Here is a 288358-nt window from a genome sequence, read left to right as displayed (position 1 = left end):
GATCCCCAGAACCGCCCCCCCAAAAAGAAAAAGACTTCATATAAAATTGAGAGCAAATATTGCACCAGAATTAGAAAGTTGAGTTTTGTCCAACATCTCTTACTAAATTGGTCATAAAAGAGCTACTGTTTGAGAATTGAAATGTATATTTGCTTATAAATAGCAAGAAAAAATGATAATAAGAATTTATTAAGGAAGATAAATAATTTGGTCATCAGTTTTTAAAGGTCACTAAGTACCATGAGGAAGCATAAACAAATCCCTACATAGGGAATAGAGGGATGATTAAATGGAATAATAAAGATTGCAGGTGGGTGTGAGCCTTTGACCTGGACACGGAAGAACAAGACAGATTTCCACAGGAAGAGATGGAGCAAGCAAACATCAAAGGCAAAGGAAAACCAGGAGCAAATATTGGGCAAGAAAGTTTGGCATGTGTACCGGGACACAAGTCATTTACAAGATGACCTTCAGGACAGAGTTTGTGTGGTGCAATAGCAGATGACAGGCTGAAAAACAAGAGGGTTTTGCAAATCCCAGAGACTTTTGCTGTGACTGACGCTATTTCTTCAAACCTGAGACGCCTAATATTATAAAACACACCATCATTTTATGAGCCAATGCTGCTAATTAAACTACGACAAGGCATTTACTTTAGATGTTCTCGATTTCAAAGAAGTTCAAATGCACCCAAAAATGTTGCTATGGTTTGAATGCATTCCCCCCTCAAGTTCATATGTTGGAAATTTAATACCCAATGCAATCATTTGGGAGGTGGAGCCTAATAAGAGATGACTAGCTCATGAAGGCTCTGCCCTCAAGAATGGATTAATATGATTATCACAGAAGTGGGTTAGATATTGAAAGAGTGGATTTGTTGCTTGCTCACTCTTGCGGTATCTTGTCCTCTGCCTACCACCATGTGATGCAGCACAAGGCTGCCCCAGATGCTGGCACTTTGACCATGGACTTCCCAGCCTCCAGAACTGTGAGAAATAAACTTCTTGTCTTTGTAAGATACCCAGTATGTGGTATTTTGTTATAGAAGTATGAGATGGACTAGGATAAACATCTTGGAGCTGATAAAAAAATAAGTAAGGAGATTAAAATAGTGCAGTCGGGGATAATTTCAATAAGGTTAATTAATGTATAACATATATATATGATGTATAACATATATATATATATATATATATATATATATATATTAGTTGTCAATGGACCTTTATTTTATTTATGTGGGGTGCTGAGAATTGAACCCAGTTTCTCACACATACCACTGAGCTATGACCCAAGCCCAATAAAGGCAATTTCAATAAAGCAAGTGTGCTTGGCCTTCGGGATAGAATTGGCTCTGATATTAAGGCATTAGTGAGGTAAATGTTTGGGGGCAGTGGGCCCCTTCAGGGCCTCTAACATTCCAGCATCCTGCTCTTAGGCACTCAAAACCATTGCAGAATGACACTGCTGACCTACTTGGACTGAGCACTTGACCTGCCCTGACTGTAGCAAATCTGTCATAATGACCTCTGTAGAGGAGGGAGAGGACGGAAGCTCAGAATTCTCATCTGCTGTCTTCTCCCAGAGCAGACACGGCTCTTGCTTCACCAATACATGGAAAGAGTGCTGGCCCGTTTGCTCCCTCTTATCATTGTGCACTGTTTAAGAAAACTGAGGTGGGCCATGATCTGTCTTAATGATGCATTTACTAAGAGAATCAAAGGGTTTCTTTTCCATTTTCATCCTTAACACAGAGGGGGAAAAAAGAAGTAAAAGAAACTTAGTGTTCTGGCTTTGAAGCCCAGAGAAATGGATGGATTGGATTTTAAAGAATCTTTTATAGAAAGATGGAGCTGTGGACCTTAATCTGAGCCACCACCACCTCTTAAATGCAATCTCGTTCTCTCTCTCTCTCTCTCTCTCTCTCTCTCTCACACACACACACACACACACACACACACACACACACCCCTTGGTGAGATATTGAGATGACTGCAGCAGGGTCAGGGGATAAACATTATTTTTGATTGAGATGTTAGATGTCAAGAGATTTTTAGACATGATCAAGAAGTGTTTTTTTTAATTTATTTTAAGCAAGTTTATTGCTAGCTACACATTTGTCTACAGTGACATTAGAGGCAACAAACCAAGGACTTTCTTGCATATTTCATTAGTAGATAATTATGTTCCTTATAATTGGTTTCTAAATCAGACCATTTCACACAATTATGGTGTTTTCTTTGCCTATTCGGTCAATCAAGAGATAGTAAGAAAGTTCTTTGTTATCAAAGGGCATATTCTTAACCTCTATTATGGAGTAAAGAAGATAAACTAAAATAAAAATACAACTATTTGCATACATAGAATGTTCTTTGTTAAAATGCATCCTATCTTCAAAAGAAAGAAGACTACAAAGATGTTTCTAAATATATCAGGAATAACAAAATACCCTGAGGGAAATTTGATGGTGGGGACAGATTTTTAAAAATTGATAATGAAGTCATGCTGTTTAAATGCCAAAATCATTTTTCACCCAATGAAAAAAGAAAATTGGACCTTAATGAAGGTCACAAAATAACTACTAACAAAAGAAGATATATGAGCCTGGCACTTAGAAAAATCTAGGAGTATTTCTTCATTGATTCAGCAAGCATTTCCTAAGCAATGTGTTAAGAGCTGAGGACAAAATAGTAAGTGGAAAAATGTCTCAGCACAGTTGGAGCTTAGAGCTGATCCCTGGGCTCGCAATCTCTCTCTCTCTCTCTCTCTCTCTCTCTCTCTCTCTCTCTCTCTCACACACACACACACACACACACACACACACACACAAACTTAATGAAGCTGTACTCAAGTGGGGAGCAGGGAAGTTCTTAGCAATACAAAGGCGGCAGTTAAAAGCAGATTGTGCAAATCCTGCCTCTGTTAACTAGCTTCTCTCTGGGTGCCTTAGTTTTCCCATCTGCAAATTGGAGACAATATGAGTAATACCTATATACTTCTTAGGGATATTGTAAGCACTTCACAAAGTAATATGTGTGCAGCACTTAAAACAATGATGGGCATAACATCAGCATTATTATAAGTGTTAGTAATTGTTATCCTTTCCAACTTCTTGATCTCTCTCTTCCAAGGTAAAAATGTTTTAATTGAGCTTCTTAGTAATCCCCTGCCATTTGTTAACTCTTTCTAGTCCTCTGGAGCCATGTGTAATGGCACCTGTGTTTAACTGTAAAGCCCCAGAACTGGCTAAGAGCAGGTGTTAAATACATGTTATTCACACCTCCTTTCCACTCCCTCCATAAAATGATGCCTTCTTTGACAGCATGGAGGACTATGTTCATGGATAGAATTTTCTTAATTTAATTTTCCCTCATAATTTTTCTTACATTGCTGGTTGCTTTACTTCTTGTTCACTCACTAGAGATTAGCATGGAATGAAATCCATATTAGCTCCATATTTGGTATTTAGATCTTATAAATGATGTAAATAAAATGTCACCTTTGAAAACCATTGTTTCCAGTTATGTGATGGTATCAGGGTGAGATTCCTATGGGCATTTTGTGCTCAAAGGAAAGGAGACGAGGAAGAGTTAGGATAGACTCAAAGATTATCAAAAGCAGACACATTTGAGGGTTGTTTGAAGAAGTGAGGGAAATTTCAGAAATCAATTTTGATGCAAGCATTTTGAGTAAGGTGAGTAGGGTCATTTTAACAGAGAATGTAGATAAGAAAATCCTTTGGGTGAATTTGAGGGGGAAAGGGAAGCTGCCTTGGAGCTGCCTAATTCTGCCTCTCTGGGTAGCCAGCTCTCCAGGGGCAATCTGACAAGGTCACCAAGTTCTGTGGCCAGGGAAAGAGAGACCAGCTAAGGGAACAAGTGGAATAAGGAGGTACAGTAATGCTGGGCAAGAATGGGTGAAGCTGAAGCACCTAATATCAGCTTTCAAAATGACTTTTCCCTCCAGAGCAGTGGCTGGGGCTCTGAATAAGGCTTCTGCAGAGAGTCCAGGGGATGAAGTGCTGGAGAAGAGGAGATGTCCTTGAACAGGAGGAAACAGGCTTGTCTCTATGCAGAACACGCTCAGGACCCCAGAAAGACTCCACGTCAGTTCCTCAGCCATCTGCACCCATCAGCCAGTGAGGACACAGGGACTCAGCAAGAGTGCCCTGCCTGAGGAGGAGGGAGGCAAAGAGTGAAATGTGCAACTTCATGGCATTTTCTCTCAGGCTTCAACTTAGATGATATTTAAACTTGCTCAAAGATAAAGTTTGAATGGCAAAAGAGAATAAAGGAGACCGTGGAGACTGCACATGCCATGCTTTGTAGGCTCACTTCAGAGGGTCCCCCAGTCATGGATTTTTGGCAACATCCATAGTGGCTCTGAGTGCCTGACTTGGGCATTCACTTTGTCTCTCACCTTGAAACAAGGCAATCTGCCCTTCCATGCCACCTGCCCCCACCAACCATTCCTTGTCCCCATCGCCCCACAGTTTGTCAAATCAACTGCTACAAAATGAAGGCTTATCACCATCCCCACTCTGCCCCCGCTGCCACCAATCGTTTCCATACCCCCACCTCATCCTGACCCATCCACATATCCACCTTCATTTATTTCTGAACTCATGTCATTAAATCTTCCCAGCAATCTTCTGATATAAACCATAGTATCTCCAATTCACAGATAAGAAAACTAGGGTACTTAGAGGTAAAGTCCGGTCCACCCTCATTTACCATCCATTCAATATTTAGGAATTTATCTACTCAGTATAATTTTTTGTACCCCAAAATCAACACGTGTAAACTTTTCCAAGATATTTGTGGATGTGTGCAAAACTTCAAAACCTTTGAGTTGCCTGGCAGGCCTGTCCCAGCTGAGGCTGAACAGGCAACGACATCTGTTCTCCTAATGTAAACAGCATCTTTTCACGGTCTGTGTGGTGCCACATTTCCTGCCTTCTGAGCTCTTCAGGGGTGACTTTGCTATGTAACATGGCCCCCAATCTTGGTGCCAAAGTGTAGTCTAGTGTTGCTAAGTACAGGAAGGCTGTGATGTACTTCATGGAGAAGATAAGCGTGTGAATCAGCTCTGATCATGCGTGAGTTACATACAGTGCTCTCCGCTGAGTGTTCACTCAATGAATCAGCTCTATGTGGAAAATAGTGTTTTAAACAGAAACATACATGACAAATGTATGTATTGATTGGTTGACGAAAATGTGATCAGAGCCTCACAGAAACATAATCCCATATTTCCCCAGATGACACAGTTCAATGTGTACTAACTCAGCATTCAAGCAACTTTATATAGCACAGTACTAGGGAGTTATAAGAATCACGTGTAATTTGCTCAAGAGCACAAAACTGGGATCAGAAACCTGCTCTTTCTGATTCCAGAGCCAAGGTTCTTTCCACCTGCTCGGGAAGATGGGTTCCTTGCAGGTCATCCTTGCAAGTAAATAAACACATTGCTGTCTGTTTACAGATATGCCAGACTAGTTTCTCTAGAGAGTACCATTTTCACACTCTTCTTTAAAATCAAAACAAAAAACAAAAAACAAACAAAAAAAAAAAACCACCTGCTACGTAGGCAGGAACTAGTTCTTTTTTCCCTCTACCTTTCAAAATTATCAGGGAAATATTCTCAGAAGTATGCAGGTCTCAGAGGTACTTTCCAGTGAGTTCAAGGACGCTTTACCTGCTTCACAGAGCATTTACTGTTGGACATTTGCAGTGCCAGCGCCACCCTGGCGAGTGACTGACCTCGCAGTTCAGGTCGTGTCAGTGACGCTGTTGTCTGTAGGTCGCTGGGCATCTACCCTCACTCTGACACCTCCGGTGGAGAATGTGAGCTTCACACAAGAACAGGAGAACCAAGCAAGCAAATCCCACCGAGTCACAGGAGGCCCTCAGTCCAAGACAGAATACAGGGGTAGGGATCCAGCGGAAAGTAATCCTTCTCTCTCAACTCAGATAAATTATGCTGAGTATTTTTTTTTCAGCAGATGATATAGCTTTGCAATGCAACCCTCAGTAGTGTAAAAGCACAACTGTGTGTTGTGGAGTCTGAGTATATCTGTGGTAAAACCACCAGAACGCAGAGGATATTAATTCGTGCAATTCCTACAAAGCAATTTCATGCTTTTATAAGTTTAACGTTCAAACAATTAGGCCCAACTTTTGCTGTGATTCTTTTCTCAGAAGGGGCATTCTAATGCACTAGCTAGGAACCCATTTTCTCCCTTTAGCCATTATAAGCTAATTTCACTGCATTAAGATCCTGCTGGGAATGTATCTAGAAGTACAAAAGAAAATCAAGACCAACAGTGAAAGATGTCTCCTCTGGATAACCAAAGGTACAGTTAAATATGTTGTTACCTCTCTTAGCAAACACACACATACATTGCAGAGATCTTTTATTTCACAAGTAAGTTAAATAATGAATTCAATATTTTCAATAAACAGGAAGATGAATTATAATGAAATTGGACATGTGTTGTGAGTAATCACTTAGAAAAGACAACCTGGGTCATCTCTTGCCACCAGAGAGAGTTACCCCATTTAGGAAGGTTGTCAATTTCACTCATTAACCTGTGAATTCATTCAGTGGATTTTCACTGAGAACTAAGATATCTTCTCATTTTTCAGTGAGAAACACTAGAAGGTAGCATGCTATTACATTTACAGTCTGTTGTGTTTAATTTTGCTTGTGAATGTGCAAGGGGTGTGTGTGCCTGTTGTGTGTCATGGTGTATGAAATAAACTGCAAACGGCTTTCATTTCTTAGTGTGGGTTCTGTCACACTCAGGGAATCCTTCCTGCTTCTTTATGGGGTTTTGAGGTTAAAACCCATCAGGATTCTATAGGGATCTGCAGGGGTTCCTGATAATTGCCAAGTCCCTCCTTTCTAAGAAAACCCAAACAGCCATATGGGTCAAAAGAGATGTTTCCTGATTGGTCTGAACTAATGAAGGCATTATATATAATGCTCAAAGACAAAATAACAAAAGAAAAAAAATAGATAAATTAAACTTTATCAAAATTTTAGGGGGTTAGGGTTGTGGCTCAGTGGTAGGGTGCTTGCCTGGCATGTGTGGGGCACTGTGTTCAATTCTCAGCACATCTAAATAAATAAAATAAAGGCCCATCAATGACTAAAAATATATATTTAAAAACCTTTTTTAAAAATTTTAAACTTTTTGCTTCAATGGACATCATCAACAAAGTGAAAAGACAATCCACAGAATGGGAGAAATATTTGCAAATCACATGTCTGATAAGGGACATGAATCTAGAAAATAGAAAGAACTCTTACAACTCAACAAAATATCCTAAGTTTTAAAACAGACAAAGAACTTGAATAAACATGTCTGCAAAGAGAATATACAAATGACCAAAAGCACATGAAAACATATAAAGATACTCAAGATCCTTAGTGATTAGAGAAATGCAAACCAAAACCACTCCACACTCACAAGGATGGTTATAATCAAAAAGGCAGACAATAATAAAGGTCGTCAAGGATGTGGAAGTTTTTAAACTCTCCTTCATTAGTGGTGAGAATGGAAAATGGTACCGCTACTTCAGAAAAGAATTTGGCAGTTTCTCAAAAAGCTAAACATATAGTTTCCATGTGATACAGCAATTCCACACCTAGGTAAACACCTAAGAGAATTGAAAATATACGTCCACAAAAACAAAAAGGGGAAAATACTATACACGAGAATGTTCCTAGCATCATTTTTCATAATAACTAAAATGTAGGCACAAACCAAATGCCCCTTAATTGATGATAGGTAAATTAAAATGTGGTTGAAGAAGACTGAAAGTGGCCTCTCACACCAGCCTGGGCATCTTAGCGAGATCCTGTCTCAAAATATAAAATAAAAAAGGATAAGCTATCCAGGCCTGTTACGGTTTAGATATGAGGTGTCCCCCAAAAGCTCATATGTGAGACAATACAAGAAAGTCTAAAGGTGAGATGAGTAGGTTATAAGATTCTAAACCTAATCAGTGCATTAATTCACCTGAATGGATTAACTGGGTTGGTAACTAACTATAGGCAGGTAAGGTGTGGCTGGAGGAGGCAGGTCACTGGGGGAGTGTCTTTGGTGGTACATATTTGTCCCTAGTGAGTGGAATTCTCTCCCTCTGCTTCCTGATGGTCAAGTCCTGAGCTGTTTTCCTCTGTCACACCCTTCTCCCTTGATGTTCTGCCTCAGAACAGTGGAATCAGTTATCTATGGACTGAGACCTCTGAAACCCTGAGATCCAAATAAACTTTCCTCCTCTCAAATTGTTCTTGTTAGGTCTTTTGATCATAGTGGTGAAAAAGCTGACTAAAACAAGATCCTGAAACCTGAAGTTGTGATCTTATAGGGTCAAAGAACTCTGCAGATGGTGACTAATTGAGTATCTTGAGATGGAAAGAATACCTTGCATTATCCAAGTGGATCCAACCTAATCCCTGGGGTCCTTATACAAGGAAGGTAGAGGAAGACTGGACAACAGAGCAGGAGGCAATGTGAAAACTGAAGCAAACTGCTTCATACAGTGCAGGCCTGGAAGATGGAGAAAAGGGTCAGGGTCTGAAGTCAAGGAACGCCAGCAGCCACCAGGAGTTGGAAGATGCAAAGAAATGGATCCTCCTGTATCACGTCTGGAGAGAATGAAGCACTGCCAACACCTTGACTTCAGCTCTGTGAAACTGATTTCAGACTTCCTACTTACAGATGGTAAGAGAATAAATGTATGTGGTTTTAAGCAACTGTTTTGTTAACTTGTTACAGCGGCCACAGCAAACTAATACAGGGATGTATTAAGACAGGAAGATTATTTGGTCATAGAAAGGAATAGGGAATTGGTACATGTTATGTACAATGTGGATGGATCTTGAAAATAAGATTGTGATAAGAGAAGCCAAGCACAAAAGGCCACATATTGCACGATTCCACTTCCCTGCTATACTCAGAATAAGCAAAGAGATAGAAAGCAAATTAGTGGCTTCCAGGGATCAGGGGGAAGGAGAAATAAGAATGGGGTTTCCTTTTGTGGTGATAAAAAATGTTCTGGAATAAAAGTGTGGTAACTACGGTGCCACTTTGGTCTAAATATAATAGACAATACTAAATATATAATCCACTAAACTATAAAACTTTTGAAAAGTGAACTTAAGCTGGAGGTGTGGCTCAGTAGTAGAGCACTTGCCCAGCATTCATGAGGCCCTGGGTTCAGTCCCCAGCCACATGAAGAAAAAAAAAAAAATGATAGCACTAAACTGTTAATAAAAAATAAAAATAGATTGCCTAGCTCAAATCAACAAAACAAAAATTAATTACCAAGGACTAAATGGACTAATTTCATTATAATTAATATTTTATTTAAAACTATATTACAAAACAATTGTTTTTAATTTCTCTCTCCCTACTCATACAGTGAGATGAAGAACTCTACATGATATTTTGTCCCAAATGAACTGTTAAAATTAAAAAGAAAAAAAGTCCTGTGAAATGACTTAGCCCATCAGATATAAATGATAAGCCAACATATCATGAAGACAATTTAAAAATAATGGGGAAAATTATAATGATATGTATTTATTAGCTTTGTCCACAAAACAATGACAACAAAGATTAAATAATATGGAAAATGCCTTTACTAAGTTACTTTATTTTTTGCAACCAAATTCTCCATGTTACAAATTAGAAAAAAAAAAAAAACATTAACCAAACAAATTGTTATAACTTATCCATCTCTGGAGGGAATTAATACTTAGAACCACAGGGATTCTTTTTTCTTCCTAGAATATAACTGGATATTACTTCTGCCAAAAATTCCATTTAATTAGATGTGATAAACCCACAATTAAGGGGAAAAGACCCCTTAATTACCAGGAGAGATGATATCTACAAAGTCTTCCTGGGAAAGCTTGTCTGTTCCAGGTATGACTTATGATGCTCTAATCTCACAGAGAGCAAAGAATTTCATTTCCTGGCAGGCTAGGAATATTAACAAAAAAGGGAATATTAGAGAAAATAGTACTGTTAACTTCTCAGAGGCAGAAAAAAAAAAAGTGATTTAAAGATTCAGAGGCTTTACAAAACCTCCGGACAGAAATTAACACTGAAGCTGTAATGTGTCTTTAGCTTTGTTAGCCATGCAAAAAGAAGATATTTTCATGTAAGTCAATACCTCTTAATATGCCTGTGTAAATAAACTGGTCAAATAAAACAAGTATGAGTTGTGATAGTTTTAACCTTCTTATTAGTAATTGATAAAGACATGGGTATATTAGCAACAATCTGTTAGGGAAATAAGGTCAGTATGGAAAGGGTATCTTTACTAACAACAATAGACACACAGAAAATTCCCTCTCTTCTACTTACATTATCATAGCCAGATGTGATGACTAGACCCACTGTAGACATTTTGCAACCATGAGGACAAGTCATGATGTGCAGTGGTATAAACTGGGTCCTCATATTATAGGTTTCAGCACCTGAATTAGCCAACTGGAGAAAAACGTTTTGCTATGTGATACACTTTCTTTTTTAAGTCAATCAAAGGATATTTTCTTTCACTTACAAGCAAAACCAGACGAGGAAAGACCTCAATTAACTATTCTATTACCATCAAGATTCTTGTGCTTACCGTAATCAAACCAAGTAAATAGTACCAGAAATGTAAAGTATCCTGGACAATGTGCTTGTATGGGAAAATTTACAAGGGTGATTGTGGGGTGGGGAAGAAGACAGAGTTGTAGGGTATAAAAATGGCATTAAAATAGTGTAGATCAAAAGATAGCCCTGGATCTAGATTTAAAAAAAAAAAAAAAAAAAAAGGGCAGAAGTGAGGTAAATCAACAAATTGCCCCAAGGGTTATAATTAGGAGAAAAGTTCTTCAGATAAGAAAAGTTGTGGGGCTGGGGATATAGCTCAGTTGGTAGAGTGCTCGCCTTGCAAGCACAAAACCCTGGGTTTGATCCCCAGCACCACCAAAAAAAAAAAAAAAAGAAAAGTTGTGATACATTCAGACCTCTTCAGAAACACCTAGTTTTTTATGTTCATTAGTTTTCTGTTACTGTGACCAAATACTCAAGATTATCTACTTATAAGAAGAAAAGGTTTACATCAGCTCACAGTTTCAGATGTTTCAATCCCTGGTTGGTTTGCTCCATTGCTTTTGAGCCTGTGGTGAGACAGAACATCATGGCAGGAGCACATGGCAAAGGATGCTTCCCACCTCATAGTCACTGGGAAGAAAGAAAAGAGGAAGTGGGCAGAGTCCCAATACTCCTTCAAGGGGACATCCCCAATTACCCGACCTCCTTCCACTGGGCTCCACCTCATAAATGTTCCACTACCTTCTGATAGTGCCACAGGGCAGGGGCCAAGAATTTAACACGTGGCCTTTAGGGAACACTTATCCAAACTGTAGTATGCTTTAACCCATGCCAAAGCCATCTCTGTAACACATGGCAGGAAGCAAAGTCCAAAGCCTATGGTTCCCACATGATGTAAAAATAGTGATACTCCTCAAGATGGCTGACTGTACGTCGGTGCCCAATGGTAAGAACATAGATTCCAGGGTTGGGCAGCAAATCTTGGAGAAATATACACACATATCATTTTTCAATCCATTGAGTTAAAGAGCTGAGAGTGGTGCCAAGGGCCAAGCGTGGGCATCTAATCTAATTAAGAGAGTTGCCCTAGGGCTACCTCTCGGCACACAAATGATTTGCAAGTGGCATGGTCGTTTCAGGTACCATGAAGAACCCTAGAAAGTCTTTGTAGGTAACAAATTCTTTCCTATTTTGTTTCAGAGAAGTATTTTTTTCCTACTGAGAAGATACATTGAAGATTATTGGATCAAATTAGCCACCTCACACATAAGGAAACTAACACCAGAAAAGTTCTTGTGACTATTTCAGGATCTTGAACCAGCATTAGAACTTACTTAGATCTTTTCACTCCTAATCCAGAGCTCTTTCCAATCTTCAACTCTCTAGCCCAAATATAGTCTCCCAATGAAACTGATTTTACTTGTTCTGCCAACAATTTATCTCATGGATATTTTTTTGAATTTGAATTTTATTTTGTAATAACTATTCTTCTAACCTACTGGGAGTTGTCTTGGTTTTTCAGATCTTTAGATCTTCACTCTCCCCTATCCACCTATCCCTGCTTTTTTTGTTCAGTAGTGGAACAAACAATAAAATCATGACCAAGGAGCTAAACCTAACAAAAACTATAACTATAATGAAATGTGAATTCTCTCTCTTCTCTCATAATGTCAGGGTCTTAAAAACAGATTTGAAAGGTTCAAAAATAGTTTTAATATTTAAAATATCCACAGCAATTATCCCTATTAACATCAGAATTGTTCTTACCACACATGTATTATTTATGATTGCAGCATTAATTCTCTAGTTCCACAGAGATTAGATAGCAATCGATGTTTATATAATGTTGACAACAAACCTAATCATATTCTAATAAGTAGCCCAACGGAGCTCATGTAATTAATGAAGCTCTTGCTTTCTGCTAAATTCCAAGGATGGTAAGAAACCTGACCTTATGTTTTAGTCTTTTTTTTTTTTTTTTTTTTTTTTTTGCTGCTGTAACCAAAAGACCAAACAAGAACAATTTTAAGGAGGAAATATTTATTTTGGGGTTCACACTTTCAATGGTCTCAGTTCACAGATGACCCACTCCATTGCTCAGGGCTGGAGGGGAGGCAGAACATCAGGGTGGAAGGGTATAGAGGAGGAAAGCAAATGGGAACATAGCATCAGAAAGCAGAGAGAGAGAGCTCTGCTCAACAAGGACAAAACATATACTTTAAAGACATTCTCCCAGTGATCTACCTCTTCCAGTCACACCCTACCTGCCTACAGTTATCACCCAGTTAATCCCTATCAGGGGATCAATGCACTGATTAGGTTCAGTTCTCATAACCCAATCATTTCACCTCTGAATTTTCCTGCATTATCTCACACTTGAGCTTTTGGGGGACACCTCATATCTAAACATAACACCTTACAAAATGCAAGCTTTATACACATAGTAATAGTTTTTTGGTGGCCAGACTGTCATTTCAGTATTTCAATGCATTGATCTGGCAATCTCATTTCAAGCTGATCTAAGAAAAACAAAGTCTGAAAGCCATGTTGCCTGATGGAAAAAGGAGTGCATCCTGACATTGTAGAACAATCCATTACAAGAGTCTCTGAGAAATTCTCCAACAGCTTCACATTTAGATTGCTGCTCAACAAAGGTAACTGTGATTGGGGTTTGACAACCTTAGCGGTGCAGAGATTTGCATTGTTGAACTAAACTGAACCTGAATAATTTGCAAGGAATGATACACTTAAGCTTTCCCCATCAGAATCAATTAATACATGCTCAGTACCTCTGGGGTTCCGGCATCATATTATGTTCTCTTCATGTGTAAATATATTTAGAAACAAATAAAATGTCACTTCTCAATTTTCAAATAAGCTCATTCAGTTTTTAATTAAATTTCTCAGAGCAGTTTGTCAACCTTGGCATTTACACATAAAACATAGATAATTATGTAAAGATTCTTAAGAGATTTGTTTAGAATGTGTCAAGTTAAGAAGCACAATACCAGAAAAAGGGCAAAATGGAAACACTAATGCAGGCTTATTCACATCATGGCCCTGGGAACAAAAGGGGAACGCAGAGCACAGCCAGGCAACCGTGATTCATGCTCTGCCAGACCAAGGGAGAGGGAGCCACCAGGGAGGGCGATCACATGGAAACCAAGGCCGGCACAATATTCTCCTGGAAGGATGGAGGGAGAGAGGGAAGCAGAGGTAGACAGGGGTGGGAAAGAAAAGAGAAAGAAAGGGATAAGTGGCAGGGGGTGGGGGGAGGTACCTAATGCTGACACTGTGATTGAATTAACAAAAACAGCCATTTTATAAATCCCATTCTCTTGAACAGAAACATTATCTGTATGGCAGATACAGATAAGGTCAAAACAATGGTCACCAAGTATCAGAAGATGTTCCCAAGGACTTTTTTTTTTTTTAAGCTATTATTTTTCCCCAGCTTTGTTTATCATATGTTAAGGTACACATGATAAATAAAATTGTGTATAATTTAAGGTGTACAATATAATGTTTTGATATAGACATACATTGTGAAATGATTACCACAATGAAATTAATTACTATAGCCATCACCTCACCTAGTCACCATCTGAGTGTGCCTGTGGTGAGAACATTTGAGATAATGTGGTAAATCCCTAGTACATAATCCAGTACTGTTTACTAGGTTCACTAGACGGTGCATGAGAGCTCCAGAGATAAGGTGTCCTGCATCAGTGGCCCTTTGTACCCTGTGACCAGCGTCTACCATTTTCCCCAACCTCCCAGCCTCTGAAAACCAACATTCCACTCTCTGCTCATATGAGTTCAACTTCTTTAGATGTCCATAAATAAGGGAGATCATGAAGTATTTGCTGTTTATCTGGCTTATTTCACTTGCATAATGTTCTCCAGGTCAATCCGTGTTGTCAAAAATAGCAGGATGTCCTTCTCTTCTAAGACCCAATAATATTTCAGTGTGAGAAACATTCGACTTTTGGGAACTGATTGGATCATAAGGGCTTTGTCTTCATCAGTGGACTGATCCATTGATGGTTGAATAGAGTCCTGGGAGGTGAGACCTAGTTGGAGGAAGCAGGTCACTGTGGGGATGCCTTGGAAGGGTTTATCTTTTCTCTGGCTCCCTCTCCACACTCCCTACCTCCCTCCTACCTGGCTACCATGAGATGGGAAAATTTCCTCCACTGTGTCCTTCCACCATGATGTTCTGCTCATTTCAGGCACAGAACAATTTAACTTGCTGACCATGGACTGAAACTGCTGAAACTCTGAGCCTCTACATTGTTCTTGTCTGGTATTTTGGACACTTTTGCTAACACACAATTTATTGAAGAAATTATGCCTTTTCTGTTGTTGTTGTGTGTTCTTAGCATCTTTGTCAAAGAACAATTGACTGTAAACGTGTGGATTTATTTCAGGCTCTCTATTCTGTTCCATTGGCCTAGATGTCTGTTTTGATGACAGTGCCATGCTATTTTGGTCACTGTAGCTTTGTAGTATAATTTTAAATCAGGAAGTCTGAGGCCTCCACCTTTGTTCATCTTCAACATTGCATTGCATTGGCTGTCTTTTTTGGAGGGGGCAGGGTTTCTCTTTTACTTCTGTGGACACACAGGGATTTCTCCCACTTTGTGCTCCCTGGGTCCTGAGTTTAGCAGTACTTAGAGTGTCCAAGGGGCATGCCATGTGGCAGCAGTTCAAGGGCCACCTGTCTGCCATTGCTTCCACCTTGCCACCCTCAAAATGCACTCAGAGCTCTGCAAAGAAAGAGGTGTGCCTGCCTTTTTTTGTTGTTGTTTTTAAGATGATATTGGTTAAAAATGCTCTAAATCATGTTTTATCCCAGTGACTTGTAGGGTTTCCGATAACAGAGGGTTTTTTCTGTTTAGTACACAGACTTGGGCCAAGAGTAGATCAAGTGAGAGAAACTACAAATCTTACTCAGAATGTCATTTTTCTTCTTGAAGCCAAGTCTCTGGTGCCCAGGGGTGCAGGTGTAGTGGTGGGGGGGCACTCCACCTTGAGTTGAAGGGACTCTGGCCTTAATGCACTAAGTCCCAAAAAATGCCCCAACACCCTCTGACAGCACTGGATATGTGTGCAGATACATCTGTGTCCAGAGTTAAGGCAGGCATTTGTTGTGTTTTTTTCTTCTTTATATCTTGTTTAAATGCATTTATTACATAAAACAGGAATATATGTCACTTGTGTCACACGACATAGTAATAAATGAAATGCTCATGATTAAATCATCAAACTTAAGCAGTAGAAAAGATAACCTACCATTTGCTTCTGTTTATGTGCTCCTTTCTTATCCTAACGTGTGCCTCCAGCAGGTATAACCTCTTTCTTGAACATTAAATTAATCATTTCCTTGCTTTTGTACATATGCATAAGCTTAGTTTTATCACCCAAGTATCACTAAATAATATGTAATTTGATTTTGCTTGTTGACCATCATAACAGTGTCTCTTTATGAATGTAGTCTTCTGAGACTAGTTTTCCTTGTTCAACATTCTGGTACTAAGACCCCTCCATGCTCACTCATTTTCACTGCGTTGTGAACAAAGCTACGCTGAATATTCTTTTACATTTCATAATGTTCATGGGCAATTTATGTAATTACTCTGTCATAGGACATGTAAATGTTCAATGCATGGTTCCTTTGTGTCTGGATTTTTTTTCTTCAGTGTGTTTTCAAGTCTCATCCACGTTCTAGCTGGTATTAGTACTTTATATTTATTTATTTATTATTTATTTATTTTTGGTACCCAAGGCCACCCAACCACTGAGCTATATCCCCAATGCCCCCCCCCCCACTTTTTAAAAAGTTGCTCACTAAGTTGCTGACGCTGGCTTTGAACTTGTGATCCTCCCACCTCAGCCTCCCAAGCCACTGGGATCACAGGTGTGTGTGTGCCACCACCCTGGCCTTCATTTAGTTTTTTGGCCAGTTAATAGTACATTGTATAGATATGCCACATTTTATTTTTCATTAATGAGTTGACAGACATTTATCTTGTTTCTACTATGGTCATTCAAATACAAGATTTTCGTGTGGATGTATGTTTTCATCTCTCTTTGGTACACACCTGGAGGGGAATGGCTATCTCCTACAATTCTAACCATTTGCGAAACTTCTAGACTGTTTTCCAAAGTGTTTTGCCATTCTAAATTCCCACCAGCAATGTAAGAGAGTTCCAATTTTTCCAGCACCCTCACCAACAAATTTATTACTGTCTAGGATTGCAGATACTGTCTCAGGTGCGAACTTGCATCTCATTGTGATTTGTCTTCCAGGTGTCTGAGGATGTTGGGCTTTTGGTCATTTGTGTGTCTTTGGAGAACTGTCTATGCCTTTGCCCAGTTTTAATCATATTCATTGTCTTGTAATATCATATAGTCTAGATAGGAATCCCTATATCAGATAAACAATGTGCAATATTTTTCTTCCATTCTGTGTGTTGTCTTTTACTTTTTTGATGTTGGATATATTTCTTATGCTTGCACTTTTTAACCATTTGCTGCTGATGTACCGAAAAGCAGTTGATTTCTCTACATGGATCTTTAACCACTTACCTAAACAACCTAAATAGATTCTTTCAAGTTTTTTGTATAAACAAGCATATCATCTACAAATAATGTTATTTTTGTTTCTTCCATTTCAAATCTTATAATTTTATTTTCATCTCATCGATTTACTTTACTAGCTTGGACTTACAAAACAGTGTTGAGAAAAGTGGTAATAATGAATTTCCTTGTCTTGCTCTTATTTTAAAGGAAATACTTTTAACAATTTCCTATTAAAAATCATGTTTTCTTTATCAGATTAAGGAAATTTTCTTCTATTTCAATTTCACCTTGTTTAGAATGTTTTGAATTTTACCAAGATATTTTTTACATCTATTGAAATTAACTATGGGTTTTTTTCTTTGAATTTATTAAAGTAGTAACAGTCACCTGACTTCCATTCCTGGAATAGACTCAATTTAGTGATAACTCAGTTTTTTTTTTTTTTTTTCCTTTTTAAAAATAAACTGATAGATTCAGTTAGTTAATATTCATTCAGGATTTTTCATCTCTGTCCGGGAATATAATCATCCTGGAATTTCTTCATACTGTCTTTGTTTAGTTTCAACATCAAAATCATAATGGTGTCATAGCCTGTGTGATGATTTAAGGAGCATCTTCTTTTTTTCTATACTCTATGGAATTTCTTAAAAGTTTGATGGAGCTTGCCTATAAAATAATTTAGGCCTGATTTGAAATATCTTATGGATTCTAGTAAGATAATTCAAACTTTATTTTATTCTTCCCTCAGTTCGATTAGCATTTTTTTCAAAAAGTTGTCAGTTTCATTTAATTTTTCAAATTAAGTGGCATAAAGTTATTTCAGGCATGCTCTTACTATCTTTTCAATCTCTTCTGTCCCTTTCATTCCTAATACAATTTGCGCCTTCTGTGTGTTTTTAAAATTTGATCAGTCCTTCCATAAATGTATCTAATAAAAATAATAGTTTTAAAAAATCAATTATTGGCTTTTTGTCTATTGTATCTTGGTTTTCAATTTCTTTGATTTCTGCTCTCATTACCTCCTTCCTTCTATTTTCTAAAGAAATATTTTTTAAAATTTTCTAATATCTTAAGAGAGCTTAGCTATTAATTTTTAGCTTTGTGTCTTTTTTTCATATAATGCAGTTAATGCTATAAATTATCTTACCAAGGGTAGTTTTTGCCCCATCCCATGACAATTGGTATATATTATTGTAATTGTTCAATTCTAATATTAAAAATATTTCTTTATGATATAGTCTCTCAATCTTCAGTATATGCAAATATTTAATTTATCTTTATGGTATTGCTTTCAGAAAACAAAACATGGTCTGCATAATATAAGTTCTTTAAATTTTGTTGTTTGATGGACCAATGTATGCCAATACATTTACAATACATGGAAATGATCTATATGTGTTTAAAAAAATATTATCTGTTTGTTGCCCAAGACATTAAGTGTTTTGTTCAAGTATTCTGTGTCTTTACTAATCTTTTGTCTCCTTAACTTGATAATACAGAGAATGAATAAACTCATACATGATGATTATGGATTTGTATACTTCTCAGCCTACCCATTTTTTTCATTATTTTGAGAGTATTTTATTCATTCACAAATTTAGAAAGATGTATATTCCCAGGAAAATGAAATTTATCTGCTGATAATGCTTTTTGTCTTAAAGTATCTGCTTTTTGGGCTGAGGTAGTGGCTCAGTAGTAGAGCACTTGTCTAGCACATATGAGGCATGGGGTTCAATCTTCATCACTGTTATGGGGCGCAACTTAAGAACAGACTGATCACCACTGAGAAGTCCAAATTTGAGAGTCTTTATTAAGCCAGCTAGCTGACTGTCTCACACAATGCCCCAAAAAATGGCTATTGGGAGAACAGCCCCAACCATAGGGTTGTAGGGGTTCTTATACCAAAAATCACATCAATTGTAAGTGTCTGTTCCTATGATTTGAAATTACAAACTAACATCATGAGATCATCAACAGAGGGGGATATGGGTCAAAACGACCCTTACCTAGGTACAAACTAAAGAATGGTTACTAACATCCATACAATCACCATTCACATGGTACATTGTTTAGGAGCAATAGGAATCCAAAGAGAGAAATTTTTCATTACATAAGAGTTGTCATTTTGTATTGCTAAACATGTCACACTAAGCAACCAATCATGGGCACAGAGGTGGGGTGTTCCCACGGGAGAAGCTAAGCAATCGATGATGGGTACAGAGGTGGGGTGTTCCCATGGAAGAAGCTTATTTCCTACATAACATGGAGTCTCAAAGCAAAATGGAGTCATTTCCCTTAGAGTATGGCCTATAACATTCTCATGGAGCCAGCTCTGTCAGCCCATCACAAGCACCACACAAATAAAGGTATTGTGTCCATCTATAACTAAAACAGTATGTAAAAAACAAATCTGTTTTTCACATGCCATCCTCAGCTTTCATCTTATTATTTGCTAGGTATATTTTCCATCCTTTAATTTCCAACCTAACCTTGAACACAGTGATCCAGGACGCAGTGCTGGTTTATTTATAAATTTATTCTATTTAGCCCAAATGCTATAGATAGCTTCAGTTTTTTTTTAGAAAACAGTGAAAACAAGCCACTACTTTAAAGTTGAAGTCCTTCTTGTCTTCAAACAAGAGCTCTGAATGTTATATATGCCAATTGGAACAAGAAGACAAAATTATGAATGGAACTATGACATTTCATAAAACAACATTTTATATAACTAAAGGATCTTTCCTGAGACTAGTAATTGCCTTCACCAAAAAAAAAAAAAAAAAAAAAAAGCACACACACACACACACACACACACACACAAACAGAGAGAGAATAAAATGAAATTAAAGCAATTTGAAATCAACCTGTTCTACATCAACATAAGCCCACAGTGTCCTGGCAAACAACTTGCTTTATTTTCCTCTCTCCTCAAGCTCAAGTCCTGATTCATTATCAGCAACTCTACAGAAAGATTATAACATTAAAATATTAATTCAAAACCCCTGTGGTTATGTAATAGTGGTCTTACTTCTGGGCAAGTTTACAAACCATACAGGGTGGGAAACATAACTGGATGCTGAGATTCAAATGAGAGCAAATTAAAGAAAAAGTCAAAAGGAAAAAAAAAATTTTGAAAGCCAAGGCTTTAAAGGAACCATAAGAACACTGATAATATTTAAACCCCTTTAAAAAAAAAAAAAAAAAAAAAAGAGAAAATTTTGGCAGATTCAAGATGGCGGGTTAGAAGAAGGCTGCATTTCCAATTCCTCTGTGGCTTGAAATTCTAATAAAGGGAGTACTGCTTTTCTGCAAGGTGGAAAAAAGGGAATTCACTGAAATGTAATTTAATATTGGACAGTAAGAGACTCTTAGAGACTCAGAAACTCAGGTGCATTGAACAAAGAACAAGAAAGAGTATATTAGAAAAGCCAGTTGCAGAAGCAGTCGCCAAGCTGGTTAACTGCAGAGGAGAGGGATAACCCAGAGAGAAATACAAGGCACAATTTTGACACAGAAAAATCTGTGGGTCAGAAAAGCAGCCTGAACTTAGCTGATTTGGAGGCTGCACAGAGAACTGGAATTTGAAAAGTGCTCTGTGTTTCTCAACTAGCAAGCAGAGAACTGATGGGGGAGACATTGAGTCTGGGGGACAAAAGAACAGTCAGTGTAGATAATAAATGATTGGGTCCCGAAGACGGGGGCTGATTCAAGAGGAAATAAAATGCTAATACCTTCAGAGCACTTCCCCCTCCTCCAACCTGTTGCCAAGGTTACCTGCCTGCAAGGAGCTATTAATGAGAACTCCCTGGATGGCTCCTTCCTGCTCTTGGATCACTCCACCTTTTGGGTCACGTAGGCAGGATGAGAGCAGGAGGCATGAGAACAAAGGAAATCTGAACTCCATAAGGGGCAGGACACCCCCACTCCCTTGGGCACCAACTTGGACCCCCTTCTCTGTGGAGGAGTCTCTCTCTCTCTCTCTCTCTCTCTCTCTCTCTCTCTCTCTCTCTGCTCCTGCCTCAGCGTTTCTCAGGTGTTCGATCTTCAACACCGGGGGAATGGGGACCTGATCCTGATTTATCTTCAACACCAGTATCATCCTGAGGAGGCCGCTCTGCAGCTCGCTGGGAATCTGGGAGATCACAGCAAACGTCACCACATTGTCCTGGCAAGTGCCTACCATGTGGTCTAGGGTATTCCTATCAGATTGTGAGCAAAACAGGCACAGAGAAGATTGTACCCAGAGGGGTTTAAGCCAGAAAAATGAAGAGGAGGGCAACCAGTCGGTTTTTCCCTTGAGGCTGGTGGCTCATGTGATCAACTGAAGAGGTCGGGAAACTGAACAGGCAGGAGTGTTTACATCCAGGGACTGAGCCTGGGAAGGCTGTGTTCATGGACAGCAGAGCGTGTGTTGATTTGGCTCCCCTACCCCTTAAGTAGAATTCTTGTGACGCTCTGAGATTCAGACTCCTAGCCGAGATCAGCATCTGCCTGGCCCTAGGAGTGTGTTGCTCTAATCTCTGTGCAGTGGATACCACCAACAAAGCCCCTAAGGCCTGATTAGCCCTGAGTCCCAGGAGCTGGAACTTCCCTCATAGAACACTGCGGGGTCCCACTCTGGGAGTACTTTGATCTGGTGTCCAGAGAAAACTCCAGTCAACAGTACTTCTCATTCCATCCTACCCTACTCTGGTGAGAAAGGAAGCTGAGAACTATTTCAGTCAGTTCCAGTTTGCCCTCCAGCTGGCAGCCTGGTGAGCAATACAAATATAGGAAGGGGTTAACAACCTCCACCCCAGTCCCTAGTCCTTGCACCTCATGTTCTCTCTCTCCCTCTCTCTCCCTCTCTCTCTCCCTCTCTCTCTCTCTCTCTCTCTCCCTCTGTCTCTCTTTCTCCAACCCTGGTCTCTCTGGGTACATAGCCCAAGAAGACACAAAAGGCTTGAGTAGCGACCATACATCCTTATTGACTCTTTTGACCACCTCAGTAAAGACAATTCTTTGATGTTTTTCATTAAGAATCTTTTTTTTTTTATGTTGTTCTTGCTGTGCTAATTAGTTCATAGATCATGTACATATTTGTTTTTTTCTAATTTTTAACTGTTTTTTTTTTTACAATAGTTTAAAAATAGTTTTTGTTGGTTTTTTTGTTGTTGTTGTTTTTGGGTTTTTTTTGTTTTTGTTTTTTGGTTTTTTTTTTTTTTTTTTTTTTTTTTTTTTTTTTTTTTTTTTTCCTTATCTTGGTTCTATGGTGGAGATTTAGGGAATGACAGTTTTCCCTAACAGGGAAGACACCCTTCTAGGGGGAAAAGATGTGGATTTACATTTTTTTGGGCTTGGAGATCTTTCTCTTTATTTGCTCCTATTTTCTTTGTCTTCCTTATCCCTTTTATCTTTATTTTCATCTTGCTTTTTTATAGATACCATTTTTTTTGTTCAATGTATCTCTATTTTTTTTTTCTTCTTTTTCTTCAGTTCTAGAAAGCAAAAAGGATCCCAACAATGTCTTCTTGTGTTCTTAACAGAGGACCTACAATCCTTCCATAAATACCCCAGCATTTTTTTTTTTTTTTTTGTACCAGGAATTGAACTCAGTGGCACTCAACCACTGAGCCACATACCCACCCTTTTTTGTATTTTATTTAGAGACAGGGTCTCATTGAGTTGCTTAGAGCCTTGCTAAGTTGCTGAGGCTGGCTTTGAACACACAATCCTCCTGCCTCAGCCTCCCAAGCTGCTGGGATTATAGATGTGACCTACTGCACCAGGTCAGCATTTTTTTTTTTCTTTCAAAAACTGGGTCAGGTGATTAGATTCTCTTCCACCTGGTTGAATATAAATTCAATCACAGCATCATTTTAAACTCAAGGATCTCCATCCTCATTTTGTTACTCAAGGTTTTATGACTTCCAAATTTACTTTGTCCCTGCCCACCTTCATACTTAGGCATTCTGCAAAGTTCAGCTGCTTCAGCAGCGTCTCTCTGTGCTGAATGGATTATCCTTCTGCACCCCTTTCCTCTTTGGGCTTCTCTTGGGCCTCCCTGTAGGAACTTCCTCCTCTTGGTCCCACGAGGGCCTGCACCCTGCAGGCCAAGTCATGCCAGTGAGTAATTCATTCCTACCACGATTTTCCAAAGATCCTCACCTCCACGCAGGGAGGATTCAAAGAGATAATAATGTACTTAGAAAACGCTCAGTAAGTACAGTCATCCCTCTATGTCTGTGGGGGTTTGGTTTCAAGACTCCTTTCCCACCTCCACTCCCTGCAGATACCAAAATCCAAAGATGCTCACATTCTTACATGAAATGGTATAGTATTTGCATACAACCTACATATATCCTCTTGTATGCTTTAAATCATCTCCAGATTACTTATAATACATAATGCAATATAAAGGTTATGTAAATAGTTGTCATACATATTATTTAGGGAACAATGCCAAGGGATAAAGTCTGTACATTCAGCATAGAAGCAATTTTTTCCTGACTTTTTTTGATCTGTAGTTGGTTGAATCCATGAATACAGAATCTACAAATATGGAATGTAGACTATATTCCTTTCTAGCACCTTTTTCCCCAAATTGGATTATTGTATAAACAGTTTTTATTTTGTTTTTAATGAGTGATGTTGCTGATGTTTAGCCACTTTATTATACAGAAAGAGAAATTTCATGTTTCCACATAATATATCAGGTACATTTTTCATATTATCAAATATTCTGTGAGAATAATTTTTAATGACTGCAAATTACATCATATGAATAACTCTGATTTCCCTAGTTCTACTACTCTACTCTCTAATACATTTAGACTATTTCTAGTTTTTCATTGTTTCATATTGATTTCTAACTAGAATATGTCATTTAAAATTTATTGGTGAGACTTTCAATACTGTGTTGTGATAATAATGTCTACATCATGAACATTTTTCAAATGCTAATTAATAGTTTCTTTTTAAGCCCGTGGCCTCTCATTAGTCCACTGATTCATAGTCCCTTCCCCTCTTCTGCTCCAGACGACGACTTCACAGAGGGCCCTCCCCTCTGCCTCTTTCCAGCTTCATTATGACTTTATGAGAAGCAGAGGGGCTGGGCTAGGGGAGTCCAGTTCTCTGGGTTGGGCATAAAATAATGATTCCAAAATGCTTGTTACAGTACACTGATCTGGCATGATTAATGAGGTAAAAAATGCAATACAATTATTATTTTTATTATTATGTCTCCCACTCTACCTTATGACTTAGACTGGGGGACAGGATATTTCCTTGCCTCTGGGTACAAATTAGGGCAAGCCATGGCCTTTCTAACCTCCAACAGATTTCCAAAACCCTGTAGTTACTTTAAGTTGTACATCCTAAACTTGAAATATTTGGTCTAATATATTAACACTTTGCTCACTTCCTTTTCTCTCCTCCTGCTACTCCTGTATATTCCTCTGGTCACAAATGGGAGCATGCTTGGCCTGGATGGGATGTGCATATAGATTCTTCTCTTTTCCTGTCATATTCACCCCCTGTTGATTGCTGTTTCCAATGGTTCAGAGGAGAAGAATCTACGAGGGTATAGTAAGGAAGGAAGATCAGGAAAAGGAAGCTCCTACTGGTGACATGGTGGTAGGAAAGCCCAGGGTTGGAAGATACTTCTAGCAGATCACTTCTCTCATGTGTTCTTCATTCTTCCTGCTAAGATTCCACTTCAGGGTGCCTCTCATTCATCTGGTTGCTCCAGAGTCACCTCCTCAACTGTGGCCCTTGAAATCCCCACGTATTCACTTTTTGTCAAAATACCAACTTAGAGGAGGAAAAATTCATTTTGGTTCACAGTTTCAGAGGTTCAGTCCATAGTGGGCTGACTCCACTGCTTTGGGCCAAGGTGAGGCAGAACGCATGGCAGAAAAGCATAACAAAGGAAGGTGCTCATCTCATGGTGGCTGGGAAGTGGGGAGGCACTGAGAAGATAAATCTTTCCAGGGACCCTGTCATTTACCCCCTTCAGTCACACCCCACCTGCCTACAGTTAGTTACCACCCACTTACTCTATTCACACTGGGATGGACTGATAATGCTGGGATGGCTCTCATATCCAATCATTTACCTCTGAATATTCCTGCATTAACACAGAAGTTTTTAAAGGACATTTTATATCCAAATCATAACAACCCAACAACACTTACCACTGAGCAATCCTCTCCCCGTGCACCCTCAGTCCCTTAGACAAGATTTTTTAAGTGACCTTAAGCCTTCCTCTAAGCCAAGTTCCACATCTGGTGCCCAGGTTTCCATACCGCAGTCCAGCCAGGCCAGCAGAGGGAGTATTATTGATAGCTCCCAGGCACTGCCCAGGCTGGCCTGCCTCCAGCTGCCTGGGCCCTCCTCGGCTCTCTCTAGCGCAGGCCCCAGGGTAGGACACTGAATAGCCCTTCACATTTGAGTGGGGAGGCTACAAGCATAGCTTTTTTCCAAGATATTCTCCCTCCCTCCACACAGCTACTCTATATCCTCCCTTATATAAAGATCCCTTATCTTCTCTAACCAGTTCTCAATCCATACTTTGCATTCACCGTAACACCATAGTTAAGCAGTCTCTTTCATTACATCTTCCACTGGCTATGGTGCCACATCCTTGAGCAGGAAGCATTTCTTCCATTTATTCACTATTCTGTAAATGCAAAAATCTACAAAGGAAGCTCCATATTTGAAATTATCCTTCTGCCAAGTAAATAAACCTCTTCAAATGCAAACTATTTCCTTTTGAATTAATTGCTCTTTGAGTTTAAATTCTCCAGATTTAGGTTTGTTAGAGCAGAAGGGGAAATAGAAAAGAATGATTTTGAAATGTGAAGGGATTAAATACATTTGTTCTACTTGTCCTTCTGAGTAGATTACTGTAATTATAAGCAATACTTTCTCATAAGAGTAACAGAGGTACTAAAATGTCAAAGACACATGAACTAAAGGGAGCAGTGGAGTTCAAAAAATACCCAGGGGAAGAAAGTTGACACTGGGTTGGGATGGGAACCGAGGGCCTGAGGTCAGAAAGATCAACATTTCTGAAGCTTATGGAAGGAAACTGGAATTAGGGATCATAGGCTAGGTAAGGAAGGAGAAATCAGAAACTTAAAGAGGAAAAGTGCACCTTCACCAAGTCACTTACTGTGGCAGAATGTTCCAGAGCCACCTCATGCCTTTGGCAGTTCTCCATCAAGAGCTGGGGCTGTAGGAACACTCCTTAACATTGTGAAGGCCATCTATGCCAAGCCCATGGCCAATATCATTCTAAATGGTGAAAATTGAAAGCATTCCCCCTTAAAACTGGAACAAGGCAGGGATGCCAAAACTTACAAAGAACTTTAAAAACTTTACACCAAAAATACGAAGAACCCAATCAATAAGTGGGCTAAGGAAATGGGCAGACACTTCACAGAAGACACACAGGTGATCAACAAATATATGAAAAAGTGCTCATCATCCCTAGTAATTAGAGAAATGCAAATTAAAACCACCCTAAGATTTCATCTGACTCAAATTAGAAAGGCTATTATCAAGAACAGAAGCAATAATAAGTGTTGGCATGGATGTGGGGAAAAGGGCACACTCATACATTGCTGGTGGAGTTGCAAATTGGTAGAGCCACTCTGGAAAGCAGTATGGAGATTATTTAGAAAACTTGGAATAGAATCACCATTTGACCCAGCTATACCACTCCTCGTTTTATACCCAAAGGACTTAAAATCAGCATACTGTAAAGCAGCCACATAAATGTTCATAGCTGCTCAATTCACAATAGCTAGATTGTGGATGCCCTTCAATTGATGAATGGATAAAGAAACTGTGGTATATATACACAATGGAATATTAGTCAGCCATAAAGAAGAATAAAATTATGGCATTTGCAGGTAAATGGATGGAGTTGGAGAATATCATGCTAAGTGAACTAGACCAAGTCCAAAAAACCAAAGGCCAAATGTTTTCTCTGATAAGTGGATGATGATATATAATGAGGGGGTGTGTTCAGGGGGCAAGAGAAGAATGGAGGAACTTTGGGTTGTGTAGAGGGAAATGGGTAGGAGGGGGTGGGGGAAGGAAATGTAGTGAACTGAGACAGATCTTATTACCCTATGTACATGTATGATTACATGAATGGTGTGAATCTACATTGTGTACAACCATAAAAATGAAAAGTTGTACCCCATTTGTGTATAATGAATCAAAATGCAGTCTATAAAAATAAAAATAAATACTATTTGTATTCTTAATGGTCCAGAGGCAGCCTCTAAATCAAATGAAATAATTTGTTTTAGGGGACCTTGTTGATGGTACTTGCTATACAGGTTAGCATCAGATAAATTAGACTGACACCGCAATAAGTTGAATTGGCTATTAAGACAGAAATAACCTTACCAAGCAGAAGATGAGCTTTAAAATGAAAATGAAAATTTGTATTTTAAGTTTTACTTAGTATATGTATTGATGTCATTACACCAAAGAAAATAGGTTCTAGGTATACAAAGAGCTTTGAACCAGGAGGCTGCTTAAGTTGTATTCCAAGCTCAGTCACCAACTCATTTTGCAATCTTGAAAAATAACTAACTTCTCCATTCTTCAGTCTCAGCACTATAAAATGGAATCTTTCATTCACACTGCACATACGTATTGACTGCCCAGTAGATAGCATTCTATACTTGAGGGTATGACAGAAAGTCAACCTCATTGAGCCACATCCTATTAAAGAGGGACAATAAGCCAAATGTAAAAATCATATAATATACTAGAAGGGGATGAGTCCTAGAGACAAAAATAAAGCATAAAGGAGCAATAAAGAGTATTGGAGTAGAGGATGTAGCTTTAAGTAAGGAATTCAGGGATGGTCTCCTGGAGTCAGAAACATCTGGAAAAAATTTCAGAAGATAACAAGACATGCCAACACCTGAGCAACTACTCCAGGTAGAGGGAGTACCATACAAAATACTATGATGTGGAAACTCGGTGTTTTAGAGGGAGAGAGAGCAAGTTCCTGCTGAAGCAGGGTATATGAGGGTGAGAACCGAGAAGATGAAATCAGAGGAATGACAAAGGTCTGATCACAGGGCTTTGATTTTTTACTCCAAGGGTGATACATGGAGGAATTTTAATCTGAGATACGATCTGATTTTCATTTTAGAAGAATAACTGGCTGCTGGTGGAAAATGGGTCTAGGAGACAAGAGTGGAAGAACGACCACGTTAAGAGGCTTCTCTAGTATTGCAAGTGTCATGGGTTCACACCTGAATATAGTGAAGTCTTCACCCTCGGTAATTAAGAATGTAACTTTATTAGAAGATGGTCTTTACAGAGGTAATTAAGTTAAAGTGAAACCTTTATAGTGGGCCCTATTACAATATAACTGGTGTCCTTATGAAAGGGGGAAATTTGAGCACAGAGATACACAGGGAGGACAATACAGAGGCACAAGGAGGAGAGAGCCATCTACAAGCCAATGAGAGAGGCCTGGAACAGGTCCTTTCCTCACCGCCTTCAGGAGGAACCGATCCTGCCAACATCTTAATTTTAGACTTTTGGCCTCCAGAACTGTAAGATAATAAATTTCTGCTGTGTAAGCTACTCAGTTTGTAGTACTTTGTTAAGGCAGACCTAGCAAGTTAACACACAAGATGTAGTAGTGACTTGGACCACAGAAATAGTGGAAATGGTTAGGTTCTGGATATATTTCACACAAACAGGGATTTCTGACAGGTTAGGAGGGATGTGTGAAAAAAAGGAGGAATCAAAAGTTGATTTATGGGTTTGGGCCTGAATAACTAACTACGAGGGTGAAATGGATGAAGACCGAAATGGCGAAAGTTGAGTATAGATGAAAGGTCCAGGAATTTAGTTTCATATATATCTGAGATCAAATTAGAGATGACTACAACACAATTAATGGTGAGAATCCAATGAATCCTGTACATATTTCTTGCATGTTTACTATGTGCCCAGCATTGAAAGAGTTTATTTTATTTTTTTTTATTGTAAACAAATGGGATACATGTTGTTTCTCTGTTTGTACAAGGCGTAAAGGCATACCATTTGTGTAATCATAAATTTACATAGGGCAATGCTGTTTGATTCATTTTGTTATTTTTTCCCTTCCCCCCACCCCTCCTACCCCTCTTTTCCCTCTATACTGTTCTTCCTTCCTCCATTCTTGCCCCCCTCCCTAACCCTAACTCTAACCCCTCCCACCCCCCATTATGTGTCATCATCCACTTATTAGCGATATCATTCATCCTTTGGTTTTCTGAGGTTGGCTTATCTCACTTAGCATGATATTCTCCAATTTCATCCATTTGCCTGCAAATGCCATAATTTTATCATTCTTTATGGCTGAGTAATATTCCATTGTATATATATACCACAGTTTCTTTATCCATTCATCAACTGAAGGACATCTAGGTTGGTTCCACAATCTGGCTATTGTGAACTGAGCAGCTATGAACATTGATGTGGCCGTATCTCTGTAATATGCTGATTTTAAGTCCTTTGGGTATAGGCCAAGGAGTGGGATAGCTGGGTCAAATGGTGGTTCCATTCCAAGTTTTCTAAGGAGTCTCCACACTGCTTTCCAGAGTGGCTGCACTAATTTGCAGCCCCACCAGCAATGGATGAGTGTACCTTTCTCCCCACATCCTCGCCAACACCTGTTGTTGCTTATATTCTTGATAATCACCATTCTAATTGGGGTGAGATGGAATCTTAGGGTGGTTTTGATTTGCATTTCTCTTATTACTAGAGATGTTGAACATTTTTCCATATGTTTGTTGATTGCTTGTAAATCTTCTTCTGTGAAGTGTCTATTCATTTCCTTAGCCCATTTGTCGATTGGATTATTTACATTCTTGGTGTAGAGTTTTTTGAGTTCTTTATAGATTCTGGAGATTAGCGCTCTATCTGAAGCATGATTGGCAAAGATTTTCTCCCACTCTGTAGGCTCTTTCTTTGCATTGCTGATAGTTTCCATTGCTGAGAGAAAGCTTTTTAGTTTGAATCTATCCCAGTTATTGATTCTTGCTTTTATTTCTTGTGCTATGGAGGTCCTGTTGAGGAAGTCTGGTCCTAAGCTGACATGTTGAAGCTCCGGACCTACTTTTTCTTCTATAAGATGCAAGGTCTCTGGTCTGATTCCGAGGTCCTTAATCCATTTTGAGTTTAGTTTCGTGCGTGGTGAGAGATATGGGTTTAGTTTCATTCTGTTGCATATGGATTTCCAATTCTCCCAGCACTATTTGTTGAAGAGGCTATCTTTTCTCCATTGCATCTTTTTGGCCCCTTTGTCTAGTATGAGAAAATTGTATTTATTTGGGTTTGTGTCCGTGTCCTCTATTCTGTACCATTGATCCACCTTTCTATTTTGGTACCAATACCATGCCGTTTTTGTTACTATTGCTTTGTAGTAGAGTTGAAGATCTAGTATTGCGATACCCCCTGCTTCACTCTTTCTACTGAGGATTGCTTTAGATATTCTGGGTTTTTTATTCTTCCAGATGAATTTCATAATTTCTTGCTCTATTTCTGTAAGGTACATCATTGGGATTTTAATTGGAATTGCATTGAATCTGTATAGCACTTTTGGTAGTATGGCCATTTTGACAATATTAATTCTTCCTATCCAAGAACGTGGGATCTTTCCATCTTCTGAGGTTTTCTTTAATTTCTTTCTTTAGTGTTCTGTAGTTCTCACTGTAGAGGTCTTTCACCTCTTTTGTGAGATTGATTCCCAAGTATTTTATTTTTTTCGATGCTATTGTGAATGGGGTAGTTTTCCTAATTTCTCTTTCTGACGATTCATCACTTATGTATAAAAATGCCTTAGATTTAATGTGCATTGATCTTATATCCCGCTACATTACTGAATTCACTTATGAGTTCTAAAAGTTTTCTGGTGGAATTTCCTGGTTCCTCTAAGTATATATAATAATATCATCAGCAAACAGGGATAGTTTGAGTTCTTCTTTTCCTATTCGTATCCCTTTAATTTCTTTGGTCTAATTGCTCTGGCTAGAGTTTCAAAGACGATATTGAAAAGAAGTGGTGAAAGAGGGCATCCTTGCCTTGTTCCAGTTTTAAGGGGGAATGCTTTCAGTTTTTCACCATTTAGAATGATATTAGCCATGGGCTTAGCATAGATGGCCTTTACAATGTTAAGGAATGCTCCCACTATCCCTATTTTTTCTAGTGTTTTGATCATGAAGCGGTGCTATATTTTATCAAAAGCCTTTTCTGCATCTATCGAAATAATCATGTGATTCTTGACTTTAAGTCTGTTGATATGGTGAATTACATTTACTGATTTCCTGATGTTGAACCAACCTTGCATCCCTGGGATGAAACCCACTTGATCATGGTGCACTATCTTTTTAATATGTTTTTGTATGCGATTTGCTAAAATTTTGTTGAGAATTTTTGCGTCGATGTTCATTAAGGATATTGGTCTGAAATTTTCTTTCCTTGATGTGTCTCTGTCTGGTTTAGGTATCAGGGTGATATTGGCTTCATAGAACGAGTTTGGGAGGGTTCCCTCCTCTTCTATTTTATGGAATACTTTGAGAAGTATTGGAATGAGCTCTTCTTTAAAGGTTTTGTAGAACTTGGCTGAAAACCCATCTGGTCCTGGACTTTTCTTATTGGTAGGCTTTTGATGACTTCATCTATTTCATTACTTGAAATTGGTCTATTTAAATTGTGTATGTCCTCCTCGTTCAGTTTAGGCAATTCATATGTCTCTAGAAACCTGTTGATGTCTTCGAAATTTTCTATTTTGTTGGAGTATAGATTTTCAAAATAGCTTCTAATTATGTTTTGTATTTCAGTCGTGTCTGTTGTGATATTTCCTTGTTCTTTCCAAATTTTAGTGATTTGGGTTTTCTCTCGTCTTCTCTTTGTTATTGTGGCTAAAGGTTTATCAATTTTGCTTATTTTTTCGAAGAACCAACTATTTATTTTGTCAATTTTTTGTATTGTTTCTTTTGTTTCTATTTCGTTGATTTCAGCTCTGAGTTTAACTATTTCCTGTCTTCTACTACTTTTGGTGTTGGTCTGTTCTTCTTTTTCTAGGGCTTTGAGCTGTAGTGTTATGTCGTTTATTTGTTGAGTTTTACTTCTTTTATTAAATGTGCTCCATGAAATAAATTTTCCTCTAAGTACTGCTTTTATAGTGTCCCAGAGATTTTGATATGATGTTTCTTTGTTCTCATTTACCTCTAAGAATTTTTTAATTTCCTTCCTAATATCTCTTGTTATCCATTCATCATATAATAGCATATTGTTTAATCTCCAGGTGTTTGAGTAGTTTCTGTTTTTTACTCTTTCATTTATTTCTAACTTCAATCCATTATGATCTGATAGAATACAAGGTAGTGTATCTTCTTGTATTTGCTAACATTAGCTTTGTGGCATAATATATGGTCTATTTTAGAGAAGGATCCATGTGCTGCTGAGAAGAAAGTGTTTTCGCTCTTGGTTGGATGGTATATTCTATAAATGTCTGTTAAGTCTAAATTATTGATTGTGTTATTGAGATCTATGGTTTTTTGTTCAATTTTTGTTTGGAAGATCTGTCCAGTGGTGAGAGAGGCATGTTAAAATCACCTAGAATTATTGTGTTACGGTCCATTTGATTTCTAAAATTGAGAAGGATTTGTTTGACATACATGGATGAGCCACTGTTTGGGGCATAGATATTTATGATTGTTATATCTTGCTGATTTATGCTTCCCTTAAGCAGTATGAAATGTCCTTCTTTATCCCTTCTGACTAACTTTGGCTTGAAGTCCACATTATCTGAAATGAGGATGGATACTCCAGCTTTTTTGCTGAGTCCATGTGCATGGTATGTTTTCCCCATCCTTTCACCTTTAGTCTATGGGTATCTCTTTCTATGAGGTGAGTCTCTTGCAGGCAACATATTGTTGGATCTTCTTTTTAATCCAATCTGCCAGTCTATGTCTTTTGATTGATGAATTCAGGCCGTTAACATTCAGGGTTATTATTGAGATATGATTTGTATTCCCGGTCATTTGGTTCATATTTAAAATTTTATTTATTTATTTATTGATTTATTGACACACCTTGGTTCCTTCTTTATTTGACAGTTCCTTTAGGATAATTCCTCCCTTTGCTGATTTCGTTCTTTGTTTTTTATCTCTTCCTCATGGAATATTTTGCTGAGAATGTTCTGTAATGCTGGCTTTCTTTTTGTAAATTCTTTTAGCTTTTGTTTATCATGGAATGATTTTATTTCATCGTCAAATTTGAAGGTAAGTTTTGCTGGGTATAAGATTGTTGGTTGGCATCCATTTTCTTTCAGAGCTTGAAAAATGTTGTTCCAGGCCCTTCTAGCTTTTAGGGTCTGGATTGAAAAATCTGCTGATATCCGTATTGGTTTCCCCTGAATGTAATTTGGTTCTTTTCTCTCACAGCCTTTAAAATTCTGTCTTTATTTTGTATGTTAGGTATTTTCATTATAATGTGCCTTGGTGTGGGTCTGTTGTAATTTTGTGTATTTGGAGTCCTATAAGCCTCTTGGACTTGATTTTCCATTTCATTCTTCAGATTTGGGAAATTTTCTGATATTATTTCATTGAATAGATTGTTCATTCCTTTGGTTTGTTTCTCTAAGCCTTCCTCAATCCCAATAATTCTCAAATTTGGCCTTTTCATGATATCCCATAGTTCTTGCAGATTCTGTTCATGATTTCTTACCACCTTCTCTGTTTGTTCAACTTTGTTTTCGAGGTTAAATATTTTGTCTTCAATATCTGAGGTTCTGTCTTCCAGGTGTTCTATCCTATTGGTTGTGCTTTCTATGGAGTTCTTAATTTGGTTTATTGTTTCGTTCATTTCAAGGATTTCTGTTTGGTTTTTTTTTTCAATATCTCTAACTCTTTATTGAAATGATCTTTTGCTTCCTGTATTTGCTCTTTCAACTGTCGATTGGTGTGATCATTCAATGCCTGCATTTGCTCTTTCATCTCATCATTCAATGCCTGCATTTGCTCTTTCATCTCATCATTCAATGCCTGCATTTGCTCTTTCATCTCATCGTTTACTTCCCTGATCATTTTAATTATGTACATTCTGAACTCCCTTTCTGTCATTTCTTCTGCCATGCTGTCGTTGGATTTTATTGATGTAACATCTAGATTTGTTTGGGGTATTTTCTTCCCTTTTTTTTCTCATATTGTTCAGGAATCAGTGGGTCCTTAAGATATTGCAGATTTCCTCTATTGACTTATAATGTCCCTGAAGATTGCTAGTATATCCCCTCTTATCCTTCAGTAGCCTGAAGTCTTGGAGGAAGTTGATAATGCGGTGCTCCACAAGGAAGCTGCCTCTCTAGGGATGGTGACCCTCAGGTGGGGTATATTCCCTGATAGTGGGCAGAGGTGCCTCCATTTGTTGACCAATGGTCATGCAAAGGGGAACTAGGCTGCAGGCTGAGGCAAGGCCTGTTTGTGCCTGTGTCTCTCATTTTACCGTCCTTGTGGGAAAACCTCACCCGGCAGGGAAGACTCACCCAGTGGGGAGGTCTCGCTGGTCAGTTCCCCTCCTAGAGGTTCCCCTCAATCTACAACTACCGCCTGGGCTAGGCTGTCTTCCTCTGCAACGTTCCCAGGGGTCCGGACCTACCTCCTGGGCCTGGGAGCCTCACCCTTCCCAGACGAGTCTCCTTAGGCTGCCTCTCCTCAGAGAATCTGCCCGCAGTCTTGGAAACTTCGCTCCGCCTCTAGGCGTGTCTCTGTGCGGTTCTTCCAGCAAGAAGCCACCTAGCTCCTGGGACCCTGCTCTGCACCTAATCGCCTGGCTATGTGGCCCCTCCTCTGAGCCACCACCTGGAGCCCCGTACAATAGCTCCGAGACCCAGAGACCCACCACACACCTCCTCCTCTGGACAGCCGCCCGGTTTCCGACACAGTCACTAGGAGTTCAAGCAACTCACTTCGCGTCTTCTCCTCCCGCCAACCGCCTGTAGCCCTAGGCAGTCACTCCAAGTCCAAGTGACCCACCCTGTTCCTCCTCCTCCTCCTCCAGGCAGGCCCCCGGTGTTCAGGAGCGGTGGCTCCGAGACCAAGTGACCCACCGCGCTCCTCCTCCAGGCAGGCCACCGGTGTTCAGGAGTGGTCGCTTTTAGTCCAAACAACTCACCACTCGCCTCCTCCTCTGGCAACCGCCTGTGGCTCTGATGCAGTCACTCCTAGACCAAGCGACCCGCCACCCTTCTCCTCTTCCTCCGGGCACCTCCCCGGTGTTCAGAAGCGGTCATTCTGAGTCTAAACAGCTCGCCACGCTGCTCCTCCTCAGGCAGCCACCCGGAGCCCCAGTGGTTGCTCCGAGTCCAAGCGCTGTGCTGAGCCGCCTCCTCTACGATGATCCCAGTTGTCCGTGTTTACCGCTCCAGTGGGGGGAGGGGCATCTCGCCGAGCAACTCTACTTCACAAAGTTCCCTGCGTTCCGGGGCTACCGCCCCATCCGGGACGCCTCCCCAATGGGAGAGACTCACCCGGCGGCTTTGAGTTGGTTCCAAGTCTCTCACTATCTCCTCTTTTGAGTCCTGTGTCCTGGAGCAACGTGAAATGCAGCCGCCCTCTAGTCCGCCATCTTGAAATCCGCCCAGTTTATTTTTTTTTAAGACTGTTTTGTGGAAGCATAGACCCCAAATTTCATGAACAAGATGTTCAATCTCCAAATGGTGAAAACATTGAAATTAAGAACTGACCTAGGTTATGCATAGTTTGTCTATAATGTAATCAAGACAGTTTCTATACTGGATCGTTAATTTCCTCTATAGATAATTTTGTAGTTATAGTTTACAAGATGATAATGACTTGTCTGAGCTGTTCTTTTGGATTCATTTGCTCTAGTGTGTCTGGTTTTACTTTAATTACTGTAAAGATGCACATGTTTTGTGAGTTCAAGAATCAGACAGTTCTTGTATTAGCTTTTTGTCACTGTGACACATACCTGAGAACATCAACTTAAGGGAGGAAAGATTTATTTTGTCTCATGGTTTCAGAGGTTTCAGTCCATGGTCATCTCAGGGCATTGCTGAGGACTTGTGATGAGGCAGAACATCATGGTGGGGAGCACATGGCTGAGCAGAGCAGCTCCTACAATTTCCATCACCTCCCTACAATCCAGTCACCAGTGAACCCATGAATGGATTAATATACTGGAGAGTCAGATCCCTCACAAGCAAATTACTTTCCACAATCTCCACTTCTGAACATTGTTTGGGGGCAGGAGTTAACCTTCAATGCAAGAGTCTTTGGGAGGCACTTTATACCCAAACCATAACAGCTCTAAATTCAAATTCCAGTTCTGATACTAGCTGTTTGAACATGGCAAGTTACTCTGAGTCTCAGTTCCTTTACCTACAAAATGGCAAAACAACAACTCATAGAATTAGGTGAGGAATAATTAGGCAGCATTTATAGAGTGCTCAGTCCAGTGATCAGTTCACAAATAATCAAGCTGTTATATTGGTTTCTAACGGTGCTACAGGAATTCAGTTTGAGGTAATCAGCAAGTACACAGTGGGACAATAAGTGCCTAGACTGACACTTAAAGAAGGAGAGAAAGTTATAGTTGGGATCTTGAGTGTCCCCGAAAGGCCCATGTGTTAAAGCCCTTGGTCTCCAGCCCATGGCACTTCTGGGAGGTGGTGGATCATTTAGGAGGTGGACCTAACAGAAGGAAGTTAGGTCATTGGGGGCACGCTCCTGAAGGGGATATTGGAACCCCCACCCATTCCCGTGTCTTTCTCTGCGTCCCGGCCACGATGAGGTGAGCATCTTCCTTTACCATGCAGTTGTGCCGCGATGTACTGCCTCACCACAGGCCCCAAAGCAATGGGCCAATGGACTGAAACCTCCAAAACTGTGAACCAAGATACGCCTTTCCTCCTTCTAAGCTAATTGTCTCAGATATTTCATCACAATAACAGAAAGGTACTGACACGGACACATTTACACACACAACACAGACCAATGTTCTCAAATGTAAATGTGTGAATTCTATTCACTCAGGGATCTTATTAAAATGCAGATTCTGAGTTAGGAGGCCTGGATGGCCTGAAATTGTGCATCCCTAACAAACTCCCAAGTGAGGCCCACACTCTGAATAGGAAGGGCCCTTAGAGCAGTGTGTTGGCTTGATAGAACAGTCTGGTTGGGGGAAAGTTAAAATTAGAAAATGATGAGGAAAACCTCATCATTTCCTCAACAACTGGATGAGGTCACATTCTGACAGGCTGTGAGCGGGGGAATAATCAATAACATGAGGAAGACAGCACTTTCAGATACTCACTCTGGTGTTTACCTGTACAACAAATTTAAGTAAGGAAGAGTCAAATATGAGAAAACCCAAGGAAGGTTGCTGAAGTCAGGGTCCTTTCATCTGGGAGAAACTGAAATCTCTTCTAGCCAGTTTGGATAACAGGAATTGGGGACGTGGTCAGGAAGTAGACACTGCTACAGGTCTGAAGACCAGCTTCTCCCTCTTATCAGTCTCTGCGGCATCTGCTCTTTTCCCACGCTGGTTTCCCTTGTGCCTTCTCTTGCACATGGCCCCAAGTGGAGTTTGGATTTATACTCCATCACCTGCTGGAAACTGCCACATCTTTTAATTCAAAGCCCCTGAGGAGAAGTCAAATGCAGTTGGCTTATCTGAGAGATCATACAATTCTCTGTAAGGTAGCATCAGAGGGAGGTCAAACCCACAAAACTGGGTAGGGAGTATGGGCCAGGGCTGAGTCTTCAAGCTGTGGGCAGGAATTCCAAAATATGTATGCTTAATGGGGAAAAAATGGTCACGTATAGCTTATCTACTCTCCCCGCAGAAAGCCCTCTTCTCTGTCCTTCTCCAAATCAGTGTCCATGGTTTCTATTTCCTGACTTGCCCTCCATTCAACCCATTGCAGTCTAGCTCCTGCTTATCATATCACTGTGACTTCCCAAGCTACTAAATACCAAAACAGCAACTTCATTTGTCTCTATGGCTCTGATTTTGCCTTGTGTCAATTAATATAAAAGCAGGGAACTGCTTTTATTCACCATTGTGTCCTAAAAATCTAAGTATATTTTAAATTTTGAGGAGGTAGTAATAAGATGACAACGTGAACAATTCCCCCAGACATTTTCATTTTCTTAGTTCTCCAACTCCTAGTTCTTCTTTCAAAGTTTGAAACCAGCCGACACCCAGAGTATGGAAGCTCAGTATTTACAAACTGGAGTGGCTAAGATGTATGACTGTCCTCTGTCCAATCACTGCAGGCTCAAGGGAGGACTTTAGTTGTATGGGCTATGGGTGGGGCCTAGGAACTATAGGACCCATATCTGTTCTCCCCACATCTCTGACTTCACTTAGTACACAATTCCCACTTCTTCATTGCCCTCTAGCCACATTGGCCATCTTGGAAAACACACTTATGTGCCAGGTACTATTTTACATGTACTTAATCCATTGAAAATGAGACCCTAAAAGCTGCAAATTGCTGAAAGTTATACACTTGATAAGCAGCAAAAGTGAGATATGATTCAATCAGGGTCTAGCTGAGTCCAGTCTTTAAACATAATACAGTTATCCTGCCTTGGATGCTTGGTACTTTCATCATGAATTTCTAAATATTAATCTAGGTCTTTTGTTAGAAGATTTTCTCAAGCAATTAGATACTTCTTTTAAATTTTGGAATTTGAGATTATTTGCAGCTTAACAGTCAAATTCTATTAATGACTCAGGGTTGTTTGAAAAGGGATATTGTTCCAAGGATACAGAATTCAGTACATTATTTTGATGCTTTATGTATTTATTCTATAACTATATGTAGACTCAATCTTTACTTCCTTTAGCTCATAATCACTTCTTTGAGTTCTTTTCCAGAATTAAGTTTTCTAATTTGAGAGTATGGAGAATCTTCTTTCCTGGGATATTCCTTTGATAATATTCTTTGCCTGTCTTTTACTGTTCCTTTTTCTTTTGGGGGGTGTTGGGGTTAATGAGGGTGGGCAGGGTGCAGGTGTGGGGTTGTGGTGACTAGTCACAGTCCCCCACTGGTTCCTTTCTGTGCATTACTCATCCTCTGAGAATGGCAGTTCTAGCCAGCCCTCTATTTCCAGTATCCAGGACACTAAAAGAAATTGGCTACCTGAAGCAGCTGGCAGTTTCTTTGGGTTTCACAATACACTCTTGGGGTGTGTGGGGAGAGTGGATGATCCAAGGTTTTTGCATCACCCCTGCAGAGCAAGAGGTCAACATAACTCACAGCAAAGCCCGATGTGGATTCCCTGGAGACCCATTTGTTGTTTCTCTCAGCTGAATTCCATCACTGGCTCTAAGTGCAGTGCGCAGCTGTTTCCCCTTAGTGATTTCTCACTTCCAGATTAACTCTTCCTCCATTTGGAGGCTAGAGTACAGAAAAGGCAATGGTTCAATTAAGAGTTTTCATCAGTTCCACATCCCTTATCATTTAGGAAGTGAACTAATAAGTCCTTGGCAGGGTGGGACATGTCTACCGGAAAATCTTTAAGAGGACTTTTCTGGTGGTGGCATTTTCTCAGGATTTTTCTGAGGTTATGAGGTCCATTGCTTTTGGAATTCACCTTAAGTCCCAAACTATTTTTCTTCATCTTGTGATATGTACTTAAGGCTGTTTCATTGTTTAACTGAATACTAAGTTTTCTACTTATTTCAAGTTTTTGGTTTTCAATGGTTGCAACAGTATGGAAAGTAAAGTCTTCGAGTTTAAAAATGTGAAATAATTAGGACTCCATCAAGGTCTATATCCCAGGTGATTGGAAAAATAAGATTATCACAATGATGATGGTGGATATAGCAGGCAGGAAGACAGAGGGAAGATGAAATCATTGGAAATTCAACTAATTGGTAATTAGAGATTCATGATTAGAGTTCATAATTCAGTATTAGAAATAGATTGAGAATTACCTATCAGAGTTGAAGCTATACCAAGAACTTGTGGCACTAATGGAGAAGAATTTTAAAAAGCAAATGTCCTCACAATATTTGATCTTAGCTTATAGTATAATCAAGTTGGGGTATTAAAAGGTTACAGATCATAAGCCAAAGGTCAAAGCCAAGAAGAGACAGAGATTGATGTCTGATCTAGGTTCGGATGGGATCAGACTGAGACATCATAAAATCAGTGGCAAGATGAACTATAGCTTGGGCAACGTGCAAACATCTGAGATTTGAGAAGTCACAAGGGGTGGATTACAGAATATGGCAGCATAGTTTGAATATTCCCTACCTTTGACCTCCATACATCTGTTGTGTGTGAGTGTGCATTTTTCATTTACAGTTTTCTTTAAAGACCAGCTTTCTTTTCCAAAGATGGGCTATGATTCCAACAATGGGATTCATAACACATGCTTGGATAGCTAAAGGTTAACAAACAATTTTAACTACCATTTTTGAGTGTGCTTTTACCTTTAAAAAGATATTTTAAACTCAATCATTTTGATTGCACTTGTATTTTTTTAAAAATTATTTATCCCTGTTTTACAGATGAGGAAACTGCCATGCATTCAGGTAAATGACTTCCCTAAGATTGTACACTGATTGTATCTGCAGAGCCAGTAGAAAGAAGGCTCTATTGCCTATTTATCTACATTTTCTTTACACCTGTACTTAACACAGATGTAAAGATTGAACACATCTATAAAGTCTCAATAAACTTCTTTCCCATACATGTAATATCACTGTATGTGTATATAAGAGTAAATATTTATTGACCATGGCAAATCTAGTTACCACCTATATATTTACATACAAAGTAACTTTGAGGAAAGGCAGATTCACAAAATGCTATGACTTCCTTGCAAGATTTACTTCTTTGTTTGATTAGTTGCCTTTTATGCACTTGTCCATCTCATTATGTTGTTGAGAATTTAAGAAGATAATAGAGTCATATCTTTCAAAGGGAGTAATTTTAAAAATTAACATAATGATGTGGCCATATTGAAGTATTATGGCTAATATATACATAGATAATATTTTTCTCAAGTAATACTAAAACTATAATTACTCCTGTAAACTCAGCATTATTTCTTTTTCTTTTTTGCCTTTAGAAAGAGGACAAAAAGTTGGTAACTCTTAATTTACAATGCTAATTAAGGAATATGAACCACCAGTGGAAGGAAGAAAAACCACCAGTGAAAATAAAGTAGGAAAAACACTCTACTAGAAGAGCGTCCCAGGGGCCAGTCACAAAGTAAGTAACAAAAAGTCACGAAGAGGATGTAGGAGAAAAGATTAGATTTTTAGTCATTTGTAATCGCCAATAAGAGTTTCATAAAATTAGTTGCTTTGTATTGGGGCTGGCTAATAGAAGCCCTGAGGAATTGAAGTAAGCCCAACTTATGCAATGAGAAATATTTTCATAATGACACACTAAATATCTTTAAAACAACAAACAAAAAAAGCTCAGGGAGGCTCAAAGATGATGCACTAAATACAGGTATACAAGTTTTGTCCCCCAAATGGATAAGAACACACGTAAGTGATAGAATGAAGGAGGGATTCCACTGATTCCACATGAAAGCTGGAGTACTGGAAACTACCTTTCCTCCCAGAATGATGGAAGATAAAGAAATGTAGAAATCTTGACAAATTCCAGAAAGAAAATTAAATTTTTCAGAAGAATCAGAGTCTAAAAAATATGGTGGAAAAAAAGGGTTGACAAGGTAAAGTTGAGATGTGAAAGACAGCTAGGTCTAGAAGCTCTAAAACCTAACTAGAGTTCCAGGAGAACAGAGAAAGTGGAGGGAAAGAAACAAATAATAAAGATAGCTATATGCTGTGTTTAAAATCAGATGGAGGGCTGAGGTCGTTGCTCAGTTGGCCGAGTGCTTGCTTATCACGTGTGCACTGGGTTCGATTCTCAGCACCACATATAAATAAATAAAGGTCCACTGCCAACTAAAAAAAACCCAATTTTTTAGTTAGATCCTCCATCCTCAGATGGAGTACTGAGAATATAGCTTACTGGTGAAGCACTTGGCTAGCAGTATGAGGCAAGACCCAGCGTTCAAAACCTAGCACCTACCCACACACACACACAAAAACAAACCCACAAAATAAAAACCAGATGTAAAACAAAATGTCACAGGGAAGTTAGCAAAGTAGTAATAAAACATGGCAAGATTAAAATCAAACAAATACAATTCAAGAAAACAACAGTAAAAAAAAAGGGAGATATTTTATACTGTTGAAACCATACCATCCACCATGAATACGAGACATAGAACTCCTAGCACACAACTATGAAATATATAAACACTGATAAACACAAAGACAGAGACACATTTAAAATCTCTACAGGAGACATTAATAGCGTCATCTCAACTAAACCTCTAAGTCTGACAAAAATAAGAAATTTAAGTAAGCAAATATAAGGCTAAACCTAAAACATAGATACAAATACTCCAAGTGTCAACCATGACACTGAATAAAACCTTTTAAGACATGTGCAAACACACAGAAAAACATCTCTCAATATAGCCCAAGAAGTGACATCCTTGGAATGCAACCTAGTTGTATTAATCATAAAAGGCTAACAAAATGGAAACATCTCCCTCCTTTTGAACCTATACCCCAAATTTTAAAGTTCTCTGGGAGGAAAATACATATACACACACTCTTCACTAACCTTAAGAAACAAAACTAAAAGTATAATCTATTTAGAAACTAATAGCAAGGGAACACTATAAAACAAAACCTGTGTGATATAATCAAGTAGTGTTTAGAAAAGGAATGTATATGTTATAGAACAAGGCAAAATATAAGTGAACCAAATTACAATTGAAGTGACTAAAAATCAAAGTTGAAAGAAGGAATGAAGATCATTGCAGAAATTACAGAAATAAAAAATGCTCAATTAAATTTGCTGCAGATAGATGACAGTCCACATAAAACTTTTCCTAACAAATTTTCAAACCTAAAAATGTATAATTTCCAAGGAAAATATGAATTGTCTGTTTCAACAAAACTGAAACAGAGAGGAGGAAAAACTTGTATTAATCACCGATAAAAGAAGCTACTGATAAAAGAAGTTACTCAGTTCTAGTAAGACAGTTGGAAGACAGATCTCATCTTCCTTTTAACCACCAAGCAACTAAAACGGTGATTTTAAAGAAAGATACAATTTGCAAGACTATGAAGAAAACTGTAAAACTTCTTGATAAAAAAGGAAGACAGATTGGGTAGGCAGGTAGGTATGCAGGTAGGTAAAGACAAACACACTATCAAACCAACCAACCATATTCATAAACAGGTAGAATCAATATTATAAAGATGATCCTCTCCAAATACACTAAAAATCCAATGAAATTCCAGTAAAAACCTTAGAGATTTCCCTCAGAATTTGGCAACTTGGCTTTAAAATTCATGTGGAAGTATAAAAAGGCAAATATAGTCAAGACGATTTTGAAGAGTATTAATAAGGAGAGATGTCTTACTGTAAGTCTATAGTAATTAAAATATACTAGTTGCAGGAGTATGTCATTCATTAATGGAACAGACAGACAAGGGAGCCTGGATATAGACCTCAGTATATATAGATACTTGGTAAATGAGAAATGTGTCATCAAAATACAAAGAATAAACTACTTGATTAAGTATTAGTACTAAGGCAAGTTGAAAAGATCCTTAGCCTAGAACACACATAGAATTAATTTCAAATGGATGCAAGTTGAAAAATGAAAAGCAACAGAAAGCACTTATACATTGTTGGCAGGAACATAAATAATACAGCACTCTGAAAAGCAATTTAGCAAAATGTAGGAAGTCTGATACCCATATTCACTAACCCAAAACTTCCTTTCAGAATAACCTGAGACAGAATGTTTACTTTGGCACTGTTTGTAATAATAAAGGTGCAAACAATCTGACTACCCATCAGTAAGAAAAATGACTGTGGTATAGGAATGGATTAACTGTGGTATATTCACGTAACAATGTTTTATAGCAATTAAAAGAAATTAACTGTAGAATTTAATCCAATCTAAGGTGACATCAATTAAAAGGTGCAACATTATTTTGTCATTAAGAAATGTTGCCAGTTTTAAGACACCACTGATTCGCTAAGAAGCATATAAATTGCAGATATGATCAACATGTTATCACAGTATTAGGCTAAAAAAAAACAGGTGTCACATAGTAAGATTCAGTGTATTTTTTTCATAAAATTTATAAACACACAAAGCAGTTTCACATATTTTTAAAATGCACACATGTAAAATGAGGTTGAAAACATGCAAGAGAATGACACATATTAGAGTATCTCTTAGTAAAAGAGGAATGAAGTTATGAACTTTTGTTACAACTCTTAGCATTTACTTATAAAAAAAAAAAAAAAAGCAAAAAATGGGATTGCAACTTTTGTCTAGCTTTTTTTATATGCTAAAAGTGAACTTATCCTTTCCACCAAGGGACAAGAAGCAAATCAATCACTTCACTATGTTTGAAGAATAAACATTCTGGAATGTTTATAAAGAAGCATAGTTTGTTAAACATTCCTGAGAGATTTTACTGCTCACTCACAGGGAGCGGGAAAGGAGGAAGAATGTTGCATGTAAGAATGCATATGTGTGTGCACGCATGCCTGTCTGTGTATTAGGTGGAAGGCATCTGTGCAGAATGAAATATTGCAAAATGTTAACATCTTTCAAACTTGGGGCAAGAGATCATGAATGTCTATTATATTATTTTTTTGGATCTCTGAAATATTTTTATTTGAAAAAATATTAAAAAATTTTAAAAGCACAATACCATTTTAAGGGTTAGCTTATCAAAATTTATAAACAACTCCTATATTATATAAACACTTTAAAAAAAATATGGTCAGACTTCCAACTCATTCTAGAGGGCTAGCAAAACCCCTTACAGATCAATATGGGAATAAAGATAGCATGACAAAGAAAATTATAAAGCCATCTCAGGACTCAACGTGGATATAAGAATAGTAATATGTTAGCACACTGAATCTAGTAGCATGACCAAGCTTAAGGTTAATGCTACAAAAGCATGGATTATTATATATATATATATATATATATATATATGAATATAATTCATTACATTAATAATCATAGTTAAAAATATAAATCACTATGCAAATGTAGAATGCAACATACATCCCAGATTTTATTTTTTAATAACCCTGATTAGAAATACAATCTTTCTTAAATTGGAAAAAGACTGAATGCTATTATTTAGCAATTCTCTAGAAGAGCCAACCAGTGCAATTAGATCAGAAAAACACTATGTATTAGAACAATTTGAAATAGTACTGACAAAACTATTTGTAGATCGCATTAGGTACCTACTGAATCCAACAGAATTACTTAAAAGAGTTCAGCAAAGCAGCTGAAAACAAGACAGCATAAAAGACACAATGAATAGAAAATAATGAAATGACAGCAATAACATTAGCAATAATAATAAAACCCACAAAATATTAAGATGTGTAAAGTCTATTTCTTCTGAAGAAAATAATAAAACTGTATTACTGAAAGGAAGGCCTTAAAAAAACTATCTCAGTGGGAAGACTCAATATTGCATTGCAAACTACATACATTAAAAGCTAGTCTCTCAAGATACCAACAGGATCTTTAAAAACGGAAGTTAACAAGCTGATTTCTCTGACAAAATAATAATAGTCAAAAATCATCAAGATATTTTAAAAATTGACTCAGGTAAATTTTTTTAGATCAAATATAAAAACACATTATATAGGTATAGTGAGTTAGAGCCTGATACAGAGATCAATGCAACAGTCCAAAACAGACCCACGTATATAAAGGTATTTAGTTCATGATGTAGCATTTCAAACCATAATTACATGCAATATGTAAAAAGTCTCAAGGTAAATTAAATAATTTTAATGTAAAAAAAAAAAAAAGCAGAGTATAAGTATTAGAAGAAAACTGGAAAACATTTTCAAAATCTTGTAGTGTTCACAAAACCCAGACACTAAAATGAATAACATGGACAGGTCTGAGCTCATAAAAAGTAAACAATTCTATATTTTATGACAGAAGATAGCATTTCAAAGAATGCTTTGATATAACTCACCAGTAGAAGATGTCATCACATATTTAACAAACAAGTGATTTACACCAGAATATGTAAAGGGCCAATTGAAAGATGGTAAACTCACTTTTAGCATATATATTGGCCCAAAACTATAGTACCTTTTTATAGGAAATAAAATATCACAAGGTGTGGCTAAATTTCATAACCCAGTTAAAAATAATGCTAAAAGACAAGCAATTAAACAGAAAATTGGGCAAAGAACATAAACAAGAAATGCATGGAATACAAAGTGAATAAAAATGAAAACATGCAACAATGCTGCTTCATTTGTAATTGTGCATATGCAAATGAAACCAAAGAAATTTTTAACCATTGATTGACAAAAATTAAAAATAGCACTGGTGGACTTTTTGAAAAGCAATATGGCAGAAGTTAAAATTTGAAGGAACTCCACAATCCTCTACATAGGAGTCTATTACTTACAGGAAAACTACCACTAGGACACAAAGACAACATTTACAGGATAATCACTTGCTGTAGCAGGGAAAAACAAAAACAACCCAAATGTCCATCAATAAAACAGTGATTAAGTAGCTCATGGCATACCTATACCATAGGTATCATGCAGTTGTTAAAAAGAGATAAACAACTTCAAGCTTTAAGATAACTGCAATCTACAAAGTTATGCTAATCTTTTATAATTATCTAACTGGACTCTCTAATTTTAATCCTTAACTGTATTACAAACACTCCCAAAGCTGTTTAAGTCATAGAAATTTCCTATCTCCATTCTTTAGGCCTAAAAAGTTGTCAGTAGCTCTGTTAGTTAGCTTTGGAATTCAGTCATAACACAATGTTCTCTATACTACTCTTGCAAGGAAATTACCCTACCACTCAACTACAACTCAGAGAGTCATCTGCTCCAGCAGAGCTGGTTTCCTTCATTCCCAAAATGAACATAGCTAGTATGGACACAACCTGTTGGTATTCAGACACCAGCTGTAACGTGCTAACAGTATTCCTACCTTTCTCATGATCTTTACACATGAAAACTGTAGGCATCCTGGGGGCAACTCAGAAAAAAAAAAATGAATTTAAAGCTCAAGAATATAAGTTATTTTAAATTAACAAAATTCATACTTTTATCCATCACTTCCCAAGATCTGACTAAGCATGTTATATGCTTTCAAGAAATAAAACACAGTTATTTGAATGATAACCCAAACCAAGGGTTAGGTATTTTAAGACCATGAGCTCAGACTGGTTCCACTCTGACTTTTATGCATGTCACAAAAGTCTAAGTTTATTTGTAAAAGTTTCCTATCAGACATTTGTAAGATAATGGGAAATACTGTAGGTAAACAACAGAATATCAATAAAATATGGCCAATATTATGTTAATTCCCTTAACAGGACACAATTTGAGAATCATTATATCGGTACTTAAGATTTACTAGTATTTACTGAATCGATTAGATTTGGTAATTAACATTTGAGGTAGTACAGAAAAGAGCATGCCTTTGAAGCAAAACAGGTATGATCAGATCTTCTTCCACTGCTTTAAAGATGAGGAGTCCTGAATAATCTCATCCTGTCTCCTCATCTTTGAGAGGATACACAACTACTACACACACCTGTGGTTTAAGATTTTATGACACTGTAACGTTTATATAACTTTTAGTTAAGATATGTGGTGCCTTCATTTTCAACCAAAACTATTTTAATATCTGTTCTTTACATTTTAGTAATTTAATTTACATTTATTTAATAAACTTTGAGCACTTGCCATGTGCACTAAGCACTGTGTTGAATGCTAAAGATAAACTGGTAAACAAAAACAACTTCTCTGTTTTCGTGAGTTTACCATAATGGAGGTAGTAGGACAGGCACTAGTGAACTAATCAAATAATCCAAATGCCAACTGTGCTAAATGCTATAGCAGGGTAAACCAAAAAGACAAAAAATAATGGGCTTATGCCCTGAGCACAGAAATTTACAAAAGCTCTTCCTTAGGTAAACTGTCTCTTATAGTATGAACAGGCAGTAAATAGGCAGAGTGGAAGAAGAGTATGTCCAGCAGAGAGAATAAAATGTGTTTTCTGAATTTCTATCTTTTTACATCCACCCTAATAAATAGTAACTTGGTTGAAGGAACTGAAAGAACAGTGTAGACTACAGTAGCCCCCCCAAAAAAGTCGAGAACTTATTAAGTATAATCAAGAGATAAACTGGACCTGATGACAGACTGGATAGGGGTAAGAAGAGTAAAGGCAATTCCTAATTTCTGGTTTGCATTACTATTTAGATACGAGTGGCATGTTAGTATAGGAAGTTGATCAGATTTGGGAAGGAAAGCCTGATTACGCATTCAATTTTGGATAGGTTAAATTTAAGATGTTTCTGAGATATTCAATAGAAGAGATCAAACAGGTACCAGAAATATAGGTCCAGAAAATACAGGCAAGTTCTGGTGATAACTTCATATTTGTAAGTGATATATGTTTAGGTGGTAGTGGTTTGCCCTACCTGAACTTTCCCTAGCTAGCTAGTCATCAAACTTAAGTAACAACTAATGACATATTTATAAGACCTCAATTATATTCATCATCAAATACTACTATTCAAGTTTACAGGTGTGTTTCTGAAATCAAGATTTTTATTAGTGAATTGTTATAGTATATAATTTTTCTCTATTGTACATCTGAAAGAACATGAAACACATTCCTAAGTCTTAAGCAGTGGTGCTCTTAACCCAGGAGAATTTAAATGCAAAGGTGACTTGGTCTTAACAATTCACCCCCCCAGTATGCTAAGTCTGTTATTGAAAAAAATAAATTTCTTAATAGCTAATATACAAATGCTAATAAACATGCTCAGACTGATGACAACAGACACCAAATCTTGATTCTAAAGAATATGTCCCCCCTGGACTTCCCTGTATTAAATGGTACCATGTCTCATTCAGTTTCTCAGGCTAAAAACTTAGGTGTCATTTTTTATTTTTATCCCTCAAATTTCCATATCTAATCCATCAACCAATGCTGTTGATTTCAAAATGTATTATGAATCCAACTACTTTCAAAACCTGTCAGTACTGCTGTGTACTGAGTGACCATATTACTGTTATACCTTACTGCAATTTTGAGCATTTACTCTTGTACTTAACTATCCATCCTCTACACCAGAGAGTAATATTTGTTAAAATTAAAACCAACAAATAAACACCTCACTACTGTCCTATTCAAAGCCTTAACAATGGATTCTTATCAAGCTTTGGACAAAACTCCCAGGAGTAGTGGCTCTTTGATATCACCTTCTTTCCTACCCCTTTTATCCTTTATTGTCACTTTAGAAACATTAGCCTTCTTCCAAGTTCATCTTATCTAAAGGCTCTTTTATTTACTCTTCCTTCCACCCAGAATATGGAATACTGGTCTCCCAGGAATTCTTAAGGCTTAGTCTCTCCCTTAACTGAGGTCAATGCTGAGATGTCACCTTCTCTAAGAAGCTTTTTTTTTCTTTCTTTAAACTATATAAAATAGCCTTCCTGCTTGATGTGGGGTGGGGTTGAAAGCCTGAACAAAATCTCCTGTAGACTTTCTGTGCTAAAGGGAAAAGCTATCCTGTAATGCAAGTCTTGTCCTCAAGACATTTGAAACAATAGACTGTGTCTAAGCTACAACTCATGCCCAACTCCTGGACTGAGTTGATCAATCTCTATTAACACCCAGCAGAAAAGAAAGGCAAATTCTCCCTTGGAGGAAAATAATATTAACCTCAAACCATTAGTTCTTTTCCGTACAAGGGCCTGCATTAGTGAAAAATAATGTGACCAGGAAAACTGTGATTGATAATCAAGAGGAAAAAGAATTAGACAACAGAATCAGGCCCACAGATAACTCAGATGTTGGAGTTAGCTCATGAAGATTTGGACTGTATAACAACTAACAACACTGGAAAAAAAAAAAAAAAAGAGGAAAAAGTCACATGTGGTGGCACATGACTATAATCCCAGAGACTTGGGAGGTCAGGGCAGGAGGATCCAAGTCTGAGGCCAGCCTCAGCAATTTAGCAAGATTATTAGCAACTTAGCAAGATCCTGTCTCAAAATAAAAAGAACTGGGGATGTAGTTCAGTGATAAAGTGCCCCTGAGTTTAATCCCCGGTAATACCACCCCTACAAAAGGAAAAAAAATTACTGAAAAGATAGAATTAGTGCAAATATTATTAACCTGGAAACTCTAGGACTGAAAAACAATATATCTGAAATTAATAACTAACTAGATGGGTTAAACAGAAGAGTAACAGAGCAAAAGAAAGGATTGGTAAATCAAAAGAAAACTCAATGGGAAATATCCAAAATGAAGCATAGGGAGAAAGAAGGAGGAAAAGAACAGAAATTAAAAGGCAAGAGACACAAATGGCTTAATGTATTTATAACTGGAGTTGTCAGGGAAAAGTAATAGAGTAGAAGTAATATATGAAGAGATATGGCTAAGCACATCTCAAAAATAATGGAAAGCATGAGCCTGCAGGTTCAAGATCAATAAACTCCAAGCAGAATAAATAAAACAAAAACTATACATAGGCACATTATAATCAAACTGCTGAAAACAAGAGATCAAGAGGATCTAAAAAGCATCAAGAAAAAAAGACCTATTACTCACAAAGACTATACAGATTTTCAGCTGGCTTCTCAACAGAAAAGAGAAAGCAGAAGACAACGGAATGCCAATTTTAAAAGTACCAAATAAAACTACTAATCAAGAATCCTCTATCCATTGAAAATACCCTTCAAAATGAATATGCAACAAAGATCTCTCAAGAAAATAAAAGTTGCCTGAGTTAACTACCCAGAGACCTACACAACAAGCAATACTAAAAATAAATTCTACAGGATGAAGGAAAATGAATGAAAGTACAAAGTACAATTTGACTGGGGGAAGGGCACAAAGATCAGAAAACGAATGGGTAAGCATGAAAGAACATTATTTAAAACAACACTGTAGCATTAGTAACTGCAAAATATGTAACAACTGTAGCACAAAGGATATTGGCAGCAAACAGAATTGAACTGTTTTTAACTTACTGTATTGTTTGAAGATGGTAAAGGCATTAATACAGCAGTCTGTAATAAGTCAAACACAGATATTATAACTTATAGGATAACCACTAAAGGAATAATACAATATATAACTAAAAAGCTAACAGAAGAGATAAAAACAGTGGTACTATACTCGAGCTCAAAGAAGGTACAGAATGAAGAAAATAAAGAATAGGGGGAAAAAGCATGACAGACTTTAAACCAACCATATCAGTATTATACTAAAAGTAAATAGTCAAAACACTATTAAAGGACAAAGATTTTCAAATTAGATATAAGAACAAGACAAAAATATAAAATGTTTACATGACACATACTTTAAGGATGTGAACAGGATGGAAATAACTGCAAATAACAGCTTAAAACTAGTATGGCTATATTAGGATCAGGCAAAGTAGAGAAAGTATTCATACAGATATAAAGTGACATTTTATAATTATAAAAGTATCACTTAATCACAAAAATGGAACAATATGAAGCTTTATGTGCCAAATAACAATTTCAAAGTACATAAAATAATCTCTCCCCTAATCATTACTCTCTACTCTGTCTTTCCTTTTATATTCACATTTTTAAAAACCTGACATTTAATTATTTTTTTGCTTATTCACCCACCCCCAACATAAGTGCCACAAAGGCAGGAAACTAGTCTGTGTAGATCACACTTTATCCTCAGTAAAAATGAGTAAACTTTTTGAGTGCCTGGTATATATTAGACACTTGAGAATATATTTGTTGAACAAATTAATAAAACTACCACTAGCAACTTTTTTCTTAGCACTGATTTTTGAAGTTCATATTATACATTAATTTTCTTCAGTTATGCAATTCTCTAACTTAAATAGTATTTAGTAAATTTCTGTTAGCCCAGGTTTTGCATGGGATGTTTAATCAAAGTTTGGAAAATGTTACTGGGAAATACATTTCCTCTTCATGAAACAAAGTCTCCAAAGCTAAAACACCACCAAAACATGCCTGTTTCTATTTAGTACTTAAATATTGACTCACATAAAAATACAATTATATGAGCTTTCATGTTTATTCAGCTACACAGAAAATCAAAAACTGTCTGAAAATTGGTTATTTAATTACCAGTTGCTCATTATAGTGACATTAATACTATCTGGTATAGAGATATACCTAAATTAAACAAATTCCAAAATTTCCAACATTCTTCTACATGGGCAAAAGGAAATCTTAAAAATCAAACTTACAAGTTGTAAGAAGATATAGAAAGCAATTTAACCTTTAATACCTGGAACAAGTTTTACAGCCACATTTGAAATTTACATATACAGTGAAGATCACTGAAAAAGCTTCCTGTTGCACTGCAGCAAGAAATTTTATTTTAATGTAGATTAAATGGAATTGCCACAGAGTGCAGCAAGATAACCTCACTGAGGATCTTAAGATTTTCATAATGGAACTTGTTACAGTGAGTTAAATAATCTCTAAATGTTATACAGTACATATTTTCAAAATGAACATTATTACTGCGAGTGTGCTAACAACTGTTAGCAATTAATGTTTTATACATACTTAATTTTATTGTTCTTAAAGTATGTGGCTCTCCAAATGTTAGTACATAAAATGTTATGTTCAAACATAATAAGATAAGCCCCTAAGATGGTAACTCAGGACATTGAAATTTTGATCATTATTGCACCTATTTTTCTATAGAAAAACGAAAAATTTACATCATGATCCTCCCCAAAAGTGAATAGACACATGGTAAAATTACAGACTTATTGGCATGGAACATAAAATCTACAATGAACATTTTTTTGTGTGTGTGAAATGATGTACATTAGTAATGGTGTATAGTGCAATGAAATCTGGATAACTGTGATCATTCGAATAAAAATCCTCCACAATAATTTTCTCATGTTTTTATAAAATGGTCTTGAAGATATATTTCCATAAATACTTCTGGTGAGATTTAGTCAATAACAAAAATACAAAGCTATTCCTTATTCATTATGTTATAGAATTAAAAACATGCCTTGTACTGCTGAAACAAATAGTGTGGTGGGAGAACTGAGCTAATGAAATATTAAAAAACCAATGTATTGTGATCCAACATTAGCTGCCTTCATATATAGCAGCCTCCTATAATCACTGGTGTCATTATTGTTGTAAATAAAGAAAAGTTAAACACTGACAAATTAAAAACATAATTCAAGACAACTTTCTAAAAATAAAAGGTTGTTTCAAAAACATGGAAATCTTTTAAAAGAAAAATAATCACATCAACTGCAATACACACTGGAAAATAGTAAAATGTCATTTTCCAAAATAGTAGCTTCTTTATTATATCCCCCCATCTATTATAACCAATCTTGGAAATACACCTTGAACATAATGGTGTCATATATGAAAATGCTCCATTAGTCAATGTGATAAATTTAATAAGTTAGAATATGATTTTTTTTTTCTTGGTGTTAACAATCATGAAAAACACAAAACACAGCACCTGAAATGATTTGGGTAAGTATTAAGCAGTAATCTATGTTTTGGTTCAACATACAGTCTACATAACTGTATAAAGAATACTGCCTTATTTGTTTCTATGTTTGTTTACAATGAACAAAGAAAGAAAAGAAAAAGAAAAAGATCTGCTCTAAATCCAAATAAATTTTCACTTCTCCCAATCTGGACAAAGCAGAATTTCATTCAGTACTGTAAGACTGTGTTACATATAGTAGCTGATATAGTTGGATATATCACTTCCACCCTGTCCCTACCCCCCAAAACAATTTTTTGGCTCCAAAATAAAGTACAGTAATAAGCTTTTGATGAAAAACTATGTTATGGGGTAATCTATCATACACTATGGCTAAATATGAATTTACAGAAAAAAGCACATCTCATTTTCAGCACTTTTTCATAAACATGCAAATCACTATAAAATACAAAAACACTTGGCTTTCAAGAACAGATTTATAAAGACACACTGCATCAATAAAATTTTTCTTTCTGATTAATTTTATACTGTTATGAAGAACTGGTATTTTCTAAATGTGTATATATCAGATTTTATATTATAGTGTAATAATTTGCATTTTCTGAACATAATGTTCAAAAGGAATTACTTATACACAACAACATTCTAGACTATGAAAAACTCATTCAAGTTACAGAATTTTATTGATACAGTAGATTAATAAAAACTGAAAAGGGATGATAAAATGGGATAAAGAATTCGGTACATTATTTTATAACACATTCTTTAAAATTAAAATATTTTAAATCTCTTTCTTCTTAAAATTTTCACTGCCATGAAAGGTCAGGAAATTCTGGGACCAATACTGAGGTGTAAAGTAATCAAACAACTTTAGGAGTATTTCACAATTTGCATTGGTGTCCTCCCATCAGAAGCTTCTTTCTGGTGTAATGGCAGACCATTTAGCACCTCTGAAGAAGAAGGGTGCCCAGGAGTAAACACTAGATAAGATACACAAGGGGAAGAGACTATTTAACACTCCAACAAATAGTGACATCAAGAAAATGACACCAATTGTTGAAAAAAATTTTTTCACAGTAAAACTGCAGAGGATACAAATACAAACACTGACAGATTACTGCTTAAGATCTATCCTAACAAACTCTTTTCAAATCAATAGATCCAGTAAACAGTTGGGTACTGTCAGTTTAAAGCCGCAGATAAAAGCTATACAAGCACTTTAGAAGTCAGAAACATTTAAAAGGAAAGAAAAAAGGATATTTACAAGTTTTTCTTTAGTTTATGTCTACATAGCCATCGCACATTACACTTTCACAAGACTCCATAGTCAATGTCATCACCATGTGTATGGCTAAAGCGTGTGACCACAAATGCATGAGGTCATAAGTCATAAAAGTAAGGTCCAACTGTCCACTTTTCAGCAGTCCCATTTTGTGCATCAAAGGCTTGGTTCAGCCTCAAGCTTGACAAAAAAAAAAATGATTTTTTCCAAAGTTTTCATAAAGAAAATTCTGTTCATCGCCTTTCCCTTTTAGAACTTCTCCGCCGTACCTTAAGAGAAAAGTCACCAGAGGCTTAATTAAAATGGGAACACATTTATTAGACATAACAGTAATTTTTTTTTTTAACGAATCTTCATTCTCACTTGTTTGTGAATCTGCTTTCTCTGCAACCTTTTAACTTTCTGCCTTGGCATCACATATTTAGGCCTCTATAATATCCAAACCCTTACATGCCCATAAATAGCCTTTTCCAGAACAGTAAAGGAAAAAATTATTTTACATTTCTATCTGATAAGCCTAGAAAGAAATGAACAGACATCAATGTTCACAGTAAGAAAAACAACTACACATGGATTTATCATCTTTCTACTTATGTTTCTGCAGTAAAAGTAAAAATTTGATAATTATGAACTTGTGCTTGCAACTGTCCTTCTGGAAAAGTAGTTACCGAGTTTGGTTCCTTAACAGCTATCAAAGACATATAAATAATCTGAGACTTAAATATATTACCATTTATAGGCAAACACTAATTAAAGCTTAAAACTAGTTCAAAGAGGTCAGTATAAACAATAGAAATATAAAAAGAACAGTGTTTTAATTAGTTTACTGTGTATTTTTTATGATGATTAGTGAAGACATTAATCACTATTCTTCAATCGTATTTTGATTCCCACCACACCCACCCCAAAAAAACCTTTAGGAGTTAAGTCAAACAAAGTTTGATTCAGCTTGACCTACCCATGTTCATAAATGAATCCTGGAGTAGATAGGACTACTGCTTACATGAAATAGGATAAAGTCAGCAAAGAACAACTCTGGGCATTGGTCACAGAACTCAAATTGCTCAAAGAAGGCTAGCTGAGCTGGTCTAAAGATTTACCATTCGTATATCAATACTTAGTTGTGTTAATTCTATGTTTTCCAAAGGGAAGTATCTTAGATATGTTAACTAGCAAAGGCATTCATTAATTGAAAAAATAATTTTTCCTTGGAAGCACTACATCCCTATTTTTGCAAAAGAAGTATCTATTACCAATTTTATGAATTTTCATTAAGCTTGTACTTCAATTTCAAAAGCTGAGTTTAGTTAAAGACATGTTTTATTAGTGTTACTAATTTCTAGTCTATTATGAAACTCAAACAGAAATGTCAGACTCATGAAATATAAATAGTATACTTCACAGATATCAATGTCCTAAAAGAAAGGTACAACTTACACATGCTTAAAGTGCTGATGTTAAACTATTACTTGTACTTCTCTACATTCCATTTAGAATTGACCTTCATGTGCTCACTATGCTATACTTATTATTCTCACTTAATTTCAGGCTTCCATAAAAGTTGTTTTTTTTTCCATTATCCAAGCTGATATTGACACTATAAACTAGCAAAGAATTACAACTGGAATTACAGGCAACACCAAGTGCCAAACAGATCTGACAAAATATTTACTGACTCTATTTTTATATTGCATACCACCACACATGACATTTTAATAAACACATACATTTACTGCAGAAACTTCCTCTTCCTCTGTTTCATCCTGTGGAATATCATCATTGACAGGAGAGCTACCCTGAAACACATCTACTTCTTCACTTGAATCATTTTCTTTAGTAGCTGCTTGCTTGGAGCGTCCTACACGGCTATAGTAAAAACATGTAAAATAAAATGAACATTCCAGTCTTTAAGTTGTATATTACTTCATTAGAAGAAATGCATCAAATAATTTGTGAATTCTTCTACCATTTTCATCCTCAAATACATCATGAGGTATGTATTATTTTTTATATTCTAAGCCTATTAATTTTAGAATCTTACATACAAAGATTTACCAAAGAACAAGAGTTAAGTGTGACTGACTATAACCATAAAGGGTTTCAAAACATAACCCCAAGTCTGACTCTCCTTTCACCTTCCATAACTCAGTAAAGACATCTAGGTCTACTGACAGCCCAAAGCAAAATTCTCTGAGCAGGAAACAGTACAACATTCCTGGTCCAGAATATTCCACTCACAGAAATCACAAACCCATTCACTTCTCCCTACTTTCACTGCTACTACCTAATTCAAACCATTTCCACCTCTTGCCTCTTCTCTTTGTAAAGTACTCTTTATAAAAAATTTATTCTTGTTAGCTATATATAACATCAGGATTCATTCTGACATAATTATAAAATCATGGAATATGGTTTGCTCTAATGCAGTCCCCAGTACTTCCCCTTTCCCTCCCCTCCCCTATTCCCTTCCTTCTACTCTAATGATCTGTCTGCCACTTACTTAGGTTTTTAAAAATTTAGTATTGAAAGAAAAGCTGATATCAATCCCCATTTAAACCTCTCCATAGACCTTAAGAGTAATTTTGTAAAACCTCCTAACTTAGCAGCAAACCCTGGCCTGCCTTTGGCTCTGAATCTGCCAAGATTTTTCCCACTTCAGAAACTTCAAACATGGTGTTCTTTCCACCTGGAATGTCCTTCTCCCTGTTCTCTTACTGTCTAACTCTTTATTATTTTCAAGTAATCAATTCACTGTTACTTTTCAAAGAAAAAACTCCCCTAATTCCTCAATCCTTCCATTACATTCGCTTTGAGAACCCTAAAATTCTCCTTCAGTGCACATATCACAAGCCCTAATTCTATATTTATGTGATTAGTAATGTGACTCTTTAATGACTGCATGCCCAGTAGATAAGTCCCATGAGAATAAGAACCATGTTTGCTAAGTACCACTATACAGGAGGTACATAGAAGATAATGGTAATCTTTTTCAATTCCATTGAACTCAGAAAACATACACACGTACACGTGCACGCACACGCACACGCACACACATACATACACACACACCAGACACATCATACCATATATTATTATTCTAGTTCTGAAAAAGTTTCCTAGAGAAAGGAAATAGCTGCCAAGATAGAACACAGAATATCTCTTTCAATACAGATTTTGTAAAATAAAACAAAATGTAGGTTTTGAACATGCATAAGAGAATTTGTATTATTTCAGAAGATAACACATTAAGCCCTTAATTGTATGATCCCCAGATATAAAGAAACCAAAGTTATAAGGTTGAAATATATTTAACCCCTGCTATTCCCTTGTTAAAAATTTCATTACAGGTATTCAATGTTCCCTAAGAATTCTTTATGTAGACACAGTGATTTTCCTTTGGTTGAATTCAAACACATCTGTGAAGCTGCCATAAAAATGCACTTACCTTTATCTTTAACCTGAGAGAGAAATTACATGGAGGAAGCAAGAAGTACTGGCTAGACACTCAGGCAAATTTTCCTTTTCCTGTGGAATACACAGGAACAGGAAAAACTCTAAGGTAACCAAGTAACCAAGATATGTTGGCAACTCTGAAAAGTGAAGCTACAGATATAATTACATACTAGATTCTCTCAGAAAAAGTGTGCAGAATTTCTGACTAAGAGAAGATAAGCTACTTATTTCCACTTATATAACCAAGGTGAAAATATTGCAAACTGTACGTATCACAGTATTGATGCTCTTGTCGTATTAATAATTTGTCATGTTAATAATACAGGTTTGTTACTATATTTCTCTTATAAATGTCCTTGTGTGAATATCTAAAACTATATGTAAATACAGACAAGTTAATTTGATTAGGAAACAGAAACATTAAAAACCTGAGATAAATGTGATCATTTCTATGGATTTAAGAAAGATGATATGTTACTTTCCTATGACAAGTTCAAAGAATTAAAAAAAAGTTTTTTACAAAGAAATAGCTGCTGAGAGGAAATATGAAGAAAAATTGTAGCTTGCAGTGATGAGGCAACCTAGTTAATGTGTAGTGATTACATAAAAATACCTGATCATCTCTTTAGATCCGTAAAGTCTATACAGGAAGTAATAAACTATTTGGTATTCATTTATAAACATCTGCCTAGACTATAAAAATATACAAATATTACCCAGAGTTTTAACTGGGATATCAATCACCTAGGTAAGTTTACAAAAATTTATCTTGCCTAGTGTAATGGGACTAAATATTTGGAATTTAAATATAGAAAATGAACTTTTGCAAAATAATTTGAAATTGGTTTGAAACTTAATATTATTTACAACTTACACATTTTTTTTAGGTTGTGATGGTGATGGCGTTTTTGATGGTCTTCCTCGTCCTTTCTGTGGTGTGGATTGTGTGGATTCAACTGCACTAGTTTCAGGAGATTCTGCTCTGCTTTGGGGAAGACCCAAATGTGGATAGCATCAAATTAAGGTTTATAATATGGTACGTAAATAGATGCAGTTTAGAGTTACACATATTTACCTCTGCTGTGCTCTCCTTGATACTCGGTGCTGCTTGCTTTTTGACTTCTGTTCTGTATTTCCACTTTGTCTATCTTCTTCTTCCTCTTCCTCTGCTGTGGGAGGTCCAGATTTTTTTTTGTTTCCTTTTTTAGAAGTTTTCATTGTTGGCTCTTCTTTTGGTGTACCTCCACCAAGAGGTTTTGGTGGCCGGCCTCTTTTCCCCTTTTTAGGCGGACTGTTCTGTTCATCCTCATTTTCTAATAGATCTTCTTTGAGCCTTTTCTCCTCAGGCCACTGCTGTTCATCTGATTCTGAAGCTGTATGGCCTCTTTTCCGGCCTCGCTGATTGCCTTTGGGTTTCTGTTCTTGTACCAACTTAGTCAGGTCATCCATACCTAACTTCTCCTCTGGATCTGTGACAGGGTTTTTTTTCCGGCTTCTAGGCTTCTCTAATTCAGACTGAGGGGAAAGAAGATCACAATTTTTAAACTTAAAGTCAATTTTTTAAAAATAAAATTGCTGGGGCGGGGGTATGGCTCTGCAGTAGAGTACTTTCCTGGCACATGCAAGGCCCTGAGTTCAATCCCCAACACCATAAAATAAACAATAAATAAGTAAATGAATAAATAAACTGTTAGTATAGAATGTATAAATACTAACCAGATATCAACTGGGATATCAATGAGGTAAGTTTACAAAAATTTATTTTACCTAGTGTAACAATAAAATTGTTAGCATAAAATAAAATTTTGAACAATGAAACAAAAAAGCCTGTTATCACTACCATATACCTAAATATATAGTGCTTAAATATGTCAAATATATGTCATATAGGTCAGAACTAAGTATTTACTAGTTTGTTTTGCCATGGCATCTTGCTATATTGCTTAAGCTGCTCTCAAATTCATGGGCTAAAGCAATCTTCCAACCTCAACTTTCCAAGGAGTTGGGACGAAAGGCATGTACCACCATGCCCAGAAACTTATTCATTTTTTAATTTAAAAAAATTCTCTAGGATAAGAGAATAAATTTTCATTCTCATTTTAAAGCTAGAAAGCCTCAAAAGCAAGCCTCACAAATCAGTATTTTATCAAATTATGTATTAGTGAAGAACTATTTTCATGAAAAAGAACATTTTAAATTCAGTGTGTGGTACTAAAGAAAATATATTAAAGAATCTACTTTGATAGTCAATTTTTAAAAGTTTAATTTCACTAGACAGGGCATAATAAAACAAAATATCAACTACGTTACATATCATGCTTACAACATCATAAAAGTACTATTTCTGTTTTCTAAATGTAGACTGATGTAAAAGTTAAACATATCAGATATTACAAATTCTGTGAATACTTCTGAGAGATAATATTTCTAAGTATAATTAATTAACAACAAAAATAAAAGCAGTGGCTTTCAATTTTAAAATAAAATCCTAGTCTACATTCAGAGAATTTGAAATGAAAATGCACATGGAGATTGAGAAAATTCTCCAGGGACCCAAGAACAAGAGTATATGTATGAACACTCACAATTACAATGCAAACTTAATTTCCAAAAAGCCTACCAATTTGTACTCTTAAAAATCAGAAAAAGGAAAGTAATAAAAACTATCAGATTAGCTGTAAATTTAAAAAATTTTTATTAGTCACTGCATTTCCTGTGAACTGCCCAATTATATCTTTGGCATATGCTCTCTGACTACTTTGTTTATTGGAGTCTTAATGTTTTAATCTATATTCTTTTACCCTTTTTGTGTATGTTTAAGTTTTAATTCATATTTGCTGTTGACTGGTATAATTCATATGTTGAAGCCCCAAACACCCCCCAATGTGATGAGACTAGGAAATAGGGTCTCTGGGAAATAATTTGGTCAAGAAAAAGTCATGAGGGTGGGGACTTTATGATGGAATTAGTAGTATCCTTGTAAGAAGAAACAACTCTCTCTCTCTTATATGGGTAAACAGTGAAAAGTGCAAGACAGGAAGAGAGCCCTTATCATGAACTAGATCTATAGGGAACTTGACCTTGGACTGCTCAGCCTCCACAACTGTGAGATATTAAATTTCTGTTGTGTAACAGAAAAAAAAAATGTTTCAAGTGTTTTGCCTTTAAGAAGAATGACACTGACTACTGATTTCAAACAGATACAACTTTTAGCTTTTTTAGTATCCTTCTGGTGTTCCTTTATGAAGAGTTTATGTTTGTTTAAAACTCAAGAATGAGTTTTAAATCTTAACTGTTTTCTTGACATTATCTGAGATTATTTTGTTATTTTTCTTTTTCAGTACATTAATTTATCATACTGTATTAATTTTTTTAAACATTACACTATTCTTGAGTTCCAGCAGAAGGAAAAGACCTAAGTGAATGGATGTAGTGTGTTAGTATGTACTTAGTTTCTGTGCATAAATTAAAAAATTATTGTTAGAGAGATTAGAATATAAATTAAAACCAAATTTAATATGTTATCTCCAATTTTAAATGCAACAGGTCTTTTTTATATCCAAAGATTTTAAAAGATTCTTTCAGACTTTGGAAAAGGTTAGTATATAAACAAGAAATCCAATGTCCACTTTCTTAAAAATACCACAAAATAATCTAATTTCCTAAAACACTACAAATCCTAATTTTCCATTTTTCATTGTATTGTTTTAAGAACACAGGGAATATAAAACTGAGGTAAGAAGTCAGAAATACAGAAATATATTATCTATAAAACTAAATATTCAAATATAAATGTATATAGACAACAATTTCTTTGCTGTGAAATTTCAATGTGAAGCTGGTAGTATGCAAATAGTACTATTTTACTATAATCTACTGGTATTTAAAATGAACTTGTGTCTCATAATGCTTATCTCATCTCTTCAAGGGTACTTCAATCAAAATTCATTTTATTAGTAAGTTTCTTATAGCATTTCTAAAAACTGGATCAACATTACACACCATCCATGTGTCACAAAAGATAGCAAAAGGTCTCCATTATAATAACAAATAAATTTCAAGAGTTCAGGAATTCAAAACTATTCCATGAAAAATAAAGCAGACTTTGTACTGTTCCAAAAGGCAATAAATGTGGAATTTATATGATATCACAACATTAAAAATCAATAAAAGCCATTTCCCAACTTTATTGGGGGGGGGTAGCATGTTGACATGGGTATGGTACAATATGGGAATGGCCTAGTTGACATTTCCAACAGGCAAAACATATCTTGAGTTCTCTACATAACACGTTTTCAAAGCTATAGACACCAACTCTTGAAAATGAAGAATTTTCTTCAGTAAGAGAATAAGAACCACAAGACAAAAATACCTTTTCCAATTCAAAGATTCTCTTCTATAAATCCAGATAGTAGGATTCCTTTCTGGCTATCAACTTTTAACTCTGCTTAGGTGAAATTTTTAAATAGCTAATGAATATCAAAATTTACAGTATAGACAGGCATTGTGGCGCATGCCTATAATTCCAGTGGCTCTGGAGGCTAAGGCAGGGGGATTGCAAATTCAAAGCCTGCTTCAGCAACTTAGTAGGGCCCTAAGCAACTCAGGAAGACCCTGTCTCAAAATAAAAATATAAAAAGGGTGGGGGACATGGCTCAGTGGTTAATCACCCATAGATTAAATCCCTGGTGCCAAAACAAAGCAAACGAACAAACAAAAAAATTATAGTACAAAGGGAGGGAGTAGGGGAAGGAAAGATAGTGGAATGAGATAGACATCATTACCTATGTACATTTATGATTACACGAATGGTGTGACTCTACATTGTGTACAACCAGAGAAATGAAAGTTGTGCCCCATTTGTGTGTGATAAATCAAAATGCGGTCTGTAAAAATAAATCAATTTTTTTAAAAAAACAATGAGGATTCAGTAAGAACTTTGAAATTATAATTTTTTCTTAAGTGGAGAGAGAAACAATCTGGCAAGATAAATTACTAAAGAAACCTGAAAATAATTTAAACTTTTTGGGCTATGTAATGTTGGGTCAATGGAAAACAAGAGGGACACTAATATTTCAAAGAAAGCAATAAAATAATTGTATTGATAACCTCCCACCTCTATCAAATAGATTCAAACACATTAACTTTATTGTTTATAACCATTAATAGAAAAGTATTACCAATATAATAACAATGAAAGATGAGCAACAATTAATTTGGGCAAGTTCACTTATTTTGTAAATCTAATTAGCTAAATACCCACAAATATTTCCTCACAGACAAGGAAACTAATTCAAACAGTCAAATCAATAACTCAAGAAATGTTTGGAGTTGTACTGAAAAGTCAAAATAAGTCCATTCATTAAGGTTACTGAGTTGTACTCATGTATTTTATATGTAAAGTAAAATATTATCAAATTTATTTTCAAATGACATTTATAAATTGGGTCTATCACAGAAGTCATTTCTATTGAAGTTTTAGGAGAACTTCCTGAACATTTCCAACCTTCACTAGAAGCTTATTTAGTAAATGGTTTAAGAAATAAAGTCGATGGAGAAGGCTTTAGGACCCTCATTCCATTTCCCTTTTCTAGGGCTAAATCTAAGCATACTGTGTTAAATAAGTAAATAAATAAAACAAAACCAAGCAGTTTTGAGTATGGAATAGGCATGGTTGATTCCAAGGACAAGAATTATTATGATGATTATCAGGATGACAAACACATAAATTCAATATAAAGAAATTGCATGGTTTAGAGGATAATTGTAAACTCAAATTTATAAGTAAAGCAATAAAATGAAAATCAAATGCCAAATTTGAGAGTAATAATAATTAGTTTCAGTGTAAAAACTGCAATGAATAAAATTATTATAAAATCAAACCAAATATCTCACCCTTACAAGATCAGAGTCGTCTCTCTTGTCACTTTTTTTCCCCGGCAAAGGTGAAGACATTGTGTAATCTTCATTTTCACTGTGATCCATTTCAGAACTATCAAGCCTTTTAATACAGACATTTATAATTATTATTACAATCAAATAACCTTAAAGTCTTTTCTCTTTCCTAGTATAGCTTTACAGTTTTATGAGGAAAAGTCTCATTCATTTTTGAAGATGAATATTTTGTTCTATCTTATTCAGCACTAAATCAATAAACAATAACACTCACATAATTAAATGAAAATTAAAAGAAAACTAAAAATCATAAATTCAGGTGTTTTTTTTTTTTTTCCCCCTCAGTCTTTCTAAACCTAAATTCTGTTTTTGGGTGGAAACATAAAGCAAATTAAAACTATTTTGTTGATAAATTAAGACTGGCGTACGCTGCAACCTGTCCTGTTCCTATTCCTTTATTCCCCTTCAATTTTTTTTCTCTGTAGCACTTCACCCTAACATACTTTAGTTATTATGTTTATTATTCACTGACAACTTTCCCCTGTTAGAATGTGAGAATGGCCCTTCTGTAAATTTTACTTTCCAATGCAGGCTAAGCACTTGAATCTGACTGGCTGAACAGGCATTCAATTCATACTTGTTAAATGAATTAGCAAGTATATGCTCTCATGAATTTATAAAGGTGCAGACTTCTATCTCATCCTTAGCTGCTTAAAACTGTTTACACATTATTGAACCGTAAATCTCAATCTTTTCCAGCTTCCCTGAGTTCTAAAGTCATATATACAATTGTCTACCCAATACTTCACTTGAATTTCTAATAGGAACCTGAACTTTAACATAAGCCACAACAGTTATTCAGATACTCCTCTTCCACACTCTATCCCTCAAAACACACATACAAACACAGAGCCTGTTACTCCTCAAGATTTCTACATCTCAGTAAATGGTACCACTATATATCCAGTTTTTCAATCAAAGAAACCCTGGATACTTCTTTCCCTAGCTGTTCACATCTAATAAATCAGTTAAAGCCATCTGGATTTAACATCAAAATAAATGAGAGATTTGTCCTTATCCTCCCTCTTCATTCCTTCCCTAGACTATTACTATTAGCTGACTCCTAACTGGTTTTTCTACCTCGACTTTAGTTCCTCTATAGTATATTCTCCCCAGATCATCAAGGCAATATTTTTAAAAAGCATAGACTAGATCTCTAAATTCCCTGACAACACCTTCCAATTGCACTTAAAATCAAATCCAAATTCCATGGAAATTCAAGAAAACTGGTTAAGACATTTACATCTCCTCCCTCTTTTACTGACTAGTTATGAACAATGAGAAAGACAGTGTAGTCTTTCCTAATTACATGGCAAGGATCAATAAACAGCAGAAGTTCAGCCCTGTAAAATTATCTGCGGCTAAAACAATGATGTCCTTGTGCTAAAACCAGCATAAGGTTAATTATTTTCTGCATTTGTTCTTTCTTTAAAAAAATGGATCATTTTAAAATTGTTTTTAAGCAGAAAGTTTATGTTATATATATATACACATACACACACACACATATACATAGTGAAAAAAAAAAAAATTCAAACTGTACCAAATAGTGTAAAATGACCTCCCTCCTATACTAAGTTATCATGAACACTATTAAGATTTGGTCTATTTTTCCAAAAATTTTCTATGTACATACAAATGGGACTATAAATCTTTTTTCTAAACAAAAATACCATAACATTGTTCTATACTCTGTCTTTTCACTCATTAATGTATTATGGAAACTCCTTCCACGCTAGTGCATATCTCATCATTTTTTATTAACTATTTGTTCTAAATATGAATGTACCATTAGTTAACAGTTTTATAAGATATAAGACACTGAAGTTAGAAATTGGTTATGTGTACTAATACAGAATACCCCAACAAGGTCATATACAAAAAGCTAAGATAAATAAGTATCTACTGAAAATGAGCAAGCAAATCAATATGAATTTGTGACTACCAATGTTAAAGAGAAAATGAAGCATTAATTTCCATTTGCTGACTTTTAATGTTTGAGTTATATTATTTTAGATCTCACAGCCTTGTTGGAATTGTTAAAAGTAAAGTGTGATACTTATGTACTTGCCTCCCTTTTATTCTTCCAGGAGAGCTTGGATTTGAGCTGCTGCTTGCATTGCTTACAGTTTCCATTCGTGATGATTTGGTCTGAGATTGTTTGCCTGCTGATGAAAGTGGCTTATTAACAGCTCCTAGAACATTGGTTGTTTTAGGCTGAAATGAGAAATACATGATTCTATTTGGTTAAAACTAAAAGAAACTTACATGTCAAGAACAAAAAATAATATTATTAATTTACATGTAAATCATGATTTATTTACATGTAAATAATGAAAAATGTGCCTATCCTTTAGCAAAACCAGGATTATAAACTGAATTTCACTTGAGCAAATTAAAAACTATATAGACAGCATAAAGGTTGAGTATCTTAAGTTATCTGGAGGAAAAGGCTTACACTGAAAATGAGGACAAATAAAATATATGGTCAATAATGGAAATAGATAATTAGATTCTCACTGCTGAAGAATACAAGATGATGCCTTAAGATTTTTATCTCAAATGTAGGATGAAGAAGTCTAAGGATTCAGGGGTCTCCTGATCTTATTTCTTTTTGTGGTGCTGAGGATTGAACTCAGGGCCTTGTGCATGCAAGGCAAGCACTCTACCAATTGAGCTATATCCCCAGTCTGTCTCCTGAGTTTTATTATAGCTATATTATAAGTTTGTATATCTCAGTTTGCATTTATATGATAGACACAATTATTTATTACTAGTAATGAAAGACAGTTGACTATATTTCCTACCATTTGAAAATTTTTAAAGAAGGAAAAAATAATATATTTAGGCCATTAATTATACTAAAATAAACCTCCACATAAAATTAAAAGTGATTCTTGAAACATACTTTTCCAGGAGTGAAAAACGATTTCATTTCTGGAGGCAGGTAATTTTGGTGTTACTGAAATTCTACAAGCAAGAGAAAAAAAGTAATCAGTGACTATTGAAATACTATATTTATGAGGTGATTAAAAGCCAACAGAGGACAGAATAGTTTTTCTGCTTTAAAGGATGTATTTGTCTAAACTAATCAGTTGAAACACAAAATTTCAGTCAAACAAAAACTAACCTTGAATCAATTACAATTATTAACAAAACATATTTGAGCCCCAATATGTTAAGACTGCATTAGTAAATCCACACTCCTCTAATTACACTCTTCAAACAGACCACATATACTCCTGTTATCTTGCTCACATCAAAGTGAATTCCTAAAAGCACACAGCCCTTTAGCTATTTGGTAAACCGACAAGGCTATTTCAAATCTCCAAATATTGGTGAGATCTTAACTGGCACACTGCTTTAAAACCAAAAAGGAAGACAGTGGTGGTTTCCAGGCTGTTACTCCATATACTTAGGTAAATTATGAATCTGTAATAGGAAATGTGGAAAACACCTTCTGCATCTCTTACAACACTTCAGTTTTTTGGAGAGTGGTTTGGAAATGCTCTTATAGTATTCCCAGAGTCTTGGGCCTGTTCCAGGATCTGTTCTGTGAATGTATCTTCATACCAATTATAAGCCCCAATCAAGGGTTCGTACCTTCACACTTTTTTTTTTTTTTGCTTCTTTTGGTGCATTATTGTTATACATAATTGTTGACTTCATTTTGACATAATCATGCATGCATGGAGTTTAATTTACAGTTCAATTTATATTCCAGTCCCCAGTGCTCCTCCCTACACACAGTATCTTTATCTACATTCTTTTTCCCATTTGGATTAGTGGCCATTAACTCATAAATCCTTGTGCTTTGAACACATTTTTGCCTGTGCTCTTAGCATGGTTTCAAACTCTGAGGACGAACTCTAGATCATCCTAACTCAACTCTAAATCTTTGTATCTTCTAGTTTGGCCCACACTTTGGTCTTGAATCATATTTTTAAAACTAATGGCAATCTTTCTATAGAATTAATAGTGTGTCAACTCTTGATAAGGATACTTTCTGATCTTCTAACAACCTAGTGCTGAAATAAATTTTATTTTAAGTAACTACCTTATCAGGTTGGGTGAAAAAACGAGCTGGTAGTACTGGGTCTTTAGGAGATTCCAAACTGTATGTGGTGCTCTTTGACATGATGATATTCATGGCAACATCACACACAGTGTATAGCTTCTGCAATCATATTTAAAAAAAAAAAAAAAAAAAAGTAGGTACTTAAGTTGGCATCCTAAATGTTGTAAATAAGAAGTAATTCTATAACATTTAACCAGTCTAAAGAATAAACTAATAAAAGCAATTGTCAACATAAGCACCTTGGCTTACATTATTGTTTTTTATTATTTATTACCAACAGAATTACTACTAATCCTATATTAGTAAATCTAATTGCCTCCAATAAAAAAACTATTACATAAATCTATAAATTAGTAATTCACCAGTTTTATACCCCACAACCAAATGTGTAAGTCAACATGGAATCATAATTATTTACAAAAGAATTATTGCATACTTCATTCATTTTTGCATCATCTGGTCCTTGGGCATCTTTTGTTTGTTTAATATTTTCAACCATTTTTCTGATAAATGCATGACTGTTATTTTCATTTTTAGCCATTAATATTTCCAGAACAAACCAAAGACATCTAAAAAAAAAAAAAAAAAAGGAAATACAGAACAAAAATATCTTTGTTAAATACAGATACAATAATTCTAAACATAACGAAGCTAGATTAAAGTCCCAGGAGGGGAAAAAATTAAAAGGAAATAGCACATGCACATATTACAGCAGGTTAGCAATGCATATGTGAGACCCATTCCCCTTCTTAGTCTCACTAGATTCCCCAAGGAAGAAGGTTAAAAAAAGAAAGAGAGTGGAAAGAATGGTGTGATTTTAATCCATGATATGACACCAAGGGAAAAATGCCTAAAAGAATAACTGGGCCCAGGATCAAGTGAGGCCTCAGATACTCAAAGACTGACTCAAATCCTGATGGAGATTACAACCACCTTATAAAAAGGTCAGGATTCTTCATTAATAAGTTAGAAAGGAAAAATTACGGCTGACAACTATACCTACTGTCTTTACTTAGTTTAGGGAAAAATTAAAAGAAAGTTTCAGTAGCCCAGTTTTAATTACACAAAATTCTATTCAATAAAAAAAAAGTGCTTCTCTCTGTATTATATAGACAGAAAGAGACACAGTTATAGTTGATGTACAAAAGAAACATGAAGCAAGGTATTTTAAAAGGGAAAAAAAACTTTAGGATCTCAGGCACAGGAGAAGTTCTTCCAGACTGGCTCTCTGGTAGAATGGAAATTACTCATGGTAATACTGGGCAATTTAGAAAGATAGTCAAGCTGGGCATGGAGGCTCACGCCTATAATTCCAGCAGCTTGGGAGACTGAGGCAGAAGGATCACAAACTCAAAGCCAGTCTCAGCAACTTAACCAGACTCTGTCTCAAAATTAAAAAAAAAAAAAAAAAAAAAAAAAAAACAGGGTGGGAGGGTGGTTGGAGATGTGGCTCAGTGGTTAAGTACCCCTGGGTTCAATTGCCAATACTGGGGGAGGAGTGCAGGGGGAGGCACAAATCATTAATGCCAGGGAATAAACCAAAGTTCTCTGATAAAGAATGGTTATTTGAAGTTTATATTAGTCATCATCCCACCAACACAGAATGCATTTATGGAGAATTATTTGCTTATTTTTTAGAAATAGAAGTTGTGGCAAAGAAACTAGGTAATAGCTTTTTCCTTTGCCATAAGAAGTTACCAGTAATTTTAATTTTACTCTCCTGAGATTTCTCAGATATTTAACTGCAAAAAAATTTCTATGAATTAGAAAACCAACAGTTATTTTCCTTCGCTAGGATATAAAAGGTATAATAAATTAATTGATTCGAAATCAAAAAGGTCATCTTTTAGTATAATGAAAAGAAGACCAAGGGTTCAAGTTTATTTAAAGAACTACGCTGGTCTTAAAACTTTTCTAAATACTACAGTATCCCCATATTTTACACTCAGGCATATGGAGTGTCTGCAGTCTCTCAATAATAATGCGTGAAAGAATTACAAATGTCATAAACTCTAATTTTAAAAATCACCAATGAAATCATAAGTGGGACTAGTTTTCTGGTTATGAATTTGGCTCATTATGAAATTAGACCATTATCTCCTTCCTATGGAGAAAGACAGTTACTGAAAAGAAAAATATGCTTACTATGTGAGTAAAGGAAATTATCAGTTCAACTCATATGAAAACTACAGAGGTTTAGAAGGAAACAGGAAAAGATAAGAACTGGAATAGAACTTTTAATGGATTTACTTCGACAGAAAAGAAATGTCAGACCAGTAGAGAAAAAGAACCAAAGTATTTTAATTATGCTAAATTAAGTTTTGGAAAGTTACCTAAGAAATGTAATGTGAAAAGATGATATGAAAATAGAAAGACAAATAAAAGAACAAATAAGAGAGAAGAACCCTAGACTCCTAAGAAATGAAACACATCGATAAACTAATTATAATTGAGATCCCATTATCAGTAGTAAGGGGGGAAAAAAACAATCAGAAAATATGAAAATGGGATGGAAAAAGTCTTACTCTTTAACATCTTTAAGTTGTTCAATATCCTGTACTTTGACATAATCTGGGTCATGTGCCAAAAGGTGAATTGTATATGGAACAACATACTCTGGTAGAAGAGACAATAATTTTTCTGAAAAAGAAAAAACAAAATAAAAGAAGAAGAAAAGAAAAAGAAAAACAAACAAAACAAAAACATCCAGGTTAGAAAAATCAAATCTTACACACACTCTCTCTTTCATACTATATTTCCTGAATCCCACTATTATCACAATATGGCTAGAAGAAAAACATACTGAAATACCATGCATTGAGGAACATGATAAATTAAACAGTTTATTCACTCATCTATCATATCTAATATTGAAATGCCTACTAAACACACCATGTGCTCGGGGCTACAAAGACAAATATTTCAGTTTTCAAATGCATATGAAAAAAGTGACCCATACTAACGATATTCAAGATTGAGAGACATCAAATCCATTTTTCCTGATATTGTGAGTAGCCCTATGTTTAATATTCTAAGTTGCTAAGAAAATTAAAAACTTCTAGTAAATCTTTCAGTCAGTGTGGCACAAAAATAGGAATAGTTGATTCTATTTGTAAGAGAAGAAGAGACATAAAGGAATGAAAATAAGGAATGGAGTTTTTAGGATGTTTTAAATATAAAAAAATTCTTTTCAGTTTAAATTCAAATAGTTTTTATATGTTTACTGAGAGTGACAAATTCTGTTACAGAGGTCAGAAAGGTAATCCCAAGGGTATACAAAACAAGTGGGATTCATATTCAAAACAATCCCATTTAAATTTCTTATACACAAAAACTTATATCAGATGTTCAACTTGGAGTACAGTATCTTATGTGTCAATGAAGTACCAGATTTTCTTTATTTCTGTTGCTGCACTTAGAATAGTTTCTGTATAACGCCATTCATTTTAAGAGCAAGCATAGAAGAAAAGTAACAAAGTTCAAAATTCAGAGACCTTCAAATTAAATTCTATCAAATATTTATTCAGTGCCCTATTAGAATCTAAAAGTATTAAGATGAACAAGACTGGGTAAAGATTTCACACTAAAGAATAAACAGAGACAGAAGCTATCTTCAATGTAAAAGTGCTCCAAAATAAATAGCTAGTATTGGCTGATAACTTCTTCAGGCTAATCATTATTCTAGGTGCTTTACATATATAAATGTTTAATCCTCACAACCACAACAAGAAGTAAGCATAATTACACCAATGTTACAAATAAGCAAACTAAGGCATGGGTTAAGTAACTTGCTCAAAAACAATCAGTAAATTGCAGAAGTTAGATGTGACTGCATAGCCCTCACTTTTTCCAACGTGAAGAAGAAAAAAAAGGAAGGAGGGTCACAGTGATGCAATAACACCAAAACTATTTTTAAAGAATTCAAAAGGTGCAAACCAGGCTTCCTCATTTTATTTGTTTATTTTTCTAGAAGGGAGAGATAATTCTCAGATAAGAGCTGACAACAGAGAAAAAAGATGGTTCCACAAATTTCAAGTAATTGAGGTTATAGCAGGAAGCAGAGTTCATAGTAAGAAACAACAGAGAAAACTTGAAACTCACACTGAGAGCAAACTATTAAAAAGCCATGAAAAAGTGTTTCAACTCTACCTCATAAGCAATAAAGAATCCACATGGATTTCAAGCAAGGAAGTAATATGATCAGAAATGCATTTTAGAATAATAATTTTGGTATCAATGTGGCACAACAGTGGGTAAAATTGGGGGACAGAGGCAGGGAAACATTTAAACAGGGAAACAGTTAGGAGTGTGTACAATGATCCAAGGGAAATGTAACAGGCTAGGAAAATAAGGATAGATGTTCAAGACATCTGGAGGAAGAATTAACAGGATTTGGAGACTGATGAGTGAGGGAAAAAAAGGTACAAAGAATGCCTCCGATTTCTGACTTGGATAAATGGGCAGATTTTAATGTTATTTGTTAAACAAGTCCTAGAAGTCAAGAGGCATATCACCTAACCTTGAGGGGGTAAAGTGAGCAGATGAAAAGCAGGAACATAAGCACCTGTTATTGTCAATGTCAGCTATACATCAGAACAAACAACAAAGATCAAAGACTTGTACTTTTTTTCAACTAAAAGTAGACCTTAGACAATCTACATAAATGTACAAATTTCATCGTTATTTCCCTTGGCCATTTAGTCATTTACATAGAGATACAGGTTCAAATTAAATATCCATGCATTTATAGTTTTTAAATGACCTTTATGTTAAATGAAAAGTAGTTATAGAAAAATGCTAACTTCTTACATAATAAGTGCCAATTTGAATACAGTAAATAATATTAATATTTTATAGTCTATTAAAGTGAAATTGGCAGGTTGGAAAGTATATTTTTTATTTCCCTGTGTGCTTACCACTAACAGCTGCATGTTGCTTCAGATACTCTCGTCTTACATTTATATTTTTTACTAGACACTGTCTAGCATGAGCTCTTCTCTCTTTTACAGGATCTTTAGCACAAAGTGCACAGATTGCCATATACTCAAGTGGAAGCCGTAATCGGGAAAGGCCTTTGTGAAGTTTCTGAGCAAACACTTGTCTTACTTGATAGCATTCATCCTGTGAAGATATAATTGTTTCAGGTATTATCCACATGGCAGGAAGGAATAACAATTTAGATATACAATGTGCTATATCCATAGAGAAAAGGGCACACAGAAGCAAGTTTATCTACAACCGCTGCTTGACTATTGACAAGGACAGATGTTGTAACTCATGATAATTTCAAGGTTGGAATATTTACCTAATAACTATTCATTTACATGTTAGAAAATATTAATGCATTTCTAAAACTAGTAAATATAAACCCATTCACTTAAGATATTTTTTAAAATAAACATGGGGCTAGGAGAGAGAGTTTAGTGGGAGAGCTCTTGCCCAGCATGTACAAGATCCTGGATTCAATCTCCAGCACTAAATTCTCTCTCTCACACACACACACACACACACACACACACACACACAATCACATATATCTTTCTCAGTTAGTAGCAAGGCAAAACTCTACCCAATTTATACATTTTAGTTCTATCATTTGAAAACCTATCAGATCTAAGAGAACTTTTGTTCTTCATAACTAGATAACATTATGTCACTGATTCATAGGAGGTTTAAATTAATTCTGTGAGTTAGAAAACCAGAGTTATTAGTGTCCATTTTCATCTAAGATCTTTACTCTCTTAACGTTCTTGGTCCTATTGAAACATTTCGGTATACAAAAATACTACAATGTTGATACCCAAGAGAAAAGCCATTATCATGTGTATGCTGGTCATCATGATCAGTGTGGTATAATTTTTTAAAATAAACTATCATGCCCTTCAAAAAAAAAAAAAAAGAAAGAAAACCTATCAGATTAAAATGCATACCTCTGAAAGCAAGAGATCCTAATCAATTTCTGAAGCACCAAGTTACTTTTATTTGTATAAATAAATAAACCTGTTAGCCTTATGCCTGCTTATTTCACACAACTCCCTTTTCTTAAACTATCCCCCTTGATTCTCCTAGGTAAAACAGCATGTAACCTGTATCCTATACCCACCAAAGCTCTGTTATAGCACTCTACACATGTCCAGTAGAACATTTAGCATATAACCTTACTGGTTTATAAGTTTGTGTTTTTTATCATTGCTAGTTTCTGAAAGACAAAACTATGTTTTCATTCATCTTTGTGTCTCTAATCCTAGCACAATAACTGGCACACAGATGGAATTTTTCTCAACTACAGAGAAAAGCTCAAACTTTTACATAACATACAAAGAACTTCATGATCATTAATACCTCATGCTCCATGAAACAAGGTGTGGTGTACTTCATATTACGACAACTTTAGGTACTGTACTTCTTGTATCTAGAATGGTATTTGTTTCTTAAAAACCTTGATAATAATATCTTGCTCTGACCTTAAATCCTTACTTTGCATATCTTCTTTCATTTAATTTAAACTTCATTATCAACTTTCTACCTTTAATAAAGTAGTCTAGCTTTCACAGAAATTTCATCTATCTACCTTTATACTCAATAAAATAGTTAACTCACTCCTTCCTCAATATTAATGCCATAGGGGAGGGGAGTCTTCATTTTTATTATGATCTAATTTAAAATTATATAAATAAAAGTCAACATATCACAAATATATTTATAAAGGTATAGACCATTTTTTAAAAAATGAATTTGTATTCAAACATCCCTCCCTACTTATGTATTTTCCCAACCAAGATGGTGTTTTTGTAACTAATCATTCAGAATTCAACAATACAATGCAAATTCATCAAAGTCAATCTTTAAGCCATTGTAGTAGGTTTTCATAGTCATTAAAGTGAGGCTGAAGAACTAAAAGGAAATAAGCAAGACAACTAGCACAAACAACAACTGAAGAAGACAAACTGACAAGAGTGATACACAATTCTTCAAGAGAATCATCTGAATCAAGAATAAAAAGCAGTGCTACTGAAAACTGAGGGAGTCTTCCAATGTTTTTCTGCAAACTTGATTATCCTTTTGACTGTACTATAAAGTATGTGTGGGATAAAGAATAGGGTAATACAATTTTATCGAGAAAAAAATGTACTCTCAGAAAATGTAGACACCTGACACTTTCATAGCTATGACTATTAAGAATAATTGACTTTAAATATAAGAAAATAAGATGGTGTCTAACACTACTAAGTTTTTCCCCCAAAACGAAGTTACAATCAAATGTTATATTCATTACTATAAAAGAAATTCTAGTCTGCATCTTCAGTTAATACACTTTCAGAGGACTTTTCTAAATACAAATGATCCCAGAACTATTTTTAATACATAGGAAGTAGTTCAATTACTTTATGTAGTAAATTATATTATCAACACATTTCTAGTTTATATTCCCTCTAACAGACTGTTAGTTTTTTGAGGGCAGTAGCCATGACTTTACTTGTCTTTGTATTTCCAGAATGTAGAACACATACCAGTAGAGAGTACAATTTTCATGAACACAACCAAATTCTAAAATACTTAACATAATATTTAAATTATGCTAAAATTCAAATTATTGATCTCTATGTCTTTCAGACTTATTGTCTACTCAAATATATGACAAGGGTATACCAGCTACAAAACTACCTATAACAAAAAAAAAAAATACCTATAACAAACTTCAACTCAGGAGTAAGCCACATGTACATAAATAGCTAAAGCATAAAGCAAATTTTCATGTGTATTAAAGAACTACAGATAAAACCTACAAGGATTCAAATGGAGAGACTACTCCCAGCTTAAAAGAATCAGAACAAGTTTTATACAGAAGGTTGTATCTGAGCCTTAATATGCAGAAAGGATTGGATAAGGATTATGGAAATGGGAGGATAAGAAGAAAACTAGATATAGCAAGTGTGAAGCACATAAAAGAAAAATTGTCTGGTTTCACTGAATCAAATGATGGTAAAGGGTATGTATTAAACAATGGTATTGTACCCAACAACATTTTAAAGTGCATATTTGGATCCTAACAATAGAGACTCTCAAATGCTAGGTCATAATATACGTGCAACTTTTCTTTTACGAGTGGGAAAATATCCTGATCAGAATTGTGATTAGGGAAATTCAACCACAGAGAAATTTTCACAACAGTCTTAGTGAGAGTTGATGATTACAGCAATTAGAATAGTTAAGATATGAATAAAAAAATATAGATCTATCATAGGGAAGAATTATTTGGACTTTGGCAATAAGAAGAACAAGCAAGAGTCAAATCGTGCTTTTAGATCTAAAAAATGGTATTCGGATTTATTTAATGCTTACTGAGAAACCTAAGGAAAGAAAAGATTTGGGAACTATTATGAATTTAAAATTATTCATTCACAGGAAAGAAAAGTTTGAAATTTCCATTTAGTATTTGATGTAGGACCAGGGACTTGAAAAAACAAACAAATGTTACAGTACAGTAATAACTTACTTAGATAATGAGATGGCCAAAGAATGTGCAAGTGGTGAAGTTGATCATGGATAGATCCTCAAAGAACACACAAATTTAAAGGAAAAGAAGGAGTCAGAAAATGTAGTCAAGAGACAGAAATTTAAAAATCAAGAGAATGTCAAGAATAATGGTGCAATACATTGTATCAACTGATACAGAAAGGACAATGATAAATAAGATCACTGAATTTGAAGACTTCAATAGGGCACTTATAGAAAACAATAAAGGCAAATGCCAAGATACGGACAGTGAAGAGTGAGAGGGAAGATACAGAAGAGAGGGAAGAGAGTCAAAGATACAGATTACTGTTTTAGGAGATATGGAGGTTTTAAAAAAAAAAAGAGAGATTGCATACATTGCAGGTGGGACTAAAAATTGGTGCAACTACTCTGGAAAGCAGTATGGAGATTCCTCAGAAAACTTGGAATGGAACCATCATTTGACCCAGTTATCCCATGGCTTGGCATATATCCAGAAGACTCAAAATCAGCAAATCACATCAGTGTTTACAGCAGCTCAATTCACAATAGCTATGCTATGAAACCAACCTAGATGCCCTTCAACAAATGAATGGATGAAGAAAATGTGGTACATATAAACAATGGAATATTACTGAGCCATCAAGAATGAAACTGTGGCATTTGTTGGTAAATGGATGGAACTGGAGACCAACATGTTAAGTGAAATAAGCCCATCCCAAAAATCCAAAGGCTAGATGTTTTCTCTGATATGCAGATGCTGATTCACAATAAGGTGTTGCAGGGTTGGAGGTTCACCAGATTGGAGAGGAGAGCGGGGAGAAAGGGAGATGGGAGTGGGAAACATAGTATAATGAATCAGATATAACTTTCCTATGTTCATATATGAATACATGACCAGTATAACTCTATATCATGCACAACCAAAAGGGAAAGTTATACTCCATGTATGTATGCTATGTCAAAATATATCCTACTGTCATGAACAACTAAAAAGAACAAATTTTTTTTTAAAAAAAGAAGAGAGGCATATGATTTAAAGGAATTGCAGAACTAGAAAAAATTTTGTTTATAAGGGAATAGCAATATGAATTGTGAGAAGATGCTAATAACTAACTTTTAACTATTCACAGGATTCCAAAACTATCTTAAAATTCAGACAATTTAAATTTTCACCCTGGACATATGGTCACTAAGGTAGCAATGTAAATAAATATTGTAAAAGAAAAAAAACTCCCCAGAAATTGGTAAGTGGAGGTTTTCCACACATGGTAGACCTTTAACTAAATTAGGTTCACACACACTTATGTACTGTAAATTTCGAAGAAGGCCCATCTCTTTATATATATCTCCTTCCTTTGTTTTTTTTTTTTAAAGTTCCACTTTAATGATGAACAATATCACCAATATTCTAAGAAATATCAAACCAAGAACCCAAGAAATCAGCAGAATGTCTTATCAATTTTAAAAAACTAATCATATAGGTAGTTTTCTTCCACAAAATATAATATATACTTTTTAAACAATTTTAATTTCTTACAAAATAAGATGGTTTCCAAACTTAAAAGGGAAAACTAAACCAGGAAGTTAATGGGCTCCCCAAAAATCTTATTTCTCAAATGATTTTTTCTAATATCTGAAAAATAATAAAACTAAAACAAATAATAAACAGGATTTGGAATGGCTATTTTAAAGACTGAAATACTAGAAATTGACAAAACGAATACGATTTTAAAAGATTGTGTTTAGAAGTTAACAGTAGTTTTCAAATAAGCAGAAGAAAGTGGGGAGGGGAAAAGTAAAGAAAAATCGCAATGATTCCTGATAAATGCAAAATTCTTAAACTGCTTGAAAAAAATAGAAAAGTGTAAACCAAATTATGAATGAAAAATTCATATTAGATTATCATATTTACTATTACAAGTCTTTTTAAATTTTCTCAATACTAAATATTTCTGAAGTTATACAGTTCAAATATAACATAAGAAATTCATAAAATTGCAATATGAATCCATTATTATCAATTTCACAATTTGAAAATTTGACTCATTAATAAGGAATTCTTCTGGCTTGAAATTAGGTCTACTCGTTTACAATTTATTTACAAATATCCCCAAAATCAATACTTGCACAGATTTTATGAGCACTAGCAAGAATATGTGCAGAATGGTAAAAAATTTGAATTGTGTCATGTGCATAAGTCCAAATGAGGTTGAAGAAGTCCCGTCTTCTTGTTACAGCTCTTATACTGTAAACAAGGGTCCTTTTTTGTGGTCTATTTACTCCATACTTTACACATTTTTGTCGGTATTGGTGGGCTTGTTTAAAATGGTTCCTGAACATAGTGATTCTTTTTTTTTTTTTTTTAATATTTTTAGTTGTAGATGAACACAATACCTTTATTTTATTTATTATTTATATGTGGTGCTGAGGATAGAATTCAGCGCCTCACACATGCTAGGCAAGTGCTTTACTACTGAGCTACAACCTCAGTCACTGCCTAGCATTCTTAAGCACAAGAAGGCTTTGATGTACCTTATGGAGAAAATACATAAGGCTAGATAAGCTTGGTTTAGGCATGAGTTGTAGTGCAGTTGATGAGGAGCTTAATGAGAAAACCAAGTTACGTGTGTGTGTGTGTGTGTGTGTGTGTGTGTGTGTGTGTGTAGGAAGGTGACTTTAAATAGAAATACACATAAAACATGGATGTGTACTGATCAACTGATGTACTGATGAAAATTTCATGACTATAGGCTAGAAAGAACCTACCCTTGTTTTTACCCTAAGAGCAATATATGCTAATTCAGTATTTGTATTAACTTTATAGACTAGGACTGCACATAACAAGTCAGCTAGACTATTAGTAACCCAAAAAGTCAAATGAGTTTTAGAACTTTGAAACATTTCTTCTACACAAATTTTTCAAAAGAAAAGAAACATTCAAAACTGATCAAAATTACTGACTTAAAAAACTGAATTTTTTTTCCTAAAAGTCAATGACCATAAAAAGTCATGTCTTATATAGTGATTTTCCTTACATTGATAGCTAATGCACATAACTGATACTGTTCTAATGTGATGATTTCATGGTAGCAGGGTTCTTGTGCCAGCTTCACGATAGCACTTCCAGCAGCAAGCCTCAGACGTGACATATCTGGTTTGCTGAAAAATAAGCAGAAAGAATATAGATAAGATTTCCAAATGTTTACATAAAACCATTTTGTACATCTAATTTTGTAAGTATTCCTCTGTCCAAAAAAAACAAAGATAGAATAATACTATCGTCTCTATGTTTTTGTGTCTCCTTAAATTCACATATTGAAATCCTACTGCCAAGATGATACTATTAAGAGGTGGAATCTTTTGAGAGGTGAGTAGGTCTTGGGGACAGAGCATTCATGAATGGGACTCATGCCCTTATAAAAGAGTCCTGAAGGAAACTGTATGATCCTTCTGCCATGTTAGAATATAATAAGAAAAAAGTTAGTCTGCAACATGAAATAGTACGGCTCTAAGCAGAATTCAACCATGTTAGCACCCTGATCATGAACTTCCAGTTTCCACAACTATGAAAATAAATCTGTTGTTTATAAGCTACTTAATCTATGGTATTTTGTTACAGTAGCCCGAACAGACTAAGGCAGTAAATAATTTAGTGATACTGAGTACCACAGTATATTACCTCTGAAAGATGGTTAACTAATAAAATACTATATAAATTCTCTTAAATTTAAGTCTGGGCTAGCTTCTCTACAGGCATTTCATTCTCTCATCCTACACAAAATAGCTCTTAGGCAAGTCTAGAAGAAACATATTTGTATGTTGACTTGTTATGATTTAAATATTATTCTATGGATTTCTTTTAGAAACACATTTACCTATAGATTAGGCATAAAAAGATCCTAACTTACTAATAAGTCAACCACAACCACTGTGCTAAGCATAAAAGTAGAATGAAAAGAGGCATAGTAGATAAAACTTTACTATTCTTAATTTTTCATAAATTGCTGAAAGGTTCTTCTCAAGAAAACTATAACTAGACTAGTAAGTACATCTAAGTAATCCTTCCTAATACAGCAATACATTAGCTGAATTACAGGGATATTTCACTAAGAAAAGGAGGGGAAAGTTTTAACTCCTTAATCAAGACTTCCTTTATAGCTCTATACTACAAGATGATAATTCAACATTCATACTGTAAGTTATGTGTCTATCACATACAAAGTACTGAGGGGGATTTAAAAAAAAAAGACAGTCTTAGTGTTCCAAGATATAATGATCTAGTTGGTTTAAAACTCTTCATTTATCTTTCTAATAATTATGTAAAAATACTGACTGAATGTATGCCAACATTAATAAGGTTCTAAGGTTGAGAAACATGTCCCAAAGGAATTATCAGTGTGTCCATGGTAATGTTCCAAGTAGCTATTAATAGGTAAATCATAGTACTTAGTTCAGAGAGTGAAAGCCAGCAGTTGGATGCTTTCTCTTCATGTATGGATAACAGATGCTTCTTACAAATTTGTTTGCCTTAAAGATTTCCATCTAAACTAGTGATTTCTATTTAATACGGTAAGCTTTTGGTTTTTGTTGTTGTTGTTGTTTTGTTTTCAGCTTTATTAAGTAGAGGACACCTTCCTCTAAATAAAATCTTACATAGGAATTTAAAATGTAAACACAAAAAAGCAAGCTTCTTATTAAAGTAAGGGACAGAAACTCCCCTCCAAGCTCCAAGTCTCCATCTGCTTTGTTTCTACCAGGAATTTTTCTTACTCCTACTCCATGCAGTCCCTAAATGTTCCTGAATGTCACATGGGTTCCCTAGAACACAACTTATAAAACACAGTGTACTAGGTATCATTCCAATAACTTAATATAAACATACATACATTCTCCTTATATAAACTCTATAAGGAGGTACTATTGTTAACCCCCATCCTGAAGGTGAGGAATTTGAGGCATGTAGAAGTGAAATAATTAGCTAATAAATAATAGCAGATAACAAATGGTAGAACCTGAATTTGAAACCATTTAGTCTGGCGATGTTCTTAAACATTAAGGTATAATGGTCCCTTTAATAAGGTAACACAGCTGAGTATAACTAGGAATGTAAGTATAAAATAATATAATAAACTAGAAGACAAAAATGTATTAATACTGGGGTATTTATTTTCTCTACAAGGCTGAACTGATCACTACAAAATTATCTCAAATTTGGTATACATTTTAATGAAAACAATTATTTGTAAATCTTAAACACTGTACATATAAATTATGTGAGTACAGAGGTAAAGACAACTAAGTAGACTAAAGAAGGTAGACTGATGAGTTGTAAATACAAAATGAACAGATAATCAAATTTTATTTGTTTCACTTTTAGAAATATGTGCTGCTATTAATAGTTGATTCCAAGAGAATACTATGAACAAAACATGAACAGAATGAAGATGGAAAGGCTTAGAAAGCAGTTAGATGTCACCTGTGCTTTCTCATTAGTCATTAGCTATAGTAAAGGGAAGTTATTCTCCTATCTGATATTACCAAGGTGACTAAACAACCCATGTGCTTACATTAAGAACAAACCTCTAAATTACTGCTAAAACTGACACAATAACTACTATCTTCTAATTGTCAACAATGCTTCTAATTACCCCATGGTAGGTAGTCTTTCAAAACCTTTGACATACTAATTTGTTTAATTATATCATAGTAGCTAGATAGGACAAATATAACCATTATCTCTATTTTATAGATAAAGAAACTGAGGTACTAAGAGGTTAAAGCAATTCGATAAAAGTCACTTAACTAGGAAGTGGTGGAGCCAGGATTTGAATCTGAGTTCTAGAGTCCATGTGTTCGATTACTATAGAGTTGCCTCTCAGTAAACTGGGCAAATGGTTCCAGGAGCCACCTCAGGTAACCACAATCGAAAGATGCTCAAATTTCTTATATGACATGACAGTGTTTGCATATAACTGACACAGAGCCTCCCACATAATTTATAAATTATCTCTAGATTACTTACAATAGTTAATACACTTTAAATAATTGCTATATTGTATTGTTTAGGGAATAAGGAAAAAAGTGTACATTTTCAATACAGATGAAATTTTTATTTTCAAATTATTTGTGTCCCACAGTTGATTGAATCCATGGATACAAAACTCATGGATATAGAGGGCCCATTGTACCATACTACACCTTTCAAACAAAACAAAATGAAAATAAAAAGAAGACAGTGTGTACATTTTAAATAATTTACATTAAGAACGATTTTCAAGATTTTTATTTACTTATAACTCTAGAAACAGATTCAATAAATTACCTTCCACCCAATCTCTTCTTTTCACTTTAGACATTAACAAGACTGTAAAACATGAGTTCCTTATTTGTATACTAATGTCCATTAGATATGCCAAAAATCAAGTATCTATTGTTTAAAATACAATATATAGTAGCTGGTACTAGATATGACTATAGTTGTGAAATAACCACCATACAAAAGCACATTAAAATGAAAATATATGCACACGTGTACAGCAAAACTGATGACTTTTTTAAAAAGAAACTGAAATATTTAATAATTACACCAGGAGTTCAAATATTGTATAATCCAAAGAACTTTGAAACAATAATTGCATACCTAATTTTCCCCTGCTCTGTCAAGTCTCCATCACTGTGCAATATTGTTGTTAGCAATCTTAAGGTAGAAGTTCCTGATTTACTGTGATTATTTTTCATTCCAAGTAGCCATCGAACCATCATTTTAATAGCCTGAATCTATTTTAAAGACAAATTGACAAATAAAAAAAATTGCTACATTTAAAAGAATTTCCTTAGCTACCTTCTAAAAAAAAAAAAAAATCAAGAAATGTTTTTACTGAATACTTTGTATGAAGAGAAAAAAGAAAAACAGGATTTTCTATACATATGAAGATAACTTAGAATGCTTTAAATTAAAGCTGTTTCACCCTCTAAGGAAGTAGTTAAAAAAAAAAATTCACTAAAGAAAAGCTCTTTTATTTTTTTTTGATGATTCTACAACATCCATCTCACCTTTTAGATTCTAGAATTAAAATCACCCTTACTTTGCCTAATCAGAAAAAATTCCCAACTACAAACTATATTCATTCTTTTCTGCCAAAGAGATGATATCACATTTGTACAAAAATAACCATAAAGTCCCTAAATACTTCTTCTATACCAGTTACAGCTTTAAATGTTTACAATAATCTTTTTGAAAGTGGTACATCTTACCTTTTCAATAAATGACATATATATCATCTCTTTTTCACATATTATTTCAGTTTCTTATACAACAAAGGCTAGGAACTAAGTGGGTCTTTAACAATGTCTGCCACATGGCAGATACTAAGATGATTTTCCTGTGTATTTGGCAAGCATGAACTTAAGTGCAGGGGGCCTGCTTTCTTTTCCAGTGCTGCTCTCAGCTACATAAAACTGATGCTTAAGATCAATGCTAAGAAAATGGGCTTATGTAAGAACTCAAAAGGAACAACAAACATTCAAAGATACTAAAGGAAGTGCTGTGTTCCATGTCTGTGGAAATATATCAGAATCTGAAGCTAGAATAATGTAAAAAACAAAACAAAACAAAACAAAAAACAGTCCATTCATGATACATAAACAAATATGTACTCACAGCCCACAAGGGATTATAAGAAATTACAATTAGAAAAAAAACAAAATTTAACATTATTTGTTCTTAACCTTCAAACCTTGGCAATGGATTGAAATGAGGTCTACATTATAGATGGTTTTAATAAATCAGTATCCTATACCAGAAACAAGTCATCTTTTACGTATAACTCTAATTCCAGAATTCCAGGCTACATTCTTTTAAAAATAAAAATAGCTTTATTAAATCTCATGGAAAAGATAAAACAGTCCTAAAACTTGGATAACAATCTTTACTCAATAGAATGTTCATAAGAAATCAGCATTACCTCTTGCCATTAAAAGGCTGGTTCTAAGAAACAGAAATATGGAAGCTGCTTTCAAACCTTACTGTATTTTTTAAAACCTCAAATTAGACTATATGCTGCTACCCATAAGGTCCAGGTTGCTCATTACTGCCAAATACTCTCAAAGTACATGAAATAACGCCAAAAAATAAATAGAAATATATGACTTTCATAGCCCTAACTTTACAACAGAAATAGAAATGTTTACACATTCAATAATATTACAGTATATTAAGTACATTAAAATCAACAGATCTATGCATATTACTTACTTTGACCATTGTCTCAGGAGAAACTTCTTCATCTGGAACCCAAAGTTTAGTTGTCTTTTTTCCTGGAAGCTAAGTCAAAAGTAAGGACTTAAAAAAATGAATATGAATTTTCATTTCAATTAATATTAAAGTGAATGAATAAATATTTGCCTTCTACAAAGATAGTCAATATATGTGACTAAAACAACTCATTTTATTAACCTTTCAAAAAGGCTGAAAGGCATATACTCACTAGCACCTAGATACAGCACTTACATATCCATCACTAGTTGATTCATTGTAGGTATGTGCCAGGACTGACTTTAAACAACTGCACATACTCGCTTACTTACTTAGCCTTTCTTGGGGCTAACGATTCAATTACTTAAGGCAAATGAAAAAAATAAGGATAAAAATCAATGGGATCAAGAAGTGTAATTTTAAATAAGAGGAATGATATTTTTAAAAACCTTGAGCAAGGGAAAAATCAGACAAGTTTCCAGTTCAAGACAGGTAACAGAAACATGCATTAATAACTAAATGGCAAAGCATATACAAACCAATGAACAGAACAGGAAAAGAGGTGGCAAGCAAAAAAGGTCAGAATCACTGGAAAACACAAATATGTACAGTGGGAGAAAAAAAAAAAAAACAGTTGGAAGACTTGCACTTCCATAAAGGCAAAGAGAAAACACACTCCAAAAGTTAGTTGTTGGGCTTTTTTTTCCCCCTAGCACAAACACAAAATTATCACAAATATGTACAGTGGGAGAAAAAAAAAAAAACAGTTGGAAGACTTGCACTTCCATAAAGGCAAAGAGAAAACACACTCCAAAAGTTAGTTGTTGGGCTTTTTTTTCCCCCTAGCACAAACACAAAATTATCCTGCAAATTTTGGGAGATATGAATATATGATAGCAACCAGGAAATTAAAGCAGCAAAAGATCCATTTGCAAAGCTGGAAGTACTGAGATCCCATTTCACTTACAGGTTAGGATATAGGATTTGAGAACACGTCAGGGAAACTCTGGCAACACTTCCTATTAACTTTTATAGTCTGGATGTGGAATGTTCCCCCAGAGGCTTGTGCTCTGAAGGCTTGATCCCTAGCTAGTAATGATACTAGGAAGTAATGAAAATTTTAGGAAGTGCGACCTAGATGGAAGATGCAGGTCACTAGGGGCAAGTCCTTGAAGGGCCTATCTTGCCCATAATTAAGTGAACAGTTCTATACCAGTCTACCCTACCTGCAATGAAGTTCCTCCTCAACACCTGACCAGAAAAAATGATCCCAAGTGTTTATGGACATTAACCTCTGAAACCAGGAGCAAAAATAAATCTTTCCTTTTTTTAAGTTATCTCAGATATTTTGTCACTGCAACAGAAAGCTAACACAAACCCCAATATCTAGAAAGGCAAACTCCCGTAACACAGTAGACTCACACACAACTTAAGACTCACTTCTTTAGCTGAGAAGTGCCTTCAAAGTATGAAGTAAAAATAATGAGAAAGGAATCACATTAGGCACAACCTGATGAACTTTCTGAACTAAGGATGTAAAAGAGATCCCAAAAGCTTCCATGGGAGAAGCTACCAAAAAGGGGAGCAAGTAACAAATCAAATTCAGATTTCTCTGCTGCAAGACAGATGCCAAAAAAAAGTTCTGAATTTCCTGCAGTCAAGTAATTTAAACCACAGAATTTTAATAATTTTGACAAAAATCACTCAATGATATGCTATAATAAAATATTTAGTTCACAAGAAAAAATTCAATCAGGCTACATTATTACAAGTAGAAAAAAATGTTAAATGTTAACATAAATAAGACCAAGAAAGATCGGTGAATTTAAATATACTGAAACTACAACAAAAACCACCAAAATAGAAAATATAAAAATCACTGGATGAAAAAATACACTAGTCAAGCTGAAAAACATTAAACAGGTTATAGATTTAAATGGTATACTGACACAAACAAGACACTAATGCACCTTTTATATTATACTACCAATAAGATATAATATTAATTAGCATTTGTACAACTAGCTAAATATCAAATAAAAATAGAAGATTTTAATTTGAGGAAAATGTGGAAAGGTCAAAGCAAAAGAATGTAGAAATACTACAAGATTTAGAAAATCAAAACTAGCATTCTTTATAAATGATGATTAAAAAATAGAAAAGAAAATTTAGTAATGAAAGTGGAATAAAATCAAACCACAAAATAATTCCCTAAATCAACCACAAACATAAAACATAATTTTAAAACATCATTTAGTAGTTAGCATAAATTGTATGAGAAAACTCTATGTAAGACAAATTTTAAAATTTCCTTTTAAGATAAAACTAGAGAGTTTTAATTAAAAACGTCTTATGGATGAACAAACAAAGCAAAGAACAAAGGTTATACACATACACAGTGTTAGCACTGAAGATAAGCAGAAGGTAAGATTATTCAATAAACTGTGGTGGAAATATTGGTCACCCTAATGGGGAGTAAAAAGAAATGAAATCCTGTGTTTAAAAAAAAAAAAATCTTAAAACTTTTCAAAGAATATATGAAGAGACTATGACATGGGAGTAGGGAGGGATTTCTTAAAAGAGGAAGTAAAAAATATTAATGACAAATGTGAAAGGAATGATAAATACAGTTACATAACTTTCGTTCAAAGGATACTATAAAGAGAATGAAAAGACACACTGTAAAGTGGTTTTATGCGTTTTATGAAGATACTGCAACATACACCTGATAAAGGATTAATGTATATAAAGATCCTATATGAAAAAGATAAGCAATCCAGGAAAAGTGGGGTGGGCGCACAAAGGATACTGAAAGGAATTTCAGAATGGAGGCAATATGAATGATGACTAGAAACATGAACCAGGGAAATACAAATTAAGACTAATGAGACACTAACAACTATTAGGTGGGCAAAATTAAGAAATCTGTCAATCAGTGTTACACACTGCTGAAAGGAAAATACGTGTCAACAACCAATGTGGAAAATAGTTTGAAAGTTAAGTATGTATATACTGGAAAGTTAAATATGTATATACACTCTGGTTCATCAAGTTCCCACATAAGAATAAAACCTAGAGAAAGTCTTGCTCATATGTATCAGGAGGCCTCAAGAAGAGCACTCAGAATAGCACCATACAATAGAGGAAGGAGATGGAAACATTCCAAAATCTGCTAGGAGGATAATAAATAATGAGATCTTTCCCACAACAAAATAATATAGAGAGTAATAAATGAATTAACCCCAGCTATATTTAGTAATGGGATTATCTTTAGAAAAAAATAAAGTGATTAAAAGCAAGAAACTCAAGACTATATATGACACGATTCTTATAAACCTCAAGAAAATGCAAAAACTAAAAAAGTACATTGTTTAGAGAGATATTTGTAGCAAAAAAAAAAAAAGGAAGGAAATGAAAATAGAGAGTAATAAAACCAGAACTTAGTAGTGCACAGGTGTCCACTGTTTTAAAATATAAACCATATAAATGTCACATATATTCCTTTGTACATATTTAATATAAGCTAAGACAAATTAATGGGTTAAAAGTGGTAAGATGTTCTATTTTTTAAAAGAGCTAACTAGGTTATTCTGAACCAATCTTCCCACTCAGTTAAATAGAAAGTCTGGAAAAAATTTTTTTTGTAACTCACTTTGAAGACAAATAGCTACCAAAGCAGTGAGAATTTGCAAAGTTTCAAAAGAAGAGGGAAATAAAGAGTTGTGCCTGACATTAAGATTATTCTTCTCACACATATGACTACTAGTTTGCAAAATTTAAGAGAAGCTGAGAATGTAAACAAAGCTTTCATCATTATCATAGTTCTAGAGGATAAAATTTGAAATATTGGGCCCAATGAGTAGATGCCTTATTAAATACCTAGACTCTGGGTTGGATAACAAACAAATTGACTCTACACATAAAGGTAACTAGAAAAAGAAATCAGCCTGTCAAAAACTGAAGGCCAGCTTCCAAATGGATGAAGGTGATATCTGACAATAAACCTAACTGCTTGTCAGAAGCAAAAGCAAATCCTCATTGGAAGAAGATAAACTCTTACAGAGCCTCAAATTATCTCTACAACTTTTTATTTAAAAAATTATCACTCAATCAAAAATAACATGCATACAACATAGGACTTAACCAAAAATTGACAGAAAAAAATCAACAAGGGCTGGGGAGAGTCACAGAAGATCCAGAAAATGAGACTAAGAGTATGAGCTGTAACATAATTAAAGATATTCAAGGATTATCTTGAATGGACAGAGAGATTTCTAGTAGGGAACTAAGCTATCTCTAAAAATAAGGAAATTATAGAAATGAAATAAAATAATTAAGTACACAATGCATGAGTTTATCACAAGATTAAACAAAACTGAGGAATTAGGTCCTAAAAACTCAAAGACAGGTCAAAAGGAAACAAAAACTGTAACAGGAGAAAATTAACAGAAAAAGTATGTCCAGATAGCTGGGTCACAGGAAAAACAAACAAAAAACTATGCCTAGAGTGCCAAGAAAGACAGCAAGAGATAAAGAACAGTATTTGAAGAGATAGTGTCTGAAAATTATTCAAAATTTATGGAAGACACCAAACCATAGATTCAAGAAGAGCTACAAGCCCCAAGCAGGATTAATATGTAGATAGCACACCCAAAAGGACTACAGTAAAGCTGGAAACTAAAGCAAAATAAGAACATTAAAGGCATTCACAGCAAAAAGTTAGAAAACCTTAAGAGGAACAAGGATAGCAGCAGACTTTATCAGAGAAAAGAAAATGAAAGATAATGGAAAATAATCAATGTGTCAAAAACATACCAGTGTAAAATTCTAAACCAGAGAAAAATATACTTTTAAAAATGAAGAGAAAGTAAAGATGTGGGACAAACAAAATAAGAGAAGTCTCATATTAAATAAAATATTAAAGTATTTCTGTGATTAGAAAAAAAATTCATCACATAGAAAGTAATGAAAAGCACAAGAAAATATGTTGGAAAATCTAAAGAAATACTGACTGTATAAAATAAAACTACAGTAATGGTCCTAGGTGAACAAGAACACAAAAAGCATCAGAATAAAGGAATCAAAGTATTCTAAGGTTCTTGTGCTACAGAGAAAGTTCAAAACAGTATAAATGACATTGGCCTTTAATAAATCAAAAGTTGTTAATTTCAAGTAAGAATAGCAAAATATAAAACAGGCCAATAAAAGGAAAAATAAAATTGCTTAATAAAAAATAAGTTAAGAAAGAAAAATGAATAGAGAACTGAAAATAAAATTAGATGGCAGAATAACCACTATCTATGCAATGTAATGTAATCAATTTGATTAAATTAAAGATAAAATTGAGGGGCTGGGGTTATAGCTCAGTTGGTAGAGTGCTTGTCTTGAAAGCACAAGGCCCTGGTTTCAATCCGCAGCTCTATTAAAAAAAAAAAAAGATAAAATTGACAGAATGTAAGTCAGAAGTGGATTTAATGTAATGCTCTATATATGCCATTTTGACATTTTCAAGGGCTCCATCAGTTACTATTAATCTATATTTCCACCTTGAGATGGGAAAGACAAAAATGTCCTCCCTCACCACTTTTATTGTTTTGGAGGTCCTGGCCCACTAGTGCACAGGAAGAAAAGAAAATATGGAGCCTTAAAAAAGGAAGAAAAATAAAATAAAACTACCATAATGAATAAATGACATGATTAACATAGGAGAAACCCCAAAATGCAAAAATTAATTAAAATTATTTTTAAATAACTTTAACAAGAGCTCAGGATACATAGTCAATATAAAAAATTAACTATATATATATATATATATATATATATACCAAAAAATTTTAAAAATAAAGATTTAAAACTCTATTACTTACAATAGCATCAAAAATATTAAGTGCCTAGAACATGTGCAAAAAAGAAAAAGATACACAAAATCCCCACATAAAAACTTTAAGATATGTTAGCAAGACAAATTAAGGACTACTTAAGAGACATATTATCTTCATGAAATGGAAAGCTCAGGACTGTAATAGCATGTTCATGGAATAGAAGGTAGTATTATAATAATGAAAATTATCTCCAAATTTATAATCCAAGGCAATCCCTATCAAAATTCCAGCCAGGGATGTGTATGGGTGTCCTGGGGTGAGATGGAATAGGAAGATGGGGCAAGCCAATTCTGACATTTACATAGAAATGCAGAGGTATAAAAATAGCCAAAATAATCTTAAAAGAAAATGGTGATGAAGGAAGAGGAGGAAAAAGGACAAGAAAAGGGAGGAGTCATCAATGACATTTGGAAGACTTATTAGATATCAAAATCTGTTATAATATTGAGATAATATAAAAAATATTAAACTATGGACACATGATTTAGAACAAAAGTAGCAGTAATTAGCAGTGGGGAATCTGACAATAGGTTCTTGGAAAAATTCAAAAGTACAAGTGACAGAAGAAAAAGAGACAAACTGGTTTTCATCAAAATTAAAACTTTTGTGCATGAAAGCATATCATTAAGAAAATGAAAAGATAACCTACCACATCAGAGAAAATATTTACAACTCATTTATCTGATAAAGATCTAATAGGTAGAAAATAAAAAGAGCTCTTAGACTTTTGACAACAAAATGACAACCAAATTTAAAAACTGTTAAAACAACTTGAATAGTAATTGCTCCAAAGAAGACATATATATGGCAAATTAGCATATGAAAATATGTTCAACTCCACTGGTCATTAAGGAAATACAAATCAAAACCATAATGAGACACCACTTCACACCCTGGAATGGCTAAAATAAACAAAAGAAAACAAAAAGTAAGTTGGCAAGGATATGGAAAATTGGAGAATTTCCATATATTGCTGATGGGAAAGGTATACTGGCTGTGGAAAACAGTTTGGCAGATTCTTAAAAAGGTAAACACAAAATTACCATATGATCTAGCAAATCCACTCCTAAATATATACATAAAGAATTGAAAAGAAGTACTCAAACAAATGCTCCTCCTGACTCATAATATCCAAAAGGTGGAAACTACTCAAATATTCATCAATAAACTATAGTACACTGTCTACAATAGAATTTTCATCAGTCATAAAATAGTATGAAGTACTGATACATGCTAAAAGGATGAGGCCTCAAAAACAGTGTGTCAAAGAATTCAGACACAAAAGCTCATGAAAGTAGGGTTCCATTTATAGGAAATATTCAGAATAGATAATTTCAAAGAGACAGAAAGGAAACTGATGGTTATCAGGAGCTTAGGTGGATGAAGTGGGGAATGGTAAGTGATTACTTAATGAAAATATTTTGGAACTAGATCAAGATGGTGGTTGTATAACATTTGGATAAACTAGTGACACGTAATGGTATAATTTAAAATAGTTAATTTTATGTTATATGAATTTTACCCCAATTTTTAAATATCAGTGAGGAATTCATTCTTTTCAGTGAGTGGTATTACATTAAATGGAAATAATAAAGAATCTGACATTTTGTACATATACAAAAGTCAATTCCAAGTAGAATGTAGAGCAAACGGTAAAAGTTAAAATAAAACTAGAACAAAGCTGTCAACACTTTAGCAACTGTTCACGTGTGGATATTGCACACTGAAATGTGTAAATGAAGAACTAGATTTATAACTATTTAATTTAAACATATTTAAGTAGATATATGTGGCTAATGGCAATTGAATCAGTGCAAGTCTAAAAAATAACATGGGGAATATGTTCACAATCTTGGGGTAGATGAAAAGACTTGAGGGCTAATCATAAAAAATTGACAAATTTTGGCTTTGTTAATACTAAGATATTCTGTTCATCAAAAGACAGCATTAAGAAAGTGAAAGGGGCTGGGCGTGGTGGCACATGCCTGTAATCCCAGCAGCTGGGGAGCTGAGGCAGGAGGATGGGGTGTTCAAAGCCAGCCTCAGCAAAAGCGAGGCACTTAAGCAACTCAATGAGAACCTGTTTTTAAATAAAATATGAAATATGGCTAGGGATGTGGCTCAGTGGTTGAGTGCTCCTGAGTTCAATTCCTGGGAAAGGAAAGTGAAAATGAAAAGGAGAAGGAAGGAAGGGAGGGAGGGAGGGAGGGAAGGGAAGGGAAGGGAAGGGAAGGGAAGGGAGGGAGGGAGGGAGGAAGGGAGGAAGGAAGGAAGGAAGGAAGGAAGGGAGGGAGGGAGGGAGGGAGGGAGGGCAAGGTACACAATAGGAGAAAATATTTGCAAAACATAATACCAAAAGGATATATAAAAAAAATTAACAAGTAAGACAGGGATTCATATTTTTAATAGAAAAATGTGGGAAAATCTTGAGTAGGCACCTCACAAAAGAGGACATGTAAAATGTCAATACAGAGACTGCATTTGCAGTTGCTCTGTGGCTTGGGATTCAAGCATTAGGAGTACTGTTTCCCAGCAGAGCTGGGTGAAAGAAGGTATTCAATGAAATTTAATATTGGATGGTCAGACTCTTAGAAAGCAACAAACAAGAGACAAGACAGAGTACACTGGAGTCAAGCTGATTATAGCAGCAGCAGCAGCAGCATTGGTTCACCACAGAGGGAGAAAGAACACAGACAAAGAAACAAAAGGGACAGATTTGGCATGGAAAAACCTATAGAACAGAAAAGAAGTCTGAACTTAGCTGAACCAGAGGCAGCACAGTGAGTTAGTGTTTAAAAAGTGCTCTGTTTCACAACTGGCAAGCAGAGAGCCGAGGCTGAGCCATCTGGAGGAGGCCATGCTTCTGTGTGGAGCTACGGGAGCCCAGGAGAGCGTAACAAATACTGAAATACCGTCCCCAGCGATAAACTACCATGTGGCTTAGGTGTACCTAGCAGAAAGTCTAGTGGCTCACATAACCAGCTGAAGGAGGTTGGGAAACTGAACAGGTAGACGTGATTACACTGGGAGCCTTAGACTGAGTCTGAGAAGGTAGTATTTATGGATGAAATGTGCCAGACCTGTGAAGGGTTAGATCCCCCACCCTAACAGAACTCAAAATTCATAAGGCCAGAAGATATCAGCATCTGTCCAGTCTAAGGGATGTTTTGATTTAATCTCTCTGGAACAGATACCACCCAACAAAGTCCCAAAGTCCTAATTAGATCTAAGCCTCAGCCAAAAGAACCTCTCACTCAGAACTCTGTAGCAGCTTCACCCTGGGAGTACATCAACTTGCTCTGTCCTGACAGAACTCCAATTGACGATACTTCCTATTCCAGCCAACCTTGTACTGTTAGAAGGGAAGCTGAGAGCTATTTAAACAAGCTTTGGGGTTAGGCCACTCCAGTTCGCAGCTTAGTAAGCAATACAAAATGAGACAGGATTTACAACTCCCATCTCTTCCTCTTTCTAACTGGTACAGCCCAAGAAGAAATGGAAATGAGGACAGTTGGACATAATCAATGACCATCCATACACATCAGAAGTTTTGACCATCTTACTGGAGACAATTCTTTCATTTCTCATTACAAATTTTTTTCCTTGTGTGTGTGTGTTCTTGCTATGCTGATTTGACTTGTGATATGTATATGTATGTACATATATATGTACACGTGTTATGTGATGTATGTACGTGTATTTATATATACATAAACATATACATGTTTCTTTTCTTCATTTTTAGCATTTTTAAATGGTATTTTTGTTTTGTCTTTTTTTAAAAAAAATTTTTAATAACTTTATTTTTTTTTTAATGTGGTACTGAGGATGGAACCCAGTGCCATACATGCTAGGCAAGCACTCTACCACTGAGCCACAACCCCAAATTCTCTTGTTCCCACCTTCTCTATTTATTTCTTTAATTTTTTCCCTGTTTTAAAAGCCATCACTTGCTGCATTTCTCCAGCTTTACGTTGACATTCTGAACATTCTAAATTTTCTTCTACTTTCCTATCACATTTTCTTTTTTCTTAATGTACTGTTATTTTTAACAGTTTTTAGGACTATTTGATCATCCTGCTCCCACCACTCATGCTGTGGAGGTTATCAGTACTGTGGATGGCATACCTGACAAGTGTTGTTTACTCCCAGGTCTAGTTCACAGTTTTTTACTGTTGTTGGCAACTGCTGAACCCACCATTCCTGATTTATGGTAATTAGTGTTGCAGATGCCACAACAGGCACCAGGTATTTACTTTAATGTTGTATATATGTTGCTGCTATTGCTGTTGTTTGTTTCCCCTCTTCTGAGAGGTGCTGGGAATCTACAAAGACACTACAAGTTCACAGGGTAGAGACTCTACTGCTGAGCTAAATTGAAACCCAGCTAGGAAACAGCACACTTTGCTCCATGTACAAATTAACCACAGTCAAACTTTAATTATACTTTAGTACAAAAATAGAACAGACAAAAATCACACACCAATGCCCAGGCTCCAAGTAGGAACAGCCAGGGGTCCCACTAACAGAAATTCACTCCACCAGAGAAAACAGGGAGAAATAACACAAAGACTGTGGAGAGCACATCTATGAGGGGTCTCTATCTAGACTCCTCTCATACCCTTTAAGTAAAGAGCAATCACAGAGGGTGTACCTACATACCGTGTTGTACACAACAAAATTGCAGAATCCACAAGGACCCACTGTTTGGAGACCGACCTACAAGGAAAGTGGGATACTCAAGTTCTGAAATAATATGCACTGTGTCAAAATATACTAATCATCATTGGAGAGCTAACAGGTAAACTATCCTACAAAGTCTTACCAGACTGCTAGAACTAATAAGCAAATTCAGCAAAGTAGCAGTTCACAAAAATCAACACAAAAGCTTTCCTACATGCCAATAATGAATCTGCTAAGAAAGAAATCAGGAAAACAAATCCATTCGCAAGACCCTCAAAAAAATAATAAATAAAATATCTAGGAATAAATCTAACCAAAGAGATGTAAGACCTCTACAATGAAAGTCACAGAACAATGAAGGAAGAAATGAAGAAACAAGACGACGGAAAGCCCCCCTACATTCATGGATAGGTAGAATTTATGTTAAAAATCAATATAATGATTCACCTGCAATTCCCATCAAAATATCAATGACATCTTTCATATAACTAGAGAAAAAAAAATAAACAGTTCTAAAATTCATTTGGAAGGCCAAGTGTGGTGATGCACACCTGTAATCCCAGCAGCTCATTAGGCTGAGACAGGAAGATCATGAGTTCAAAGATAGCCTCAGCAAAAGTAAGGTGCTAAGCAACTCAGTGAGACCCTGTCTCTAAATAACATACACAACAGGGCTGGGGATGTGGCTCAGTGTTGAGTGCCCCCGAGTTCAATCCCCAGTACCAAAAAAAAAAAAAAAAAAAAAAAAAAAAAAAAGTCATTTGGAAGAATAAAAGACCCAGAATAGTCAAAGCAGTTTCAAGCCCAAAAAGTAATATGGACACATCAAAACACCTGACTTCAATTTATACTACAGAGCTATAGTAACAAGAACTGCATGGTATTAGCAGATCATAGGAACAGAGGACAGTGACAAACCCACACAAGTACAGTCATCTGATCCTTGATGAAGGTGCTAAAAACACTGCAGGTCCTGGGGAAACTGGTTATCCATATGTAGAATAGAAAGACTAGATCCATATCTTTCACCCACTACCAAAGTGAACACAATGGATCAAAGACCCAGGAAACAGAAAAGAAACTGTCCAACCCCTATTAAGAAAACAGAATCAACACTCCAACATATAGGAGTGGGCAACAATTTACTCAATAGGACTCCTGAAGCTCAGGAAATACCACCAAGAGTTAATAAATTGGATGGTATCAAATTAAAAAGCTTGCACACAGTAAAAGAATCAAGAGCATGAAAAGAAAATCTCAGAATGGAAGCAAGTCTTCACCAACTACTCTTCTGACAGAGGATAAATAACCAAAATATATAAAGAATACAAAAATTTAAACATTAAAAAAAAAACAATAACCCAATTAATAAACAGGCGAAAGAACTAAACAGACTTCTCAAAAGAAGAAACAGTCGGGCACAGTGGTGCACTTCTATAATCCCAGGGAATCAGGAGGCTAAGGCAAGAGGATTGCAAGTTTGAAGACAGTCTCAGGAACTTAGCAAGGTCCTGTCTCAAAATAAAAAAAAATTAGGACCGGGGATGTGGCACAATGGTAAATCACCTCTAGGTTTAATCCCTAGTACCAAAAACCAAAAACAAACAAAAGAGATGAACAAATACATGAAAAAATGTTCAACATCTTCAACAATTAGGAAAATGCAAATCAAAACTACACTAAGATTTCATCTCACTCCAGTCAGAATGGCAGCTATCAAGAATACAAACAATAATAAATGCTAGAGAAGATAGAGAAAGGAACCATTTTACACTGTTCAGGTTCTTCAAAAGACTAGGAAAGGAATCCCTGGACTCAGCTATACCACTTTCCTTAGTATTTAGCCTAAAGAATTAAAAAGTCATCGTATCATAGCAATACTTGCAAACCCATGTTTATAGCAGCAAAATTTACAATAGTCAAACTACAGAACTGGCCTACATGCTTTGTCAAAGAATGAATAGATTTTAAAAAACTGACATACATACACCATATAAATATAAATATAAATATATATATATCCTTTATTCAGCCATAAAGAAGAATGAAAATATGTCATCTGCAGGATGAAGTGTGAGAACATTATGTTAAGCAACATAAGCCAAACTTAGAAAGTCAAGGGTTGTATGTTTTCTTATGTAGAAACTAGAGAACATAAAGGAAAAGAAAGGTGGGAGGAAATTTTATGTAAATTAAAGAGAGACCAGCAGAGTAAAGGAAAGGGACCAGGGTAAGGTATGAGCAGACGAAAAGAGGACATAGTGGGGAAAATACTGGCCAACTTATATTGTTATATTATGTGCATGCATGAATATATAACAATGAATCCTTCCATTATGTATAACTATAATGCACCAATAAAAACTATGAAAAAAATAATGAACAATTTTAGAAGAGAAATTGTCAATACACATATGAAAAAATGCCACTACTTGCTCATAAAATGGGTACAGTATAAGACACATCTAATAGAAAAGAGAAAATGGTATAACTAGAACTTTCATTCATTACAGGTAAAAAAAAAAAAATGGTACATTCTGAAAATCAATTTCAAAAAATGTATTAAATCTGAACTATACATACCCTGTGACACAGCAATCACGCCCCAAAAGAAATGCATACATCAGGGCACAAAAATATACTTAAGCAAATATTAATAACCTCAGCATTTAAGATTGGAAACCATCTAAATGTTTGGCAAAAGAACAGGTACACTGTGGCATATACAAACAATACTACACAATACAGCAATGAAAATAAACCAACTACTATGTGTAAGAACATGAATTGATCTCAAGAATAAAATATTATGTGAAGGAAGCCAGATAATGAATTTACTCTGTAGTTAGGGATGTAACTCAGAGGGCTTGTCTAGCATGTATGAGGCCCTAGGTTCAATCCGCAGCAAGGAAAAAAAATAAAGAAAATTATTCTGACAGTTTCATCTATAAGAGTTCAAAAACAGGTAAAAATGATTGTAAAAATCAGAATAATGGTTATCTTCAAGGAGATAATGACAAGAAAGGAAAACAAAGAAGTTTTAGGGGTGTTGGTAATATATTTATTTACCTGGATAATTTATTTGTTCAAAGTTAACTTTGTGATCATTTAAAAAGCTGCACATTTATAAATTATGTTCTTTTCTGATATGTTCTGTCTCAATAAAATTTTTTCATGAAGGAAAATAAAACAGGCAGGGCATAGTGGCACACACCTGTAATACCAACTACATAGGAGGCTGAGGCAGGAAGATTCAAAGTTCCATGCCAGACTGGGCAACTGGGTGAGACCCTGTCTCAAAATAAATTTTAAAAGACTAGGGATATAGCTCAATGAAAGACAAAATGCCTAACATGTGTGAGTTTCTAGGTTCACTCTCCAGGACTACAAAAAAGACAAAAAAAATAGTAAGGATACAGAAAATTTTAAATACATGATTAGCAAACACAATCTAAAGGATGGAAGTAACACCGCTCCCCAACATACATACTACTATTGGCGAGAGGATTGATAAAGACAGCTCAAGAATACAGCCAAAGGAACTGGTAGACTATGGAAATTAAAACAGGCCCTTGGCCTCCAAGTCACAGGGATTTAGACCACTAAACTTACACAGCCACAAATCATCAGAAATCTAATATATGCAACTATACTATTATTACCTCTGCAAACTATTTTTCCATAAGCTCTTAGCTTAAAAGTACCAAAATATTAAATTTATTAATTTAAAAGTAACAAAATGAATTAAGGGAATGATCAGAATAATGATGTATATAACACATGTGGCATATGTAAATGTGCACATTTTAAGTATTTTTAAAGGAGAAACTTCATTTCCTATTTCTTTTAATCCTCTAGAGTGATGAGGGTATAGATGATACAAATTGATAGCTGTGGACAAGTTGCTCTATATGTGTATATACATCTAAATATGAGTGAGTGAGTGTGTGTGTGTGTGTGTGTGTGTATACACACGCATGTGTGTGCATAAAATTTCATGTGACTACAAAGGTATCAAGTCAATTCTCCCAGATCCAAACACACTCTTTCCCAAATAAACATAAACTGAAGACAAAATCATTATTTCTTTTCTTTCCCAAAGTTATCTACCAGGGTTAATTCTTACTTTATGTAAGAAAAGAAACAACCACAATAATGACAACCAAACTGTGAATTGTTCTGTCAATCTGTACATTTTAAAAATAGATGTCCTTATGAAAATTGACCTCATATAAAGTTGAAATAAATAGGATCAGGTGATATTTTATATTAATCAAGGGATATATTTCAGGTCATACACCTATGCTCAACTAAAGAGCTGCTTCAATGTTACTTTACTTATAATGGGAGATAGAAGATATTTTTAAAACTGGAAGATATTTTTAAAACTGGAAGACCTAAAATAAAGGCAGTCAAATGGAAGTGTCATTACCATCAGTTTACTACTCTGTTGCACAAAATTTTAGAAGATAACATTATGAAGAACACAAAACTAAAAAATATAAATTACCCGATCATTCATGAGAAGATCTTTCACAATGAAAGTAGCTACCAAAGACTTCAAAGGAGCAGCAAACTGATCAGGTGCAAGAAGAGCAATATGACCAATAGTAACCAGTGGTGTTATAAGATGTTCCAGGTTGCTTGGGTCTAGGCTCTTATGCAGAGGCTGAAAATGAAGGGAAGGAAAATATATTCAACTCCATCTATATAATAAAGTATTCACATATTTCATCTTTGAATTTCAAAAACTACGTAAGTTTCATCAAATATACCTGTATAAGTAGCTTATGTTTAGATTTGTATAGGGGTATCTATGTCTAGAACACATTAAGTTTAAACATTTTCAGTTTTGTCCAAGTCACAGTTTAGAAAAAACAGCATGTAAAATCCTATTATGTAGCATGTATTTTATGGTCATTTATATGAATATGTTAGAGACTGCCAGGGCTCACAAATATTTCTATTTGTGTGCTTCTACTTCCTGGGCAAAAAGATTACTGCATCTGCAGCTTCCTCTGCAGTTTAGGTGAGGATGTATGACTGAGTTCTGGTCAAGAGAATAGGAGTGAAAGAGGTAGGCCACACCTGCACTAAGAAGCATGTCATTTCTACAGGATCTATCTGTACTCAGCGGTTAATTTAATGCCAAGTATTCAATGGGACTTAAGGGAAAGCACTATTCATAAAGAGTCTGTCTGTTCATAAGCTACTGATTAACAGGCCAAACATTCAACAGGACTTTTCAGTAGCAAGAAATAAGCTTTTACTATGTGTAATCAATTGAATTTGGGGTGTCTTTATTGAAAAATTATTTTTTTCTGAAAGGAAATTCAACCATTAATATGCATTTTGTTATGATGAATGAAGAAAACCTTCACTTACTCATACAGAATGATATTCAAAATGTACAGTTAAATTTTAAAACTAGGAAAATCAGAAGAGTGACTAAAATGTGCTATCACTGGAATAAGGGGAATAATCGGGGACCAAACTATATTTTTTGTGCTTATGTGCTTTTATATTCCTTCTTGCATATGAACAAAGTATCTCCAGAAAAGCACATTAGTAACAGATAACAATGGCTGCCTCTGGGAAAATAACTAAATAAGTGGCTAGGAACAGAAGGGCAGTGAACTTTTCACTGTATATTCTTTTTGCAACTTTTAATTTGAAATCAAGTGAATAAATTATCTATCAGAAATTTTAATGTTGCATTTTACTGAAGCTTTGGTGCCCTATTACCTGACACTGAACACCAATAATTCCAGGCTTGAAAAGAAATATAGAACTTTTCTCTTGCCACACATTAGGGCAACATGAGGCTTCATTCAGTCCAAAATGTATTTTAATGAGTTTACTTCATGCCACCCCTGATGACTCCCTCAGTACTTAAAAAGCACACCTAGCTAAGTGCCAGCTTAGCCAGCTTGTTATTCATATTCTCAAGAAAAACATGATAGCACAAATAACTTTTTCAATTAGTCTACTATAAAGAGTTTGTATTACAGTGTTAACTAAATCATTTCTGGAAAAGTAAAATTAACAGCCAGATCCTGGAACAAGAGTAACCTCAAAAAGGTCAGAGATATCTAGGAAACTTTTTCTCCAAAACTTGAACCTTACAGTAAGAATAATACAGTTGGGGTCCTAGTAAAGATGAAATTAAATAACAGATAAAACATCAAAGAAAATAAAAGTACCCTAAAAGTACAACTTACATCAGTATTATTCTCATCGTTGTCACTGAAACAAAAAGATGAATCAAGAAGAACAGCCAAGTGTGGTGGCACATACCTGTTAATTCCAGTGACTCAGGAGGCTGAGGCAGTAGGAACGCAAGTTCCAGGCCAGCCTCAGCAACTTAGGGAGACCCTAAGCAACTTAGCAAGACCCTGTCTCAAAAGTATAAAAAATAATAATAAAAAGGGTTGGAGGTGTGGTTCAGTGATTAAGTGTCCCCTGGTTCAAGAATTGGTTAAAAAAAAAAAAAAAAAAAAAGAGGGGAAATAAAAACAAAGAAAGGAAAAGAAATCAAGTTTCTCATAGGTCAATATGAATTTATTAAAGCCATTCTTGTATAACAAAAAGAGACTACAGAAAAAAAAAACATATCCAAATGCACAAGAATTAAATTATCTGCAATCTATAGCAAAAAATAAAAGTTATTTGGAGGGGTTGGGGTTGTAGCTCAGTGGGAGAGCCCTTTGCCTGGCACATGTGAGGCACTGGGTTCCATCCTCAGCACCATATAAAAATAAATAAAATAAAGGTATCATATCTGTCTTAAAAAAAATAAAGTTGTTCAAGGCTCATTTAAAAAAAAGTTACTTGGAAGATAAGAGAGCACTTTTCTTCTCATGGTTTGATGACAATATGACAAAATTAACATAAAAACTACTAAATAAGAGATAACAAGTATTTTTGGAAGATAGCATTGGCATGTTTTCTAAATTGTTTTGACTTCATTCAAAGTTCCTAAACTAAAATTATGTTAGGATTTTAGATTTTTATGACTTTTATTTGTAATAACAAGTTGCAGAGATAGTCCTTAGTTATAAAAACATTATAATAAATGTTCAGGTAAAAGTTATTTAAAGTGTATAGAAAATAATATGAAATATATATTGAAAAGACACACTTTACATCTGGCACATTTAGATCAGTCATAAAAGTATAAACTTACTTACTTTATAATACCAATTAACATTGATTTCCAAACCCTATACCCTCAGTACCTAAAAACAGAATTCAAAATTTTAAACCTGTAAAATGACAGAATAATCATATTATCTACTATCAATATGTAATTACCTTTCAATAAGTCTCCAAATACAAATATATGAAGCAATGTCAAAAAGCTTTACATGGTATTTGATTTCTGAATTTGAATTAGGGTCAAACATCTAAATAATCAGATATTTTCATATATTAATCACTTATCAATGTTGATTTTTACTGATTTAAATTCTGAAAATACAAAATAATACAAACATTCTGCAAAAAAAATCAATAATTCCTTTTTAGCAATGATGTGTGAAATGAAAAAAATTTCTCATTACCTCAAATATCTGTGCAAACTGGGTCTCTTTACTAGAAAATATCGCATGGATACAGTGAATGGCATATTTGGCTTGACGAGGGGGTCCTTTTTTAGATTTGTGATGTAAAACAGGAAGCAAGGCTCTAAAAATAAAAATCAAAGAAAAACAATAAACCAGAAAAACTAGTATGATTTATGTCAGATACTTTAATATTTGTACTTTTAAACTTTGTGAGATCAAAGCCTATCACTGAGATCTACTCAGACTCACTTTCAATGGTCTATAATTTTGCCTTATAAATGTCTATATTAACAATATAATCCAAATACAAGTATTTTATTTTTTAATTTTTATTCAATAATTACAAGTACAAATAACGCTAATAATCCACTCCTTTTTAATGGCATTCCCATTAGGTCTTTCTCTTTATTCTCACTGCTATCATTCTAGCAAAGTTTCTGCCACCTTATAACTAGACCACTGTGAAGGAAGCTAAAGTGTTCTTCTTTCTCAAGTCTGCCTCTTCCAATTCATCTTTTGCTTTGTGTAGGTTGTGCCAGAACAAACTACACAAAGGGAAATCTGATTAACCAATACTCATTAAGCAGTATTATGAGTTAAGCACTATATTAAAGGGCCCAAATCCTTGCCTTCATGCTACCAGCGTTTTAGGAACAAGACAAATGATAACATAAATTAGTAAAATATGTGTTACATTAACTTGTGATGACTACTATAGAAGAATAAAAAGAAAAGGAGGAGAAAGATAGGAGTGAAGAGGGGAGTTTAAGAGAAAATTTTAAATAGGAGCCCTTTCATATAAAGTAATGCTTGAGCAGAATTCTAAGGGAGATAAGGAGTGAAGTCATGTAGCTACCTGGAAGAACACTCAAGCATCTTATCATTCTAGCACACAAAACCTTAAAATGAAGACTGAATAAAGAAGGTGCTCTTAGCTCACTATTATTCAATCATCACAAGGTAAAAGAAATCCTTCTCATTGCTGAATACCAACCCAATAAGAATTTAGAGATACAATAATTAACACAGTTAAGAGTAGAGTGTCACAAGATACCAATACAAAGTACAATAAAAAAGGAAACAAAAAAAATGAAGGGGAACATTAACATTTCGTATTATGTGGAAAAAGAGTAACTATCCCTAACATTAAAAAGCCCTCCAAAAATAGAGAATGAAAAGACCAATAATACCATAGAAAAATGGGCTGGACATGAAAAGGTAAAATGCTCTTAAAAAGACAATATCACCTTGAAATTCAGGAAAAAAATGTTTACCTTCACTTGTTAAAAACAAACAAGCAAATTAAATCTGCAACAAAAGAACATCTGCTGCAGATGGTGTAAATGAGACCGGATTTGTTCTCTTGACTTAGCCAGAAAACAAACTACATATGTTACAGGTTTCAGGCACTAGACAATAGGCAGCAGATCCTTATAAGATGGCAAAAAATACTACATCTTCCCCAGCTTACTCCACAGAGACAGTTCCCAAGCCACAGTACAAGAAGTAACCAAAGCCAGGTTTAGTGGCACACACATATAATCCCAGCTATTCAGGAGGCTGAGGCAGGAGGATGGCAAGTTGAGGCCAGTCTCTACAACCCAGCGGAACCAGTCTTAAAATGAAAAACAAAAAGGGCTGAGGATACAGCACAATGGTAAAAGTGTCCCTCAGTTCAACCGCCTATTCCAAAATAAGAATAACAATAATAATTTTTTAAAAAGGAGTAACCCAAATAAAGTTTGAATTGAAATTCAGTCTTCTATCTGAAATTTAGAAAGATGAAGGTAGCTCTGATTTCAAGAGTAAGCTATCAAAGAGCAAGAAGCTACAAAAGAAGACAGTATGAGTTGCAGGGATCCAAGTTTTGAGCTGGAAAATGATCCATGATATATATGAGAAAAAAAATTACTCAAGACTACAAAAGGATGCTGGAATGTAGTAGGACAGAAAATCCCCATCCCCAACCCAAAAGAGATCTGAAAGCTGAAGGACTATCAGCCCCTGGAAAGAGGAGTGGGAACAAAGGTAGACATTAGAAGGGTGGGTGAACATGATCAAAGCATGGTATACATATGCATGGAAATATCACAAAGAATTCCATTAATTTATACATAACATGTTAATAATTATAATCTGTAAAAAGTAATCCAAAAAAAGAATATTTCCTCAACACAGTGCTGGTAGCTAATTTCTACCACCAACAGCAGAAAGAACACTATTATAAATTAACTGTGATAAAAATTAATCAACAAAAACAGACTCAGAAATGGCTCAGGTATGGTATTACAAATACATAAAAACATCACTTATAAATATGTTCAAAGAAATATACTCCATATGCTCAAGGAAGAAGAATATGAACATAGGGATAGAAATAAAATATATGAGACTTAAATAGAATTAGTAAACATAAAAAATACAATATTTTAAGTAAAAAAATACATGCATGGGATAAAAAAAGATTATACGCTGCAGAAGAAAAGATGTGAACTGAGGATGTAGCAACAGAAACAATCAAAATTAAGTAAGGCCAGGTATGGCAGCACACGCTTGTAATCCCAGCAACTCAGGAGGTCAAGGCAGGAGGATCACAAACTCAAAGACTTCCTCAGAAAATTAGTGAGGCGCTAAGCACCTTAGCAAGACCCTGTCTCAAAATTGAAAAGATTTTTAAGGTGGCAGGGTAGGGGGGGCTAGAGATGTATTTCAGTGATTTATCAGCAACCCCTGGATTCAATCCCCAGTGTAATAAATAAATAAATAAATACAGAAAAAAGTAAGAACAGAGCATTTGCAACCTACAAAATGACATTAAATAATCAAAAATATATATAACTGGAGACACAGAAAACAAAGAGGGGGAAAAATAAAGAAAATATTTGAAGAAATAACAGAAATTTTTCAAAATCTGATGGAAATCTACAGATTCAAGAATATCAATAAACTTCAGGCAGAAAAAAACTAAAGCATTCCATGGCTTATCAGTATCCATTTGATAAATCAGTGATAAACAGAGTATCTTAAAAACAGTCAGTGTAAGTGAGAGACATTAGATACAGATGGAACAAGAGGTGGAAGAACACTTTTCAATAGCAACTATATAATCCAGAAGCTAATGGAGTGGCATCTTTTAGGTACTAAATGAAAAGAACTGTCAATCTAAAATTTTATTCCTAGCAAAAGCATCTTTCAATACTATAAAGACAGACTTTTTCAGACAGAAAGACAGACAGACAGAGAGAGAGAATATTCACCATAAGCAGAACTACACTAAAAGAAATATTAAAGAGTTCTTTAAGAAGAAAAATGATATCAGATAAAACAATGGAAAGACATTTAAAACATGAATGACAGAAATGGTAAATTAAATGTGTAAAATTTTTTTTTCATTATTAAATGAAAACACTAAACTGTCCAGAGAAAAAATATATTGAAGAGTTTATAATACATCAAAGTAAAATATAGTCATTACTTGGCATCTGCAAAGGATTGATCCCAAGTATACCAAAATCTATGGATGCTCACAAAGAATGGCATAATATTTGCATATAACCTGTGTACATCTTTAAATCATCTCTAGATTACTTATAATAATACACTGCAAATGCAACGTAAATAATTGCTATGCTGAATTATTTAGAGAAACAATGACAAGAAAAAGTGCACATTTGGTACAGGTGCAATTTTTTGTTCCAAATTTTTTTGTCTATAGTCACTTGAATATACAGATGAAGAACCCATAGATACAAAGTGCCTACTGTATAAAACAGCAAAAGCATAAAAGTCTTGAGAGGAAGTACACTGATAAAAAGTTTTTATAACATTCATTGAGTAGCATAATTGTATTTGAATGCAGATGAGCCAATGGTGGAGATAATAAAATAACAGTTCCAAGAAAAGCAAAAAAAAAAAAAGCAAAGTAATGCAGAAAAGACAAAAACATCAAGATGGTAGACTTAAATCTGATGATATCAGTAATTATATTAAATGTAGATGGTCTGAATAGTCTAATTGAAAGACCATTGTCAAACTGGACTAAAAGCAATCAAGTTAAAAACAAAAAAAGTAAGTAATGACAATAAAAATACCTAATTAGGATATTTTTAAAAATCCACTTTAAATACGAAGTCCCAGGAAGAATTAAGAATTTTTTAAAAATTGAAAATAATATGCCATATGAACACTAATATAAAAGAAAGTAGCAATGGCTCTCCTATTCTCAAAGAAAATTAGCAGAACAAGATGATGACCAAAGTTAAAAGGAGATACGTTTCATAACAACAGCCTGTGGAGAATCAGGCACAGTGAGGATGAGTGGGAATGGATGGGAATTTAGTAATATCTAGCATAATTATATACACATTTAACTCTTATTTTTAGCAACCACTCAAAGATAACTGTCAAAAACCACAAAAGATACATGCAAAAGGCACATTGTAGTATTATATATAATACTGGAAACAACCCAAATGTCCACAAATAAGGAACTGGTTAAAATAAACAAAGACATATCCACAAAACAAATGAGGATCTCTCTATATTTAAATATGGAACCACCTCCAGTATATGTAGATAAAGAAAAGAAAGGTAGAAGTGTGTGTATGTTATAATTTATTAATCAAAAGGGGTATGTGAATACATATTTTCATCTACAGGAAAGAAAGAACTAGAATGGAGAATTATGCGATAGTAGATAGACTTCATAGATTATATCTTGCTTCTTTAGATGTTTTTATAAAGATAATATGTCACATATTATAAAAATGAAGTTAAATTTTAATTTTAATTTTTTTTTTTTTTTTTGGTGGTGCTGGGGATTGAACTCAGGGCCTTGTGCTTGCTAGGCAAGCACTCTACCAACTGAGCTATATCCCCAGGCCCAAAGTTAAATTTTAAAAGAGCAACATCTTAAAAAATAAAATAAGACAGGTTCAGTGGTGCGTGCCTGTAATCCCAGGGACTCCAGTGGCTAAAGCAGGAGGATTACAAGTTCAAACCAGGCACAGCAACTTAGCAAGACACTGTCTCAAAATGAAAAATTAAAAAAGGGCTGGGGATTTGTCTTGGCCTGGGTTAAATCCTTGGTACCAAAAAATAAATTACATAAATGAATCAAAGTAAGTATCCATGTAGTGGCATAACTACCCCAAAAAAGTATTATTCCAAGTAACTTTAAAACACAGAAATTTGAATGCAGATCTCTAATGTGATATACCCCACATACAAAGAGAACAACCTAAACAAGTAAACAAATGTTTTCTAGGTATCAAATTGGTGGTACTATTGCTATGCTGAGACTGGTATAAATAGAATATGAGATAAAGCAAGAGTTAGTATGTAACAGTTTTATCCTATGCCACTTCCACACGGGAAAAAGAAAAACAAACATAAAATTGAAGAGGGTCAGTAAAAACCCTATAGTGTTAAAATATGAAATAGAAGAATCATTATACACACACAATGCATTTTACCTTTCAGAACACTTTTCGTAAACTATGTCTTACGAATTTTCCTGGAACCACATCACACATATTAGCAATTAGTGCCTATAGGACTCACATTCTGATTTCTTAATGCTATTCCCATGAAAAGGAACCTGGTCTCCTTAGAAAAAAGATCAATTACAGGTCTGGGTTAGGCATGTACTAGATGGGCCTGGAATATCCTGTCATACCAAATAGTAAAGCAATTACAAGAGATAGTAAGAAATTACAAAGACTACTGGATTGTTCAAAAGGATCCAGAGCCAACTTGAACAGACTCCCAGGGTTATAGCTACGACAATTTGGGCATTGATCAATGTGATCATTGGAACTGACTGAAACATCTGTAAATTCATGAGTTTAGAATGATACAGTTTTAAAAAAACCAACATTTCTGGTCATCTTTGGAGGACATTAGTAAACATATTTTTTATTTTGAACACTATTAAATAACCTAAAAGAATAAATCATTTACCCTGCCTTTCTTAAACAAATGCAACACTAAAAATCAAAACATAGATAAGAGTTCCTTTGTAAAAAAGTATTCAACTAACAAGTGAAGAAGGAAAGACAATAAGAATATTATCACTGACTACCAAGTATCAACAGATAACAAACATAAAAGAGGGACAGTCAGATACTGTAATAGGAAAGCCTGTTAATTTTATAAAATAATCCTGTAACAAAAAGATTCCATAATTCAATCAAAGGAACCATAATTCAATCAGGTCTCTGGATTCAACCATCCCTTAAAGAAATAAAGAGACCTATTATTTTATGCCTAAGGGATACAACTAGCAAAATCTCAGTACACAGGATACTCTGGTTTCTTCTTCATCAAACACACTGCAAGGAGAGAGGGAAAGCTGGAGAGGGGGCCTATAGGAGACAAGAGAACTGAAAGGCACAAATAATGTATAGATCATGCTTATATTCTGAATCAAAGAAACTTCAAAAAATTACTACATTTTTGGAAAAAATCAATTGGAATTATCAACATTAATTAGCATTAATTTTGTGATAAGCATGTATAGATGAAATGACATGTCTGCATTTGACTTCCAAATATAAGGAGAATAGAGTAAGTAGATGAAGGCCCAGATAAATTAAAATTGGTTTTAATTAATTTATTGTTAAAGCTGGTTGGTGGATATGTGGGAATTTATCTCTACTATATATTTATTTAAAAAATTTAAATCTGAGAAAAATTAAGTTTCTATAAAATGCTCACCTTTTACTCTATAGTTTTTTTTGGTTTCTTTGAGACATAAAAAATAATTATTCTGGGGTTACTTTAGTTAACTCAACTCCCCAGATAGACCTACGATGAGTCAAATTTGACAAAACCAAACAAGCATCCATATCTTTTCTCAGTAATAAAGAAAAAAAAAATCATAGATCACAAAACTAATAAGCAACTTTATTTGGGATTTTTTTAAAAAGATGATTACGTGAAACTTCAAGTGGGTACAATGTTTTGCATACTCATTTTACAGAAAACAAAACAATGAACATAAGGAAGAAAAACAATTTCATGAATTCTGAAGTACTAAGCAGACCTTAGAAATAAATAAAAAGCAAATAAAGCAGCTATCTCTACCTTCTTTCCTTTCCTTATTAGAAGAAATTCTTTATTCCTATTAATTTTCTTTCCTCAAATTCATAATTTTTTTCCTATTGATAATCATACACATGTAGAAAATACCAAAAAAAACTGAAAAATACATTAAAAGCATGAATAAAAATCCCTGAAAATTCCAATATCCTGAAATACTCAACGTCTTTTTGAATGTGACATATTTATTATACATATACATTAAATGAGAACATAAAATGAACAATTCAGATACATTTTTCACCTAACAATGTTGCATAGACCTTTCTATGTAAAATTTTGCTTAACATTAACCTTCCCATGTCAGATATTAACAGCCAAATAGCTCTTTAGTGTATGACTATACCACAACTAATATAACTAATATAACCAGTCTTATACTAATGAGCATTTATATTAAAACTCAACAATACCATGAACATTCCTGAACTAGATATTCACACACTATCTCTGAACTTTAAATCTATCTTCTTATAACCTGCTCTGAGACTGTGGAGCTATAAATCCACATACCCCAGACTACCCTGAGAGCTGGCTTCTTGTTAGTGTCCTCCAAAGAGACACTAAAGCTTCTTTAGACATTCTGAGTAGCAGTTTCACTGCTCCCAGCAACACACCGGCTCATCACACCTTGCAGGCAGGTAAGCAATACTGACACAGCTCCTCTACTTCTTCCCAGCCCTATGTAGTAGTTACCTCGAGCCATTCTTAGCTCTGGGTTACCAATACAATTTTTTGATCTTTTACCCTCCACATACTTGGATTAATTTGTTTTTGTTTAAAATACCTAGTATAGTTTCTGTTTGTCTGATAGGATTCTGGTCCACATAACGGGCATCTTTCCCAATTATCTCCAGGATAAGTTCCTAAAAGTGCAATTGCAGAAGACTACCCACGTTTTAAGCCTGAAGGCATTACCCACATTACCAACCCAGAATGGCTGCATCAATATATATTCCTGTTCTAGTAAGGAGAACATCACCAGAATGCTAGCTAAAGCTGGATTATCATACAATTGTTTTTATTTGTATTTTCATGAATTGGAAGGCTGAAAAGATCTTCTGTTCTTCCATGTGCTAATATTCCACTGTGAGACTTGTGTTTGTTACTCCTTCATTAAGAGTTTTTATAAATTGGAGAAATTGAGCCTTAATTTTATGATTTCACCTTAGTGTCCCCTCCCCCACAAACAAAAAACCTATAAAAACATATACTATAGAAAAAACCTACAGAAACATACTTTTAGTTCTCATTTTATGTATTTAAAATCTTAGATAAATTAAGAATTTAGCTGTGATTCATCTGAATATATGTAAAATCAAGGAAAACACACTAGATTCATTTTTATTGTAAAAACAGCTTGACAGTTATTTACTGGGTAACCTAACTTTTCCTGACCAATATTATTTATACTGAGGTGTATTCATTATGTTATAAAGATATTTATTCCTATAAGATTAAATTCAGTTAGTAGTAGCCTGATTTTTGTTTTTAAATCAGAAGCACTTTCAGCATCTATTAAAATTATTTATGGTATCCCCTTTTCCCTACTTATACAATAAATTATAAACATGAATATGAAGCTTAATACCAACCCACTTGGAATTCTGAGATTTAATCACATCTGGTCACAATATATTCTTATTTTACTATAGTAAGACTCTTTTTGCTAACATTCCACTTATACAGAAATCACATTAGTAAGCTTTGTCTTAGCTTTCTTTTATGAAAATTTACTTCATGAGGTTTTAGCACCCATGTTAGTTATCCAGGCTTTAAAGAATGAGCGCTTTTCTTTTTTAATCCCATACTCTGAGCAATTAAAAAGAATCAGAATTCCTGATTTCTCACAGACTTGAAATAAAATCTCTCTCTCTCCCTCTCTTAACAACTTTTTCAGATGCTTTCATTACAGAATTATTTTCTCTATTTCTTTTATAATTACAGTCTATTAGGGTTTTTTCCCCCTCTTGAGCCAATCTTACTTCTTCATATCATCCTTTAACAAAAGAAAAAGATAATACAGGTTTTCAAATGTATGTTCATAGCCATGTTGAAAGTTAAATATTCAAGAGTATTTGTGCAAGATATATGTAAAAAAGAAGAAAACAAAAGCCAAATTTAATGGCACATGCAAAACTGAATTAAAAGGGGAAAGGCATGTAAGTGGATAGAAGTGATCTCATAACAAAAAAAGGGGTAATACATTTTCAGAGTCCTCTATACGTCAAGATGCTTTTCATTTACCCTTACTTAAACACAACTTAGGATGGCTAGGGAATTCTTCCGTTATATTACTGTTTTCTTCAAAACTCTCCAGGTGTTAAATTAGTGATTTTACAAATACTATGTGGTTGAAAAGAAGTCAATCTCATTACCTTTTGCTGTCCATGACCTGTTTTTTCTTGATTTCTCATCTCTGTAATCCCCCCCAAATTCATCAAATTATTCCAGGTTAATTCTTAAAAGTTTATACCAGATTAATTCTAAAAAGTTTATTATTACCATTATGATTGTTGGTGGAATTTTCTTGAATATTTTCACTTCTCATTATTCAGCTTTCTTCTCCAGAAAAAATGATGGTTTTTCACTACCTGCAATTCATTCTCTTCAACTGCCTTCATTTTCTGACCATTTTCTCCACATTCTACACAACTTCCTCATGCCCAATTTTTTCCATATTGTTTATTCTACTCCATGCTAGTTATAAAATTATATAATTCAAACATATTTCAACTCCTTATCCTCAGTTTCTTTCCCTTTATTTTCTTATTTTTCTTCTATTTTTTTTCCAGATGACAATTGTTTAACTTTCTTTACAGTTTAAATCAACTAAAATTTTATTTTTATCTAGAAAAACTCAATTTTCTAAATAATACTTATCAACAATCTCATGAATACTAAAATATTTACAAAGACTTTGTATTAGCTAATTTGTATTCTGTTAATTATTTGGGGAGTAAGAAAATTGTTTCTAGTTATGACATTTAAACAAAAGTTTCTCTCTGAAAACTAGACACTGAATACATCTCTAAAAATTTAACATCAAGGTGTAAGGATGTAGCTTAGTAGTAGAGCACTTCCCTAGCATGTGCAAGGTCCTGGGTTTCATCCCCAGTACCAGAAAAAAATAATGCCAACACTCCCACTCCGGCTATAATGATTTAATTGGCTAAATAGCACAGGAGGAAGTCAGAACTGTAAATATTGAGCCCTTGTCTCTTACATAATTTCTCTCTCGCATCTGTAAAAAAGGACAAGGAATCCCAGCAACTTCAAAGCTGAAGCAGGAGAATGGCAAGTTCAAGGCCAGCCTCAGCAATTTAATAAGACCCTCAGTAACTCGGCAAGACACTGTCTCAAATAAAAAGTAAAAAGGGCTAGGGATGTAGCTCAGTGTTACAGTGCTCCTGGCCTTAAAAGGATGACAACCAGTTCCATTTGGAATATGGGTATATTATATGCTATAAAAGGCTCTTAAGTTTTCCCACATTTGCCTACTTTGGGGTGATTCAAACTCCTGAGAGAAAGGCTGAGTCAGAAGAGAACACCATAATTCACCACCCATTTGTTTTGTGGGTGAGCGCATAATTTTCTTTTCCTGTGAAGTAAATAATATTTCCTTCATAATTCTCTTCTTGTCTCACCTTGGATCATTATTCTTCCAACTGAGAGCAATAGACTGACCTAAGAAAAAATGGTTACAATGCCTCTTCTGTATGAATATTACAGTTAAAAACCAGGTTTTCCTTATTTCTCTCAAAGCCTGTCTCTACCTTACACTCTTCCTTCTAAATTAGCAAATAATATAATACCTACTATCCATTGCCTTATATACCTGATTCAGGCTATGTATTATTTGCCAACATTCTCACATTTAATTTAGCTTACACAGTATATCTGGTGTCAGTTCTTTCCAATTTGTGGTACACTCTAAATATATTTTCCCTCTGGTTCTTTTAAATTGCTTTGGTCAATTCAAGAGAAGATAATTTAATGAACATTCACATACTCATCATGTTTTCTCAAAATAAACTCACCCAATTTAATAATTCAGAAACACAAAATGTTCATATTTTGTCTCCTGGAAGGCATATACTATAAATTACCGAGAACAGTGTATATGCACAGCAAGTTAATTCTCCTCATGAGAGACATCTCAAATATACTAAACATATAAACCAAGTTATTTTGAGTGTTTCAGTTCCATATTAAAGCAGCCTATTTTAAAATGCCCTTGAGTATTTTAAAATGTCATCTTTTCAACTTTGTTCTTTTAGTTCTCTTAAAAATACATCAATGTTTTTTTGTTTTGTTGTTTTTTTCTGAGTACTGAGGATTAATCCCAGAGGCACTTTACTACTGAGCTACATTCCCATTTATTTTTTTATTTTAAGATAGGGTCTCCCTGAGTTGCTGATTCTGGCCTCAAACTTGCAGTTCTCCTGCCTCAGCCTTCTCAGTCACTGGGATTACAAGGGTGTGCCACTGCACCCAGCTCAAACAATGTTTCTTTAAAACACAAAAGATACTAAGAAAGACAATCTAGAATAAAGATAAAATAAACCTCCAATGAATAAATAAAATAAAACTTGTTGAAAGTTCTAATTAAGAAAGGAACTGTGTCGGGGCTGGGGTTATGGCTCAATGGTAGAGAGCTCGCCTAACGGGTGGAGCGCTGGGTTCAATTCTCGGCACCACATAAAATAAAATGAGGGTGTTGTGTCCACCTACAACTAAAAAAAAAAAAAAAAAAAAAAGAAAGGAACTGTGCCATAATGGTTATGTTTCTGTAGGCATAGAGTCAAAAAATATCTAAATATAATCATGCCCCTGCCCTTGCTAGTTATATAACCTAGAACCATTTGCCTCGCCAAACATTAGACTCCTCACTTGGAAGATTAAGAAAATAATCATACTTCACTGAATTATTACAAATTTCAAATGAGACTGTATATTAGATAGGAATTTAGTATATGGTACATATTGTGGGTGTAGGGGTGTGGGTGTCAAACTCTATCTCTGATCTGACTAGAAAAGTCACCCTGCCATTCCATAGGAATGAACTCACTTAAAAATTAATAAGGCAGTTCCAAACATTAAGATTTTTCCATCTTACTGCAGAGACAATTATTAGAAAATTCTGATATATTTCAATTACCATTTAAATAATGCCTCTGTCCTATATTTATTAGCAGTTTCTAGGATTAAATTCGCAGAAAAGAAAGGAATAACAAAATTTATACCTCACTCTAAGAGCTACCTGTGCCAACGGTCTTTCTGAGGAAAGGGGCAACAGGCATTTCTTCTTCATGTAGAAGCATACTACCCCAACCACAACTAACTAGTATAGTGGCTATGCCAGAAGTAATGAGGAAGAGGTGAAACTAACCATTTATGACTGGCAATATCAGGACCGCCTAGTAAATCTTCTCTCCAAAAACATGAGAGATGCATACAGAGAAAAAAGAAGTGACACAGAGGAATTGAACACTTACTCTTTTGGGCTACTACAGAATCTTGAACAATGATCAACCACTATTAGGCCTAGGAGAGCAACTCAAATTATACTCATTGGAAATACTAGAATATGGAAAATATTAGACTGCTGATGAAATGAGTATTAGAAGCTTCCCTATATCCCTATGTCAAGTAAAACACAGCTTATAAAAATGTTGACCCAGTAGTATGCTTAATCACAGAGGAAAGTAAAGAGTCCTGCTGAAATTTCTCCCTCTACTTTAAATTCAAGTGAATTGTTTACCCTATGCTATAGTATGCCAGGGGCTGTCTTACTATAAAATTTTGTTCATCAAAATCTTTAAGTAAAACTAGTGTTTCATAAAGATGTGACATGTCTTCCATTTTCATTAATCTTCTAAAATATCAATCAGTGTTTTCTCCCGGGAAAGGAGAATCATCACTAAACAGTATAGATTAAGGTAACCTGACAATTTTCTTCCCAAAACTTGAAAGATTCCAATTAGTGCTTAAGCACAATATGCCTAAAATATTTATCAGAATAAGTTTAACTCACGATCTAATGTGTGGGAAATCCTCTTCAATTTTGCTTCCTGTATTTTTGAAAATTTGCAGTGCAGCTTCTGCTACTTTTTCATCATCCATTTTAAGACAAGCCAGAAGTGATTCAAATGTTTCAGCAGAATGGAATGAGATAGGATGTGTAAATGAGAGGACCTAGAAAATGAGTCATAAATATTATTTGTAAAACCTTTTCATCCTTACAATGTAAATCCAAAATATTGCATGTAAGATATAGTACAAATCAAATCAGTACAAAAATAATTATGCTAACAAGAAACAGCACTATAAAATGTTAAAAACATACACATAATGTTAAACATATATATATATAAATGCACACACACACACACACACACACACATGCACACACATAAATATAAACGTTCCTATGTAGGAAGAATGCATGAAATGTAAAAATTATTTCTTCCAAAATTAAATTACATGTAATATAATTCTAGTCAAAAGAACTTGATTTTGATTACCGTGTAGGGTTATTTGGGTGTGGTGGTGAGGGCAGGGGAAAAAAAGTGACATAAAAAGAATTTGATGAAGTATCTCCATTCTTCTAAATAAAGAATTAGAAGGGACTATTTAAGAACATTAGAAAAAAGTAAATTAGGGAAAGGTTAAAAACTCTTACCAGATAGTAAAAGATACTATAAAGTAACAATAACCAAATTAACCTAGTAATTACACTGAAAAAAATCATGAAACAGAAGCAAAGCAACAAAAAGATCCCAGCATATATTAGAACCAACACTACCTAAATTAGATTATAAAAAAGGCAATAGAAAATAAATGAAAATAATCCTGAGAAAATTGCATAAGTACAGGGAGAAAATCAAATTAGACGTACATCCCCCAGAAACACTTTCAAAATAAATTTCAGATGGGTTATGTTTAAGAGTTTAAAAAACAAAAACAATAAAAACTCTCCAAACATGATAGGATTTTTTAGAGTAGGAAAAACAGAGACTCAAAAGTAGAATGTAAAAAGAAAACCACAAGCAGCAGAAAACTGTACTACATACAATGCCATACTTGCAAGATTTGTGAATAATCAAATTAAACAATGTTATTTAGAAATATGTAGATAAACAACTATTATAAAACTATAAAGAATAGCAAAAGAATAATGAATTCAAAATTTCAGGACAATAATATCTGGGGGATAAGAGTAGGGAGATAAAACTAATCAAGTTAGTTTTTTTGGTTTTTTTTGCAGTGCTGGGGATCGAACCCAGGGCCTTGCCGACTGAGCTATTTCCCCAGCCCTCAAGAAAGTATTTTTAACACTCAATTTGAGTAACATTCTACTTACTTTATACTGGCATTCATTACTATATTTTATAACATGTTTTATTTTTTCTTTATCAAATATTTCCCATAAAAAAAGCAAAGAAAATTAAAAGTTCATTCAAGTCAGTGTTCAAAAAACAAAAGAATGAGATGTAAACAGATATATGAATGAAGATAAAAATAATGATTTTTTGCCATAGGGAAAACACAAATGATTAATATATGGAAGGTTGGTAGACCTTAAAATAATTATGCAATTATTTGTTTTTGCTCCTCAGATTGGGAAATCTTTAAAAAATTTATAATATTTACAATATTCCATGTTTGGGAAAGTTAACAAGATGATACCCTCAAATACTATTGATGGAATTATATATGGGCACAATTTCTCAGTAAAAGGATAAGGACAAAATTTCATATATATATATATAGTATATGTATACATACACACAGAAAAAAATATATATATATATCTCCAGGAATTTCGAAAATTGATCATTCTTTTCAACCCAATAATGCCCTCCTAGTTTTCCAAAAGATCTTAATAGATAAAACTCATCTTAGTACTATGTACAAGAATAAAATTAGAAAAATCTAAGTATCCAACAAGAAAATAGTTATCACTGATACCCCTAAACTGATCACCATTTAAAATGAAAATATGCTCTGGGGATGGAGCTCAGTTGGTAGAGTGCTTGCCTCATAAGCACAAGGCCCTGGATTCAATCCCCAGCACCACACACACACACACACAAAAAAAAAAAAAAACTGTGCTTAGAAATTTAAGTACATGATTTAATTTAGTACTCCATGAGACATTGTTATCTCCAATACAGATGAGGAAACATATACAAGTAATGTATCCCCAAACACCCAGGTAGTAAACAACAGCTAAAATTGATCTGTTTTCTGACATTCTTAAACATACTATCTTTAAAAACACTACAAAAATGCTTATACTTTATGAAAGAATACAAAATTCAATATTCAGTCTAATTTCAACTATATAAACTGCATTTTTAAAAGAGTAAAAGGAAACAAAAAAATTAATGCTTATGTATGAAGGGCTTATGAATGTTTTCTTTACAGTTTTGTTTTCAGTAATGAATCAATATTGCTATAATAAGTAGTATATTTTATGTAAAGAAAAAAAAAGGAGTTTTTGGAAGAATTTGGTTCATTCTACAATAGGATTAGCACCTACTCTGCTAACTTAATGACATCTTAAATTTTAGCCCTTATTTTAATGGGATTAACACTAAGCTAGATGATAGGATTTAAACCTAAAAAATTAGAATGAAATTTCTAAATTATCTAAAACAACTGAGAAAATTTTATCGTAAGTAATAAAAACTTAAGATGCAAACCTCAATAATAAGTAATACAGGCTATGTAGCCTGTTTAATATTTATCTAATTAGGCACTTGATTTAAACAAAAATATTTACCTTAAGCAGTTCCAAACCTGCCCTGATAGCTTGATCAGTCGGAACACCCTCATCTTCATCATCTGCTGTTCCATCTATTGATTTGTTCACTTGCTTGATAAGAGCACTAAAGTATTAAAAAAAAAAAAAGATTCATTTTTTCAACTGTCATTCATTAGCAATATCTAAGAAAGCTTCCTAAGTATTATACATACATATGCCACATATACAAACTTGATATAGTTGTTGTTCAAACATTATTATAAAACAATCAACTATAATAAAATACTTTGAGCTGCTTCTTTTCAAACAGTCTTTCTGCTGGGCATGTTGGAACACACCTGTAATCCCAACTATTTGGGAGAATTGAAAGTTCAAAGCCAACCTGGGAAATTTAGCAAGATCCTGCCTGTCTCAAAATGAAAAATAAAAAAGGCTGGAGATGTGGAATACCCTTCAGTTTAATCCTAGCACATACATCTCCAAAAGAAAGATATTTTCTTGTATCCATTCAAATGAGGTCCAAACATTAATATTATTTGATTTGCTCTTGAATAATCTTATCCATGTCTTTTTTGCTATCTTTTCCACAGAAGACCTAACCCAAAACACATGAAAGATTATATTTTAATTATCCAAAATTCATTGTTAGTCCAATTAGTAGAGAAAATATACTAAAATAAAAGGGCAACATCAAGCACTTTAAAACTATTTACCAGACATAATACGACAGGCACAGTTGTTAAAGCCAGAAAGCACAGGCCTCCTACTAAAAGGTATAAAAACGCCTATGTAATTGATACAATAAAACCTCGTAAGAACATTAAAAAAAAGAGCAGCTATAGATCAAAAGGGAAACTCAATGCTTTCAAGTTTTCTTCTAAAAACAGGCTGATGTTACTTCAAAATAAACTATGTAATGAATTGACAATTACCTAAAATAATCATTCACAACTGATGGATATGTATTCTTCAAACAAAATCAAGTAACAAAAGGCCACATTAAACAGATACAAAACATATCAAATAAAATAAAATTTATTCACTGTTTCTTACTAGATAAATGTTTCTTCAAAAATACTACATACTCAAATTTAATATCAAGCCGAGTCAATTGTACCTATCACCCTTATAGGAACCTCTTAAATTTATCATCCTTTCAAGAGTATATTCCTGAGGGTATTTTCTTTTTCATCATTTTCCCTACTCTATTCTCATTATCTTCAACTACTCCAAATAAAAATCTTCAATCTGATCCATATTTTCAACAGCAAGCTGTCACGTGCCTTTAAACAAGTTAGATCTCTATGTTCACCTTATACTAAAATAAAGACCAATAATAAATTTTAATGTAAAAAGCAGAACTAGCTAATATGATTTCAAAGGCCAAAAGTAAGCCAACAGGGTACAGCTAACAGAATTATATAACTTAATATTTATTAATGTCAAACACAGGTTTAAAAGATAAACTGAGTTTTAGCCTTTTAAAAGATAGTCTTATCTTCAAATGGATGAAATTGGAGAATATCATGCTAAGTGAGATAAGCCAATCTCAAAAAACCAAAGGACAAATGATCTCGCTGATAAGTGGATGATGACACATAATGGAGGGTGGGAGGGGAGCAAGAATGGAGGAAGGAGGGACTGTATAGAGGGAAAAGAGGGGTGGGAGGGGTGGGGGGGGAGGAAAAATAACAGAATGAATCAAACATCATTAACCTATGTAAAATGTATGATCACGCAAATGGTATGCTGTTACTCCATGTACAGAAACAAGATGTATTCCATTTGTTTACAATAAAAATAAATTTAAAAAAAAACAAAGACAGTCTTAACTTATAAAATATTCTTGTAATCAGTAACAAAGACAATTCCTGAGGCCCTCATAGGAAAATAACAGGCTTTCCTCAAAGAGATCCAATTAGCCAAGAAATATTTAGGAAAAAGACTTTCAATTTTATTAAAAAATATTCAACTTTAAAATGAAGAGACTGAGGAGATTAGTTAATACTGTCAGAAAGAGTTGGACGAAATGAGCGCTGGCTGACTACTAGAAGGAACTGAAAGACTTTCTTGAGGCTATTGTACAGTGTGGTGCTTTCTATAGTCATTTTAATTTACTGCGTTTCTAACTCACAGCTCCTTCTCTATAAAATAGGAATAATAATAGTTCCTATCTCATAAAGTTAAGTAAATAAGTTATAACTTGAAAACGTTTTTAGAGTCCTCCCAGTCACATTATCCACACTAATTACTGTTACTGTTTATGTTCTAACGTATCTTCTAGATCAGTACGATCTCCTGATTGCTAAAGCCAAAGATTTATTCATAGTCTTTAGTCCCTGTCTGTCCACAGTATACCTTAACTCTGAAAACTTTCACTATCTGTTACCATGGTTACCATTGCAATAATAATTATACTTCTATAATTTCTCTATTATAAAAAACACTTTCATGGTTCTGTCCATTATCTTTTTACTTTTTCTACAGAACCTCAGTGTATCATCCATTCTCCAGGTTTCATATTAAACTCACTATTCTTTGATGTAAAAAAATTGTCACATCTAAAAAAGCAGCGCATCCTTTCTCATCTCCAACAAATTCAGCTCCCATCATTCTTTTCAAGGTATCAGTACTCTCTTCATTATCTGGACTTAAACTCTTCTATTTTTGTTTCCTTGCCTTTATTCCCTACATCCAATAAGATGACAATATCTAGGTTGCTATTTTAAAACCTCCTGCAAATAGGTTCTTTCCTTTTCATTCAACTACCATAGGGAGACAATCACAACACTGCTTAGCAGTCTTTCCCCTCCTCCTATCAACTGTAGTTCTCAAAATTCAGAGAATGAAGTAAAACTGAAGTAAAAATCTAAAGTTCAACCTTAATGGCTTTCCACAATCTGATCTAAATCTATTTTTCAAGGATCAAATCCATATTATAATTCAAATATATGACAATCATTTTGTAAATATCCCTTTTCTTTCCTATCCAGTTAGCATGACATGTTAATCTCAGTGCCTACAATACTCTTTGTCTCGTCTCTGTACAAACAAAATATTACCCATTCTTCTCTTTTAGTAAAAGATTACCTCTTAGGAATTGACGCAGAAAAAGCGTTCAACAAAATACAATACCCCTTCAAGCTCAAAACACTAGAAAAAACAGGGATAGTAGAAACATACCTGAACATTGTAAAGGCTATTTATGCTAAGTCCATGGCCAACATCATTCTTAATGGAGAAAAACTGAAACCATTCCCTTTAAAAACAGGAACAAGACAGGGATGTCCTCTTTCACCACTTCTATTCAACATCGTTCTTGAAATACTAGCCAAAGTAATTAGACAGACTAAAGAAATTAAAGGTATACAAATGGAAAAGAGGAACTTAAGCTGTCACTATTTGCTGATGACATGATTCTATATTTAGAGGATCCAAAAAACTCCTCCAGGAAACTTCTAGACCTCATCAATGAATTCAGCAAAATAGCAGGCTGTAAAATCAACACGCATAAATCTAAAGCATTTTTATACACAAGTGACGAAACATCTGAAAGGGAAATGAGGAAAACAACTCCATTTGCAATAGCCTCAAAAAAATAAAATACTTGGGAATCAATTTAACCAAAGAGGTAAAAGATCTCTACAAAGAAAATATAAAACATCGAAGAAAGAAATTGAGAAAGACCTTAGAAGATGGAAAGATCTCCCATGTTCTTGGATAGGCAGAATTAATATTGTCAATGGCTATACTACCAAAAGTGCTATACAGATTCAATGCAATTCCAATTAAAATCCTAATGACGAACCTTACAGAAATAGAGCAAGCAATTATGAAATTCATCTGGAAGAATAAGAAACCCAGAATAGCTAAAGCAATCTTAAGCAGGAAGAGCGAAGCAGGGGGTATCACAATATCAGAACTTCAACTATACTACAAAGCAATAATAACAAAAATGGCATGGTATTGGTACCAAAATAGACAGGTAGATCAATGGTACAGAATAGAGGACATGAACACAAGCCCAAATAAATACAATTTTCTCATACTAGACAAAGGGGCCAAAAATATACAATGGAGAAAAGATAGCCTCTTTAACAAATGGTGCTGGGAAAACTGGAAATTCATATGCAGCAGAATGAAACTAAACCCTTATCTCTCACCCTGCACAAAACTCTACTCAAAATGGATCAAGGACCTCAGAATCAAACCAGAGACCCTGCATCTTATAGAAGAAAAAGTAGGTCCAAATCTTCAACATGTCAGCTTAGGATCAGACTTCCTTAGCAGGACTCCCATAGCACAAGAAATAAAAGCAAGAATCAATAACTGGGATAGATTCAAACTAAAAAGCTTTCTCTCAGCAAAGGAAACTATCAGCAATGTGAAGAGAGAACCTACAGAGTGGGAGAAAATCTTTGCCACTCATACTTCAGATAGAGCACTAATTTCCAGAATATATAAAGAACTCAAAAAACTTTACACCAAGAATACAAATAACCCAATCAACGAATGGGCTAAGGAAATGAACAGACACGTCACAGAAGAAGATCTACAAGCAATCAACAGATATATGAGAAAATGTTCAACATCTCTAGTAATAAGAGAAATGCAAATCAAAACTACCCTAAGATTCCATCTCACCCCAATTAGAATGGCGATCATCAAGAATACAAGCAACAACAGGTGTTGGCGAGGATGTGGGGAGAAAGGTACACTCATACATTGCTGGTGGGGCTGCAAATTGGTGCAGTCACTCTGGAAAGCAGTGTGGAGATTCCTTAGAAAACTTAGAATGGAACCACCATTTGACCCAGCTATTCCACTCCTTGGCCTATACCCAAAGGATTTAAAATCAGCATACTACAGAGATACAGCCACATCAATGTTCATAGCTGCTCAATTCACAATAGCCAGATTGTGGAACCAACCTAGATGTCCTTCAATTGATGAATGGATAAAGAGACTGTTATATAAATACAATGGAATATTACTCAGCCATAAAGAATGATAAAATTATGGCATTTGCAGGCAAATGGATGAAACTGGAGAATATCATGCTAAGTGAGATAAGCCAATCTCAAAAAAAACAAAAGACGAATGATCTCGCTGATAAGTGGATGATGACACATAATGGGGGGTGGGAGGGGGGCAAGAATGGAGGAAGGAGGGACTGTATAGAGGGAAAAGAGGGGTGGGAGGGGTGGGGGGAAGGAAAAAATAACAGAATGAATCAAACACCATTACCCTATGTAAATGTATGATTATACCATTGGTATGCCTTTACTTCATGTACAAACAGAAAAACATGTATCCCATTTGTTTACTTTAAAAATAAATTGAAAAAAAAAAATTACCTCTTAGGGATATCCTTTTTCAGTCAACAAAACATCCCCAAAGAGACTTTATGACAAGTCATTAGTATTATTTTAGATTTTAATATGCACTCCCAAAGGGCACTACAGATGACTAATAAGTCAATATGCTATATTTTTAAAATATTTTTTTAGTTGCAGGTGGACACAATACCTTCATTTTTTTATTTATTTACTTTTTGTGGTGCTGAGGATCAAACCCAATGCCTCACATGTGCTAGGCAAGCAATCTACCGATGAGCCACAACCCCAACCCCAGTATGCTATATTTTTAAAAGTACTTGTTCACAAAATATTTTAAATATTTTAAGGAAAAGTCCAGGAGGAAGTTCTGTCAACATTTCACAAAAGGGAAAGCAAACAAAAAAAGAAAGAATTTTTGAAGATGTCACAGATGTTATCAAGCCTCAACTTTGGGGAGGGGGGGCACAGTAACCAGGGATTGAACTTTGAGGCATTTAACTGCTTAGTCACATTCCCAGCCCCCTTTTAATTTTTTTTTTTTTTTTTTTTCTGAGGCAGGGTCTTGCTAAAAGTTGCTTAGGGCCCCACTAAGTTGCTGAGGCTGGCTTTGAACTTGCAATCCTCCTACGTCAGCCTCCCGAGAGGATAGGCTTACAGTCATGTACCACTGCAACTGGATCAAAGTTGAAACTTTAAATGAGAGTTGTTTTAAAAACACTTTCAATTCTCACATACTTGTGAAAATACCTCATATGTTCCTTCAAAACAAATTCAACTAGTTTTCCTTTCCTGAGGCTGTAACTAAAATTTATGCTACTTAATTTATCTATGGAAGTTAACAAAAGAGGCATTCCTGGTATACTATTAACATATAATACTAGGCTTGGATCGACAATTTCTCATATAATTTGAACCAATGCATAAAATTAAAATAAAAAAGAAGAAAAACTAAATAAAGATATACACAGATGAGTGCACATGTGTATATATGTAAATACAGAAGTTGTGTGTGTGTGTGTGTGTGTGTGTGTGTGTATGTATACAGGAGCAAATTTATATAAGTATACATAAATGAGTAGTTAGTTTGGTGCCTTGCATATAGCAGTACTCAATAGTCATTCACCTACTAAATGCATGAGTGAATAGTAATGAAAACTTAGTATTTTTGTATATGAATACCTGATAGATTCAGTATCTATGTGCACAGGTGCTATCCTCTCCAAGAGAAACTTGATCATTTCCAGGAAAGGATTTGTAGGCTGTTTAGGGTTGCCCAACTTCTTAGTTATTTCACGCTGTAATGCAGAGTTTTAAAATATCACAAAAATGTTTAAACAAATCATTACATTGTAATATTAAGAGTTTACAAATAATTAAAACCATGTAGTACTGGTGCTGCAATAAACAAATCAATAAGAACTGAACATGTCAAAAATTATTAAAAACTAGATTAAGAATTAAGTATATGACAAAGGTAACATTTCAAGTAAATAGGAAAAGTGTAGATTACTCAGTGTAACATATTAAAATAACTGAAGATAAATTTGGAACAAAAACAAAGATCCCTATATCATGTTGTTTACCAAAAATAGTCCAGAAGGATAAAAATATAAAATAAAACCAAGGATCAGTAGACACACTAACTTTAGCAAGCTTATCAGGGGTACTTGTTCCAAAACTACAGATTCTGGGACCTCTTTCTGAAAATTCTACTTAGTTAACCTGGGGCAGAACCAAGAATCATCTTTCTCTAAAAAACAGCTCAGAAGATACATGAATAACAGATTAAGAAAAACTGACAATAGTAAATATTTTTCACTGACTTTTGATAGAATGAGATTTTGTAATCAGGACACCAAAGGCAAAAACCATAAGGCATATACTGTTAGTCCCAGCTAGATAAAAATAGAAATTATGATACATAAAGAACATCATAAAATCAAAGGGGAAACTACAACTGATAGAAAATTATTCGTAACTTAACAGACAATGCCATATAAGGAACTAACAAATCAATAAATACCATTCCACAAAAATAGGCAAAGATTATAAACATGCAATTCACAAAAGATGCATGAGTAGCTAAGAAATTTATGGAAAAAAAGATGACCAGATGACTAGCAACCAACAAATACAAATTCTATTAAAACAACTATGTTTTTGTTGGTTTTTATTGAGTTTTGTTTCTAGTGATGATATGGCCAATATTATGAAAGAGAAGATAATCGCTCTCATCACTGGCAGTTAGTGAAAATGATCAGTTTTAGAAAAATTTACCAATACACATTGAAGATTTTTAAAATAGTCCTTTAAGTCACGCAATATGTATGTCGAAGAATTTGTAATAAAGGATCAAGAATTTGCAAAAATATTTAGTTACAGAGATACTATACAGCTCTTTGCATTAATCAAAAAATGGGAAATATCTAAACATATAACAAAGTGGATTATTTAGTAAATCATGGTATACACATTCAACATAGTTATTTAATATAGTTGACAAAATAATTAAAATGTTTAACTATATATATAATGATTTCATTTTGGAATACACACCATGACATTAATAACATTTATCTAATAGAGGGATTAGAGTTTATTTGTATTGTTACTTATGTGACATTTTCTAAATTTCATATAATAAATGGAAATTACTCTTTAAAGTGGAGGGAGGGAACAGAAACTATCTGAGGTGTTTTTCAGACATTATTTCTTTCTCTCCTTACCACACAACCTTCAGCCTGTTTGCAGGAGCATGTTGGACTAACAAGTACTTCTAATTGTTTCCTTATTTTCTCATCATCTTCTAACACTTGTGTGAATTTCTTCATGAAATCCTGAGCCTTACCAGGATCTGGCAAATTTCCTTAAAATAAATAAAAATTTAGTTAAAATACATTTTTAAATTTCTTAAGATTATAAAAGATCAATACTTTTCATTTATTTTGTTATTTTGATTAATAATCCTTGTTCAGTTTAGTTCAATAAAATAAACTGTGAAGCACCATCAACAGTCAATTTTCACAAATAAAATTTGCTTTCTATAAATATAAAACAGGATCACTATGAAGAAACTGCTACACAGGAAGTGACTACACTACACTGGCTATTTCTAAGTAACTTCTTATAGTATTTAAAGATCACAGTCAACCTGAATAATACCAATTTTATTAGTGTTCCTCAGGTTTGTTGCCCATATTGTTCTCTTCAACTTCATAGCAAGAGATATATCGCCAAGATAACATGTAAACTATTATAGATAAACTATTATATTGTATTTCCATGTTTACTGTTATGCCAATCCAGAGAAAATTCATATACATGTACTTGGTATCTGGAACTGACATATAATGAATAAGCTGTTCCCAGTGTTACTGTTGGATATGTTATTACCATATGAGAAGGGATGAGTTTTGTACAAGACTTCATATTACTCTAATGAGTCTTGTGTATCAAAACACCTATGAGAACTAATAAAATGTTGATCCTAGTCTGTTTTTTTTTTTGTTTTGTTTTGTTTTTTTGGTTATTTTTTTCCCCCTGGCTATTTAACTGCTAAAGACTAGAACAAAAATTATAAAACTGGGTATAGAAAAGTAGCAGAAATTCAGTCTTCGAGTTCACACATTCTAAAATTATATATTAACTCTTAGCAAGAATGATTGAATAACTAAATGTAGAAAGAATACATTAATAAATTAATCCTCCTAAGTACAGGCTATATGATCTTTTCATGTTTTCTATGTGAGAAAAAATTCATTGCAAAGAAAGGGCACCATATGTTAGTACAACAGATAAAACACAAGTGCTTACAGAAGACAAACTAAACGTTTGTGTAAGTTTTAAGCAATAAGCTTGAGTATGTATTAAGAACCCGAAGGGAAGTTGGAACACTGCTAGTGCAGTACTTTACAAACTGATCCAAACATCACTAGCAATTCACTGGAGTGTAATGGTATTCAGAAAAAGGTAGTATTGTTTTTAAATAGTTTTGGAAAATGTCATTTTACAGCCCTTTCCGAACAGGCATCACATTAAAGGGGCAGGAGAGATGCAAAAGGGAGAGAGAGGGAAGATGGAGGGGAAGAGAGAGAAAACGAAACAAAAAACCATAAAGTCAGCATTATATAAATATTATCTGATCATACAACTCTTTCTTTGTCACAACAGCCTTAACACCTACAGGATACTAGCTTTCCTCAAACAGAAACTGAAAAATATTGTATTTGCTGGAAGAAAATGGACAGGGGGAAAAAAAACAGAAAGAATACAGGTGATGATCTCCTTAAGAGGAGTAGCATATACTATCTAACCAAACTCCTGAGGAATAGTGATTAAAAAGCAATAGCATAAAACTATTTACTATAATTGCAAAAAGAACTGAAAACTAGTTTATCTACCCAGGTTTGAAATATATTTCAGTCTTAAAATATCTACTCACACTAAAACTCCAATCACTTAACCTAAAACACAGTAAATTAAGTCACTGCACTCTTCAATGTCTTAGCATTACTTCCACACACATCTTGCAATATTCAGCATTTCAAATCCATCTTAAGATCTCTTCATTACCATCAAGTGGAAGTTCAGTAGACTCATTCTGCCAGATATTTCTGATTACCTCTCTGATTAACCCATCTGCTATACATAGTGATGTTGAGGTGGGAGGAAAAGCAAATCACCACAAAAATAGCTATTTCCATACTCTTGCTTTAAATAAAGATGTGCAACACATCTTTTGTATTTACTGTTCAATGCAATTAAATAACATTCATTGAGCATCACTTAAAACAAAAAAAGCAAATAAATATTTTTTCAAAGAAACTGTCATGTAGTCATTGGGCATATCTTTCAGTCTCAATTTTCACTCAGTGTGAAATTAGATTCATTAAATTCACATTTTATGAAAAGCAAGCAACAGCACAACACTAAAGTGCATATAATGATTTAAGTGAATTCTCAAAAATAAACTTATGCAATAAGTCCTTTCTCCAACTCATGCTCACACAAAAGAAAATCTGAAATGCTATATAATATGCAAAGTAAAAATCAGAAAAAAAAAAAGGAAAGCTGAGTTGTCTGTTGAATATCAAGTAACAATGTATTAATCATGTGTTATATTTTCAAAGCCTAAAATGAAACAAATTATAAGAATTACTTCAATTAAATCTAAAATTTTATATAGATTTAAAATAACTTACTTGTAATAACCATCACTTTTGAAAATATGGCCTTGACACTGGCATCTGTCTGTAAATCACAAAAAAATTCAAAATTAAAATATGGCCTGACAAGAATCTATATTACAATCTTCAAAAAATTAGGTAAGCATAACCTAGTAATGCTGCAGTCCCATGCCCTTACCACAACTATATCCTTCCTTTTTTTTTTTTTTTTTTCCTGTCTTACTGGGGATTGAATCCAAAGGAGCTTTATCATTTACCACTAAGCTCCATCTCCAGCTCTATTTATTTTATTTTGAGACAGAATGTCACTAAGTTGATGAGATTGGCCTTGAACTTGTAATTCTCCAAGTTACTGGGATTACAGGTGTGTGCCACCACTCCCAGGCTACTGTATCCTCCTTTAGCTATTTTTAAATCCTAGATGAACTAGGTGGGAGATAGACATGAACTTGTTTTCCACTGTCATCACCGCTTACTTCACCCTGATCTGTCAATTCTCAATTAAAAAACTGACTACTACATAGTATTTTTTGGACAGGTAGATATTTTGCAATTTTAGAGCTGAAAGAAAGGGGTATGTTTTGGAAGGAAAACAAAATTGAAAACTAGTTAGTTTTCAAGATTTTAGACCTATTTTAAATAAAAAGTTGATACATGCATAAATCTCAAATGACTTGAGGTTTCTCAGGCATAGTCATAAAGCTTATGGCAAAGACATTGGAAAAAGACAATTAAAAAGATGTTTTTATGGTTTCTAGATATGGGTTTTAACAAGGAAGTGTAATTTCACTGAATAAATGTGCTCACTACATTTTACTGCACATACATTCATGTACTATTGCATGTAAAGTCACATATATAAAAAGACTGGTAACTATCCAATATATATATTGACAGTGTCATATTTTATAAAACCAAAAATATGTTATTGATAAATTTTATTTAAAATACTAAGTTATAGAAATATTGCTTTAAAGGCAATAAAACAAATAAACCATCCCTATGAAGGAGGTAGCTAAAAGGAAGTGAGAGATAAAGCATAATAAAGTACAAGAATTAACTCCCAAATATTTGGAATTTAAAGTACTGAACAATGATACTTTAAAAAACACAAAATTTATATTGTTTGACTTAGGGAGAAAAGAGACTGTGCTAGGCTTTCTACAAGTTGATTCACATGAAATAGAAAGTACACCAACAAAAGTGCAATAATAGAAATTAAAAAGTCACTTTTAGGGCTAGGGAGATAGCTCAGTTGGTAGAGTGCTTGCCTTGCAAGTACAACTGGGTTCAATCCCCAGTACCGTGTTTAAAAAAAAAAAAAAAAAAAAAAAAGGCTACTTTTGACTAACACTGAGCAAATCAACTCAGTTCAATGAAGTAGAAGGGCTATGTGGCTGAGCCAAAAATTTAAAACTGGCTTACTCAGATGAATAATGAAGAAAGTCAAAAAAAAAAAAAAAAACCACTAATTGTTAAATATTTAAATCTTCCTGGTAAAAAATAGGGAAATATAAATACCCAAAATTCAAGCATACCTTTGTATTTTTTCTAACTTTAATTAAGTTATGTCTATTATAATTTTTAGTATGAATAATCAGAGAGAAACTACTAATTCTTCTCACAACACAACTCCTCTGGAGTACTATCCTCCTCCATTTGTTTCCTCTTCAATCCCACTGTGAATTCCTACTTGACAATTATTATGAGACAAAGTAGAAAAAAACTAAGCACTGCAAATGAATTGAGACTTTATGATTTCATATATGACTAAGTAAAAAAGTTATGAGACCCTTTCAAGTTTTTATCAAGAGGCAAGATAAGGAAGTCCAACTAAATAAATAAAATCTGAAGAGACTCAGAGTCAAAAGCAAACTTATACTTGATTAAAATCTCACAAATCATGAGCAACATGATGTGAATATGATCTACACAATTAACATAATGCCTGGCTGCTATTATGACTTCAACGATGCACCAAAATCAAGAATTCTATACACATAAATATAAGAACATCTCATATTTTTAAATAACATTGTTGCATGTTTGGCCAGAAGGAAGTATATTAATATTGCTCAAAGTAACAGGCAGTTAACTCAGAGATTACTCACTGAAACACAATGACTTACTGCATTATAAGGTTCACTGAAACACATGCTGATTGAAATAATTTAACTAGGGTTCAGAAAAAGAAAAATCACTTAATTGGTTTTTAAGTCATTTATTATAAGGGAAAACATATTCCAACAGGTTCAATATACTCAACAATCATAGAAGATAGGTTATATGTTCAATATAACATAAAGAGGATATTGTTAGCCTACAAAACAAAAGGGGCTAGGGTTGTGGCTCAGTGGTAGAGAGCTTGCCTAGCATGTGTAAGGCACTAGGTTCAATTCTCAGCACTGCATATAAATAAATAAAATAAAGATCCATTAACAACTAAAAATATTTTTTTTAAATACTACTCAGACATAAGCTTCAGTTAGGCAAACAAATGGTACAATATCTTTGAAACCTTCAAACCACACTTAAGGGTTTTTTAAAAAATGAAAGGATCACTATAAATATCTAAAACAACTACTGCTAATTTATGGATTTATAAAGCAATTGGTCAAATTAACCCAAACTGGAAATTTTCTCCCTTTAGATAAAACAATACTGCTTTATTGACTATCCAGAAATATGAGGTTTGTGTGATGAAAGGGCCTGGGGAAATCACTGTGGACTGAGGAAGAATAAAAAAATAATACTGCTGTTTTCCCTCAATGCAATTTAAAATAACCAGGTACAAGGCACTGTGTTTTGGATGAATTATACGGGTCTACCTAATACTGAATCATTCTAAATGCCTAAAAATAAAATGATACTTTATTATATGAATACCATCATTTAACTATATTTAAGAGATGTTCATAACACTTTAAAATCACTATAATATTAATTAGAAGTAAAAATACAAAGATACTGTACTATAATTACATGGATTATTAGGATTAAAATCCTAAGAGCATACAAAGATGTGGGGAGTATTAGTGTGGCAAAATAAAAGGGTAATTTTATTCCATTTTTTAAACTTTCAATAATGCTGAGTTATGGTCTATTTCTTTAAAGATAACAAAAATTCTTAATTTTGAACACACAGAAGCACATTCTCTTTTTTGGTGACTATCCCCTTTTGCAAATAAACACTTAAACTTTTTTCTATATAAGTTTCTTTAAAATTACAGCTAATTTAGGAATCATAAGTTATATCTATATTCAGAACTGTTTCAGAGAGTTAACACAAAGCAGCAAAGATAAACAGCAACTAAAATTGTGTATTTTACAAAACTTAACATCAATGGGAATTTTTTCTTTAAAATTTAGCTTACTTTAGGTTGCTTAATTAAGTCAAGCAAATCCTTTACTTGATGTCGGAGCAGATTTTGACATTTCCACATTTCATTCAATGCTCTAAAAAACACAAACATACAAAATAGGTTAAAAAAATCTTTCCAGAATGATCTGAATACATAACTATTAAAAAAAGGTTCAAGGGCTGGGGCTAGCTCAGTGGTAGAGCGCTTGCCTCGAACATGTGAGGCACTGGGTTCAATCCTCAGCAACACATTAAAAAAAAAAAAAAAAGAATAAATAAAGATATTGTGTCCATCTATAACTTTAAAAATATTTTTTTAAAAAAGTTTCAAATTACCAAAGATGACAGAGGTAAAATTCACAGGACTTAGCAAATGATGATGTATAGCAGAAAAGTGGGAATCAAATATAACAATAATAAAGAATAGGATCAAAAGAAGAGATTCACAGTGGTTGTGTTTTACTTTGTCTAAAAATAAGCAATATTAATATTTATGATTAATGAGAGCACATTTGTAAGCTAAGGAGTATGAATTAATTGGAGAGATTATAAATTTAATAAAGGAATAAATGAAGAAGAAAGGTCCGTAGAAGGTAGAATGAAATAGAGTCAAAAGACATAAACAGAAAAGAGATATCACTATGAGAAAATGGGGATACTTTTTCCTAAAACGGGTATTGTATTTAAACTTTAAATTGACAGGAATTATTTACGCTAAGTCAATATTCTTTTAATTTGGCAAAATTCTGATGTCCTCCTAATAAGTGTCTTTTTCTTAGGCAAAAATTTAAATTTAAAAAAACTTGGGTAATTTTTAAACAGATATGTAAATCAAAGAACAATTAGTATTAACAATACATTAAGTTATGGAATATCAAAGTCACACACTTTTAAATTTTAAAAGGAAATTTTTCAAAAAACAAATATTTTTCATTGGTTTATTTTTAATTATCTACACTTCCATCAACCTCAATTACCACACACACAAAGCACTGCCAGATAAGTAAAAAAAAAAAAAATACAAAGCATATAAAACAGCTCTATTTCCTTTGATAGAAAGAAAATTGTTTAATTTTCCATTCTCTCATTTAAAACATTTTTAAATGCCTTTGGATTTCTTACAGGCAATAACTAGTTTGAATTTGGAAACTTAAAAATTTCTGTACTGCAGTCACTTTAAAATGATACAAAGCAACAGTATTAGGGCATTTTCAACTTAGAATGTAAAAATTTAAACAGTTAATACTTTATTATTATTTTCAAGTTATTAAAATTTCATGAAGTTTCATTGGCATAATTTATTAATATATAGTGAAAGCAAAATATCCATTCTCCAGCAGACTGTAAAAGCCTAAAAACTGCGTAAATTACATAATTAAAATATAACTTTCAAGGAAGCAAGTAGTCATCTGTGAAATTACTTCTGAAATCCAAAGTCAATGCACTCTCTTTCATATAACTCATCATTACTTACAATTTCTGAAAGACTGGATGCTGAAACTTGCTTTCACTTAAAACAAAGAGGAAATTATTTAACCTATTAAGTTACTTATTTATTAAAGATGAAATCTCAAGCAATTCTAAAGCTCATTATAAGCTATGATAACTATAGTAGAAATTAAAAAGTGACCATCATTGTCTAAGAATTCATATAAAACATATATAGGGGAACTGTTCTCTCAAGTATTTTTATGCAATCACTAAACAGCAGTTTGTTCTTGTTTATTGCCTATCTAAATTGCCTTTCTTCTGATAGGGAAAAAAAACAGCTATACTAGGAGAAGCAATATTACACTAGGAAAAATCCATTTATTTTTTTCTTAGTCTAAATCCAATTTGTCACTTAAATGTGAAAACTCTGGGTAGAACCTGGATACTCTTGTTTGTTATGTTGTTAGATGGCATTCTAAACAGTCAATTCCCTTATCAGGTGCTCCTACTGTCATACCAGAAGTTTGCATCCACTCAAAGAAAAAGACAGCTACCACTGGCTTTCAGTCAGAGAACTGTCCAGATGAAGAGAACCTCTCTTCCTATCTTCTGCTCCCAGTTGGGCAAGTCATCCTTCAGACTCAGAAGTACAAAATTGTCTAGATGAGAACCAACTCAATGAAAAGAAGATCACAACTAAGAGATGTGATACCAACCCCTACTCTCCTCATGAACAGAAGTTCTGGGAAACATGTGGGAGGTGGAGATACACACCATTATTAGATGGTACTCAAACTTGCCTCTTTTTCAATAATCAAGATATTTCATTTACTTTGGATTATCCAAAATTTGGTTCTTATCAAAAAGTCTAACATTTAGGAAATATTTTATCTTCCCCCAAACAAAATAGTCATAGAACAAAAGATTTGGTTCTTTCAACAAGAAGAAAGAATCCTTAACAAATAAGTTCTCCCCAAGAACCTGCCTGCCAAGCAGTTATTTTTAAGGCCTTTCTGGCTTAAGTACAGGTCATACATTTAAACACCTTCTGGGCTAGAATGGTAATTTAAATAGATAAAGACAGGTGTTACAATATACGGTGGTAAAAGTATGATAATATTAGAACATTAATAGACCATAAAGCTAAGAAAAGATCAGTATTATCAGTACTCAGGAAAATTAAAGATAAAATTAGATACTCAAAAAATTAGCAAAAAATTTAAGATGTCTGATAATATGCAAGAGAATGTAGAAAATCAGAAACCATTGGTAGGAGTACAAAGTAGCATCAATTCAATACTAATTTATAATGATGAAAATAAACACACTCTACAATTCTATTCCTAACTATACACCAGTGATTCAAAACCCTGACTGCATATTAGAATCTCCTCAATGTTTTCCTGAAAACTTCAATGCCCAGACTGTCTTCTAGACAAATTTAATGTGAAGCTTTTAAGGAGAGATATAGGTGTCAGTATTGTCTAAACCTCTCAAGGTGATTCCAAAATGTAGCTAAATTTAAGGGAAATATGTATTATACCATAGAGAAACCCTAGCAGGCATGCACTAAACTTTATTCTTAATATTACTATTTGAAATAGTTTTTAAAAAGAAAGGAAGGACGGGCTGGGAGTGTATAGCTCAGTGGTAGAGTGCTTGCCTGGAAAGTACAAGGTCTTGGGTTCAATTCCCAACACCACAAAAAGAAATAACACAAATGTCCATCCTCTCCATTGACAAGTTTCCAATGTCAAAAAAATGGAATAAAATCATGGATTAATGATATTATGTAATTCTACACCAGAGTGAATAAATGATCCATCACTCTTTATATTATAGAGATCAATCTTGAAACCTATATTATAGATCAATCTTGAAACACAAGAGTTAAAAGTCATTGAAGACCATACACAAAATTCGATTTTCATCATGTTCAAAAACATGCATAAACATATTATTAATGGATACCTACATACATACACATACAAAGCTGTATTTTATAGGAGATGAGAAAAAAAAAGAGACTAGAGGTTATCTCTGGGAGGAAGACAGGAAGATGGAAGGGCAAAGATTTCACAGGTTGGGTGGTATAATCATAGATATTTTAACTTTATTATGCTTCATAACTCGCATTTATGTAATTTATTATCAGAATTTATTATCTTTATCAGAATAAACAATGTAATGGTCTTTGGAGAAAACACAGGTAAGTATTAAATTTTGGCAAGTATTACTGTTGATCAGTTAACTCCAAAGTCGGTGAGAATAAAATGATATATACCTAACTGAATAGTTATATCCATTTATTCACCATTTTTGTAGAATCAAAGTCTTTTCAAGTATTGGTCTAAAGTGAAATTTACTTTCAACTTTTCAGTGGCACTATTTTTTAGAATGTCTCTTGTAAATGAGAGTTTTACTTAAATTCAATCAAATATATTTGTCATTTATGAGTAATATCTGATATGTTTAGTTTTATAAGTCCTATTTTTAATTTGTGTTTCTACTTATAATTACTTTTCTTATTTTCTATTTCTGGTATTAAGTTTTTATTAATTCTTTTTCACTCCCTGGATCTGGAAGCCCTCTACTCTAATTCTATTCTTTTAAGGGTAACTGTTAAATTCCTAAAATGCGTACCTGACATATCTTCTAATTAGTTGACATGTCTGCTCTTACTCAAAACACTTTTCAATGCATATTACTTACCTATTATCTTACATATTTTATATTTAATAGGGTCCAAAATTTTTCACAAACTCATGGCACCAACCAACCAGAACAGTGGACAGTGGAAAAATGTCCTGGAGACCCTCCTTCTGTAACTAGGCACAAGACTATGGGAGGGAGGGTTCTAGGGACACTTGAGAGAGTTCATATGTAATTAATTGCAGAGAGTATGCTGATTAAATATCAGCCTAGATGCTACTTTTAAATCTATACCATCATTCCTTACAAAGAAAAACCTTATTGTTTTTCACAATCCTTTATTTAGATTTGCAAACATATTTGAAAATTTTTGTTGCTTCTTGCATACCATCCTTTCTTCTCATGAAAAACAATTCTTTAATTTTTTTCACATAAAATCTTGAGTAGCAAATTCTCAATTTTTGTTTAGAAGCATCTTCACTTAATTTTTATTTCTGAATGATACTTGAGTTAAGCCAAGAAGTCAAGATATACTGTGATTTCCAATAAGAAGACTGTTTCAAACAGGATATATATGCCATATCTCATCCAATCTAAGAGGCTATAAATTGTACCACAAAGAAAAGAATCCCCAATTAAACTGTGACAAGTGACAATTTTAAGATGCATTCCAACTGCAGAGAAAAATTTACAACATAAAAAAAATTAAATATAGTTAGTATATTTTACTACATACAGTAAGGAAAAAATGACTTTTGGAACCAAGTAGAACTGATTTTGAAACAATGGTTCTCTCTCTTACTAAAACTTGTTCGACTTTATGCAAGTTAACTGATTTCTTTTTTTTTTAAATACATATTTTTTTAGTTGTAGATGGACACAATACCTTTACTTTACTTTATTATCATGGTGCTGAGGATTGAATCCAGTGCCTTCCATGTGCGAGGCAAGTGCTCTACCACTGAGCTACAACCCCAGCCCAAGTTAATTGATTTCTGTGTGATTCAGTTCACCATATGTAAAATCAGAAAAATACTACTTGAACTGGAGGGTGGCAAGGGTTTGTTTGTTTTTAACTCCCTATAAAAGGTCAGATAGTAAATATTTTAAGCTTTATGGGTCACAGGGTATCTTTTGCAACTACTTTTCCATTATAATGTAAAACTAGCCAAAAGCAATACATACTTCAGTGCCTAAAATACAATGGGTATCAAGAAATGTACAATTCTGTATAAAGTATCAGGAATGTATATTTTTTACCAAAGAGGAAATGAAGTCATAAGTCCCATTAAGCAGAAGTACAAATGAAAATTATATATAGCTCCTTCAAACATGTTAATTCTTAACAGCTATAAAACTGCTCAACTACTGTGGCTCTATACTTTCTAAGATGTAGAATAAATTCCTAGACCTCAAATTCCTAATCCTTAATATGATTCGATTAGATTAGCAATGTGTCTTCCATGCCTCAAATGCTAACTCACTACCCAGACATCCAAAGGTACTTTTGAATAAAATGTGATCATAAAAATACATTTGTAGCTGGGCATGGTTATACACATCTATAATTCTAACAAATGTAGAAGCTGAGGCAGGAGGAATGCAAGTGGCAAGGTCAGCCTTAGGAATTTAATGAGATCCTGATTCATAATAAAATTAAAAAGGCTGGGTATATAGCTCAGTAGTTAAATGTCCCTGGGTTCAATCCCCAAGATGGCAAGAAAATAAATAAAGACACACACACACACAATTTGTGCTTACCCTTATACTAAACTATAATACTGTGTTGAGGGTATGCAGCACAAAAATTTGTGACCTACTGCTTTAGATCATAATTTAAATGAGTACCACATGAAAGTAAGATGGCAATATTTTCATAATATGGACCTTTCTAACACCTTCAGGAAAATTTTTAAAAAAATAGGTATAACACATTCCTTGAGACACTGACAATATGAAAATCCTAAGAGAAAAAAATCAAATCCTAAAAGATTCCAAGTCAGTTAGCTCTACTTTTTAATTGCTTTAAATTGTTTAATGTCATTTTGACAAAACTTTTTTTAAAAATAATCAAGTATTTTATTGTATCTTGACCCTTTAAACAATGTTTACATTACACAGTTTACATTTTCAAACACAACTATTTGTGGTTTCTTTTCCAAAAAATCCAATAGTGCAAAAGATGAAGAGTGTGACATTTGAGACATACTTCACAGCATTTAAATCCAGTGTGGCATATAAGTAATACAAGCACTTCATCCGTTCTGTAGTTTCCAGATTGTGGGGAACCATGTATTGAGCAAAGATTCGTTCAACAAGTAATCTATAAAGGAACAAAAAAGGGACCATGTTGACTCTTTTTAAATGTACTAAATTTGTATATAAAATTCCAAAACATATAATGAATACATATTAAAGAAATTCCTCACTTTTCAAAGTGATCATTGTGAAAAACAGCCTAGTTAAAAGTACTCAGAAAAAGTTCTATCTCTCTCACTTCCTTCATTAGCCTAGAGCTGTTGCTGTCACCTCTGTTCCCCCCCACCACCACTGACTGCATGGAGAGGGCCAGAAGAGGTACTACCTCAAAAAAAAAAAAAAAAAAAAAAAAAAGGAAAGAAAGAAAATGTCCTAACAAATCATAATGCAAATTCTATACACTAAGACCACCCACTCAAAAAATCTAAAAATTACTTTTATAAAAATAAATTTCTTAGAACCCAAGACCTCAGGTTCTAGTTCCTACAAATCTTCAAATTTTAACACAATCTATTCTTTTCTCACTCTGACCTGCTATAGACATAATCATTTAGATCCCACTAATAACCTGTCAATTCAGACTATAAACAGGATTTGTGGCTTTATTAACCACTAAAGGAATGAGATACATACAAGAGCTACCCTTAGGCAGACAATGTATTTTTAAACAAATTGATAAACTGTATTTAGCCTTGACTAGGAATTGGTTTTATTTAAAATGCCCTTAATCCAGTTTATTTTTATTTGAATTCCATTTGAAAAAACTGAGAATCCTTATAATACAATTATGAATTAAATTATAACTAGATACATCCCTACTTTTAGATTTAACTCTGTTCAAAAATAGTGCATAAAAATGAGCATAAAAATTGTACCCATCCCTAAAGTTGTATGTACATTACTGCTTCATTTGTGGCTTAGGTGGAAAAGGAACTACTCACTTCACTTATCCTACAGTAAAAACTAAGGAAGGAATTTAAAGTTATAAACAAAATAATTTGCATAAAGCAAGAGAGCAAGAAATTATGATTCCCAAAATCATCAAATATACATATATAGTGTCCTTACCGATCATCAATACTATTTTGGTAATATATATGTAGCAATTTGTCCTTGATCCACGATATCTGTTTTGCAGCATCTTTTCCAGCTGCTGATTGTAAAGCATACTTCTTATAAATTTGAGCCAGTCCCATCATGGCTTCTTTGCGCACTCTCCACTTAAAATAAAAACAAAAAAGTTCTCTTTATAATGTAAAGATGCTTCTATTATACAAACTCAGTAAAGTGCAATTTGCTATTTTTCATTTCCTTCACTTTATATATTTCCTTCAAGTCTCAGATACTGAATATCAATTTATAACTATATTTGTGAAAAAACTATTTTCAAACGAATACTATTGCTTCAAATATTAAAAATAAAACCATACTAATTATTATTTATTCCTACTTACCCGTTTATCTAATGTTCTCTCTCTCACAAAATTAAGTAAGTGATCATTGACCAGAAGAATATCCTTTTTAGCAGCTGTAACTATAGACACAATAACATCATGTCTAATAGCTTCCTCAGGGTCATGTGACCTCACTTTAAGATATTCTGAAAGACAAGATTCTTTGATTAAAATGAAAACTTTAACAATTAAAATGTTTTAAAAGATCACAGAAGACCTTTGAAAATAAACCACAGCAAAAACAAAACCTAAGTAGAACGTTCAATATTTCAAGAAAGTCAGGAGCCAGATAAAGGAAGAGAAAGGAAGGGGAGAAATGTCAGCCCTTCAAACTATAGTGGTTATATGCAACTGAACATTAAAAATCACCCTCCTCATTTGTTGGGCAAGGAAGCAGAAGTAGTTCCTAACTTCATTAATAAAGCAAACCATAAAAATGAACAAAATTGTATCAATGTTAAACATTTCGTTTTTGTTTTCCATATGAATGGATAAAATACTCAAATCAGGTGGTGCATTTGAATTACTTTCCTACAACTAGGGAAACCCTGAGTAAGGTAACTGAAAGAATAAAATTGAGATACTGGCTGCCAAGAAACAGGATAAGAAAGATCTTAAGGCAATTCTACTAAATAAACAAGAAAAATCAAAGGAAAGATATGAATCAGATTTCACAACTGTGAGTCAAAAACATGGAGCTCACACGTGCCAATGAGTAAACTGGAAAACAAATTTAACATACTTCAGTAATGAAATCTTAGGCTTTAGGGTACTAAAAGTAAACACAAATTAAACAAAATATTATTCATCTTATGAGACAGAAAATTTGTTTGGATTAATAAAAATAGCCTTGTCGGTACACAAACAGTGCTTATGATTGTAAGTAGATTTATTTCTCTAAAAGGAATAGTTTGCCAAGCAATTATGATTCAAGCAGCCATACACATAACATATAAATCAAGCACCCATATACACAACACTCAGTGACATCACTGCCCATGTCAAAACCCCTCCACTTTGCACATTCTCTACTAATAGGACCTATTGTAAAAGTGAGAACGACCACGTGTTGCTAGAAAAAAAAACTTCTAAAGAAAAGCAAATGTTGTCTTAGCTAACCCAGTAAATTTAGTACTATGATTTCAAATGAATATGTTAGAAGATCTCAAGTTCCTATCCTCACCAAGATACATATAGGATTTATATACTTCCCTGTACTTCAAAAGCATTACATACTATTTTATGTATCACTTAGAAAAAAAACCCAATGACACACCATCAATTTTAAGATGCATCCCAACTTCTCCAAAACTAGTCATTCACATTAAACAAGTATACACAAAAGTTATTAATTCAAAGACATAAACTGAGAGGAGGAAGTGATAATGGAGAAGAAAACAGAAATTCTCAATTTTTAGCAAGACAAAACACTTCAAAGTATGGCTGTGTCCCTCAAAATTTGGCTAAAGACACAAGAATGAATCTCACAATTACTGTCAGCAAAAGAAGATAAATCTGTGTGTATAACACATTTATTTCTACTCACTCCTGAAACTCTACTGAAATGGTTAAAGGAGAAAAATAGTAAGAAGAGATCTTAGTAAGAGAGGATCTGTCAACAAAATTTTGACAGATCCAACACAGGTAAACACCACAAGAAAAGGAAAAGGATGAAATCCAAATAAGAAAGAAAACATTAAACAAACTCACTTTTAAAACAGAACCCAGGAAATATTTAGAAACTGCAGGGACCTAAAGAGAGGAGAGATGACGACTTTGGCTGAATGCAAGGAGTGCCAGAAAATTTGTATAAATGTTAACAGTGGCTTACCCCTTGAGAACTGTCCTTTGACCTCTCCTCTCTTAGCCCTGCATTCTAAATTCCAAAGGGAACCTACACCTAAATTATTAAGATATTAAAAGCTAAATAATCTTTCTTTAGATTCACAAAATCCAGAACATCTGGTGACCCTCAGATAACATAAGCATCTATAATGCACCTCCTTATTCTAGTCCTGTGCATCAACTAACACAAAGCATGTAAATTGCTATGAGGTTTTACTTGCAGAAAAGTAAGAGAGTTCTCTAAAGAATCACAGGTCAAGGTTGATTGTCATGTATAGGCTAAAGCAAAACAAAGGAGACACATTGCCCTGAATGGCCAAAACCCATTCAGCACACAGCCTTCCTGCCCATTTTCCTACTGTCCCTTCTCTCCCTAACTACAAATTACTTTTGGACATAATTTTTTAATTATATTAAGCAGATTACTTTACAAATTTTATTTAAGGACATCAAAAGTAGGATTATAAATTATTTGGTTAAAAGGGAAGCACCTGGTCTGCAGGGGTTGAGAACCACTATAGCACAAGATTCATATGCAAAAAGTGAGATGACAGTACTCAGCAGGAATGAAGGCCATGGAACTGAAAATATTAGGGATGGTATGGTTAAAAGAAAATAATTTAATATCTGATAGGAACTTACAAAAATGAAAGCCTTCCCCTTCCAAAAAAAAAAAAAAGAAAAAAAAAGAAAGGATTATTTTCTTACTCTTATTAAAGTTTCATCACTCTCTCCAGCATGGAAAATCTCAATAGATCTGCTACCACATTTTAGGTAGGGAAGAAAGGAATAAGACAGAATCTTCTATAGAATGATATAAATAAGTGGAATAGAGCCCTCATCTATAGTAAAAGGATGGTAGTTAAAAGGGAAGAAGAATGTATGAAAAAAAAAACTAAGCAAATCCCAACATCATGTACATCCACAAGAACGGGGTACTAATTAGAATAAGATATAATATGCATGCATAATTTTATCAAAACAGATTCTATATATATTCTTTTCATGTGTAACTAAAAAGAATCAATAAAAAGTAAATAAATAAATACAAGTTCAAGGGAAAAAAATCAAGAAGACACTATATCTAAGGTCACCAGGAAAGAGAAAAGGCCAATATGGGATGAATAAACAATAAACAAATAAATAAATATGGGAGAATGACCAATAAACACTGTAGGTAAATTCCCAGCACTACCTCTTTCCTGCTCTGTGTAAATCCTTTACACCCCATGTGACCTAAAATGACAGCAAATTCAAAGAAAAAGAAGTTATATGTAGTCATGTATAATTTGACTAGATACAAACTGCTACAAGTTTAAAAAAGAAAGGAAAAAAACCACTAAGGTCTGGTTATAGTCAAATAAGTGAAATAAATGACAAACACTATATAAATACTTAAGTGAGAAAATTCAAAATCTAAAAAGCATAAAAATAAAACAATGAAGAATGTAGTTTAATAAAGTATAATGAATTATAAGTATCATTTTGATATCACAAATAAATTTTTAGATTTTAAGAGAAAATGAATAATTTTCACAGTGAATTATTTCAAATTCTTTAAGCTTCTTAAAGATACATAATATATTTTGGACCACCAATGAAACTCCAAATCATGTACAACCACAAGAATGGGATCATAATTAGAATAAGTTATATACCAAGCATGTATAATATATAAAAATACACTCTAATAGGCTGGGATTGTAGCTCAATGGTAGAGTGCTCGCCTAGTACCTATGAGGTCCTGGGTTTGATCCTCAGCACCACAAAAAAATAAAGGTACTGTGTCCACCTACAACTAAAAAATATATATTTTTAAAAAATACACTCCACAGTAATGTATATTAGAAAGAACAAATAAAAAATTATTTTGGAGATAAGCCAAACCTAGTTTCAAGAAAAAAAATCTTTAAAAATGGTATGAACAAGTGAGACACAACAGAGGGAAAAAACTAGACTTTGGAAAGTAGATGGACAAATATAACTAACTTCAGATTTCCAAGAAAACAAAATCATAAGCAGCAAAGGGGAAATTCATGTATTACACATTATATAAAAGGCACAGAAACTATACAAGTACTTCTGGAGCTTAAGGCAAAGGAGAAGAAGGGAGGAGGGACACCTGGATGAAAACTGAGAAAATACAACCACCCATCTAGATGATTATCCCTATGCCATTTCAAAATTAACAAATAGTGCAAATCAGAGAATCTCTAACCTGGGGAACACCAAACACAGTTTAGGGCATGGACACCATAACCTAAAAGATGATTAAGTAAATAAGAGACCAGAAATGTGAATGCAGAAATCCACTGTCCTTTTCCCACAGACACTAGCAACTAGACTTCCAGACAGGATATTCTTCCATGGGAATCCGACCTGCTGAACTAAAAATATCTAAACTAAGGGTCTTCCTACAAATAACTCACCCTTATCACCCTAAAGTTCAGAGTTGAGAGATCCATTCACATTCTCCGAAATTTCCAAATGGCTTTTCATTTAGTCACATTCCTGCCCCATTAAACAGACAGCTTCAAATTACCAAGCATTTTGAGGAAATGTTCTTAACAAGGAAAACAGACACAAAAGCAACAAATAAAAGGTGACAAGAACAAGTTACTAAAAACAGACATTCTGTAGAGAAAAGGAAATTCCCCCAAAAAACTAACATTCATGGTCTCAGAAAATACTGCATTCAGTAACACAAGAAAAGAATGCTACAAAAAAAAAAAAAAAAGAAAGGAAGAAAGAAATATCCAGAGGAAAAAAAGGAGGAAAGACAACATGAGGAGAGAGGAGGGTGAAACAGACAGACAGACATGCAGGCAAAGGGATACAGGGAAAGACAGGAAGGAAGGGAGGGAGAGAGGGAAAAGGGAGGAGAGGAGAAAAGGAGAGCAGAGGTGAGGGAAGGGCAAAAAAGGGAGAAAGAATGGAAGATTCCAGTATCAATGCTATATAGAAGCAGCTAACTATATAAGCAATGCAGATGTGAAAAGGAAGACAGAGAGCTCTAAAATGAGATGTCTTCTCAGAAAAGGATAAAACTGGTAAAAATACCCGCTTCTTTAGATATGATTGATAATAATTTAAGTGAAATCATTATTATGACAAGTTTTCAAAGATACAAATGAATATAGTTTGTGATTTTCATTATCAGAAGAAACTCAGAAGTAGTAATTAAGATTTGAAAAGCAATGGTAAGGAAGATTGTAAAAAAAAAAAAAGTTAAAATGTACTACAAATTGGGAAGTTCTTTAAAAAATAAATAACTGAAAGAGTGAAAAAGATGGGAGATTAATAAAGTTAAAGCTTTTAAGGGTCTGTGATTGCTCAGGAAAAAAAGCTAGAGTTCTGGTTAATTTTAGACTTCATTACCAATTATGCACTCAAAACACCAAAAAGAGTGTTTACTTTGGAACACACAGAAAAGAAATGGAAAATGAGAACAAAGAAAATCCATCCAACAGAAAAGAGAAATAAATACAAAAAGAAAGAAGGAAAAAGAAACCACATAATAAGCAAGTTCAACTCCATCAAATTCAAATAACATTTCAATGAAATGTTTTAAACAAATTCAATACTATATATATCCTTTATGGAAAGATACACATGTGGTAGTTACAAAATCATGGACAGTATAAAGACCAAATTCAGTACAGTAGCTGTGCTTTATAAAAGCAGGCAGAACAGTATGTGAGGGCACTTTGACTATATACTTTTTTAAATCTCATAAACACAGCAAGTGCTAACATCTGTAAGGAAGACATAAGTGGCTGTTAAATTAATCTAAATCTTCTGGCTAGTCAATAATTTTTAAAAATTGAACAGAACAGTAATAGATATGATATTCTCCTTGCTACAAAGTGCAAAGTTCTGAACTGGCTTATGCCACACTGATTTTTAAAGCTACATCCATTTAGCATGGTGAAATTAGATTACAAATCAGTTAACAATCTATTCAGTCAACACCAGTTCAAATTCTTAAAAATTTTTGGAACTGTTCGTTAACTAAGAAACTGGTACTCATGAAGACAGTAACTTTTTATACATGTTTCTAGTAGACACAGGAACTATGCTATAAAGATTCTAGCTTCACAGAACAACTTCCATGATGATGAACTAAGACAATTTCAACTATCAAAACAACAAAGTTTTTGGCTCCTATAAAAGTGAAGGCTGTACATACACACACACACACCATGCACTGAAGAACACCTAGGAATATTTGCTGTTACATGTATATAGTACCTGTTAAATCCTTTGCTAAATCAGGATGGTTCATGAGACAATGACTAGCAAATTTCACACATTCCAGGCGGATTGGTACATGGATATCATTAAACCTGATAAAACATAAAGACACACAGTAGTATTTAGAAGTAAGAGACACAGACATATTTAATCTACTCAATTTATATTTATTTCTTGAATTAAATAAAAAATAATTTATGTAGGAAAATCCAAAATGAAGCCAGACCATTTTAACAAATTTTTTGACTATATATCAATTAATCAACTAGAACAATCTCTTATGAGAGCTATGCAACTTGAAAGAGGTGTTTAAACAATAAACATTTGACTCAGATAAAAGAATTAGAATGACAAAATTTTTCTATAAATATTGTACTTTCAGCCAGATGGTACACGCTTGTAATCCCAGAGACTCAGGAGGCTGAGACAGGACAATCGCAAGTTCAAGGCCAGCCTTAACAACTTAGCAAGACCCTGTCTCAAAATAAAAAATAAGAAATAAGAAAAAGGGTTGGAAATGTGACTCGGTGGTTAAACACCCCTGGGCTCAATCCCCAGTACCAAAAAAGAAAAAAGAAAAAAAGAGAAAAAAAAAACCTTCAAATATATCTGTTGATGTAAATGTACATGTGGTGGGTGTGTATTTTTTTTTTTTTCAGAGAAATGTTATATAATTCCCATTCCATGTAGGAAAAAAGCTTTTCCCCAAAGTATTTTTTTTTTCTTAAATATAGGACATTCACAAATGTATGGCAAATCTCACTAAAACCCTGGTATTTTACATCACATAACTCTAAACTATACCCCAAAATTATTCCTATCCAATTAAACATCACAATTCTTATATTTCCAATCATAGCAAAGCAAATTTTTATACTGTATCTATAAATACTTATGTAACTATAAAAAATTAAATCCCTTTGGTTAGGCCATGTAAATCTCTCTGAATCTTATACTTCCTCTCCCTCTCACAGTTTTTATAGTTTGTTGGAGCAACTGGTATGGGGTATGTGTATATGTACACACTTTTTCCATGGTTTAGATTTTGCTAATTTTATCATTCTGATGTCCATTAACAGGCTCCTTAATCTTAAGACACAGCTAATTTATACCTAGAGATATAATCATATTGGGTTTCAATTTTTTTTAAGCAAGACTACTTTACAGATAGCATTCCATTGGGAAGCATATGATATTTTGTTGAATTTCACTAATGGTGTTCAAAATCTATATACATTAGTTAACATGGAAATGCAAAATGACAAATTTCTTTAAAAAATTTTAATGTCATATCATGAAATCATGACTTTCTATTCATTATCTTAGGTCTATAAAATCAAAAGGCTACCAAATCTTGTATCACCCAATACCACAAGAAATATCACTTATACAAAGAAAAAAAGTCATCAAAATCAGTACCAAATTACTCATAACTTATTTATTTTTATTATTTTTTTTGCTGTCAAGTACAGCCTCCCTCTTCAAAACAGAAAGCACTAAAATCTAAGACTATAGGTTCATGTAAAGTTTCCAAGCTTCCTAAGTGTTCTGTATCCAAATATCAAATCCTATATACTCTGTTCATACTTTTTTCAACTAAAACAGCTCATAATCATTATAAATGAATACAATGAAATATCTTCTAAAACAGCTCCTAAAAATTGGTGTTTTGTTTATTTCATTTATTTCTCTTGTTGTTCTGTGGTGTTTTGTTGTGTTTTGTGCTGGAAAGCAAACCCAGACCTTAAGCAAGTTCTGTACTACTGAGCTTCACCCCAGCCCAAAAGTTGGTACTATTTAATACTATGTGTTTTGTGTCACTGATATTTAAAAAAAAAAAAAAAAAAATTGTAATAGGTGACATGTAAACAGGACTCCCCAGCCCCTGAAAACCTTTAAAATAAAGTCTGGATAACACAAGTCCTAATTTTAAAATATACTAAATGTCTATATAGCCATGTACCATATAACATTTCAATCAATGTCAGACCATATATACAAATGGTTCCTTAACACTGTAGTAATGCAGAAAAATTTCTATCACCTCATGTCATAGCCATCTAACATAGTCATGCACACACAAAAAATTCACATATTAATAATTTCTCAAAATGTATCTATCATTTAAGCAATGCATGACTATATTTTAAAATGTATTTTTGTTTCAGAAAATTAAATAAAATGAACTTGAAGTTAAGTTGCATAATTTAAAATGATAGAATACTATGCCCTGCTGTCCAAAAATTTTCCATTGCATTTAAATTAAAAAAAAAAAAAAGTCCAGAAATCAAACTCAAAGTGACAGTGGATTAACCTCCTTGTTAAAATTATCACTGAAACACATAAAAACTAAGAAACCAATTTACAGTTCAACAAGTTTATATCCTCATTTAACAAATTTAGAAAAATTAGACCAAAAGATTAAAAATCACTGACAGTTGTTATTAAAATGGAAAGGAAGGTGTGATACCAATGCAAATATTTCAACACAAAATAGAATCAGAACCTTTAAATCCTGTTTATTTATGACTTAACCGCATAATTTGTTGTTAGAATAATTTGAGACAATAAAAATTTCAAGGTCAAAATATGGTTTCAGTCAGGGCATTTGTAGTGCTTTTATATTTTCAAGGTCAGGGATCTCTTTAGAAAAAGTAATAAAATGAATCTCTCACAAAGGAAAGTGACAAAAACTTTTACTCAAAATCTTGCAACCAATTTCAGGTATTATATGAATCAATAAATGTACACAAGGAAAGCCAGGCCGTCATTAAGAAATACAGAAAAGTTAGGAAGAGAAATGTATATAAGTCATTCATTTATTCATTTTGTTAATATCCTTGTACTTTCAATTATCTCAAATATTCTAATTAAATACAACTTTTTGTGAAGAGGCTGTATTATCTTCAGACTACAATTAATCACTACCTTGAAATTATATATTTTAATTTTATAGCTGTAATATTATGTGAGCTAGCTTTTAAAATATATAAGATGAAAAGATAAAGAGAAATTTTTAAAATACCACATTATCAACATTCAAATTTTCAATATATAAAACTCTTCATTTTAATGATTTCAGAAAACACAACTTAAATGTAAAGTGTTTTTAAAAAGCAATCTAGGGCTGGGGTTGTAGTTCAGTGGTAGAGTGCTTTCCTAGCACTTGTGAGGCACTGGGCTCAATCCTCAGCACCACAAACAAATAAATAAAATAAAGATACTGTGTCCATCTACAACTGAAATTAAAAAAAAAAAAAAAGTTATCTAAGTAGATATCAACATATATTACTTTTAGCCAAGAAACCAAACTCATATACCTGCCCAAGTAGCACTGCCAAAGTGGTTTGTTTTGAGAAGCCAACTCTGAATCCTTTGCCCCGAACATTTTTGCTAATAGTTTAACAACTTGGAGTCGTTCCTCATTATCATTGCTCTACAACAAAACATAACCAATTTTAAAATCATAAAGCAGATATTCAGAACATGACTTATCCCATGGTTTCCCTTATCTTTCTATTCACAGAAAAACTTTCATGAACTCCAAATGAAAACCTTGCATAAAAAATGTTCACTACACTTTTTATTAAATTAAACTCATCATAAATGCACTAATCTTCTCAAATTACATTAAGGTAGTACACCCTACATAAAAACACAGTCTTAGAAGTCTGATAATGTTAGGGGCCCCTCCTACAACTAAGGTTTACTTCCATTCAATAACCTACTAAGGAGTCTTGAAACCTACCAAGAAGTCTGTGTTTTTAAGAATGGACACCTGTGGAGGTCAGGTCTACAGTAAACAGAGAACTCTGTGTGATTTTATTTCTTAGCTCTTTGTAGAAATAAATATGTGCTGAAGTCTCCCAATAGGAGAGTAGTTAAGCCACATATACCAGATGCCTAAATGAAGTCTAATAGCATAATGATGAAGTCTTGCATTATGTGAAAATTAAAATTTCTGGTTTATATTCTATAATGAAAACTCAATTTTACTGTGGATTTTAGTATCACCAACAAATGACACAATGGTTAAATCAATGAGTAAATCGCAATACATAAAGCGTGGCAATCAGGTCTATCAAAGAGCACTAACATTCAAAGTGCTATGGAGAGCATTTTACAAAAAAATTCTTAAAACAATGCCTTACTCAGCCTAGCATTCAAGAGCCTCCACAATATGACCTAATTCATCTCTTTATTTCTCAAAATAAGTACTTCTCAGTGCTGGCTGTACATTAGAAACACCTCTAAAACTTACAAACAAACCTGATGCCTGGACTTTACTTTCAGAAATTCTGATTCAACTGGTCTGATTTAACACCTGGAAATCTACTTGTTTATTAAGCTTCTATAAGTAAAGCATCCAGGAGTGTTTAAATTTACTTTATGCTACCTTTCAACTAGAATTCTTTTCTGTTCCACAAATTCACCCAGCACCTTCCTACCTCTATATGCTTCTGCATGCTGTTTCCTTTGCTTCAATTGTATGCTGTTTGTATCTCTTATGACACTTATAATATCTGGCCTCTTATTAGATATGGATTTTTTCCTCTTCCTCCCATACTAGATGTTAAGTTGGCTGAAAGTAGGGATGATAACTTCCTTATTTTTTATTTTTCATAGTGTGTAGGAAAATACACATAGCACTTACTCTATTTTTACTAGAGAAAATCAGATAAACCAACAAATAATCAGAAGTATGATTGCTCTGCCTAACTAAAATTGCATACTACATTAAAAAGGGGACAGAGGGGCCAGTTACCAAATGTCTCACTTGAGAAAAATATCAAAAATATACTCCAGACTAAAACAAGAATAATTATTCATGTGTTATTTAGGGTATTCATACTACCAATGTGAACTGTTTTATTTTGGTTTTGGAAGAAACAAATCAAATTTTATAGAAATAAGAAATCTACATGGAAATCATTTAGGAACTTTTCTGAGTGGTACACTGGAATCCATCAAAGTTTAATTATAATCAGCTTTACTTAATTTTCTTGTAATGATCAGAAAGAGAAAAGGGTATTCTCCAATTCTGCAAATGAAACTCAGCATAATTTAATGTCAAGGCAATAGGGACTTGCTACCAAAGATTTCACAGTACTCTGTGAAAAGCAAACAAACTTTCAACCACTATAAAATAATAAGAATAAGAGAAAACATTTACCATTATGTGGATAATGAACTAAACTTTTTATGGCCCAATCAAGAAATCAATTCTATGAAATGAATGCTTTGAAAACAAAAGCTCAAGGTATAGCTGCAATCTCAAAAGCGAGCCAAATCTAGAATAAATCTGGAAAATACCATCCTGCTAATCATGTAGCTACAATCTGCTAGATACCACGACCAGGCATCAGAGATACACAAACAGGCAAGACACAAACACACTTCATTTGTTACATTCAGTTAAAATTACTGTAAATAACCATAAATAATGCTCTTTGCTAACCTGGGTGACAGAATCACATTATTTTTACAACAGTTACCTTTAATTTAAACTCAAGCTGGGGTAAAACAGAGAGCAGCAAGTGACTATCAATATTGTAGAGCTCCAAAATTAAGTCAAACACATGTTCTGACAAATCACTGATAGATGTTTTCCCAAGCATCAGAACCTGATTAAAAAACTTTTGAGGAGAAAGAAAATTTGCCATTAGTAGAAACACCAAAGATAAAATGAATTTGCCAAAGTCTTATTATTCACTTAAATTCATTAGCATTTTTAACAAATTCAAACTAGGCCTATCAAAACATTTTCTAACAGTGAATAAGAAACCATTACAGGCTATATGAAAAAATAAAACATGAATTCATCTTGTATACAATAAAAGATATTTGTATTGACTGGTCAATAAACATATTCAGTAAAACCTCTACCTTCCAAATACATTTTGTACCTCATTGTTGATACTTACCTATACTGTGTCTGTGACAGTTCAAGTGTCAACTTCATGGGAGTAAGGGATACCTGCATAGCTGGTAAAAGCATTGGGTGTGTCTTCAAAGTGTTTCCAGAGAAGACTAAATCCATGGATTTAGTGGGGAAGATTGCCCTCAATGTGGGTGGGCACCATCCAATTGACTAGGACCCAGATACAACCAAAGGACACAGGAAAGGCAAATTCATTCTCTCTCCTGAAGCTGGGAAACCCTTTTTCTACTGACCTTGACTTCAGAACTTCGGGTTCTCCAGACTTGACTCCAAGACCTATACTAGCAAATTCCTCCTCCCTCACTGGGTTCTCTAGCTTTTTGCCTTGGACTGAGATAAACCATCAGTTTCTCTGGTTATCCAGTTTTCAGACAACCTTTGACAGACATCTTAATAGCATGAACTAACTCCCCTAGTAAATTTTCTCTCATACATGCTTAGCATATATACATACACCATCCTCTTGACTATTTCTCTAGAGAACCCTAATAAGAATGTCCCCATCACCTCACTGGATAAATTCCTTAGGGGAAGGGGTCACACCTTGTTTACCTTAGCATATGGAAAATAATAGCATCTCAAAAGTGTTTTTATGCCTGTATAGAAGTCAATTGTGTGTTTTAAATATGCAGTTTTATATTTTTAATGCAAAACATTTAATCCTTTCTTTTTTACATTCTGATAAACAATGTATACATATGTACAAAGTTTACAATATTAATTAAAATCCAAATAAAAGCACATATATACAGTCGACAAGCTCTAAATAGTTTCTGCACTCAGATCATTCATCATACAACTACTGAAATGCGTAAGAATATATAACACAATGACCAAATTCCTTTTTAACAAAAATCTTCCAAAAATTTAAAAAACTGAAGAAAAACTACAGATTTTTAAGTTTTCTTTGTCTTGTCAGGAGTGGTTATGGATTCTTTATATCTCACATGCTGCCTGGATGTGTGTGTAACAATCAATACACAACCTGGCTTGCTTAGGCTTTTGCTTTCTATATGGAAAGCAGAGTCAAGTGTTTCACATTTCTATATTTAATCCACTTACTTTTAGCTCTTAGATTATTTTTAAGTGAAGTGTTTAGGTCTACGAACCAATACAGATTCCCACGCCAAGAAAGGGACAAAAGAACAAATCTGATGGGGTTTTTTTTGGGGGGGAGGTAGGGAGGTGGTTAAAAATAACCTATTTGCCCTTCCTATTTATCAATTTTGTGGAAAAGAAACTTCATGGCATTAAAAGTTAAATTCTCATTGAGACTGAAAACAAAGTAGCTTTTTTTCCTTGCTTCTATTCACAAATTTTCCCCCATTTAAAAAAAAAAGTAAAATAAAACGCCTTCAATCTGCTTTTTCTTAATAAAGAACAATAATCCTTTCCGATCTGGACCACCATAGTAATCGAATCATCATCATCATCTATTAGTCTGGAAATAACTTACTTGAAAAAAAAAAAATACAAAATCATTCTCTGCTTTTACTTCTTACAAATTCCATCGAAATATTCACTGAACACCTATGGTTTGCAAAAATGCAATGACCAAGTTGATCTTCTCCACTGTATAAAGAGCCTAACACCATGTCTGACACTAAGCGGGTAGTCAATACATATCTGATATGAGTAAACAAATGACACATAATATATTCTGATATGAGTAAAAGACACAAAGGGCTTAAAAATTAAGTAAAGGCAGATATAGATTTGAATGAAACTTCCAAAAAATCATTAGTCTTTCATTTGTAAACAAACTAATTTACACACTACAAATCAAATTTCTTAATAGCACTATCTCCTAAAGAAAGAAGGCACAATCAGCAATAAATCCTACCTTAAGATTTATTTACATGGCTAATTTTAGTTAAAAAAGTGCTTTCACAAATTTTATCTATTTTAACAAGGATATAAGAGACAGTGGTATTAAGAAATTTAGGGACTGGGGCCCTAGCTCAGTTGCAGATCACTTGCCTACCATGTGTGAGGCACTGGATTCGATCCTTAGCACCACATAAAAATAAACAAATAAAATAAAGGCATTCTGTCCATCTATAACAACAAAAAAAAAAATTTAAGAAATTTAATTGGTAGCACGTAAATTAACAAAGTAACTTTGTGCTGTATCCTAAAATTTCAAATAAAAAGATCTGGTGAAAAATAGTAACACTGCTAAGTAATCCACATAGGTAATTTTTGAGTTGTCACTTAAGCACTTTTTATTTTTATAATGTTTTACCTTTTTAAAAAGTATACCTTTTTAGTTTCCTAGGTTGCCACATTAAAACTAATTCTATTATTAAAAATATTCTGCTGGGCATAGAGGTGCATACCTGTAGTCCAACCTACTCCAGAAGCTGAGTTAGGAAGATCACTCATGAGCCCAAGACTTTAGAATAGCCTAAGAATATTGAGATCCCCTCTCAAAAGAAAAACAAGCACAATTAAATTACAATGATCCCTTAAGTTTTGTATTGTTTCATTTTGGTACCAGGGACTGAATCCAGAGGTGCTTAACCACTGAGCCTCATCCCCAGACCTTTTGATTTTCAGGGCCTTGCCAAGTTGCTGTTGCTGGCTTTGAATTTGTGATCCTCCTGCCTCAGCATTCTGGAGCCACTGGGATTACAGGCATGCACCACAGTAAGGCTTCTTAAGCATATATCTAAGAATCACTATTTATAAAGAATAAACTTGAATGTGTCAATATGTGTGACAGTGAAAACAAGGGAAAAAGAGAGAAGTGGGATCATAACTGACTCCATATCTTACTCCTTACTTGCTAATTCTGTACTGTAAAGATAAATGAACAAAGGCTATTTCGTCTCTAAGTCCAAAAAGGCAGAGACTGATTTCTAACATGCTAATTTTGTCTTCAATTTGTCTTGTGAGAAAGAAACTTAACAGGAAGAGAAGAGCATTTCTCAATGACTTCCTCACTAACCCTCAAATAAGGCAAGGAAGAAGACAGGGAAGCACACAAAATTAATGGACAAAGTACTACAAATAAGTATATAACTGAAAGTATGATAGGGCCACTTAGCAGCTCCTGTTCCCCAACTTCTGATAAAGAGCATAACAAAAAACTAGTGAGGTGGGGGGTTTCAGGGAGCCTATATATTTCTACAGGTGAGAACAGCAGGAAATTAAACAGAAAAAATCAGTTTTTACACTGATTTTTCTGGGATTACTCCTTGTATTATCTTGAGTCTTTCTTCGTTCATTTTCATTATCAATATTTTCAAACATACCCCAAAGTCGAGAGTATAGTAAAATGAACCTAATCTGCAGCTCCACTACCATTTTACATAATTTTCTTTCTTTAATTACTCCAATGTAATTTTATAATCCCCAATTTTAGAAGAGATAACAACATGGGATCGTGCTCTTTCCTGATTTTTGTGGCAGAAAAATAAAGCATTAAAATAAGATTAAGTGTCCTAAGGGGGGGGCGGATTTTAGCTTGACAATATCAGTTTAAATAAATGACCACCAGGAGGAGCTCACCTAGTGTGCTCTAACTGGGCCATGGAATTAGTGTTCAGAGGCACTTGAAGTAAGGGAAAGTCAAGGGGAATTGATCACAATACTTAAATCTGGATCCACACTTTTCAAGTGCCATTGGGTAAATAATGAAAAACTGAATTCTACCATTTTATCTCAAGCAATAACCAAGATCCGCAAAATTGTACAAAGCAGTATTTGGAGTGTGTCAATCTTGAAGCTATTAAGACAGATTGCAGGACTTTATTGTGCAGCTTCAGAAAGTTTACCCTTCAAAGCAATATTCTTACAAATAAAACATTTTTAGAAATCATCATGTGGTTAGAATTCTTCAAGGTCATAAGTCAGAAACAACAGAAATTTACCACAGTACTGTTTTATAAATTGTTACTTTTCAAAGTGTATCTTTTTGTGGTATCTTTCATATCCTATCTTTACTTTTTTTTTGTATACTACATCAAAAATTCTCAACTTCAGAAGAAAACAACATAAGTTTTTACATAAAAGGCTGCCTTTCTCACTTTTTTCTAGATGACAGATTGATGTGTCCTTTACTTGTTTATAAGTGGTTGAAAGGGAAAAGAAGATACAAAAGACAGAACTGTTGATTCCAGGAGCCACCATTATTAACTCTGTTATCTAGACTTGTGTTCTAGAACTATTCACATATAATACAATATGAATGGTGGGACAACTCAACAAAACTATGAGAGAAAATAAAACCTAACAAGCTTCATCAGTGAACCTAAATGGCTAAATTATTTCTTCTAAAATCAATACAAGATTATCAATTAGACGTAAATAGAGTTTGGGTGACAATGGAAGTGCTCATTTCATTAAAATTTCCCCTCTTTCTCAGAAAAGGGAGATTCAAATGGAATCTCTCCCAGTGCTAGCAATAGATAAATAACTTTCACCAAATTGCTGACAGTCATAGCTGCCTTCAATTTCTAGGTCTTGACATTAATTCACATCTTCTTGTTCTACAAGTCAATTTAATCTCCAAAACGCTGTAAGCAACTTCTCTAAATAATTAAAAGTTCCTGCATGTTTTATGTAATTATATTTAACTTTTTCTAAAATTAGAAACAGTGTATATCTTACTACCCAAAAATAAAAGCTGTTTTAGTTTCTAAGCAATTTGAAAGAAGCAATGAACAAACAAGGTGAACCTTCCAGAAAATGTTAATAACCAAGAATAATTTTAAGAAGGAAGTAAAATATATTACTTAATGGTTAAGACATGAAATTTACAAAGTATATACTACTTGTTGAAATTTTGCTTCTAACAATATTTAAAACTTTGGTTTAATCCTTCTCACAATGAATTACAAGTAAGACTTACATTGGTAATATATGGTTCAATAGCTTGAGCTGTCCTCTTCAGTAAAGCCTTTGCCAAATCATATGCTTGCTTGTTTAAATTCTGAAAAACATGAACAATATATTATATATCTCTAACTATGTTTTGTTTTGTTTCGTTGCAGTATTGGCAATTGAATTTAGGATTTTATGCATGCTAGACATACACTCTTCAAGTGAGCTACACACCCTATATTTCTATCTATGAAAGAAAAATATTACCTGTATTCAAAGGCTATGAGAAAACTATCTCTTAAAAAAGATTAAACCACTTTTCTTAGGATCATAAGCTCGCTTCCAAGCAAGAATAAGTATATTCTCTTTACGTATCATTCACAACAGAATGCAAACCACATAGAAATGTCCAATAAATGTTTATTAGATAAGAGGAAAATATAATTATTTTAAATCCAGTCCCAAATTCAAGTCATTTAAGGTTAAATACAGGCTATTACATGCCAGGTCCACAAGAAGCAAAACACCATTAAAATAAACTGTATTCTAGGGTAGGCAGCAATGGGGGACCTTCATGAGGAGAAGGAAAATGGCTTTTTAGACAGCTGTGGGAATGCAGACTCAAAGCACATCTCAGCACACAGGTTAAGTCCAAAGACACAATAAGAAACACAATAAATAGTAAAGCAAGAAGAAAAAAATATGCAAGAAAAAGTATCTTAAAATGCATTTCCAAGAGACTTCAATGATAAAAGAAAAACAAAGATCTAAAATGGAGTCACTACATGGGATTAAGCACATTCCAGAGAACAGAAATAGTGAATATTCTTAAATTCATTCATTCTTTCCCTTTTTTTGGTGGGGGGAGGGGGATACTGGGAAGTGAACCCAGGTGTATTCCACCACTGAGGTATATCCCCAGCACATTTTTATTTTTAGAAAAGGTCTTGCTAAGTTGCCAAGACTGGCCTCACACTTAAGATCCTCCTGCCTCAGTCTCCCACGCTGCTGAGTTTACAGGCACACACCGCTCTACTACTGAACTACATCCCCAGTCCTTAATATATTTTTAATTTATCAATTTTGGCTTTTCAGGAAATGTCACTATGTTTTGTTTTATAAACTTCTGCTCTTTACTGTTTACTTTTCCTCTCTTGTATATTTTGTTTATTCTGTTAATGTTTCTATAACTTCTTGGACACTAAAATATAAAGTTTACATTTTAAAAATTCAAACTGCATCCCACAAGTTTTAATATGTTAACACTTTGATTATCACTTCTAAATAATTGCCATTATACTGTATTTTTTCAATTACTTATGCTTGTTATTAATCTTCTTGTTTTGTATTTCAAATCCTCAGTACTATTAAAAACTCTTGGTTTACTTGATTTATAAACACTGAGAGTCTGCATGTTCAAATTACCCACTAAAGTGTGAATTTTCTTTCTCCTTCATAATCCTTTCAATTTATATTTTGTATATTTTGAATCTGTATGCATACAAGTTTAGAAATAGTTCTAAGAACTAAAACTTTTATTAATTATATAAAGCCATTCTTTATCCAGTAAAAACAACTGTCTAATAATATAAGCAATATCAGCTTTGTTTTGATTTGCATTGTATGACAAGTCTTTTTCCGGTCTAAATTTTACATCCAATCTTTTCATGACTGTATTTTAGCTATTTCTCTAATTAACATCAACCAGGTAACTACCTTCAACCTGTCTTATGTGGTAAATTTAGGCCATTTACATTTATTGTAATTCTTTCTTGCAATTCTTAAAATTTTAAGATGAATCAACTACATTCAAAATTCAAAGTTAATTGATAGCTCTAAATATTCCTGGTCACACCAAAATCATATCTCTCACTAAACTACTCAATCTTATGTTGCTATTTGAATCCCTGTGGTACAGAATCATTTGTTAATATCCCTTTAATTATTATAATTATGTTATTAGAGCATTTCTTATTCACAAATATTGATTATATCTCACTTCTAAATTCAATTTTCTTCATTCTATAGGACTCAAAATAGTTCTTTCAAGAAGGATCTATTTATGAGTGAATACATAATGTCTTCATTTAAACAGGATCCACAACATTACTATGACAATTATTTTATTTTAGCATTTTTGAAAAACACTTTTACTGTCTTCTGGCTTCTATTCCTTGAGAATTCACTATTCAGTATAACCTTCATTTCTTTTTAATGGTTAAGCATTTTCATTCTGTGTGCTTTATAGACTTTCTGTTTTGGTGTTCCCCATTTTCTCCAGGATGTGCAGGGACATGTATTTATATTTATTTATTCTATTCATGAAACTTTTACTGCCTTACCCAAACATTCATGTTTTTCATGATGGATCATTTCTGGATCATTTTAAACTAATTTCTATTTGAATATCACTTCCTCTCTATCCTCTACTTGCTGTTCTGAAATCACTACTGATTTCAAAATCTTTCACATTTTCTCTATAGTTCTCTGTGTCTATAAAATTTCCTCAAATTCACCTCCCAGTTCTCTCATCTCTCATGTGATCTAATCAAAACTGATTTCAATGACCGCTGTTCATTTCCATTAAGTTTTTCTTATAATCTCCTAGTTTTTGTGTTTTTAACACTTTTTGAATGTCCTTAATCCATTTAAACACACTTTATCTTTAAAGAATTTAAGAATATTGATGATTTTTTAAACTTTGTTACACTGTTTTATTCAGTACCATGAATACTCACTAAACTACAAAGAGCAAAATTTAAGTAAAGGGTATAAAACAGAAACTGACTTGGGAAATTTCCAATCTAGGGTAAACAGACGGAGCACAGGATTATATTTTAGTAGTTGATGGGAAGATTCTAGCTCCTGAACTCACAAAAAAGGAACTAGATCCTAAGATTATAGGTTCTAGATGTCTCTAAATACTGTGAGCCAAGAAGAAAATGTATATTCAGGAAATACCTATATGTATATACTGCTATTTTATTTTTAACAGTGCTCAAAACAGAATCAAGGGTCTCACACATGCTAGGTAAATAAATGCTCTACCACTGAGCTACAATCTCACCCCAGAAGTGTTAGGGTACTTTCCCCAACAAAGCCTTTTTACATGACAATGTACTAGGTAGATAAAGGCCTGGGACATCTCTTCCCAGAAGCTGAGTCCACAAAACCAAGCTGGATACTTGATTTGCATTAAAAGAGACTTCACCCAGTTTTTACAATTTGTTGGATTAAAATGGTAATAGATGTGGGCACCAAGTCCAATGAGATGGTCCAATGTGCCTCAGAAGACCTAGTTTTAGCATCCCAACCTTCTCTTTCACAGTAACCAGACAGAGGTGTTCCAACAGACAAAGGCAAGACAAGCTGCAAGAGCTGAGAAATAGTGGAAAGGAAAGCAGGAAATACAGTGGCAAGATGGAGGTAGCTCAGAGTTCACAGCATACCAGCATACATGATTTTCATAATAAATGTAGTATTTGAATTTTGGAGGTTCAATTGTACTATTTGTAATGAATGCTTACTTTCTGCACTGATAAATTATTTTAAAATTGAAATTTTGGATTATGAGTTGATTTTCATTGAACCATTATTTGTATTAATGCTGTAAATCTGTAGACTAATTGAATCTTGCCAGAGAGGTCTTCATTGAACAGATGTTTATACTAGTGATTCTTGTGCCATTCTCCTAAAGACAAACCCCTTCTAAATCACAGAACACTATTTACAACTGTTTGCCTGACAATCCATCATTTTCAAAAACACAAAGCACAAATATATACACTGAAAAAAATACAAACACACATTTTGATTAACATCATTTAGATAAGAAAGACTGTCATCAATATATCTTATCTCCTAATAGTAGAGACTTCCCTTTTCATTTCATTTCTCCTCTGTACCTATGTATCTGTCTTTCACTTAAGGACGTAACCGGTTCCATCTTCCAACATTTGAAGTTATATAATAGCATCTGAGTAGCTATTAACTCACTTACTGAAATATACCCTAAACAAATCTGAATGATCACAAATCTTTTATTACAAGAACTAAATCTATTATTTCTTCTTTTCATTTAATGAGTGACTAGTAAATGTAACATTTTACTATGCATTAAACTATAAATATATACTAATATTAATCAACACATCCTCCAAAACTAATCTTAAAGTAGGATAAATTATATTTAGAATCTAAGCACAAATTCTGAATATTAATATTAAGGGAGTTTAGATACATTTCAGTACATAGTGCTACTTACCTTATGGGCAGGCACCAGATTTACTAAAACTGTGTCCAAAAGCTCCTGAGATACTGTATCACCTTCACAAATAATAGAGCTCATGAGGTCTACCATGTGCATATGAACCTTCTGATTGTGTCCATTGCTGAAATTCAAAACAGATATTTCACTTAAAATATAACTAAGATGTATAAGACTTAATAATATGATACTGGCCAACATTTTACTTTGTAAAAATGATAGCAAACGAAAAAAAAAAGTGTATTTTTATTTAAAGCTTTTCTCTCCCCCAAATCTTACAACAGTATCCAAAATACATCCCTTAGATTATTTCCTAATTTTTACCAATCTCACTATCAAAGTAATCACTATCAAATGTAATTTTAGTTTTGCCCTAAATTCATCAAGTCGAGTTGTTTTGATATTTTAGTAAATAATTATAAATGCACAAAATGCTTAAATAACCACATGCTTTAAGGAGTTAAGATACAATTGAGATTCTAAATAATATAAAAGATTGATTTATTCCATGCTTTTAACCAATAATCCCTTATAACAGAACTGAGTAAGTTCTCTACATTTGAAAACATCTAAAAAAGTAAATTAAAATGAAGTTCCAACTCAGTCTTCTAATATTTATCTTAACAGTATGCAGATTCACATATAAATTTTAAAAATCCTTTAGTTTTACATTTTCTAAAATGTTATATACTTAGTAAAATATACTTACTTTATAACTGAAAATAATGTTCTGTATAGTTGGGTAAAAATTTCATTGCTATCTTCTAATTCAAAGCATATGTTATATGATTTGACCCAAGCAATGTTCTAAAATTAAGAGGTAAAAAAGGTTAAAGGTAAATATTTTAATTGGTAAAGATATACAAGCACATAAAAAGGAGGTTAAAATACAACCTCAAAATATAATATATTACTTACCTCAAGTAAATAAAAATACCTATTGAATTGTGGGCTCTTCGTATCCTCTAATCCCTTCAACTGCCTTGTTATAAACATAAATATATCCTTTAAAGAAAACAATGTACAGTTTAGATAACAAATGCTAAATAAAAATAAACATTAAACTAGTAAAGCAAACTCAGCACTTAAGTGCAGTGCATGTATATCATGATAAATTGTAAAAAAATAAAACTGGGTGAAACTTCTTAAAGAACTCTTTTATACGAAGAACACTATATGTCTTACTATCCTTCATAGGAAAACACTTGAAAAATTTACATGATCTTAAAATAGAGAAAGAAAATGTTCATCTACTGCAAGTTAAACTAATAGGTCTGAAAATTGAGTCAACTAAAATTTATACTACTGTTAAAATAAAAAATGTTGCAATAACTGAGAGCTGAACAGGCTTGCTGGAACAGCACAATATACAATAATCATGTAGCAAAAGCAGAGTTCAGGAAACTTAAAATTCCAAAATAAAATTGCCAAGTAACAAGATAACAGATCCTACAAAGCAGCTTAGAAATTTTAAAAAGACTCTTACAAATCAATTTGTCAGGCTTCCCATCTAATCATTTTAATTATTTGCTTCCCCCTTCACCATTCCTTCATTCTATTCCCATGTCTTGCTTTTAATTTTATACTACATCTCCCTTATACCTGGATAAAGACAGATGTAATGTCACTTTAAGTCAAGTTTTCATAAAAGTGAGTTTCAGGAGAAAGGTAGATGGTGTTTTGGAAAAGTTTGAAAAAGGTTTAAAATTGTAAAAGCTAATTCTGCAAAGAAAGTATGTTATCAATAAGAGAAAAAAATATTCTCTATAAGTAAAATAATGATCAAGTTGTTTTTAAAGGGAAGAAATGAACATGTAAACGACTGAGTAGCTTTTCAAGAAAAGTACTATCAAAAGTACAAACTTCAAAAACAGTTGCTTTCAAAGTAATACTATATAAAATATGTTCTCCATGAATGAACCTTTCCTAAGTTGTTTAAAAGAGAATACATGCCATACCAACTTGATCTGGAGATGAAAGGCAATGGTTAACTCATTTAAAACTTCTGCAATAATAACTGAGTTAAATATGAAGTCAAGTGTATAAAAAGACTTTGCTGACACAAAAACAAACCAACAATCTATATAACACTGAAGACAAAGAAAAATATTAACTTGATGCTAATAGACTGAAAACAATCCCATAAATATAAAGTTCCCTTAAAAATCAATAATTTTAAAATACTATCCCCCAAAAAGAAAAAGGAAAAAAAAAGGCATTTAGAATAAGACATAAAGACTGACCAGAAAAGTAAGTACTTAAAATTTTTCAGTGAGCAAGTAATCCACAAAGTCCCAAACTTAATCTCAGTTCTTCAATATTCTTCTCCATAAACTGCCCTGTTATAAACAGAATAGCTTTTGGGAGGGCATTTCATTACCCAAAAGCCTTTGAGATAGGTCAATGATTACACAAACTGAGAAATCCAAAACAGAGGTAAATAAATGTGCAGCAGCAGTCTTAAATTATACTTCCTCTTCATGACAATGCCCCCAAAAGACATCTGGTGAGGAAGAGCCACAGTCAACATCAAACAAACAGAATCGTTTATTAAACCACTAAAATATATCCAAATTAGAGAATCACAATTAGAAATCAAGCTATTCAAGTGAGAACACAACTACATGACCTACTCATGTTATCCACGTTAAGTTTCTCACTATTCTCAAATCTTACGATTTCAATTTCTAAATGACAAAATATTTCCTTCTCCCTCCCTCAGATCTTGAGATTCTTTCACCAATCAAAATATAAAACAAGCATGCCCAAACCAGTTTGGCATTCCATACTGGAATTTCAGCAGACTTGATCAAGTGAACAGGTTCCCCACTCCAATTATCTAGAAGCAACTTCACGAATCCAAGAGCCATATCTGTTCTCGTTTCCCCCTACCACTCTAAACCCAGTTCCTGACACATTAACTAACATCAACATTTATTAAATGAAATAACAAATTGTTGACCATTTTTTCACAGTGTGGATTAATTATCTTCCTATGGATAATAATTATCTAAGCCATAGCTTCCACATTACCTTAAATGGTTATTTGCTTTCTTGAAATTCTCTCTCACCTATCTTACAATCATTTGATATCATTTGTACAGCTCTAATTTAGATTTATACTAGCTATTATCATTTAAATAATGATCAGGGTCTTCAATGTGGATTTTCAAAAGGGAAAGGAAATGCCCCTTTTAAGATTATCTTAAAACAGAGTTAATGATAACATAATGTTAAAAATACAGTATTCACTGTATTAATCTACTTATCCTGAAGATAAGAAATTGTTTTTCAAAACCAAATTCTAAAGAAAACAAATTTAACAGAAGAATACTACGAATAAATCCCCCAAAATTCCAAGGAAATTATTTAAATATTTTAATTCCCATTTTAGTTAGAAAGATAAATCAAAGTATTAATCTTGGCAGTTCTTTAAATCAGTACTTGCCTTTAGTTTATCAGGGGATGTATAAGGAGCTTCAGGAGCATAAATCCTGAAAATATCGGCAAGGCAGCAGGCCACTAGTAAACGAACATCTTTATCAGGATGCTTAAGGAAAAAATCTGAAGCAAGATGTAAAGCTAGGTTTAGATAAAGCTCCTTTTCTTCTTCAGAGTCCTGGTCCATATCCATGAAAGTTTTCACAACCATCTATGTGAAAACAAAAATAATGAAACAGTGAAATGTTTTATGTAAAAATAAGTCATCTGAAATAAAGTTCATATTAATTGCAAAGGTTAACTCCAAATAAATATCCTTACATTCTTCCATAGAAAGTGTCTATTTGAGAGAATAAGATCCTTCTAAACCTACAAGGTAAACAAATTTTCTTTAAATACTAAATATTTTTCATTTACTCCCTATATCTGTGAACCAGATTTATGAAGTTCAAAATTATTTTTAAAATTGTAATTCATTACCAAAAAAGTATTGAAACATATGGTCCCATATGTACAACTGGACTAAAAGGAGTATGTCCTTAAAAATAGTATCCCTTTTTAAAATATTTCTAATTCTTTCATTAGAAGAAAAAGTACATTCCTAGATAAAAACCTACTAAGATCAATTTAGTTTTCTACCTAAGACACTAAACCACTTGGTGGTTTTATGTATTCAGTTAACAAAGAATATACAAAACAGTCAAAGAAAGACGTCGAAGATGCATCCTTAAACTCTGAAAAGTCACTATGCAGTGACTACTATAGCATCCAAAAAAATATTTATTGTGCCATAGTAAAAGAGAATATGATAAGGTTCATATTTCATTAACTTAACAGCATTTGAGTTGAGCAGAAGGATGCTACAAGAAATGGATGCTTCAAAAAAAAATTCACATAGAAGAAATATGACAGAAGCCAGAACGGTAAGGAACTATATAGTTTTACTGTGAAGTGCTCGCTCTAATTTCAATTAGTAGCAACAATGCTGGTCTCAGTCTATACTACACATGTTCAAATGAGACTTGACAAAATTGCCTGTTTGTCAAGAACTTAACATTTAAATATAACTCCAATGGAAAGGTGACCATTTGGTATCCACTAGGTGGTGCTGCAAATACTAAGCAACATGAATCAACAGCAAATAACTTCTACACTTTGGTCCTTTGTACTGCAAGGATTTCCACCTGCTGTAGAGCTAGATATCTGAGTAATAAATGGTTCAATTTTGTACTGAATTCTCAGAGTAATCATGGAAAAACATATTTTCACAGAGCAGCCCCTCAGTTCTATCATGCCAGATGCCAGAACCAACAATAAACTAATCCTTCCAATCTGACAGTACAGTTGGTTTAAGTATATGAATGTCAGGGCCACTCTATTTTTTGTTTGTTTGTTTCACTACTTTTAAGATGCATGCTTTTATAAAAACACTCAAAGGGAAAAATTGAGCTAGGTACACAGAACTATATTTTCTTCAGAATCTTCATAAGAGTGGAAATGAATATTTTCAATAGAGTGTTACAGGAAGAACTAGAAAGTATATAAACAATATCACCCTATGCATTAACAAACATAATTGATAAGAGTCAGGTACATATCAAAAATTACTATCATCCCACATAAATTCCTTTTTATAGTTCTCTAAGGAAGATGCTAAAAATAGTGGAAAGTGTAAATTAGGAAAATGAATAATGAAAAATATATTAACCAGATTACAGCCTAGCATAACTGGCTATAAAATATTGAAGGCATTCTACCAAACACTAAATATGAGTAGTATACAAATCATCATACTATGTCACAACAAAGTTTGCTCAAGGTCCAGATAATGGGATTTCTCACTACTTTCTGCAACTTAGCTGGTATTATAAAACTTATTAATAACTCATAAGTCCTCTAAAGATGTTGAGAAAATAACATCTCCAAAAGACACTAAATGCTAATCAGCTTGTAAGTACAGGCGCTGTCTGCATTCAATATTAGTTTCTCAGCAAATAATATGGATGTTTACCTAGCATTACTGAAATAAACATATCTGAGGAAATAAATATAATGGTTTCTCAAAAAATTCAAGAGAATGTAAATATGCAGAAAAATGAAACATATATAAAACTACAAACAAGTCCTAACCAGACAAAATACCCACATTTCAGTAAATTTACTCTCCTTAAAAATAACTTTTCTTTAAAAAACATGATAGCCTGGGTTAGGGCTCTGGCTCAGTTGTAGAGCACTTGTCTAGCACATGTGAGGGCCCTGGGCTCAATCTTCAGCACCACATAAAAAAATAAATAAATAAATAATACAAAGGTATTGTGTCCGTCTATGACAACATAAAAAACATTTTAAAAAATGATAGTTGGCATTCTAATATTTTGTACATAAATATATAATACCCAGACCTTATATAAAAATTGGGGGAGGTAGGCAATAGGGTCTGAACCCAGGGGCACTTTACCACTGAACTACCTCCCCCTTTTTTAATTTTTATTTTGAGACAAGTCTCACTAAGTTACTTAGGGCCTCATTAAGTTGCTGAGGCTGGTCTCGAACTTGTGATCCTGCTGCCTCGGCCTCCCCAATGGCTGGAATTATAGGCATTTGTCACCATGCCCAACTAAGATATAATAGTTTTAATATTCTTGTCTCCTTATCAAAATATGTAGCAATATAAACAGTTTTTTTAAGGTTCTTGGGCCTTCCATGATTGATTAAGAAGTTTTTCAGCACTGACATTCAGGTAAATAACACAACATTAAACATTGTAAAATGTGTAACATGTATCAAAACATTACATGGTCTCTCCAACTAATATGTACAAATTTTATGTATCAGTTTTTTTTAAATGAAAATATTATGTCAAGCAATAATACCGTGATAGACAAAACCTAGAAGGAAAAAAATGCTTAAAAATAAAAAGACTATCTAAACTAACTGATAAATCAACTTAATGATCTCCTTGCCCACTATGCTACTTAACCATTTTAATAATCACAGGGACCATATCAATGCCCTGAAGACAACAGGTGAAACATAATTCACATGTAGAGAAAGAGACCCTTGCCATATAGTGACCACCTCATCTATGAAAGTTCACCATCCCTCTTGATTTGTTACCACTTGTCAGAAGCAGAGGGAAAAGCTGCCAATCTCTGACCTCCTCTCAAAATTACTGACAAGAAAGTAAGGTATAGCCCAAGTACTCAGTACAAAGACTTTAAACTTCCCCAGATTTAACTGGTTGCTTTATAAAACAAATAACAATAGGAAAAGGAGACGACTTTGCACAGACCCAAAAAATAAAAATAAAAAGTACATGAATTTATTCTTAAAACACAAGTATGAGACACCCTAGAAATTGTTTCCTCTTTTCTAACTGCTCTCCCTCCCATCAGTGACAAAGAATTCCTACTATTCCTCATCTACTCTACTCCCTTAGATCCTTTCTCTGCCATCTGCTGCCTTTATTCATTTTAAGTTGCCCTGAATATAGCCTTACATGATTAAAAAAAAAAAAAAAAAAAAAACACACAATAAGTAGATATCTAAAACAAGTACTTAATTTTACTCACCTTTAACCGTCTCACCATCTCCTCTTTAGATATTTTATCTGAGATTTCCTTGACACCAGGAGGATAAGTAATTTTTCCATCATTGGTCCTTGTCTTTGAATGAGCCATACTGGAAATATTTTTACCCCTAAAACAAGAAAATAAGTAGATTCAAACAATAAAAAAACAGGTATAAACAACATTCATAACCAAAAAAAGTAACCTGTCCTCAGAACAATTTAATTGCCTCCCAATTTATAGTAATTCATTCATCTAAAAATAATTACCCTACTGAACATTTCCCAAAATTATATTTTAGAAAACAAAACTAATTTTTTCATTTCCATTAGTGGCAAACTGTGTTATCTGCACTAACCCTCAAACCAAACAATGTGTGTGTGTGTGTGTGTGTGTGTGTGTGTGTGAAAAAATTACAAAATAAGCAATTTTTTTAAGGTACCAAAATTACTCAAACCAAAATCTAAGAAGAAACAGAATCCCAGAGAAGTAAATAGAACATTGAAGCATTATATCCACTTATGCTCTGAGGGTATTTGTCAATCCTTACAAAAATAGGATTCAGTTTTGGTGATCTCATGGGACAAGAGTCAAAGGTAAATCTGTCAAGGCAGAAGAGTCAAATATGAAAACACTAATGACATAATGTAGATAAAACCCCACCCTGAAAAGACATTTGCAAAGGAGAGAGTAAATCAGAAATCACTCTGTGTCCCTTTTCTCTCAATCTCACCCACAGAGAACAGAAAAGGGCTGCTTTAGTGCTAAACACAATAAGGTAATAACAGATTCTGGGCAAGAATAACCATTAGTTTTAGCCATGGGTCTATACATTTGCTGAGGTTCACATGACCTTTGTGGCCCTGAGGACCTCAAAACACAAACTCAGTGACCCCCAACTGGCAGTATTCCTAAGTACCTAACCTAAGTAAATCCATATGGGACTTACAGCACCTTCACTCTAAGCAAAGAAACCACAATGTGACATTTTGAAGGCAAAGAACAGAATCAAGTCAAAAATAATCAAGCAACTAACAAAATAAAACATGAACAAGAACCAGCAGAAAGAGCAGATCCCAAGAAAAGATCCAGAATTCTTCAGCTATAAATCCACAGATAGATGATAAAACTACTAATAATTTTAAAGAAATAAAGAACAATTCTGAAAATATGTGCAGGGAAAATATAAATAATAAGCTAGAATTTTTGAATAAAAACAGAAAAATGACAAACACTGAAATTAAATACTCAATGGGTAAGTTCATTAGCAGAGAGTAAAAACTATTAGAATCAGTGAACTACAAAAGAGGTCAGAAAAAACTAGAATATAATGAAGGAAGGTCTAACTGTAACATATGATTCATGGTAATATCTGGAGGAGGACAATGAGGTACAGTCCAAATATCTAGAGAGTAAATAAAATACTTCATCTGAGAAAAGTAGGATGCTACAAACACCCCACAGCATAAATTATCCTTATTAACGTTTCACTGAAAGCTTTTATTTTTGATCAGGAACTACACAAGCATCCCTACAAAGATAATTTTTACTGGACATTGTAACAAAGATGCTAATCAAAGAAAGGAAAGGGAAAAAGGTGTAAGGATTAAAAGAAAAGAAACTAAGCTATCACTTGCAGTGGTTATGACTGGGTATATGTAATCTCCAAAATGACTTACAAATAAAACATCTGAATTCATAAGACTGAGTTTAGCAAGGATGTATAACAGAAAAATCTACATACAAACATTAATCACCTACAGGTAACACAATACTTTCCCAAGAAGCAAGGAAGGCAGGAAACCAGAAAAAAATATGCAAATCTATTGGGAAAGGAGGAAATAAAATTGTCCCTTCTTCCAAGCAACATGATTATCTACCCAGAAGACTGCAAAGAAACCCAAAAAAAACTATTAGTTTATCAAAGTTATAAGATGTAAGACCAACATCCAAAAGGTACTGTCTTTATGTGTTAACAAGGAAAAGATAGAAACCTAAGTTAAAAACAAATACCACTGCTGTGTGCAATAGCACACCTATAATCCCAGCAGCTCGGGAGGCTGACAGGAGGATCTCAAGTTCAAAGTCAGCCTCAGCAACACCAAGACACTAAGCAATTCAGGAAGACCCTGTCTACATAAAATACGAAATAGGGCTGGGGATGTGGCTCAGTGGTTGAGTGCCCCTGACTTCAATCCCTGGTATCCACCACCCAAAAAAATACCATTTATAATTACTCCTTGCTCCAAATTAATGAGGTACTTTAGTATAAAGCTAACAAAACATATACAGAACTAGAATACTGAAAAATATAAAAACTGATGAAAGAAATCACAGAAGACTGAAAAAATATACCATGTACATGAACTACAAACTTCAACATAGTCAAGATACAAATTCTCCCCAAATTGGTCTACAGATTTAAGGATTCCATCAGCAATTCAGACTTTTCACAGATGGAGATAAAGCTTATTTTAAAATTTATGCAGAAAGGCAAAGGAACTACAACAGCTAAAACAACTGTGGAAAAGAATAAAGTAGGAAGAAATCACTGCACAATTTTAAAACTTTCTATATACAGTAACTACATTAAATAAAACAGTGTTATTTTGGCTCATGGATACACACAGATCAAACAGAACATAAAATGACTCAGAAACAGACCCACACAAATACTCAAAATGATTTTACAAAGGTGCAAAAGCACTTCAAGGAAGCAGTCTTTTTCATATATAGTGCTAGAGGAAGTAGATGTCCACAAGCAAAAAGAAAAATGAACCTTAAATACCTCATGTCTTATACAAAAGTTAACTTTAAAATGATCATGAAATTACCTGTAAAACTACAAAAATTTTATATGAAATTTAAAAAAAAAAAATCTTCACCACTAGGGCGAGGTGAAAGTTATTGGAAGTAACACCAAATACCGGGCACAGTGGTGCACGCCTGTAATCCCAGCGACTAGAGAGGCTGAGGTAGGAGGACTGCGAGTTCAAAAGCCAGCCTCAGCAACAATGAGGCACTAAGCAACTCTGTGAGACCCTGTCTCTAAATAAAATACAAAAAGAGTTGGGGATGTGGCTCAGTGGATGAGTGCCCCTGAGTTCAATCCCCCATACCCGGAAAAAAAAAAAAAAAAAAAAAAAAAAAAAAAAGCAAGATCCCGAAGAGGAAAGCTGATAAATTGGGTTTCAAAGTTAAAACTACAAATTACAAATATTTGTAAAACACATATCTGTTAAATGACTTGATTCTGGAATATATAAAGAACTGTCATGTGGACACCATAGAAAACAATCCAATTATAAAATGGACAAAAGACATAAACAGATATTTGAATAACCAGAATACACAAGGAAGCAAATAAGCACACCATTAGTCACAATGAGATGTCATTATATACCATTAAAATGACTGAAATAAAAATTATGGTAAAGTCAAATTCAGGCAAGGATGTAAAGAAACTTGATCCAGCACACATTACTGGTGGAAATTAGGTTCACTTTTTAAATAAAACTAAACATGCACTTACCACACAGTCCAGCAATCACACTCTTGGGCATTTATCTCAGAAAAATTAAAGCTTCTGTTCATATAAAATATCCCAAAATAAAAACAATCCAAATGCCTTTGAATGAGTAGATGGTACAACTGATAATTCCATACATACAATGGAATACTACTCAGCTCAAAAAAGAATTGAACTTCAGCTATATGCTGTATCTTAAAGACATTATGTTTAGTGAAAAGAACTAATCTCAAGAGGTTACACATTGTATGGTTCCACTTATTTAACATTTACAAAATGATGAAATTCTCAAAGTGACAAACAGAGTAGCCACTACAAAGGATGGAAATCTAAGAGAGTATGAGGCAATTCCTTCTTGATTGCAAAGGTGGTTACAAGAATCTATACATGGGATCAAGCTACACAAAACTACACATACAGACATAACACAAAGTGTAATGTAAAAATTCAAAAAAATGAACTAAGTTATGCAATCTAGTTAACAGTGTTATACAATGTCAAGTTACTGATTAGTGATATACTATGACTGATACACTATAGTTCCATAAGATGCAGAAGATGGAGGCAGATTCACAAAACTGTACTATTTGGGAACTTATTATATATAATTATTTTAAAATAAAAGTTCTTCAAAATAAAATCAACCATATTCATATAAGCAGCATCAAGGAAGTTTAAAAATACAATTTACATTGAAAAGCATAAATAAACTGCTTACAAATTAATTCAACGATAGATGTACTTTTACAGAGAAAATCATAAGCATGATAGAAATTAAGGAAAATCTAAATAAATGAGATATTATGTTCACAGACTGGAAGTTACAAATAAATCTTCCTGCACTGATTATGAATTTAATATAATCCCAAACTCTGATTTTGTAAAAACCAAAAGAAAAGTAAATATAAAAAGTCAAAAAATACCAAGACAAGGAAGAAAAAAGCAAAAACAAATAGATTTATTCTACTAGATATTAAAAACTGATAAAAAGTTAAAGCATTTAGTGTGATGTTAGTTCAGAAAAAGGTGAGCGAGACACAGAGAGAGCCCAGAAACAGACACAAACCTAACAGTGGCAGGGCAGATCAGTAAGGAAAGGACAGGTCAAAATCTAACACTGTACCTATACCTCATACCATACACAAAATGAATTCCAGGTTAATTAATAACCTCAATACTGAAACAAAATTTAAATGCCTTTGGAATATGATAAAGGAGAATAACTTTGTGGCTTCAGGAAAAGCTCTAACTAGCAAGAACAAAGCTTATAACTGTGTTCCTTAACCAAAGAACATATTCAACAAAGGCCTAGGATAAATATTCCAGGACAAAGTGGATAAATGTGATGAAGACTTTCCAATTTTCTACAGTCTGAACTGGAAGAAAGTCTCTCTGCCTTGTATCCACAAAGACAAAAGGCTGTTTATCATCCATATCTATTAACATCTACATGAATCATGTGGCCACAGACCACAAGCTAAGTAACAGACATAAAGACCTTGCAAAATGTACTCATCCACGTATTCAAAATTTATCAAGTACAAATTTCTTGCAGAATGCCTTCAGAGTAATTATGGGGTAAAATGGATCTCAAAATCTCCCAAGAGAAACAGACATTCCCCCCAAACAATTTTATCACAGTATTTCTGTAATTATCTTAACATTAAGAAATAACACGAATTTGGAAAAAATAATATTGAAAGAAAGACCACTTCTATAAATGGATGGATGTGAAGTGGTAGTAAAATACAGGGAGCAAAACAGGACAGAGAAAACTATTTTAAAAGTTCAGATTGTTACTGGACTAAAAGTGTGACTGAAGGAAAAGGTAAATTAAAGTAGGGGAGTTTAAAAGGAAACAATAAGAGCCAACAAAGGGCTGGTTACTCAGTTTGCACTTCACTCTTACAAGCAGTGGTACAGTAAGCAGGTTTGAAATACTTCTGTGGATATACATACACAGGTTGTTTCCTCAAAGCATGATATACTTATTGGCCCCTGTCTACTAAACAAACTCTATGGACCTGAAAGTCTCTAGTGTACATTTTCACTTTACCTGACCCCAAGTAGGCAGACCTAGACTCCTGCCACATACAGTCACGCTTGGAACCTACTGCAGATAGTATTTATCGTACCATACTTATTGTACTTCCTAGTTCTACATCTCTTTCTCCCTCAGACCGTAAGCTTCTTAAGACAAGGATAGTATATCACTTTAAGCTAGTTCTATTACATATAACAGGTACTATTAGTAGTAGGTACACAGGAAATACTGATGAATGAATGATCAGAACTATTTTAAGAAATTGTGGTTATAACAGGCAGTACAGACTACACAGAGGAGCAATCAAATACAGTAAAACCAATTAGGAACAGCTGCAAAATTCTAGGTAAAAGTGTAGAAAAGCTGACTGAAGACAATGACTACCAAAAGAAAAAGAGAAAGAAAAAAACTGATTCAAAGACTTATAAATGATTATAACAGAGAAATAGAAGATGACTAAGATTCAAAGCTTTTGTTCCTGGAAAATCATTTGTTTAAAGAAAATATGTACTGAGAATTTACTTGGTTCAATCTACTGTACTAAGTACTAGCAATGCAATAATGAGTAAATACACAAAATCTCTGCCCTTGCCATAATAGAGATGGTAGAAAAACCAGAGATGAAGTCTTGGGGAAAATTAAGTTTCATGAGGAAGTAACTGTATATTACAGGTCTATAATTGCAGAGAAAAGTCAAGGACAGGAAATATTTTAGTACCATCTACTGCTTGTACTATGTGGTTTTACAAGATCAATAAAGAAAATATACAGGGTGAAATGAGATATTAGTACTGAACCTTGAGGAAATACATATGTTGACAGGGAAAGAAAATGATCAGAAAGGAAAACAGGAAAGTCAAGAAAGGTACAAAAATGACGACAATGGTTAAAATAACTAAGGGAAAAAAGTGTTTGAAGATGATGATACGTAGTTACAATTACTTCAGTGAAAACATACAAAATGACCTCAGGAGATACTTCCTTAAACCTGGTAGGATGATCTTCCAACAAATAAGTTTCTGGAGAATAATGAGAATAAGCATCAAATTACAAGGCAAGGGGGAAAAAGGTGAAAAGGAAAAAAGGTACAACAGAAAGGAAGAAACAAAGAAATACAGAAGAGGTACAGGAAATAAGATCTTCAACTTGATGGAAAAAAGGTATTGGTAACAGAGTTGCTCCTCTAAGGTTAAAAAGAATGTTAAAGAAATGGTATGACATAGCCAGGCATGGTGGCACATGCTATAATCCCAGACACTTAGGAAGCTGAGGTAGAAGGATTGATTAAGAGGGAGAGGTCAACATCAGCAATTTAGCAAGGTCCTAAGAAGCTTAATAAGACCCTGTCTCAAAAATTACAAATAAAAAGGGCTGGGGATATAGTTCACTGTTCAGTGGTAGAGCACACCTGGGTTCAATCCTTGGTACGAAAAAAAATACATATATAGAGAGAGATTTTATATATATATATATATATATATATATATCTCACATATATACACATATGATATATATATATATGAGACTTTTTTTCACCTCTAGGGAATCTCAAATGTTCACCTTTAATGTAGTACAGATAAAACAAAAATGAAAAATAACTATACTTAAAATATTTTATATAAAACTGACTTATATTAGAATCTATTATATAGAATATAAACTACAGAAGATGATTTCTCAATATCATTCTCCATTTTAAAACATAAATTTTCAGATCATCAATTTATGGAGACCAAGAATTTTCCTACTTCCAAGGAGTAATTTGAAAGACTTTCCAAAGGCAGTTAGCTTCAAAATTTTTATATGAATATTACTATATTTGACATTTTATGTCCAGTATGAATAAACAAGAAAATATTCTAATACCAAAGAGTTATAAAAATTTCAAATAAAATAGTCATTAAAAGAAGCATATTAGCGTTTTTTAATCACTCCAACAATCCTAAGGAAAAAAACTGGTGAAATCATCACCTTCACTCAAAAAATACATAAGACATCTTTTCACTGGATGGAAAAGAAATATAAAGCACTGACAGGAGTGAAGAATAAGAACAAGAGCATAACAGCAATATCGATCATGTTTTTCAGTTGATCTAGAAAGAAATAAAGATCAGCATCTGCCATTTTCATGACAAATTTTCCTTTAAAAATCCACAATTGAGATATTAAGTTCGCAGTCACAGAAACCAAGTCAAACCACTACCAAAATCCGTGTTGGACAACATTTATTAAAAGCTGGTTTTCCTCCTGCAATTTCATTCCAGGTTTGAGGTATAATTAGAAGGAAAACATAAGGCTTTAAGAAAAATGGTTAACTGCAGAAGTCTTCTCCATGACTGGTACCTCTTACAACCAGCAGATGGTGCCCTCCATAAAGACAACCCTTTTAGTACATAGTAATTAAACACAAAGAGAAATAAGGCTTATTCTTGTCAAGGGAAAAATACAAAGTTTTTCCAAACAGAAAAAAGGACAAAATAATCAATGCTGTTCTCCATTAAGTATATAACCTTAGGGTTATATTTACATATTTTCCAACTACTTAAAACAAAGAGCTGCTCTTTTTCATATGCAATGTAGAGTACTTCAACTAGCATCAGTAATAGCACAGAAAATGAGACTTTGTTGCTCCTCCCATAAAGGAGTAAGAATACCCCCACATTACTGAATCTGGGATGGTCTTATTGACTTGTTTTGACCAATGGGACATTGGTAAGCTTAGTAAAGTACTGTGCTTTAGGTCTACTAATAACCTGCTGCTCTTAAACCCTGCTCTGGACATATGAGCAAGCCCAAACTATTCTGCTCTTAAATAAGAAATTATATGGAGACAGCCCAGTATCTCCCAGTCATGGTCATCATGAACTAGCCAGCCCCAGCCAAACCATCAGGTGACTGCAGAGGCACACCTGTAGATGCAAGAGCATGGAAGAGCCCTGCTGAAATCTGCTAAATCTGACCCAAATCAGTAGTACTATCCAGATCAGTCAAACTCAAATTGCCAACTTGTAGAACTGGGAATAAGAATGAAGTCATAAGTGATTTGTTATATAGTAAAAGCTAACTATCTATCATTACTGATCTCTATTGCCACATCAAATTAACACTTTTTCAATCCTTATTATATTGATTTCAGCAGTATTAAACATAGGTGACCACAGCCTCCTCCTTAAACACTATTTGGCTTTAATTTCTACTATACTTTTACCTGTTCCTGATCTTTCTCCTACATTACTGGTCACTCCTACCTCTTTTGTTTCCTTTTCCTGTACCCAACTTTTAAATATCAGTAAACCACCAGAGCTTGATTATTTTATATGCTTCTCTCTTAAAGTTTCTGTTTTAAGCTTTCTTTTGAAGACTTGAATAAATACATACCCCACATCAAGCATTCTCTTTGGAACTTAGACCATGTATAAAATGATCTATTTAACATTTACATTTGGGTATTCTCATCAGCATCATGAATTTAAGATACCCAAAAAAAAAAAAAAAAAAATGAAGTGTGTCTCCCAACTTCTTCCCCCTCCAAAAACTCTTCATTCTTCAGTCTTCTCTATCTCAGTAGGTGGTAACTTTGTGTACCCACTTCTTCCTCCCAGAAAGTTGGGAATGATCCTTGATAATTCTTAAAATCGATCATGGAGTCCTACAAATGCTACCTGCAAAACAAATGAAACTCACACTTATTTAGCCATTACTTTTTCACAACCTAACCTAAACCACCTCTAATTCATTCTTCACATAGCAGCCAAAATGATCTTAATATACTAATTTATTCATATCACTGTCTTACTAAAAATTCTTAAACAAGTTCCCACTGCTGTTAGAGTAAGTTCCAAATACACTAATCTCACCACTTGCTCATTACACTACATAGCTATTCCTTAAAGGCACCAAACCAAGATCCTTCTGTCTCAAGAGATACTCTTCCTTCTACTTCAAAAACACTTTCTCTTCTCTAACCCTCATGTCTGGCTAACACTGATTTTTCAAGTCTCTGATCTACTGAATCTAAAGTAAATCTCTACTACATGTTCTCATTAGCACCCCTGTACTTTTCCTTCAAAGAATTTATCATAAATGTAAACATTAGTTCTTTCTCCTTCTAAACTGTAAACTAAATGACAATAAGTAATAAGTACTCTTTTTTTTTCTGGGGAGTAAATTTAGGGGTGCTCAACCACTGAGTCACATCTCCAACCCTACTTTTGTATTTTATACAGAGACAGGATCTCACTGAATTGCTTAGGGCCTCGCTGAGTTGCTGAGGCTGGCTTTAACCAGTGATCCTCCTGCCTCAGCCTCCCAGCAGGCTGCTGGGATTACAGGTACGCACAATCATGCCTGGCATAAGTGCCCTATTTTGTTCCCTGTTACATAACTGATGTATAGCACTATGCTGGTGAAAATAGCTCAATAAAAAAATCTTGAGTTAAACTACATAAGTATACCTATTTTATAAATGAGGCTCAGAGAGATTAAACAAGTATGCTAGAATTAATTATCTAGCAACTCAATTGGAATTGATTCATATCTGATTTCCAAACTTCATGCCCTTAATTTCCTTATCTTGAGACCACACTTGAATTCTCTAATCACACCCAAACACCTGAATCTGGAAAAAAAAAAAAAAAAAAAACTCCATGAGGACTTTTACATGCAAAGTTGGATAATAATGCTTTAACATTAAAATACACTGCCCAATCAGCCCACTATACTATGCAAGTATATCTTAAATAGGTAAGCATGGCAGCTATAATAATTTTAAAAAGTATTTGACAAATAGATGGTGGTTTTCAAAACTCTTTCATATACATTATATTTTTCCTCACAATTCTATAAAATAAAAGCAGGAATTATCCCTAGTTTACAGGTAAGGAAAATGAAGTTCAGAGAGATTACAAACTTGCATACAGCCACACGGTAGGCAGTGTCAGAGCCAGAACAAAAGGTAAAGTTTTCTGGTTTCTATTTCAGATTCTTTGTGAAATGGAATTGGAAATTAAAAATCATAACACTGAAAAATCACAGCAAACTAAAAAGAAATAAAACTGTTAGATCATCCATATGCTCAAGAGACAAAGATTCTTTAAGCATAATTATTCAAATAGTATAATTGTTAATTAATTAATTAGAAATGGTAAGAAGTGTTGATGAAATTGTGGAGAAGAAATGAACCCTCCGATACTACTACTGGGAATGCAAAATGCTACAACCATTATGAAAAACAATATGACAGTGTCTTAAAAAGTTAAACATGAATGTTCCATGACCCTGCAATTCCATTTCAGACATCACCCAAGAAAAATGAAAACCTACACCTGTACAAGGACTTACAGAAACGTTCATGGCATTACTCATAATACCCAAAAAGTATAAATGATACAAACAATTGTTAATAGGTAAATGGATCAACAAAATGTGGTATATCCATACAATGGAATAATGATAAGAAATAAAAAGGAACAAAGTACTGATATTATACATGAATAAATACCAAAAATATTCTCTAATTAAATGGGTCAGACACACAAAAGGACTACAAAATGCATGATTATATTCATTTGAAATACCAAAAAAAAGGCTAAACTATAGAAGCAAAATAGATTATAGTAGTCCCCTTTTCCTGCGGTTTTGATTTCTTGGTTTCAGTTATCTACAGTCAACCACAGTTGGAAAATATTAAATGAAAAATTCCAGTAATGAACAATTTATAAGTTTTAAATTGTGTGCCATCCTGAATAGTATCAAGAAATCTCATGCGGTCCTACTTCATCCCAGCCAGGATGTCAATCTTCCCTTTGTCTAGTGTATCCACACTACCAACCCATAAATGACTTAGTAGTCATCTCAGTATTAACTACCATGGTATCACCACAGTGCTTATGTTCAAGTAACCCTTATTTCATTTAAAAAATAAACTCAAGAGCAGTGATGCTGGTGATTTGGGTATGGCAACAAGAAGTCATAAAATGTTTAAATGAAAAGGTGTAAGTACAGTAAGTTATTCTGAAGGGAAATGGGGGGCACCCATTCATCTATGAAGTATATTGTTATAAATGTTGTATTTATTATTAGTTATTGTTGTTAATCTCACAGTGCCTAATTTATAAATTTAACTTCATCATAAATACATGTGTAAGGGAAAAATCATAGCATCTTTAGGTTCTGTACTGTCTGTAGTTTCAGGCTTCCAGTAGGAACCTTGAAATGTATCCTCTGCAAATAAGGGGGACTACTGTAGTGTTTGTCTTGGGCTGGGTGTGGGAACCCATGGTGACTCACTAATGGACATAGGAGAGTTTTGGCAGTCAATGAGTGCATAACTCTAAATTTAATAAAGGTCATTATTTGTATATGTAACATCTATGATATAAAGGAAACACAAAAGAAGAGTCTAATTCCTTCTGTCAAAGACAGCAGAGAAAGTTGTCCATAGAATATCACAAAGAACAAAGAACTGGAATTTAATCTAAACCTTGAAGACAAGAAGGTAGAGAACTAAGAATTCTGGGCAAAGAAAACTGAGCAATGAGCAAAAGCTCAAAGATACGCCTGATTTGATGTAAAAAACATGCAGTTAAAATGTATTTCTAGAAAAACCTCACATTCTGCAAAATCACATTTTCAAAATAATAGGTAGAACACAACACCAATATTAAAAAAATACTAGCACAGTTAATCTCTACCAGCATTTGTTCCCAACATCATAATTAAACTTTTTAGCCTTAAAACTTGGGAGTTCAGGTTTTTGCCTTCAAGATGTAGACCTCTGAAGGTACTTCTAAGGGGGAGGAGGGGTTAGCAAGATTAAAATTTTAACCTAGTCAAATTCTTCTTCAATTTTTTTGTTCAATGTGGGGAAAATATTCTCACAGATGTTTCATGTGCACCTGTAGCTTTACCAGACAGCTTAACAGAGAAAGATGAGAAACTCAACACTATTAAACTCTCTGCTTATAATAAAAGCAATTTTGCATCAGGATTCCATCAGCTTTTTTCTGAAACTCTCAAACACTGTTAAAATGTTCTCTTTAGAATAAAGACTGCCCTGGAATGCTTCAAAACATTAATGTGCTGGGAGAAAGAAGGGAATACTTTATTACCAACAAGACTTCTGTACTATACTAATTTCATTCCCTGCATAACAATCACGAGCTAATTCTGTTACAGAAACATGTAAAGCTGGGGAGGAAAGGTGATTTGACTAGATTCTGTGCATGTGAGAGTATATATACAAGTGCACTTACTGGTGAGCGTGAAAGAAATTGGGATTAGTCAATCTAAGGCTTTAAGTCTCTGATAAGAACTCTGGTCTTCATCACATAGGGCAGTTGTCATCTTTTTGTTTTTTAAGGAATAAGAAGAGCAATCAAATTTGTATTTTAGAAAGACAATTTCCAAAAAGACCAAAAAAAATGACTTCAGGAACATATGAGGGGCTATAACAAAAGGGCTTACAGGAAACTGAACATAAAAACATTCAAAGACACGATATGTCAGAAACCCAGAGAGAAGTATACTTTAGCAGAAGAAAGAGGTTAAGACAAAAGTAGGCAAACTTTACCCATTCTTAAACCATTACAAGTATAGTCATTTATCTGTTAGAGAACCCTCTTACTTTTACCAACCTTCTCCCACGAAAGGAATCGAGAATATAAGAGATGCTGTTGATAGTAACAAGGTGCATAGTGTAACTCAGACAATGTCAACAAGAGAGACCTATACTTTCCATTCAAAATCCAAAAGATTTTGCATACTACTACTTTGTATCTCTTGAAAAATGATAATTAAATGAACATAAACTTGCTGTCCATATTGATACTTAAGGATCCAAAGTACCACATTATATGCGGGGTGAATTAGAATACAACTGCTAATTCTACCTAATTAAAAGTAATACAAGGGGCTGGAGTCATGACTCAGTGGTAGAGCACTTGCCTAGCACGTATATATACATAAATAAAATTATTGTTTGAAAATAATACAGTATCTACAATGACAAAACACTTAATGAACAAACTAGCTTTAAAAGTTATATAACTTTATAAATAAAATATAATGAATAAATGGGGGATTGTCTAAGAAAAATCTGGGCATCGAGTTCACCAAAAAGTTTGATTTCTCAATAAATGTCCCTAAATAGCCAAAACATCAAAATCATAAATATTTGAATGTATTCCTAAAGATATTAATTTTGACAGAATGCACAGTGTTTTAATCTAGTCTGCTTAATGCTACCTTCCCCCCCTCCCCCGTATGCTTAATTGAATTGTGTCCAGTAATTCCAAACACAACAGGATTTTGTTTCTTTGAGTCTGCTTAAAAATATTTTGCAACTACATCACACTGGGTGAGAAACTACTCAATCCACAGGAGCATAATAACGATTTTCTATAGTTATGATAAGACAACTGCCAACATCTACATAACTAGTAAATTGCTAACAAACTATCTTCAAAGGGCATGAAATGAATAAGACAAAGATGTGTAACTATAAGATTAACATTGTCAAAGAGTTAAAAACAAGAGTAGATCAAGGGAAGTGAAGCTTCTTCATGACATCTAAGTCCTCACAGAACCCTAATGGGTTAGTAAATATTGTAAAGGAAAATCCTGCAACATATATACCTAATACAGGCACAGAAATGAGTTTTTCTCTCTTAATACAAGCCAAAGTACAATTCAAAGCACTTAAAAATGATTCATAAAAACAATTCTATAGGAATGGAAAGCCAACAAAAGCATCCAAAAGTCAGTGGCTGCAATATCTAATTTAATCTAGAAGAAAAACCTTATTATAGAGAGCAATGAGTCTTTAAACTTAGACCCATTCTGTCCCATTGTCCCAGATGTGGAATATCTATAAAAATTTGAATATAGTATATAATTTATAATAATTATTTAATTATGAGAATTATAGTAATTATAATACTAACATAATACATAAGCTCTAAATTATTATTTCCAACATATTTTAATGCATCTGTGTCAATTTCATTGAAATATTCACAGAATTAAAAAATTGGGACTTAATGGGTTAATCAAAAAACACATTCTTCTAACTAAAATTTTGAAAATCTCCAATATATTGAACAGATTAAGAGAAAGCTGTTTTGGCTGAAATGAGTGATGGATACCCAATGCCCCATTATATCAAGAGGCTTCCAGAGAACAATTTGAAAATCACTGATCAGCCAGATGTTGCTTGAAAGGTGAATTATTACAGTCTTTCGGGGGTGGGAGGGAGGTGTGTTAGCAATAGCTAATGACACATTCCCTTCAACCCAACTATCTCACAAGAATAAAAATTCCAAAATAAATGTACAAGACTATTTATTTCAACACTCTTTACAGTAAAAAAAAAAAGGGGGGGGGGACTGACATCAACAAGTGAATAGCTACATACAGTTTAGTGAATCTTCACCCTGGAATATTATGCAGTCATTACAAAGAACAAGTTGTATCAGTAGCCACTGTATAATGTACTACAGAATGAGAAAAGTGTGTACAAGTGTAGGCGTAATTATGACATTTTTTATGAACCAAGCACCAGCACAACACATACCAAAAAAAGCACCTCAGAGACAATGAAAAACCAAAAAAAGGAAAAACAGGTCCAGAATTAAATTAGTGGAAAACACACAGAAGACAAAATTAATGGTACTGCTGTAAATATGTAAAAACAGAATACAGACATGTTTTGGGCTTGGGATGAAAGAAAAGGTAGCTCTCCTATAAATGTGTTACATCCATGTATCTGTCATAAAATATTTTTAAAAGAAAAATATTAATAATCTATATTTATTATGGATTATTTATCCTCTAAGACTTTTCTCCATTAACACTTTTTTCTCAAAACTTAAAATGAATGGGTAACAGATATAATCTAGGTAATAAACTCTGACAGAAGCCATGAACAGAAACATCCTGAACTCTCAAAAGTGTGCCTTAAACAAAACACAATCACACAATATCATCCTCTTTCCCTCCCATTCTTCCCCCCACTTCCTTCCTTTTTTCCCCTACCCCACCCCCAACTCCCACTCTAAGAATTCAACCCAATCCTCATCCCACTATAGGTCTCTTCCAGGCCCAAAACTCTACAATACCATATCATGTACTTCCAGTTATTTGTAATTTCAAATTTACCTCGCCAACAATCAGTAAAATATTACGTTCTTTACAGGTTCATCAATGTAAATTACTCAATTTCTGTAATTACTAATTTGCAAACTGATTTTTGAACTCTTTTTTCTACATTTTCCCAGGAAAACAAACTAGCAACGGAAAAAAAACTTCAATACAGAAAAAGGGTTTGCTATCTATATCACTTTGAAAATAGAAATATCTATTCAACTCCCTGACAAACATTAAAAAATAAAATAAAATAAAACTTTCTTCTTCTGAAATGGTAAAAACCCACAGGAAATGAGCTACAATTTTAAAATATAACAATCAAAAATAAACTTGAAAATACAGACGGTCTTCTGAGATATAAATAGCTCAGCAGCACAGTTTTGTACAATTACCTATAGCTTAGTCTCCAAAATTGGCTCCATTTCTGTGCTTCATCACTGCATAAATTGCAAAGCACAACACCTGCAGTTAATAAACTGTCTTGGAACACCCTACACACCAGAGCAAAGAACAGGCATTGGGGGTATTTTAAATTCTTATGGAAAACACAGCTATTCTCAAGAGCTGTCAGATATCAAGTGAACTACCTTAAAGCAGTTCCATTTCAACATGACATCATTAGCCTTCATTTCTTTTGTAGGTACCATAATCTAGAAACTGGGTTTGAGGTAAGCTCATGTAATAAGAAAGAAAAGTACTCTATGGACACCAATGTGAAGTAGAAAATGAGAGTGGCATTGTCCAATCTGATTCCCAAAACTTCAGAATTTGTTTATGCCCCCAGAGTCACATAAATCCCATCAGTGAGTAGTTGTTATTTAAGTGAAAAAAGGAATTTTTTAATTTGAGTGTGTAATTCTTAGACCATAAATACTTAAGCTACTTGCACCTAGCTAAAACAGAATTTAGGTATAATTTTTGGGCTTCATGAAAACATGGTAAGGACCCTGAATGGAAAACATTTCAGAACCCCTCCTGTACACTTACAAGGAATTCTCATTGATACCTGTGAGTTGCACTGTGGTACACCTTTACACTGTCTTCACTGGAGACAGGCAAAGAAAGTGAAAAACTGAAAAGATTGAAAACATGTCAAAAATGAGTAGGATAATGACATGCTGCTTACCACACTTCATTCTAGAAAAGCAGGAGGCAAAACTAAAGATTGAATACAATAATAAAAGATGAAAAAAAATACCCCAATGTTGCCTGCATTATATTGATTTATTTAGAGGCAAGAGCTAGTTCAGTTTTAAAGCCCTGATTGTCTAACAAATGACACTCTTTAGTAGCTGAGCCCTCCTTTCAAACAAAATCTTCCAAGAAGTTACAAATTACAAAATATATGTAAAAAAGCACAAGTCTCTGTAGAAGAGTCTAAGGCCACAGTCCCATCTACCTCATTGAAAACTGTAACTGCATTCACTAGAATCTTTAGTGTTTCACAAACTGCTCCAGGTTCCTGCAGGGAGGAGAATAGGGGTGCTTCATACCTTTAATTAGAGCAGCTAAGCTTTACAGCCCTTATTTGAATAATGGATTCTTTGTGGAGATTTGAGGTACAACTCTGTAGCCTAAGGCTAGGACAATGACTTTCAAACTACTTTGAAAATTATTTTGCCACACAACCCAATACATATAAGTACAATAGGGTGAGAGTCTCATTAAATATTATCTTTGTTGTGTGTAATACATTCTGAGATTTTCTTTTCTGATTGAAACCCCATTAAAAAGTCTCTATTCTATGAAATTATCTCACTGGCTTCTCAACCTAGCCATATTAAAAAAAAAAGAGCAGGAAGAGGATAAAAGTTAATGTATTTCTTATTTGGAAATAGAAAATCCTCCCCCCAAAATATATGATTTCCACTTTATCATGCAGACCAAAAACAATAAAAAAGAGTGAGAGGAGGGGGGAGGGAAGGAAAGAGGAACAAGTGAATCTGCATTGCAGTGATTGAAAAAAGAAAAAAAAATCATCAAAAATCTTATGGCTAGTGAGGAAAAAAACTTTCATGAATAGTAAAAATAAATCTCAATTGAAAATTATTGTTTTAAAAATCTTTTTCTTTTTTTTGTTAAGAATTTTTTTATTTTTTTTTATTTTTTTTAAATTTTTTTTACATTTACATAGGGTAATGATGTTTATTTTATTTTTCCCCTCCCCCCACCCCTCACACCCCTCTTTTCCCTCTACACAGTCCTTCTTTCCTTCATTCTTACCGCTCTCCTTAGCCTAACTCTAACCTAACCCTAAACCCAATGCTAGCCCCTCCCGCCCCCCATTATATGTCCTCATCCGCTTATCAGCGAGATCATTCGTCCTTTAGTTTTTTGAGACTGGCTTATCTCACTTGGCATGATATTCTCCAATTTCAACCATTTGCCTACAAATGCCATAATTTTATCATTCTTCATTGCGGAGTAATATTCCATTGTATAAATATGCCACAGTTTCTTTATCCATTCATCAACTGAAGGGCATCTAGGTTGGTTCCACAATCTGGCTATGGTGAATTGAGCAGCAATGAACATTGATGTGGCTGTATCTCTGTAGTATGCTGATTTTAAGTCCTTTGGGTATAGGCCAAGGAGTGGGATAGCTGGGTCAAATGGTGTTCCATTCCAAGCTTTCTGAGGAATCTCCACACTGCTTTCCAGAGTGGTTGCACTAATTTGCAACCCCACCAGCAATGTATGAGTGTTCCTTTTTCACCACATCCTCGCCAACACCTATTGTTGCTTGTATTCTTGATAATCGCCATTCTAATTGGGGTGAGATGAAATCTTAGGGTAGTTTTGATTTGCATTTCCCTTATTACTAGGGATGTTGAACATTTTTTCATATATCTGTTGATTACTTGTACATCTTCTGTGAAGTGTCTGTTCATTTCCTTAGCCCATTTGTTGATTGGATTATTTGTATTCTTCGTGTAGAGTTTTTTGAGTTCTTTATAGATTCTGGAAATTAGCGCTCTATCTGAGGTATGGTTAGCAAAGATATTCTCCCACTCTGTAGGCTCTCTCTTCACATTTCTGATAGTTTCCTTTGCTGAGAGAAAGCTTTTAAGTTTGAATCTATCCCAGTTGTTGATTCTTGCTTTTATTTCTTGTGCTATGGGAGTCCTGTTAAGGAAGTCTGATCCTAAGCCAACAAGTTGAAGATTTGGACCTACTTTTTCTTCTATAAGATGCAGGGTCTCTGGTCTGACTCCGAGGTCCTTGATCCATTTTGAGTTGAGTTTTGTGTAGGGTGAGAGATAGGGGTTTAATTTCATTCTATTGCATATGGTTTTCCAGTTTTCCCAGCACCATTTGTTGAAGAGGCTATCTTTTCTCCATTGCATATTGTTGGAACCTTTGTCTAATATGAGAAAATTGTATTTATTTGGGTTTGTGTCCATGTCCTCTATTCTGTACCATTGATCCACCTTTCTATTTTGGTACCAATACCATGCCGTTTTTGTTACTATTGCTTTGTAGTAGAGTTGAAGATCTGGTATTGCAATACCCCCTGCTTCGCTCTTGCTACTGAGGATTGCTTTAGCTATTCTAGGTTTTTTATTCTTCCAGATGAATTTCATAATTGCTTGCTCTATTTCTGCAAGGTACATCATTGGGATTTTAATTGGAATTGCATTGAATCTGTATAGCACTTTAGGTAGTATAGCCATTTTGACAATATTAATTCTGCCTATCCAGGATCATGGAGATCTTTCCATCTTCTAAGGTTTTCTTTAATTTCTTTCTTTAGTGTTCTGTAGTTCTCATTGTAGAGGTCTTTCACCTCTTTTGTGAGATTGATTCCCAAGTATTTTATTTTTTTTCGATGCTATTGTGAATGGGGTAGTTTTCCTCATTTCTCTTTCTGAAGATTCATCACTTATGTATAAAAATGCATTGGATTTATGAGCATTGATCTTGTAACCTGCTACTTTACTGAATTCACTTATGAGTTCTAAAAGTTTTCTGGTGGAATTTCCAGGTTCCTCTAAATATATAATCATGTCATCAGCGAACAGGGATAGTTTGAGTTCTTCTTTCCTATTCGTATCCCTTTAATTTCTTTGGTTTGTCTGATTGCTCTGGCTAGAGTCTCAAGGACGATGTTGAATAGAAGCGGTGAAAGAGGGCATCCCTGCCTTGTTCCAGTTTTTAGGGGGAACGCTTTCAGTTTTTCACCATTTAGAATGATATTAGCCATGGGCTTAGCGTAGATTGCCTTTATAATGTTTAGGAATGTTCCCACTACCCCAATTTTTTCTAGTGTTTTGAGCATGAAGGGATGCTGTATTTTATCAAATGCTTTTTCTGCATCTATTGAAATAATCATGTGATTCTTGACTTTAAGTCTGTTGATATGGTGAATGACATTTATTGATTTCCGAATGTTGAACCAACCTTGCATCCTGGGATAAAATCCACTTGATCGTGGTGCACTATCTTTTTAATATATATTTGTATGCGATTTGCTAAAATTTTGTTGAGAATTTTTGCATCGATGTTCATTAAGGATATTGGTCTGAAATTTTCTTTCCTCGATGTGTCTCTGTCTGGTTTAGGTATCAGGGTGATATTGGCTTCATAGAACGAGTTTGGGAGGGTTCCCTCCTCTTCTATTTCATGGATTTTTCAATAGAACTTCCAATTTTATGATAAACTGCTTCATAATATGGACATCTCCTCTCCACAAACCCATTAAAATAGCCAAAGAAATAAAAAAACTTAAGGAGAAAAAATGACAACAGCATCAGAAATGAGATCACTGACAATGCTCAGAATCAACATAAGCAATCCAGAACTCTCAGAAGTCAGTAAATCACTCCCAACTTTGAAGTATGCACCAAGATGGTCAGGGTAGGGTTGGAACCAGAGGAGCCAAAATAAAGACAAGGCAGTTCCCTACCTTTGAACCACCACAATTAACAAAGAAACAAAATTCTGCAATGATGTGCTATCTCTATAGCAAGTCGTTTCCTAATTCTTGTTTATTACCTCAAACCAAGAGAATACAACAGAATTTTTAAAAATCTACCAGAAATGGGGCTGAGTAGGGTTATAACTCAGTGGTAGAGCTCTTGCCTACTATATGTGAGGCACTGGGTTTGATCCTCAGCATCACATAAAAATAAAATAAAATAAAATAAAGGTATTGTGTCCATCTACAACTAAAAATATTTTTTTAAAAAGTTTACCAGAAACCAAAACAGAATTAAATTATGCAGAGTTTGCATATGAGTTTTCTTAACTAGGCACAGACTGCAAGATAAATCAAGATGGGGTTCTGTGACCCAAATGCTCTCACAGCCATCTGTCCTGTTCATGGGAGACACAAGCCCTGCCAGTATACTCCCAGCCCACATACCCTAAAAATAATCCTACCTTTAAAGTCTATTCAATTCATTTACCATATCAAAGATGACCCACAGAGAGTAAGTTAGAGCTATCCATTCCCTCCAGAAAACTTATGTACGGAAAATTATTCTAACTCATACAACTACCAAAGCCCACACCCACTGCCAATAATTACCAATTTAAAATTCGACTTATAAATACAACTGCATAAGGATAAAATCAACAAGTACATATGGAGACTAAAGTCCAAAAGAAGTGCATAAACTGAGAAATGAGCGCAAACAGGCCAACTAAAATTAAAAGCTAATATGAAAAAATATACAAACTCCTTAAAAGTTTTTATTAACACTCACAATAAAATATGGGGAGACTTGCATACTATGAAAAGTAGCATTAGTAAAATGTGAATTCTGAGAACTTAAAAGCATGACAGTTCAAACTAGAAAGGGGAAGAGAGAGGTAATTACCGACAGAAGTGCAAAGCAAACAAGTACAGAGCTGAAAATCTAAACATTCATTTCCAGTAGTATGTAGAATATATATATAGACAGTACTATATAGAAGCTACATACATATACACATGTATGCATGTATATATCTCATAAAGGGCCCAACAGCTAGGCACAGTGGTGCATGCCTATAATGTCAGTGGCTCCAGAGATTGAGGCAAGAGGATCACAAGTTCAAAGTCAGCCTCAGCAATTTAGCAAGTCCCTCAATAACTTATTGAGACCTCGTCTCAAAATAAAAAATAAAATAAAAAAGTCTGGGGATGTGGCTCAGTGGTAAAGCTCCCCTGGGTTCAACCCCATCCCAACCCTGTACCAAAAATGAATAAATAAATGGCCCAAGAAATTCAGCAGAAAGTTTTGTATAGCTGAGTTCACAGAACATTAAGAAAATCTACAATAACCTTCCCACACACCAACCCTTTTCACTTATATGCTCACCATCTCTCTATCTCCACAAAAATAGGGTGAATTGAAACATGAACACTAAACATGCACATGGAGATGTAAGACAGCAAATGTCCCTATCAGCATTGTGCAAATTAAGCTTGGACCCTAGAAAGCTCTCAGATAAAAAATTTTATTTCTCAGCAAATGCAAATCCTCTCCTCTGGGGAGTTAATAAATCCTCAGTTTAGTCTTTCAGTTTTTCAGTTCTAATAGTATATAAGCTCAACAAACTGAGTCCTACCAAGGATCACTAGACACAGGGAAACCAACAACTATGACAGTGAGACTCAGACCCACTGAATTCAGATACTGAAATTCCACTGCTAAAATACAAGGAGAAAATGTTTAAAGAAAAAATTTTAAATGAAATCATAAAATCAGAAAGAAAAAATCAAGCGCCTGCTAAAAATGAGGGACCCTGGAAAAGAATGTTTTAGTAAAAAGTAGTTGTTGATTTTAAAATTTCAGTGCACAGGTTAAACAATTTAAGATGGCAAGAGAGTCATAAAAATCAGTATAATGTGAATAAAGCCACCTAAAATACAGGGTACCAACAGACAAATAGATGAGAAAATTAAAAGGGAATTAAGAAACCTTGGAAAACAGAAAAATTTGATATTCTAATAGATGAAACTAAAGAAAAAGAAATTATAAACATGGACGCAAAATATAAACAATCATTGTGTATTACAAGTCTAATTTGGAGGGACAAAAGGAGAACTAAAATAAAATGCTAGACAATATCAACATGGAAATTGGGAGGTGAGTACTGATCAAAGTGTACGGATTTCTGTGTCAATTTTGAAAAACACTAGAATTTCAAGAATAAGCAAAAAAAGGAAAAATGCTGTGGGCTAAAATTACAGAAATAAAAAAAGTGCATAGTGGACAAATGAAAATAACTTTTTTCTATGAAGCAAGCAAAGGGAAAGTAAGCACAAATAGAAAACAAAACCATAATGAAAAGAAAAGCAGAAGCCTATATTCTTATCAGACCAAAGAGATGCTTAAAACACAATTACAAGAGAAAACATCATAAAATGATTAAAAGATTCAAACCACTGGGAAATTAATTTTAAATTTAAATAAACTATTAAATAACATAAAAATTGATAAACCAAATGGGATACAGTGACATAACCACCAACACTATATAACTTTTAATGCACCTTTTTCATTATTGATGTACTATGCACTAGGAAATTGCCATACATTAGGAAATACAAAAACACAGAAATAATAAAATAATTATAACTGATAAATAATACAATTAAAACTTGGAGGAAAATCAAAGAGAAAATAGAGAAAGTGAAAGATCACTTCAATAAAGAATTGGAGATTCTGAAAACACTCTAAACAGAAATCCTTAAAATGAAGCAATCAATAAAGCAAACTATAAATTCAGTAAAAAGCATCACCAACAGACTAGACCATTTGGAAGACAGAACCTCAGGCAATAAATACATAATACTGAAAATAAAAGTTGACCATGCAGAGAAGATGGTTAAGAATCCATGAACAGAAATTCCAAGAATTATGGGATAAGATGAAAAGACCAAATTTAAGAGTTATCGGGACAGATGAAGGAACAGAGATACGAACCAAAGGAATACACGATCTTTTCAAAGAAATAATGTAAGAAAATTTCCCAAACCTGAAGAATGAAATGGAAAATCAAATACAAGAGGCTTACAGGACCCTAAATGTACAAAATTACAGCAGACCCACACCAAGACACATTATAATGAGAAAGACTAAAATACAGAATAAGGATAAAATCTTAAAGATTGTGAGAGGAAAAAAAAAAGCAAATTACAGGGTCCCAAGATGGCAGACTAGAGGGAGGCTGCATTCCTTGTCACTCTGTAACTCGGATTTCAAGCAGAGGATATCTGTTTCTTGGACAGGCAGTCTTTGCTGCTTATCAATCCCCGACTGTTTACCCCATTTGTCTACTTCGATCACCTGCAGGCTGCCAGCACATCAACATCTTTCTGAGTGCAGATTGCTCACTGACTGGCGCCTATCATCCGCCATTTGCCTGCCTCTTGCCTGCCCATCGCCTGCCTTTCACCTACCCATCATCCACCACCCAAGGTATACCCACTGATCGTCTGCCGGTAGCCTGCAAACCGACCCTAGATTGCCAGTGGATCACCAGCTGCCTGTTGTTGTATGCAAGTCCACCGTTCACAGTACCTGCAGTTTGGTTACACATAGCTGCCACAATTTTGCGACAATAGTCAAGACCTGTAGGGCACCCCGCCAGACTGACCAAGCCCCATCTCTAGGACCCCTCAGCCCAACCGACCACTCCCTGCCTCCAGGACCCCCGGACCAACTGACCACAACCCGCTGACAGACCCCTCAACCAGACCAATCACACCCCCTCTCCACGGCTCCCAGTTGACCACACCCACACCCCCGAGCTGCAGCTCCCCATATGCCAACACATTTGGAAGCCAGAGCAGCCATCTTGGATTATCATGGAAGCAGTAACTCCCATCTTTAGGTCGGGCAGATCCCATTCTGAGACACCCGCTGGAGACTGAAATCTCACTGTCAGTCAGGTACCTTTCCTACATCTCGCTACTGAAGACTGGGAGGTTAAATACTCTATGACTGTTATAGTGTAGATTTTTTTTTTCTCCTTTTTGAAAATTTTTAAGTTTTTATTTCTTTACTTTTCTCGTTCTACTTTTCTTTTGTTTACCTGTTTTCTCAGAGTCTCTTCTCCCTTTTCTCAAGCTAACAACCAACTTCTTTTGATTATACTTTCACACTTTCTATGATCTAGAACTTCTATATACTCTTTTCTTATCACATTAACAGCTACATACTACACCCCTCCCCAGCCTCTTTGTCCTCCATTAGAAACTGCAGGCCTTATTGCAAATTTATTTGTTATACTGTAGATAATAATTAATTCACTCTGTTTATTATGACAATATTGTTAATGTCTTCATAGGAGCTATTTGGTGTAGGTGCTAATACTGATCTCCCCCTTAAAGAAGAGGTTTTAGAAACCTATAGGGTCACTATAAGCCTATGCGGGGAAACTGCAATGCCCCAGATCTGCACTGCCAGAGGGGAAGATACGAGAACAACATGAAAAAACAAAGGAAAAAAATGATCCAAACAAACCTAGATTCTATATTAATAGAATCCAGTGACAGCATGGTAGAAGAAATGTAAGAAAAGGAATTCAAAATATACATAATTAAAATGATATGTGAAGCAAAGGATGAGATAAGAGAGCAAATGCAGGCAATGAATGATCACTCCAATAAGCAGTTGAAAGAGCAACTGCAGGAAGCAAAAGATCATTTCAACAAAGAGATAGAAGTTCTCCAAAAAAAAAAAAAGGAAATTCTTGAAATGAAGGAAACAATGAACCAAATAAAACAATCAATGGGAAGTATCACCAACAGACTAGATCACTTCAAAGACAGAACCTCAGACAATGAAGACAAAATACTTAACCTTGAAAATAAATTTGACCAGAGAAGAAAGAAATCATTAACAGAACAACCAAGAATGATGGAACATCATAAAAAGACCAAATTTAAGAATTATCAGGATTGAGGAAGGCACAAAGATACAAACCAAAGGAATGAACAACCTATTCAATGAAATAGTAACAGAAAATTTCCAAAACCTGAAGAACGAAATGGAAAATCACATACAAGAGGCCTACAGAACACCAAATGCACAAAATTACAACAGATCCACACCAAGGTACATTATAATGAAAATACCTAACATACGAAGTAAAAACAGGATTTTGAAGGCTATGAGAGAAAAGCATCAGATTACATATAGGGGGAAATCAATACGGACATCATCAGATTTCTCAGCCCAAACCCTAAAAGCTACAAGGGTCTGGAACAACAAATTTCAAGCACTGAAAGAACATGGCTGCCAACCAAGAATCCTATACCCAGCAAAGTTAACCTTCAGATTTGAAGATGAAATAAAATCCTTCCATGATAAACAAAAGTTAAAAGAATTTACAAAAAGAATGCCTATGCTACAGAGTATTTGCAGCAAAATATTCCATGAGGAGGAAATGAAAAACAATGTAGGTCAGCAAAGAGAGGAACTAACTTAAAGGAAAAACCAACCAAAGGAGAAACCAAGTCAAGTTAAAAACCAAAAATAAGCCCAAATGACTGGGAATACAAATCATATCTCAATAATAACCCTGAATTTTAACGGCCTAAACTCATCAATCAAAAGACAGAGACTGGCAGATTGGATTAAAAAGGAAGATCCAACAATATGCTGCCTTCAAGAGATATCCACAAACTAAAGGTGAAAGAATGGGAAAAACCTACCATGCACACAGACTCAGTAAAAAAGCAGGGGTTTCCATCTTTATTTCAGATAAAGTGGACTTTAAGTCAAAGTTAGTCAGAAGGGATAAAGAAGGACATTTCATACTGCTTAAGGGAACCACAAATCAGGAAGACATAACGATCATGAAATATTTATGCCCCAAACAATGGGGCATCCATGTACATCAAATAAATCGTTCTCAATTCCAGGAGTCAAACAGACAAGACAATAATTCTGGGTGACTTTAACATACTGCTTTCACCATTGGCTAGACCTTCCAAACAAAAACAAAGAAACCACAGAACTCAATACCACAATCAATAACTTAGACTTAACAGACATATATAGAAAATTCCACCAATCAATGAGCAAATACACTTTCTTCTCAGCAGAACATGGAACCTTCTTGAAAACAGACCATAAGTTGTGTCACAAAGCAGTCCTTAGGAAATGCAAAAAAATAGAGATACTACCTTGTGTTCTACCAGATCATAATGGAATGAAATTAGAAATCAATGACAAAATAAAAAACATAAATTACACCAACACCTGGAGACTAAATAATATGCCACTGAATGAAGCATGGATAACAGAAAACATCAGGGAGGAGATTTAAAAAAATTCTTAGAAGTAAATGAGAACAACAATACAACATATCAAAATCTCTGGGACACTATGAAAGCAGTACTAAGAGGAAAATTCATTGTATGGAGCACATTCAAGAAAAGAATAAAAAGTCAACAACTAAATGACCTATCATTACATCTCAAAGCCCTAGAAAAAAGAATAGAACAACACCAAAAGTAGTAGAAAACAGGAAATAATTAAAATCAGCGCTGAAATCAATGAAATTGGAAAAAAAAAACAATTCAAAAAATTGACAAAACAAAAAGTTCGTTCTATGAAAACGTAAACAAAATAGACAAACCCTTAGCCACACTAACAAAGAGAGAGCAAACTCAAATTAATAAAATTCATGTTGAAAAAGGAAATATCACAACAGATACCACTGAAATACTTAACATAATGAGAAACTACTTTGAAAATCTATACTCCAACAAAAAAGAAAATATCAAAGACATTGACAAATTTCTAGAGATATATGATCCTCCCAAACTGAACCAGGAAGACATACACAATTTAAACAGATCAATTTCAAACAATGAAATAGAAGAAGTCATCAAAATTCTACCAACCAAGAGAAGTCCAGGACCAGATGGATTCTCAGCTGAGTTCTACAAGACCTTCAAAGAAGAATTCATTCCAATACTTCTCAAAGTATTCCAGGAAACAGAAAAGGAGGGAACCCTTCCAAACTCATTCTATGAAGTTATTATTACCCTCATACCCAAACCACACAAAGACACATCAAGGAAAGAAAATTTTAGACCGATATCTCTGATGAATATACACGCAAAAATCCTTAAAAAATACTGGCAAACCGTATCCAAAAACATATCAAGAAGATAGTGCACCACGATCAAGTGGGGTTCATTCATCCTAGGAATGCAAGGTTGGTTCAACATCTGGAAATCAATAAATGTAATTCATCACATCAATCGATTTAAGGTTAAGAATCATATGATCATTTTAATTGATGCAGAGAAAGCATTCGACAAAATACAACACCCTTCATGCTCAAAACACTAGACAAAATAGGGATAGTAGGAGCATACCTCAACATTGTAAAGGCTATTTATGCTAAGACCACTGCCAACATCATTCTTAATGGAGAAAACTGAAAGCATTCCTTTAAAAATCAAAACAAGACAGGGATGCCCTCTTTCTCCACTTTTATTCAATATCGTCCTTGAAATACTAGCCAGAGCAATTAGATCAAAATTAAAGTGGTACCAATAGGAAAAAAAAAACTCAAACTGTCACTATTTGTTGATGACATGATTCTATATTTAGAGGATCCAAAAAAGCTCCACCAAAAAACTTCTAGACTTCATAAATGAATTCAGCAAAATATCAGGATAGAAAATCAACATGCATAAATGTAAAGTATTTTTATTCATAAGCAATGAAAGATCTGAAATGGAAATGAGGAAAAGAACTCCATTCACAATAGCCTCAAAAAAATAAAATAAAATACTTGGGAATCAATCTAAGCAAAGAAGTGAAAGATCTCTACAATGAAAACTACAGAAAATTAAAGAAAGAAATTGAAGACTTTAGAAGATGGAAAGATCTCCCATGTTCTTGGATAGGCAGAATTAATATTATCAAAATGGCCATACTTCCAAAGGTGCTATACAGATTTAGCACAATTCCAATTAAAATCCCAGTGACATTTCTCACAGAAAGAGAAAAGGCAATCATGAAATTCATCTGGAAAAACAAAAGACCCAGAATAGTCAAAGCAATCCTGGGCAGAAAGAGTGATGCAGGAGGTATCACAACACCAGATCTTAATCTCTACTATAGAGCAATAGGAACAAAAACAGCATGGTACTGGCACCAAAATAAGTAGATCAATGGTATAGGATAGAAGACACAGAAACATACCCACATAAGTACAGTTATCTCATACTAAACAAAGGTGCCAAAAACTTTAACAATGGAGAAAACATACCCTCTTCAACAAACAGTGCTGGCAAAACTGGAAATCCATATCTCTATCTCTCACCCTGTACAAAACTGAACTCAAAATAGATCAAGGATCTAGAGTTTAGGCCTGAGACCCTTCACCAAGTAGAGGAAAGAGTAGGCCCAAATCTCCATCACGTTGGCTTAGGACCAGACTTCCTTAACAAGACTCCCAGAGTGCAAAAAATAAATGTAAGAATCAATAAATGGGACAGATTAAACTCAAAAGCTTTTTCTCAGCACTGGAAGCAATCAATAATGTGAAAAGAGAGCCTACAGAGTGGGAGAAAATCGTTTCCACACATACTTCAGACAGGGCACTAATCTCCAAAGTTTATAAAGAACTTAAAAAACTTTATACCCAAAATACAAAGAACCCAATCAATAAATGGGCTAAGGAACTGGACAGATACTTCACAGAAGATATACAGGTAATCAACAAATACATGGAAAAGTGCTCATCAGCTCTAGTAACTAGAGAAATGCAAATAAAAACCACCCTAAGATTTCATCTAACTCTAATCAGAATGGCTATTATCAAGAACAGAAGCAATAAGAAGTGTTGGCGTGGATGTGGGGGAAAAGGCACACTTGTACAGTGTGGAGTTGAAAATTGGTGCATTCACTCTGGAAAGCAGTGGGAGATTCCTCAGAAAACTTGGAATGGAACCACCATTTGACCCAGCTATCCCACTCCTCAGCTGATACCCAAAAGACTTCAAATCAGCATACTACAGTGATGCAGTGACATCGATATTCACAACAGCTCAATTCACAATAGCTAGATTGTGGAACCAACCTAGATGCCCTTCAATTGATGAATGGATAAAGAAACTGTAGTATATATACACAACGGAATATCACTCAGGCATAAAGAATAAAATTATGGCATTTGCTGGTAAATGGATGAAATTGGAAAATATCATTCTAAGTAAAATAGATCAAGCCCCAAAAACCAAAGGTCAAATGTTTTCTCTGATAAGTGGATGATGATATATAATGGGGAGGGGAGATGAAGGAACACTGAATGGTGTAGAGGAAAATGGAGTGGGAAGGGGTTGGGGGACAGAAAGATAGTAGAATGAAACAGACACTATTACCCTATGTATATTTATGATTACATGAATGGTGTGAATATATATTGTGTACAACCATAGAAATGAAAAGTTGTACCCCATTTGTGTACAATGAATCAAAATGTAGTTTGTAAAAATAAAAAATTTTTTAATTGAAATAAAAAAGACAACAACGAAATCAACCCTGCCAACACCTTGGCAACTCACCTTACCTTGATCTTGGACTTCCAGCCTCCAGAATTGTGAGAAATTAAATTTCTATTTTTGAAGGCAAAAAAAAAAAAAAAAAAAAAAAAGCAAATTACCTAAAAGGGGAAACCAATTTGGATCTCAACTGATTTCTCAACTCAGACACTCAAAGCTAAGGAGATCATGGAACAACATATTTCAAGCTCTGAAAGATAATGAATGCCAACCAAGAATTTTCTACCCAGCAAAATTAAGTTTCAGATTTGAAGATAAAATTAAAACCTTCCATGATAAACAAAAGTTAAAAGAATTCACAATTAGAAAGCCTGTACTACAGAACATTCTCAACAAAATATTTCATAAGGATAAAGTGGGGGGAAAAAAGCAAAAATCAGCAAAGAGAAGAACTACACTAAAGGAATAATCAATCAAAAGAGAAACTAAATGAAATCACAAACCAGAAATAAGCCAAAATGAACAGGAATACTAATCACATCTCAATAATAACCTTGAATGTTACCAGCTTAAACTCATCAATCAAAAGACATAGACTAGGGTTGGGGCTGGGGTTGTAGCTCAGCTTCCGAGTGCTTGCCTAGCATGTGGGAGGCACTGGGTTTGAGCCTTAGCACTACATAAAAATAAACAAATAAAGGCATTCTGTCCACCTACAACAGCAAAAAAAAAAAATTTTTTTTTAAAGACATGGGATTGGCAGATTGGATTAAAAAACAAGGTCCAACAATATGCTCTCTCCAAAAGACTCACCTCACAGGCAAAGACATCCACAGACTAAAGGTGAAATGATGGGAAAAAAACATGTCACTCATATAGATTCCATAAACAAGCAGGGATTTCCATCCTCATATCAGATAAAGTGGACTTCAACCCAAAGTTAATACGAAGGGACAAAGAAGGACATACAACTGAAGGGAATGATACAACAGCAAGACATACTGATTGTAAATATTTATGCCCCAATGGAGCATCTACATACATCAAAAATACCCTTCTCAATTTCACGAGTCAAATAGACCACAACACAATAATACTGGGTGCCTTTAACACACCTCTCTCATCACTGGTTAGATCTTTCAAACAAAAACTAAATAAAGAAACTACAGAACTAAATAATTGAATCAATAATTTAGACTTAACAGACATATGTAGAATATTTCATTCATCAACAAGCGAATACACTTTTTTCTCAGCAGCACATGGATCCTTCTCTAAAACAGACCATATCTTATGCCACAAAGTAAGTCCTAGAAAATATTAAAAAATGGAGATAATACCCTGTACACTATCAGATCATAATTACTGAAAATAGAAATCAATGATTAAATAAAAAATAGAAGTTACCCTTAACACCTGGAGACTAAATAACATACTATTGAATGATGAATGGATAGTAGAAGAAATCAAGGATGAAGTGAAAAAAAAAAAAAAAATACTTAGAAATAAATGAGAATACAGATACAACACACCAAAATCTCTGGGATACTATGAAGGCAGTACTAACAGGAAAAGTTTATTGCATTGAGCTCATTTGTTAAAAGAATGAAAGGTCAACACAAAAATGACCTAATGTTACATCTCAAAGCCCAGAAAAAGAATAAATCAACACCCAAAACAGTAGAAGACAGGAAATAATTAAAATCATAGCTGAAATCAATGAATTGAAACAAAACAAACAATTTTAAAAATTGACAAAATAAGCTGGTTCTTTGAAGAAAAAAAAATCAGTAAAATTGATAAACCCCTATCCACAAACTAAGAAAAAGAGAGAAAACCCAAATTACTAAAATACATGATGAAAAAGGAAATATCACAATAGATACAACTCAAATACAGAAGATAATTAGAAACTATTTTGAAAATTTATACATAATAAAATAGAAAATATTGAAGAGAGTGACAACTCTCTAGAGGCATATGATCTACCTAAAGTGAATCAGGGGGTCATACATGATTTAAACACAACAATTTCAAGTAATGAAATAGAAAATGCCATTAAAACCTACCAATTAAGGAAAGCCCAGGACCAGATTCTCAGTGAGTTCTACGAGACCTTCAAAGAATTAATACCAATACTCTTCAAATTATTCCATGAAATAGAAAAGGAAGGAACCCTTCCAAACTCATTCTATGAGGCTAGTATCACACTGATACCAAAACCACACAAAGACATATCAAGGAAGAAAACTTCAGACAATATCCCTGATGAACATAGATGCAAATATTCTCAATAAAATTCTGGCAAATTGCATACAGAAACATATTAAAAAGATAGTGCACCACTATCAAGTGGGATTCATCCCAGGGATGCAGGGTTGGTTCAATATATGGACACCAGTAAACATAATCATCATATCAATAGACTTAAAAACAAGAATCATATTAACATCTCAACAGATGCAGAAAAAGCATTTAACAAAATACAGCACCCCTTCACGTTCAAAACACTAGAAAAACTATGGATAGTAGGAACATACGTCAACATCGTAAAAGTCATATATGCTAAACCCAAAGCCAACATAATTCTAAACAGAGAAAAATTGAAAGCATTCCCTCTAAAAACCAGAACAAGACAAGGAAGCCCTCTTTTGTCACTTTTATTCAACATTGTCCTTGAAACTCTAGCCAGAGCAATAGAAGAAAGAAATTAAAAATAAACAAATAGGTAAAGAAGAACTCAAACTATCCACCATTGGCTGATGAGATGATTCTATATTTAGAAGTTCCAAAAAATTCCACCAGAAAACTTCTAGATCTAATAAATGAATTCAGCAAAAGTAGTAGGATATAAAATCAATACCCATAAATCAAATACGTTCCTATACATCAGTAATGAATCCACTGAAAGAGAAGTTAAGAAAACTACGCCATTTACAGTAGCCTCAAAAAAAAAATAAAATAAAATACTTGGGAATCAATCTAACAAAAGAGGTGAAAGACCTCTACAATGAAAACTATAGAACACTAAAGAAAGAAACTGAAGACCTTAAAAGAATAGAAAGACCTCCCAGGTTCCTGTATAGACAGAAATAATATTGTCAAAATGGCCATACTACCAAAAGCATTATACAAATTTAATGTAATTCCTATTAAAATCCCAATGACACTCCTCATAGAACTAGAAAAACAATCTGAAAATTCATTTGGAAAATAAGAGACCCAGAATAGCCAAAGAAATCCTTAGCAAAGAAAGTGAAGCAGGAGACATCACAATACCAGACCTCAAACTATACTACAGAGCTATAGTAATAAAAACAGCATGGTACTGGCATGAAAACAGACACGTAGATCAATGGTACAGAATAGAAAACACAAAGATAAACCCACATACAGTTATCTCATTCTAGACAAAGGCGCCAAAAACATTCACTGGAGAAAAGATAGCCTATTCAATAAATGGTGCTGGGAAAAACGAAAAGCCACATTGTAACAAAGTGAAATTAAACCTTTATCTCTCACCCTGCACGAAATTCAACTCAAAGTAGATCAAAGACCTAGGCACTAGCACAGAGACCCTGCACCTAAAGAAGAAAAAGTAGGCACTAATCTTCACCATGTTGGCCTAGGATTTGACTTCCTTAACAAGACTCCTAAAGCACAAGAATTAAAATCAAGAATCAATAAATGGGATGGATTCAAACAAAAAAGTTTCTTCTCAGTAAAGGAAACAATACTATGAAGAGAGAGTCTACATGCACCTCAGATAAAGCATTAATCTTCAGGATATATAAATAACTAAACCCATGTTCTTGGATAGGAAGAATTAATATTGTCAAAATGGCCATACTACCAAAAGTGCTATACAGATTCAATGCAATTCCAATTAAAATCCCAATGATGTACCTTACAGAAATAGAGCAAGAAATTATGAAATTCATGTGCAAGAATAAAAAACCCAGAATAGCTAAAGCAATCCTTGGCAGAAAGAGTGAAGCAGGGGGTATCGCAATACCAGATCTTCAACTCTACTACAAAGCAATAGTAACAAAACGGCATGGTATTGGTACCAAAATAGAAAGGTGGATCAATGGTACAGAATAGAGGACACGGACACAAACCCAAATAAATACAATTTTCTCATACTAGACAAAGGGACCAAAAATATGCAATGGAGAAAAGATAGCCTCTTCAACAAATGGTGCTGGGAGAATTGGAAATCCATATGCAACAGAATGAAACTAAACCCATATCTCTCACCATGCATGAAACTAAACTCAAAATGGATTAAGGATCTCAGAATCAGACCAGAGACCCTGCATCTTATAGAAGAAAAAATAGGTCCAGAACTTCAACATGTCGGCTTAGGACCAGACTTCCTCAACAGGACTCCCATAGCACAAGAAATAAAAGCAAGAATTAATAACTGGGATAGATTCAAACTAAAAAGCTTTCTCTCAGCAAAAGAAACTATCAGCAATGCGAAGAAAGAGCCTACAGAGTGGGAGAAAATCTTTGCCAATCATACTTCAGATAGAGCACTAATCTCCAGAATCTATAAAGAACTCAAAAAACTCTACACCAAGAATGCAAATAATCCAACTGACAAATGGGCTAAGGAAATGGATAGACACTTCACAGAAGAAGATCTACAAGCAATCAACAAACATATGGAAAAATGTTCAACATCTCTAGTAATAAGAGAAATGCAAATCAAAACCACCCTAAGATTCCATCTCACCCCAATTAGAATGGCGATTATCAAGAATACAAGCAACAACAGGTGTTGGCGAGGATGTGGGGAGAAAGGTACACTCATACATTGCTGGTGGGGCTGCAAATTAGTGCAGCCACTCTGGAAAGCAGTGTGGAGATTCCTTAGAAAACTTGGAATGGAACCACCATTTGACCCAGCTACCCACTCCTTTGGGTATAGGCTACTCCTTGGCCTATACCCAAAGGAGTTAAAATCAGCATATTACAGAGATACAGCCACATCAGTGTTCATAGCTGCTCAGTTCACAATAGCCAGATTGTGGAACCAACCTAGATGTCCTTCAATTGATGAATGGATAAAGAAAATGTGGTATATATATACAATGGAATATTATTCTGCCATAAAGAATGATAAAATTATGGCATTTGCAGGCAAATGGATGAAACTGGAGAATATCATGCTAAGTGAGATAAGCCAATCTCAAAAAACCAAAGGAAGAGTGATATCGCTAATAAGTGGATGAGGACACATAATGGGGGGTGGGAAGAGTTAGTGTTAGGGTTAGAGTTAGGTTTAGGGAGGGGGGCAAGAATGGAGGAAGGAAGGACTGTATAGAGGGAAAAGAGGGGTGGGAGGGGTGGGGGGAAGGGAAAAAATAACAGAATGAATCAAACATTACCCTATGTAAATTTATGATTACACAAATGGTATGCCTTTACGCCATGTACAAACAGAGAAACAACATGTATCCCATTTGTGTACAATAATAAAAAAAAAATTAAAAAAAAAAACTATTGCTGGACACTTGTTCTATACTCTAGTACTTGGTATGAAGAAGAATAAATATTCTTTAATATAAAAAAATAATAATAAATAAATTAAAAAACACCAAAAAAAAAAAAAAAAAAAAACAAATAACCCAGCCAATCAATAAATGGGCTAAGGAACTGAACAGACACTTCACAGAAGAAATACAATCAATCAACAAACATATGAAATAATTTCATCATCTCTAGCCATTCAGAAAAATGCAAATCAAAACTACTCTAAGATTTCATCTCACTCCAGTCAGAATGGCAATTATCAAGAATACAAGCAATAATAAGTGTTGGTGAGAATGTGGGGAAAAAGTACACTCATACACTGCTGGTGGAACTGGACTTAAAATCAGCATACTACAGTGACGCAGCCACGTCAACATTTATAGCAGTTCAACTCATTGCTAAACTATGGAACCAACCTAGATGCCCTTCAAAAGATGAACAGATAAAGAAAACACTGTACAAAATATACGATGGAACATTACTCAGCTTTAAAGAAGAATGAAATTATGGTATTCCCTGGTAAATGAATGGAGATGGAGAATATCATGCTTAGCAAAATAAGCTAAACCCAAAAAAACTAAACGCTGAATATTTTCACTGATATGCAGATGCTAATTCGCAATGGGGGGTGGGGGACACTAGGGAAAAATAAGAGTTACTTTAGATTAATTAGAGGGGAGTAATGGGAAGGATAGTAGAGAGAAACAGACGTTATTACCTCATGTACATATATGACTGCATGACTGATGTGATCCCACAATATGTACAATCAGAAAAATGAGAAATTATACTCTATTTATGTATGATTTATCAAAATGCATAAATGCATTCTACTGTCATGTATAACTAATTAGATCAAATAAATTTTTTTAAAAAAAAGAAGTCAATGGCTTAAGAATTGGAAAGAAACTAGTCTCTATTTGCAGGTAGTAAGATTATCCACACAGAAACTCAAAAACAACAAAGTATTTGGAAAATAAAATTTAATGGGGACAAACTAGTGTGCAAAACCTCAGCTGGATTTACATCAGCGAAAGCAGCTGGAAATATAATTTAAAATCAAAAGTTTATTATTATACAGCACATTTAAAAAATCTAGCCAAAGAGCTAGAAAGGTAGCTCAGCATCTCAATGGTAGAGCACTTGTCTAGCACACAGAAGGCCCTGTGTTCCGATCCCTAGTATGGAGGGGTGAGGGGTGAAAAAGGCAAGGAAAACTTAAAAAAAAAAAAAAAAGCCTAGTTAAAGGTGTCTCAGTTCTATATGGAAAATTTACAACATTCTACTAAAAATCAATGAAGAAAATCTGAATGATTAGAGATATAGCATGTTTATATCATAAAGATGTTCAATATCATAAAAATGTCAATTCTTCCCCCAAAAAATAACCTATTCAACAAGACACCTCAAAGACCTCAGTACCAGATTTTAAAATCAGACATGCAAGGAGCCTAAACAACTATGAACTATAGGGTGGGCAAAATCTGTCCTACTAGACAGTAAGACCTGTACAAAGCTGTGGTAATTAGAGCAATGAGGAATCACAGTGAGGATGACAAATAGACCACAGAACAGAATTAAGTCCACATATATAATGAAACTTGATTAGGACTTAACTGATTTTGCAGATCACTGCAGGAAGGATGCATTTTTAAAAATGAGTCTGAGAAACTAGTCATAGGGCAAAAAAATCAATTTTGATCCCTACCCAACTACTAGTAGGAGGAGAAAAAATAGAAAGAGAGCATCCCCAGTAGATTGGGGGGGGGGGGGGGGTTTAAAACAGATTATTTTTTATTACCCAATTTTGAATGCCTTAAACTAAATATATACATAAATATGCAAGCAAATCATCAAAGACTGCCAGATTTTACTATCTCAAAATTGACCATCTTTCACAAGACACCAAAGAAATGACTACAACTTCAATATAGGAGAATGCATTTGTAACTCACAAAATATTTTTTTTTAAATTAATGCTATCGTTTGAATGTGTTCCTTCCAAAATTCAAGTGTTGAAACTTAATAGCCAATGTTATAGTATTAAGAAGGGGACCTTTTAGAGTTCCTCCTCTGGGAATGGGATTAAGGCCCTTATTAAAAAAAAAAAAAGTTCATATGGTTTGTTTCTGTGGCCTCTCCGTCGTCTTTCTGCAATGTGAGGACATTGTGGTCCTATCCTCTGGAGAATGCAGACCTCACCTGATAACTGAATCTTCTGGTATCCTTATCTTAGACTATTTAGCCTCCAGAACCACCCATTAGAAATAAATTTCTGTTCTTTATAAATTACCCAGTTTCAGGAATTTTTTTTACAGCAGTACAAATGAACTAAGATAGTAACCAGTATAGACAGCATCTATAAATAATGAAGAAAAACAAAGAATTCAATAGAACAAATGGCACTATCAAGTAAACACAAAATGTCCAATAAACATTAGACAAGTTGCCCAGTCCATTCCTAAAGACAAAAATACAAACTTAGACCACAATGAGGGGGCTAGGGTTGTGGCTCAGTGGTAGACCCCTCACCTAGCATGGGTGAGGTCCTGGGTTCAAGCCTTGGCACCACATAAAAATTAAGGTATTGTGTCCACCTACAACTAAAACAAAATATTAAAAAAAAAAAAAAAAAAAAAGACCACAATGAGGGCTGGGGTTGTGGCTCAACGGTAGAGCATTTTTGCCTGGTGTATGTGAGGCACTGGTTCTATGGATATAAATATCCATTGACAACTAAAAAAATATTTTAAGCAAAAGACCACAATGAGGAAGGATTTTACACCAACTGAGCTAGTAAAAACTGAGGCAAGTAATAATGCCATAATTATTCCACTGCAAGGGCAATGGAACTGCCATAGTTGCTTTACATTACTATTACTTGCCCCTTGGGGTTCACTGGGACCAGTCTCCTATTAGCACACAGCTACTGAATACATGTTAAAAACCTGAGTTCTATCCATAGGAACGAAGAGGATGAATAGCTACTGAATAAGAAACTTATAATAGGATTTGCCACATAGGTCTGTTCCTTTCCAGCATATTTTTTATCTCATATTTTTATATTGCCAAGATTTCCAAAACAATGTGACTAGGTTGTAGTTATGGGGTTGCTTCCCCCACAACCATTACAGCCCTCTCTGATAACAGCTGAAATGAATTTCAGGAAGTACTAACAAGTAACTCCATAAGACCAAGATAGTCAAGATAAGTCCATCCCCCTTTGCAGTAAATAAATAGGATAAAAGAGACTTAAACTCACCAGGATATAGCAGTTTTTGTGACCAAAAGTGGTTCTGACCATAGCTCAGGAATTTTGGAGGGTATGAGACAAATAATATAGACATGATTTAACTATCTCCCTAATGTGCACACTCTCTTTTTACACCTGAGTTCTCTCTGCAAAGACTGTCAGCATTAGAGAATCTCTTGATGCATGTTTTGTATTAACAGGAAAAAAGAAAATACGCAAGATCATCTAAGTTCAACTGTTCACTATGCCTGATTTATTTAAATCCCCTAGGACAAATCAGGAAGATAAAATCATTTAATATAATATATAGTACTTTTCAGAAGTAAAGAGCAAATAATCCCAGCGGCTTGCAAGGCTAAGGCAGGAGGATCATGAGTTCAAAGCCACCCTCAGCAAAAGCAAGGAATTAAGGAAACTCAGTGAGAACCTGTCTCCAAATAAATAGGGCTGGGGATGTGGCTCAGTGATCAAGTGCCCCTAAATTCAATCCCTAGTACCAAAAAAAAGAGCAAATAAACTTAAGAAACACTAAAGCATTTCCACAGACAAGTATAAAGCAAGGGCTCACAATATTGGTTAGAATTACCACATTTCACCACAAATTGCCACTGTATTATTGTCACACCCATTTTTTCAGTTCAAAAAATGGCTTAAAACCGTTCATAGTGTAATGGACAAGTACTATAATTCTGCTCCTCATGTCACTTAAAAGGCACATGGATGAGCATTTGTCATCTCACACACTGAGCTGTGAGTCTAGAATTCTCAGGGCATGTGCACTCTCAATGTATTTCTGAAAACTCACTTGTGTGATTTGTTCAGAGCCCTGCAGTACTAATGGTAACCTCAAGAGTGGCACCGAGGACAGAGTGTGAGATAATGTAATCAACATCAGCAGCAGAATCTTTGGACATAGAAAATTAAATTCTGGAAGTCCATACTTTACAACACTGTAGTTAATTATCTCAAGGGTAATATTTTTACTGTATTCACAAATCAGTAACAACTAATATTCGCTAAACTGTCATGAAGAAATGATGTGCATGGATTTGGACTATTCAATTTTAACACATATTCATTAGTATTCTGTGCATCCTAATATTTTACCAAAGATAGTTTAGAAATAAATGATTTTTAGATAAGATATAGGTTTATCAGCAAAATACTGAAAATTTCCTACATGTCCTAAAATGGAAAAGTTAAAATAATTTTTGGTTTAACCATACAAAACTAAAATTGATGAGGCATCTTATGTGCTGACATAGTATCAAGGAAGTCTTGACTTTTATCCGTTATATTATAAAAATACCTTAGTATTTTGAAAACGAAAGTCTACTTCTACACTCACAGATTATTACATAATAAATAATTATTATTACATAATAAATAAAAGAATAAAACTAAATTCACTGGGCGCCTATTTTCCAGGGACTAAATAAGTCACTTTTACATGGTTTGTGCTGTTCATTTTTCCAGCAATCCTGAGTTATAGGATGTCCACATTTATGTTTAAGAGAAGCAAGCAACATATATCCACAGTTCACTTGGTTCACAAAACTTGTAACTTATAAAGCTGGAATTTACTTCCAAAGTTCATACTCTCTTTACCATACGAAAATGATCAGAAGTTCAATATGTCTTTTAAAGAGTATCAGTTGTCTCATCACACTTCCTACAAAAATGTCACAAAGAACTGAAATTTACAGAAAAAGCACGAAGTAAAAGAGTGCAATCAGTCCTAGTAGCAGCTGTTTAATCTTGATTCAAAACATAGGCTTTATGTAATAAAATATCATGGTAGTCCATTTGATTTCTGTATACCAGCAATCTCCATAGTCATCCCATAAAAATTCTAATTCCCACAAATTCCAACTAGTCTCTGGACAATATGATTTTGCAGTTAACTCAAGATTATCCGATGAATAAATGAAAACATTAATAATAAAAATATCAGGAATATCACTGCTTATTCTACTGCATTTAACAATATGAATGAATCTCACGAATACCATGAACACTTGCCTAGCATGTGTGAGGCACTGAGTTTGATTCTCAGCATCACATATAAAAAACGTCCAAAAACATGAATAAATAAAGGTCTATTGACATACTAAAAAATATATTTTAAAAAAGACTGCAAGCAGGTATGGGTCAAATTTTTATAAAATTCAAAATTAGGCAAAACTATCATGATGTTTTTAAAGTCAGGCTAATGGTTACCCCCATGGGGAAGTAGTATCTGAAAGGGGCACAAAGGAGGAGGTCTGGGTGTTGAAAATGCTCTATTTCTTGATCTGAATGCTGGTTACATAGGTATGTGTTCAAATATTCAAGACCCTGTCCACTTTTAACTTTACTTTGTTTATACTTGTCAACAGAAAAATTAATAAAAGGGGGAGGACAAAGGGGGGATCATGAACTGAAATTGATTTCCATGCATGTATGAGTTTATTGGGATGAACTCAACTATTACGTATAACCATTAAGCTCTAATAAAAAAAACTAAAAAAATTAATAAAAGGGACAAACTAAGTTGAATCAATTGCTACTAGAGAACCATAAATAACAGTCTTAGAAAACCACAAAATCTACATGATTCTGAAAGAGGTAAGAAAAGGAATCACATGAATAAGTATAATCAAAATTACCTGAAAAGAACAAAATTTCAACAAGTCACTTGTAACTTAGATAACTTAGTTAACCTAAAGTTTACTTTTGTGAAATATTCACTGAAATAACATCTATTCTGCCCACTTCACAAATTATAAGACATCAATGCTTAACTATTTCAGACAGATGAGTAAACTATTAAATCCAATGTGAACTTCAATAAACTTCTTTGCTGAAATTAACAGGCTCATCCTAAAATTCATAGAAATTCAAGGAACCCAGGATAACCAAAAGAATCTTGGGGTAGAGGGTAATTAAAGAGGTGGAAGTATAGCTCAGTGGTAAGAGGCCCTGCATTCTAGTCCCAGAACGTTAAAAACAGAAAAAGTAAATTTAAAAGCTAAACTATCACACTTCCCAATTTTATAACTTACTGCAAAGCCACAGCAACTAAGATGGTACAGCACTGGCATAATTATATACAATTCAATGGAATCAAAATGTGTGTCCAGATATAAATCTTCATATTTATAATCAACTGATTTTCAATAAGGATGCTAAAACAAAAGGGAAAAGAATGGTCATTTCAACAGATGGTTCTAGAAGAACACATTGTCAACATGCAAAGAATGGATGCACACCATATACAGAAAAATTAATTCAAAATGGATTAAATATTTAACTGTAAGAGATAAAACCATAAAACTCTTAAAACAGGATGAAATATTTATCAAGTTAGGTTAAGCAGTGCTTTCTTAGCTATATGACACCAAAAGCATAAACAAACAAAAAAATACATCAACTGGACATGATCAAAATTAAAAACTTGTGCTCCAAAGGATACCACCAAGAATGCTTAATCATTAGGAAATACAAATCAAAACCACAATGAGATACTAGGATGGTTATAAACAAAAAGACACACAATAACAAGTACAGGCCAAGATAACTGAAGAAACTGAAACATTCATACACAGTTGGTGGGAATATAAGATAGTGCAGTAGCTTTGGAAATAGTCTAGCATCTAAATTAAACAAGGAGTTACCATATGACCCAGCAATTCCACTCCTCGGTATACACACAAGAGAAATATGTGTAAACTTGCACATAAGTATTCACAATCATATTCATAAAAGATAAAAAGTAAAAACAACCCAAATGTCAACCAACCAATGAATGGATCAACAAAATACAGTATATCCATGCAATGGAATACCATTGGGCAATAAAAAGAAATAATGTACTAATATGCTAAACCATGAATGAACTTGGAAAAATATGCTAAACCATGAATGAACTTGGAAAAATATGCACCAATTACAAAAGGCCAAATATTATATTTTTCCATTAATTTAAAATGTTTGGAATAGGCAAATCTGAAGACAGGAAGATATTAGTGGCTGCCTAGGGTTGGGGGGGGCAAGTAAGGAGGTGCATTATTCTGCTTCTTATCACAAAAACAAAAAACCTGAGACACTTAACTTACAGAGAGAAAAGTTTCATTTTGCTCACAGTTCTAGGGGTTCCAGTCCAGGACCAGACGGCCCCACTGTTTTGGGCCTCTGGCAAGCGTGGTACATCACGGAAAGAGCTTATGGTAGAAGAAAAACTACTCACCTCATAAGCCAGTACACAGAGCAAGCAGACAGGCCAGTATCCCACAATCCCCTGCTGGAACATGCCCCCAATGACCTAAGAACTTCCCACTAGGCCCCTACCTCCTAAAGTGTTGGGGGCTATGCCATGCGGACTACGCCAAGATGGTGCCTGGCAGTCAGCCAGAAGTTGTTTTGGTCACATCGGCAGTGAGGAGGTTAATTAACATAAGCACACTCGGGTGATTTGTCATTGGCCATATTCAATTAAGTCCACGCACACAATTCATGCATGCACATGTGTTCTCGAATGTTCCTGATCGTGCCTTCTCATTTTGACCTTTACCATGATTAGGCAGCATAATTGGCGTCAGCCCTACCCTTCACCTCCTGGAGGGGACATAAGCCGGCTCTCCTCGAGCGCCAGGGTTCCAGGGTTCGAGGTTCCGGGTTTCCTGAATCTACAATAAACCATTCTGAATACAAGAGCCTCGCTACTCATTTGTCTCCTGCGCCAAATTGACTCTGCTGGACGGCGTCAAATGGTGGCCCGTACGGGGAACTCTGCATTTGTACGGGGAACTACGGAGAACTCTGCATTCGTACAAGGACCCGGGACATTTTATACAGCTATCAGCACCACAAGGATAAGGTAAGTAAAAGACAGTTTCGCTAGCGTAATTAACGAGAAGGTTTCCCTATTTGAGGAAACAGTGGCCTTAAGGTTTAATAGAAGGCTCCCCTAGTGAGGGAACTTAACAGAAGGCTGAACCGAGAGACAGCAAAAGGACGTCCTATAGTAAATGAATGTGTTTAAAGTGTTAGTTGTGTCAGTATTTCTATTGCTTTTGTTAGGCACTCGGGATAGCTGGCCAGGTGATGAAATATAAAAAGGATGATAAAGGAGCTCCAGAGTGCGTGTATCTTATATTGTTTCTGTTTGTACTGTTAGTGTGGTCTTTGTTCGTCCTGTATCAAACTTATTTAGCAGCAAAAGATGGGTTCGGAAGTATCACGGAATCAGTCTGAAAGGATAATTCAAAAAGGAGGCATAAAAAATATATTACAGGAGTGAGAAGAGATTAAAGAGGAGGTTGGCTGGAATGGCCAAAAACGGGAAGAGAGTTCTCAGGAGGAAGACGACACTGGGGAGGAACTAAAAAATAATAAGCCCAGGGTTTATGGAGGAAAGGCTGCTCAAGGTGTCACAATGGGAAAGAGAACAAAGTGAGGAAGAATTGAGTGGTAGTAACCTAGAAAACAATTACTCAGAAAAGTTAAGAACAAGGGAAAAAGGTAGGAGAAAGCTAAACCTAATACAAAGAACTTCAAAATTCGTGGAACCTGCCCGTATTTGAGGACCAAAATAGGCATACCATCAGCCATTAGAAAAACTTTAAAGAGGCAGTTATGACTGATTGGAAACACCTATGCAGAGCAGTGTTATCTGGAGGACAATGTCTGAATTGGAGAGCTCAGTGGCAGGAAATAGCTGTTGAAACTGCTTGCAGAAATGCAGTAGAACGGTTTCCTGGCAGAAAAGTTGATATACTAATAGGAGAAGGCCAATACGCTTCAATAGATACTCAAAATCAATATGATCCTGGAGTGTATGCACAGATACATACAGCTGCAAAGAGACAATGCCCTAACAAAAGACAAGAGATAACTACAGTAAAATCTGTTACACCTCGTGCCCCAGGCCTTGCCCAAAAGGCAAACATTGGGCTAACGAGTGCAGATTAGTTACTGATGTTGAGGGCAAGCTGTTACCAAATCATTTAAGAAATGGGGCACAGGGCTCTTCGACTAAAGGCTCACAAATGTACGGAGCTTTAGAGGGGAACAATGTCAGATCACGAATTCAGATGGTTCCTCAACACAATCCTTTCCTAAGACCCTGAATGTTTCTTCTAATGGTACTGCTGCAGTAGTTACTCGCCAAGATACTATTATTCAGATTACATCTTAAAAATCGGCTCAGTTGGTGGAAATGGAAGCAGTTGTCATAGCCCTTGTAGAGTTTAAGGAGTAATAGATCTTTTTGCCGATAGTGATGCATCACTCGGGCAATTCCCAAATTAGAATTGGCAGGACCCATAGCCCCTCATAAGCTGATTGAGCCACTCAGATGGTTTTCATCTTTTTCTCAGTAAAGCAAGCTGCTTGTTTTCATCCTATGTAACTCACTTTCTAGTCCCTCATGTTGGTGCCTCACCTTTAAGGAGGGTCTATAAGTAAAGTGAAGTGCACTGATCAAAAGGTTAATGGAGTTAATACTGAAATATGTAGAGAGAGTGAAACAATTACTTTTTCATATACTCCTGTGTGCCTAGCTCTCCCCTTTCCTTTTTGTGACTTCTAATGAGAACTTCTCTAGACAGTTATTTTCGCAGATCGCACAACGGACGGATGGATTCAACGAGCTGGTAACAAGGCTTCGACATCAGATCCTCACCATGAACACCACTAAGGTGGAAGTCAAACCAGGAGGGCTTATCACAGGAGCATTAGATAAACTAACACAATTTGGCACCAAATTTGGGGAACTCTTAAGTCTCACACTAATAAGCTTGGGTATGCTTGTGTTAATTTTATTCTACATTTACAAATGCCTCAAAGTCAGTCAACAAACTCATAATGTGATCATAAAATAGGCCATGGCCACCCTTGAAGCGGGACAATCTCCCAGTATATGGCTTAGTATGCTGGATCGGTAGTCAAAGACGGGTAACCACGGGAAAACACGGTACCAACCTAAGACAGAAGGGTCAACCCCGCTTTGGTATCCTTTGATGACGGGTAAGGACAGGATGTTGATTCCCGGGACCTAAGACAGACACGATCCCTGCCAGCTTCCTTTTCATTTCATATAAGGAAGCGGGAATTGTTGGGGGCTATGCCATGCGGACTATGCCAAGATGGCGCCTGGCAGCCAGCCAGAAGTTGTTTTGGTCACATCGGCAGTGAGGAGGTTAATTAACATAAGCACACTCGGGTAATTTGTCATTGGCCATATTCAATTAAGTCCACACACACAATGCATGCACATGTGTTCTCTGAGTGTTCCTGATCGTGCCTTCTCTTTTTTTTTTTTTGGGTGCTGGGGATCGAACCCAGGGCCTTGTGCTTGCAAGGCAAGCACTCTACTCCTCGCCTGATCTTCGCATAATTGGCGTCAGCCCTACCCTTCACCTCCTGGAGGGGATAAAAGCCTGCTCTCCTTGAGCGCACCGGGGTTCCAGGGTTCGGGGTTCTGGTTCCCGGGTTTCCTGAATCTACAATAAACCATTCCGAATTGAAGAGCCTCGCTACTCGTTTGTCTCCCGCGCCAAACTGACTCTGCTGGACGGCGTCATAAAGGTTCTACCACTTCCCACAAGTGCCACCCTGAGGAACAAACCTTAACACATGAACCTTGGGGGGAGACATAAATCATATCAATGGCCAGGCGTTGGTAGCAGCTTGAGAGGCCGAGACAGTAGGACCACCAAGTTCAAAGTCAGTCTCAGTAACTTAGTGAGGCACTTAGCAACTCAGCATGATCCTGTCTCTAACAAAATATTTTTAAAACAGGTTGGGCATGTGGCTCAGTGGTTAAGCAGTCCTGGGTTCAATCCCCAGTAACCTTTCCCTCCAAATTATAACAGGGGTGTCTTAGTCCATTTTGTTCTGCTGTAATAGAATACCACGGACTGGGTAATTAATAATGAAGAAAAGTGATCTGGTTCAAATTATGGAGGTTAAGAAGTCTAAGACTACAGGGTTAGCATTAGGTGAGGATCTTCCTCCTGTGTCTTAAGACGGCAGAAGGCATCATGCAGTCAAGGAAGAGAAAAGGGCTGACTGAACTCCTCCTCTCACAAGGAACCCAGTTCCAAGATAACAGTATTAATCCATTCACTGTGCCTTCAGGACTTGCTAACAATGTCATCTTGGGGATCAAATTTCCAACACATGGACTTTGGGGGACACATTCAAACCACACAGATGCTTTGGCAAACAGTTGTACTATTTCTTTTGGGGGCAATTAAAATGTTATGAAATTGTAAAATGCACAATTCTGTGAATACACTAAACCAGTGAGCTACATACTTTAGTGAACTGTCATGGTAAGTGAATTACAACTTAAGTTATTTTTTAAAACCAATGCAATAATCACTATAATAAAAGCAAATATCGGGCAAGTAAAGATTGTAGGAGTAAGGAAAATTCCCTGAGAAACCACACACAAGTTAAATCTTTAAAAAGTACATAGTCCGAAAGCTGGTCAACAGAATAAACCTAGGCACATGCCAAGAAGTGGAATAGAATATGACAGACTTCAATAAGTTCATATAACTACAACTAAAAATTTCTTTTAGGGGTTAACTAAACATTCTGCTGGACAGGGAAGCAAAGTCTGACTTATCAAGAAGTCTAGATGCTCAAATGTATTTTTTTTTTTTTTTAAACAGGTAACAGGAAGTTAAAGAAAAAAGAAGGGGAGTAAATTGTTCAAAAGTCTTTCGCTGAAACTGACAGGTCCTGGAGGACGGAGTAGGAAAAGGTTAAGAATGGAGTTGAGAGATTAGTTAAGAGGCCACTAAACTAATTTAAGGAAAAAATAAAGTTAAAAATCTCAATTAAACCAAAATCAAAAAGCATAAAGGGAAAGAGAAGGACTTACAACAACAGAAAAGGTAATTTAATGACTAACTGGAAAGCGAAGAAAAATGAATGAATGAAAATCAAGAGTGAGTTCAAACTTCAGGTACAGATCTGGGAGGAACCAACATAGCATGGAAGCCACTGGAAATGAATGACATTATACAGGTAAAGCTTAGAAGGGGAATGTGAAAAAAAAAAAAAAGATCAAGTACCGAGAAATTTTTCTCCAAACTGAAATGTCCTTATATAATAATTTCATATTAGTAAAGCCCACAATTATTACATTAGGGAATTTAATCATAACTTTTGATCATTTTACTCCTGCTCTTTAAAAAAAAAATGCTTAATGAAAAACTAAACAGTTCTAAAAGGGAAAGTGTAATAATGTCATGCTCATTTTAACTTCAACAAGAAATTTTTTAAAGGTTTGGATTAAAAGCAGCATAGTGTAATAATTAAAGAAGGAGAAATAAAGTACCGAACACTACCCCGGCCTCACAATTTTAAACTATTAATATATATTAATTCACTTCATCCCTAAACAACCCTATAGGTAGTCTTTTTCCTAGAGTCACATATATGCAGGTCAGTAATTAGCCCAAAGCTAAATAACTACTAAGGGTTAGGGCAAAGTCAGAAGTTCCACAACCCTTATTTTTAATCACTTATATTGGTTCTCAAAGGAATGACTCAGATGTTAAAAGAAATTTTTTTTTATTCAAATGTTGTATCTACTGCCAGCCTTATTATATTGGTAAGTTAAATAACACTGTCTCAACTATAAGGAGTTAATAAAGGTATTACAGGATAATTTTGAGGATTTAGTCATAAATATAACCCCCTGCATAATTATTATTACTGAATAATACTACTTAACATTCACTAAGTTTTTTTTTTTTTGCAGTGCTGAGGATTGAACCCAGGGCCTCGTGTTTGCAAGGCAAGCACTCTACCAACTGAGCTAAATCCCCAGCCCTTCACTAAGTATTTATGGCATATATCCATTACAACAGTCCTCCCATATAGGTAGAGGGTAAGTTTGAAGATCCCCATTGGATATGTGAAACCACAGATAGTACCAAGCTCTATATAAATGTTTTCCTACATAAACATATATATATATAAAATAATATTTAAAATTTATAAATTAGGTACAATAAATTTAAAATAATAAATTACCACAGATCTTAGCAACCTCAGCATTCGATATTTTTTTTTCTTTCAAGAACTTTCGCCTAGGGCTGGGGATATAGCTCAGTTGGTAGAGTGTTTGCCTCGCAAGCACAAGGCCCTAGGTTCAATCCCCAGCACCGCAAAAAAAAGAAAAAAAAAAAAAAAAAGAACTTTCACCTTTTCATTTAACAGAAGGACCTTACACAACTTCTCTTTTGTGTATCAGAACTGTCAGCATCACTACTCTTACTTTGGGATCACTGTAAAGTGAAATAAGGGTTACTTGAACATTAGGCACTGTGATGTCATGACAGTCAAGCTGACAACTGAGCTACTAAATTACTAACAAGCAGGTATCATATACAAACAAGGATTCACTGGACAAAAGGATGACTCACACCATGGGCAAGGCAGTTGTGAGAATTTATCTTTTAAAACAGTACACAATCAAAATTTATGTTTATTTCTGTAATTTTTCATTTAATATTTTTGAACTGTGACTGACTGTAGGTAAATGAAACCACAGAAGGGAAAACCTCATACAAGCCAAGACTACTGTATTTCACAAATACTTCACATAGATCATTTTATCTAATTCTTTCAGAAAGTATCATTATTCTCCTAACCATTTTTACAGGTTAGGAAATAAGATGCTGACATATGGGGGGCGGGGGATATGTGCAAGATTACACTGCATGGCAAAACAATTATAAAAATGGCCCCAATTCTCCAACCCTCCCCCACTCCCATATTCATATACCTTTCAATGTGACCAAGCAATTCCTTCCTTCAAGATGCAGAGGTGGTTTTCCCCACAACTTGAATTTTGTCTGGCTTCCAAGACTTGTCTTAGGAGCTGAGGATGTGGCTCAATGGTAAAGCATTTGCGTAATATGTGCAAGGCCTTAGGTTCTCTCCCCACTAAACATGGGGGGGGGGGCCTTGGCCAAAGGGAATTGATATTGTACCATTCCAAGCACAGATGAAAAGAGATCTTCTTGCACATTTCCACTCACTCTCTAGGAATCCTGTCACCATATGATGTAAACAAGACCAGACTGGTCTTATGAATGATAAGATACACATGAATCAGTCACCCTCCATCTTCCAACAGAGAACCAGCCAACATGCCAAAAACAGGCAGCCCCCAGTCAACCCACCAGGTGACCACAGATGTATGAAGAACGCCCACATGATCAGAACCATTTATTTGACCTACAGATTCATGAGCAATAACACACAACGTAATGTTTTATGCCACTGTATTTGGGGTTAGGGATTGTTGCTAAAGAGAAATAGTTGTTTGAAACACATGGTTAGTGAAAAAAGTGGAATTACTAAAGACACAGTCTAACACCTAGTACATTCTTCCAACCACTACTTTCTATAACTTTCAGTGTCAGAGTAGATGTGACAGACATGCAATGCTATTATAACATTTTCCTTCCTGAAAGGAGTATTTTCCTATATTACATTAATTTCAAATTAATTTATAAAAGCTCAAAAGAGTGCATGAGATTGTTTCCTCCTTTAAGCAAATAAAAAATACCCAAGTAAAAGAATAAGAATTAGAACTCAGTTGCTAAGAGTCACTTCTCCATTAATTTATTGTGCTCTTTCCTGTAATAACAATTCTTTCAACCTAAAGTAAGTATTTGTGATGATTTGTATATGGAATGTCCCCAAAAGGATGTGTGTTTGAAGGTTTGGTTCCCAGCTGGTAGAACTACTGGGAAGTGGAGGAAATTAGGAGATGGTGCGAACTGGAAGAGGTAAGTAACTGCAGCACACCTTTTGAAGTCACATTTTATCCCTAGTCCACGCACACCTCCCTCCCCGCCCCCTCTCTCTCTTCCTGGCTTCCATGAAATAAGCAATCTACCCCTTGCACTACCATGATGTGCAAGGCCTTAGGTTCTGCCTCACCTCAAGTCCAAACCAATGAAGTCAGTCAATCATGGTCTGAAACCTCTAAAACCATGAACCAAAATAAATGTTTCCTCTTTTTGTTTACCTCAAGTGTTTTGTCAAGGTGACAGAAAGCTGAGTAACTGGACCTTATTAAATCCTCAAGTGTTCTGAGCTTGACCTATATTAATTTATATTAGCACATTCTCATTAACTGGTTCTGCTTAATTCATTGATATGTAATAATGACCACCATCTATCAGCCTACATGCATCCATGATCATAAACTGTTTCCTCCTAATAGAATGTATCATAAACTCTTAAATAAGCCAATCTTTGTACTAAAGTCGATCCTTTCCTCCTCAAGAACACTGCTCTAGCAATTCTACCCTCTCTCTCTCCTGTCTTCAGTGTTTTTCTTCCTCTATTAGCTTATTCCCTTAAGCACATAAATATGTTCATATTTCTTTAATCTTTCTTTTTTTCTTTTTGCTTCCAATCCCCAGAGCCTTAGGCTCTGTGAATTTAGAGGTCTTCATTCCCAAGAAAGAAACGTTTTCACCAAAGGATGCAGCAATGACATCATTAAACTGGAAATTCAGACTGCCAGCCAACCACTTTGGGGTCTTCATGACAATGAATTAACCTACAAGGGGGTTACAGACTTACTGGGATAACTGATCTTACTATCAAGGGGAAACTGGGTTGCCAGTACACAAAAAGGCTAACAAATAAAAGAATGTCTGGAATGCAGTAGTTCCTCTGGGGTTCCATGTACTATTTTCATGTACTGTCATTAAATACAATAAAAACAATCCAGGCTGACCCTAAAAGAATGAAAGTTTGGGCTACCCCAATGGCAAAAAAACCACAACCAGTTGAGATACTTGCCAAAGATAGCGTGAATATGAAATGTCAGCAGAAGGCAATTATAGACAACAACTATAGCCACATAACTAGCTATAGAAATAAGAACTCTAATGAGTATTTTCCCTTGTTTTAATATAAAAGTGTGTGCATATTAACCAATTTACTTTTTAATCACCCTTTCTATAAACACCTAACAGTGGCTAACTTCACACTGCAATATTTAAATTACATGATATTAAGTATGACTTAGGTAAAATAGAAACTAATACAACAATGAATAAAGGAATTTTGTATCTTCTTTTAGAAGAGAGTTTGTGTGCTATTTGAACAATGTATAGTTTCATTGTAGAAAACAAAAGTATAATTTTGTAATTGTCTTTTATTTGCAAGTTACTATAACTGAAGAGGTATGCATGCATGCCATGGTAACAAGGGGTGTATTGTGATGCCTCTGTATTCTGTCAAAATAGCTAGGTTGTAACTACACTTCTCCAAATTTACACAAATTCTCTTGATATTTAGAAGACGAAAGTGAAGTAGCAGTCAAGCTACTAGGGTGCAGGAAGTCAACATAAGATCAGACACTTCCACAGACATGGATCTCTTGGCTCAACTTTGGCATGGGATAGTAACTGCAATGCCCATCTCTTGTCAGATCTCCTTTAGGTTCTACAGATAATCCTGGGACAGGTTTCTGTATAGCTCCATGATAAAGTGAGCCACAGCTATTGTATATTACCACATCATCAAAGTTGCAAGCTTGGGGTGGGGGGAAGGGAAAAAAATAACAGAATGAATCAAACAACATTACCCTATGTAAATTTATGATTACACAAATGGTATGCTTTGACTCCATGTACAAACAGAGAAACAACATGTATCCCATTTGTTTACAATAAAAAAAAAAAAAAAAGTTGCAACCTTGAGGTCATGAGTTATTTCCATGACTTCCAAATCACAAATCATCTTTGCAGGTTCCAGTACAATCAATCTCTCCCCCACTTCATGTATATGTTCCCTTTCCAATTGCCAATCCTACTGACTTCAAGCCTAGCACCAGACTCAGTAGTACACAACCAGTTCTTATGTTTGGTAAATATCAATCACTACAATAAATCCCTCATACATTTAACAATGATTTGCTTCTCTGATCAAACTCTATTTACCAGAGAAGGAAGTTAATTTAGGATTAGACTACTACAGAATGAGTTGAGTAAGTCCACCCATCACCTCTCATACCTTAAACAACACTAAAATAAAAAGAAACGTATCACATATTGTGGCTGTCATGCTTTTTTTTTTTTTTTTTGGTGCTGGGGATTGAACCCAGGCACTCTTACCAACTAAGCTATATCCCCAGCATGCATCTTACTTTTCTTTCATCAACAAAAATACTTAAGGCTTTAAAAAAAAAAAACTATTGAATTTAGAATGCCTTTACTTCCTAGATTTGAAGCTCAATTTTTAAAACATAACTTCTTACAGTTACACTTATATTAAAACAACAAATGGACACTGTTCAAGAGAAAAACTGAAAATCAACAATCCTTAACAAAAGGATTTATACTACACTATTATTACCCTTAGACTTATGCTAGCATCACAAAATAAATCCGCTAAAAGATGTAAATGTCATCTCTAAGACCAACTCACTCAGTTCCCTCTTGAACACACTTTTTAAAAATTTATGAAGCTAAAATGACAGTCACAAATTTTTGTGCAATGATCCATCAGGGTCAAAGATAACCATTTAAAGACAGATGTTCAACAACCCTATCTATTTTGAGACAGGAGTCATTCAGACAAATATTTACATTTTAGTACTTTTTCTTCAGAATAGAAACACCAAAAGAGGTAAAGGTCAAAAACAGTTGATCTGGTACCATGTATCCTACTGCTATCAGGTTACTACTAATAAAAACAACACTAGAAATATGGCTGGCTCTTTCAGAAGCCTTTAAAACATTTTTTAGCTTCTGATCTTTCATTAAATAATGACTTATTCAGACCAAGTGTACATAACAGTAGCAATAGTCAATTTGTACCTTACCCTAAAAACACTAAAATAAGGTACAAATAAAGTCAATAATGGTATATAAGACCTAGTTTTAAATTACTGAAAATAAGTCTGTGAAGATTTCTGATAATGGTGGGAAATTTATCCAACTCATTAAACTAATCCTTCCACAGATAATAATTATAAGGCCTAGGGGGAAAAAGATGCTCCGAAGAATGATTTGAAGACAGAGGAAAGTAACCAAGAACAATAACAATTGGAGATTAAACCACTGAAAGGAGTACATTGGGGCAAATTCAAATTTATATAGTTTTCCTCCTAAGGAGGAAACAGTGACAGTATGGAGCAGGTATTCCAGCAGAAAACTAGTATTTTTTGGAGTACACGGTTACAAAGTGGTTAGGAATTCAGAGGGCAAATTCAGGAAACATGAGAGTCACAGCAGGAAAAGCCTCAAAAACTAATATAAACTCCTTCAAATTCTTCACTGATCCCTGAACTTCATATGCTGAGAGAAGACTGTAAGGATTCCAGCAGAAAGTAAAGAGCTGAAAGAATTCAGAAACAATTTCAGTTGCTACCCACCGCAAAGGTGACATGATCATGGAAGTCTGAATCTGAAAAAGACTTAGCAAACATCTCAAGCTTTCTACAGACCCGGATTAAATTCAAGATGATCAGCTATAAATTTAATATTCATAATTACATCTGTAAGAGGAAGATAAAGTGAATTAAGAGAAATGGTGTGTCATTCACAATGTCCACTCTACAACTGAAACTTTCTAGACATGAACAGCAGCAGGAAATGTAACCCACTGCCAAGAGGGAAAGAGTAGTCAATAGAAAATGACTATTAAGTAATTCAGATGAGGAAATTAACAAGTAAGGGCTTTAAAACAGACATTACAAATATATTCAAAAACATAAACATATAGTCACAATGGGGAATCTCAGTAGATAAATGAAAAAATTTTAAATGAAATACTAGAATTGAAGGCTGCATTATTTGAAATGAGTTTAATAGTACCTTAGCAATAACATTAGTAACCTTAAAGACAGGTCAACAGAAATTAGTCAATGTGAAAAGCTGAAAGTAAAACTGTGGAAAAAAATTAAGACTCAGAGACCTACACAACAAATGTAAGCAGAGTAACGTGTAATTACAATCTCAGGAGAAAGAGGAAGTAAATGAGACAGGGAGTGTTATTTTCTTAATAACAACTAAACGTTTGTGAAAGGTATCAAAATTCACATTATCAGATAGTTCACAAATCCCAGAGTACCAAAATAAATTTAAAATACCATCAAATTGCTGAATATTAAAGTTAAACAAATAATGGAAACCAGAAGAGAATGAAATTCTCTTAAGTGATTAAATGGTTGTCAATCCAATTTTCTACATTCAGCAAAAACAACCTTGAAAACTAAGAGTGAGATAGACATTCACTTAAATGAAAGTTGAGAGACTATCACCAGACTGTGTACATTATGAAATGTTAAGGAAAGTCCTCAAGCTAAAGGGAAATTACATTAAGTGAAAGTTTAAACAAAGATACTTTTAAAAAATCAGAAACAATATGTAGTTACATACAGAAGTACAGAAAGCTGTCTCTTTTTCTTCTTCTCTCTAAATTTTAAATGTCAACTATGTAAAGCAAAAAAAAAAAAAAAAAAATTGAAGCAAAATACATTTGCACCAATAGCACAAAAATTAAATATAATTACATTCTGTGTAAGGTCCTTTTATTTTACAGAGAATGGCATAATGTTCATGCTAAATAACCTGTGAAAGTTAATGAATACTGTAATCCCCAGAGCAACCACTAAAAAAGTCATATAGCTTTAAAAGGCCAAAGAGTATTTCTTTAAAATGGAATAATAAAATAATTTCAAAAAAGGGGGAATGTGGAGTTAACAAAATTCAACATCCATTCAAAATTTAAAAATAAAAATCTTGATAAACTCAATAAAGGGAACATCCTCCATCTCTTTGTTTTGTTTTTAATCTAGAAAAAAATACACTGCTGTCATACCAGTCAATGGTAAAAGACTAATTGCTTTCCCCTTAAGATTAGACAAGACAAGGATATCCACTCTATTTTTCAAAATAGTACTGAGAATACTAGCAGTAAAGTAATAAGAAATGAAAAACTTATTGTTACGGTTTAGATATGAGGTGTCCCCAAAAAGCTCATATGTGAGACAATTTAAAAAAATAAAATTCAGAGGTAAAATATTATGAGCATTATAATCTAATCAGTGAGTTAATTCACTGGTAAGATTAACTACATGGTAACTGTAGGCAGAAAGAGTGTGGCTGGAGGAGGTAGGTCACTAGGGACATGTCTTAGAGGTTTGTATACTGTCCCTGGTGAGCAGAACATTCTGCTTTCTAAATGATAGGTCCTGAGCTGCTTCCTCTCCACACCCTTCCATCATTATGTTCTGCCTCACCTACAGAGCAATGGAGTAGATCATCAATGAACCGAGACCTCTGAAACCTTGAGCTCCGAATAATCTTATTCTTCTCTAAAAGTGCACTTGTCATGTCTTTTGGTCACAGCAACAAAAAAGCTGAAACAAATTAGAGTCTTTTGGTCATAGCAACAAAAAAGCTGAAACAAATTAAGAGCCAAGAAGTGAAGTCGTTGCTGTGACTAACCTCACCATGTGGTTCAAAAGCTTTTGGAGCTTTTTGAAGTTTGTGGGAGCAATTATTAAAAGTTTAGGGATGCAAGTTGGAAAAATTTTAGAATATTGTAAGCAAAGCTTAATGGGCAATTCTGGTGGGGCTCAGAAAACCAGAATGCAGATAAGACTGTGGACAGTAAAGACTGGGCTCAGGAGTTTCAGAAGACAGAAGTACTCTATTGGAAATGGGACTGGAGGCCATTCATATTACATTCTGGCAAAGTGGTCTACATTTTGCCCATGTCCTGAGTTTTGAGGCTGAATTTAAAGGTGATGAACTATCTGGTGGAGGATAATTCAAGGCGGCACAGTCTTAAGTTGGTGGCATGATAATGCTGGTAGTTTTTAGCCAAGCTTACTGTGATAATTAGGACCAGAAAACAAAGCAGGAAGATTTGAAAAAGTTACATTTTAGCCAGAAAACTTCCAGTAAAACTAGAACTAAAGGAGGTATGGCTGTTAAAGAAACTGTAGTCACTAAAGAAATGCTTAATACTTTACCCACAAACAATAAGAAATCCCAGGCACTGGTAAGACCAAACCCATTTCAGGCTGAAGGATGTAAAAGTAAAAAATCTTTTAAGACGAGACCATGGGGTACCCTGCTTGTATGGAATAGCCTAGAAAGCTGTTTTGCTCAGCCACCCAGGCACTCAGAGGCTGCTGCTGTCATGGTCCCAGGAAGGCCTGGCTACTCTCAAGATGGTGACAGACCCTGGCATCAAACACATGGTGCTGGTTCTGCAGGGGTACAGGATACTGGAACTAGGGGGTCATGGAGGTTTTCACCAAGAATTCAAAAGAAGACCTGGGAAGTCTGGCAAAGTGTGGACGAGTCAGAATCCCTGCAGGCAGCCCCTGAGCAGGTGATGCATGAAGATGTGAGAAGGATGTTGAAGTGGCAGTGAAGACTCCCAAGAATAAAAGATACCAGTACCATGGAACATCTACTGAGGAAAGTTGCAGGAATTGAGCAGAGAAATCAAGAGAGAGGCCATGTAGGCTGCAATCAGTAGGGTCATAAGGGTAGAGCTACACAAGCCCTTTGGAGAGAACATTGCAATGGCATGTGTCCCAGATGCTAGACATGGAGGTATAGGACTTGTTTGCCCAGTCGGATTTCAGTCTTGCTTTGGTCTCATTCATCCTTTCTATACTGCTACTTCTCCCTTGTAAGAAGAAAATGTTCACTCTGGGCCATTATACATTGGATGTACGTAACTTGCTTTTGATTTTTACAGGGCTCACACTGAGAATTGACCTTGAGTATCATAGAAGACTTTGGACTTGGACTTTTGGGTAAGGCTGAAACCATTAAGACAATGGGTACTCTTGAAAATGGATAAATATTTTTGCATTTTGAGAAGGGCACATGTGCAGAGTGGTGAGTTGGATCAGGGTCTTTAACTACCTCAGAGCTGTGGCTGCACTTTACTCTGGGAACTTTCTGTGCAAAATTGCCCAGGAGTTATGGTAAAGCCCTGCCTGAGGAGTTCTGTGCAAAAGTACAGAATAATAACAGTCTTGTCATTGAGCTCAGATACCAGCTGCCAGGGATACAGAATTCTGAGCATAACAAGATAACCACAATATCTTGCAAGCATTGCAACCTCCAAGCCTGCCTGCTCTGCAGAAACTCTGGACAATGGGCTTCCTGGGGTGCAGCAGGATGTTCCTAGCACTGCCAACAGTGGAACAGCTACAAAAATGTTTCTAGGTCTGTAACTTTTTAGTGCACAAAGAACAATACCCCTATAGTTTTAACTTCCTGATTGGAGACCCTATGAAATGAATGTACTGAGCTAGCTCTGGGTTCATCCATCAGAGGCTGGTGGTGTCCCACCTGGTCCCAGCTTCATCTCTATAAGAGTTTGTGTGTCTTTCTTAATCCCCCATTGCCCCTCAATGGTTCCTAGGGTTCAGCCGTGCAAGTTGCAGAAGGTATGAATTTTGGGGAGCCAGGGGCAGAATGTTATAGCTTAGATATGTGGAGTCTCACAAGAGTTTATGTGTAATACAATACAAGAACAAACATATAGAGGTGAAACAATTAATTATGAAAATGATAACCTAATCAGTGATTATTTCACTGACAGAGATGAACTGGGTGGTTAACTGTAAGAATGTGACTGTAGGAGGTAGGTCACTACAGACATGTCTTTGAGGTTTCTATTCTGTCCCTGGTGAGAACACTCTGTTTCATGATTGCCATGTCCTAAACTACTTTACTCCTCCACATCCTTCCACCATGATGATCTGCCTCATCTCAGATCCAGAGCTACACAGTTGGCTGGAGATGGACTGAGAACTCTAAAACCGTGAGTGAAGTAAACTTTTCCTACTCTATTCTTGTCAGGTCTTTGGTTACATGATGAAAAAGCTGACTAAAACACTTAAAGATACTAAAAGAAGGAATAAAATTTGTCTTACAGACAATATCATTATAAAAAGGCAATAAAAAATATTGCATTTCTATATACTAGCATGAGAAAACTAAAAATATTTGGAAATTACTCTCTAAAAGTATCAAAAGGCAAAATCTTTAGGAATAAATATAACATGCAAAATCGCTAGAGCAAATTAAAATGTTACATTATATGTATTTATGGTGATAACTTAATGTTAATTATCAAATTATACAATTAATGTATCACATTAATGTATGCATAATCATATTTTATTTTAGTTTTTATTAGAGATCTTACATATTTCTATACATTTGGATTACATTACTTAAAAATGATCTAAGTTGAAAAATACACAGCCATACTAGCAATTATTGTGAAATAACCCCAAAACTTACCAGCTCAAAATATTTATTTTCTTAAGTTACTCAAAATGATTATTCCATTTTATTTTCAAGGGATGAGGTCATGCTATTGTCAAATAATTTATGCTTTTCAAAGTTTAGCATTTAAAAATAAATTTAACTTTGCAAATGAGACAAAGTTGGATGTGTTTCCAACATATGACTTAAATAATACAGCTTTCTCCTCAGAAGATCTTGTTAAAAATCTTTGCATGCAGTAGGTCTAAGATGGTCTACTAATTTGCATTTGTAACATGCTGTACATGATGCTGAGGTTTCTGGCTTCTAGACAACTTGAAAACATTTATTATTTCCCAGTTTCTAAAGGTCAAGAATTCAGGAACAAGAGCGGGAGTGTAGCTCAGTGGTAAAGTGCTTGTCTAGCACATGTGAGGCTCAGGTTCAATCCCCAGCACTGAAAAGACAAAAAGAAGGGGTTGGGGGATCCAGGAGCAGCTTAGCTGTTGAGTGTGGCTGAAAGTCTCTAATGATGTTGCAGTCAAACTGTAACTAGGTCTGTGGGTCACCTGCAGAAAGATCTACTGCCAAGTTCACTCAAGGCCACTGGCAAAAGGCCTTATAAGTTCTCTGCTATGTGGATGGTGAGACAATATTTAATGGGTCTCTTCAATTTCTCCCTATTGCTTCTCAATAAGATGCTTGGAATCTAAAAGGACACTACAAGTTCACAGGGTAGACTGCTACTCAACTATACCCAGTCAAAAGATACCACACCTTGCTCCACACACAAATTAATCACACTCAAACTTCGGTTATGCTTTAATACAAAAAAGAGACAAAAACCCAAACTAACAACCAAGCCCCAAGGAGGAAAGGCAAGGGGCAGGTCCCTCAGGTCACTCTTGGACATTCATTCCTGCAGTGAAAGAGAAATTCACTCCAAAAGGTACATAAAACCCAACACAGGAAGACAAGAAATGTGGGGGGAAAAAAGGCTAACACAATTATCTCCTAACGTTCATAATTCATAAGCAACTGACCCAAGATACTACAGTAGATGAAATATCAGATAAAGAATTCAAAAGAATAAATATAAAAATGATCAATGAATTCCAAGACAAAAAAAAACTGAATGAATTAAGGAAATCAGTATAGGTTATGAAAGAGGAACTCAATAAGGATATACAGATATTGAAAAAGAACAAACAAAAATCTTGGAAATCAAAGACAACAATTAACCAAACTGTTCAATTACGTCTCTCAAATAGAGCAGACTATGCAAAAATGGAAGAGAAAGTAGTCAACTTAAACATTTAGATAGTATTTTTTAAAAACTAACCATAACCAAAATATAAAAAAACTCTGGGAAAACATTAAAAAAACAAGTTTAAAATCACTGGAACTGAAGAGGATTAGGAGATGTAGGCCAATGGAATGGATAACCTCTTCAGGGAAATAATCGGAAAATTTTCCAAAACCAGAGAAATGGACTTCCAGATACAGAAGATATTCAGATTCCCAAACAAACAAGAATGAAGAAGAATCTCTTCATGATACATTATAACTAAAATGTTTTACAAAAGGATAATTTTTTTTAAAACTCAAGAGAAAAACATCAGGTCATTTTTACAGGAAAGTCAACTAGAATTACTTCTGATTTCTGAGAACAAACTCTAAAAGCCCAGAAGGCTTGAATGATATGTTAGAGGTAAGCCAATCAGAATTATTTTCAATTTCTAAACACAAACTCTAAATTTAGAACGATGTATTCCAAATGAAAGAAAATAACTGTCAACCAAGATTACTATGCCCAGCAAAGCTACTATTCAGAATTAAAGAAGACATTAAAAACTTTTGAAGACAAGCAGAAATTTAAAAGAACTAATGACTACTAGGCCAGTACTACAGAAAATACTTTAAAAAAAAAAAAAAAAAAACCACACACCGAAGAATCAATAACATACCTGAGCACCTGAGCATTTACAAATAAAAAAATCTCAGTTGTAGAGTATTATATAAGCAAATGAGAAATAGAACCAAATTAAATACTAGAAACAAATCAAAATGGCAGGAATTAATAAATATCTTTCTATAACAACATTAAATGCAAATGATCTCAACTTTCAAATTAAAATAAGCTGTCAGAATGGATTAAAAAACAAGACCCAACTATCTTGCTGTTTGCAAGAGACTCACCTTAAAGGCCAAGACAGTAAACAGACTGAAATAAAAAAGATGGAAATTGACACATGCAAACGGAGGCCCAAAACAAGCAGAATTAGCTACTCTTATATCCAACAAAGTAAACCTAAAGCCAAAATTAATCAGAAGAGACAAAGAAGTCACTTCACACTGGTAAAGGGAGTAACACAAGAAGAAGACATAACAATAGTAAATATTTATGCCCCAAACACTGGTACATCTAATTACATAAAACAGATGCTATTCAAATCAAAGGTTCAGACCCCAGTACAAAAATACCAGGTGATCTGAACACACCTCTCTCACCAATAGAACGGTCATCCAAACAAATTCAGAAGCTTAAAACCTAAAATTATTACAAAGGAAAAAGACTTAACAGACTTCTACCAAAATATTTCACCCAAACATAGATGAATACACTTTACTCTCAGTAGCTCGCAGAACCTCTTCAAAAACAGCCCATATTTTAGGCCCAAAGCAACTTTTAGCAAATACAAAAAAAGGAAAAAAATGTGCATAATTCCTTGCATCTTGCATCTTATCAGATCATAATGAAATTAAATTAGAAATCAACACAAAAAAAAAAAGCTACAGAATTAAACACATGAAGACTGAACAATACACCTTTGAATGATCAATGGATGATAAAAGCAAATGCAAAAAGTTTAAAAATTCCTAGAATCAAATGAGAATAATGATAACAGCATACCAGAACCCTTGGGACACTATGAAGGCTGTTCTAGGAGGAAAGTTTATAGCTATGAGTGTCTATATAAGAAAATCAGAAACAAGTAAACTACCTAATGATGCATCTCAAAACCCTTGAAAAAGAACAAACCAATTCCAAAACCCGTAGAAGGAAGGAAATATTAAGATCAGAGCTAAAATCAATGAAAACTGAGGGGAAAAAAGGATAAACGAAACAAGCAATTGGTTCTTTAAAAAGATAAACAAGATTAGTAAGCCCTTACCCAAACTAACCAAAAAAAAATGAAGAACCAAATTAATAAATTAGTGGTGAAAAAGGAGAAATCACCACAGATATCCAAGAAATCCAGAGGATCATTAGGAACTATATTGAAAAACTATACTCCAATAAACTGGAAAGCATAGAATAAACGTATACACTTCTAGACAGATGACCTGGCAAAACTGAATAAAGAAGACATAGAAAACCTTGTTTAAACAGAACAATAACTAGCAGAGATGCAAGCATTAATAAAAAGCCTTCCTACAAAGAAAAGCCCATGACAAGATGGGAGTCTCAGCTGAATTCTACCCAATCTTTTAAAAAGATCTAATGCCAATACTCCTCAAATTATTTTGGGTAATAGAAAGGAATGGAACACTTACAAGTTCATTCTATGAAGCCTTAACTTCACCCTCATACCAAAACCTGAGACAGATTCACTGGGGAAAGAAAACTACAGACCAATAATATCCCTGGATGAACTTAGATGTAAGATCCTTAATGAAACATGAGCAAATCATATTCAACATATTAAGATGATTATACATCATGATCAAGTTGGTTTTATCCCAGGGATGCACAGATGGTTTAATATATACAAATCAATAAATTCATCACATAAATGAATTTAAGGACAAAAATCATTTTGTCATCTCAATAGATGCAAAGAAAGCCTTTAATTTTCAAGCACCCATTCATGATAAAAACACTCAAAAAACTAGGCACAGAAAGAACCTACCTCATCCCTATAAAGATGATTTATGACAAACCCAAAGCCAACATCATAATGAATAGGGAAAATTGAAAGGATTTCCTTTAAAATCTGGAACAAGACATGTCCACTCTCTCCAGTACTATTCAATATAGTACTAGAAATCTCAGACCAAGCAATTAGGTAAGAGAAGAAAATAAGACTTAAAAAAAAAAAAAAAACAGGATAGGCTAGGGAGATAGCTCAGCTGGTAGAGTGCTTGCCTCGCAAGCACAAGGCCCAGAGTTCGATCCCCAGTACCGCCAAAAAAAAAAAAAAAGGAGGGGTTGGGTTTGTGGCTTAGAAGTACAGTGCTTGCCTAGCATGTGTCAGGCACTGGTTCAATCCTCAGCACTGCATAAAAATAAAATAAATGTATGGTGCCCATCTACAAGTAAAAAATAAAAAATATTAAAAAAGAAAAACAGGAAAAGAAGAAGCCAAATTATCACTGCAGATTATCTAATGCTATACTTAGAAGATCCAAAAAGCTCCACCGAAAGACTGCTATGGCTAATAAATTCAGCAAAGTATATGGTACAAAATCAACACACAAATATTGATAGCTTCCCCATATGCCAATCATGAATTTGCTGAGAAAGAAAAAAGAAAAACAATCCCATTCACATGACCCTCCAAAAAAAAAAAAAAAAACCCTAGGAGTAAATGTAACCAAGGAGGTGATGGCTGGGCATGGTGGCACACACCTATAACACCAGCAGCTCGGGAAGCTGAGGCTGGAGGATCACAATGTCAAAGTCAGCCTTAGCAAAAGCAAGGCACTAAGAAATTCAGGGAGACCTGTATCTAAAATACAAAACAGGGTTAGGGATGTGGCTCAGTAGCCAAGTGCCCCTAAGTTCAATCCCCAGTACACAAAAAAAGAAAAAAAAAAAAAAAAGAAAGGAAAGAAAAAAACTCAGAAGATGAAAAGATTTCCCCCCAGGTTCATGGATAGGAAGAATTAATATTGTTAAAATGGACACACTTTCAAAAAGTAAAAAATAGCAATCCCCATCAAAATACAAATGACATTCATACAACTAGAAAAAAGCAGTACTAAAATTCAATAAAATAAAAGACTCAGAATAACCAGAGCAATTCTCACCCCCAAAAAAGCAATGCTGGAGACATCACAATACCTGAATTCAAATTCTACTAGAGAGATAGTAACAAAAACAAAATGGCAAAATGGTACTGGCATTAACACAGACACACAGAACAATGGTACAGAACAGAAGACACACAGACAAACCCACAAGACAGTCATCTGACCCTTGACAATAGTGCCAAAAAACAAAGGGGAGAAAAGACAGTCTTTTTAACAAAGGTGCTGTGTAAACTGGTTAACTGTGTGTAGAAGAATAAGACAAGATACTTATTTCTCATTCTCCATAAAAGTCAACTCAAAATGGATCAAAGACCTAGGGTATTAGACCAGAAATTCCAACTCCTAGAAGAAAACGTAAACACTCCCAACATACTGCCACAGGCAAAGACTTTCTCAATAGGATTCCTAAAGCTCACGAAATAATACTAAGAGTAACGAGTGGGATGGCATCAAATTAAAAGGCTTCTGCACAGAAAAGGAAACAAGAATGTGAAGAGAACCCACAGAATAGGAGAAAAATCTTTGCTAGCTACTCTTCTGACAGAGAATTAATATCCAGAATAGAGAACTCAAAAAAACACCCAAAAAAAAAAAAAAAAAAAAAAAAAAACAAATGACCCAATTAACAAATGGGCAAATGAACTAATCTGATACTTCTCAGAAGAAATACAAATGGCCAACAAATGTATGAAAAATGTTCAACATTGTTAACTATTAGGGAGATGCAAATCAAAACTACACTGAGATTTCATCTCTAGTCAGAATGGCAGCCATCAAGAATACAAACAATAATAAATGCTGGAGAGGATGTGGAGAAAAAGGAACACTTTACACTGTTGGTGGGATTGTAAATGAGTACAACCACTATGGAAATTAGTATGAAGATTCCTCAAAAAACTAGGAATGGAACCACCATATGACCTAATCATACCACTCCTCAGTATTTATCATAAAGAATTAAAGTCAGGGACTGAGGTTGTCGCTCAGTGGTAGAGCACTCACCTAGTACATGTGAGGCACCAGGTTCAATCAGTAGCACCACATAAAAAATAAATAAAATAAAGGTATTGTGTCCATCTACAACCACAAACTTGTTTAAAGTCATCATACTACAGCGATACATGCATACCCATCCATGTTTATAGCAGCACAATTCGTAAGAGCCAAACTATTGAACCATGCTACATGCCCAACAATGGATGAATGTATTTTTTAAATGTGGCATATACACACAGTGGAGTTTTGTTCAACCATAAGAATAAAATTATGTCATTTGTAGAAAAATGGATGAAACTTGAACACACTATGTTAAGTGAAACAGGCCAAACTCAAGAAAGTCAAGGACTATTATGTTTCTCTAATATGTGGAAGCTAGAGACAAAAAAGAAAGATGGGATGGAACTAAAAGGAAATCTGTGCAGTGGACAGGAACTACAGGAAGGAAGGGAAAGGGAAAATACCAGAGAATTGTATCAGTCAAATTATATTGTTATATTGTTTACAAGTATGAATATGTAACAAATTCCGCCATTATGTACTAATACACCCATAAAAAAAATTACAGAAAAAGATTTTCAAGTTCCCTATGTTCAAATTTCCTCATGTAACACATTGCACTGCATGTACAACTGTCATTTGGTCCACTTCACATTACCCAGTATGAACTAGAGCTCAAGGCACGGCACAAAACTACTTATAATTATAGCTACCTCCACTATGACAATAAACTATCCTTCAACTCTAATCCAAAAGTCGTGGATCAACACCTATATAACTATAGCACGATGACTTGTTAGCTTGCAATCACTTAAAAATTTCAGACCTTTGCTTAGCACCATGGTGTATGCCTATAATCCCAGCAACATGGAAGGCTGAGGCAGGAGGATTGCAAGTTTGAGGGCAGCCTCAGCAACTTAGCGAGACCCTCACCAATGTAGCATGACCCTGTCTCAAAAACTAAAAAGGATTCAGGATTTGGCTCAATGGAAAAGTACCCCTAGTTCAATCTCCCAATATCACTAAACACACACACACACACACACACACACACACACACACTTAATAGTAACTACTCCACAACATGGCAACTTGGTTTCCTCAAAATGAATGAGGAAACCAACCTGATACAATGTGGAAGGTGACCATAAAAGGGTGCAAACACAAGGAGGAAGGGATCACTGAGGACAATGTTAGAGGCTAAAAACCAAATTAGATATTGTTAAGAGGTCAGCTCCCCACGTATCTATAGATGAACACAATCCCAATCAAAAATCCCCAAATTCTTTTTTAGAGACACTGACAAACCAGCCAGCATTGTGCACACACCTGTAAGCCCAGTGACTCAGAAGGTTGACATAGAAGGATCACAAGTTCAAGGCCAGCCTCAGCAATTTAGCAAGACCCTGTCTCAAAATTAAAAATAAAAAGGGCTAGAGATATGGTTCAGTGGTTAAGCACCCCTGGGTTAAATCTTCAGTACCTTAAAAAATAATAATAACTAACTAACTAACTAACATATGTAAACACAAGGAAACTAGACTGGCCAAACAATATTAGAGGAGTCACATTATCTGATTTTTAAAATTCACAATGCTATAGTCATAGAGATAGTATTAAATACCTGCATAGGAAAAACAAATCAATGACACAGAATCCAGACATAAATCCACATATGTAAGGTTTAAATGATACTGAACAAAGGCACAAAAGTAATTCATTACAGGAAAGAAAAAAGTTTGAGCTGTTCCCCCCCCCCCCCCCAAACAACAGTGCTGGAACTGGATAAACACTTTTAAAAATGAATTTCAACCCCTATCCTCACACCATGCACAAAATTCATGATGAATCTTAGCCCTAATACATAAAAGCTAAGACCTGCTATAGTTTGGATTTTAATGTTGCCCAAAGGCATATGTATTAAAAGTTTGATCCTAAGGTGGTGCAATGTGGAGGCAGTAGAACCTTTCAGGGGTAGGGCCCACTGGGATATCTTCATGTCACTGAGCAATAGTGGGAACCCTGCCACTCCCTCCCTCCTTTTCTCCCTCAGTCTCTCATTACACACATGCAATAAAGTTCTGTGGTTTTGCTCCACCACATGCTCCCTGCCTTTACCATCCTGCACTCGAATCAGAGGTTTAAAAGCAGTAGGTGCACCTGATGATGAAATGGAAACTCCAAAACTATAAGCCAAAATAAAACTTTTTATTTGAGAATAGATTATCTCAGGTATGTAATATAGTAAAAGAAAGCAGACAAACACAACTATAAATCTTCTTTAAAAAAAAAGTTAAAAAGCACATAATATTCTTGTGACTTTGGGATAGGCAAAGACTTATTCAAACTCAGAAAACACAATCTGTAAAAGAAAATATTGGTTAACTAGATTTCATCAAAATTAAAAGCTTCGGCTTATCAAAATATAGTTAACAGTAGGGAAGACAAGTTACAAACAGAAATCTTCCTCAATGTAAAGAGCTGGCAAAAAAAATATATTATATTCAGAATATAATAAGAATTCCTACAGGGATGGGGGATGGGAGTAGGAAAGAGTAAAATGAATTAAATATGACTTTCCCATGCTCATTTTTTAGTACGTGACCAGTGTAACTCCATACCATGTACAACCACAAGAATGGGATCCTAATTACAGAAAGTTATACTCCATGTATATATAATATGTCAAAATATACTCTACTGTCATATATACCTAAATACCTAAAAAGAACAAATAAAAAAGGAAAAAAAGAATTCCTACAAATCAAAAATTAAAAATAACCATTTTTTAATGAGCAGAAAACATCAAGAGCCATTACAGACACAGACACACACACACACACAAACACACACACACACACAATATCAAGGAAATCCAAAATAAAACCACAAAGAGACACCACATAACATATAGAATAGCCAAAATTACAATTGCTTAGGTAATAGTGATTACATGGGCAATTCTGATTACTCAGGTGTTGGCAAGGATGTATTACAATTAGGACTCTCATATAATCAGTCAGGAGTATAAAATGGAAAGCCACTTTGAAAATCTAGTTTCTTATAAACATACAAGCAATTCCATTCTATAAAGCAGCAATTCCATTTCAAAGTATTTATCCAAGAGAAATGAAAACAAATGTTTGCAAAAAAGACCTGTAGAGGACTTATTCCTAACAGTCAAAAACTGGATTCACCCCAAATGATCATAACAAACGATAAACTGTGGTATATTCATCCAGCGAAATACTACTCAACAATAAAACAAAACAACTACTGATCCATCCAACCACAGGAATGAATCCAAACTATATATTAAAAAAGAAACCAGATACAAAAGAACACAGACTATGAAGTCAGAACAAAGCTAATCTGCTTTTAGAGTGCTTGAGGGCAAGAAGAAATGAATTGAAAGGTAAACAAGAGAACTTCCTGGGGTAATGAAAATGCTATACATCTTTTTTGGGATATCAGTTACCCTGGTATAATGCCACAACTCATCGAAGTGAACCCCTAAGATTTGTACATTACATTTCAATAAAAAGACAAGTATTTTTAAGGATTTCTAAGCTCAATATTATATTAATTTACCTTTGAGTAGTGACATATATATTAAAACTTGCTATACACATATATTTGTGTATATTCAGTAAATACTTATCACCTACTATGTGCTAAACACTTCACTAGGTTCCAAAATAAAAGTCCATGCTCTCAAGAAGCTATCAATCTCAGGCAAGGAAACACATGTGCTTAAACAAATAATAAAAAGAGACAATGTGGGAGTTTCCGTGTCAGGTATACACAGGATCTTGTGAAGTAAAAGATGCAATGTATACTGCCTAAAATAAGAGTCAGGTACCAGAAAAACCTATTAATTGCTGAATAGGAGGTGTAAAGCAGAACTTTGGATATGTGCACAAGGAGAAAAAGGGTACTTAACAAAATACCACATGGAAAGACACAGAGACAAAGGATTAACATAGGGGAGTTAGGAGCAATTCAACATTTGGGAGCATCAGAGAACCTACAAAGAAATGAAATGCTAGCAAGGCACCATGCTCATGCTAAGGTATTTAAATTAAAAAGCCACTGAAGTGTTTTAAGCAAGCAATAAGACATTCAAGTTTGTGATGAGAAATATCCTTTAAAGAGAAGGAGGGGGAGGAGGGAGGGAGGGAGAGAGAGAGAAAAAAAAACACACACAGGCAAGCCTGGAAGGGAGTGAAATTGCAAAGAGACTAGTAAGAAGAGAAACCCCAGGAGAGCAAGCAAGTGACCTTTCACTTTGAATAAACTAACCAAAGGCACAAGGATGAGGAGAAACTCAAGACTCTCAAAATAAGGGGGAAAAAATGGGAAATGATTAAGAGCAGTTTTCAGAAAAATAAAAATGGTTCAAATATATGAAATAATGCTCAACTTCACTCATAAGAAAAATGTAAATTAAAATACACTGAGATACCATTTTTCTCACCTACCATGTTGGCAAAACCCCCAAAAAGTCTGATTATATACTGTTAGCACGGTTATGGGAAAATATGTATTCTCACATATACATTTGTGTTACAACCTCTATGAAGCACAACTTGAACAATGTCTATCAAAATTATATCTGCTACATTCTGTTCCAGCAATTCTACTTCTAGGAACTTATCCTACAGACACACCTGCCTATGTACAAAATGATATCCATATAAGATTACTCACTGCAGTAATTTGATAATAGTAAAAAAGTGGGAAACTATCAATAAACTAATGCAGTAGTCTGGAATGAGATGGGAAAGATTATAAGAAACTATCTTTTTTTTTTTCTTTACTTTTGAAGTATGTATTTGCAAATAGTTTTGGTTTTGTTTTTTTGGTACTGGGAATTGAACCCAGGGGCACTTTACCACTGACCTACATCCCCAGACCTTTTTATCTGAGATACAGGGTCTTGCAAAGGTGCTTATGGTCTCACTAAATGGAGGTGTAAAGCAAGCCTTTGAACATGTACACAAGAAAAAAAGGGGTACTTAAAAACACAGAAATACCACATGGAAATATGAGCTTTCAACTTGCAGTGCTCCTACTTCAGCCTCCTGAGTCATTGGGAATACAGACATATGCCACCTCAAAGCTGCAAATAGTTGTTTTGTTGTTGTTGTTGTTTTAACTTTAAAAATATAGTATCAGAATCAACAAAATTTGGTAACTTGTTTGATGAGAGGTAGAGAAGATAGTAGGATCAAGATGACTCTTAAGGTTTCCGATGTGATAAATCTAGTCATCCCTTACAGCTTACAAAAAGAAAGAATAAAAGAAAAATGAAAAAAATCTGTCACTAACCAAAGCAAAAGTTGGAAATATAATAAAAGAGTAGTACAGAAGGCAGTTCAGTTTTGGACATGTTGTACTAGAGATGCTATGTCAAAGAGTTCAGTAGGAAAAAATTTGGAGACGGTCAAAAAATGAAGTTCTTAGCAAAAAGAAAACATGTATAAGAACCTAATTTGTCTAGGAATTACTTATTCTATAAACTAATTAACTGGAATGAACCAAAACCTAGAGAATAAACAAAAGATCATTAGCTCAAAGTGACAGAATAAGATCATGTATCTATAGCCTCTTCTTACAGACATCAGGTTCTCACTAAGAGTTTATTTAACTCTTTTTTATTCATTTCTTTCCAGGTTCATAACATACCAGAAATAACAAAAAAGACTGTGGGTATAGTTACAAGAGATCATCATCTGGCAACAGTATGAGGAAACAAAAATTTAAGACCATAACACTGTCTTCAAAGTACTCTCCATTGGAGCCAAAAGTCCCATTTTTCCAACATCTAAGATTTGGTGAAAAGGTTCCTCCTTCAAGAAGTTTTTCATGGTTCTATACTCAGAGTAACACGATTAGTTTTTTGACCAATTACTAATTTCAAATATTTTGCTTGTGTTCCTGAAAGCACTAACAGTATTCTGCTGTGTTTTATAATTTTTACACCAGCCTCTTTCTTCCTATTAAACATACAACTCTTGACTGAAACTCATCTTTATATTTCTAGCCAGCACTGAGCATAATTTCCTTGCACAGTATAACATGCAAATATCCATTCAACAATTATCCCATATTTTCCTTCTTTAAAGTAATGTAAATGAACTTTGCCACAAATTAAGTCTACCTGCAAAAGTTATAATCATTTTTTACCACACACTTAAATTTTGGCACCAAGTTAAACTACGCATTTGTCCTGGCTTATCACAAAAACCAGTGAGATAAGGAGTGATGGGAAGTAACAATTAATGGCTTTAAGGTTTTGTTTTGTTTTTTCTTTTCTTTTTTTTAAACAGGAAAAAATACAGTTCCAAAATCAAACTGTGATGATAGTTGCACAAATCTGCAAGTATCCTGGAAAACAATGAATTATACACTTTCAATAAGGAGACTGTATGGTATGTGAATTATATCTCAGTAAAGTTGTTTTTCAAAATGAGATACTGCTATTATCCTCACTTCACAGATTAAGAAATTGAGACTTGGCAAGATTAGGCAATTTGCCCATGGTAACACTGCCAGTTAGTGATGGAGACAAGATAAAAACCCAAGTGGTCTTAACTTTTAAGTCCATATGCTAAACCATTATGCCCTCCTGTCTTAGAAAGGGACCTCACTCATCAAGTAGCATTTTCAAATGCTTAAATATGTTCAGGTCTTAAATGCTTGTCTTCTTCCAAATTCCAACTAAGACTATAAAGACATAACCTAGTTATGTTATGTCATAAGCGTAAGCAAGAAGAAGGAAAGTCAATGGCTAAAAAAGAAAGAAGGCAAACTGCTCAAAATCTACAGCACAAGACTACATTAAACATCACTATTTCTTGATCTTTATGATTAAAATAGGTGTACATACCTAATGCAGCTGAGCTGAGATAAATGCAGCTTCCTGAACAAGCTCTGCCAAGACAAAGGTTTCTCAACCTTGACACAATGGACATTTTTTGGTCAGGTAACTTTTTGTTGTTGTTGTGGAGGGCTGCTCTATAGGGCAGAATGTTTAGCAACTTCCATGCTTGACTTCTACCAACTAGATGCCAATAGCAAATCACTCCCCTCTATTTGTGACAACTAAAATGTCAAAATGCCAAACTGTGAACACTAGAGGTAGGAGAAGCAACATCACTCCAGTTTGAGAACCAAGGGCCTAAACTGGGATAAAGACAACAAAAGGGCCAGCCCACTGATAAACCGTGTATATAGTAATTGCAGACAAGGCTGGGAGTATACATCAATGGTAGTGTTTGCCTAACACTTGGGAGGTCTAGGTTCAATCCCCAGAACTTGGATACAGATAAGAGTCTTTTAAGTCAGTCACCTCCCAAGCCTACTTAAAAAAAAAAAAAAAAAAGCTCAATCCATGAAAACAAAATAAAGCTGTGATGCGGAGAACACAACATATAGGGATTAAACAGAAACAAAGCTAATGTAGATACATTAACATCCCAAGTTTTCTGAACACTTCAGCATGTAAGGTCTCTAATACTCATGTAAAAATTTAGCCAAAGAAAGGCACTAGAGACTAAAAAATACAGCTAAAGGATTCTAGAAATAAAATGCTCCCTTTGACTGATCTGAAGGAATATCAGTTTCCCTTAAAAGAAAAACTAAGCCCTCAAAACTAGAGAAACTGAAATAACAAGGTCCAGGTTGCCACCCTTGCCAATACAAGCTCAACAACAGTATAAATAAAAGATAAAATAGACCCTTAAAGCTGGGAGTGGGGAGGGATGGGACAGAACATTCAGACCCTATATAAAATTTATTTGTTCTGACTCTCGAATCCCCCCTTTGTTGGTTCTGCCCCTCTTCTACCCATGTTAACACTAAAACAAGGGCTTTCAATACTCTTATGTTGCCCCTCAATTTTTCCGAGTCTAGCATAGTGGCTTCTCTAGTCACAGCATCAATCTCCTCAAGGTGCCACTGGTTCCAAAACCTTATTCCTCTCCAAGTTCCACCTCTCAGGCCATCTCAGGTCTCAGGTAAGGACTAGCTCAGTGGGGGGGTAGGGGAGTGTCACCCAGGGTGTCAGCAGCAAGTAAATGAAATCACTTAAACTAAAGTATGTACTGCAAGTAACTGTCCCTTTTAATAAGCATATGAATAAATGTTTAGCCTCAGTCATAATCAAAGAAATTCAAACTCAAAACAAGATGGAGCTTCACATATCCAACTGGCAAAAAAAATATAAAGTTAAATAAAATCTAGTGTTGGTGAACACAACAAAAATTGCTGGTTAGTGTAGAATGTTAAAAGCTAATACAACTCAATTACAGTACCTTTTATAACAAAATATTCTAGTCATTTTTAAATAATGTTGTTCTACATGTGCCTGTAGCATTAAGGAAAAGAAAATTGTAGTATAATGTATACTATGTAATGCTATATGTAATACTATTTGTATATTTTTAAAATAAACATTTTGGAATTTAACAGTAAATTTTTGAAGGAAAAGTAATTTTTATTTTCACTTTTCTGTACCATTTTAAGTTTTTTAACTATATGTGTAAAACTTGTAACTTAAACTCTACAACTTTTTAAGAACTCAAGGATTTCTCCCAACTTTAACCACCATTCTTTGCAACAACTCCCTCCCCCAACCAGTCCCATATCTAAAGGATGACTGAAATTGCCTGGGAGAATTTGAGTTAGTAAGGGATGTAGCTTGGAATATGGGTTTTTCCTTAAAAATCTTTGCCTATGTCCCTAAAATCACCTCTGCAATTAAAGAAGAGAAAAAAAAAAAAAATCCGTAAACAACTGCCTAAGGAACCACAGCCTCTTACAAGTCTAACTATTCTGAGATAATAGTCCTGGTTATAATATCTCTTCCTCCTTATTATCATTTGTATATCTAGTCTTAACTAATTTCAGTCTCTCACATAAAAAAGAGCAACCTCAACTATCACTGAGGAAAACAGGAGAGAAAGACTGCTCCTTTCAGAACTAATTAACAGCACAGATCCTACTTCTCTGGTCTGCTCAGCTCCCATCACTTTGATATGGGCTGCCAACCACTACTCTACACTTCAATGTGTCAGGGTGTCTTGGTCCTGTTTATTGTATTGGAGTTGTTTGTGGAAGGAGGCTCAATATTTGTTCATTTTCACTGAATTAGTTCACAACATTCTCTGTCAAAGGAGAGGCAAAACAGTGGAGTATTTCTAGGCCCAAAAGATGCTTCAAAATAGCTTCCTACTTTAATCAGTCTTTCCTCCATACTGCTTAGCTGACTTTTAAGGTTTACACAGCTAAACCAAGAATGACTATTAACAGCTGTTAATGTCTGACCAATGGAATATGGTAAGTATTATAGATATTTTTAAATATTTCAGATTAATGACTTTAATTTTTAGACTAAACTTTATTCATCTGAGTTTTATCATCATGATTTTTTCAATATGCATAATCACAATGACAGTACAACAAACACAGCAAACCTACTCTTAATTCTAAACTAATTAGTGAGAAAGATTTATAAAACCTTTTTCAAGTATTGGAGAAAATAGAAAAAAAAAAAAAAATCAGGTGGTTCACAATAAAATACTATAAGGAAAGAGTTTACTCTACAAGGAGTCAGAATTACAAACCAGGCCTGGGGCTGTAGCTCAGTGGCAGAGTGTGTGATGTCCTGGGTTTGATATTTGGCACCACATGATAATAAACAAATAAAATAAAGGCATGCTGTCCATCTACAACTACAAAAAAAAGTTTTTTTAAAAACTGCAAACCAACTGGCAGATTCTTTTTTTTTTTTTTTTTTAATCCCCAAACTGGCAGATTCTTAAGTTTAAAAAATAAATACATTCTCAGAAAAAAAACTACTAGTTTTATTTTTAAACTAAGTATCTTTGGAATTTTTAACATTCCCACGAAGGAATACACAAACCAAGTAAAATGCCTATTGTAAATTGAAAAGACAAATGACCTATGTAGCAAACTGAATTTAAAAATCATATTCAAGCTGGTCACAGTGGTACACACCTCTAATCCCAGCAACTCAGAGGCGGCTAAGGCAAGAGGATCCCAAGTTCAAGGCCAGCTTCAGCAAGTTAGCAAGGCCCTCTGAAACCTAACAAGACCTTGTCTCAAATTTTGAAAAAAAGGGGTCTGGGGATGTGACTAAGTAGTTAAGTGCCCCTGAGTTCAATACCCAAAAATATATAAATAAATAAAAGTCATATACACACAATATCTTATGACAAAAAAAAAGTTCAATACTAACTTCTCCAGACTATTCTGGCTTACAAGTTTCACAAAGAAAAATGTCAAGTCAAGTAGTGTTACACAATGAAAGAGCCAGTAGCTCTAGAAGAGACACGTCTAAAAGGTAATCTTGTAAAACAACCTAGAGTGTGAATTCTAGATAGAAATTATTAAAACCAGACACCAGAATAGATGGTTAACCTTGAAGTTTTACTTCTTGTTTAAATGAATGAAAAGAAAAGGTAAGAAGAGGATGAACAATAATGTGTTGCCTCACAATGATTTTAAATACTGCTAAGTCCTGAATAAAATACAGACCACTAAGAGATCTAAGGGCTGTCCCCAATTCACCCACACGAATACGACTGTACTCTTGGGTAAATCAATTAATTTATAATCTGAACCTACTTTCTCATCTATAAAATAAGACTGGAAATCATCATCTTTACATTTCCTAGTAGTTGTAATACTAACATTGATTTATTCTTTTCTAATATGTTATATACAGTATGTGCTATCCAAGAGTCTATACCAAATAAGAGTGAGCTTCCTTATTAGTTCTAAGGGAACAGGATTTTTAAAAAGAACTAAGGGAGCCAAAAGACAGTTTAAATTTGCCAAAGGAAATAAGCAGAAAAAACACAGGCTCCCAAAATATTCCCTTCCTCATAAAGCGGTCCTGGAGCTGCTTCACCAGAGAAAGACCTGTCTAATACAGGGTATCACTTTATTTCAGGCTTAACAAATTATTGATAAAGCTCAGTCCTCAAAACGTTACAATGTGTAACAATTTTAAGATAAAAATTAAAACAACATTTATCCAACAGCAGCTCAGTAGAACCTTGGTACAAATAACCTTAGTACAAATCAGCTCAATCACAAGGATCACAATCATTACATTATCTCCTCTAATTCTTAGGGAAAACTAGGACCAGGGCTCCCAACTAGAGAGAAATAAAGATGACAAGTAGAGTTAATAAAAGTCACTGTAAAAGCCAAGTTAATGCCAAGAGAATCAACTACAACCAAAAAGAAAAAGTTCTTAAAAAAAAAAAAAAAAGAAAAAAGTCAAGCCCTATCTTTTCAATTAAAATACACTTCAAGTAAAACACAGCTAAGAGGAAAATTTTCAAACCACCAGAAAAAGTTCCTACTTTAGTAATTTAAAAATGCACGATGTGTATATGTAAATTTTACATATGTACAGATTTTACTTCAAAGAAATAATATTCTGACTTAGGATATGGTCTTTTATGGTTCAGTTTTTGAAGAAAAATCTATCTTAACTTTCACCACTATAAAAAGTTTAATTAGGTTTTCTGTTTTCACCCTGAGATGCAAGACTAATTGTTCCACAAACTGACCTGCACACACAATACTCATTTCATTGTCCCTAAAAATGCTAACATCTGTGACATGTGGACTGCATAGAGAAGAGGGTCCGGTCCTTTGAGGTCCATGTTTGTTCTTAACTTTTCTACTTGACGACTACATGAATTAATATAGTAAACGTTCTCTCCTGGCACTTTATCTAGATGTGTTAACTGAGAACAGTGATTACACTGCCATTCAGGATTTAAATGATTATGATTTATTTACAGCTTGCCTCCTCTATATAGAAACACACGTGAGTTTTCAAAGGTTATTAGGAAGACATACAGGATTCCCCAACTCCCTCAAGACCGCAGCTACCCTACAAAATTAAAGGCTGTATCCAAAGCTTCCCAAACTATTTAACACACAAGGGTAGGGTCACTGGGGACACAACTGCCCATCCATCACTTCAAACGACAAGTGTGAGAGAAGGGTGCTTGGAAAATAAGACTTCGCCCCAGCGTAAGGACGGTTAAGACGTGTGTGAAGTGGGTGGGAAAATGGTCTTTCAAACCCTCCCTGAGCTCACACCCTTCGCGGGAAGGAACGCTGTCGCGTGCAGTCCTGAAGATGAGGTGCCGCGTTTCGGGGTTCAGATTCATCCCCTCGAATTACAGCCGGGCAGCACAGAGCAAGTTTTAACGTACATACCAAACGCCCACAGCCGCAGCAAAACCGAGCCTCCTCTCCGGACCGAAAACTTTTAAAGTGTCAATGAAATAACGGTGCAGAAAGGTGAACTACCCACGATCACACACCACTTGCACTGCCGTTCGGTCCCAACGAAAAGCCAGAACCCCGTCGTCGCCTGGGAGGAGTCACTTCACGCCCGAGCTGCGCTCTTCCTCAACTAGGTCCTCGGGTTCCCCCAGCACCAACCAAGAGGCGCGGTTAGCGCGCTTTATCTCCCGCGACGGGCAAGTAACCGTGTAAAAATGTCACTCTCTCCGCCCGCGTCCTCCACCCCGAGCACAGGCCGGGCGGCGCGCGGGGACCCCGGGGGAGGCCCGCGCGCAGGCGGCACCGGCCCGCGCCCCCCGAGCGCCCCGCGCCCGGAATGGGGGGACCCGCCCGCGGGAGGATTCAACAGGAGCACCGCGCCGCCCGCCTGCCGCCCGGGAAACAGCCGCCCGCCGGCCGGGCGGGCGGGGGGAGGGGCGCCGCGGCGACGGCGGGAGGGCGCGGGTGCCCGGCCGCCGGGACCCCCGGCCGCGCGCAAGGTCACCGCCCGCCGCGGGCGCCCGGGCCGGGACCTGGGCGGCAAGTTTAATTTATACGGGCTGCCGCAGAGCCCGCGGCGTGGAGGAGCGCGCCGGCCGCGGGGCCCTCCCCACCCCCACCGCGCAGCCGGCCCGCGCCCCGCGCCCCCCGCCCCGGGCCGCCGCCCGGCAGCCGGCCACTGCAGCCCCCGACGCCCGGAGACGAGCCTTGGCTGGCAGGCAGGCGGGCGGCGCTTCAGCCCCGACACACACACACACACACACACACACACACACACACACACACAGCCGCGGTGGTGGCCGCTGAAAAATGGAGCGCGGCCACCGGAGAAGAGAGACATTTGCTTTCCGTTAACTGAATTGTTTCCTACCTCCGGGTGTCCGACTCGCTACTCCTCTCACTCCGCTGCTCTCCGGGATCCGCCGCCGCCGCCGCATCCAATCGCCTCCTCCCCCCTCCCCTTCCGCAGCCAGCCCGGCCGTTCCTCCTCCTCTCCGCTTCAAAATGGCGCCAAGCGCTCCTCGGCGGCTGCTCCAATCGAACCGCGGCGGACAGCACCCGGGGGCAGGCAGAGCGCGGCGTGGGTGCGCAGCGCCCCCTGCCGACCATATGAACCCAGCGCGCGTAAGCCCGCCTCCGGGCTCCGCCCCGCCCACCGGGCGCGCGCGCCCCTCCTCCGCCCCGCCCCTTCCGCGCGCGCGCGCGCGCAGCCTCCTGGGCGCGCCGCGGCCGTCACGGTGGCGGCAGTGAGATGGACAACGGTAAATGTGTTCTCTGCTTCTGTGGCGCTCTAAGCTACTGCCGAAAACTAGCTAGATTGATGTGTATCTGTAACTTGTTGAATAAAGGTTGGCCGTTGTTAAAGCACCGACATCCATCACTGACGTTGTGCTTTTAAATAAAATTGGTATTATTAACTACTTTGCGTCTTGCTAGGTAGTTCTGACCTAGTGATCTCCGAATGCATACACTTTTTTCCACACCGTACGTGTTGCATTTTTACTAAATCCCTCCGGTTTCCGAATGGGAGAATTGTCTAGTAAACGGCAGAAGGGAGGGGCACAGTATTTCAACCTGTAACAAAGCATTCCATTCCTTCGAATTGTCCTTATTTGAGGGAGAAGTAATCTGAAGACCAGAGGGATGCTGTCCGGGAGGTGGGTTTTTTTTCCCCCTTAACCTCCTGGAGGTGTCGATTCTCACAGTTGATCACCTACCGTGGGGCAAGTTTTTCTCCCCAGCCAGTCCCCTTCCAGAACTGAAAAGTGAACTGCTTTCCCTTACCTCCATTAATACCATCCCTTCTGTAAGTGCTCCGTGATGTGAAGTATTTGGTTACTAGAACTATTCCAGAGAGAATTTGTTTTAACAATGAACAAACAAAAAGTGAATTAATTGATCACAGCAAGATATCATTTGAAAGAAAAGATAGGTAATACGGATACATAAATAAATATTATTGTAGTAGGAAAGAAGTGTCACAAAATTCCATCAGGCCAGAGCACTTACACTACTCATTTCTATCTCAAGTCCCCTACACAATTCTGCTTCAGTCTCCTCCAGTACTTACAAGACCTGCTAACTGTTCCACTATTTGAGATTTTGCCAACAAATACTATAAGATTTCATCTATTATACATGTATTTATTTATTTAGTTAGTGGTAGATGGACACAATACCTTTATTATTTTATTATTTTTGTGTGGTGCTGAGGATCGAACCCAGGGCCGCACATGTGCTGGACAAGTGCTCTATCACTGAGACACAACCCCCATCCCCTATCATACATTCTTTAAGTTTTCTAATAGTGCTTTCTGCCCCCCTTTTTAAAATTATCTCAGGAACTTTCCTTCTTTACATCATTGTTCCATCAATGTATTTCTTGGAAGGAGAAAGTAGGGAGTCTAGATCTAAAAAAAAAAAAAAAATTCTCTGGCTCTTTGATTATTTTTATTTCGTTACCTTTCTTCCCTTCTTCAATTCTCAAACCTCCAAAGATAGGGAGCAAGAAAGTTTCAGAAGAACAGCAGAATGAGAGCCAGGAACTTTTGACTGAGCTGTTCACTGCCTTTATCTGTACCCTTGGCACATAGAAGGCACACAGTAAATATTTTTGTTTAATGTGTAAATTGTTTAGGAATGTCATTCTTAAATACCTTTAGCCATTTTAGGACTCTCTGATTTATATGTGGCAGTGAGTCCTGAAATGGCTAAAAGTATCGTGTCAACTTGGTGAACAGTTTTGCCAGTTTCACCCGTAACTCTCTATTATAAAATGGTATGTCATAAGTTTCAATAAATGGACCCATAATGCCCACTTCAGGCTGGCAACACTACAAGACTGAACATTGAAAACAATTCGCAGAAAGGAGACAGGCTTCAAAAGAGCAGCACGGTATGGTTCAATGGGGCAATTATCTTTAGGACAGAGAGAGAAAAATCTCTGCAGGTTCAAAGAAGCATTGTTCCTCTTGAAAGGTATACTTTTATACAATAGCAAGTGGACTTGCAGAAATTAAAAATATAAACCTTCACTTAACGCTATACTTTTTTAAAGAAAACTGAAGTCTGAAATTGATATTAAAATAAAAATATCCTTCTATATTTGAGGATTTAAAAAATAAGTTGAAATTCACCAGAATAAACATAATTGAATGTCTTGTCATTAAGAACAATTGACAAGATGAAACATTCAAGGCACACATCTATAATCCCAGCAGCTCACTGAGCCAGAGGATGGTGAGTTCAAAGCCAGTCTCAGCAATTTAGCCAGGCCCTAAGCAACTCAGTGAGACCCTGTCTAAATAAAATACAAAAAAGTTCTGGGAGTGGGACTCAGTAGTTAGGTGCCACTGGGTTCAATGTCCAGTAACAAAAATCAAACAAGCAAACCTCAGTGAATGCTTTCTGTCCTGAGAAAGATTATGTGGGAATGCTGTAAAAATGCTGGTATTACACAAACATCGCTAGAGTTGTCTCTTTTGGGGGGTGGCCCATGGTAGTAGGGTTTGAACCCAGGGGCACTCGACCACTGAGTCATATCCCCAGCCCTATTTTGTCTTTTATTCAGAGACAGGGTCTCACTGGGTTGCATAACGCCTCGCTTTTGCTGAGGCTTGCTTTGAACGCGCGATCCTCCTGCCTCAGCCTCCTGAGCCACTGGGATTACAGATGTGCATCACCGTGCACAGCTGCTAGAGTTGTCTTTGATCATGAAAACCTCACATCCAGTTCCCATCTGTACTAGTTTTCTATTGCTTCTATAACAAGTTATCATAAACTTGGTAGCTTAAAGCAATAACAAGGTACTGCCTCATTGTTCTGTAGCTTAGGCGTCTGACATGCTTCTCACTGGGTTAAAATCAAGGTGTCAGCAGAGCTGTTGTCCTTTCTGGACGCTCTAGAGAAGAATTTCTAGATTCCTTTTCCATCTTCTAAAGGCTCACCACACTCCTTGATTCAAAGTCAAGACCACAGCATCTCTCTGACCCCGCTTCCATTATCACATCTCTTTCTCTGACTTCCTTCTGTCCCTGTCATCCGCTTTTAAGACCCTTGTGATTACACGCCCCCAGATAATCCAGGATAATCGCCCTAATTTAAGATCAGCTGATTAGCATCAGCTGATTAGCATACTTAATTCAATCTGCAACCTTACTCTCCCTTTACCATGTAAGGTAACATGAATTCAAAAGTTCTGCAGATTAGGACATTGATATCTTTCGGGGGGGCATTATTCTGCCTATTATACAACTCATACTTTGACTGTCTAGACATTTTTTTTGGTAGGGGCTAAAGTTAAGGGTAAGAGGTTGGGATGTTGGAAGACATCAGGAATGCACATAGTTAATATGAAAAGCCCTAACTATACCTCTGTTGCTCCTACTGCATTTTGAACCCAGCCAGCTACACTAGGGCATGGTTTGCAAACTATAGTAAAACATCTATCAGACATCCCATGCTAGACAACTCATTAGTAAATGAGACAAACGCTATTACCTAGTCAATGCAATTCAAAGGCCACTTGGGTCAAAAATATGAAAACTGCCAGTTTGTAATAGGGCTGAAATTCTTGCTACACTAGTTCCTTAGGTTAAGGCATTGACTCTTCCAAAAACATGCTAGAATGTGGTTGTATTACTTGCAAAAGATAACACTTAATATCCATTAGCAGTGACCAAACCCAATAGGAACTAACTTTGCAGTAGTTTAGGCGTTAGGCAATCAGGTGAAGCACCGTTATCATCTTCCCTAAGCCTCTGAAGTTGGTCCTCCTTCCGTTCATAACATCACTACCACTGAAGGATAGCATGGCTCTTCCACCCTCTCCCAAATTCAGCATCTGGTGCCTAGAATTTCTCCCTCTATGATTAATCCCCTGTATATGGCACTGTGCCTATCTTATTACCTTCTTATTCCTGATTCCTCATGTAAGTGTTATGCTTATATTCCTAAAAGAATGCCCCATTCATCTGTAGTACCATGGTAGTGGTTTCCACTGGAGTGAAGTAGAATATAAAAACCATCTGGAAATTTCTGTAAACTGCATATGCCTGTCAGCCCACATTTTCACACACCTTACTTACATTGACAGATTATTTTTCTTTCTGTGGAGAAAGACAGAAAAGAGAAAGGGCTGAGAAAAGTCCAAACAGTAGGGAGAGTTGGAAAGGGAAGGATGCCACAAAGGAGTATCAGGGAAGGGGACTTAGAGATGAATTTTGTGTACTTTATGACAGCTCAATGCTGCATTGGTAAACATAAGCCAATGCAGTTTCTTTCTGCCTTTCATCTTGCACATTGTCCTATAAGTCTCATCTTAAGTATGTTTAGTTCCTTTAAAAGTTCTGGATCATCTTCCTACCTATCCACTAATCAATGGTACTCCTGATTTCTCATGCAGATATTAGGTTGAAATTCTTAACTGTTTTTTTTTTTTTTCTGAAGATTCCTTTGGGTTCTTTGTGGAAGTGTGTGTTACCAAGTATCATTTAGGTAGATATGCAGACTGGATAGAGTCTTCTTGGTTCCCTTGAAGTTGTATATAGCATAGGCCACCATTGTAATTGAGACTGAGCAGCTCTGAGAAATCCTGAATGCACCAGACAGAATAACTAAAGCAATAACCATTCATTCATCCAGAGTCAGCATTCAGCACTGTGTGTAGTCCAGTGTACAATCCATTGGCCTACACTTGGTCAGGAAAATTGGATTTGCTTACACTGAAAAGCCACACTGCCCACAAAAATAGTGTGAAATATGTATGTCATTTAAATCTTTTCATTTTAAGAAGTAAAGTGAAATTAATTTTAATTTGGATGGAGGGTACTGGGAATTGAACCCTCAGGTATTTTATCACTGAGCTACATCCCCCATCTTAGGACCTCACTAAACATGCTGAGATTGGTCTCAAACCTATGATCCTCCACTTCAGCCTCCAAAGTCACGGGGATTACAGGCACATGCCACCTTGCTCAGCAATTTTAACATTTTTATGTAACATTGTATATCCAAAATATTTTCATTTCCACATGCAATCAATATAAACATTTATTAATGAGCCGTTTTCTTCTTTTGTTCATATTGTGAATTCCACACATACAGTACATCTCAATTTACACTAGTCAATATTTCAAGTGCATAGAAAACACATGTGGTTCAAGGCTTTCTATTGGACAGCTAAGTAGTAGACTCTGGAATCCCCAGTCAAAATTTATTTATTATAAATTTAACAATTCATCATGTAGTCTTTGCAACTGTTGAAGTTTGTTAACAATTATGCTAATACCAGTTAAGGTGCTTGCATTTAAATATATATGCATAAACGCATATTGTGTGTATAGTATATGTACATATGTACTATTTTATATAGGAGATAAATGCCTATGACATAGATATTTTATGTTCATATTTTTATTTTGATATAGAACAAAGATTTCCTCTAAGTTTTATATTTATATCAAGTATGATATCGGTTCTTATATGTAAGAAAACAAATGAAAGACTGGAGTTGTGGCTCAGTGGTAGAGTTTGCCTGGCATATGTGAGGTACTGGGTTCCATCCTCAGCAAGACATAAAAATAAATAAATAAAATAAAGGTATCATGTCCATCCACAACTAAAACAAATTTTAAATGAAAATTAATTTAAGCAATAGTATTAGTCACTAGAACTAACCATAATTATTGACAAGCAGTTAAACTTACTACCAGAAGCACACTTATAGTGATACATGTGGGGGCAGGTGTTACTGGGGATTGAACCCTGGGGTTCTCATGTGCTAGGCAATGCTCTACCACTGACCTACATCCCCAGCTCTTTTTTAAAAAGACTTAAAAATTTGAGACAGGATCATCTAAGTTGCCCAGGCTGGCCTCAAACTTGCAATCCTCCTGCTTCAACATCTTAAGTCGCCAGTCCCAAGATAACAGGCATGCTCCACTACCTGTGGCAAGAGTTAGTCATTTCTATGCTCTACTGATCCTAAGATTTGAAGCCTTTTCATGCATCTTTCTGATACCCTTTCCTAATTATCTCTAAAGCTACAATATATGTAAGCAGACTGATAATAGAGTTTAAATGGCACTATGAAGTCACTAAAGACTATTAGGAGCATGTTATATAAGAAATTACACCCAGTTTGATTCTAGTAAAAGGGAAGCCCCCCACTACAATGGAAGAAGTGACATGAATTTACAAAGAACAGACTTGTTGCCAAGCATAGTGGCACACACCTGTAATTTTGGTGACTCAGGAGGCTGAGGCAGAAGGATCTCAAGTGTGAGGCCAGCCTTGGTAACTTATTAAGACCCTTTCGCAAAATAAAATACAAAAAGGGGTAGGATATAACTCAGTGATAGAAATCTCTTGAGTTCGAACCTTCGTACCAAAAATTTAAAAATGACTACCTCTTTCATTTATCTCATTTTACATAAGGAAACTAAGATCCAAAAAGCTAAATGATTGATCCAGGAACACACAAATAGGGAAAATTTTCTGGTGATTCTCACCATTTCCCAATTAATTCAGAAAGTGATTTTAAAAATCCATTCTATCTCACAAATATACTTGAACTCTTTAAATTTAAGGTCGTGTAAGTACTATGAGTTTGAGAATACTGTATGACTCGTGAGAACGCCAGAAAAAAATGGAACCTTAGAAGCAGATGCTCCTTCAAATTTATTATATATAATTTCTTTATGGTAGACCTTATTTTTTAAGAGAGCTCCAAAGGGCTGAGGATACAGTTTCGGCTTAAAGTGTTTGTCCAGTCTATGTGATGCCCTGGGTTTGACCCCTAGTACTGTAAGAAGAAAAAAAAAGTTCCAAAAGAGTTCTCTCTTTGTACAATGGACAAAACCATCAAAACAATTTTTTAATTACACACTTCTGCTATAGGCAAGCAGTCTATTTGGGGAGCAGAATGCAGTAAGCCACTCAACATTGAACCAAGTTTGCATCACTTTTAAAAAATATATTTTTAGTTGTAGATGGACACAATACCTTTATTTTGTTATTTGGTTTTTTTTTTTTTTTTTTTAATGTTGTGCTGGAGATCAAACCTAGTGCCTCACACTTGCTAGGCAAGCGCTCTACCAATGAACCACAATCCCAACCCTACATCACTTTTTGTTCCAGTTAATTTAATTCAACTTCTTCAAAGATATGTTTTTTTAAAAAAAATCCTTTGTTTTAACACAGAAATTTTATAGCTTCTGGTTATACTATTGAATAAAAACAAAACGGTAAAATTTTAAAATTAACTTTATTCAGCCGCCAGCAGATGGAGCTGTTGAAAAATGTTGACATTACTTTAAAAAAAAATTTTTTTTTTCTGAAATAAAGCTAGTTTGCAGGTACATTTTAGTTTTTGCTATACAAATAATGTGCTCATTAAAAAGAAATCTGGGGAAGAGTTAGTGTTAGGGTTGGAGTTGGGTTTAGGGAGGGGGGCTAGAATGGAGGAGGGAAGGACTGTATAGAGGGAAAAGAGGGGTGGGAGGGGGTGGGGGGAAGGGAAAAAAATAACAGAATGAATCAAACATTACCCTATGTAAATTTATGATTACACAAATGGTATGCCTTTGCGCCATGTACAAATAGAGAAACATCTATCCCATTTGTGTACAATAATAAAAAAAATTAAAAAAGTAAACAAAAAAAAAAGAAATCTGGATATGCAGTAAATATTAGAAAGGGAAAAAAATCACTCATAATTATACCATCAGAGAAAATGACTTTTAATGCCTTGATATACATTCATCCTGAATATACTCTTCATATATTTACTTGTTCATTTTATTTTGCAAAAATCATGTTTTATAGTATTAATTACAGACATATACATAGATATACTTCCTCCCCTTAAAATTTGCTTATATAAGTATAGAAATCATCTTGTATTATATTTTATTTTATTTATTTTTTAATATTTTGTTTTAGTTGTAGGTGAATCCAATACCTTTATTTTATTTTTATGTTGTGCTGAGGATTGAACCAGGGCCTCATGTATGCTAGGCAAGCGTTTTACCACTGAGTCACCCCAGCCCATGAATTATTTTTTAAATATTTGTAAATGTACAGGAAAACAAGAACAGTCAAAATGATTATTGGTTATAGGTTAAGCAGGATCCTCTATCCCCCACAATCCCCCCCCAACTATGCCTTAACCCTTTAGTTGATAAGTGCCCAAGGAGGAAGGAGGAAGTTCAGGAAATGACCATAACAACCTTATAGAGCTGCACCAACGCATAATAGCTAAACTATCAGTTCTAGAAATCCCCAGAAGAATATACAAAGATACACAAAAATAACAGACTCCTGTGAAGGAATCTGAGTGACTTGGGAATAAAGGTAGAGGGGAAGCTCATTACTATATTATGCTTGGTAACATAAATATGGACTTAATATTTTAAAAATTAGTTTTAAGAAAAACATCATGAATAACTTTCAGATGACTAAATATGACTTCTTTACTATTTTCAGGGGCTATGTACTAGTATTCCTTTGTGTAGTTCTAGCATAATTTATTTAACAAATCTGCACTGTTGTACAGTTGAGAAATGAATTAGAACACATAAAATATATTTAAATCCCTGAATTAATACTATATTTTAGAAACAAAAACACTTAGTTTCCCTTGCACTGTGTTAATAAGCCAAGCAACTGACAAAGGGAAAGAATCATTTACCCTACCTATTTTACATAAACGGCAGTAGCAGCAAGTCAAATAGTAATCTGTGAGCAGAAATAGTCCACCTAATATGTGAAGAAAAAATGATGGAATTACAATATCATCATTTTTTAAACACTAAAAAAATAACTGTACTAGACACTGAACTTAAACATCTGGTGGAAGAATACAGCAGCATGTATGTTCTAACTCGCCATAAAAAAAATCTAACCTCAATCTTATCAAGCCTCTAGATACAAGTACCAATTTTTAAAGAAATTCAGAGTTGCATGTCCTGGTTTCTTGAACAAATAAATTCCAAAGGGAATGAAAAATGCAGGAGGAAATCTAAGTATTAAAAAAGATTAACCCATTAACTAATTGCAATGTGTGTACCTATTCAGATCCTGATTCAAGAAAATAAACTACAAAAAATAATTACGACATTTATGAGACGTTTGGAAATTTGAACAATGGATATTCAATGATATTAAAAAATTATTGTTAAATTTTCTGTCCAATAATGGTATAATGGTTATGTTAAAAGTTTTAACTGAGGGGCTGAGATTGTGGCTCAGTGGTAGAGCACTTGCCTCACATGTGTGAAGCACTGAGTTCAATTCTCAGCACCACATGAAAAGAAATGAATAAAAAATAAAGGTCCAGGGTCTGGGTTTGTAATTCAGTGGTAGAGTGCTTGCCTAGCACATATGAGGCCCTGGGTTCAATCCTCAGCAACCCACATAAAAATAAATAAATAAAATAAAGAGATTGTGTCCATCTACAATAAAAAAAAATTAATAAATAAATAAAGGTCCATCAACAACTAAAAAAATTTTTTTTAAGTTTTTTTTTTTTAAGTTTTAACTGAAATGGAGTATTCTGTTTCTTAATGTAGGTATTAGTCAAGCAGTGTGTTCACTTTGTGAAAGTTTGTGTGTCCCACATTTTCTGAATATATATTATGCTTCAATATAAACATGAAAATATAAATGCAAGTAATAAACAACAGCAAACATAAAATTATTTTTTAGGAAAAAGAAAATGGTAACTATGATTTACATCAATGCAATACAGATGAAGGAAAAAGCAGTTAGGGTATATAAAACAAGTTGCTCACAAATTGATCATTACTAAAACTAGGTGATAGGCACATGGTAGTTCATTATGTTCTTCTACTTTTGTATATACTTGTATATGGTTTAGGTTTGTAAGTATAAAGTTTTGGGGAATAGGAAAGAGAGTAGAATGAATCAGACATAACTTTCCTATGTTCATGTATGAATACACAACCAGTGTAACTCCACATCCTGTACAACCACAAGAATGGAAGTTATACTCCATGTATTTATGATATGTCAAAATACATTCTACTATCATGTATAACTAAAAAGGAACAAATAAAAAAAATTTAAAGTATAAATATTTTTAAATTTTGGTACATACTGCAAAACTTCTCTTCAGAAAAACTGTCCCAATTTTTACTTTGCCAGCAGTATAAATCACCACCCCCACCCAGTTAATTCAATTTTATAGAACCTAATTTGGGATGACATTACCAAGTACTTTAATGTATCAACTAATTAGTTTGAGTGTTTGCATGGTAAAATGTTATAAAGTAAATTTTAAAGATTAAAATGTCTCTTGAGCCGAGTGTGGTAGTGCCCACCTGTAAACCCAGCACCTCGGAGATTGAGGCAGGAGCCAACTTCAGCTATTTAGTGAGGCTCTAAGCAACTCAGTGAGACCCTGTCTCTAAATAAAATACAAAATAGGACTGGGGATGTGGCGCAGGGGTCAAATGCCTCTGAGTTCAATCCCCAGTACCCCCACCCCCCAAAAGTCTCATGATTCCTTTGTAAAAGAATGAACATCTGATGTTTAGAAACAACCTGAAATATATTAGAAAGAACTGAGTTAGCACCTCAAACAGACCTACATAGAGTACACACACAATATATCTATATACAAAGTCACTGTCAGATTGTGTAAAGAGTGCATTTGGGGACTGGGAGTGTAACTCAGTTGAAGAGCATTTGCCCAGCACTGCAAAAAAGAACAGAGTACATTTTAATATCCTATAAACCTAAGTTAGATCTGAACCCTACACTGGGAATCTTGGGCAATTTACTTAACCTTCCAAATATTCATTTTAAACATTTATAAAATCTAATTAATATTATCCACCTTTCAGAGATATTGTGATCATTCGAAACATTGTACAGCCCTAAATACATTTCTTGGCATGTCATTATCACTTATTAAATGGAAATTATTATTAAATTTCAAAGGTAAGCAATTTTATCTCCTATAAGAAATCTCTTTAAAGTAACCTCCTATCGCTGTTTACCATATCTGATGCACAAGGTGAAAAACGGGAGTTGGTAACCTTTCAGAGATGGTGTGGCAAGCTTTCCTTCATTCAATTCCTTAGCAGGGAGGTTGCAGTTCTTTTTTATGGCATGGGTGTAGTTGCTGGGCTCTTTCATTAGTAGGCTGCGGAAGGCACTGCTAGCATTTCAAAGGCATTCCTTTTGAAAATGCAATGCTTTCAGTAGAGGCGATGCTGAGAAAGAGGGGGCTATGCTTAAGTCAACCAATAGCTTAATTAGCTGCTGTGAAAAAAAAGAGGGATGAATTCACTGCCAATAGAAGGAGACAAGCATGAGCCAGAGGCTGGACACCTGGGCAAAAGTCAAATACACAACTGACTTTGCCCAAGATCCCTATTTCCATGCCTTTACCTCATACCCTCCATATCCACACAATAGCTTCCTCTTTCCAGTCCCATCCCTTTCTAACCAAACCCTCACCAACTTCCAAAATACCATGCTAATCTTGCCATTTCCTTGCTTCCCTTCCCTTCAGGTCAAAGCCCAAAATCCATTCCAGATTTTATAGAGCTCTGTTTGACCCTTACTCCAACTTACCTTTCTAATACAATAGATGGACAGCTCACACTCTGGCCACTTGCAAGTTTCTCTCTCTTGCCTCCTTGACTTTGAATATTTTGTGACTTTCTCCTTCAGAAAAACTTGGAGACATTCTTCAAGACACAACTCAATTGTTCCCTTCTTTCAGAAGCCCATCAGAACACCAGCTCAAGTTAGGCAGATCTTTAACTATTTCCCCACACAATCTTTGCCCACCCCCTTGGCCATTCACATCTCCATCAATATTGCTTTACTAATTAATGTCAGAAGTGGCTTTTCAAAATTAGTGACTTATAATTATCATGAAGAATGTCAAAAATGCATTCTCAATGATGAAATTGAAAGTATTTAAGCTAAAATACGTTGGAGGCATTCCCCATCTTTACATGAACAAGTGACAGAATAGAGGATGAGCCTGTAGCCCACGTCCTTTAGGATGGCCATGAATTGGGAGGAATTCCTGTTGCCTCATGCCAATTACGACGATAAATAGATTCTGCTTCTGCAAAATTGTTACATTTGCCTCAAAAGAAAGCTTCATGCAAGGTAGTGGTTAGGGCACTAAAAGGACAAAGAACTGGTCATCAAGCTTACTGAATAGGCTCCATAAATTCTTCTGTGTTGCCTGCTAAACAAAAAATGGTCATTTAATAAATGTCTGTAAATGAGACAGAAACTTGCTCTTAAGGGTACAGGGAGAAGGTAACTTTTATGAGATTTTAACAACTGAAAACTGTTACCTATCAAGAAAAGAATCTTGAGAGTTTGGTATTTCATCTCAAGAGTTTGTTCAGGTTAGCACCAACAGAAACAGAGAAGACACGTGAGGTGCTAGCAAGAGGGATCTCAGTGTTATCTCTCCATGGTATTAGCAGAATTGCCTCATCTGAAGTGTCATGACCTTATCAAACTAAAAGGCATAAATGGTTTCACATTTGATAAATAATTGATTTTGCCATTGCTTAGATGTCAGACAATCAAAACTCTGTGATTTATTCTCCCCAGGATGGGATCCCAAAAGTGAAAAGGTGATATGACCATTGAATTGTATACTTACAAACGGTGAAAATGATAAATATTATGTTATGTTTGCTTTATCACAACAAAAAAGTGGGTCAAAGACATGAACAGAAGATCTAAAATTATAAGATTTTCAGAAGAAAACAAGAGGGAAAGCTTCATACTTTGATGTGGGCAATGATATTGTGGATATTACACCAAAACATAGGCAATGAAAGGAAAAAAAATAGGTAAATGGGCTACATCCAAATTAAAAACTACATCAAAGGATACAAGCAAGAGAATGAAATGGCAGCTAAGCATGGGGGAAACTATTTGCAAGTCATATTTCTGATAAGGAGCTAATATACATAAGACATTATTATATATTATATTATATATAAAATATTTATTCTAGATATTATATGTATATACACAAATATTCTAGATAGTCCTACAACTCAAAAACCACAAAAATAACAAATCAGTGAAAAATGGACAAGGACTTATTAGACATTTCTCCCAAGAATGTATATGGGCCAATATGGACATGAAAAGATGTTCCACATTTCCTGTGATGTAAATGTGTCTCCAGAAATCATGTGTTGGAAACATAAACCTCCATGCAACAGTGTTGGAAGATGTGGCCTTTTAGATAGTGTTTAGGTCATGAGGAGTCCACCCTCATGAACAGATTAATGTTATACCTATGTCTTTCTGGAAGAGGTGTGCTCTCTTCTGCTCTTCTGCCATGTGAGGATGCAGTAGGAAGGCCCACTCCAAAGGCCAGCACTTTAATTTTGGACTTCCCAGCATCCCAAACTTAAGAGAATAAATATGTGTTCTTTATAAATTAGCCAGTCTCAGGTACTCTGCTATAGCAACACAAAGCATGCACCTTTAATCAGTAGGGAAAATAAAAAGAAAACTATAATGAAATACCACTTTTTACCCATTAGGATGTCTAACATCAATAAACAGAAAATAAGTGATGGCAAGAATATGGAGAAATTGTGACCCTGTACATTGTTGGGAGTAGAAAACGGTGGGGTGGTTATGGAAGATGATATGACTCTTCCTCAAAACTAAAAATTAAATTTCAAAAAAACCCATTACTTCCACTTCTGGATGTATACACAAAAGAATTGAAAGCAGGGTCTTGAAGAGATATTTGTATCCCTGTGTTCATAGCAGCATTATTCACAACAACCAAAAGATGGAAGCAACCCAGATGTTCATCAATGGATGAATGGGTAAACCAAGTATGATGTAAAAAGAAAGGATATCCCGTCACATGCTGTACCATAAATGACACTCGAATTTGTTATGTTAAGTTAAATAAGACAGTCACAGGATTTAATTGTATTAATTACACTTATGTGAAGTACATAGAATAGTCTAATTCCAGGCAGAATCAGACAGACAGAGACTGGAAGTAGAATCCTCCTAAGGACTGAGAGGAGGGGAAAATGAAGTTGTTATCTTATGGGTGCAAAATTTCAGTTCTGCAAGATGAACATTTGTAAAGATGGTGCAGCTGGTGGTTGCACAGCAATATAAATGTATTAACACTACTTAAAAACAGTCAAGATGTAACCAGTATGGTGGTACCCACCTGTAATCCCAGCAACTCTGGAGACTGAGGCAGAAAGATCACAAGTTCAAAGCCAGCATCTGCAACTCAGTGAGAACCTATCTCAAAATAAAAAAAAACAAAAATGACTGGGCATATAGTTCAGTAATAAAGTGCCCTGTGTTCAGTCCCTAATTCTAAAAACAAAAAAATGTTACAATGGTAAATTTTATGTTACATGTACTTATCACACTTTTTAAAGTCCTGGTGGCAAGGAAAACTAATCATAGGAAAACAGAAATTTTTAAGTACTTGGATAGAAAAAAAGATTTGGAAGAAATTAAATGGAAAAGGGATTAAATTTTAAAATATTTTCTGAAAGCAGCAGGAAGAAAATGCTGCAGAAGTGATAGAGAAAATTTCTGCTACTAATTTGTGTCCTCCATTAACTTTCTTGGGTAAGGGAAGCAAGGTGGCAGCTCTGTCCTGGAAATCTTGGGATCCCACTGTGCAGTGGCATGGTGTCTCCTCCAATATTTTACTGTGAGTGATGGTTCATAGCCCTCCAACCTCTGGCAGTAAAGCAGATGAATACTCTACAGGAGACTTTGCTTTGTCATGTGTGCTATAAATTGTACTTGAGACTCTAATCTCACCCTGTCCTTTAAATGTCAGTAGAATGAGTATTTTAAAAGCAATGCGGTGTGGGGTTGTGGCTCAGTGGTAGAGCACTCGCCTAGCATGTGTGAGTCACTGGGTTCAATTCTCAGCACCACATACAAATAAATAAAAATCAAGGTCCATCAACAACTAACATTTTTTTTTAAAAAAAGCAACAAAAAATGGCTAATTATCAGTAAAAATGATATTACTGTTTGGCAAAATGGCAAGCCAATAAATGTTTCTTTTCCACCCCACTATTGGGCACCACCAACAGAGCTGGCTTCATGAATGTGTGACCCACACTGCAGCACAGCGCCCCAAAGGGCAAATACACAAGTGCTTTTGCTTTGTGGAATTTCCTATTAACTATTATAGAGGAAACGATGTATCAAAGGGACGATTTTAGGAGGTTTCACAGTATCAGAGTGATGCCCCTTCTGTGCAGTTAGTGTCCCTTCTGCAATGGTCAAATGTTGGTCTCAGTCCTCTCACTCAGTTAGGCCATTAAGTGGGCAGGGTTCATTTTTCCAGATACTAGAAGAAGGAATTACCACTTTTCAGAAAGAAATTGGTTACAATACCTAGGTGAAATGTGCTTCCCAGCCCCAAAGGAGGGGTTGGGGGAAAGCAAGCCACAAGGGCATGTGTGTTGCACAGTCTCATTCTGTGAAAGGAAGGAGGAGAAGCAAAAGAAGCAAGAAGGAAAACCTATATATATATGCATATACACTTGCAGAAACATGAAGGATGTTGCAGAAGGAAACATTCCAGGACATCAATGTGGGTTACCTCAGAAGAGTTGGGTAGAGTGAGTTCTGGTGGGAAGATCACTAGCTTTTCCTTTATACACCTCTGTATCTTTTACTTGTTACTGATTATATTATATACATGTTTAAAAGTTCCATTACATTTTATAACCTTGTTTTATACTGATGAAACAAAACTTTTTTTTATAACAGATTTTATAAGAGACTTTATAGATAGCAAAAACACCTTACAAAGATGACTGGTAGATATACTTTCTTGTGCTTAGTTTCCTATGAGGTATTGGTATTGGATTCCCAATAAAATGAACCAAAAATAAATCAAGTTAAATGAAAAACTGACATCTGATATTGGCATATATTCCTGTGACTCTATTCAAGTACAACTTTGAAGTTTAACAAACATCTCAGTATTTATTCCTCTGTGCAAGGTAAGTCAAAGTAATATGAGTCTTCTCAACTGTGCAAGAGAAATGGCTGCAGAGAAGCTAAGAAACAGTTACACAGTAAAGACAAAAGTCAGGGAGAGTATTGTCAAAATGGCCATACTACCAAAAGTGCTATACAGATTCAATGCAATTCCAATTAAAATCCCAATGACGTACATTACAGAAATAGAGCAAGCAATCATGAAATTCATCTGGAAGAATAAGAAACCCAGAATAGCTAAAGAAGCAGAAGAGTGAAGCAGGGGGTATTGCAGTACCAGAACTCCAACTATACTACAAAGCAATAGTAACAAAAATGGCATAATATTGGCACCAAAATAGACAGGTAGATCAATGGTACAGAATAGAGGACACAGACACAAACCCTAAAAAATACAATTTTCTCATACTAGACAAAGGGGCCAAAAATATGCAATGGAGAAAAGATAGCCTCTTCAACAAATGGTGCTGGGAAAACTGGAAAACCATATGAAACAGAATGAAATTAAATCCCTTTCTCTCACCCTACACAAAACTCAACTCAAAATGGATCAAGGACCTCAGAATCAGACACGAGACCCTGCATCTTATAGAAGAAAAAGTAGGTCCAAACCGTCAACTTGTTGGCTTAGGATCAGACTTCCTTAACAGGACTCCCATAGCACAAGACATAAAAGCAAGAATCAACAACTGGGATAGATTCAAACTAAAAAGCTTTCTCTCAGCAAAGGAAACTATCAGCAATGTGAAGAGAGAACCTACAGAGTGGGAGAAAAACTTTGCCACTCATACTTCAGATAGAGCACTAATTTCCAGAATCTATAAAGAACTCAAAAAACTCTACACCAAGAATACAAATAATCCAATCAACAAATGGGCTAAGGAAATGAACAGACACTTCACAGAAGATCTACAAGCAATCAACAGATATATGAAAAATGTTCAACATCTCTAGTAATAAGAGAAATGCAAATCAAAACTACCCTAAGATTCCATCTAACCCCAATTAGAATGGTGATCATCAAGAATACAAGCAACAATAGGTGTTGGTGAGGATGTGGGGAAAAAGGTACACTCATACATTGCTGGTGTGGTTGCAAATTAGTGCAGCCACTCTGGAAAGCAGTGTGGAGATTCCTTAGAAAGCTTGGAATGGAACCACCATTTGACCCATTTATTCCACTCCTTGGCCTATACCCAAAGGACTTCAAATCAGCATACTACAGAGATACAGTCACATCAATATTCATAGCTGCTCAATTCACAATAGCCAGATTGTGGAACCAATCTAGATGTCCTTCAATTGATGAATGGAGAAAGAAACCATGGTATAGATATATATTTTTTTTCCAATGGAATATTACTCAGCCATAAAGAAGAATAAAATTATGGCATTTGCAGGCAAATGGATGAAATTGGAGAATATCATGCTAAGTGAGATAAGCCAATCTCAAAAAACCAAAGGACGAATGATCTCACTGATAAGGGGATGATGACACATAATGGGGGTTGGGAGGGGGGCAAGAATGGAGGAAGGAGGGTTGTATAGAGGAAAAAGATGGGTGGGAGGTGTGGGGGGAAAGGAAAAAATAACAGAATGAATCAAACACCATTACCCTCTGTTAATGTATGATTACACAAATGGTATGCCTCTACTTCATGTACAATCAGAGAAACAACATGTATCCCATTTGTTTACAATTTAAAAAAAAAAAGTCAGGGAGAGACTTGATAATTACCATTGTGATCCCTTGGTGAATGGTGACTTTGTTGTTGAGGAAAACTACAAAATGTGGTACCAAAATAAAATGAAATCTTGTTTGGTGAAATCCTATTTCTCTGAAATAAGGAAAGCTCACTGTATTTAAGAATAAGAATCAAATCACTGTTTATAGAAACAAATTCAAATAGAGCATCAAGGTTTTCTGTTGGGTGTTGTAGGACTGGACTGAAAATATCCCTCTTTTGCTTTTATATTTTCCTCATCCTCTTCTTGCAGTGCTGGTTGAAAACAGGGGAGGACCCCATGAGGCTCTTGGTGGAGCGTGAGCCATAGCTGCTGTCTGATCAGGGCTCTGAGGGATCCCGGCTTCACTCAGCCTGACATGGGCTCCTCACACTGCCCAGTACACCATGCCCAGAGACATTGCCTTCTTCACTCTCTTGCGGTTCCGTTTTCACATGAGCCAGGTTCCAAAGAGGAGAGGCATTTACCTCTGCACTTGAAGCCTGTGGTGAAGCTTCTGCTTCCAGGTTAGATAGGAAGCGCTCACTCTGAGCCCCGAGGACTCCCATGGGCAGGGATGGTCTCCAGAAGCAAGGTCAGCCTCCAGTTCCTCACTGACAGGAAAGGTGATGTCACTCACAGGTTCCTCTTTGATCTTCTAGTGTCCGGTTTAGTGTCCTCTGTGGCCTTCTCAGGATTGACAATCCTTTCATACTCTTCAGAGAGTTGCTTACTAATCTGTAGCATGTCACTGTGATAGTCCTTGATGCGGTGCTGCCAGAACTTCTGGAGAACAGCACACTGCCAACACCCACTTCATGGAATACCTGCTCCATAACATCAGGAAAAGGAGTATGTCCCAGCCGGGCTTCCCGGTGGTGAAGCTGGTGAACTTAAGGCAATACTCATGTGCCACCTCAGTTAGCGTCTCCAGGACACTTTCATCAGCACATTCAAAGCCTGCATGAGCCAGGATTGTAGCCACTGCCTGGTAGAGGAGCTGCCCACAGGAGTGCCAGCTGAGTTCAGTCACGGCTTCCCCTTTCCCACATAAAAGTCACACTCTGGGTCACTGTGCCGGATCTGGAATTGTGCATTGGGATTCTTACAATCTAAAAGTAGGAGATCATCAGGTCAAGGAGGTGACCCAGGGCAGGAGGGAAGAGGCTCATTCTCCTCAGTCTTTACACCTTCTGTCTGCCGTTGATTCTGGACTTGAGCAGCAGCATTAAGGTTGCGAAGACGTCAGTTGTGCTGCGAAGACGTCGGTTGTGCTGGATCAACTGAATGGTATGGATGGTGAGGCTGCACAGCTCTGAGGAGATGTCCAACATAGTGGGGGGCTTGGGCTTGTTGGCTGAGGGTTGGTGCAGGGGTGGGTCACGCACTTCTACCAAACAGAACTCCCGTGGGAGCAGATCAAAGGAACTTCTGTTGATCTGACTTGAGAACATTGGTATCTCTCCCCAGTATCTCAACATTTTGGAATAAGAAGGGAAGAACTTTCAGTTTTAATGTAGAAGCTATCCTAAAAATAAGGTTTAACTCTCTGGGAACTGTAGGTTATAGGATTCTAGAGTGAAAAATATGAAGTCTAGCCAATTATTTACATAAAAAGCAAGTTAAGAACACTTCAATAAATGTCAGTGTTAGCAAAACTGTAGGACCAAAGACGTTCTCCCTTTCCAGATTCATTGCCCATATGTCTCTTCAAGTTTAACGAACATTTACTGAATGTTAGGCATTATGTGAGGAGATGAAGGCCAATAGTACAAGCTTTCTGTTCCAGCCCAAGTTCCTCCGGGGGAGCCCCTCGCTCACGGTCCGAAACAAAATTATTATTATTATTATTATTATTATTTTGGTACCAGGGATTGAACTCAGGGGGACTTAAACACTGAGCCACAGTCCCAGTCCTTTTTTGTATTTTATTTAGAGACGGACTCACTGAGTTGCTTAGTGACTCACCATTGCTGAGGCTGGCTTTGAACTCGTGATCCTCCTGCCTTAGTCTCCAGAGCCGCTGGGATTACAGGCATATGCCACAGTGCATGACTAAAACAAAACTTTTGTAATATGAACATTCAGGTCCTCCTAAAGTTACCTGTGTTCATATACCTTCTATAAGATACACTGCCTTTTAAGTTTAGAGTCAGCATCATCATGGTTCAGAGAGTGGACTCTGAAGGCAGATTACATGGATTCAAATTTCAGCTCTCTCTCTTTTACCTGGTATATGACCTCGGGCAAAGCATGAAGGCCTTCTGAGCCTCAGTTACTCCGTTTGTAATATAGGGATGATAATAGTATCACTTCATAAGACATCTTCAGAGATATAATGAGTCAAATATGTAATGCATTGAGAATAGTGTCTGAAACTATATTTTAGTTATTTTTAAGCTCTCTGTTGAGAATTCATTATTTATGAATATAGATTATACAAGTTGAGACTTCAGAAATATTTTTATTAACACAGTACTAAAAAATCTCATAGTATTATATTTGTGGAAAATGCACATAAAAATGCCGTACTATGAATTTTAAGTAACATGCAAACTCCAACAATTGTACTAACAGCTCAGATGTTTCCTAGAATGTTTAAATTATAATAAAAAGATGTTCTTAGGTTGTAGTGTACATATAGCAAACCTAAAGAGAAGGAGGCAGGCAGCAAGTACACTTTGACATGAAAATCATATCTGTCACAAGACAACACCAATAGGTGGTTCAGGGTTGTAAAATGGTCCAGCACTTTTCTGGGTACTGTGGGGTGTGCTGTAGGAGGATGCTGGTGAGTGCCAGAGGTGTGATTATGTTGAGGAGACAATTGGGTGCAGGCATAGTCCGACTTTCAGAAACTCCACCGGAAGAGTAGAAGCAGGCATTGAACACAACCAGGCAAAAACACAACCAGGCAAAAGTCATCGCTTCCAGAACTCTTTTCCTCTGTGAAATAAGTAAGTCTTCTCCCTTTTAGATAAGATTGTTAGGAGCATGGCTTTTCTCCTCATCACCTCCGCCTCTTCACCCTGAGCTTTCCCTCTGACTTCCCTGTCCTTGACCTTTCTACAGCATTCATAGCTCACAAAAGTGTTAACTGCCATTGTACCCTCTCCCTAATACTTCCTTCTGGGGAACTTCACTGCACATGTCTCCCTATTCCTTACTCTGTGTTGGTGGAGTGTTTCTGAGCAGAAGTGTTATGGTCTGAACGTGCCTCTCCCGAATCCATATGTTGAAACTTAATCACCAGTGTGACAGTATTAAGGGTGGAGGCTCTAGGAGGTGATTAAGTTATGGTGGCAGAGACTTCATGAATAGAATTGGAGACATTAAAAAAAGAGGTATGAGGGAGCAGTAGCCTCTCCCACCACATGAGGACACGGCTAGAAGGTGCCATCTATGAATCAGAAAAGGGGTCCTCACTAGACACCAAATCTGCTGGTGTTTTGATATTGGACTTTCCAGTCTCCAAAACTCTGGGAAATAAATACCTACTATTTATAAATGAATTACTAATGTAAGGTATTTTTTATAGCAGTCCAGACTAAGAAGGAAGGTACTCACAAGCTTAATTTTTTTACATTTATTTATTATACATGTACACACTCATGTCATATAAAACTTAAAAGTACAAGTCATGAGTGGTGGCACATGCCTGTAACCCCAGCTACTTGAGAGACTGAGACAGGAAGATTGCAAGTTCAAAGTCAGCCTGGGAAACTTAGTGAGAGACCCTGCCTCAAAATTAAAAATTAAAATAATAAGGACTTGGGATGTAGCTCAGTGATATAGTACCTCTAAGTTCAATCCCCAGTACTCAAAAAAAAAAAAAAAAAAATCCTCAAAAGTACAAAAAAGCATTCTATAAAAAATCTCCTTCCTCATCCATGTGATTCCATGTGTTCCTTACAGAAATATCTTATACATATGCATATTATGCCAACATATTTTATAGGCCTGTGCCTATATATTGTATATGTATGTATATATATATATATATATGCATTCACATACAGTCACTGACAGGAATAAGTTCTGAGAAATGCACAATTAGGTGATTTCACCTTTGTGCAAACATTATGGAGTATACTTACACAAACCTAGATGGTGTAGCCTACATCATACCTAGGCTATGTAGTATAGTCTGTTGCTCCCAGGTTAAAAACCTATATTGCATGTTACTGTATTGAGTATTGCATGCAATTGTAATATAATGGCTACAATTTATGTATTCCAACATACATAAACATAGGAAATGTACAATAAAAATACTCTTTAATGGGAAATTTTCAGTTCCATTATAGCCTTTTGGACCAATGTTGTCGACCAAAACATTGTTATATGGCATATGACTATGTATACATACATAAGTTTTTCCTCCTTTTTGATACACAGCGCCATATAGTACATGTTGTTAAGCATTCTGCTTTTCTCAAATAACACTGTAACTAAAAAATTTGAGGGGCTGGGGAGATAGCTCAGTCGGTAGAGTGCTTGCCTTGTAAGCACAAGGTCCTGGGTTCGATCCCCAGCACCAAAAAAAAAAAAAAAAAAAAAAAAAAAAAAAAAAATTTGGATAAATACAGAAAGAACCTCCTTATTCTTTCTGCTACATTGTAATCTGTGGAGAGCCTGATTTGAATCAAATCATGGCCATGGACTCTCTCATGGTTATGTTTGCACTGGGAGCTGCCTGTGCAAAAGTTCAAGTCAAGATGCCCCAGTTGCTATGGTAACACCAGCCAGAGTGGCCACTTGTGAAGGCTTGTGGCTTTATCAGTAGAGGCCTTGAGTTTAGCACTTTCTCCCAGGGTTAGTGAATTCTCAGAAAACAAGATGATTCTAATGTCTCACCGGTCCTGTGTCCTTCAGACTGCCTGCTTTGCTGAAACTTTCCTACAAATAACCTTTTGATGAAACCTATGATAATAAACTTGCTGAGCTAGCTTGGAGTCAGCCGAGCCTCATCAGGGCTCAGCTTTCCCACTGGGCCCCAACTTTTTCTCTATGTGTCTGTCTTTTCTTCATCCTCCATCACCCCTCTGCATGCAGTATCCCCTTGATTAACAGCTGGGGCCCAGAGCAGAGATGGGGCCTTGGCAGTAATGCAGCTGAATGTACCATAATTGTTGGGCATTTACCCTATTAATAGGTATTTAAGTTGTTTCTGATCTTTTGTTCTTATAAATATGTCAAGATGTAGTTCTGAGCTTCTTGTTTTTCTCATTCTGTATCTTTGCCCTCTAGAATATCTCCTTCAATTATGGCTTCACTGACCACTAGGTATTAGATAGCTGACAGTCAGGTTTTCTCCTGCACTTTTCTCTTTCCTGCGTTTAAGTCCCACATTCCCAACTCCCTATTAGAAATCTTCTTTAGAAGAACTTGCTTCCTCAGACTAAGTATATCCTAAATAAAAGAGTAATACTCCCCTCCCACTTGGTCCTGCTCTTGCCAGTTTTATCTGGAATATGTAATACTTATTCATAACTACACACACACACACACACACACACACACACACACTGCTATTGCCATGTTTTTGATGTTCCATATTCAGTCTATAACCAACTACCACTCTAGCCTCAGAAGAACTGGAGTTGGATGATTGAGGATGGAGATAGCTAAGATATCTAATATATGAACACTCTTTCTGAAATGCCACTTGAGCTATAACTACCCACCCCATCTCATCACTGTGAATCTGAAGAAGTGTTTTAAGATTGTGCAAGATCCATTCATTTCTCATCCCCTTCAGTTTTAGAGATCAAGCCAACCTGAGAGAATGAGCCAAGATCAACTGATAACAAGGTGAGTTTTTGAAAATGAAACATCCTATTAATAGAGTAGGAGTACCTCAACAGAACATCTCGAGTCCTCAGGTGGAAGGCCCGACACCCATGGCATGCAGTGATGCAGTGTTTTGTCTCCTCCATGTAGCCCTATGAAATGAAGATAATGCTGTTCAGAAGAAGGTGGCAGTAGCACAATACTAGAATGTTACAAGAAATTAGAGTACAGTAATCGTAGCATCCTCCTCTGTCTCATCAAGTCAGCAGAGGTGTACCTCCAAAAGGCAACAGGGAAGGCAAATTTAGATGCAAAAGGCACAAGAAAGCAAGAAGATCCTGGATAGAGGACATTACTAGGAGCCTAGAGGTTTTTATTTTTAATATAGATAGGTAGCTACCTAGCTAGCTAGATAGATAGATAGATATAGATAGATAGATAGATAGATAGATAGATAGATAGATAGATAGATAATGTATCTATATACACATACTATGTTTATGAATGAGTGTCTACCTTTTCTTATTCCACAGCTAAGTTTAAATATATTAGAAAAAGAGTGCAGGTACTGGAGGAGAATTCTATATTGGAATGTATATGGTTTAGATGAATATAAAAACCAGTGTCTGGCATTCAGGTCAAAACAGAAGCCAGAAAAGATGCCATAAATACACAGACACTTTGAGGAATATTTTGGAAGATATAAAGTTGATAATATTGGCCACATAGAGTTAATAAAGCCACACAATACATTTCATATTTAACACGTACAATTTGAATATTTTTTGACATAGTACCACTTGTGAAATAAACAACACAATTGAAATAAAGAATGTATGTGCCAGGCATGGTGTAATCCTTGAGGCCCAGGAGGCTAAGGCAGAAGGATTACAAATTCAAAGCCAGCCTCAGCAATTTAGCAAGGCCCTAAGTAACTCAGCAAGACCCTGTCTCAAAATAAAAATTAAAAAGGTTTGGGGATGTGGCTCAGTGGTTCAGCACCCCTGGGTTCAATCCCAGATACCAAAATGATAAGAATAAGAATAAGAATAAGGCTGGGAATGTAGCTCAGTTGTAGAACTGCTTGCTCAGCATGCATAAGGCTCTAGTTTTGATCCCCAGAAACACACACACACACACACACACACACACACACACACACAGAATGTATGCATTACTCCTTAAACTTCCTCTCACTGTCCCTCTTTCCAACCCCTCCAAGTCGCAACTCACCTCATCCCTCCTTTCATCTGTGCAGAGTTGGTGATTTGCTTTTTGTCATTATATATTACTTAATATTTTTCTAAACTTTTAGATGAATGAAATTATAATGTATATATTATTTTTGCCTGGTTTCTTTCACTCAACAACATTATTTTGGGATTCATTCATGCTTTGTGTTTATCATTAGTCCTTTTTATTTTACCCATTCTTCGGACATATCAATTTATTTTGTATTCACCTGTTGATGGGTATTTTGGTTGTTTTCAATTTAGGGTTATTACAAACAGTGCTGTTATAAACATTTGAAAAATTCATTTACAGATATTTATTTGGATATATACTTTTATTCCTCATTCCCCTGAAAAGGGGAATAAGCACGGCATATGTGATAGATACTTTTTAGAAACTACCAATACTACTTTGTAGTACTATATATGACTTTAATATTCACTTTTTTCACGTGCATATTTCTCATTCATATAGCTTCTTTGTTGAAATTGTTTGCCCATTTTAAAAATTTTGGTTGTCTTCTTATTGGATTTGGAGAGTTCTCTGTATATTCTAAATATACATTCTTTATCCGATATGTGATTTGCAGATATTTTTATGCCAGTCTGTGGCATATCTTTTCATTCTGCAACAGGGTGTTTCTTTTTTTTTACCAAGAATATTTCAATTTTATTTAACAATCAGAACAATACTTTTGACTATATATCTTAAATAGTGCATATATTTAAAAGGTGTAAAATATCGACATTAGGCACACGGTTGTGAAACTGAATGCCCACAATGGACCCAACTAAACACTTTTGCTCATTTAAAGAAGCCACAGCTTTTTCTGAAAACTTTCTGAACCTTAACTGCTAGTCAACATCTTCCACCTACCTTTTTCCAAACTGGTTCAGATTGCTTAGGATATATGAAGCTGGTGTCTAAAAAGGCAGTAAAAATCACAATTCCACCAGCCATTTCCATGGGTGATGCCAGCCACTGGCACAGAGGCTCTGACTGAAAGAGGCTGCTGCCAAGATACGGGCCAAGTAGGACCACACGGCACCTGTGGGGCTGGGGGTGGTGACAGAGCACAGGCAGGCAAGGCATGGCATGTCTTGTAACAGAGTCTTTCAAAGAATGCAATTTATTAATTTCAGTGAAATCCAATTTATCAATTATTTTATGGATCATGCATTTATTGTTGAATCTAAGAAATCATTGACTAAACCAAAGCCAAGGAGGAAGAGGGAGAGGGAGAGAGAAACAGAAGGAGAGAAAGGAGATTTTCTTCAAATTTTCTTTTTCTTTTTGAAAACTGTATTTTTAGGATTAGATTTAGGTCTTGCTCCATTTGGGACTTTTTTTTTTTAAAGGTTATCATTTCTCCTTTAAATTTCTTTTGAAATTTGTGCAAAATTATTTGCTCATATGCATGTGGCCCTTTTTTTAGAATTTCAATTCTGCTCTATTGATTTATCCATCTATCTTTATGCAATATTTCACTCTTTGTACTAGTACTACAGTGACTTTATAAGACTTGAAGTCAAGTGGGATGAATCTTTTTCAAAGTTATTTGGTCTCTTTTAGGACTCTTACATTTCCATATGAATCTTCAAATAAACTTGTCAGTTTCTATGAAATAGATCTGCAAGGATTTTGACTCAGATTTCATTGGATCTATAAAGCAATTTGTGGAGAATTAACATCTTAATAATACTAAGTGTCCTAGACCTGAATACTCTGGAAGCTGCTGGAGGACGGGAGGTTCTAGGACAGGAGTGGTGATGGGAACTATTTTCAGCATCCTCCTGGTGACCATCGTCCTTTTGGCATTTAGTGTCTACAAGCTCATTCAGGACCAATGACAGTCAAGAAAGCAAGTTCTGCCACAAGTTTTGGGGAACAGAATAAGTTGTGTTGAACATGAGCCAGTGGAGAAGTTAGAATCAGACCTTTTTTATCTGCAAATGACCTTTAATCTGAACAGTTGGTAATTGCTAACAGATTTTTTAAAAACTTCTACTCTCAATGATTTTTTTTCTAACATCATAATGCAAATCCTTGGCTACTGATTCTATTCCTCAGTATTTCTTTTTATGTCTAGCTCTACTTGTTAAAAGGCCTGAGACTCTGAAGTTCAGTGTAAAGATGGAGTATTCACAAAAAAAAAAAAACACATGGCAACATGTAAGTGTCTCTAAGAACATATACTTATTAATTTCAGTGAAATTCAATTTATCAATTATTTTATGGATCATGCGTTTATTGTTGAATCTAAGAAATCTTTGACTAAAAGATTTAATCTTGGTCTTTCAGCCAAGGAGGAAGAGGGAGAGGGAGAGAGAGGCAGAAGGAGAGAAAGAAGATTTTCTTCCAATTTTCTTTTTCTTTTTGAAAACTGTATTTTTAGGATTAGATTTAGGTCTTGCTCCTTTTGGGACTTTTTTTTTTTAAAGGCTATCATTTCTCCATTAAATTTCTTTTGAAATTTGTGCAAAATTATTTGCTCATATGCATGTGGCCCTCTTTTTAGAATTAAAAAAGGACTAATCGTTAATGCTTTGAAATAGTAATAAGAGGAAGATTTAACATGGAGACATTCCTGCTTAAGAGCCATCCAGTCACAGCACGTTAAGAATCCCACATGTTTTTCATTATGCAGAGTTGATGTAGAATCCCCTATCTACTCTGGGAAACTTAAGTCCATCACTTCTCTTCTGCATCCAGCTCTGTACTCAGGTTGCATCATGTAGACCTGTTACCATATGCATCCTTGGCATGGAAGGCTCTGGGGTTGGACTGGAAATGCTCTTAACTGGCATGGCAGAAAAAGAACTCCATCCTGCTCCAACACATTGATCTCTTTTGTATGGTCCGTGACCTAAAACTTATGGTAGAAATTTTAAAATTAGGAATCTAAGAGACTCAGTAGGAAAACCTTTTCAGAACTAGGTGTGGAGGATTCAACCAAAAAGTGCATTTCTACTGTGTGGGCCAGCATATGTTTACACCAACTTAATCTTAGCTTTGAAAATGCTGCTGTTAGTCTACACGGCTGGTGAACTTGATTTTTTATCCTTATAAAAATGATACTTTTATAAAGTGGTTATTAGTATCATGGTTTAGATATTAGGTGTCCTCCAAAAGCTCATGTGTGAGACAATGCAAGAAGGTTTAAAGGTGAAATGATTGGATTATGAGAGGCTAAGCTCAATCAGTGACTTGATCCCCTAATAGAGATTAACAAGGTGGTAATTGAAGGTAGTTGGGGGGTAGCTGGAGGAGGTCGGTCATTGGGGGTGTTCCTTTGGGGTACATATTTTGTCTGTGGTGAAGGGAGTCTTCCTCTGCTTCTTGGTGGCATGCTCTCTGCTTTCCTTTGCCACACACTTCTGCCATGATGTTCTGCCTCACCTGAGGCCCTGAGGAATGGAGCTGGCCATCTGTGGATTGAGACCTCTGAAACTGTGAGCCCCATAATAATCTTTCTTCCTCTAAAATTGTTCTTGTTAGGTCTTTCAGTCACAGCGATGAAAAAGCTGACCAATACAGTACCTATTTCAAAGATGCTAGATTTAATTTTGTTATGAAACTGAAATACTTATCTTGTGCTCTACTTAAGCCCAGAACTGATTTTTTTTTCTTTCTAAACAATTTGTACTTAATGTGAATTAACAATGAGGGATACTGTAACTAATAGACCTAAGTATTTTGTTTGTAAACTTATAACCTTGAGCCACTAAAATGTTCATTGTTCTATGCTTTTGAGCAAATTGTCAATTAAAATTAAAATCAAACCCTAAAAACGCTGAACAAAACTGAGTGTCTTGATTGATGAGCATGATATATTCCACCCCCCATGTTTTAAAGTCTTTTAAGTCTCTCTTAACAATGTTCTGTAGATTTCAGGCATACCAACATTACATGTTTTTTGTTAGATCTACCCCTAATTATTGTATTTTTCATGTAGTATTTTATTTTATTTTTATATTTATTTTTGATACACCAAAATATAAAAATTAAGTATGTTTATGGTTGCTGTGTGATGTTTTGATGCATGTACACATTGTGTGATATTTAAATCAGGTTAAGCACATGTATCTCCTCAAATATTCATCACTTCTTCATGATGATAACATTTAAACTACTTCCTTATGGCATTCTGAAATATATAGTATGTTGTAATTATCCATAATCACCTAACTGTTCAATAGAATAACAGAGCTTCTTACTTCTTACTTTTTTGTTCTTTTTAGTTATACATGACAGTAGAATGTATTTTGACATATTATACATACATGGAGTATAACTTCCCATTCTTGTGTTTGTACATGATGTGGAGTTATATTAGTTGTGTATTCATATTTGAACATAGAAAAGTTATGTCCAATTCATTCTACTGTTTTTCCTATTCCAATCCCCACTCCCTACCCTTCATTCCCTTTGTCTAATCCAGTGAACTTCTATTCTTACTGTCCCCCAACCCTCACTATTGAGCTAGCATCCGCATATTGGAGAGAACATTTGGCCTTTGGTTTTCTGGGACTGACTTATTTCACTTAGCATGATAATCTCCAGTTCCATCCATTTACTGGAAAATGCCTTAATTTCATTCTTCTTGATGGTTGAGTAATATTCCATTGTGTATATGTACCACATTTTCTTTAACCATTCATCTGTTGAAGGGCACTTAGGTTGGTTCCATTGATTAGTTTTTGTGAATTGAACTTCTATAAACATTGATGTGGCTGTGTCACTATAGGATGCTAATGTTAAGTTATTTGGATATATACCAAGGAATGGGATAACTGAGTAAAACGACGGTTTCATTTCAAGTTTTCTGGCAAAATCTCAGTACTGCTTTGCAGAGTAGTTGCACAAATTTGCAGTCCCACCAGCAATGTATGAGTATAACTTTTCCTGCACATTCTAGCCAACATTTATTATTGCTTGTATTCTTGATATTTGCCATTCTGATTGGAGTGAGATGAAATCTTAGTTTTAATTTGCATTTCTCTAATTGCTAAAGATGTTGAACATTTTTTCATATATTTGTTGATCACTTATACTTCTTCTGTGAAGTGTCTGCTCAGTTCCTTAGTACATTTATTGATTAGGTTTTTTTTTAATGTTAAGTTTTTTGAGTTCTTTATATATCCTGACGATTAATGCTCTATCTGAGGTGCAGGAGGCAAAAATTTTCTCCCATTCTGTAGGCTCTCTCTTCACATTCTTGATTACTTTCTTTACTGTGAAGAACAGGGCTTCTAACTTCTCTAACTGTAACTTAGAATCCAATTACAACACCTCCTCATCTGTCCTTCTCCTTATTTCATGTAATTTTAAGTGTTTTCTTTTTTTAAATTTCAATTTATGGTTAATTATTGCTAGTACGTATCAATGCATTTATATATTTTCGTATACTTCTCTTTTATCTTGCAGCCTTGCAAAATTCCCTTTTTAGTTCTAGTAACTCTCTTTTTGTAGATTCCATAGGACTTCATATATAGATAATTATATTTTAGTGAGTTTATTTACTCTTTTTTTCTAACTTCCTTTTTTTATTCTTTAAATTCTTTATTTCATGTGCTATTTCAGTAGTATTGAAGTATAGATTTTTATATGTGCAATAATCTTTCAGATTTACAATATAAAATGTTGATGAATGTTGTAAATTATGACAATCAGAGTTTCAACAAAGTACTTTAAGATCAGACAAAAGACTTAGGATGATGTTAAGCTTCTAGAGCAAATACAAAACAAGAATAAAAGTGTGGAGAGTGGTGACCTGGACCATGGTTTCTGAGTGCCTCATGGATACGTTTGTGCTGGGAACTGCCTGCGTGAAGATGCAGGACAAGATGGCCCTGTTGCTATGGTGATGCTGGCCTGAGGAAACTGTGCAAAGGTCAGGACCTTGAGCTCAGGCACCAACTCCCAGGGGTAGAGAATTCTGAGCCTAACAAGATACCCTAATGTCTTTCTAGTCCTGTGTCCTTCAGATTGCCTGCTTTGTAGAAACTTTCTCACAAAATAATCTTTTGATGACAAAACCTATATAATAAACATTCTTAGCTCTGGATCACTCAAACTCCACTGGAGGTTGGCTACCCACTGGGCCCCAGTTTTTTCTCTCTCTGTGTGTCTATTTGTCTTTTCTTCATCCCCCATTGCCCTTTATCTCTTTTCTCTGAATTAATAACTGTGGCTGAGAGAGATGGGGCCATGTCATAAAGGATATTAGGGGGCCGGGATATAGCTCAGTTGGTAGAGTGCTTGCCTTGCGTGCACAAGGCCCTGGGTTCAATCCCTAGCACCGCAAAAAAAAAAAAAAAAAGGATATTAGGGATGGTAATCTTTAAAGTGGGTTTTCCTTAATTCTTAATTTCTCTGATTTCCTCTTATCTAAAACTTCAGAAAGTATTCATTATATACTGAAGTATAGAATTCTTAAAAACCAATGGGATAGCACCATGTACAGCCAGAAGAATGAGAAGTTATGCTCTGTTTGTGTACAGTGTGTCAAAATGTAGTCTACCATCATGTATTAACAAATTAGAAAAATGAAATAAAAAATTTAAAAATGAGATTATGAGGTATCTGATTTTATTTACAGATAAAATCTGGACTTCAGCAATCTGTAAGCCATTAAAAGTAATTCCAATCCAATAAAAAAGGTCAAAGCTCTATTTGCCTGGAGAAGGGGTGTCAAATATGCAATTTTGTAGTAATCCTTGCTCCAGCAAAGAATCTGAAGTGCAGGATGACTGAAGAGGGGCCTGGACCACTCAAGGAATACAGAAGGCCAATACCAATAAATAGAACAACGTTTTCAAGGGCACACAGTTGGGTTCTTTGTACACATTTCCTCCTGCCATCTGCTGGAAGATGCTTCTTATTCTTCCCCTTTTCAAAGCTCACACAGTTTTCTAGGTCACAAAAACCTTTCTTATTAGTCTATGGAAACAGTTGTGGTGCTCATAAACATCATTTTGAAAGGATAATTGTTACATAGGAGGCAAAAGTCATGAATTCATTAGTTGGTAAGAACAGGACTTTTTTTCAATTTTGCTCTGGAATAGTGAATCTATGGAGGACAAGACATCAAAAGTGTTCCAGGTGACAGGTTTCGAAGGTCCTGCTTTTCTAGTCTTTTGAGGTAGAAGAAGGGGATGTTGATTTGTGACTTTTTCCTCTTTTCTGATTTAGGCATCAATGCTATAAATTTCACCCTATTTAGCTGCATCCCCCAAATTTGGTATATTTTCATTTTGATACTGTTCAAAATACTTTTGAATTTCTCTTTTAAAAAATAAACTGTATAGGCCAGTTATAGTGGCACATACCTGAAGTTCCAGCAACTTTATTTATTTAGTTATTTTTGAGGGAGGGAGGTACTGGGTATTAAACCCCAAGGTGCTTTACCACTGAGCTCCATCTGTAGTAATTGTTTTTATTTTTAATTTTGAGACAGGGTCTCACTAATTTGCTTAGGGCTTCATTAAGTTGCTAATGCTGGGCTCAAACTTATGATCTTTCTGCCTCAACCTCCTGAGCTGCTGGGATTATAGGCATGTGACACTGCGCCTGATCTTCTGTACCTTTTTAAGTTGAGTTGTTTCCTTATTGTTGAGTTTTAAGAAAGTTTTGTATATTTTAGATAATATTCCTTTATTCAGTGTGTCTTTTGCAAATACATTCTACCAGTCTGTGACTTTCTTCTTTTTCTCTTCCTTTTGATTTTTTTCTTTTCCAAGTAAGTTATTTAAAAGTGTGATGTTTAATTGTCATGTAGTTTACTGCTATATAGATTATAAAGTTCACAACATACTGTTTTTTGCTTTTATCCTTTGAATAATAGGACAAAAATGTTCTCATTATTACCCACATATTCAGCATTTTTAGTGCTCTGTATCTCTATAGTTCTCTGTAAATCTCAATTTCTATTTAGTATCTTTTTTTTTTTTTTTTGCCTGAACCACTTCCTTTAACATTTCTCATACTGTGAGTCTGCTGGTGATAAATTTGTTCACTACTTATATGTTTGAAAAATTCTCTATTTCGCTATATATTTTTTTGGAAATATGGTTTTACTGTTTATAGAATTCTAAGGTGCCATTTTTCTTTAATTACTTTAAAGATGATGGTCCATTATACTAAATTTTAACTTTCTATTTTATGTTACTTTCCTCCTCCTGACTAGATGGTATGAATCTCTATCTTGCAGCAATCTTGTGGTCACCTGATACGTGAGGTTTAGATCTTGCAACTCTCCAAACCCTTTTTTTCTCTTCCTACCAACCTCCTTGGTAAATGATGAAGCAATGTCTTATTTTTGATTCATTCAACAAACTCTTGCTGAGAGTGCCCACGGCTGGAGATGCCCCAGTGAACAAACCAGACCATTTTTCATTCAGGGAAGGGCTACATTTTATTGTGGGGAAACAGACATTGAGTAAGTACCAGGAACTACAAATTTTTGCAGGGAGATTATGAAGAAGTAAACAAATAACTAAATGAAAGACTCACATATTGTAGTTTGTATACCTGGGAAGACTAAATGAGATGCCGGAATAGAGAATGATAAGAAAACATACCATTTCTAGGAAGGTCAGGAAAGATCCTTATGAGGAGGCAAAAATTTCAGCCCACTGGAGGATGACTGTCAGTGAATATTTGTATATTTGAGAATGTGAGAGCTAAGAGAGGACTCTGGCAGGTTTGGCTCTAATTTGAGTCAAGGTATTTATAATCTGGTTAGCCCATTGTATGTAGGGTTTGTTTGTTTTTTTGTTGGGTGATGGGACTCATAGCAGGTTGTCCCACTGCATGCAGTCTTGATGGCAGAAGTGCCTCAGTGAAAGTGGAAGTAGCTAGAAACACCATTCCCTTCTCTGGTACACTCAGTGTATGAGCACAAGACCTGTGCTTTGGATAATCAAGTTTTTTTCCTGGTATTTTGAATCTTGATCTAGCATCCCAGGGTTATGACAGTTGTCGAAGTTATTCACAAAAAGCAGCATTTACTGCACAGCTGACATGGTTTTTGTCTTGCTATGGTTTTCGTAGCCAACTGTTCTCCAACAACTCTGGTATCATCTTTCTCACTTTCACCCTGAGTCCCCAGTCAGTCCTGGTTTCTGTGTCCCCTGTTATCTCTCTTATAAAGTTCCTTCTGCTAATCTAGTCAGAGTTCATGTTTATGGCTCCCTCCAAGTAATTGAACTTCTTTAAGCTTTCTGTAGTTCCACTTTTTCTGTGATAACAGCGTGTGATTTTGATAAGCTAGAAAGAAAATTATTAATTTATGTGTGTGTGTGTGTGTGTGTGTGTGTGTATTGATCCCAGGGGCACTTCATCACTGAGTTCCATTCCTAGTCCTTTTAAATTTCTAATATTTTGAGATAGGATCTCACAAAGTTGCCCAGACTGGCCTTGAACTTGGAATCCTACTGTCTTAGCCTCCTGAGTCACTGGGATGATAAGTGTGCACCACCACACCTGACTAGAAAAATTATTAAAAAGAAGAAATACTATCTCAGCAACACTCCTCATCAATCTCTCTTCAGCAATTTTAGATGGTTGAGTTCTGCATTTCTAAGCTCTAAAGAACATGTCCTCTTTATATAATGAAATGCCATTATTTAAAAAAAAATAAATTTAGGATACTGTAAGTACAAAAATTTATAATGAAAAAAATCAATAGATTGTATCACTGATAGAAAATTAATGAGACTATAAAAGTCATACATGGGTTTTTATCGAAGTTGTATATTTTTTATAAAGCAAATATATTGACTAGATCTTCTGAAAGATTGCTTACAAAATGTAATTTCAGATGACCTTGACACAAAATGACAAAAAAGATACTATTTCTCCAATTCCTGATTAGAAATATAAATGGCTTTATGCACAAAATCAATAAAAATTTGCGAGAATTAATTTCATTCTCTGCAATGAAGTTATAAAATATTTTATTGTAAAAGTTGGTTTTCTCACTCAACCCTCCACAATGTCCTTTTCTTTGCATAGAAATTACCAAAAGAAGATCATCTTTATTATTAGGATAAAAAATTTATGGCAAGATAATTAGCAAGATAGTTGCTTAAGAAGAGCTCCCTAAGGGTTTACTCAAAAGAATTGCTTATTTCTTCTTCCTTTTTCCCTCACTTTGGTATGGTTTTATTTGTGTAAAATCTGATAGCTCATATCCATTGTAAAGTCTGTATTTTTTACATGTGAGGATGGACTGAAAAATGAGTGGGTTCATGATGCTTATAACCAGTGACTGTACTTATTAATTAAATCTGTTAGTCGACATACCAAGGCCTGAACTATCTTGAGAAACTTACCTCCACTATATGATCAATCCATCTGTACCCTTATCATCTTCCTTGTGGTCATCCCTGGTTAGGACTCTCCCTCTCTTCTCCCTTATTTCCCTCCTTAGGATCTGCTCACACTGTCACTTTCAAAGACAGATATGCTAAACACAATAAGAAAATAAATGTATTGCTTTGTTATTTACAAAATGCCTCCTAGGGGCTGGGGATATAGCTCAGTTTGTAGAGTGCTTGCCTCGCATGCCCAAGGCCCTGGGTTCAATCCCCAGCACCCACACACACACCAAAAAAAAAAAAAAAAAAAAAAAAAAAAAAAAAGCCTGATAGTGTTGTCTTGGGAGCAGCAGCACAGTACAAATCAGGTAGGAAAGACAAATGGGTTGAGGTTTGGCTTATGGATCCATTGTAAGTCAACATCGGTGTTTCTCAGATACTTCAGCATAAACAATGTGATATCAGTGTGTGTATCAGCTTAAATCCACACCCTAATGATATATTTAAGAGATGGTAAACTAACATTTAATCCACATTCCACAGATGACTACTACACATGCTTTAGCTCTGTACACTTCTGATCAACACCACAGTTTGTTCATCAGTGTTCTGGACGTTAGGAATGGATTTTTGTTGATGAAATTAGTGCACCAAGATTTATGTATAGATGAGTGCAGTGGGGCATGCATGTAATTCCAGCAACTCAGGGAACCAGTGCAGGAGGATTGCAAGTTCAAGGCCACTCTGGGCAACTTAGCAAGAATTTGTTTCAAAATAAAAAATAAAAAGGGTTGAGGATGTGACTCAGTGGAGGGTGTGTCCCTGGGTTTAATCCCCCGTACTGGAAAAAAAAAAAAGCTTTATATGTAAAAAACAAAATGAATAACTATGTGAGATGATGGATGTATTAATTTTATTAGATTTTAATCTGAGATTTGCTTTCTTTATAACCTGACTACAAAGTTGTGATAAGTAAAAATCTTATTTAATCCTCCTGTATTTTTGAATATAGGTGACTATAGCAAAACAAAACAACAAAACAGTAATTGTGAATGGCCAAATTGACCTCAGTTCATTCTTAACTCTTACTATGAGGATGAAAGAGGGCCTGGAGTAAATGATATAAACTTTAGTCATGGACCCAGCTCCAACCAAATCATCAGCCAGTGCAGATATCATCAGAAAGTGATGGGAATCCTACTAAAAAATGATCTTATCCATTTTGAGTGTGTTAAAACCAAGGATGGGAAAGGCTGAAGATAATAAGAAATGTATACATGATTAAAAAAAAGATGATGCAATAATTGGTAAACTCTTAAAAGTATAATTTAAAATTTGCAAATATGAATAATTCCAAGGAGAAAAAAAAAAACAGGAAGTTCCCAAAGAAATCATATATATATTTTTTAGATATAGGTTAAGATTTTTTATTGTTATATATAACAATAGCATATAATCTAAGGGCAGTACTGAACCATAAAATTATTAACGGGAAAGTTAATGCCTCACATGATCAAAGAATGCAAGGATAATAAAACGTGGCTTATTAAAGTCTGTTTCACAAAAGATCAGCCAGGTATGGTGGCACACCCATGTAATCCCAGGGATTTAGGAGGATCACAAGTTCAAAGCCAATCTGAGAAATTTAGCAAGACCCTGACTCCAAATAAAAGATTTAAAAAAGGGCTGGGAATCTCAAAAACCCAAAGGACGAATGATCTCTCTGATAAGAGGATGATGATGAGGGGGTGGGAGGGAGTCAAGAATGGAAGAAGGAGGACTGTATAGAGGGAAAAGAGGGGTGGGAGAGGTGGGGGGGAGGAAAAAATAACAGAATGAATCAAACACCATTACCCTATGTAGATGTATGATTACACAAATGATATGCCTTTACTTTATGTACAAACAGAAACAACATGTATCTCATTTGTTTACAATAAAAATAAATTTAAAAAAATAAAATAAAAAAGGACTGGGAATGTAGCTCAGTGGTAGAGTGGCCCTAGATTCAGTCCTTGCAGGGGAGTTGGGGGACAAAGGAGGCAATGTCTGGTTTGAGTTCTTCTGTTTAGTTGTATGACCTGCAACAAGTCTTTCTGGGCCATATCTATATTGAAGAATTAGAATGAAATAATTCTAAAAAAAAGTTAGGCAACAGTAATTCTTGTGCAATTTGTAGAGACCCTGTCTCAAAATTAAAAATAAAAAGGGGCTAGGGATGTGGTAAAGTGCTTCAGGTTCAAACCCCACTATCACAAAAATAAGTAAATAAATGAATAAATTGAAATATTTTTCTGTGAAATGCTACATTTCCAATAAAAATTGAACATTTTTTGTTTTGGCCATTTTTTATGTATTTTGGATGTATCTGAATAAAAATAATATTATGCTGTATTTATACAATAATAAAAATCTCTATTTCAAACTCAAATCTTCATTATTTTTAATATTGGGGTAGATAATCTTTAGCAGTTTTAGAAAACTAAGTTATTTAAAAATATTCCTTCAGGGAACTTTGAATGGTGTAGAAGAAAATGGAGGGGAGGGGGTGGGGGAAGGAAAGATAGTAGAGTGAGACAGACATCATTACCCTATGAATATGTATGATTACATGAATGCTGTGACTCTACACTGTGTACAACCATGGAAATGAAAAGTTGTACCCCATTTGTATACAATGAATCAAAATGCAGTCTGTAAAAATAAAAATAAATTTTAAAAATTCCTTCAGAATTTAATGTTTTTATTAATATAGATTACTAGACAAAATTGATGCTGCAAGATGTGAAGGCGAAAAATACAAAACATTTAAATAATAGGAGACTTGAGCATATCACTCCCAATATAATTCAGATCATAAGAAAACTTAGAGGATTAAAATAACATAATCAACCAGCTTTATTTTATAAATATATATATATATTATATATATATATATATATATATACATTATAACCTGATAATAGAGACTAAACCTTCTTCACAAGCTCTTGTGGAGCATTCACAAAAATTTATCATATATTTGGGGTACAAAGAAAGTACCCATTAGTTCCATAAAGGAAAAATGTTACAAATTATACAATCTGATCATTTTGTAATAAAAATAGAAATTTAAAAAGAAGTTTAAAAAACCCTTCTCCCTAGAAATTTGAAGTTTCAATTAAAAAACTGACTAAAGAAGAAATGCAAAAAGAAACTACAGAATTAATGAAAAATAATCGCCATGAAATATTACACATTGAAATGTATGTGATCATTTAAAGTAATCATCAGAAGATAATTCATACCCTGAAATGTTTGCATCAATACAGTTTAAAAATTAAAAAAATAATTAAATCTTCAATTCAAAAAGCTATTTAAGAGAACTGCAACATAAACCAATGAAAGGTTGAAGTTGAAAATAATAAAAATAAAAGCAGAAATTGAATTCATGAAAATTAGAGATAGAATTAATGAACCAAAGTCTGGGTTCTTTGAAAACAATCAGCAAAATAGACAAATCTCTAGCCAGTAAAATCAAGAAAAAGAGGGAGAGAACACAAATATATAAGAAGAAATAAGGCAGAATAACTACTCATACTAAAGAAATTAAAATATTATATCATGCTTTCATATACAAATAACTGTGGAAACTTAGATGAAATAATTTAACTGGAAAAATAGTTTTCCAAAATCAAGCATATAAAGACAGAAAGTTTAAATTACCGATTTCCACTGGGGTAAGGGAGATGAGAAGAAAATGTTGTCAAAGAAATACTCCATAAAAAAGCACAAGGTGCCGGGTGCAGTGGCGTAGGCCCGTAATCCCAGCAGCTCTGAAGGCTGAGGCAGGAGGATTGAAAGTTCAAAGCCAGCCTCAGCAAAAGTGAGGAGCTAAGCAACTCAGGGAGATCCTGTCTCTAAATAAAATACAAAAAGGGCTGGGGATGTGGCTCAGTGGTCTAGTGCCCTGGGTTCAATCCCCAGTACCAAACAAACAAACAAACAAAAAACCCCACAAGGCCCAGATAGTTTCTGGGGGAGTTTACCAAAGCAACCATAACATTGACACTTAAACCTGATTAAGATATGATATAAAAGACATGATATAGACCAATATCATAAACAAATATTAATACAAAAAATCCTAAATATGTGAATGATCCCCAGGTCTAATTAAGACAAAATGACCAAGTAAGATTTATGCAAAGAAGGAAAGGATGGCTCAGTATTAGATAATATTAATATGAATGGGTGTATGCTTTTGTAACATTATAAAATAAATATATAACTCAATCCTAAAATCAGAATTTAGCTCGTGAAGAAATACTAAAATTATTTCTTCTAAGGTTAGGAATGAGGCAAGAATGGCCACATCAGTGGATTAATACATTTGATGGATTATAATTTGAATGGACTACTGGGAGATGGTGAAAACCTTAGGCATGTGCGGCATGGGTGGAAGAAGGTCACTTGGGCATTCCCCTTGGGGACCATACCTTATTCCTGCTCTGCCACCTATCCCCATCACCCCCTTCTCCCCTCCCTTCCTCTTCCTCATGTCTGCCATTAGCTGATAGCTTTCCTTTGCCATGATCTTCCATTATGATGTTCTGGCTCACCTCTGGGCACAAAGCTATGTACTCAGCCCATCACAGGCTGACACTGAGCCCAAATAAATATTTCCTTCTGTAAGTTGTTATTGTCAGATATTTTGGTCACAGCCACAAACAGTTAACTAACACACAAGGCTCATCATTGTAGCAGCACCTGAGTTGATGAATGCTGAGGGCTTGAAGGAGTTGGGAAAAGAAAGTCAACATTTTGTAACAATCATGATGAAGATCCGTAACAGAATCATCATAGGAATTTACATCATAAGGTAAAGCTTATTTAGAAGTTGTATATTTATTTGATCTCAAAGTATCACCTTACAGATTTGCTTATTTGTTGCAAGGGGCAAATATTAAGTTGGAGAAACTAGACAACACATTGGTGGGGTAATAAAGATTAGGATCACCTTAAAATGAACATTCTTTGACTCTGGATGTAATACTGAAAAGGACACAGTCTCGCGTGGTTGTTTCAAAGGAGGATGTGTAATTTGAAACTAATCATAAGAAAAAAACAAACTGCAGTGGGAATTTGTAGTTGAGAAAGTCTTTTGCAAAGTATAGATAGATACCTTTGGTGAACCCTCTTGGTCACTTAAGTGTTAGTTAAAAAAAACACGGATGGTATTATCGTTTTGGGATCCAGAAAGAATTATTATTTTTTAACATATTTATTTTGATTCATTGTACACAAATGGGGTACAACTGTTGTTTCTCTGGTTGTACATAGAGTCACACCATTTGTGTAATCATACATGTACATAGGGTAATGATGTTTGTCTCATTCTGTTATTTTTCCTTCCCATCCCTCCCACCCCTCTTTT

At 34.9% G+C, this 288358-nt stretch overlaps 1 protein-coding gene and 1 pseudogene across 1 annotated transcript; both read right to left on the bottom strand.

The window, feature by feature from the left end:
- Window positions 1–53866: 53866 nt before the first annotated feature.
- Pds5b (PDS5 cohesin associated factor B) lies at window positions 53867–247821 on the bottom strand. Its single transcript, XM_047552945.1, is given in 36 exon segments — window positions 53867–55407; window positions 56866–57004; window positions 59466–59576; window positions 59667–60106; window positions 64487–64592; window positions 66618–66763; window positions 67455–67501; window positions 67504–67516; window positions 68604–68723; window positions 69061–69193; window positions 71150–71264; window positions 73541–73745; window positions 80159–80282; window positions 83764–83900; window positions 85378–85446; window positions 100453–100611; window positions 103505–103628; window positions 116646–116806; window positions 119400–119505; window positions 125900–126015; window positions 127447–127586; window positions 129922–129970; window positions 133281–133362; window positions 139560–139673; window positions 140678–140829; window positions 141064–141209; window positions 147160–147254; window positions 150483–150598; window positions 152658–152798; window positions 157959–158039; window positions 162195–162321; window positions 162907–163004; window positions 163116–163202; window positions 165646–165849; window positions 169211–169337; window positions 247707–247821. Coding segments are annotated over 35 exon segments (4347 nt in total). The 5' UTR covers window positions 169319–169337; window positions 247707–247821; the 3' UTR covers window positions 53867–55371.
- An 18018-nt stretch (window positions 247822–265839) lies between these two features.
- On the bottom strand, window positions 265840–267075 carry LOC124985891 (STAGA complex 65 subunit gamma-like; annotated as a pseudogene).
- Window positions 267076–288358: the final 21283 nt, after the last annotated feature.

This window comes from Sciurus carolinensis, chromosome 5, assembly GCF_902686445.1.
Source record: "Sciurus carolinensis chromosome 5, mSciCar1.2, whole genome shotgun sequence".
Lineage (NCBI taxonomy): Eukaryota > Metazoa > Chordata > Mammalia > Rodentia > Sciuridae > Sciurus > Sciurus carolinensis.
Note: the sequence above shows the minus strand (reverse complement) of the source record. Positions and strands in the feature narration are given on the sequence as shown.